This window comes from Miniopterus schreibersii (assembly GCF_964146895.1).
Source record: "Miniopterus schreibersii genome assembly, chromosome: 6".
NCBI classification, from domain to species: domain Eukaryota; kingdom Metazoa; phylum Chordata; class Mammalia; order Chiroptera; family Miniopteridae; genus Miniopterus; species Miniopterus schreibersii.
In genome coordinates this window covers 33,618,346-33,884,589 of record NC_138107.1, presented here as the reverse complement: position 1 = coordinate 33,884,589, position 266,244 = coordinate 33,618,346, and the positions used below count along the sequence as shown (strand labels likewise).

General features: G+C 37.9%; 3 protein-coding genes and 1 long non-coding RNA gene across 7 annotated transcripts; 3 read left to right on the top strand and 1 right to left on the bottom strand.

The window, feature by feature from the left end:
* The first annotated feature begins 32,572 nt into the window (after positions 1–32,572).
* FILIP1 (filamin A interacting protein 1) lies at positions 32,573–210,989 on the top strand. 4 transcript variants are annotated; one of them, XM_081141309.1, is made up of 7 exons: positions 32,573–33,143; positions 104,756–105,037; positions 146,322–146,495; positions 150,752–150,930; positions 187,938–190,743; positions 194,053–194,110; positions 206,596–210,989. In XM_081141309.1, exons 2-7 carry the CDS (start codon positions 104,762–104,764, stop codon positions 206,634–206,636), a joined length of 3,534 nt encoding a protein of 1,177 aa, XP_080997435.1. In that variant the 5' UTR covers positions 32,573–33,143; positions 104,756–104,761; the 3' UTR covers positions 206,637–210,989. The 4 variants fall into 4 exon arrangements, with proteins under 4 accessions (XP_080997435.1, XP_080997434.1, XP_080997433.1 ...); XM_081141308.1 differs by having other exon boundaries at positions 194,053–194,276; XM_081141307.1 differs by lacking the exon at positions 206,596–210,989 and having other exon boundaries at positions 194,053–195,237.
* On the bottom strand, positions 210,414–216,789 carry LOC308559080. The gene is made up of 3 exons (XR_013999101.1): positions 216,669–216,789; positions 212,407–212,477; positions 210,414–210,984 (listed from the first exon to the last, which is right to left on the bottom strand). It is a non-coding gene; the product is annotated as an uncharacterized lncRNA (long non-coding RNA).
* TMEM30A (transmembrane protein 30A) lies at positions 216,287–249,389 on the top strand. Its single transcript, XM_081141325.1, has 7 exons — positions 216,287–217,392; positions 236,016–236,123; positions 238,446–238,553; positions 241,325–241,412; positions 243,628–243,771; positions 244,428–244,634; positions 246,890–249,389. Exons 1-7 carry the CDS (start codon positions 216,871–216,873, stop codon positions 247,081–247,083), a joined length of 1,371 nt encoding a protein of 456 aa, XP_080997451.1. The 5' UTR covers positions 216,287–216,870; the 3' UTR covers positions 247,084–249,389.
* Positions 249,390–254,847: 5,458 nt separating this feature from the next.
* On the top strand, positions 254,848–260,531 carry COX7A2 (cytochrome c oxidase subunit 7A2). The gene is made up of 4 exons (XM_081141631.1): positions 254,848–254,946; positions 256,182–256,271; positions 258,514–258,598; positions 260,330–260,531. The coding sequence occupies exons 1-4, from the start codon at positions 254,929–254,931 to the stop codon at positions 260,386–260,388; spliced, it is 252 nt and encodes an 83-aa protein (XP_080997757.1). The 5' UTR covers positions 254,848–254,928; the 3' UTR covers positions 260,389–260,531.
* The last annotated feature ends 5,713 nt before the right edge of the window (positions 260,532–266,244 follow it).

Sequence of the window (266,244 nt, the reverse complement as noted above, 5' to 3'; positions counted from 1 at the left end):
AACTTTTGAGACATAAGATATAAGCATGCTGGGATTAACTTGGAGTCAGGTGCAATTGGGGTACACTTTACCTGTTTAAATTAGCAGATGGATTATTCTCACTGGGGGCTCCTTTGAGACCTTGAGTTGATCTAGTGTCTGCCAGCACAGAAATGTCATTCTAGATAAACTTGCATACTCACTTACATTTGATGGATTAGGATATGATCCAGAAAATGTAAGCTGCAAGAAAATGTGCGGTAAGAGATTGTTTACATTCTTCTGATTAAAGAGGGAGATTAGCACCTACCAAGCAGGAATGTTTCCTTACTGAGGAATTTTAACTAAACAAAAGGCTTATAGAACTGTTGGTGGGGGGTGGAGATTCTTGAAGGAATTAAAGTTGGCTACCAGTTAAGAAAACATTTTATATTCTTGTACTGTTTGTGCTCATGGTCATCTGGATCCTATACAACATCATGTCTAAGGTTTGAAAAGGAAGGAAAGATAATGTTGTACTCTTTTGAGACTTTTGGTTGGGGATATTAATTAAATAGTAATACAATCAAGGTAAACCAAGCAGAGCCTTTGTTCTCAAAGCTGATTCTGCCAGACAGAAGAGACACAGGAATTTTGGCAACCAGCACATGGTGTACAAGTACCCAAAAGGTGGTAGAATCTGAGAAGAGATTGATACTGTTTGTGGAAATGATCCTTAGAAGAGTAAGGAGTTGATGAATTTGTATTTGTATTAATTTTGGAAAGAAAATGGATTAAAAGATAAAAAGAGGAGCTGAATCTGTATCTAAGAGCTGTCACCTTTAGCACCCTAGCCAGAGAGTGTACAAGCCTCTCGGGACTCTCTCCAGAGTAGATGGGAAAGCTTGGCCTGTAGGTAGGAGAAGGTCGGGGGACTGGAGGTTTCTAATAGACTCTTTCTTCTGTGCTATTCAGACACACTTACTATCTTGTCTTAAAACCTGCTCACTTTCCCCTGGTTCTTTAAGTCAAGCAATTTTGGACTGAATCTTGGACATTTGTAGAACGTTACATAGTGAAGACTCTAGATTATGTTCCTCCAAAGAGTGTTTGTTACTTGTTTGTTTTTTAGGTGGGAAGTTAATTGGGCTATACTTGAGCTGTAAGCACTTTTTCATGAGCTGCAGCTCAAATCTATTCGTTCCTTTTGTCCTTAGCTGAGGTGCTGGAGTCTGCCCCACTCATGTATGGTTCAGAGACGTGGGCAGAGTTTATAAACAGAATTTAAGGCTCTCCCTTTCCGGCCCACTTTTTTCTCAGATCCCACCCTCCCAACTTTCCAGGATCTGTGGTTGCTCTAAATTCCACTCGCTGATTCTTCAGCCCAGAAAAACTGTTTTCTATTAGATTTTTAGACGTACTCTGGAGAACCAACTTCAGCCTGCCCTCAGGGTAAAATCTTAATGATGGGAAACTCCTCTTCTGATCCTTCTTCCAGTTTTGATTCTTCCTGAATCTTTTCACTTTCTTTTGTTCATTTTTCAGTGACTTCATTTTTCAGCTTTTGCTTATTTTTTATTTTTTTGGTCTGGATTTTGTAGTTGTTATTTGTGATGGTTGGACCTGATGGAATCTTACTTGGCCATTTGAGACATATTTCACATGGCATCTTAGTGGGATTGAGCCTGTTTTCCCAAATCATAACCTGATCATTTTATTGACTTTTCTTTTTTTAATCTCACTTTTCCTTCTTTCCATACATACTTTCTAACCTACCCCACCAAGTCTTTATCTTAGGGCCTAATTTAAGGGTGGTATAAATTAAGATTCATTCATTTATTAAATCATTTGGTCATTCACACACATTATTTAGTTTAATCATCCCAATAACCCTTAGAAGTGCATTGCGAGGAGAACTGAAGTATTATCTCTGACATAGTTCTGAGTTTTAGTGAGATTACGTCATGCCTATGATATTATATTTGATAAGTGGCAGAATCTAACTTCAAAGCTAGATGTGTCTGTCTAAAATCTTACAGCATTGTGTGTTTTAGATTAGTTACTTCCCTTATCCTTCCTTTCTCATGTTTACAATGAGGATAATGATGTATGTAACAGATTATTGTGTCAGTTAAATGAAACATTATGGATACAGGACTCAGTGCCTACAAAATATTAGGTATTATATCGATCAGCTTTCACTAAATGACAAATGATCTCAAATTCTCAGTAATATACAATGGAAAATATTTATTTCTTGCTCAAGTTCATATTATCAGCTACTGATTGGATGCTGTGGTTCTACTCCAGACTGCAGGCTGAGTCTCCTCCACGTATGTCTTTATTCTGGAACCTAAACTAAAAAGAAAGCCTTCTGCACAACATCCTTTTCTGATGGCAGAGAGCACAGAGCTAGGAGGCTTTTGCAATCTTGCAATTCCATTAAAAGCTTCTGTTTGGAAGTGACATATAGCGAATATTCTGTTGGGCAAGGCAAGTCAGATGTCCAAGCCCAAAGTCAATGGGCATAGGGAAACATTTTATTCACAAAGAAGGAGGGAGTGAGTAATTATATACAATAATATAAACTACCACAGTACAGTACATTTTTGCTTCCATGGCATACAGTTACTATTTTCCAACAACTGGAATAGAAGGTGGATCATAAAAAAGGGCAAGGGTGCAAGGGAGTATTTTATTAAATGCCAAAAGAAAAAGAAGTTCAGACAAGAGCTGCTGTGGGCATTCAGAGAGAGCTAATGTGTGAGTCACAAGGACTGGTAAAGGTCTCGTAAATGAGAGAGGGATTGAACTGAGCCTTGAGAGATGATTAGAATTTGGATCAAAGTCATTGTAAGCAGGTGTAGCAGGATGAGAAAAGTTACCGAAGTGAACTAGTTTGGCCGCATTATTGGCATGCTCTTTGAAGGGTATCACCGGAGGCAGGTTGGAGAGTGTGGATTTCAGGTAGGAGATAAGGGGACACCTTAGGAAATTTTGAGCAAGTATCAGAATTACAAAGTTATGCTTTAGAAAGACTGGCCTGGCTATCTTGTAGGAGGGGGAGACGGGAGGCAGAGAGTATTTCTCCAGCGTTATACACAACAGTCATTCTTCTTTCTTTGTAGTTGTACAGTGGCCCTGTGAGACAAGTAAATGACAAAAATGTGGTGGGCATGACAAATATTTCCTCAATGCAGACTGGACTCCTACTAGTAAGAAAATGAAAATTGTCGTACTTGTTTTTCTCTAAGTCTCCTCTCTGACCAAATAAAGGACACGCTTTGGTAGGAGACAATACTTCCCACACAAAAAAACATAATTCAAGTAACATATCAGATAGGCTAGATGTATGATGAAACATGGTAAACTGGATGAAAATATTTGTGCACTATCATTTTATTTTGTTTTTGAGCTAACCAAGGAAAGACAATTTGAACATTTTTCTGTTGTGCACTTAAAAGAGAAATGATTTCTAAAATTTTCCATCTTTGAATTTCTTAGCAAAATACAATGCCCAGAAGCTTTTGGAAAGCAGTGACAGTGGCTGTGGTAAGAGTTTCCACTATTATTTTATTCCATTATTTTTCTATTTGTTGTTGTTGTTTCTGGTTTCCTAATGATCTGTGGTAAATACTGGTTATGCTAATGTTGCTCTCTTTTGGATTTAAAAATTAGTAAAGAGGTTTGAATGAGATGATTTGATTTTCAAAATTAGATTTATGACTTAGCTAAGTGGGGAAAAAAGCCCAAATGCATGTATTTATCAACACTTAAACCAATCACCTAAAAGCTAAGAATTTCTTTCTGATCTATTGGGCCATCATTATTTATGCCATGAGACTACATTATTTTATAATTAATATGATATTGAAACTAGGTCTCACAGCACTTTAAAATATAGATAGGTTAACATCTGCAATCTTTGAGAGTGGCACTGAGGGAAAGAGAAAAGACTGAACATTTATTTAGCTTTTCCTCAAGCCAGGCACTGCACTGAGGTTTTTATTCACTTATAGTGGCAGTAACTCTAAAGCAGTTGTTATAATTACCCCTATTTCACAATGAGGAAACAGGCTCTGAAAGGTGAAGGAAACTGCTCAAGACCTCACAGCTAGCAGCAAGTAAAGCTGAAGCTCAGCTACGTGGATTGACCCTAAAGTCCAATCTCCTTCTATTATATAATGTCTCCACATTGCTCCATCTTCTCATTTCCTTATCCTGTGTTAATGGGACCTAGATTCCGAATAGACTCTGAAATATATATTTTAGTTAATGGACGGTCTATATGTCAGTGATCATGATTTCCAGGAGTTTAGAGCAAAAATGCTGAATGCCATAAACCAAGGAATTAAATTTAAAATTTGGCACTTAAAAATATTTACCTATTGTAAAAACAATTTTATTAACTATTCCAATAAGTGGACATATTACCATTCATTAAATTATGCTTACATTATTTAAAATTTAGGTTGTTTTCAATTTTCTATCTCACTGTAATACACATTAAAATGTTCATACAGTGCTTTCCTTAATTTGTATGATTTCTTTAGGATAAATTTTTAACAGTTATTGGGTCAAAGGGCAGAAAAATGAAAAATTAATACAAAATGTCCCATTTAGATGATATTTAAGCTTAATTGAATTGAAAATCACATTGAGCCTTGGCAGGATAGCCCAGTTGGTTGGAGTGTCATCCCGATACCAAGGTTGCAGATTCGATCCCTGGTCAGGAATCAATCAGTGAATGCATAAATAGGTGAAACAACAGTTCTCTCTCTCTCTCTCTCTCTCTCTCTCTCTCTCTCTCTCTCTCCAAACAACAAAAAAAGAAAATCACATTGAAAGTATTATGTTGAAATGCTGGTTGTATCAGGGTCCCAACCTCAGGCTTCATGATTTGCTAAGATTCACAGTCCTCAGAAAAGCTATTATGCTCGTGGCTGTGGTTTATCACAGTGAAAGAATGCAGACCCGCATTGGGGACATGCACGTGGCTGAGGTCTAGGAGAAGCCAGGCGTAAGCTTCCAGGTGTCGCCTCCCAGTGGAGGTGTACGAGGAGCCCTTAATTCTCCCAGTAATGACTTGTGACATGTGTGAAGCAGTGAATCAGGGATGGTCTCTTGAGCTTTGGTATCCAAGATATTTATTGCAGATCAGTCACATGAGTATGTGGCACCCACATGACAGACCTTAGCTACTCAGTCTCTAGTGCCCTACAGGCCAAAATGATGCAGAACGACCCACAGCCTGAGATATACACAAACACTCTTATCAGGCAGGACTCAGCAGTTATCTCCCAGGAGCCATCCAGAGCCAGCCCTTTGTTTTGAAAACCTGCTGAATTAACCCTTTATTGCACACTGGTGTAGAATATTCCAAAAAGTAGGATTTAAAAATCATGATATAATTTTAAAAGGTTTGGGGAATTAACTAGTCTACATTTTAGTTTTCACAGCATGGGTAAAATTGTGGCTCAGAGCAGCTAAATTATTGACTGGTTAGTCAATGATAGGCAAAATACATGAGGATTAAGCAGAGGTTTCCAACTAACTAAAACATTTTGGAAATGAATTGTGTAGTTTCACTGTTAAACAGTTTTTTCCTATGATAATCTCACTCTATTTGCTCTCAGTGTTTGGAATGTAGAAATAACCCCTGCAGTGATTATTTAAAATGCAGAAACTGGTGACTCACTTTCAGAAATTCTCATTTGGTAAGTTTGGGTGGGACCTGGGATATTGCATTTTTAACAAAGTACCCAGGTGGTTTCTGGTATTGAGTCCAGGACTGCACTTTGAGAAAAATTGTTTATACATGTATAAAGATTCCCACACCCCAGATTAAATCGTGCCTTTGTGTTTGGTGGTGTTGTTTTTTAAGCAAGTGACTGGCTCTTCAGTTTCCACCTAATTAAGTACCACTTTCATCAGCCTGTCATTTCATTAATTCACTAACTTCCACAATATAGCCCCAAGTACCTTTTCTGTCACTGTTCCCTAAAACACTACTGGCACTGACCTCCTGCCATTTCCTGAACAGTGCATGTGTATTTTGATCTTTCTAGTTTGTTTCTGTTGTTCACTCACTGGAGGCCTGCCCCTTGTTTTTGTTCTCCCAGCATCCTGCCCCACTCTCCCTCCATGTGGTTGGGGTGGGGTGGGAAGGAGTGGTGGCGGGACTGCCAGTTATGCGTCAGCCTAATAGTGGAGCTGCATGTGACCCAGACCTGCCAGATATAGTGCACTATTCCTCAGGTCAGGGATTTTTTTTTACATGATCCAATCTGGGACAATCAGTAATCTTCATGAGATATTGTATATGAACTGCGAGGGAAGTCCTCTGTTTCCTCTGAGGTTGCTAAACTGAGAAGATATAGGTCTGGAGTTTTCTGTGACTGTACCTATCCTATGTGACATGAAGGAAATCTGTCTCTACACAGAAACATTGAGGCCTTCATACAAAGAGAGGTAGAGCCAAAATATGAAGAGAAGTAATAATCATAACTGGAGTCCTGTTTCAGTGGTGCCCGAGACCTGTCTCCCGGCTCCACCTCTGTTTTTCCAGGTTAGATGCTTAGTTCCTGTTTTTGCCCAATCGGTTTCTTTTTTAGAACAACACAAATGTATTACCTTACAGCTCCATAAGTCAGAAATCCAGTATAGGTCTTATTGGGCTGAAATCAAGGTGTCAACTGGGCTTGCATTCTTTTCTGGAGACTCTAGGGGAGGATCATTTTAATTTAATTTAATCATCCCAATAGCCCTTAGAAGTACACTGCCTTCTCCTTTGCCCAGTTGATTTAAAATTTTATTTTGAAACTTGTAATTATATATATATGTCTCTCTATATATGTATTATGTGTGTGTGTGTATATATTTAAAATAAAAAATAAAAAATATGTCTTTATTGATTTCAGAGAGAGGAAGGGGGAGGGAGGGAGAGAGAAACATCAATGATGAGAGAGTCATTGATAGGCTGCCTCCTGCAGGCCCCCTACTGGGGATGGAGCCTGAAATCCGGGCATGTGCCCTGACGGGGAATCGAACCTCCATCTCCTGGATTCTAGGTTGATGCTCAACCGCTGGGCCACTCCTAATGGGCAGTGCCTCCATCTTTTAAAAGTCATGGTATTTGTGGGCTTTCCTTTTTGTCTTATATATATAATCTTTCAGTTTTATAACATTCTTAGCAAATAATATAGCTATTGTGTTCTCCAAATTTTTATTTTGGAAAAATTGAAAACCTACAGGAATTTATAAGACAAGTACAATGAACTCCCATCAATCTCTAAATTATATATATATAGGATATATATAGCATATATAGCATATTATGTATTTATATATAGCATATAAATCGTATATATAGCATATTAAATAGTATATATATTTTCTATGTATAATTTAAATATGCATGTATATATACATATATACACACACTTTTTGCTGAACTCTTTGAACTCATTTCCTAGGAATAAGGATATTTTCCTACCATAATTACAACCAAGAAAACAACACTTTCATAATAATGTTGAACAACTCATATTAAAAATTTCCTAACTGTACACAAAGTAACTTTTATAACTTTTTGTTTTTTCATTCAGGATTTGACCAAAGTCCATACATTGTATTTTGTTGTTATATTTCTTTGTTTCTTTAATATAGAACATTCCTTTCACCTTGTTTGGTTTTTCATGACTTATTTTTGAAGAATATAGACTAATTGTCATTTAGAATGTCCACATTCTGAATTTGTCTTATAATTTTTTGGATTAGATTTAAATATTCCTGGCAAGGACAAGTCATAGTTTATGTGTACTTATTACATTGCATCAGGAATCTCAGTAAGTCAGTTTGTCTTATTATTGCTGGTACAAAGTATGATTGCTTAGTTAAGGGTAGACTGCCAGATGGTTCTATTTGCAATGTGTATTTTCATCTTTGAAATTAGTAAGCATTTCATGGGGTGATAGAAACCATGTGAATATACTGTTCCCCATCAATCTTTAACCAATGGTTATATTATCTGTTAGTGATTCTTGCCTAAACCGTTATTACACAGGGAAGGAAAATGGTTAGTTTAAAAAATTCTTTCATTCCTTTAAAATTATTAGCTGTCACTCTATTGAGAAGAGTGTTTTCTCTCCCACTCCATTTTACCTTCTTTCTATTTATTTTGAGTACCATTAAGGACCCTATTTTTAATTTGACATGTTGTAATCCTTTACTACTTTTAGTCTTTTTTGATGCTCAAATTATCCTGAATTTAGCTGGTGGAAGCCATTTCAAATTAAGACATAACTTCACTAGTCTGTGAATACTTCCTTACCCTGTGGTGTAAGATGTTCCAGGCTCACCTTATATTTTCTCTGCTCCAGACCTGGAACCAACCACTTCTCCAAAAGAGTCTTAGTTTCTTCTAGTGTGAAGTGATATTTCAATTAATACAGTGTAGGCTCTAGGGATGCTCATTGCCAATGGGATAATCATTATTTCTAGTCTTTTTCAGCGAAGACAGTGAGGAATTGCTTTGTAAGAAGAATTACATCCTGAGTTATACTAATACATTCAATTTAAATTTAGGCCTACAGGGGTTTTTACTAACCTCTTCTGTCTTGTATTTTTATTTCTTTTCTTCCATGCCAAGAATTCTGGTTCTGTGACACTGGGGATGAAAGACGCAGTGTATCACATAATTACTCATTTGCTTTAGTTTGCATTGCATGCATAACAATCTTATAATAACATAATTGTCCACAATGTGATTACTGAAATAGTTACAAAATTTTTTTTGTAGCTCTTTTCATCCTTAGGGTATATCTCTCGAGAGATGTACAATCACAGTTTATATTTTAAAGTCGCTTGGAAAAGTTTTTTTTGTGTAGCACCAATTGAATATGCTTTTTCCCCCTGTGTTAGAGATTGCTTTATTCTAATTCAGTTTTTAAAATACAGTCATGGCCACTTAACAATGGGGATACATTCTGAGAAATGTGTTTCCAGGCTGTTCCATTGTTGTGCAAGCAGTGTAGAGTGTGCTTACACAAACCTACGTGGTCTACCCTGCTACACATTGAGGCTGTATGTGGCCCACCATTGTATACACAACCCATTGTTTACTGAAGCGTTGTTATGTGGCACAATTCATGGTGATGGGTGTTAACTGGACTTATCTGGGTAATCATTTTGCAAAATATACAAATATCAAACCACTGTATTGTATACTTGAAACTAATGTAATATTATGTCAATTGTACCTCAATTTAAAAAGTACAATTCAAATTTAACATTTCAGGGTTTGTTCCTGCTTTTGTTTAATCTGTATCATTATTTTATATATATATATATATATATATATATATATATATATACATATGTGCATATGTATATAATTTTATGCACATATACAATTTCCTTTTAGAATGAAAATCTTGGCTCATAGTAACAATGTTTACTTCTTTACAGTGTCCTACAATATACCTAAAATAGTTTCAGAGTTTCAATACAATATTACTATTAACAATACATATACTAAGTAAAGCTTATGATTTCTTTTTTTCTTCAGGGTATATCTCAGTAAGGATGTATAGTGATGGGTTCAAAAGTTACTTGAATTAATTTTTTTCTGTTTGGTTATGTTATAATTTGATACTCAGGTTCATTTATTTGTATTCAATTTAGTGATTTATTTTTACAGTCTTATTTCATTTAATTTTTGACTACGTAAAAACATCTACATGATTCAAAGGTTGAAACTGTGTAAATATCCTTGAGGAAGTGTCATTCCATTCCTTATTTCTTCTAACCCATTCCCACCCATCCTCTATAGATAAACATTTATAACTTTGAGAAGAGGGAGATGCAGAAGTGGGCAAGAGCATCAAACTGTGGCTGATGCACATGGGACAGTATGCGCTAAACAATGAAGAGAGAAGGTGCTTGCGGCCTGTCGTGGTGTACTTAGAATAACAGAAAATTCTGGCGAGATGATGGCTCAGGGAAGGAAATGGGCATCAGAAAACTTGTCTGGAGTTTCACAAGTAGAAAGCAATGATCTGACAAGATGAGAAGTCCTAATACCTGCATTAAAATTTCTGATCTATATGAGAGGACAGATTCTGTTACATGATTGGATTGCAGAGCGAGTTAAAGTGTGGAGATGGTTGGTGTGGCCGCTAATACTGATCTGGTTTTAAAATTCTGACATTTTATTTATCTTGGATTTTTTGCATTAATTTTGGTCTTTAAAAAATGTTGCATTAGGAAACTAATGCATATTAATAAGTGAAAAAAGCCAGTCTGAAAAGACTACACACTGTATGACATCCTAGAAAAGGCAGAACTATGGAGGCAGTGAAAAGATGGGCGGTCACCAGAGGTCAGGGGGGAAGGTGAGATGAACAGGCAGAGCACAGAGGATTTTTAGGGCAGTGAAAATAACTTGGACTGATATCCTAATGGTGGATATATGTCATTATACATTTGTCTAAACTCAGAATGTACAGCACCAAGAGTGGACCATAATGTAAACTATGGACTTTTGGGTGATGATGTATTAAGGTAGGTTCATAAATGATAATAACTGTCCCACTGGTGGGGGTGCTGATAGTGGTGGAGGCTGTGCATGTGTGGAGCAGGGTGCATATGAGAAATCTCTGTGCCTTCCTCTCAGTTTTTCTGTGAACCTAAAACTGCTCTTTTTAGGGTCTAATAAAGATAATAAAGCATTTTTATTAAATAAGTAAAGTCTAATAGAATATTACATTAAATGTTATTTATCTGAGAAGTTACTGTTTAATAGGTGCGGTTACAGTTTTGCAAGATGAAAAGAGTTCTGGAGATGGATGGTGGTGATAGTTGCACAGCAATGTGAATGTACCTAACGGCACTGAACTATCCACTTAAAAATGGTTAAAAGGGAAATTTTATGTTATGTGTGTTTCACCACAATTAAAAATGTTATTTATTTTTAAAAAATTTCTCATCTCCAAGTGAGAAAGAAGACTAATATTCAATAGAAGGAATTCTGCAAACCACACAATTTTGAGCACTGGCGGTGCTGGCTACCTCTGGATCCTGACTGTGCTCCTCTCCGTGTGGTCTACTGAGCTCAGTCTATATTTCTCCAGGCCTTCCTCCCCCCCAAGCCCATGACCAGCCCCCTAATCGTCCTGGTGACCCTCATATTCTCTTTCCTGGGCACAGAAAGGAGCTTGGCTCCTTCTATTTTTCCAATAGATTAATATGGTGTAAACTTTATGCACTGCTGCCCTGAAAATCTATTTTGTAAGTTATTGAACAAACCAAAATTTCACTGAATATTGACTTTTCCGTTCTTGCTCTTTTGACTTAAGAACTTTCTTGCTGACTAAAGGAGTGTACAAGAAAATATACAGAAAAAAAGGCAGCAAATATTTCAAAATTATCCCCTGTTCCAAACAGGGAAAAGTTTATTCATTCGCCCAAAGATCACACTAAACATGTGATACCTGGTTTTTGGGTCCCAAATCTCATGATCCCTTAATGACTCATGCTACTAAATTAAGATGTTAAAACATGACAGATTATTTTGAAATAATAAACACTATTAATTTTTCCTGCCTTTCAATTTTTGTATTAGAGAGTATTTGACTATAAGGTAAACTATGGACTTTAGGGTGATAACATGTTAAGGTAGTTTCATAAATTATAATAACTGTACCACTGGTGGGGGTGTTGATAATGCCCCCATTAGTATATTTTGAAATATGAATCTCATTGTGTTATGAGGTTCAGAATTCTAAAGTGTTTGAGTAGATAATATTTCTGGCAAATAATGTCTTTTTTGGCATTTGGAGTGCTAGGTTGGCGTAAGGGTTTCCTCCTGCCAGGCAGGGTCCGAGGAAGATCATGCTGTATGGAAGGGGAGAGCCACCAGGTGGCACTCAAGTACCAGTCATCAGTGTAAGAACAAGTGTCTGTTCAGGTTAGTGGAAGATAGTGAAGCAATTGATTGTGTTGAAAAACAAATTTACTTAATCTTAAGAATATTTTTACTCCTTCGTGAATGAACTCTAATATAGAACCACTAACCCCATTATTAAAATCCATCTAAACTAAGATACAATTTTATTGCCTATCTGGAACATGAATACATAGTTTTGTTTCTCTTTCATACTACAAAGAGGTATGGTTTAGTAATTTTGCTATCTATTATTGACAGATACTTGAAAATATATATCAATAAATAGTGCCTAAAAATCTTCTGTCAGGAAAATGTCCAGAACTTCTCCTGTGCTAAGAGAAACTGCAGATGGGATTACTGAGCCACTGAGATGCACCTCTAGGCCCTGGCCTGGTAACTCAGTTGGCCAGAGCATCACCCTTACACACCAAGGTCGCAGTTCCATCCCCAGTCAGGGCATCTACAAGAGGCAACCAGTGAATGCACGAATAAGTGAAACAGCAAGTCGATGTCTCTGTCTCTGTCTCTGTCTCTGTCTCTGTCTCTGTCTCTGTCTCTGTCTCTGTCTCTGTCTCTGTCACTGTCTCTGTCTCTGTCTCTGTCTCTGTCTCTGTCTCTGTCTCTGTCTCTGTCTGTTTCTCTCTAAAATCAATTTTTTAAAAAAAGATGCGCCCGGCCTGGCGTGGCTCAGTGGTTGAGCATCGGCCTAGGATCCAGGAGATTGGGGTTCGATTCCCGGTCAGGGCACATGCCCGGGTTGCGGGCTCGATCGCCAGTCGGGGGTGTGCAGGAGGCAGCCGATCAATGACTCTCTCATCACTGATGCTTCTATCTCTCTCTCTCCTTGTCTCTTCCTCTCTCTGAAATCAATAAAGATATATTTAATAAATGACTAAATAACTAACTAAATAAAAGATGCACCTCTATCTGAGATTTAGGCTTCCTTTTCACCCTAGAGAATGTCTAACATTCTAAGCCCCCTTCAAAAATACAGAAAATGATAAACATGAAAGAACTGGAAATTACTTTTCTAAAAAGATTCTATTTTTATCCCAAAGTCAACTTTTTATAAATACTTTAAGATAGCATTTGAACATAGTAAAGAAAAATTTGGATCCATGCTAAATTAATACTATCACTGAAATTACCTAATGTAGTAATTATAAGAATAAAAGTCAAGATTGTATCATTCTTATTGATATATATTAATGTACCTCACTGTTACTGTTCCTAACTTTTCAATTGAGACTGCATGATTTTTACTGTTGTAATATCACTGATATTTTATGCTTTTATTATGGAAATTTTAAAGGTATACAAAAGAGGAGAGGATAATATGATGAAGCCTTCTGTATTCATCATCAAACTCCAATAACTATCAACATCCTGCATTATTTCATCTATACCCTCCAACCTTTATTTTTCTGAAGTGTTTTATAAGTAAACTCAAGAAATCATATCATTTCACCTACAAATACTTGTTTGTATCAAGAAATAAGAACTTGAGAAAGACAGGTATCACATGATCTCACTTATATGTGGAATCTAAACACAATAATCTGATGAACAAAATAGATTTAGTGACATAGAAGCATGGAATAGATTGACAAATCTCAGAGGGAAGATGGGGGGTGGCTGGGGAGAGATTAATCAAAGAATTTATATGCATATATGCATAACCCATGGACACAGACAATAGTGTGGTGGAGGCCTGGGGCAGGGAATGGGTGAAGGCTGGAAGGGGTCAATGGAGAAAAGGGGGACATCTGTAATACTTTGAACAACAAAAAATAAAAAATAAAACATAAAAAAATATGTATGACTTTAGAAAACAAACAAACAAAAAGAAATAAGAACTTAAAAAAAAAACCCACCACATGATCACAATATCACTATTCCATTATTAGAGTTCTCGATGTGTAACTTTATTTTAAACTTCAATCAGGCAGTATGACATTCTTAATGAAATAATACCTAAGTCTTGAGGGCTTAAAATGACATATGCAATAGAATGTTGAATAAATATTGAGAATTTTTAAAATAGGCAGAAACATCTTTAAGATGAAATACATTTAGTATATATTACCCCTTTCATTATTTAATTCAACTTTATATAATATCATATGTGAGTCATTGGACAAGTGAAAAAGCGTGTTCATTTCTGGAGACAGGCAGAGTTCTTTTATTTTTATGTGTACATAAAATGTTTTACACTTTTATAAGTTAGATAAGTGTGTTCCAATGTGCATATTTGTTTTATTACCGTAGTTAGCCTGGATAAAAATTACACAGATACGACTCCATCAGCTAAACTGAGTCTACTGTGAGACTAAGCCTTCTCGACGCGCAGTTTTGTTGATTCTGGCTTCCATTCTTTTTCAGACTTTATGTGATGTAATGTTCCCTATAAAAATCTGACATCAGTAAGGGTAGGAACTGACTCATTGCATTTTCTGAAGATAATCAGTATTTTCAGGCTTTCAGTATTCTCCGTGCCCATCCATATTGACATTAGCTTCAGTTGAGGCAGGCACGGCCACAGGGTTTGTTTACCTCAAATAACCAGAGCTTCAGATCCTGCCGCAGGGTTCAGCTAAGACCAGGAGGGAGAGGAATGCAATTGCCTAGGCTGAATGTCAGTGATATTGCACATCCTTTCAGGAATGAAATGTTTAGGTTTTTATCTAGTGACAGTGAAGGGTAAGCAGATAGCTTTTTTTCTCTAAGATCTTGTAGTCCTTCTGCACTATTTACAACATCATATTAACCCAATGTGTTGCCTGTGTGTGACAGCTTCAGATGAGTAACTTAAAATCTAAAAGAAAGCACAGACCAAATCGCTAATACGATAAGAGGATGGATAAAGAAATTTATTTCCTCTGATTTTGACTATCCTTTCTGCATGCTCCCTTTATATGGAATTAGTCTTATGAGTCCTTGCATTAGGAAAAGCATAGGAAAGGTAACTGTCTCATCAAATATCTCTGCATTTTATTTGTTGACTGACAACTGAAATTCTAAAAACAAAATTCTATTAATTCCATAGGTAGATAGGTTGAATTCTTTGTTCAAATAAAAAAATTCCTGAGCCCTAAGCCTAGGAAATTGTTTCCACCTTGATGCTTATAATACCTACCATCTTTTTCTCTATGCCAGTCTTGAGAAGGAAGGGAGTAGAGCTAGGGTGCTATCACAAAGAATCTGTGCACCATATGAAGAAGCAGATCTGTTCAACAGAATTGGCTCTAGTCAAGATTTAACTAACTTAAAAAGTGCCAAATAAATTTATGTTAGCAAGTAGTTTAAAACTGCCCACTTTTCTGTTCAAGCTAAAACAAATATCTGTTTAACAAAAAGTGCTATCGAAAGTGTTTTATTTAACACAAAATATTATATAGGCTAATATAGAATTTATTTGTCTAATTTCCCTGAGATATATCCTCTAATCACAACCAACCTCATAATCTACTGAAAGTTACATCAACAGATAGATAATGGGAAACATTTCACTTCTGGTGGAGTCTAGTATATTGGAAAGTGCAAAAACTTCCAAGTCAGAGTCTTGGGTTCTAATTCTAGTTCTGACACTGACCTTGGTCAAGTTACTTACTTCTCAGAAATTGGATTTCTTCAGCCATAAAAATAGCACAATATTATTTAATAATAATGCTGGAGAATTGTTTTGGCCCAGATGTGAATATGAAGTAGCTGATGGTCTCAATTTGGGTTCTCTCAGAAGCAGACCCCAAGGCAAAGGTTATAATGAAATTAGTTGGTAGGGAAGTAGATTGAGGGACAGGGAGGCAATCTATAAAGGGTACGTGGGTGAGCCAGCTACCACACAGGGCACCTGGAGCTTAATTCTGTAGGGAAACTGGAAAAAATGGTGTAAAGCATTCACCTTAGAATTATTTCACCCCAGGGGCTAGAGAGCTGGGATATTAATACACCAACTCCTGGTAAGTCATTGGTTGAGGGATGCTCCCAGGGATACCAATTCCTTAGCACTTTAATCTGAACCTGCACAGAGCTGGATGAAGAACACTGAAGCTCAGGGAGGCAGACACTGGCAACTGGAATTCAACAGCGCACACTGAGAAGTCCACAGAATATGGGATGGGCACCAATGTAGATTTTACACTAGTACAGTTTCCCAGGGTTCAATAAAAGATAGCTATGAAGATAAAAATTAAATTTACCTCTCATTAGAAGATATTGTTATTGAATACTATACCCTTCCCTTCATAACATACTTTGTCTCCTGACTTAGGCTAAACTTCCGTAAAAGAGACCCCAAAGTACAGTAGTTTAAAAAAAGAGAGAGAGAAGTTTCTTTCTCACCTAATAAATACTTCACAGTTCAGGAGGACAGATCTGTACCACTCAGATTCAGGATTCACGTTCCTTTTAACTGGTTGCGCCACAATCTATGAGCCTAATGTTTTTGTTTACATGGTCAAACTAGAATGAATGCTCCACGTTTAGGTTCCAGCCAGTGGGAAGTGGAAATGAGCGGGGAGGAATGTACGCCCATTGTCTTAGGCCCAGGGGGAGAGCTGGCGGCACACAGCATTCCTGCTCCTGTCTCACTGCGAGGGAGTTTGGGAAATACTGGGAGCTGGGTAATCAGTAATCAATTATTATGGGGAAAGGGACAGCCACTTCTTGGTAGTATAGTTTCTATCTGAAGCTTGATTGAGCTTCCTGTAAATCTCACTAATAACAGAGAGAGGACAGGATATACACCTGTCCACCTATCTGGAATCTTTCACTGCCAGTGAGTCACAGAGCTATTTACATACTAATGACTAAGGCTTGGCTTTCACCACAGCTCTCTTATTTATCCAACATACGCTTACCTAGGTCTGTTCCTGCTCTCCCTCATATTTTTGCACATTTGTATAGGTCAGTGTCTTGATTTATCAGTAATATATATTTGAATTGACGCTTGCTTAATCTCTTTTTTTTTCTCTCTCCTCTACCTCTTACTGAATAACTTCTAGTGCTTCACTAATTGCAAAAAAAAAAAAAAAGAAGTGAAATGGGAATGAATGAAAGTCACCACTGGGAGTTCCACAGTTCTATACATCATAACTTCATGCAAAGAATTTTAGAAAGTAAAATGTCTGAAAGCTCACAGTGTGTTTATATGTTACATGAGGGATTCTGTTCTCAGAGTTATAAAAATAGTATATAATCTCTAACTATATTTTAAGAAAATGCTGCTTTTCTTGAAGCTACACAACCCAGACTACAGGTGATGATCTTCAAAGGCGCTGGGGCCCAGGACCAGATGCCTCTGCTGCTGTTCCTTGCATTAGGGATGGTCCACTTTCCCAGGGGTCTGCTGCTTTTCTCAGGTAGTGACCTGAGCAGATGGTTGTGCCATCAGTGTGACTTTAAATCCCAGAGTCCGGTCTCAGTAAGCTCCTACAGCGGGGATGGGGTAAGAGGTCTTCAGCCATTCAGTCACCGTGCCACTACGTGGTGCACATGTGACCCTGGCAAGACTCTCCATTTACTATTGTTTGGTGCGCCTTTGGAAATACAGAAGGAAGAAGAGGGTGGAGAGTGGTGGTGGGAGGGGAGGTTGCTTAGGGGCGCCATGGGAAAAAGCAGATTTTCTTGACATTTGGTCTCTGGGTGGGGCTATTGGAAACTCAAGAGACAGGGGAAGTAAAGTGGGAACTTGCGCTTGCGAGAGAGAACATCTTTGACTTTCCATCAAGCATGAGCAGTAGGGGACTACTGGAGGGTGCTTATAAAGTCCTAAGTCAGCTCCCATAAACATGGGCCAGAGAGAGAGCCCCTCCTGCCATTCTAATGGTAGCAGGGCCTTTTCCCCAGCAGCTACAGCCTGCACATAGTGACAACTTAAAATAATTTCTAGTCAAGTGACTGATAAAATTCTAATTTAAGCCCTGTGGTTTAGGGGAACTGCTGCATGATATATGAAAGTGTGGGATTTTGGAATTTTGTGTAAAACTTAAGCATCTCATAGATATATTCAATCACCTATACAATTTCTTTATACTCATGAATATTTGAGAATTGACTAATCCCCACTTTACATATGCAGTGTATACTCTTTGTCAAACAAATTTCTCTTACTCACAAGCTATTGCATTAGAGAAGAATATTTATGATTCTTTGTCCTAATCCTATTTTGTGTTGTTTTAGTTATAATTATGTATATCTAATTATATATCTTGATATATATCATCCACAACATGAAATATCTTGGAAGGAGGGAAAAACATAACTTTTTATTCCTAGGAGCAAGCTTTGCTCTCTGTTGATACTCAATGAGTGTGTGTTGATACTATTATAATTTATAAAGCAGAATGTCTCCTCCTTTACTTGGCTTCTTAAGGCCCTTTCATTTATATTAAGTGTCTAAAGATATTTCACATAACTATCTAGATTTCCATACAGTTTTCTTTTGTTAAGTCCCATCTAATCTGCATATGCCACATGGAGCTACAATTCTGGAAATATTCAGTTGTGCAACACAAATTCTTAAGAAGTTACCTTGGAAATCCAGAGATTTAGGAGGGAGGAGCTTGAGTTGATGGGCTCATAGAAATGTGTATAGAAACTACTCAACTTGTTGAACTCAACCTTCTACTTCTTTTTAAATAATTTATTGGGGGGTGTAGGATTCTTTTTCCCCCAAGTGAGATGCTGCCTCACATTCTTTGCTACTATTTGAAGCACAGTTGTTCTCCAATGGTTCATTCTTAACATTTCCGAGGCGCTTCAGATGTTTTCCTTAGGTTTGTTAATCATAAAGGCATCAGGAAACTTTTCCAGACAAACTCCACCTGGCTGCTTCTTGTTTGGCCCTCCCACAGCCCTGATTACTCAGCATTTGTGTACTTTTCCGCTTATGTTTGTAAACTAGCACATTGGAGGAGAGAACTTTTTTTAGTTGGTGTTATCCAAAGTCAACTAAAGTAATAATATATATGAGATGCAATTGTTGCCTCTGTCTGGCACTAAATAGAGTAAGTCGAAAAATGAACCCATTAGAATGCCCTTGTGAAATATCACAGGCTTTGGGGACCTCTCACTAGTCCCTGTTCAATATTGGAAAAGCATTTAATGCCACTCTAAAACATTACGACTTGCAATTTAGGTTTGAGATACTTAATTGAGTAAGCAAAGTCCGAAGTGGAAACCTGGTATATAATACTTCTGGCCCTTTCAAAGAGAAAAATCACAGAACCATAGAATATTCAGAACAGGATCTTAGATCTAAAATTAGCTGAACCTGAATCTTTGAAGATCTAATGATTCTGACAGAATATCTTATAAAGAGCCATCTGTTTAGTTGGCTTATAAAGTCTGTGTTAAGAATCTTAATTTTGAATGACATTAAATACTTCTCTCACAATAGGCAGAAAATGACTGAGAATGAACAGCCTTCTATATGTTATTTTATTTTGCAAGTACTAAACCAATGCATTTTATTTCTACTTTCTTAAATCATTTTTCATTTATAGTCTTCTACTTCTAAAGCTGAATCTTGAGGATTAGACGCCCAGGGTAAGAGGGCAGGCACTGGATTTCTTTAACAAGACAACAGAATCGAAAGCAAGGCTGTCTGGAGTTAAGAGTCCCTCCCCACCCCTACCCCCATGTCTTTTAGCTTTGATTTAACTTAACAAAGGGAAAGTCTGGAAAACTCGGGTCACATTTTTCCCATAGCAAAGAGAAGATACCTCTTCCCCTATGGCATCTGAGCCATTTCCTTCTCTGGACTTTCCTGGAAGAGGAGGAGGTGTATTAAATAGTTGTGTGGGAGGCGCTTTCCATTTGAGATCTGAAAGAGATTGCCTTTTGGGCTAACCTAGACTAACACGGGACTCAATCCCAAAAGATTGACTTTGGCTGTTCAATGTGGCTAGGGGGAGCCCTCAAAGTTTAGCTTTCTTGGACCTCTCCCCCACCCCATGTAACATAAATAGAACACAGGAGTTCTTGAAACTTCCAAAGAGGAACTTGCAAAGCATCTAAGGTTAGAGCCAGAGGGCCTGCCCTATGTCCCAGTTTGAAACTATCCTAGTTTGGTACGGTTGTTCCAGTGTAACTATAATATACCTTCCTGTCACTCACAAGTGTCTCAATTTGGATGATAACTTTTATTGTCAATGTTGCCATGGAGCCTACTGAGATGGAAGTGGTTCTGCAGCAGAGGCAGGAGGTGGGCTGCTGGGCCAGACGGTTGGATGTAGGAAAAGTCACAGATGTGCGCTCTACAGCACTGCCAAGAGCTGAGGCGGGGCTCCATTAGCCAGAGAATGCTACCAAGTTTTTAGTGAGCTAAGAGACCAGATCAGGGACGATTCCAGCAAAGGTGTTTAGTGGCAAATGCCAGCAGGGAAGCAGCAACCAGGTGGGCCTGAATGTCAAATCTAAGACGGGAAAACTTCGATGGTTCTCTGTAAACCGCAGCGTTCCAGACACCATCCAGACACTGCTATGGAGATCAGAGGTGAGTATGTTCGTGCATATGCACTGGTACACATGACTGTGGCGGGAGGCTGAGAAATCTGCATTTCTTTTCTAGACAGGTCAGAACATTACTTAAAGGGACCATTTCAATTATTGAATGGAGCTAAGTTTTGAACAGTCTTGAGGAAAGTTTATTTCTCTTCTGTCTAACCAGCTGATAGAGGCTTCTAAGGAAGCTCAGAGCAGTTTCAGTCAAATGAAAGAGTTACATTATTCTATGGATATCTGAGTTGCTGCATGCAGGTGTTTGTGACCCCACTAAATATTTATAAAAGCAATGTAGTATATTGATTAAACAAATGGCCAAAGGAGTCAGTCAGCTTGGGCCCAAATCCCAGTTCTGGCCATTACAAACTATATGAATTTGTACCAGTTACCTAACTTCCTTAAGATTTTATTTTCCCACGTTTTAAATGGAGATGATAATAATGCCTCACTCTGGGTGATACTGTGAGAGATCAATGAGATGTACGCACTGGGCACATCATAAACCCTCAATGAATGTTAGCGACTGTCATTATCATTCCAGTAGTTATAGTTCTCTATCTTATAAGTTATATAACTTATAAGTACATACATTTGCATCAACCCTACCTCTACCCACAGGATTCAGGCTCCTTAATGGCATTAGAGTTTCTTTCATTTGTACAGCACATGTTAAGCTCTCCACATACTAAAGACTATCAAGAAATAGTTTTAGCTGTTGACCACAGAAGGCTCACGTTCTTCACAATATAGTACAAGCCATTTTTTATTTTCTCTTTCATCTTCAATATATGGTGTATCAGTAAATAGTGTATTTTCTACTTCCAAAACACACTTAAAATCCATTTACTTCTTTCTGTTACCATTGCTACCACTCTATTTCAAACCATCGTAATCTTTCACCCAGATTCCTGCAATTGTCGCCTCACTTGTGACCTCTTTCCCATTCTTGGTACTCTACACTCTTTTTGTTTTTTTGTTTTTTACAGCAAATGCAGTATATATAAATCAGACCACATCACTCCCTTGCTTAAAATACTTTAAGGGCTATCCTTGTCTTAGAATAAAACCCAACTTTTTTTAAAACCATAACCTATAAAGTCCTAAATTAGGAGCTATAAATGCAAACTCCCATAGATAGAGGCCGAATTGGCAACATAAAAGAACAAAAAAGGCTGGGTTGGGACAGTGGTGAACGTGAGGTCATAGGCTCGTCTCAAAGGGGAGGATCCTACCGATGGCTGAATGCAAGCCCCCTGTTGACAGATCTTTTGAATTTTTTGAAAATGCAGAAGTTATGTGATATTGCCTTATTTTCAACTTTTGATAACTAATTAAAACACACACACACAGAGCTGTGGACCCAGTCCAGGCGTGAGAGCTCTGTTCTACATGACTGGGCCCTCACGTAGCTTCCCACACTTCTTTCTCCCATGCTCTGCCATTGCCTTCTTTATGTGTCCTGAGGGTGCTGTGCTCTGTTTCCCATCAGAGCCCTTGGAGATGCTGCTCCCTCAGCCTGGGTTACTCTCTCCTCTGTAATTTGCATAGCCTTTTTACCCTGCAGGTCTCAGTTTAGAATGACAGCTCCTCAAAGAGGCCTTCTTTGGCAAGACTCCCTAACTTAGCTTAGGTTACTTAGAAAGAAGAACCCGAGACAAGGGTTATGTACTAAGCTCTATTTTTCTAGGTACACTCCCAGGGCAGTGAGGCTATGAGAAAAGAGAAAGGTGGAAGGATGGGAAGCCATACAAAGTGAAGCGTCACAAAGTGAGGTTGGCCACAGCTTCGTGACAAGCCACGAAGAGACATAACTGGGTCACAAGGGATGGACTGTATGGATAAACATTTGCTTATGTTAGGTACTGAGTGAGGATGACTCATATGGGTCTTTTTATATTAATGTCTTGGATTGGGGTTCTCAGACAACGTAAGTGGTATAGATTTGCTCGTCAAACCTACTGAAAATTGGTTTGTGGTAACAAATTTTCAGCATAGACTATTTTTCCCCCTCATCCGGAGCCAGGCCAGGATGGATAAGTTTTCTTCTTATTTTTCTGTGCCTGTAACTTTTTTTTAAGTCCAAGGGTCCTAGCTTTATTCAGGGGTCTCAGTTCCAGATCCTAATCTTTGGGAACTGAGGTATCACATCTGTTCCATTCCTACCTGGCTATTAAAAATCTATCGGTTTCTGATTGCAGTGGGGAGGGTGGTGGGTGGAGGTGGAAGAGGGTCTAGGTGGGATAAATGGTGATGGGAAAAAAAATAAAGAAAAGAATCTACTGGTTTTTGAGACACACACACACACACACACTCCAACCCTAGGGATCTCATTGTCAGCTCACACTCACTGCTCTGGGTTTCAGTTCCCCCTTTGTTTTTGGCCCTTTGAGATTTTACATAGTTTCTTTTGTACTCAGCAAGGTTTCAAAAAAGAATGTTTGCAATATTTTAGCTAGCATTTTTAGGTATTTTGTTGTGAGGAGATTTTCAGGATTTTTGGACTATGGTCCAATATTTTGAAAACAGAAATCACATTAAAATCACACATTTCTTGGTTTGACTTTTCTCTTTCCCCCAAGAGACAATGTTTTCTACAAGGGCAGGAAACCTTCCCCCTTTGAGTCCTGTGCTGCACAAAGTGTTTGCTCCATAGTTGGCACTCATGACCTGTTTGAAGGAATGTGTCTTGATAATGTTGATGTGGAATTGGATATGTAACTATGCTTTGAGTTCCAGAGAATACTTACCCTGTTTTACTCAGCTTTGTCTACCCACAGAATTTCATAGAGTTTCAGGAATAGAGAGGATTAAAAAAAATTATTTGGCTGTTAATTTATCTTTATATAAAAATTATAAAAATAAGCAGGGCCTCTAAATTTAGTTATTTTTGTTATGCTAAGATGGATATTTATAGTATTATTTTTCCAAGTTTTCCCTGATCCCTGGAACTAAAAGTAATTTTTCCTCTATATATTTCTCATAGCTCTTCTTGCTCTGCCCATTTTGTGGAATACCTGCCTCATCTTTATTACCGGACTCTAAGCTCTTGAGGGTGCTTCTTGTCTGTATTATGGGTCTTTAATCTTCTAGTCCATGCAAGGTTTTCAATGACGGCACTATTGACATTTTGGCTGGATAATTCTTTGTTTTGGGCAGTTGTTCTGTGCCCTGTAGGCTATATAACAGCATCCCAGGCTTTTACTCACTGGATGCAGTAACATTCCTCAGTTGTGACAATCAAAAATCTCTGCAGATAATGTCAAATGTCCCCTGGGGGACAGAAATGTCCTCCTTTGAGAACCATTACCATAGAGTGTCTTACACGGAGCGAGTGCTCACCATTTGTTCATTGCATAAATTCTATAGCAAATTTTTATTGAATCCCACAATGATAAATAAGGAATTTATGTTTTCTTGAGGAAACTGGTCTCTTGTTTGCAGGTCTGAATCAGCATTAGGGTGAGCTCCACTCCTGTCACCTCTCATTGTCAACTCCTTCCTCAAAGACTATTCTCTCATTCTCATTCTTATTTATAATCTGAAAATATCTGGAGCTTTATAGTTTCAGTGTGTAGCTTAAGTCCACTGCTTCCATAATTCATGTATTCATTTTCTGACAAATACTGTCGGTCTAATTTACATTCTAATGCACTTGCTTTACAGATGACAGAATTTCTAAGCACATGCAGCCACAGAAGATTAGTATATTATTTGTCGGAATAAATGAGCAAGATTTGGCCTTGGAACTGTAATATTTGTTTTTCCATTAGCAAGGACACACCTAATTTAATCACTTTGGAAAAGAAACATTGCTGCTTTTCCATTTTTACATATTATACAGTGTTTTTAGCAGTTTAGAATTATGTATAAAAATGTAAACAATAAATTATATTTTATAAAGAAGATGTTTATGTTAGAAACAAAGCTTAGAACAAGTAACACATATTAGGTAACAAAAATAATTTTAGGCAATTATATTATTTTATTTTTTAATTATTTAAAAAAATCCTCACCTGAAGATATTTTTTCCATTGCTTTTTTTTTTTTTAAAATATATCTTTATTGATTTCAGAGAGAGGAAAGGAGAGGGAGAGAGATAGAAACATCAATGATGAGAGAATCATTGATCGAGCCCTCATCCCAGGCATGTGCCCTGACCAGGAATCGAACCCCGATCGCCTGGATCCGAGGTCGACGCTCAACTGCTGAGCCACGCCCGGCTGGGCTCCATTGCTTTTTTTCAGAATGGAAGGAGGAGAAAGAGAGAGAGAGAGACATTGATGTGAGAGAGACACATCAACTAGTTGCCTCCTGCACACCCCCCAACCTACAACTGAGGAATGTGCCCCAGAGCAGAATTGAACCTGAGACCCTTCAGTCCATGGGCCGATGCTCTAACCACTGAGCCACATTGGCTAGGGCAATGGCAGTTATATCCAATAATGAAAACTGATGGTGGTGAGCTCCAACAGCGCTGTTCTCTCCCATTTCACTCTCCATTCCCACTCTGCGGCTGGTGACTGTGGTCGTGGTAATGGTCGTGCTGGGCGGGTGGGGGGTGTAGATGAAATTCCATTATCTCCACTTGACAACTGAGGAAATAGGCTCAGAGGGATTAAATCATTTTTAAAAACTGTTTCACTAGCTGAGGTCAGAGCAAAGTCTCCTTTTTCCCAGAGCTCCTTCTACCATAAGGCATATTCAGATAGTGATGTCATATTCCAGATATAGCTGGGGAAGTACAAAAAGTGTTTCTCTGGCCCCGGTCGTTGAACTTCAACAGCAGCACAATGGCTGGCACTTTTCCTCAGGTGAGCCCTAAAGGTGAAAATATGTCCTCCTGGCACCTCGCAGAATTTCCAGGCAGAACCCAAGTACAACCTCTGGCTCAAAGGGAAAATGTCACTGGAGAAGCAAATGCGATGATGTAATGTGAAGAATGCCGACAGTTGTTATGAAAAATTAAGGGTAAAACAGTAGAAAAGGAATGGAAAGTAAAGCCACTGTAGTTCATTTTGAAGAATCATGCAAAGATGACCTTCATGTTTTTCCTGTGAGCAAATATTAAGAGGAACTCAATTAATGAATCTGAGTGCCAGACCCATGCCAGACAAAAATCAGCTGTGTTTGTTTAATTATTACATTATCTTGAGGCAAATTCATTCCCGAACAGTAACAAGAAGGGCAAGTCATACAAAGCACAGGTCTTCAAGTCTCATCTCAGCAAAATATTGGAAAATCACCCCAGTGAAATATGATTTTAAATAATCTTATTTTTTCTACTAGGAAGACAATACATCAATTAAAAAAATTTAGAAAACAGGAAAAGATAACTATTGTAATTATTATGGTTTATGTATTTCAAATATAAATATGCACACACACATATATATACATATTTTTGTATATTTTTTGTTTTTTTAAGCCTCACTCGAGGACATTTTCTCCATTGATTTTTAAGGAGAGTGGAAGGGAGGGAGGGTAGAAGGGGAAAGAGAGAGGAAAAGAGAGAGAGAGAAACATTGATGTGAGAGAGACACATCGATTGGTTGTCTCCTGAATGCACCCCGACTGGGCCCGGGATTGAACCTGCAACCCAGGTACGTGCCCTTGACTGGAAATCGAACCCGAGACCCTTTGGTGACTGGGCTGACGCTCTAACCTGCCAGGGCTTATTTATTTCTGTAGAAATACATAAGGGAACATCTATATCATAACTATTTCACTGTATATCTATTAGTGACATAATGCAATTATTCATTAATGTTAATTTTGTGGGGTGGATGCGGGGTGGAGGAGATCAATGGGGAAAAAGGGGACATCTGTAATACTTTCAATAATAAAGATAAATTGGGGGGAAAAATCCAGCTTCTCCTGCTGCAGCTCAGGAAGCACATGGGACCTGCAGTCAAGGTCCTGGCTGTCCCTGGCTAAACGGGAAGGCCGTGATCGGTCTCCCAGTGTCTGGGCTGTGTAATGCTGAGTTTGGTGGTGGTGTGGGTGGGTTGAGGTAAAACCTCTCAGAGTCCAGTGTCTGGCCTGGAAGAAAAGCAAAAATAAAGAAGCTGGTGGCAAGGAGGGAAAGGCCCCCTTCCCCCTCTCAGGGAACTGTGTGCTTGAGGAGGATGTGGGGGTGGCCAAAGGCCCTGGCCAGGGCTGCAGCAGGAGGGGGCAGCCCACTCGGGCAGGGGCAATGCCGCATTATAAATCACCCTTGACTCAATTAAAAAAAAGTTTTTATTGCTTTTTTTTTTTTCTTTTAGAGAGAGAGGAAGGGAGAGGGAGAGAGGAACATCAATGTGAGAGAGAAACACTGATTGGGTGTCTCCTGCACGCCCCCTACTGGGGATTGAGCCTGAAACCTAGCCATGTGCCCTGACCGGGAATCAAACTGGTGACCTTTTGGTGCATGGGACAACGCTCAACCACTGAGCCACACCGGCCAGGACCCATTAACGTTATTTTATTACCTGCTGTTTTCACTTAACTTTCAGTGAATTTCTTTTCAATTCATTAAATAATTTAATATTCTTCTGTAATGTTATTTTTAATAGCTAAAGAATTAACAGGAAACTTACAATTTTGAGGTCAATTTGTTTTTAAAAAATTATGGCTTTTTAACTTTCACTTATTTTTTATTATTTCACTATACCTAATGATTCCAATTTCTGCATTTGTTTCTATGATATTTATTTAACATGAGGTTAAAAATTCCTGCATCATTTTATCTTGTAGTCGACTTACCTCATAGTCCCCAAGTTAAGTGACCGAAACCCAAGCTTCAAGGTACAAAATTTTCAGATAGTTCATCTTTGCAAAATACTTTCCTGTCCTTGATTATTTGTTTCAGTTATTCTAGGAGGTAAATGATTACCCCATTTTCAGATGAAAGAAGAAAAGAATGCAAATATTAAGCATATGAAGGTCTGCTCAGCTATAAAATTGATACAAATTCAAATATTTCTGAGCATTTCTCACCTTGAATATTTTATCCTGAGTATTTAAACCGTCTGATGACATTTCCTGTTACTAACCACTTCCATTGGTCCACAGCTTTTACTTTCTTGATATTTTTTCCTTTCATTATCAGATAGGCAGAACAATATGTTAATAAGTTTTGATTAGAGCAAGAATAAAACCTTTTCCCTAGTAGTTTTAGGACTAATTTGCCTCAGGCAGGTTTTTCTAACTCACTTTTTTTTCTTGTTCAACTTTTAATCTCAGTTGCTATTAGTGTGTATTAATATTATAAATTTAATTGACTTATTAATTACCTCATAACATCAATGAAATTCCATGTGCCTTCCATGTAATGACTCAGTTGGATCCAAAGAGTTCAGTTTGTATAGATATTTTAAGATGACAGTCAAATTATTATTAATAATTAAAATAATAACTAATATTATTGAGTACTCATGTGCCAGATAGTAAGCCTTATTTTGAAGACATTTTATTATAGAAAACTTAAACCTGTATAAAAGTAGAGAGAGTAATATAATGATTACCCATGACCCAGCTTCAGTAATTGTCAGCTTATGCACACTACTTTTTTTTCCCTTGCACTGAATTATTTAGATCAAATCCCAGACATTGTACGATATTACCTGTAAATATTCCAGAGGGTAAGGACTCTTAGGCATTATATATTGTTGACCTTTAATGAGTACACAGCCAGATATTTCTGCAGCAAAAGAGGTTTATTTGGGAACAGCAAAGAATTGCAATTTTGGACATGTGGTCTAAGACGGAACCACCCCAAGTCCAGAGAAAAAAGGAGAGGACTGCTCTTTTATGGATTTGGGAGGGGCTGCTGCAAATGAAGAGTCCATCGAAGAAAACTGAAAGCTCAAAGTATAATGAATTTTCATTGGCTGTGATTATGGCCCTGTAAAAACGTTCAGGATTAAGTTCTATTAACCCATTTTCAAGCACAGAAACAGAGAAGTGGGAATTTTAAGGTCTAATATATGCATGTAAGTGCTTATTTTACTTAAGCAACTGCGAAAATAGTATTATCTTGTAACCTTTTAAAAACCTAATCCTGGCTCTTTTTTTTTGTTTTTTTTAAATATATCTTTATTGATTTCAGAGAGAGGAAAGGAGAGGGAGAGAGAGATAGAAACATCAATGATGAGAGAGTCATTGATCGGCTGCCTAGCCCGCAACCCGGGCATGTGCCCTGACCAGGAATCGAACCCCGATCGCGTGGATCCTAGGTCGACGTTCAGCCACTGAGCCACGCCCAGCCGGGCCTGGCTCTTTTTTTTTTTTAAAGCTGTTGGGAAAAGAAATAATTTAATTGAAGTTTTTGTTAATAAATGTAGGTGTGACACAGTATTTATTTTATCTGTAAACAAGGCCAAGTAGTTATTTTACTATGAAAATTTGTAGATATTAAAAAGTATTAGCTTTATTTCTTTTTAAAGTTTGTAATATTTAAATAGATGTATAGCTAGATTAATAGAAAATGCAAGTATGTTCAAATTGTAAAGCCTGACTGTAGCAAGGGTAACACAGTATCATTTTTATATCAAAGAACTAGCTAATGTAGAATGATTTCCCCCCTGACCCCCGCCAAATGTTGTTTTGTTTTCCTTGCTGTTGGTTACATCCTTGAGAAGTTTTGGTTGTGAATGCATAGCCCATAAACATTTTTAAATTGCTTATCAAATCACAGACCAAAATTATATTTTTAGAACGTAATTTTAGAATCTCATTAAGCAGTGAACTCATTCATCATAAAACATCATGTGTTGTTTGTTTTAGAGAGAATACTGAACAGCTCATATCCTTTGCTTAAAAATAGACCATTTTTTCTAGAAGCAATTATCTTTTCTTTAGTCCAATGTTCTGTTCTCTGGTATTCAACAAGACTTCAGTTCCAATGAGCTTTTATTTTACTATATATCGACCATGAAATTTTGCCACTTTTTTTTCTATTGCCTCAAAGCTGTGGAATTTTAAATGTATTTTTTTGGTCAGAAGCATATATCTTCAGGCATGGCAAAGTCTCTATGTTTTTACTCTCAGTGATTGCAAAGAATGGGCTAATGTGACCGTTAAATGTAGGAGGCAGGTAAGTGAGTGGTTCAGAACACAAATTTTGGGAATCAGATTTCTTAATCCAAATTCTGATTCTGCTACTTAGTAGCATGTGACCTTGGTCAAGTTATTTAATAACATTATGCCTCAGTTTTTTTTGCCTGTAAAATGGGGCATGCTAATAATATTTACCTCATTGGATTATTATCAAAATTAAGTGGGTTAGTATATGTCAAGCCTTTAGAACTCTGCTGGGCATATAGTTAGTCTTGCACAGGTGTTTTTATTATTATCCTAAAATCTATTACTTTCCTTTGAAATTTTAACAAAATTCAAAATAATTCACAATCTGATCATTTCTTTCTATAATTTGTAATATGCAGCCAGTAATGACCCAACTCTGTCCGGAGAGCCTGGAAGCATTTTCCATAAGTTTACCAATAACATGCTCTGAAGTTTTCTTCATCTTTTCTTTAATCTGTTATATGTTCATTTGTTCATTCAGTCATTCCCATTTATTGAACACTTACTATGGTGCTTGAGTACTCAGGAAGGAACAAATAGTAAACATTCCTGCTACTTGGGAACTTATATTTAAGTCTTAGAGCCAGGCAATAAACAATAACAGGGCATGTTTGTTTGGAAACTCCTCTCTGATCCCTCCTCCCCCCAACATCATTTTGAAGCAAATGTCTATCTTTCTCTTCACTGGTATATTCAATAATTTATTAATTTTTCACTTAAAAAAATCACTATGCCTCTTTAAATGAACAAGTGTGGTAAAATTTGGTTTTAGAAATGGATGTAGAGATAATATGCCAGCTCTCTTATTTAATTCGATTTTTTCTCACTGATAATATTAATCTGTCTTCTTACGAGGAGGAGTCATGACTAATCCTTGAAGTTGGGAAATTCAGCTTTAGTTATACGTTTATCAGACCACCCTTAAGACTGTGGGAAAAGAATGTAGCTGAACAGTAACACATTAACAATATGTGTTGAAAATCAGTTCCTTGTGGACTGTATACAAAACACAAGTTTCTAGAAGTTCTTAATGGCACTGCTTCCTCTGTGGATTATGTAGGAAATGCTTTTGTCTGAATAATCATTCCCGTGGGGAAAGCCTTCAAAATAAGCCCACTTTCTATAGAGAGAGAATGCATGTGTGATTGGAGGGGGAAGGGGGGAGGGAGAGAATGAGAAGAGACGGGTTATTGTGGAATATCGAGGCAGACAAGCACACGTGCCTAGTGCAATTAAAGAACATAATCTAAAGGTAGCAACCGTACCTAATTATATGAAGTACTCTGTATGCTGCTTGTCACCACAGTGTTTAAAATAAACTAATAACAACAATGAAAAGCTAATCTAAGGGTTGAAGAAAACAACGGTGGGAGAGTAGGTTTTTATTACAGAGAAAAAAGAAAAAAACACTGAAAACCCTAATTGTCTGGAGAGTAAGGGAAGAAATAACTATCGCCATCTCCATGAAATTGTTTAGGCCCATTGAGGCAAAGTGGGTTATTTCCCCTCTGTTACAACTTTGGCTACAAAGGGCTCTACTTCGTTTTGGATGGGAGACATGGATAAAGTGAACTCTGAGTGGGGGTGAAATGATGCATTCCTGGAGTCCTTTTTTAGTGAAGTGGATTTCAACCTGGGGCTGTTGCATAGGGGATATATGTGGGGGTGGGAGCATTTTTCAAACAATAATCTCCCCAGATGCTAACCTTTTGTAATTTTTTAAAACTCCTTGAGATTCTGAACTATCTCATGGCCCAGCCACACACTTCCACCTCCTGTCAAAACCCACTTTTTAGGAACTGCGAAGAGATTGTTTCTAAAAGGTCCATTAGTGTTCTAGAAGAGTCAGTTAATTTCACGTAAGAACACTTTCATCTTAATAGAGTCTTTTTTTTTTTTTTTTTTTAAATGAAGGTTGGCCCAGGCCCATAAGAATCTGAACAAATGCAATTTTATATGTGAATAGTAGCAAATAAATTAAGAGGGAAAAAATGAATGCTGTTAGTGTGATGGCTGGGATGGGAAGAACTGAGATGTTTTCTAATGGATTGAGGTGTTGGGGGTGAGCTAACCTTGGAGGTAAGGGTTGTTTCTTTAAAAAGGACACCCCCCCCCACCCTCTTTAACCTTCCCAGAGAGACATTAGGATTACCCAGCACATAAGCCACTTATTGCAAGTATGAAACACTTAAGATACTATTAAATCCATGCCTTTAAATGTCTCCTTGGTACAACTTCAGTTTGCATGTCAAACAAAGGTTCTCTTTGAACTGATAAATTGATCTCAGGAAGGGGGGCACCTTTGTACTGGTGTTAATGAGATTTTTGTCAGGGCAATATTCTAGTGTGTTAACCAATATTGGGGGGGGGGTGTTTGTTACCTCCCACTTTACCTGTGGCTAAAAGGATCTCTCAGTTCCTCTTGCTGTTAATTTAATATAAGTAATTAGTTAGAAAGTTCCAAGAACTAGTTAGTTAAAACTTTTTTTTCATGTGTCTTAATCTTGGCAGATTCACACTATTTTATTATATAAAGTAAAGTAAATAAAATATCTCGAGACATTCTTCATGTTGGAGACTGGAGGGTTAATAATGAGGCAAAGCTGTCAACACCCAGAGGTGTTTCGAGCCCTGGTTTTCCTGGAGTGTTCTTCATTTCTTACTCTGAATGAATGATCTGAGTGAGAACGCTAAGATTTTCTTTCTTAACTTTACTCCTTTCAAAAACAATGCTCCAGACATTCCTTTACAGTAACCTTACTTGTATAACATTCAGGTATATAAGCTGGTCAAGTCTGATGTGACGAAGTCAGTCACCTAGCTAGGAATGTCACACATCAATACAAAACAGGTCCGGAAATAATCTCTTACTGTGAATTTCCCCAACAGTTGTGATACACTTTTACTACATGAAAGCTTTTTTTTCTTTTTTAAATTTAAGAACATTTATCTAAGGAAGGCTAATTGAGAAGAATATTGTATTGGTAAAATGCTCTGCTCAAGGCAACGGCTGCTGTTTAATTCTTTTCAGATTTTAAAACCCAAGTCCCAAATCACACTCTGTGTTTAAGAGCTTCAAATAATAATTACCTCTGTGCAATGAGCAGAAGTCCTTAAAAGGGACTGCCGGTTTCCCCGCAATCTTTTACAGGGTGAGCAGAGCTCCAGCCACTGATAACCCAGCTGCCGAGGAACCGAGTAAAGCCGGCTCCAAACTTCTCAGCTGTTGACAGGCTTGACTTGCTGAGAACACTGGTTAAATATAGCACGCGAGCCAGCTCCTCAACAAAGTCACTGCTCTGACGGTGAGCAGGAGGGAGCAGAAGACGAGAAACCTAATCTCAGGACCCAACAACACCTAGCAACAGTTGAAAAAACTTTTAAACAAAAGTCTGGGTGGGAGATAGACAACAGCCTCCCATTGCTGCTGATCGGGATTTCAGGGAGAAGACGGTGCTTTCCCCTTCTCTCTGTTTCCTGCATGACTTCAGCTATTGGCTGGTCCTGGGAAAGAAAGTGGGAAAAGCCTTTTAGTCTGTATTCTTTCGGGCTGGATAGTTTTCCAGAACTCCAGTCTCTCTGGGGCTGTGGGACAAGCCACTGGGTTCTTCAAAGGATAAGCTACCTCCATAAAGGACATACCCTTGGTTAAACGAGCTGCCATCAGGTAAGAGCAAAATAAACAGTTGCTTACTGTTTTAAGAAATTTCTGCTTCCCTAAGAAGAGAGTTCTCTGCGAGTCTGTGTTGTCTGTTTCCTCTGATTCTCACTGTTCCACTCTGTGATAGCTCATTTAGGAATTATGGTAATCATCGTGAATTATTTTTAAAGAACCAGGAACAGCATGTCTTTCTCAGAATCATGCCGAGTCCTTTTTAAACACAAAGATTATGATGTTTTAATAGCCATCAAAATATTTCTGCCAAGTTTACATTCTTTGGCAGGAAGCAGAAATGTGACAAAGGACGATACCGCAGCTCCTTTCGCAGTTAGGATGGCTCACCAGTGGCAGGGATGTTTTCCCTGGGAGCCAAGTAACTCACTTACTGAAACTGGCTGAGCAGCTTGTGTGGTAACTGGAGGGAAGCCCTGCCCGGTGTTTGTATCGCTGTGCTCTGACTCGCTGCTATCTGCTTTTCCCTCTGCCTGATTCTCTCATTACACCGGTACACCTTGTGCTGCTTCTGACCTCATTCCGTTACAGCCACCCCAAAGGCTTCTGACTGGGCTCAAAATATGCCTGGTATTAAATCACTGCTTTTGCAGTTGCTGAATACAAACGACTCAGGAGAAGATTATTTTGCGTTTTTCTAAGAAACAAAACAAATTGAGTAATTGCTTGTACCTAGATAAAACAGATGCTGATTTTTAAAACTAAAATTGAATTTATTAGAAAAAAATCCTGTCTAAAGTTGGATGTATGTGCATATAGTGTGTTTACTATAGAGCGAAGGAAATCCTCCTTTCATCTGGTAGTATATTCTCTCCCCTTCCATGAATTGCCATACTTTTTTCTTAGAATTGATTAGAGTTGTCAGTTTCACATTGAATCTAACAAAAATTATGTTTGTACGTTGGTGATGTGGTAACTGTTGACACCTGGTATCTGTAGCTGGGTTGGCTTTGGATAAGAAGTTTGTTCCTTTAAATGAACATGGTAATTTGAATGAATATCCAAATCTAAGGATACTATCAAAGTAGATAAAGATGCATATTTTAAAAGGAATTATTTGTCTATCTTGTCAATTTAAAGAAAGAATTTACCCTATTAGTTTTGAACACATTGTTGACAAGTAAGAAGGTATCAGACTTTTCAGTAGATGTTTCTATTTTAAGAAAAATTAATTAAAGCTTATATATCATATGTTCTGAAAAATGAAATAGTGTATATATTTAGTACATAGTATGTATTATGTTTCTTAATTCTGATTATATGATTAGTTTAAAAGGTGAATGAGCTGATTACATATAACGAATGTATGTAAGTAATAGTGGAACATGCGCTCAGGTAATCTTGGGTATGAGAGAATGAAACTCCTGGTGCCTTAGTGGAGATGCAGTATCTTCTTTCTGAGTTTTGAAAAATCAGAACAAAATGCTCTACATTTTTCTAGTTTTTATCTTAGGAAGGGTCACATTGTTGGCTTACAAATGTACATGTAAAGCCAAAATTTATTTTTTTAACAAATTCTCTGAGGCAAGGCAGGTTATGATTGGAGAAGTTGCAAGTCAGTCCCTGCGATGTCATTGTATTTTATTTAAAGTTTTTTTATTGAATTTATTGTGGTGACATAAGTTAATAAAATTATATAGGTTTCAGGTGTACAATTCTATGATACATCATCTGTATATTGTATTGTGTGTTCACCACCCAAAGTCAAATCTCCTTCCATCGCCATTTATCCCCCTTTACTTTTTTCTACCTACCTCCACCCTCCTTTCCCATGGTAATCACCAAACTCTCAAAAAACATGAGAGTTTTTTGTTTGTTTGTTTTCTGCAGAATCCCTTCACCTTTTTCACCCAGCCAACCCCCCCATAAGCCCTCAGTCTGTTCTCTATTTATGAGTCTGTTTCTATTTTGTTTGTTAGTTTCTTTTGTTCATTAGAGTCCACATATGAGTGAAATCATATGGTACATGTCTTTCTCTGACTGGCTTATTTCACTCAGATAATGCTTTCCAGGTCCATCCATGCTGTCGCAAAGGGTAAGATTTTTCTTTTTTACGGCTGAGTAATATTCCATTGTGTAAATGTTTCACAGCTTTTTTATCCACTCATCTACTGATGGGCACTTGGGCTGCTTCCAAATCTTGGCTACTGTAAATAATGCTGCAATGAACTTAGGGGTGAATGTATAGTTTTGAATTAGTGTTTGGGTTTCTTCAGAGATATTTCCAGAAGTGGAATCACTGGGTCATAAGGCAGTTCAGTTTTTAATTTTTTGAGGAAACTCCATACTGTTTTCCACAGTGGTTGCACCAATCTGCATTCCTACTTGCCTTGAACGAGGGCTCCCTTTTCTCCACATCATTGCTAACACTTGTTTGTGGGTTTGTTGATGGTAGTCATTCTGACAGGTGTGAGGTGGTATCTCATTGCCGTTTTAATTTGCATCTCTCTGATGTTTAGTGACATTGAGCAACTTTTCTTGTGTGTATTGGCCACCTGTATGCCCTTTTTGGAGAAGTGTCGATTAGGATCCTTTGCCCATTTTTAAATTGTGTTGTTTGGTTTTTTGGTGTTGAGTTTTATAAGTTCTTTATAAATTTTGGATATTAACCCCTTATCAAATGTATCAACTAATCTACCATTAGTTCCAAGCATGTAATTTCTTTTGGAGTCAGTGGAACAGTGTGTGGATAACTGAGTGAAGCATTCGGCCCTGCGTGAAAGCCATGTTTCCTGATGAATTGAAATTTTGAGTATTATCTGTATGGCTGTAAGTTTACCCTTGAGAATTAAAAAGTAGCTCAGGTTAGACCATGTACTTTCCTCCAGTATATACTGTGCCTCCACAACAATCAAACTCCACGAACCATGTAGATTCTGTTCTGTTCCTTCAAGTTCACATTTGGGTTATTTTGGAATCCTCCTTTCCCCCTTTACCATAAGAGCTGTTAGATCCCATTACCATGCCTCCCTCCACACTAAGGCCTACTCCCTTCACCCTCGGTCTGCATTGTAACACTGATGCTCCCCTCCCACCCCTCATTGCCATCCAAACCATCTTGCCCATGACCAGGGGGTTAATTTTTCTAAAGCATTGCTGTGCTTGTCTCTTTACTGTTTAGTTATCTTCTGGGACTCATTGTTGCCACCAAACACCTAGGCTGGGTATTTTGAAAACCTTCCATCATCTGGCACATACTTAACTTTTCTAGTCTCAGCTCCTACTACTCAACAGCAAGTGTTCATCTCTTTGCTTCAGATATTTCAGATTTGGGGCCGTTCTCTAAACACAAACCCAGTGCGCATTTCAATGTTCTGCCCCTGCCCAGTTCATTCCCCATGCCTGGAACATCTTTCATCCCTTTTCCTGTAGACACCTTGTTCACTTTTTAAAACCCGGGTCAGTGTCTTCCACTTTTACAGTGATTTCCAGGACCATGCTTTTTAGAAGTGATTCCTTCTTAGTTTAGACAGTTTGGTGCTCTGTTAGAATTAGGGTACTTTGGAGCAGGGTTTGTGTCTTTAAATTCTGAATAACTCTATGAAGATGCTGAGGTACAAAGCGTTGCCCTAAGCATCACTTGACCTTGAAGCTTTTCAACCCCATGAACATTGCAGATGTTTTATTAACATTTTTAGCTCTAGATTTCTGATGATGAGTATGTAAGAAAGTATAGATAAGTATAAAATTAAGAAAAGAAACTGTAATTATGGTTAATTAAATAGAAAGGAGGATATATAAAGACTGTATATATATGCGTGTCCTGGGTATGCACCTAAACCTTTTAATACTTTAATGCATATACTTTTATCATCTTTTGGCACCAGAGCCCACTTATAGTTACCTTTGGTACTATTCATTTAAATTATGGGTTCTTCTATTTGCTGGTCATCATGAATTAGAATCTGGCCTTGAGCATGAAAATATTTAAATGTCATGTTGTAATATATTTTTCTTTTCCCTAGATATTTAAAAAAGAGACATTTCTGAGTTTTATTTTTAATCACTCATGAAACCTATTGCCTTACTATGTGAGATAAAGCAAGAATCATGATTTTGAAGCAATTTTTTGTGTCCTTCAAAAGAAAAGCATTGTCTTTATATTTTAAGATGGCCTAAGAAGGTTAAAATTATTCTTCTAAATGGGTGGGTTCAGCAAGAATCACTATGGGATTTTCCTAATGAAATGTGTAAAATATTGAATATACTCATTTAGTGGTGGTTTTCCTATGGTTATAATTTTTACTTATTCCTTAGAAGTAAAACTTTGTGGTAAAATACACATTCTAAACTAATGCTAGTTTTTTGGGTTTTTTTGAAGATTAGTATTTCTTCATAAAACAGGTGCCCTAAGAAATGGGATTTTACAGAGTTTGTTTAATCCACATTTTCACTACTTTGTCTCATTTTATTTTTCTAAACACGTGGGTTTTAGAAAAGCAGCATTATGGGAAGTGAGAGGGTAAGCCTCGATTGAGATCTATTTCAGCAGAAAGGTTTAAGGGAAAAAAGATTGGTAACAGCTTGTTAGAAAAATGCCATTAAAAGCCTGCAGCATAGCCCTAGCTGGGGTTTGGCTCAGTGTTTGGAGTGTCAGCCCTCAGACCGAACGGTCTCAGGTAGGGTTCGACTCCAGCCGAGGGCGCGTACCTTGGTTGCAGGCTCGATCCCTGGCCCCGGTTGGGGCATGTGTGGGAGGCAACCAATTGGTGTCTCTCTCACATCGATGTTTCTCTCTCTCTCTCTCTCTCTCCCTCTCTCTCCCCCCCCCTTCTACTCTCTTTGAAAAGCAATGGAAAAAATATCCTCTGGTGAGGAATAAAAAAAAGCCTGCAGCCTAAGTTTGTTTACATATTAATTATTTTTAATACATATAGCAGTAGAATAAAAGATAAGCTAGTAAAGTACATTTTGTTTCCCCAAATCTGAGTTGATGCTATAACAACAAGGTCGTGTTTATTAGTATGGAGGAGAGGCAGGAAAGGCTAGTATTTAGGCTAGATTCAGATTTCAGCTCCCTGTAACTCTGGGCAAAAATTACTCTCTGTGCCTCAGTTTCCTCATCTACACAACAAGGATAATAATACTATCTTCCTCATAAAGTTGTTCTGAAGATTGAGTTAGTAAAACTTATAGTTGCCTGGTAGACTTTTCAATAAATTTAAGCTATTATGGCTTTATTATCACTCTGTAAATGTAGGTATCTGTTTATTTTAGTCTTTGTTGCACACAAAATTCTTGGATACAGATAGTCTGTGAACTCAAGTTCATAGATCATAGAAAAAAACAGAAGAATGTATTGTTTAAATTTGGAATCCTGTTTGGGACATACTTTGCTCCTGGGTACTCTAAGCAGACATAGTTTGAACGCCAGCCAATAATTTAGTATGGAATTTATATTTCAAACCCTCCCTTATCACTCAGCAGTCTGCTGTCTCATAGAATCATTTCTAAAAAGGCTAAGAAATCACCAACAGCAAAAACTATACTATGGTTTCTGTATTTGTACTTGGAGATAGAGTGTGTTTATCCCCGGTGCTTGGGTGTCTCCATTGTAGCCGACTTCACTGGGTAATGTATGACGACAGCGACTTCTTCCTCCATGGAGGAATATACTGTTAAATTTATCATTCTTTATTTCTTCCCTTAGATGTTTTGGTTTGTTTTACTAACCTAGTAACAGATAAAAATAAAAAGACCAAAAAAGGGCATCTCCTGCTAGCTTCAACCTTACCAAATGGAGATGAATTCTTGCTATTCAATGCCCTTAATCCTACTCATTCTTCGTAAACATGACAAGAAAGTATAATCCAAGATGAACAAAAAGTGGTATGTCATAAATATGTGTGTATGTATTATGGGGTGATGACTGCTCTGTATATTTAATTTAACAAATGTATATGAAACACTCTTATAAGCAGGGAAGTATCTTAGCAGCTTTAGGGCCAACAAATCTTACGTAGGGTAGTTACGGTTTAGACATGTCCATTTTGCTTTATTTTTCTCAATTGGAAGAATGAGTTTTAAAAGATAAGTCAAATAGAGTTTTTTAATTGTCATTCTCTAATGAAAACCTTGTGTAGAAGGAAGGAAGGAAGGAAGGAAGGAAGGAAGGAAGGAAGGAAGGAAGGAAGGAAGGAAGGAAGGAAGGAAGGGAAAACAAGGAAGCAATTTTTTCCTGGCTTTATGAAATGCTTATTAAAGGTTCTAGGGCAAAAATATAGGAACTTTTTAAAAATACATATATATTTATTGATTTCATGGAGAGGAAAGGAGAAGGAGAGAGAGAGATAGAAACATCAATGATGAGAGAGTCATTGATCGGCTGCCGCCTGCAAGCCCCCGACTGGGGATGGAGCCCGCCACCCGGGCATGTGCCCTGACCGGGAATCGAACCCCGATCACCTGGATCCTGGGTCGACGCTCAACCTCTGAGCCACGCCCGGCCAGGCAAAGATATAGGAACTTGAAGAAAATATATTGGATTATGTTCTTCTCCTTAAATGGTCAACCTACTCTTTAGCTCTCAGCAGGGAAAGGGCTGCAGGCAGAATACCACTTTCCCTGTGGCAGGAGCTGAGGCAGTTTAATTTCAAAGGCCATGCAGTGAGTTGTGGAAGAACTTAGACTAAGTCAAGTGAAGCATGAGTTGAGCAGCTATAGTTGGCTGTTAACCAGCTGATTGCAGAACTTCAGAAAGTCCCAGCAGAGAGATGAAGAAACAGGACATTAACCAGCACCCCAGTCCCTGAGAGCTTTGTGCAAGTCACAGCAGCACTGAAAAGTCGAAAGAAGGTTGGCGCTGCTTTTCCTTTTTGGGAAATGGTGTCAATGTTCATAATATTGGGTGATTTATGTGTTTCTGAGGTCTGTGAAAGGCAGACTAAAAAGAATTTTTAAAGTTAATGCAGAATTTATCTCAAGTGATCTGACTTTGAGTACTTAAGGTTCAGGGATTTTCTGTTTCTTTCTTGCTTAAATGCTACTACCTCCTTTACCAAAACATATATGAAAATGATTATTGTTGCTTCACTAGCCAAGGACCTTGTATGTCTACACTTGAAAACAGTGGGTTTTTTTTGTCTTGCAATAATTATAACTGCAATCTCCCTAAGTTACTTTAAAGTAATGCATTATCTGCTACTTATCTTTGTAAAGAAAAGGTGTAAGAAAGTCTTAAAATGGACATATTACAGTTGGCCAAGTACATTCTTTAAAAATGATTTGCTAAAGATTTAAAGCCAAAAGACAATTTGATTGAAAACAGTAGACTACTGACATCACCAAGATAATCAAGTTATTGCCAACTTGCCTTGTTTATCTAAAAGAGCTTTGCAAAAATAAAGTCTTCACACATACACACTCTCTCTCTCTCTCTCTCTCTCTCTCTCTCTCTCTCTCTCTCTCTCTCTCCACACACACACACACACACACACACACACACACACGCACACGCACACACACGAGTCATAGGCGATGCAGTAACAGGGATAGATAGACTTTATTTTTCCTTTTATCTCTTTAATATGCTTATGTCTTAAGTAACTCATTTTAGGGCCTGCTCCTTTGAGGCACCACAGCACAACAGGAAAGGAAGAGGCATTGCTGAGTTCATAATGCTATTTCAGTGTGGCAGCCTGAGTGCATGAGGAAATGACACCATGGGCCTGTATTTGGAATTGCAGTTACTGTGACGACAACACACACTAATGGAAAACAAAGATGGTCTGCTTGCCAGGAGAGCAAGGATGAGTTTTGCCAGCTCAGATTTTTCTTAGTCATTCTGTAAGTCTTGAAATGTGACACTGGAGGTATTCAAGGCTCTTTGTGTTTCGTTAATTGTTTAGTAAGAGTGACACATGCTTGAAGAGCAGCCTGGTATTTGGATCAGGGAGGGGCTTACACAGGAGCTTAACTTTCCCATGCTGTCTTGATAGGTGTCATCTTCTGGTTTGGACACCACCGAACCAACTGCTTTGGTCACAGCCTGTTGTTTCCCTGGTCCTTAAGGAAGCCAGCTGCTTTGGTAGGATTCACCCCTCAGGGGCCCCTCAACTTTTGAGTAACATATCCTCACCTTCTATATCCTGCTTATTTCATAGATCATTGCCCAGCACACCAGATGTTCTTACTAATGACTGGAACATCTGAATCCCAATTCTCATATAATAATATAATAGATAATATAATGCGAATAATAGCTACATATGTAGTATCTACATAATAAATGTATTATATAGTAATGTAGCATTATTTAGTGTATATATAAATGATAATAATAGCTAGCATATGCTGGAGATTATATTGCACCAGGCATTGTGCCAAGCACTTTATATGGATGATTTTATTTACTTTGCATAACAACCCTATGAGGCACTATTTTTATCTCTGTTTTATGGATTAGAAAAATGAGTCTTATAGATGGTTACTGTCCAGTGCTAGGTTTGGAATTCAGACTCAGGCAGCTTGATCTTATTTAGTGCATATTTTCAACCAGTTCCTTGCAATGTAGGCAGTTGTTCAAGGAAGATCTCCACCCCGATGACTGTGAGATGTTTTAATGAAAGGTGTAGAATGTGGCACTGCAGGGGTTCAGATGCCCCTATAGTCTGAAGAGGTTCACTAAGGGCAAACCCCAAGATTTGAGGTCAAAAGGCCAATTGGGGCTCTTCTCCAGGGTTCCGAAGTGGCACCAGAAGCTTCAGTGGGCAGTAGAGTTAGGCAACTCAGAAAGAGCTATGCCCGGGGCACTGGATTGCAGAAGCTGTTCTTCCACAGTTATTGATGGAGCAATGTGGTTCTTGCTTTCCACATTGCTGAGTTGATTGCCTGGGAGAGGATGCCATGGAACATTTGAATTTATGAGCTATTATGGCTACCATTGTAACGACATACTTTGATACCATTAGAGCTTTGGCCTGTTGTTGCTCCTGTTGACAACTCAGAACCCCACCTTCTATTGTAACATTTGAAATGCTCTGCAGATTTCTACCTTGGTCATAAGCGTTCAGTTTGTTAAACAGGTTCAAGAAGGAGTCCTACAAAATACTTCTTCCAGCTGTTGGTAGCAATATTCCTTGAAGTAGCCTTTGGTGGTATGTGTATATTGGTTGGAGGAGGCAGCAAGGAAAGGGACAGAAGGTCTCATTCCAGATAAGAGCTCTTACTAGCTCCCAATGACTTTGTTTAGGCAGGGAGTTGTCAATCTGGCAGCATGTTGTTCCTTAAAACAATAACAACAACAAAACACAGAGCTTGCTATAATTTAAAGAAAATTACCTGACACTTTTTAGCCAATGGTTTGCTACTGTAGAGCAATGGCATGAGATATTTTATTTGACATTTTATTTAATTATTTAATCTTTATCAACCAAGAGTTACCTTTAATGAAGCTAAATGTCTGACATTTGGATATAATTGAAATTTTTGAATTTCTATTTGCATGTATAGCATTTTACTTTTGCAAGTGTCTGGAGTAAAAGAGCAGTTCTAATAAAATTGTAATGGAGCAGATAATGCTTTGCTTTTTCTTATGCCAGTGGCCATAAACACTCTACTCTTCCAGTGTATCAGATATCTCAGGTGGTGGGACTGAATATCCCAGGAAGGTGAATTTTTCTTGTGAAGTGAACACATAACAAAATGAATCTCTACCCTCTGAGAAATTCTGTTCTATGAATTGAAAACAATATCTTGTCACAACTGTACTAGCATACCCCAATCCGCCCAAAACACTTATACACAATTGTCACTAGTCCACGCACAGGACTTATGCCATTACTTACCTGACAGGCTAAACATCTTCCTGAAGCAAAAATACTCTTTGCTCTGTGGGATAGACCTATTTCATCTGAAAAAAAGATAGCGATGTGTTACATTTCATTAAGGCCTCCTGTTTCTTTCACATGATCTCTCCTGATTTTCCTACAACAAATAAACTCAGAATTTCCCTTTTGTCCTCTCCTGTCTTTATGTAAAAAGGTGTAACTGTCAAAGGAGGGAAAGAATTAGTGTTATATCCTTTGGAGACAAAGGGCTTGACTGGTTATCTTCTGGAAGTATTTTTTTTCTCCTCAATTATTCTAACTTTCTTTTGGCAACAAAACTTAGTAAAACTTTCCACAGTAATCTTTAGCTGATGCCTCTTAAATGGAAGATATTAATACTTTATCATATCCATTCAAGGACTGTCTAAGACATTCCTAAGAGTTCCTAGTTCTCTTAGCACCTCTGCACCTGTTCTAATTTCAATGAGGAATGGAGGTTCTGAGTCTCACGCTGTTGATGATCATAGAGTGTTCGTCCTAGACCTACCCATACCCATCAGGGAACTAAGAGGGTAGAAAATTCTAGGCTTTGAGCCCACTGGGAGCTATCAGATCATCTAGCTTTGGGGTTCTCAACACCTCTTGTGCATCACATTTACTTGGGATGCTCTGAAAATGCAAGATGACCTGAGTAGGTGGCCAAGTATTGATCTATTTTAGAAGCTTTTATATGATTTTAATATGCATCCAGGGTTGAGAATTAGTTATCTAGTACAATCTCATCATTTTAAAGAAGACAGTACTAGGAGAAGGGAACAGAAATCATTTGGCAGAAGTTACAAAGTCTTAGGCTATTAACCTTTCTATCACATGATCATAAACAACAAAGTAGCCAATATTTAATGAATGCTTTCTGTGTATCAGGTACTGACAACCCCATGAGACAGATATTCATATACTCTACATTTTACAGGTAAGGAAGTCGAGGGTCTTGTCCTAGGCAGTCTCCCCTCCCCACTACAAGCAGGTGGCAGATTTGAGTCCAGTCAATTGGACGTTCAATTTGTGCTCTTAATCTTTTAATCACTTTGCTGTTCTGGAGGCAACTCTGAGTATGTAAGGTATTGAATGGCAGCTGCTTCCCTGTTTCAGCATCAGGGGTCTTGTGGCACCTGGCCTTGGTGCCCTGAATTCCCACTAACTGGACTATTTGCTTGACTAGAGATTGGATCCTTGCCTTCTTTTCTATTTTCCAAATAAGTGGGCCAAGTAGAAGCAACCCATTTTCTTAGAGAGTGTTCGAAGGTGCTTCATTTTCCCCAGTGACTTTGTTTCTTATGTCCTGCCTTTCTTTTCCCTTGTGGATCGATATAAAATGTTCTGCCTTACTTTGGGGCACATATCCTTTTTACCTTTCCATGGAAATTCTAACTGCAAACTCTATTCTCTTGTTTAGACCCTTGGCTTTTCCCCTAGTCCTGCGAGTTTGGCTGGGTTCATATTTTCCCTGGGATTCCCCTGTCTGGACTTTCATACCAGCCCCTAACTTTCATGATATTAGCAACAACAGGAAGAGATTAATCACTTTGCTTCTCTTCTCGCAGCAGGTGTGTTGGAAACAAGCTGGTCTGTCCCATGGAACTGACTGGCCAGTGGGTCAATGTACTCTGAAACCTGTTAAAATCTACATTTTTAGGTAGCATGTATAGCATTAATTTTCTGATTGATTCTATAAGTTTGAAACTCCACAGAGCTGTCTTTTTCACACCTAGGGGGAAATCTATATGCATTGTATGGTTAAATGAACTTACTAAGATGAAAATTACCAATGACAAATACTATAGCACAGATTTTTTTCTAAGCAAAAGAAACTAAACAAAAAGTGAGAGATTATTATAATTATTCTATAATAAATATTTACATGTAAATTAAGAATTTAACATGATAAATAGATTCAGGTATGCCTTGGGACTATTTTTAAAATCACATCGCACAAAACAAATGCTCAATAAACGTTTGTTAAATCCATTAAGTGTCCTGGAATTGAGAAAATAAACACTATTAACTGGTTTTCATTGATTTGACTGGACATATTTTTAAAATAAGTATGGGAATAACAAGCAGTGACCATGAGTGATTACTTTTCTGCTTCTCAGTATTTTGGAACATTTAATGGTCACATATTGCTTTTATAACAGTACAAATTAAAAATCAACAAACATTTTAAAAGTTCATTAGAGAATCAGAGACTAACCACTGCATAACTAAGTGGGTGGAAGCTGGACTCTGTAGCTTTGATTGGAATGACGCACATGCATTTCCAATAGCAGACTAGAACTCTTAGGTTAAAGACAGTGGTGTAAAACATAACTACTGACACAAGTCTAATTGCAAATATTTACTCCACATCTTTTCACTCATACGCCACAAAACTCATGACAAGAACACATCCAGGCTCTTATTGTGGTTTATTAGCTGGAAATGTTCTCATCCTCGGAAATCTATTTTGGAGTTAGGATTGCTCCACTCCCCTACAAGTGGTAAAGCAACAGCTGCCATTTAATTAATGTTTCTGTTGACAGCTCCAGCTGATGAATCCCATAGAAGTTCCCTATCGGCATCAATACTACCCACATTACCCCCAAAGGAAATATTGATTATAGTTGCTTGATTTTGCCTTATTTCACTTTCTTTCCCGCATCAATTCCTCCAAATTCCAATGATGCTGTTATTTACATCACTATTCACATCTTCCAGGGAGTCAAGTCCCAGTGGAACACATGTGTTCCTGGTGATGTATTGCTATGGAATCTCACCAAAACGAACACGTGAAATGCTGAGCTCAAACAGAGGAGAGGACAAGGGGGAGAACCAGATGACAGTGACTTGTGGTTTCTTGGAAAGTGAAGAATTTTGTCCACTGGAGAAAGAGATTAGAGAAAAAACAGAGCTCTAGTTTTTTCCACGTAGTATGAATGCATGGTTAAAAATCCTACAATTTGATTTATATTTGGATTGTTATATCAATCTGTTCCCAGACACTTTCATAGGAGTTGGACTTTAGCTACGATTGTGTGAGAATTTGAAAGAATTTGAGCTGTGTAGAAGCAATGGATTACAGAGTGAGATCTGCTTAGTCTGCTTGCCTTGAAGAACATGCTGGGCTTAATCAGTCAAGTCCCATTCATGTAGCTGGAAGAGGAGCTGGACTGGTGCTGAATTGGGAGCAGGCAGAACACAGGATCCAAATGATATGGCATTAAATGTCAAAGAGTGGTCCAAGTTAGCAGCTGACATCTGAAAGTCTAACATGCGGTTCTGGGGTATCTTACCAGGCAGACGGAGCATGGCTGTGTTTTGACACAGGTAGAGAGTCAGGGTTTGGGCAAAACTCTCAGCAGGACCAGCGAGGAGAACACGGAGATGGGATTCAGAGACAAGATAGTTCTGGAAAAAGAGCAGTTCTAGAGACTCTGAGTGAGATACCAAAATTGTAATGCAATGTCAAAACAACTAAGATGATGCTAAATCCGAGAGTAGTGGGCTAGAGCTCTGGGTGTCCCTCCTGCTTCACATTTAGTATGCAGCATTCACCCATTCACTAAATATTTATTAAGATCCATATGTGTCAGGCACTGAGCTAGGGATTGGGATACAATGGTTAATATTATACTATCTCTACTTTGTAACAGGGGTTGCAAGTGAAAACAATGGCCATGTGACTAGTGAATACATGGTATTGTGGGAGCACTCAACTGGTTTTGGGTGGTCAGTGATTGGTTCACAGACTAGTTGGGATGCAGTGACTCTTGCTGTGGGAAAGGAGGACTGTAAAAGCTAAACCTGAGACAGAGACTGACAAACAAGTTCTCAGGGAACGCAGCAGAAATGACTGACTGAAAGGCTCGGATAACTGATTTGTTGCAACAAGTCCACATAGCTTTAAAAATGGTGAGGTGAGGAACTTGTGGATTGCATTCTTTCCACTGACATGAAAATTTTAATGCTTTTAAGAATAATGTGATGAAGACGATGTGCTATATACATGTATTTTCATCATACTTAAATCTGTAGTGCCCATAACAAGCCAGCCAAATATGTATCTTGTGGGCTAGAAAATTTCTGATTCTCAACACCACCCATACTCTAAGTATTCTTTCAAAACAGTGACCACTCTTAATATGTCTAAAAGGGGGTGATAAATACTTCTTGTAAAATTATTTGCTTTAGGACTTTTATGAGTTTGTGCACTTAAAAAAAATACTTATATATATTCAACACTTCAAGCGCCTAGTTGCTGCTGGAGCAAGAAACCTGTGTGACTAGCCAGGAAAATTTTGAAGCAAAAGTTGGAAGCATTGCCTTACCACATAGTAAAAGAAATTTTGAAACCATACTCATTGCAACACTTTGATAGTGGTGTCAGAATCAGTTTACATTAGATGATGAGATCAAGGAGATCTACCATTTCAAAAATAGTAGAAAGTCCAGAAAAATAGACACCTACATGTTAGAATTTATTGTCAGGAAGGAGAGACATTTCATATCAGAGGAGAAAACATGGGTTTTTTGATCAATGAGGTTGAAATAACTGGAAAAAATGAAATAAAATCTCTATATCATGCCTTACACCAAAATACATACTAGATGAACCAGAAAGTCAAGTGATAAAAAAATGAAAATGAAACATTCTATATATATATATATACACACACACACACACACACACACACACACACACACACACACATATATGTATATATATATATAGGGGGCGAAATCTTCCTAAGCAAGACAAAAAAAGCAGTAAAACAAAAAACAAATATTTGGCACCATGAAAGATTGACTTTGTAAAAACTGAATGAATGTTTTACACAGAAAAAAAAAAATCTCATGAGCAAAGTTAAAATGCAAACAGCAATCTGGACAAAAATATTTGTGACAAAAATAATTAAGGACAAATGTCCTTAATAGAAAGAGCTCTTTTAATTCAATAAAGGAAAAAAGAAATGGCAATAGAAAAATGAACAAGTGACATAAATAATTTGTAATAAGTAAGTGGAAAAACTATTTAACCTCACTGATAATTAAAAATTCAAATTAAAAGAAGGTAGTATTATTTCCACCAACACATTGACAAAGACTCAAAAGAATTCAATACCCAGTATGGTGAGGGTGTGAAGAACTGGACTCTATACAGGGTGGGGCAAAAGTAAGTTTACAGTTGTTCATATGGAAAATAATTCAATAATTAACAAATAATAAACAAGAATAAACTGTTTCATGTACTCACAGCTGTATACCAGTGTTTGCCCCAGCCTGCATACTGCTGATGGGAAAATCCACTTGGACAAGCTTCCTGAAAAGTAATTTCACAATATGCATTATAAATCTTTATAATCAGAGGAAAAATAAGGCCACTTCCATTTTGAAAAATAGGAGTGAAAACACACGGGATGCTTTTGAGAATGCACTCTTTCCTCTTCCCCCCATTGTTCTCAAATATTGTCTATTGACTTCTGAAAGTTTGGCAGACCTAGGGTTTCTTTTTTTTTTAAACCACATATTCTTCCTCAGTAGCTTGATAGGATTTCCTAGGAGGGGCTTTGCTTGATTAGAACTGTTGAAACAAGGCTGCGTAGTCCATTTTGCCTTATCACTGAAGTGCCAAGTAATTTTGATGACAATGTATTTCCTGAGTAATGTTATTTTATTTATTTATTTATTTATTTAAATATATCTTTATTGATTTGAGAGAGAGGAAAAGAGAGGGAAAGAGAGAGAGGGAAACATCAATGATGAGAGAGTCACTGATCGGCTGCCTCCTGCACGCCCCCGACTGGGGATCGAGCCCACAACCCAGGCATGTGCCCTGACCGGGAATCGAACCCCCATCGCCTGGATCCTAGGTCGACGCTCAACCGCTGAGCCACGCCTGGCCGGGCCTGAGTAATGTTATTATTGAAACATAATCTGACAACCAAAATGAATATATTTAGGACTGGATCATGAGGATGAGGGACCATGGAGCAGATGAGTGAAATTGGTCACTGGAGCAAGGAATTCCTTGCATTTGATCAGTACTTATTGAACTATTCAGGATCAGTAGGCTTATAGCTGCGATTTTCAACCATTTTCATCCCATGACACACATAAACCAAAATTTTAAAATTACTAAAAAACTAAAATTACTAAAATTCTGCTGCATACCAAAAAATACTGTTTGCCAATCTGATAAAAAAAAAAGGTATATACTTTTGATCCATTTACAACTGGATGGCTATTGTTGTGTTGACTGTTTTCAATCTAAGGGAAAAAGAGGTCAGGTATTGCATGTTTTAAAAATTCTGGCGGCACACCGGTTGAAAATCGCTGGCTTATAAGGTTAAACTAATTCTAAAAAGGGGGACTAAGGTTCAAGTTTTGGGCAATCGGCTAAGTTCATGAGTTGCTGTGAAAAATTGTTTTACCGTAGCACTTTTAGATACTGGTGGATGCTGAGATGATGGACTCCAACCCATTTTAATGAGAGATGAGGAAGCTGGAACCCTGGACGTTTGACTTTCTCAAGGTCATATAGTTTATTAATTCAGATATATGAATTCACAGACAAGCCACAGCATTGCGCTGCATCACTCCCTAGAATCCAGAACACTGCGTGTCTTGGGTTATTTCCCAAGGTACCTGTTGTGTAAGAGCTCATGGCTTCTCTGCCTCCTCATGTCTCTGGCACCTCTAGAGATGTCGGGCTTTTCAGCACACCGGCCCCTCACTACTCATCAATCCTGTCTGCTATTCCAGGGCTGGAGGGAGGCTACTTGTAGAGTAGTGTGTGCTGTGCCTGTGTCCTGTGAGGGCCCTTGCAGGCTGGTATGTGCTGTGTAGGATGCCCAGCTGCTTCTCATTTGTCTGAGAGCAGGGACTTTTTGTGACTCTATAGGAAGCAGGGACGTGAGTGCAATCTCACCCAAGACCTTGTGTGCTAGTATTCTTACGCTTTCCTCTGGGGAAGCCCTTTTATGGAAGAAGCTACTCCTGAAAATTTACCCAGAATGAAGGTAGGCACTAAGCCTTTTAAACGAAGCTGGACATCTAGATCATCTTTTGCTGTTTGGTTCTGCAAAGAATGTGCTGAGATGAGTCAAGGTGCTTCATCATGTGTTCTTCCAAGTTTTTTCCATACACTGGGCATAAGGACATGAGTTCCCTTTATTTCTCTCATACCCACAGATAAAGAGGAATGAGCCTAGACATTATGTAGAATTCTGTTTCTTAGAATGTAAGTGTGAATAACAGCACAGCTGGGCTTGATTTCCAACTTCTGTTTGGTGATTGCTAGACCGAGTCACTTAACCAGCAATGCGTTAGTCAACGAGATCGTCACATTGCCCATTTGTCACTCTCTGTTCTGAAGCAACCAAGCCAACGATAGTCTCATGTCCTTGTTTCATATTATCCCTTCTAGTCTCCCTTACACGTTCACACTCTGTTCATGGAAATTCTGTTTTCCCTTCTTCCCTTTCTACCTGAGTTGAGGCCTTAATATGTTTCAGTTTCGTCCCCTCATCGCACGAGGGCTTCTCCATCAGGCTTTCTAATCAACTTCCCGTGTTTCTATGGGGTTATTCGCATTCTTTCTTAATTTCTTCTTTTCAGAACCCTCTTTCTGTTATTTCTTCTGTTTCAGGCAGTCTTAGAGCATCCTTCAACATTAATATGTGTGAAAACTACACAAATCAAGACACTTTTATTAATGTTACACAGAAAGTTATTATTCACAAAGGATAATTTGTTACCAATAATTTACTTTCAGCTTCAATATTTATTATCAACTTCCAATCAAAACTGTTAACCCCAATCATTCTCTGAAAAATATCCACCTTGAAGGAAGGTCCTGCTATTTCTTCTAGATTGTTGTACAACAGAGCACAATTTAAAGTACAAATTACCACTCAATGTGTGAGGTCAAACCAGATGATTGGGAACAGGAAGATGGTCTGACTTGACTGTCTTCTCAGTTTTTAGTATTTTTTTTCTACACTGGAATTTGGTGCCTTGAGGGAGAACAGTGTCTACTATACTAAGAAATTGGAAGAATTTGGTGTGAGTACAATGATTGTAAAGGGCGTTTAATATACCAAGAAAAGGTCAGAACCTTGGATACATAAAATCTTCAGCGAAATTCTGGAAAATTTTCGTAAAATGTTTTATTTAAAAGGAGAGCTTTAAAATATGTATGTGGAATGTATTGGACACTATTTTGTAAAATATTCTTGAAAAGCATCTATATATGATAATATATAATTACTTTCCTTTACTCATTAGTGTCCTCACTAATAGTGGTTGATTTGTTCATTTAATTTGGTTCACACCAAATGGAAGGTTACATATAATCTTCTATGCTGTATATGACCTGGACCTAATTACAGAAGCAATGTTCTGTGTATTTTTCTACATGTCATATGAATATGATAATCATTAATGTATTAATGTTAATTTTAATGTAACTATTATAGTAACTGGCTATAGGAAAAAAATGAATGGCAGAATAATAATAATAATAGTTACTTTTATTGAGTGCTTCCAACATAGCAGGAACTATGCTAAATACTTTACGTGCATGGGGTATAACAACTGCTGTTATTCCCACGTTATAAATACAATCATGCTGGTTTTGAATTCTCCTGAAGACATGGTCTGGCTTCTTGCCACCGAAAATTTGGGTTTATTTGAAACTCAGATATCTAGGTTTTAGAAAACAGGGAAAAAGTTCATGAAATAATTTTTTACTTCATGAATTTTTAAATACTGGATAGTTTTGATTTGTATACAGAATTCACTACAAAATTAAAAAGTTATCCACAAAGATATTATCAGAGTCAAAAAAAGTAAGCCATATACAAAGCCATTTAAACTTGGTAAACCTCAGAAAATATTTATATTATTTTAATAATATATTAATATTATATATTATATGTATTATGTGACACAATATATAATAATGTTTTATATTATTAACATACGCTGAGTTGTCCATCGTAAGGAATAGTGGGACGATGGAGGATGCCCTTCTACCATAAATACAGCAAGGACAGTAAGCTGATTTCAGGAGAGCAGTTGTGCTAGCTCTGAGCTACCCACTATTGTTGCTTTATTGCTAGATTCCCCTTGTGATTAGTTCAAGTTATAAAATAAACTTCTTGCGGAAAGCTAACCACTCTTAGTTAACCACCCAAATACAACTATAATGTCAAATCTTCACATGCTTCTCGAGAACTACTTGTATTGACCAGCCCAGACTGTGTGATTTACAATTCACATAACATCCATCTGTACTTAAGATACATTTAATGGGAAATTTTAAATTATATTTACTTCAAAAATAGAGATCAATTAAACTTTGTCTGATAGTACTGTATCTTCTTTGTATAATTAATGAGTGTAACAGTCTCCTGGAAAGAGGAAGCGTTGTACCTCCTCTGGGACCCTAATGAACAGCTTACCCACTGCCCCTCTGTCAACTGCAGATCTGCTGAGGAAAACACTACCTGGGAGGAAAAAAAGTCTAGCATCTCAGTGGGACCCACAGGTTACAGAGGAGAGACCCTACTTTCTTTCTCTCTGTTTGTACACACTGACTATTTTTGAAGGCATGAGATTGTTGGGTCTGACATATGGCTAGTTACCATGTGATAACCACCTGGGGTAGTGAGAAGTGGCATTAAATACAGCATGGGTGTTTAACTGAAGACATTTAACAAATCACAGCTATGTGAGTGCAGCATTTTTGTTGTAATGAAAAACTAGAAACAAACATACATTATGAAAAATATTACACACTTTAAGATTCTACTGGAAAAATTAGAAGACTATATTCCAAACATTAACAATGGTTATCTTTTTTTGGAAAGAGAAATATGTGATTTTAAATTTCTGTAATAAGTATGCATCATATTTAATAAGAAAGATAGTTAAAGTTATTTATTTATTTATTTAATTATTTTTTCAGTTGAAGCTATTTTAAAATGACTTGATGGATTAGTTCACATGGCCAAATAGATAAAAATATTCCATTTAAACTAAAAATTTAATAAGAGTCTCTAGAGGTCAAAATGCCAAAATTATATGTATGTATGTATATATTTATAGCTGACCTTCTTCCATAAAATATTTAAAAGGTTATCATGTAGATTTAGTAGGGACTGTGTATATATTGTCCCAAATACAACTATAATATCAATATTTTTAAATAAAACATTTCTTGGCTAGCATATGCATGGAATTTTGCTTTCACCAAAATACATTTGTTTTATTTTATTTTTTTACATTTGAAGCAATCATAAACCTACAGAATAGTAGAATGTACAGTACAAAGATCCCCCCCCCCCATGATAAGAGTAAGTTTCAAACCTGATGCCTTATCATCCCCGGTTCTTTAGTGTGCATTGTCTACAAACAAGGCTAATCTTATGCATGACTATGACAGGCATCACGATTAGGAAATTAACATTGAGACCTGACTCCTATCTAATTCTCAGAATCCATTCAAATTTGCCTTGTCCCAGCAATATCTTCTATAGCAAAAGGATTTATTTCAGAATCAAACATTGCATTTAGTTGTATTTTTTTAGTTTATTTAATTCTGGAACATTTCTTCTACTTTCCTTGACATTTGTGAAGATTATAGGCCATTTATTTTGTAGAATGTGATCTCATTTTGGGTCTGTCTGATGTTTCCTCATGATAAGATTATATTTTGGTTATGCACTATTGCAAAACACTTGTTTTTAATGCTACAAAATGTCTTTTTTTATACAAGAATTATGACTTGATTGACACAAAAAAGCTGTATTCTGAACTTGGATTTCCATGTGACTTTGTCCTTTGTAACTTTGACATAATTTTTAACCTTGTTTTTCTGCATGAATTGTGGTAGGAGGTCTTACCATTGATTGTGCTTGTGGTCTAGCTCAGGGATTCTCAACCTCAACACAACTGACATTTTAAGTGCTGGATAATTCTTTGTTCCAGGGGCCTGCCCTGTACATTGCAAGATATTGGTCCTTATTTATCCTTGACTTCTACCTGTAGCATCTCCCACTCCAGGTGTGGCAACCAAATATGTCTTCAGACATTGCCAAATATCCCGGGGATGATATTGCTCCTGGTTGAGAACTCCTGGTGTAGCTCGTTTCTTTTGCTGGTCTGAACTCTATTGGTATTCAAATTCTCATGAAAATGAAATAGAATAGTTTAGGCAATTTCTTTTCTTCCAGTTAACTTCTATCTTCCTTTAAATATAACCAGGATATTCTAACAGTTCTAACAAATACCAAATTTTAACCATGGTATTTTCTTTAATACCCAATATGTCTAGTTCTAACTTAAGTTTCCAGTGGGCCCTTGGCAGGACATGAGACTTGCTTAAGGTGCCATTTACTAGTATAAGCACTGTACTTGAAAAACAGACAGAAAAACTTCTTTGGTGTTTGTATCTCTTGAAATATTGCTCATCTTTCAAAGTCTATTAAAAAGATACTTTACACTTCCCTTCATTATAAATGGGACTTTCTGATTCCATTTGTTCTCTTTGGTCCTTAAAGGCACTTACTGTTTGGTCTATACATTTTGACAAATAATTATATTCCATTAGCACCTGATTTTATGCCTTTTTGTTTGCTCATTTCCACCTTTTTGTTTTGGTGTGCCCATCTAATAGGAAGTTCTTGAAGGCAGAGATATAGCTCTTTTGTGTTCCTTACAACCTTGACACATGGCTAAACTATGTGGAGTGGATACTCAAACATGAGATTCAATTCAACTGCTTGTGTTGGAAGTGGGTAAGAACTGAGTATTGTAGAATATGACAGATTCCCACCAAACTTTCCTCTAGAAAATACAGAAAAGAAATTCACAAGCCTGTAACAACTTTTCTAGTATTTTATATTTGCTAGTCATTTGCCTTAAAATTCTCATGAAGCAAATGGTAGCCATGCCCATTCTGTCAATGGAAAGGTGGGCTTATTGCATGTACACTGGTGTTATGTGGCTAATGTTCTGACGGGCTGTCCTACCTGGAGGAGATTTTCTTCCTCTACACTATTTTTACTTTGTGAACAAAAATGTGGCCAATTTCCCTTCAACAATTTCAGAATGTCAGCACTTATAAGTTACCATAGTAATCAGTTGTATTTTCCTTTTAGTTGGTAAGTTTGGTTAGTTATAATATGTTATGGCTTTTTCAAAAGCAGTTTTTACCTTTTACCAAGTCCAAGATACTCATATTTTATTTATTGTTGACTGTAGAAATGATACAACATTTCTACAAATTTTTACAAATACAGAGTTCTTATAAGATTTAGTTGTTATCATGGCCAAGTACTAAGAGGGGCACGAGTATATATTGCCAAGAAAAAAAATTTTATTTTGGGTTTAGTGAAAAAAAGACACTTTATTAAAACTACCTACAAACCACACAATTCTTCCAGTACCAAATTGGTAAGCTTCCTTGCAGTGCCTATAGTATTTCAAGAATAAAAATATTTTTTGAGATTAAAACCTATATATAAATACAAATATGCTTAATTATTCCAAATGTTCAGTAAATAAATCAGATGAAATTCTTCTTTAATAAGTAATGAAATTGGTTTGAAAATGTCTAAGAGCATACTGTTATTTTTAAAAAGATCAGAATAGCTCTTAGTATTTTAATGAACTTAAAAGAACAATTATCTTCACCAAGATGCTGTTTTTTTACTTGCCATGTAGTGTTGTATGATCTTAAATACCAGTATTATTATAAATACAGTAATTGTAGACATATATCTCAGGCAGGCTTGGGCCTGTTGCCAGTGCTATACCTGGGAAACTGACCTTTCATTCACCTCATCTTACAGTAAACTCAAAAAAATGCTGGGGTTGTCACCAGTCACCTCTGTACACAGGTAGGTACTAATCTAAGGCTCCAAAACACAGAGATTGAAAGAAATAGCACATTGGCAAATTCAGTCTTTAGGCTGTATTTTTACTTTACTTTTCTCTGTAACTATTTCAATATTTTTTTACTTTTCTAATTAAAGTTTATACTCCTAACAGAAGGGAGAGAAGGCAAGCGGGTACAAAACACCTTTAGAAATAGCAAATATAAGCGTCTTAAATGACTCCAATAGAGCTGGCTACCTTTACAGGGGCTGCAAACACAGGGAGGTTGATGTAGGCACGGAGAGCTTCTGGTTGCCCTGCTATGCACCGTAGTCTTCAAGCTCTTCAGTTCCTGTGTTCTTAACATACAAATAGAAGAAGGACTAGAAAACCTTTGCTTGTCCTTATTGAGATATTTCTGAAATGAAATCACCTTCATATTTGGAGGTCCTTATGGTGATTGAAATTTCTCTGAGAAACTGTTGTATTAAGGCAGGGAAAGCACCTAACATGCCATTTCTACCTATATTGTATTTGGATTTTGTTTATTATAAATAGAAATGGCTTTCAAGAGAGGCTCCACTATTTTACTGTAAGTATAATACAATGAGCTCAGTGCTTCCATTTTAATTTAAAAAATCAACTTTCCACTTATTACTTCTCCATTACCGATAGTTTTCTTTTTCTTAAAATTCCATGGCATATTTAGTCATTTTCATTTGGATTTGCTTTCGTTATTCATTTGACACATATTTTTAAGGAACTACAATGTTATTATATCATAAATAGGTGCTTTGGGAGCAGCAAAGTGAATTCAGAAATAATCCTTCTGCAGGGTTCTTCTATAAAGTTGAAAAACAACACATGATCTTCTCAATTTAGTCAGTTTGAAAGTAGCTAGACCTGGTCTCGCATCCAAACTACTGACTGAAAAGGCCTATGCCCTACGGCGCTCACTCTTCCCCCTAGGGTATAGACCTTCATTGAAAAGGCAGGAAAATCTTAAGTAGGTAATGAGAAAAGAAAGATAAAAATACTGCTCAGAGACTTTGAGATTTGGAAATGTGATGTTTCTTTCACTCTCTATAGAGCAGTAAGATTTATGACATACTTTGTATTATGTCTCTGTGACCAATATATGTGTTGTGGAGGTAATTTGATGCTTTTACTTCTTTAAATATTTCTTCTTAAATAAATCCATTCAGTTCATTAACCATAGTTAATGTTTTCCCACTGGTTTGTGCATGTCATGGCTAAAGATCCATTAGACTAATGGGGAGGGAGAAAGAAATATTAGTACATTCGTGAATTATTCTCTGTTCTCACTTAGACAAGTTAATTTTCCTTAAATTATCGGGTTCTGTCTTAACCATAGGCCGTTTGTGGTTATCAAGAAAGAAATGTTTATAAGCTTGGTTCTTCACGGTTTTGTATTTCACACTAAAAGCCAAATTCATTTTGCCCTTTAACACGAAACAGTCAATGTGGGAATCAGAATTCTAAAAAATGGACAATTCTTAAATTATAAAAATTTTTCCTCAACTAATATTGAATGAAGACTTGAGAAGACTATTTTATTAAATTAACATTCACATGTTATGATGGCATTAGGAGGGTGACTCTTGTCTCCAGATTAATCATATTAGAAATTAAAGAACACTTATGTTACAGCATCCTGGGTGGGTAATTCAAACTTCATCCAAAAACAGCCACAAAGAATAAAGCTCCACCCAAAGCTCTACTTTTCTTTCTTTCTTTTTTTTTTTTTTTAAGACCAGAGAGTAAAGGATATATTGTGTGACATGCAGCTTCTTTGGATTCTCTCTAGTAGTATGAATGGAAGAAATAACTTAAATAAAAAAGAAATAGCCTAGATTTATAAAGTCTGTTGTTTCATTGGTTTCACCACTGTGAAGCAACTTTGTTTGCAGTACTTCATTATAACTTCATAATTTATCTTATACAATTATGACATATTTTAAAAATAATTTGTACATTAAAAATAATTAAAATTACTTTAAAATTCATTCTTTTTATTAAAAAATTAAAACAATAGATCAAACTGAAGTAGCCTTTGATTTTCCCCCTCTCCAATGCCTCCCATGTTAGTCTTCTCTTTAGAAATAGTCACTATCAACAATGTAATGTCTGTTTCCAGACTTTTCTCCATGGGGATAGAAAAGATATCTAAGTGTGTATATATTTTACCATAAATGATTTATCTGTTATTTTACTTAACAATATGGCTTAGACAATTTTTCATGTCAGTACATATAAGTCTACTTTATTTTAGAAAATTGCAATGTGGTCTTCCTTAGAAAAAGTGCACAATTATTTATTTAGCCATTCCTGTTTTTATAAATATTTGGGTTGCTTTGAATTTTTTTTCACTGTTACAAATAACATTGCAATGAAGATCCTTGTACTTGTTATTTGGGCACATGGTTTAAGTGTCTCTCTGGGGTAGATATGAACAGTAGAACTTACGCGAAATGACCTCTTAAGTGGCTGTACTTGTGCCTATCTTTCCTCCAGCTGTTTATATAAATCTTGACTGTTTTTATTATTTCTTCTGTGAATTACCAGTTTATATCTTTGCCCCTTTTTTTCAGTTAGATGGCTTTTTCTTTTATTTAAATAATTTGTTAACTCTTATCCTTGTTATTTTTTTTTTTCTTTTTATTGAATTTATTGGGGTGACACTGGTTAACAAAATTATACCGGTTTCAGGTACACGATTCCACAACGCATCATCCGTACACTGTATTGTGTGTTTACCACCCCAGTCAAGTCTCCATCCCACCTAACCCCTCCTCCACTTCTTTTCACCCCCCACCCCTGTTCCCCCAGGCAACCACCACACCGTTGTTCGTGTTCGTGAGTTTTTTCTCTTTTTTTCTTTTTTGCCCAATCCCTCCACCCCTTTACCCAGCCCTGCCCCCCATCCTCTCCCCACCCCAACAGCTGGCAGCCTGCTCTCTATGAGTCTGTCTCTATTTTGCTTGCTCATTTTGTTCATTAGGTTCCACATATGAGTGAAATCATATGGTTCCTGGTTATTGTTTTTGTTGCCTGTCTAGCTTATAAAGTGGTCTGGTCATTTCAGGCATTATAAATTTTGATGAAGTGAAATTTATAATATTTTCTTTTATGACTGGCTTTTTTGGTGTATTATCTCAGATGGCTTTCCTGATTCCAAGTTTATATATATTTGCCTGGTAATTTGGGGAGGTGGGGGTTACATATTTGAATACTGTTTGGAGTATTTTATGCCTTTGTTGGGTTGGCTTAATTTTCTTCTTCTTTTTTCTCTGATGGTGTAAAAATAAATTATAAATTTTATTTGTGATTTTTGACTAATTAACACATGCAACTAAATATATTTTCATTAATATCCAGAGATAATCAGAGTCTCTCTACATTCATTGAACAAAACAAAATCTCTGTATCCTTCAGTTTTACTTGAAACATTGCCGTTATCATTCCCTCCCATGTTGACATTATTTGGACTTTCAGTATTACATTGTTTTTTAAAAAAATTACTATGATTGTTGTTTTTAAAGAATCAACAGTTAACTAGGATTAGTAATGTAATTTAATGGATTTCTCTGTTCACCATTGCTGTTCAGAGCTTCCTTATTACTATATTTATTTTTATTTTTAATGGTATAATTATTTCAAAGAGTTATTGTAGATGGCAAAGTTACTGGTCCTTCATGTTTTATTTTCATACTTGAATGATAGTTTAGTTTGGTATATACTTATAGATTTAATATTTTTCCCTTGCTCCTTTCTTTCTTTTTTAAAGATACTTTTTCCAGTTGTTTTTTTTAAAAATATATCTTTATTGATTTCAGAGAGAGGAAGGGAGAGGGAGATAGAAACATCAATGATGAGAGAGTCATTGATCGGCTGCAGCCCGCACCCCGGGCATGTGCCCTGACCGGGAATCGAACCCTGATCGCCTGGATCCTAGATTGACGCTTAACCACTGAGCCACGCCCGGCTGGGCACTTTTTCCAGTTTTATTGAGAAATCATTGATATACATCACTGTATAAGTTTAACGCATAGAGCATGATGATTTGATATAGATATATTGTAAATGATTACCACCATAGACCGTAGTTTTTTCCTTCTAAAAATTTTAGGATTTGTTTCCTTTATTCTTTGTCTTCTGAAATATTACATAATGTCTGGGTATGAATTTAAAAAATTTATCTTAGCATTTGGTTAGTCCTTAAATTGTGACTAATGTATATATTACCTTACTTCATTCTTCTTCTTTTTTTTAAATTCTCACCTGACTGGAGTGTATTTTTTTTTATTGCTTTTCAGAGAGAGTGGAAAGGGGAGAGAGAGAGAGAGAGGGAGAAAGAGAGAGAGTGAGAGAGAGACATTGATTGGTCGCCTCCTGCACACATCCCGACCAGGACCGGGGATTGAGCCTACAACCAAGGTATGTGCCCTTGGCAGAAATCGAACTCGGGACCCTTCAGTCCGCAGGCTGAGGCTCTAACCACTGAGCCAAACCAGCTAGGGCTCATTATTCTTAATAACTCTTTTAGTAACTCTAATTAGATGGGTGATTGAATGTTCAGGTATATTTTATATGATCCTTAACTTTTATTTTATACTTTATATCTCTTCTTCACTTTTTATTGCATTCTGGAAGAATATTTTGGCTTAATATTTCAGTTCAGCAATTTGTTCTTTGATTATGTCTATTCTGTTATTTGATCCACATATTGAGTGTTCTATTTAAATGATCAAAATTTTTAATATTTGTACTTTTTAAACTCATTTTCTATGGCTTTAATATTCTCTCAAATATCTCTAGGGATATGAATTATATTATTCTAAAGTCTGATTCTGACTTTTTTATTAATTTTAGTTCCTAGGTATCAGATCTTTATATTTTTAAAAACAAGGTCTTATCTCTTTTTAATGGTATTGGCCTTCCTCCAGTGCTCAGTGATTCTTTAGTGTTTGGTAGCTGAGACTGCTTGTTAATCTGTTTGTTCTATGTTTTCCTGTAGCTGATTAGAGATAGAAGCAGAATTGGCTGCTGGAACTTGCATTTCAGTCTGTTTTATTTAATTTTTTCCATCACCATTTATCCCTTCCATAACCTCTTCCACCCCCACCCCCCAGTCACCGCACTATTGTCGGTGTTCATGAGTTCTTTCTCTTTTTTTTCTTTTTTGCTCATTCCCTCCATTTACCCTCACTATACACACCAGAGCTGTCTGCCTGCTACCTATGAGTCTGCCTCTATTTTGCTTGTTATTTTGTTCATTAAATTCCACATATGAATGAAATCATATGGTACTTGTTTTTCTCTGACTATCTTATTTCACTTAGCATAATGTTCTGCAGGCCTGTCCATGCTTCATAAAGGGTAAAAATGTCTTCCTTTTTACAGCTGAGTAGTATTCCATTGTTAAATGCAACATAGCTGTTTTATTCACTCATCTGCTGATGGACACTTGGGCTGCTTCCAAATCTTGGCTATTGTAAATAATGCTGCAGTGAATATAGATAATTAGAATTAGATGAATTCCCAGAAGTTGAATTGCTGAGTCATAAGGCAGCTCCATTTTTAATTGTTTGAGGTAACCCCATCCTGCTTTCCACAGTGGCTGCACCAATCTGCATTCCCACCAGCAGTGCAGAAGTGTTCCCTTTCTCCACACCCTCACCAACACTTGCTGTTCAGTCTGTTTTCCAGAGCATGGGAGAGGGATACGACTGCCACTGGTCAGGGTGCCTCAGAGGCTGGCTTCTGGTGGCTGAGGGGATGTCTCATTCCTTCTGGATAGCTCCAGCCACCCAGGGCATCCAGCATTCTGCTTTGTTTTTTTGAGCTAAGCGCGCATATCCATTGCTCCCAGCTGGAAGCGGCAACTCCTGGTGCTGTTCTTTGGCACAACATGTGGCCTAGGTTGGTAGAGGGGAGGTGCCGAGTTCAACCTTCTTGATGTTCCTGCTATTGTCCTCTAACAGTCACACTGTCTGTGGTCCCAGCCTCCCTCTTTTCTTTGGTATCCATTCCTAACATTTTTGGCAGCACTCTCCTATACTTCTTTTGAGCTGTGGTTTTAAATCTTCATTCTAACTCCATCTGCTTTCTGTCTTCCAGGGTTTTCTCAAAGTTTATAGTTCTCAAAAGGTTTATATTATTTTCCAGTTATATGGATTTAAAAAAATCTTTCTAAAATTTTAAGGTTTTGCAGTGGGAAGAGGAGACTAAAATCTATTCCCAATCTACCACCTTGAAATAGAAACCAGAGTCTACTCTTCAGAACCTTAGGAGATGTTTTAAAAATGAGTTTCCCAGGCCAGGCTTCAGGACTGCCGTTTATGGTGGTGTATGTGTTCACTGCTTGAAGGCACCAGTGAGGAGGTAGGTGAGAGCTGGATTCTGAGCTCACTGCTTTTCAAGGCGCTATGTATCTTGGCAAAGGAAAACTTCTGCTGGGCAGGGGATGTATTTTCCCCATTTTACATAATGATATCCTATGGGTCAGCAGTGGTTCTGGTTATTTGAGCTTGAAATTACGTTGTGTATGGTGATGGTTCCATGGATGTATACTTATGTCAACACGTCAAATTATTCACTTGAAATATGAACAGTTTACTGTTTATCAGTTATACCTCAGTAAAACTGCAAAATAAAAATTTAAAAGTAAAAGAAATTATATTATGCAATAGTGAAGTAGGTAGAATGTGCTATTGGATTTAGAAGATCAATTCTGAAGGTTTCATATTTTATAAATTGGTTGATATAACATAAAAACTTAATCTTGGCTGACAAAAACAATAATAATTGTGAAAGAAGACACATTGATGAAACATAGAAAAGATAGTTAACAAGAGATGGTAATTGGTTATTAATCATATTTTACGAGAGAAAAAAAGTAGTGTAGTTAACCACCTGCCTTGGATATCTTAGGAAAAGTCCTAGATAGAAGCAGAGAGATGAAGTACAGCTGTGCTGTCCACTCTAGTACCCTCCAGCCACATTAAATTAATTAACATAAAATAAAATAAAAATTCAGGACTTCAGTTATACTAGTTGCATTTCAAGTGCTCTATACTCCATGTGACTGGTGGCTACTGTACCAAACAGCACAGATACAGATGATTTCTGTCATCACAGCACATTCTATTGAACGGTGCTGAGCTAGATAATCTCTTAATTTAGGTGCTCTCCGTCCCCATAGTTTTATCTCATCAAATGTGATCCTAGGTTTTGGTTGTCAGGTTGTCTGATGGAGAAATGGGGTATGGGAACATGCTCAGGAATTGATAACATTGTTGGTGAGTGGAGGTATGAATGGATACATGTGTGAAGATGAGCAGTGGATTCTTACTGTCTCATAATGTACTGCATTCTTTCTTTCATTCATTAATTCAACAGGTGTTTATCAAGTGCCTACCATGTGCTAGGTACTGCTTCAGGTGCTTGGGATATAGGAGTAAACTACACGAAGATAATTTCCCTTGTGAAGCTTAGATGCCAGAGGTGGGGGGGGTATTATAAGTAATAAGCATAATAAATAAGTTAATCATATCGCAAGTTTTATTTAAACTTAAAATAAAATATAAAGCAGAGCCCTGACTGAAGTGGCTCAGTTGGCTGAGTGTCATCCCATGCACCAAGAGGTCACCAGTTTCATTCCTGGTCTGGGCACATGCCTGGGTTGTGGGCTTGATCTCCAGTATGGGGTGTGCAGGAGGCAGCCAATCAATGTTTCTCTCTCATCAGTGTTTCTCTCTCCATCTCCCTTATTTTCTCTCAAATAAAAAAAAAATATATATATATATATCAGAGTAAGAGGAATCAGGAGTTCTGGGTGTGGGTAGAGAAAATGAGGATTATAATTTTAAATAGAGAAATGAAGATCAGAATTTTAAATATACCTCAGTGAGGTGAGAATTGAGAAAAGACTTGAAGAAAGTGGGCAGTAAGCCATGTGAATATCTGGGCCAAGAGCGCTCCAAGCAGGGGAAACAGCCAGGGCACAGGCTGAAGTCGGAGGCCTGAGAGTCGTGTTCGAGGAATAGCAAGATGTGTGCCTGGAGCAGAGTGAGCAAGGAGGGCAGCTGGAGACGTCTGAGAGGTACCAGAGTGACATATCCAGCAAGACCCTATAGGTCACTGTAAGAATTTTTACTTTTACTGTAAGAGCATTTGGAGCAGAGAAGGAACGCAATCTGACTGAAGTTTTAAAAGGCTCAGTCTAGCTTCTGTTTTTAGAAGACTTTGTAGGGCAACAAGAACAGAAGCAAGAAGACCAGTTGGAGGCTGTTGCAATATCCAGGGAGAGGGTGATGGTCGAGAGCTAGGGCCGTAGCAGTGGCCGTGGTAAGAAGTGGTCAGGCCCTGGTCTATTTTGTAAGTGCAACTATAAGATTTCTCGGTGGATTCGATGTGGGCTTTGGAGAAAGGGCGCATTCAGGGATAACTCCAGAGTTCTCAGCCTAGCAACTAGAAGGATCGAGTTGCCATTAGCAGGGGTAGGGAAGGCTGAGGAAGAGCGGTTTAAGGGAAAGACCAGGAACTGAGTTTTGGACATGTTGAATTTAGGATGTCTGTTAAAGAAGTTGAGTAGGCTGCTGGATATGCAAGTACATATTTGGGAGAACAGTCTGGGAGAGAATAGTGTCATTGATAGGTAGGCAAATACATTCTCCGTTAATGAACTGTAAAAGATTTTGTGCATCAGAAGGTGTGAAGTAGCTGGCTGTGAAGTGGGATAAAAATGCCATCATTTTGTTCTTAGCATGAGCTAGGAGAAGGCCTGCCCAAAATTTGGCTTTGCAAACATTCACAAAATGTTCAGGCATTAATTTTGGCTTTAAAAAAGGAAATGTTTCTTCACAGGCATGGATGTTTAGGGTACAGGAGTTTTCTGTGATTTTTGTAGAAAACACTTAGCATTTTTTGTTAATATCAATGCCATGTTAGGACATATGCTGGTATTCCCGCCCCCCTCCCCCCCCAGCTGCATAATATTTTTAGCAGTTAAAACCAAATTACTGTATTTTAAACATATTTTATTTATCAGTGCAGCATAAAAATTTCTTTATAAGTCATATGAAAGAAAATCTTGCTGTTAATTTAATAGAATGAAATAGTTAAACATAAGTATTTGAGCATCAGGCCTGAGTCCTATAAAAACAAGTTAATCAAAGTCATGGAGCTTTATAATCTTAAAAGGATGACATCAAGGGTCTGATGTCTTAGATTCTTAAGGGCAGACATGAAACAGTCCAACATCTGTGCCAAAATGACCTCTGTGAAGCATAATATTTCCTTTTAAATATTTAGACATCATGATAGTTTTCCATGGTTTTAATTCATAAAACATGGACTTAAAAAAAGCCACAGAAGCACAGCAATTTTTTCAGCCATTCCCTCCTTTCTCTATCTTGCTTTTAACCCCTGTTAAATGAAGACTCCCCAGTCCTAATGTGAACAACTAAATCAGCACCTTCTTTCAGAAATATGACCACTTACAAACATCTCTGGGCAGGGAAGTAAAGTGATAAAGAAAAAGTTCACCAACTCTGAGTTAGGGTCATGAAATCCAAAGGAATTTATATGAATAAACTAAGATAAGAAACATTAGATAGCTTATTCTGGGTTTAACTATGTTGCTTCCATAATGCTTTTAATAATATTTTTCTTTTGTTAAGACTGTTTGGCTATTTTCAAGTCACGTATATTATAGTGACCCATGCGATGCACAAGGACACTTGTTTTATGATACTCAGAACACTGAAGTTGTGGATGTTTCCGAAGAATCACTTGAGTTAACATAGGGGACTTTCATTCAGTCTGTATTTTCAGCTGGTTTGCTTTCTTGAGTATTCAAAACTGGGTATTTATGTTTTGCTACCTTTACACTTGAGCATAATTAACTAGGTATTTTTCTTTCTCTTTAAGCTCACCCCTAGGACCCACTTCCACCCCAGTCACCCCCCACACTATAACCAACTAGGTCATAATTGAGCAAGATAATTCAATGATTAATTGCTTATTCTGCATATTGGATACTAAGTGCCAAGAAGTGGTTATGTTGAATAAATTAAATTCCTCTTTCCATGAGATTATAATTTAGGAGAAAGAAGTATGAGACATACAGGGTGCAGAAAAAATGAGCTTGAGTTGTGCACTGAGAGCAGCAATTCTAAGCTATGCACATGCCCCAGGACCTGGTATAAGTGCAGACACTTTGGCCTTAAGGCCCTTTGCTCACAGTCTTTTTCTCATCAGTCTAATTTGTTTACGTCCTACCAAGTGCCAAGTATTTCGACTTGACATTTCTCACATACGATGCACTCATTTTTTATTCTGTTGCTGCTGTTAAGATCTCACTACAGATGAAGTCATGTGACAATGAAAAGTAATTAAATGTCTGCGTAGCCACTTTCTATAACTCCCATTGTCTAACCTTCAGAACCCTCCCATTTCTATTTAGATGGCTCTTGGGCACTGTGGTCCTGATGGAGGTGGTGGAGAAGAGGAGATGCTAGAAAGTTGCCCAGAAAGGTTAAACGAATAAAGGGAGTGTGGCAGTTTGTGTGGAACTGACCTGCTTCTGCAGCCCAGAGAGCCATGGGGTGACAGGAGAGTAGAAACAGAGCCGTGGTAGGAGGCTTGGCTTGAGTTTTAAAGATAATTTTTTTAGAGTGAGGGAGGAAAGAGATTTTTTTGAAGCAGCTGCTGTGCATAGCTATATATCTAAGTATCAATATCAATATATATACACACACATATATATATGGTTTAATCAATAAAGATTTACTCTTATTTTCAATGCTTTTTGTTATCAGTAGGATTTATATTAAGTTGGTACATGCCAGGATGGCCAAACCGATCGTTTACAGCTGGTATCTGTTCTGACTGAGCCAGTGTGCTTCCATTTGGCTGGCGACCCTGCCATTGCAGCTGTGTGGCGGCTCCCTTCAGGTTCTCTGGGCATCCCCACAATCCAGAAACTAAAGGGTTCAAACTTACCGCCTCGGAGGGCTTCAGAACTTCACTTAAGCAGTGCAGCTGGCATCATGCGTATTGGTTGTTAAATATTTAAAATATCACCTCTGATCGTAACATATCTGGAACCAGGCCCTAAAGATATGAAACAGTCAGAAAGGGCAGGTCCATGAAGGCTTCACAGTTGGTAGGGGGAGAAAGAGAAGCAACAGGAAGGGTTGTACCAAATAAGGAGCATAAACAAGGAGACTGAAGGGTCTAAGCAGGGAGGTAAAACACGCTGCTGGGAAAGGGCACTGCCAACAAGCTCGCCTGTGCCCTGATCGACTCTGGAGCTGGCCATAACTTGGCACAAGCCCCAATCCCACTTGAAAGTTCTTGTAGGTGCCTTCCGTCACCCCCCCGATCCCTCACATCCTGCCTTCTCTCCCACTGAGCACGCGTGTCACCTGCACGCACTTTACACTTGGTAAAGAGGCACTCAGTAAGAATTCTTAAATGTTTGCTTTCCAGTGGGTGTGGCCAGGCACCATCTTAGTGCATAGAATCTAGTGATTGCCTAATTCACCACCCTTATTTTGAAAATCAGAGAATTAAAAGGCATCCAGAGAGATTAAATAATTGCCTATGTCCCTCAAATTATGATCACATTTTAGCGATGTCCAGGGATGACTCTCCTACTAAACAGTATGTTTCAAACTGCAAGTTTCCTGAGGAAAATTATATCACAATCAGGACAAATTTCTCAACTGGTTCTGTGCTTTGAGCACAATAGACTTAGCTTTTCTCTTTGCTCTATGAAGGCTTGGAAAAATATTCAAAATATTATGTTGAATAAAAAACTCCCAAATGATCTCATTAAAAAATATATATGAAAACATAATTTTAAGCAAATGAAAAATTCTACACCCAAGTCAATAGATACTCTATAGTGTCCGGGAGGCAGTAAAAAAGTGGATTCTGAAGCTCAGACACATGGGCTCAAATTCCAGCAGAGCAATATTACACACGTTACTTAAGTTCTCTGTGCTTCAGATCCTTCCTCTGTACAATGGGAATGATAATGGTACCACTTCATAAGGTAGTTCTGGTGATTACACAAAATAATTTAGATTAGAACAATGCCTAGCACATAGTAGGGTTGTAGGTGTTAGCTGTTGTAATTATTATAATTTTTGGTGGTCTGAGGTTCTCTACTCCCCAGATTTAAAGAGTAGGAGAGACCTGATTTCTTGGAATTAGGTTTGATGAGATGACTGTAACAAAGTGAAAGATCAGATAGAAAGGGGAGGCCATGGGAGGGAGCTGCTACAATTCACCCTGCATGACTTACCTACTCAACATCTTGGCCACAGAAAAAATTGAAAGTACTAATATTTCTTCATAAAGCAGCTTGTTTGGACTAGTTTTGTTTTTATCAGCACGTCTTATCTCTCTTATGAACAAATCATGTTCATCAAAGCTAGGGGGGAAAAAACTAACAAACATTTTAATTCAACAGATTTTTTTGTAACATTCAGAAGAGCTCAGTCTTTTATAGTGTCTTGGGCCATATCGCTTTGGTTATCTTCTGAGATGATGTGTAAGAACAATTATTTTATGGGTTAACACTGGAATCTCAGAAACAGAGGATGAATTCCCATTTCCAAAAAGTAAACTTTCCACATGGGTATTATACCAACCTTTGGTGGCCAATGAAAATCATTATTAATAATTTTGGTAATTTTTTTCCTCTAAGGTAGCTGAAATTCCAAGATATTAGCCTCGTAAAATAATTAAAAATAAATTATTGATTATAATTATTGATGATAAATGCTCAACTATAGAAATGATTTAATATTTAACATTACTCCTAGACAAAATTCAGTTGTTTGCTTTAAAATATATATATATGTAAATATATGTGTATGTATATATACATAGATATACATTATATATATATTGTTTATATAGTTTCTTTTCTCTCTCTCTCTCTCTCTCTCTCTCTCTATATATATATATATATATATATATATATATATAGTTTCTTTTTTTTAAATCCTCACCCAAGGATTTTTTTCCCATTGTTTTTTTTTTTTTTAAAGAGAGTGGAAGGGAGGGGGAGAGACAGAGAGAGAGAAACATTGATGTGATAGAGACACATCAATTGGTTGCCTCCCACAAGCTTCTGCCCCGACTGTGGCTGGGGATTGAGTTTTCAACTGAGGTATGTGCCCTTGACCAGAATTGAATCCTCGACCCTTCAGTCCACAGGCCGATGCTCTAACCACTGAGTAAACTGGCTAAGGCTAGTTTATTTTTTGAAATATATAAATGTATATAAATGGTCTTAGTCATCAAAAAGGTATATAATTGCTGAGTGCCTTTAAAATGGCAGAAAGGTGACTTTCTCCAAAGGGTGTTAAGTTCTGGGGAGAGTATCTCCATACATTTTAAATCTTCATATATTTGCTGAAACTTAGCAAAGACATCTCTCTGGTTCTAGTTAGTTTAATGTTGCCTTACACTTCCTGAAGAAGGTTGTAGTTGTGGAGACTGCAACAGATACTTACAATTCCAACCAAAGACTCCTTAGACATACTTTAACTTACTGGCCTGCGATTATTACTTTTAGGTCAAGAGCCAATAGCAGAAGGCATTCTGGAGACTGCTTGTCCCTATCTCTCTACTGGCTGTTTTAGGGCCTGATTACTTTCCCAAATAAGATGAAAATCAGAGCCAGAAGTCAGTAGCATTTTCTTTCTGAAAATAACATTTGATTGGAATTACTGATAATTACTTACTTACTTAAAGTGATTAATGTAAATATTTAGGAAAGTTGACTTCCAGGAAATACATAAGCACCTTGAAGATTCTGAAAATTTTCTTCTTATTCTCTTGGAAATGCATTGTGTGCAGGTAACCTAAGTATTAAGAAACAGAAACTATTTGACAGTTGGGAGGCTACAATTGAAATGCATCCCCGTTAAATCAATGGATAAAAAAAAAAAACAACACAAAAAAACACAAAAAAACAACAACTGGAAATTATGTGTACACATGAGAATGTAGACATTAATATAAATAAAAATGACAGAGTGGATGTACAAGAGGATTTTTAAAAGCTCAAAGGTTAGTGTTACCAGGTCTGGAAAGGGCAACATTAATGGCAAAGTTGTATTTCTTTTGAAAGTTTTTCAGTGGTTGAATGATGAGGTTAGAGGACTGAGAAGGAAGTGAGAAACTGTCGCCAAATCTCCAAATAGGATATGCCCCTCCTAAATTCATTTTTCTGTTTTATCTAAAAATTCTTTTAGTAGGATGAGTATTTCCTTAGTCAGATTATATAAAGTGATTATTCCTCTTTGATCTAGTCCTTCCAAAAGTTCATATTAATAATTAATAACACGCTGAATGAATATTTTAAAAACTGCATTTAAAAAACCTCAACTCATAATTTAAGAAAAATTTCAGTAAGCAGTAGCAGGGAATCATTGCCGACACTCACAGAAGAGAAGCAATAAAAATTGGTCTGTTAAAATAAAACCAGGCAGGATCAGAGACAGTGTATAGTGTCATTAGATTCTTAGGTCATTAGATTATCTTGGCTAGCTCTTTACTTAGATGAGCCATGTTGCTTGCTTTGGGGCCTCCAAGCAAACCGTATGTGGCAAGAATTGACGTATGAATACATTTTCAGTACACCACTTGGTGTTATTTCACAGGCCTCTGACACTTGGCCATCCCCCAAATAATCTCTAGTAGGTTTCATCAATGCCTTCATTTTCTTTTGTAATACTTAAAAAGGTCTTTGGGTTGGTTTCTATTTAGGCAATTTCCCACATCCAGGAGCAGGAACATCCGTGAATAAGGAAAGTTAAGCTCTCCCAAAGACTCAAACAATGTATCTTTGTAGGTCAAAGAGAAAGTGGGAGTAGGGGAGAGTAGACATAATTGGAACTCATTCCAAGCCAGCCTTTTCACTCTTCCCTTCCTTTCCTATGAATAAAATAAGGTTGAGGAAAAAGATTTGAAAAAATATTTGAACAAAAATTTTGTCCCAAGCCCCATACCTCCGTTTCCTCCTAGCCAGAGGCCACCCAGGGCTTGATTGATGTTCCCTATTGGAGAAGTCTGAAGGAATACACTCTTGGATAGTTGAAGTGCATCTGCTTTAGTAAGTAACATTTCCGGGCCACACAGAAATGCAACTGTTTTCTGGGTTTGCCTCCAGGTTTACCAACTTTGAAACTAATGAGCTGTTAGGCTTATAGCATATTATTTTAACTCTTCTAGGCCTTCTCTGCCTCTCTGGTTAAAAGAAGAGGGCAGTTTTCATGTTCTCAAAGGTGATAGGATTTCTCAACTTCAACATTACTGACATTTTGGCCTGGATAATTCTTTGTTGTGATGGGCTGTCCTATGCAGTGAGGATGTTTATTAGCATTCCTGGCCTGTACCCGTGTCACTAGCATCATCCCTGGTTTTGACACCCCCAAATGTCTCTAGATATTGCCAAATGTCCCTCTGGGGATAGGTTGCCGGATAAAATATGGACTGTTCAGTTAAATTTAAATATCAGATAAAGAATGAATAATTTTAAAATATAAGCATGCCCCAAATATTATATGGGAAATATTTATATTAAAAATTATATTATTTTGAGCATATTGAAAAGTATGTTTTGACTTGGTAAATATCAGAATGCCTCCATTCATTGGGCTCTGAAATCAAGCCTGGATTCATCTCTTCCCAGCTTTGTGTCACGAGACAATCTGTATAACCTCTCTAAGCCTCAGTTTCCATACCAACCTTTTAAAGTTGTGGGAATTAAATAAAAAATGTGATATGAAGTGCTTATAAAGAAACATTTTTGTTCTTTATCTGAAATTCAGATTTAACTGAGCATCTTATATTTTTATTTGCTAAATCTGGCAACCCTATATGGAAAAGCAAAATCATTTTCTCTGAAAACCACTGTTTTAGGTAAAATTATTTTATTTTATTGATTTTTTTAGACAGAGATGAAAGGAGAGGGATAGAGAGATAGAAACATCAATTAGTAACATTGATCAGCTGCCTTTTGCACGCCCCCGACTGAGAATTGAGCCTGCAACCTGGACATGTGCCCTGACCAGGAATTGAACTGGTGAACTCTTGGTCCATGGGTTGACACTGAACCACTAGGCCACGCCAGCTGGGCTATTTTGGTAAAATTTTTAATGAAGATGTTGTGCTATTCTTCCTGGAGTTTTCTGGATTAATTATAGGTATAGGCCAGAGTTCCATTATTGGATTTTTTGGGGAAAAGTTTCTATTTGGTTAATATTGCATTCATAGAAATATCTGTCCTAAAAGAATATTTTTTAACATTGTTAGGATAAGGATGTTAGACGTTTGTTTGTGTATTTTTTTAAGCCACTGCTGATTTTCCTCTGGGAAGACTAAGCGTATGCTGAGCACATTGACAAAACAGGAGAAGGAGAGAGAGAGAAAGGTTTTGTTAGAAAGAATAAGATATTTTTTAAAAGCATCAGTGTAGAAGTAGATACTATGTGGGAAGTTACAACTTTGTGGAACTTACTTTGAATTCTACATAGGAGTAGGGTGAAGGATAATCTTTCTGAAGGCGTTTAGTTTTTAATCTTGTCTTACCCTTTTTTTTTTTTTTTTTTTTTTTAATGATATTTTGCCCCATGTCAGCCATAAGTGAAAGTGGAGGGATTGCTGCAGGTACCTGACTCCTCCTTTCTACTCTAAGCTTTTGAGAAGTTATACAGGGTGGGGCAAATGTGGGTTTACAGTTATTCATATGGAAAATACAATAATTAGTAAATACTATTACAGGAATAAACTGTGTTTTATATACTCACAACTGTAAACCTACATTTGCCCAACCTTGTATATAGAGAGCAGAGTACTGTAATGAAGTGTGCATGCGGGGAAATGGATGACCAAATGAAACCGAGGTTTAGGTACAAATTGTGTTGTGCTGAACTGAACACATTGTTTTTTCAACTTGAGCCAGACATATCTCACCAATTTAAAATTCTGGCTTTTTTTTTTTTTTTTTTAGTTGGGACTTCCTATCTTTATGAAAGGAGGGGGTTTGAAGAAGTAGAATAAAATGAGGATCTCTTGAGGATGTAGAACTGATAAAATGTGGCGGTAATAACCGGGAGTGCTCATTGGTACTGAAAAATAGAAAAATATTTCACCACTGTTATCAATAGAGATTCCAATGCTTACTATAGGCATATAATCAAACATTGAAGGACATGCTGAAGAGCACAAAATTGTTCCTCTTTCTTACAAAACTCCTAATCACTTAGGAAAAAAAGACACACAGACAGAGAAAAGGTAGCAAAAAGAAAAGAAAATATATGCCAAACGCTGAAAGATTGTTCACACGTTTGGTGTTACAGGAGTTCAGAGGAAGGGATTCCACTTTCTTCTAGTACAGTGGCTCACCTTCAGCGTCACTGACATTTTGGACTGGAGAAGTCTTTGTTGTGGGAGGTTGTCCACAACTGCATTGTAGGATGTTTAGCAGGATCTTTGGTCTTACTCATAGAAGCCAACAGCATCCCCTACCTGTTGTGATAATAAAAAATGTCTTCAGACATTGCCACACATCACTGGGGAGGAAAATTGACCTAGTTGAGAACCACTGGTCTAGTAGAATGTGGGAGATTTCCTAAAAGAGGTAGCATTTGAGCTGGGCCTGGGAGGGTGGGTAAGATTTTGAAAGAAAGAAGTGGTGATGGTGGAGAGCATTTAGGTGAGGGAGATGGTATGAATAAAGATGCCAAAGTAGAAAAATCAAGGCTAAGCTGGGAGTATTGTAGGGAGATAAGTTTCATTGTGGTTATTAGTTCTGTGGGAAGTAGAACATCTTTTAAGAAATAGAACATATTCTGTGACTCTGCTTATGCCTATAGGGCCTAAAACTATCTTGACCTTGGTAGCTGTTTAAAAAGTAATTGGTAATTTCATTTGAAAGGTAATCTGTATCAACATAAGAAAGGCCTTGAATAGAAGTTTAAGAGATTTCAACTTTTTCTGGTGGGCAGTGGACACTCACTTGAAAGTGCTCTGAGCAAGGGAATGACATGATCTTGAGAAAATCAAGCTGTTCTGGAGTCAATTTTCTCACTGGTGAGATAAAGGAGTTGGAATTGAGAGTTGTAATAGTGACCAGCCTTTTAAAAAGATCTTTTTGCTTCACATTTGCAAAGCATCTTTGCCTACATTTTCTAACTTGGGTGCCTCACAAAATTCAATATTAACTACATAATTTTTTTTCTTTAGTCATTTTCCCCCCCAACTAACACTAGTGCTTGGTCATTGCAGTGGAAATGGGCTTTGAATACATTTCATGCTAACAACATTGTTTTTCTTCATCCCTCAAGGTGTGATGTCCTTAGCGGGTTTGGGCAACTGGTTCACCTCATGGGCAAAGATGAAGTTGAGTGGCATCCTGTCCTTGGCAGGGAGGGGCATAAAACCTGGGCTCCTTTCTGTGTCTGGGATCAGTGTTGAAAGCATTTCCTTTGCCTCTTCAGATGAATAAGTGGCACTGTACAAGCATTAAAAGAGCTGACTGTCATATGAATTTGGCATTGTCCCCCCCCCACAATCTCTTGAAGGTGTCTTGGTGGTACCACAGGATTAGTTCTTGACTACTCTGTTCTTTCCATTCCAAAAGAAGCCAGACAGCTTTTTTTCTATTGCTCCTACCTCCCAGGTACTCTTCCTATTCACTGAAGGATCTGATCTTGTCCTGTGGAGAAGCTGCATAATTTAGGATATTATGAGCTAATACATAGCTCAGTTTTCTCTCCCCCCAACCCCCAAAACAAACTCCTCTTGTTCCTTGGGTTTCTGAATGTCTAACTGATGTTAGGACGAAGATGAACCAACAAAAATGGAACTTGGGTAATTAGGGGACAACTCCACTATGGCTAAAAATGATTTCTGTTAATTAAAAGCATTGACAAGCAAAACATTGTCAATGTGTTCTAGATCTGGCCATCAGGAAATCAGGCTTATGGTAGAAATGTTTGTCATAAGAAGAAAAAACATTAGGGTTCATAGAATCCAATTAAATTTCTTGAGTTTAAGCCATAATTTCAGTCTGGAATATTTCATAGAGTTGTTCTTTGTTATTACTATTTATGGCAGGCAGAATGGCCCCCCAAAGATGTCTATAACTTAATCCCTGGCTCCCATGAATATATTATGTTACATGGCAAAAGAAACTGCAGATGTAATTAAGGTGATGGACCTTAAGATGGAGAGATCATCCTAGATTATTCAGGTGGGGAAGGACAGGAGAAAAAGAGATAGTCCCGAAACTCCACACTGAGTAATCCAAGATGACCAGCTGGTGTGTGTACTAGGCTTGGTTTGAGCATGGTGGGAAACTGCTGTGTCACCTGCACATGCCCTGCTGGGAATTACTGTGCACTTTTTGTAGTACAGCACACCTGCCACCGGAGACCAGAGCTTCAGTTATGAACATCCTTTGTTAGTGCTTTCATTCTTCTATCTGTCCCTTTCTCTCATAATAATATGACATTTTCATATTGAATGTCATAATGCAGAAGTAATATATGTTCACTCTAGATTACTTGGGATAAAATAAGAATAAAGAAAAATAATCACACACAATTTAACCACCCATAAATAACTGCTAGTTTGATGTATTTTCTAAGTTTTGTCTTTTTAAATAATTTATATACAGTATTCACAAAATTAGCATTATACTGAAGATACAGTTTTATATCTAATTCTTATATGTAATTTCCCATCAAATAAATAAACCATAATTTATTTAATAATTTCCACATTATTGGTCATCTAAGCTGTTTCCAATATTTTGGAATTTGGAATCTAATAACTGTTATTGAAACTTTGATAAAAATCCTTGGTTGCTTATCTAACTATATCTTAAGAATAAAGCACCAGAAGTTGAGATTATTGAATCCAAATGAATAACTATTTTTAAGGCTGTTTATAAAATTTTTTGAATTACTTTGCAGACGGAAAAGGAAGAGTTTGTTTTATGAACTACCTCATATCAATTTACATTTTCATGAATAGTGTATAATGGTGCTTATATCATGATAACCTCACTAACATTTAGTTTTCTAACTCAATCTCTGTTCATGATATTATTTGTTTTGTTGTAAATTTCACTAAATGTACTTTTGTATGTGTACGAAGTTACCTACAGGGACAGGGTGACTGGGTGGAAAAGGTGAAAAGATTAAGAACTACAAAATCGCAGTTACAAAATAGTCACGGGAATGTAAAGGACAGCTGAAGTTATTATTATAATAATATTGTAATAATTGTAATGATTAGGTATAATGTTAGGTGGGTATTAGGTTTATCTGGGGGATCACTTTGTAAATTATGTAACTGTTTAACCACTATGCTGAAACTAATTTAATATTGAATGTCAACTCTAATTGAAGAAAAAAAGAAGTTACGTATATTTTCATGTTAGAGTGGAAATTAAGTTATCTTCTTTGTGAATCACCTATTGATGCACTTTGCTTATTTTTAATATATTAGTGTTTATTGATTCACGAGAGCTCTTTATATATTATCATTATTATTGATATTTTATTATATTAATGATTAATCCATATATTAATGATATATTTGTACACAGTACTTGCAAATAATGTTCTCATTTTGTAGTTTGCTTTTGAATTTTGTTTGTAATGTTTATATAGCAACAATATTTCAAAGTAATAACTCAACCTAAACATTACGGCAAATCAACTACTTCTTAAAAAAACAAACAAAAACAATAGGCACTCCCTCCCACTCAACTCTTTTCCTGCTGCCCCAACATGAAACAAAAAGTCTCCTAGCATTTGGACTTCTATTACTTCCAAAGTGGTGAAAATTGACTGCATTACTTACATCAACTAGTTCTTAAATTCAAGAGGAGTTTTATTAATATTTTGTGATTGTTTAATAAGCCCACATTGGATTTTCTTTTAGAATAATCAGATATATCAACTTTGTGCCTCAGAATTATGTGTATTTTAACCTGGATTCTAACAGGCTATCATGTTGCTCTGAGCGACACCCCAGAACTCCACTGATTATTGTGAATGGGTCATAAACACTCATAACTTGAGTGTGAATTTCACTCACTCAGAAGACTGGCTTTGGGAATGTCTCATTATTTTTGGAATTTTTTCTCTCCACTGTTCTACTCTTGATAAGGTTTGATCATCTTTGTGTTTAACCAGGCTACGTAGGCATTTGTTTTTTAAAGGATTGATTTACTATCACTTATATGGTAGTTACATATAAGAATTAATCATGTTTCATTTTTAAAGAATTGAGAGTGAAGATGCCAAACGCGTATCCTGTGAGCAGGATCTTTTAGGGATGGTTCTGGTGATGAGGTGAGGATTCTGGGAACGTTCTCAGGCTCAGCAAATGGAAATAGGGTGCTGCGACCGTTAATCAACTGGGAAGAAGGTGTGACAAAATCCAGGCTGTGCATTTACCAGCCCGGCTTAAAGTCCATTTAGTTAATTTATATAACGCCTTTGAAATAAAATTACAAAGACATTTTTCCTCATTTGTTTTGGAAGATATTACTTTATTTGGGGAAAATAGCTCTCTGTGGAAATAGTTTGATATTACAGTTTTTCTCTATTTGAAAAATGCTGATGAAAAATCCTGAGGAAATTTCCTTTCTTCCATATCCACATCTGGCTTGGTTTTCTTCAAGGGCTCAATCTTCAAAGACTAGGAAAAGAGACCTGATTTGCGTTTGTGACAGTGTCTGGGTCTGTATAGGTTTTCATGCACAGTTTGCTTTTAAGGTGAAGATGTAGTACATGTGACCTCACATGTGTGGCTCAGCTGGTTGAACTTTGTCCTGAGCACCAGAGGGTCGCCGGTTTGATTCCCAGGTGGGGCACATGCCCAGGTTGCGGGTTCAGTCCCCGGAATGTGGGAGGCAACTGATTGATGTTTCTCTCTCTCTCTCCCTCTCCTTTTCTCTGTCTAAAATCAATAAAAACATATATTTTTAAAAAAGATCTTGAGCCATGGTTAAAAATAAAGACCTTTCCAAAGCTTCCTTGATCAGAAACCCATACACCTGCAAAGCAAAAATAACTTTAGCTCCTTTTGGTCCTCATGATTAGTTTTCAAAATTTACTATTCTATATTCCCTAGACAACTAACCCCCATCTTTTATTCTGCTGTACAAATATTTAAAATAATCTCAGCTTTGTAAAGCAAATCTTGTCTACAAACCCAGTGATGGAAAACACTGCCTTCCTTTCCTCGCCCAATGGTGGGTGGAACCCCAGGGCTCCCAGCACAGTTTCCCTTAGATGACATTGACCTTATCTCAAGTTCTTCTGAGATCTGAAAAAACAGTTCTTGGCTTAAGGTAACTAATGCATGGTGATCTGAAGTTTTCATTGAAATGCTTCCTGCCAGTTAAAAACAAAGGAAGAAACTCTGCCATTTGACCCAGTGATTACACTTCTAGGAATATATACTAAGAAACCTGAAACACCAATCAGAATTTATGCACCCCTATGTTCATAGTAGTGCAATTTACAGTAGCTAAGGTCTGGAAACAGCCCAAGTGCCCATCAGTAGATGAGTGGATAAAAAAGCTGTGGGACATTTGCACCATGGAATACTATGCAGCTGTAAGAAAGAAGGATCTCTTGCTTTTTGGGACAGCGTGGATGGACCTGGAGACTATTATGTCAAGTGAAATAAACCAGTTAGGGAAAGGCAAGTATCACATGTGGAATCTAATGAACAAGATAAACTAATGAACAAAATAGATCCAGAGACACAGAAGCATCGAACAGACTGACGTATTTTAAAGGGAAGGGGGAAGGCAGGAAGAGATTAATCAAAGAACTTATGCATATATGCATAGCCCATGGACAAATGATAGTGTGGGGAAGGCTTGGGGAGGGAGGAGGAGAAGGATGGTGGGGGCCAATGGGGGGGGGAAGGGGGACATCTGTAATACTTTCAGCCATAAAGATTAAACCTATTAAAAAACAAAGGAAGACAATAAATTGCAAATGATTTTTAGGAAATTAAGTTTATTACTAATGTTTCTTGCAGGAAAAAAAAGAATTCTTTAAAGAAATCTAAAAATCTATTTTTTATGTTTATAGCCATTTTCTCTTTTATCTCCCTACCTACACTGAAACCTCACTTTACCTAAAAACATGTATAGGTTCTTAATACTACACAATTTTGTAGGCCAGATATGCTCATAGCAACTTGGTTTCTCAATCATTTCTGTTTCTTTTTTTGGCTAAACACCTCCTGAGAATAATATGCTACTTTTTTGGAAGAAAGCTGTCTCTTCGCTGAGGTTTGGTGACGTCATTTGATATGACACCAATGTTAACCAAGGAAATGAACACTGAATATTAAAAAACCTAAAGAGAAGGTGTTTTAAACCATTGGGCAGATAGTTGGCACCAGCTTTTAGAAGCAACTGGCTTAAGTAGCCAGTCCAGAAAATGTGCCACATTGTGTGTAGAGCATCCGACTCCTCAAATTATAGAACTGGTGGGACATTGTACACTGGAGTTTACTTTGCTGGTGTACATCATCCTTGGCTCGAATTCAATGAAAGATTCATCATCTACCCAGGTGACACTGGGGCAAACCAAGGTTTAGTCTCCTTTTATTGCCAAGGAGAGATTGATGGTTGTGGGTAGAAAACTATGCGAAAGTTGGCAGTTCTAGCTGGCTGGAGCTTTCAGGTTTGTCCAAGTGAAAGTCAAGGGGTGTGAACGCAGGTAAACTAAATGTTTACCACTAAAGAAGCCACCATCGATCTGAAACCACTGAGGTGCATAGTCCCATTCACAGAGCACACCATTCTATACAGCCACAATGTTCTCTGTGAATGACTGTGTAACGTCAGTTAGTTCATTGAAGTTTTGGGCTAAATATGCAAGAGGGAGATTTTTACCAGGATAGGTAGTGGTTACATCCATAGCATTCACTTAATAAGAAACACAGTTAAGTCACTGTAGAGATTTTGGGCTTTGGCTCATTAAGTATAGGAGTTTGTTATATTTTATAATGATTGCAGCTGTGAACACTACTTTTCCATAGTGGTTAGCAGAGTACATGCCATTAGCTGTGAAGAGCAAGATTTAAATGATGAATGGGGCATGGTGGGACCTTATTCTCATAAAAATCTAACTGCCAATAGCTTCAGAAAATGAAAAATTTGTGATTTTTGAAAGCTGAGTGATTATAAGTAAAAAGCTCTTAATTTGAGTTTTATCTTTGTAACCTATCCAGTTTGATTGTGTATTTTGAAATTAGTTCTCAGAGTACTTGTGGCATGATCATCCTCTAAATTTCATAAGAAATATACTGTGGATACTTAGAAAGTTTTATATTTTTGAGATTCAGCAAAAGAATGATCTTATATTGATGGGATCAGATAGTTTGTTTTTGTTAATAGGTATTAAACATAGAAGATGGACTGCCCAAAGGAGGAAATGAAGAAAAAAAATGTATTGAAAAGAAAGGTGTGCAAAAAATGCTCTTAATTAGTTGTAGTGGTAACAAAAAGAGTAATGACATTGTAGAACAGAATCTGCAAATGCAGAGGTTATGGGAACTCAGCAGGTCCATTTATTCAATATTTAGCAAATACACAGTTGCCTAAAATATACCAGGCACTGTATTAGGTGCTAGGAGTAACAATATTTAAAATCTTGGTCCCTGCTTTCAAGAAGCTCACGCATAGACAAATAAACATGGTAGTTGCCGTAGTTATATGTGAACAACATTCAGGGAGAGTAAAAAAAGTAGCAGCTGAGTTTCTTAAGGGAACCGGGGAAGAGAAAGTAATGCTTGGATTGACACTCGAAGGAAGAGTGGGACTAATGGTAGGGAGGAAAAGAAGAGCGGTCCAGAGGCCTGGACAAAAGATGGTGTGTTCAGAGCACAGAGATTAGTTGGACTCGGTTCTTTGAGGGGAAGGGAGGCAAGAGCGTATAGAGAGCTGGACAGGGTCTAGGTCATGTAGGACTATAGAGTTTACTTTTGGGTAATAACAAATGACTTAAGAATCTTGAGCAGGGGATTGACATAAAGAGACTTTTGAGTTGAATATATTTCTGTGAGAGCTCTGCAGAAATGAGTCGGAAGGGCCGACACTTGGGAGACAGTGGTTGCTGCAGAGGTGGGAGGCGGGCGAGAGGATTCAGGTATGGGTCGAAGTCAGGCCACGACGACTACTGCAGTTTCTCCCTGGCGGTCCCATTGCAGTCTCTGAGCTTCGACCTCATGCTGGACTGCAAGTCAGCGGAGTGCCCTCTGTGCTAGCCTGGTTCTCTTTCGATAGTCACCAGTTGTAACACAATTGCAGACCAAAATTCCAGTAAAACAAACTCTGAGGAGCGTACAAATTATATTATTTTTCTTAAGTTTTTTTAACCTAAAATATTATTGGATTAGAACTTACAAATTTTGATTCTCTACAAATGTACACATACAGTAACATTATGTACAAGTCGCATTTAATTTAAAAATGACTCTTAGCCCGGCCGGGTGTGGCTCAGCGGTTGAGCGTGGACCTGGGATCCAGGCGATCGCGGTTTGATTCCCGGTCAGGGCACATGCCCGGGTTGCGGGCTGACCAATGACTCTCTCATCATTGATGTTTCTATCTCTCTCTCCCTCTCCCTTCCTCTCTCTGAAATCAATAAAGATATATATTTAAAAAGTAAAAAAAATAAAAATGACTCTTAAAAGCTGCGAGAGAAAGACAGTTACCTACAAGGGAGCTGATTTCTTGGGCCAGCATACGAATTTGGGAGAATCACAAACAATCAGATCATAGCAGATCCCCAGTGACCTTTTTGGAAGACTAGGGCAGTTGCTCACACTCAAAGGTAGAGTTGTGCATAAAAATTTCTAAATTCTTTTCATTATCTTACTATAAATTGATTATCCATTTACTTATTTAAATCCCTTTCAAATCTGAGCTGCTTGACTAATCCCAAGGGGCGAATATATTCCACTTGTTCTGCAGTATGAAGGATAGCTTACCTTCGAATGTCAACTGTAATAGAAAAATTTTTTAAAATTTAAAAAAGAATAACATATTTTTCATTGCTCTGTGCTTGCCCTCCTGCGTATGTTAAGGACTTCTACTGTGTTTGCACAGCAGCTATTTTCTGTATTTTAAGAGACAGAAAGCATACTCCAGTCATGACTATAGTTCCTTACTCTCCCTTCAAACTTTTCTCAGAGCATTTAGTAGCTTAGATTTCCTTCTCTCAACAAACTGGGGGAATTGCTATGATGTAGGACCTTTATGTTAACATGCTGAGGGTGAGAATTCAGAGATCTGGAGACATTTCATAAGAGGTTATTTGGGGAGAATGTAATACTTGCCTATCAAGTTAGTCAGCAGCCTGTTTATAACCCTCATCTTTGGCAGAGCTTTCCTATTGGAGTCATTCAGAATTTATCTAGTTTCTTTTAGTCACTTTTTGGCTTTCCTGATTCCTCTGTAATATTTGGGAAATCATGTAACTTCTCCATCTTCTTAATAAAGAGTCCATGAGAAGAAGCGACATTCTAGAGGGCCTTTATGATTTCTGAGAGGAGAGATCAGTCTACGTTGTTTTCCATCCTTTGACTTATTTGAGCCAGAACAGGCCACCCTTTCCAGGAGATCAAGTATAATATGCTGGTGTTCATTGTATTTTCTCACATCCTGACTTACGTTCCTGTAGTTTAACCAATTACACAAAGATGTATTGCTCATACATTTTGTGTAAGCCCTGTGCTAATTGCTGCAGGGGTTATAAAAGTGAATTAGACAGTTTTTGCCCTCAAGCAGTTTATGATCTCGTGGGATGAAGGAAATGGTAAGTACACCAAAGCTGTAATATGCAGACAGAAATAAATATAATTTCTGTTTCCATTTTTATTCCTTCCTTGGGTTAAATTTATCTAAAGCTTTCTAATCAAAACTCTGTGGAATAAAGGAGAGTAAGAAGAGAAAAGCAAAGTCCCTGGAACTGAATATCCTCATCATGTGCTCTGAGTAGTCTTGCTCCAGAGGATGAAGTCCAGATGTTGGATTTATCCCATAGTTCAGCGAATGACAAAATCATAATAGTATATCGTTTATAGCTTCACTATTTATACATAACTTAAGATGAAGCAGGCATACAGCTAAGCACAGCTGGAAGTAACATATTCTTGAGTTCATGGCATTAAAACTGGTTGTCTTTGTACCACTGAGCCACAATAATAGAATGTAACAGAGGTAAGCAAGAATTGTTACAGTGCAACGTGGCTGAGACACAAATCTTTCTTTTCAATAAATTAATTTATAAAATTAATTAGCCAACATTACTGATGACGAATTCTTGGCTCTTTTTTATTTTAATTATTTTAATTTTTTATTGTTGACACTATTACAGATGTCCCCCACTTCTCCCCCACCTTTGCCCATTTCCACCCAATCTGCCCCCTTCTTGGCCTTCACCACCCTGTTGTCTGTGTCCATGGGCCGTGTACATATATTCTTTGGCTCATCTCTTCATCTTCTTTTATCCAGTCCCCCCTTATTTTATTTTATTTTTTAGATTCATTTCTTCTCTTTTATTTTAATTTTATTTTTTACTTTTTAATTGAGTTTATTGGGGTGACATTGGTTTAATTCTTGGTTCTTGACAACAGTTCTTCCCCAGCTCAAATATGTTCTCAGCACATCATGACGCTCATGACAATTAGCATCGCCCTCCTTGTTCCATTAGAGATGTATTCGAAATGTTCAAGGTCACTGTTTGTTTGTATATATCTTTGACATCATCTTTTTGGACTGTACTCAAGGCAGTTACCTCACAGTGAGCACAGAGAGATCCCTGACTGTATCAACATATCAGTGACTGTTACCAAAATATCCCAGCCCCAGGCTCTCCCAGGAGGCATCTCTGGCCAAGAGGACGGCTGTAACGAGGAGTGAGAGGAAGATGAGAAAGCCAACATCCTTATGAACTAAGCTTTATTTCTAATAAAAGAAAAGAAAACAAGAACAAAACATTGAGTTCAGTTCAAACTCCAGCTTGTTTTCTTTACAGAGGCCATTCGCTCTGTTGGTCCATACAAACTCATATATTTTCTCCCTAGCTTATTGTCATAGACTTTTTAAGAAGAGGAATTCCTTCCTTCTGACTTTTTTCTTTCTGTGCTTAGGAACACCACAATCCTACGGACCGATGCGTGGCTGGGCAGAATGTGCTTTATCTTTGTCAGGCAGAGGGAGAAATGCAGGAAGCAGCAAGTGATGCTAGGTTGACTTGATCTATCTGTCTTTCCCACTTTTCTGCCTTCATATTATCTTGCTCAGGAATGCAGGGAAATTTCTGCAATGTGACTCTGTCTGCCTGGAAAAGGAAGAGCAGGGGCTGAGGCTGCAGCAGCTATTTGGCCCTTGCTCGGTGTGCTGGAGCCAGCTGGCACCGGCCTGCAGGAGTCGACTGCCCATCTCTTCTCAGCTCCGCATTCCGTGACGTCATGCTGGTAGCTTGAAATTGGCCACGACGGGGGTATTTATCCCATGGAAATCTGCAAATGCTACCAATCAGGGATTTTTCTTTTTCTTCTGGAGAGGCCTTCTTAATGTATACCCAAAGGATTTTGGCCAGTGTCCAGGAAAACTTCACTAAACCTCTGACATATTGTGAGCACAAGATGACAACCCAAAATGAGTAAGAAAGATGAATTCTTTACTTGTGCCATCATCAAAAGATAGCTTGGGGGCAAGGCTTTGTCTGTCCTACAATCTCCATGAGCAACCATTTAAAGCTCCATCAAGTCAGTGTCAATATATGACAGAAGTGTGCTTTCTAAGCAAATGCAGCTTCAAGATAATCTATGATCCCTTGTTCCCTTTTTCAATCAGACTACTCCCTCTAGATCTCCTGTCCCAGTACAAACTCAGGAGCCACTTCTGCTCCCAACTTTGATACGTCCACAGATATAGTGGAGGGTTTTTGTAATTGCAATTTCTGTAACTCTTGTGGCTTCTATGATCCTAAGGACTTCATGAGTATCGGGGATTCTGGCTCCACCATTGCCTTTAGTGTGTGTGAAGTTTGGGTGGTATCTGAGTGTTGGGGTTTAAACCCTGGAGGCTTCTGCTCTTCCTGAAGTTTCTTTGTTGCCTTTGATAACATCTCAGCAGTTTCAATGATGCCAGGAGAGGCCACTGGCAGCAAGAGCCAGAAAGCGTGAGCAAGTCTCCAGGTAGCTGTCAGGACAGCATTGAGGAACATAGTTATTTACCCCTCCCCTTTGGGGGCTTCTAGAAATTGCTGAGTAAGGGTCGTAGAGGAGAACCTACAGGTCCCAGAAACAGGTGGGAGCAGAGTTTGAGAGGCCATACGTTTACTTCCAGGTTACTGTTATCCCAGGAGACCTGATTTCAAGTTCTCAATCTGTGAAACAGCCGAGGCACAAAAATGTGGAATCTGAATTCAATATAATTTAGCTATATAACTTAACTGTTGGTTAAACCACTAACAATCATTATTCATTCATTCATATTTCAAGACACATACACACAAAAGCAAAGAAATTCCAATGACTTAACATCCTTCACTGAAGAACAGTGAACAAAGTTATAGGGGCCTCTGAGTTGCCATTGTACATATGATATAATTTAGGACAGGGGAAAAAAACCTTCTAGAATACAGAATACTTTTCAACTTTTTAAAAGAGCACATTAAATATTCACTCTCTGAGCCTCTGTGGATAAAACCTATACCACTTTGCATAGGGAAGGTGCTCAGTAATGTTTTTGTGGAACTGGCTTTGAGATATTAATATCAGCTCATTTTTTTATAATAAACTTTAAAATTTTTACCTGGAAATAATTCATTCAGTTAATCAGCTGACATAGGCAAATGATATTACTAGCTTTTCTAGCTCCTTTCATGACTTATCTATTCAATTGGAAAAATTGTACTAGACTGTGAGGTCCATGATGTCACAAAGCACCTAGAATTATTTTCTTTACCCAGTGCCTGGCACTTTGAAATCACTTAATAAGTATATACTATATACTAAATAAAAATAATAAAGTGGATCTTGGAAATAATTTTACTGATAATAGTAACATGAATTCTATCTCTAAATTTAGTTTGAGCAAGAAATTTTAAAGTGACAAAATTCATTCTAAAATTTCCTTTTCAGTGATAAATATGTATGTAGGTTATGTTAATTATAAATATATAAGTGACAAAACTCTTTGATGAAAACAGTGGAACTGTTTTGGTAAAATCTTATCAGCCTACCAAATGTAGGATATGATTGATTTATAATCTAAGTAAAATCTGTAGAGAAATAGAAAACCTCTAATTCTGTGGTTCTGACCGGGGCTTTTGTTTGAGCAAAATCTAGCTATTTATAATCCTTAGAGGAGAACTTTTATTTTCACACGATTCCTATGTCATCATCTTTTGTATAGCTTATTGTGAAAGATTTTTTAAAAGTAGTTCTCTGATTGCCTGAGGTTTTGATTTTTTGGGAGGTTTTCTGTTTTATATTTTTTCGTATACTCCCACTAGTCATTGGGAACATTTCCTTAGAGCAGAGTTATAGAGAGGACAGAGGGAAGTTTAGGCCCTTTACCTCACTTGGTCCAGGAGTCCAATAATGCAGACTCATTCTCTGCCTAGGACAGTTGGCTGTGCTCACATGGTGGTGGGGGCAACCTTTAGTTCACAGGCTGTGCCACCTCCCTACTCTGGTTTGTCAGCTGTCTGGCAGATTTTTGTCTTTGGCCACAAATGTCATTAGATGAGAGAATATGGATGACTGAAAGCAAACACATCACTACTCCTAGAAAAGCCATCTTCAATTTGTGTTCTGTGCATGGTGAGTCATGCTAGTATCCTAAGAACAGAGGGGGACAGAAAACCAGGGAGAGAAGGGTAAAGGACACCCTCCCTGGATACAAATTTAGAAAACACTCACTTTGGGCATTTTTGTTGGCTTGAATGGCGACTGATGAAAATGAAATGTCAACAAAATAAGAAGGTAGTATTGAATTACTGGGAAAGTATTTTTTCTCATGGATACATGAGAAACAGACTTTACTATTTATGTACATCTTAAATTTTAGACATTAAAATTATGGGAACAAAGCCAAAATTAAAAATAACCTGTATTTTTACTTTCTTGATGTGTAACTATAGAACATTCCTTGACCTTCCTCTCCCTTTGCTCCCACTATTTAGCTACCATAATGGCCACCAAGGTTCACTTTTTATTTTCTTTCTGATGTGAAAGGATAACAGTGAGGGACAAACTGAAAGCTGAACATGCAAACACAGAGTGTAGTCTTATAAGTTGCAGCTCGCCTGAGTTAATCCATTATGTTTTGTTATACACATAATTAGTATTTTCCTGCACTTGTCCTCCACTTTGAACTTCTCCTAAGTCTACATCAGGCCACTGAACAGCTATGCACTTTTGTTTATATTCTTCCTTCATCCTGGAAAGAGCTTATTTATTCCCCAGGGCCTAGTTAGAGTGCCATGATCTGAGAAATACTCAGTCCTCAAAGCATGCTCCTCTGTTTAATCTATAGCCATTTGTCCTTGCATGTTTCCAATTTTTATGAGCTCAGGAGTTATTCAGGATCAGGCCTAGTTAATCCTCAGATCCAAGACTGCTTTTAAGGCATTTCCTAAGCTTTCTTCTAATTTCTAAACCTGTTTAAATGCCTGTTTTATAGAACAGTTGTCACATGAGAAATCATTGGGGTATAAGCTCCCATTATATATATTATGTTTATTATTATTTATATATTTAGTTTTTTCTATTTGAGATATAATTTATAATATGTCTAATACATTAAGAAATTAGCATAACATTTATAAATACATATACAAATGTTGGGATAAGTGATTACATTTTTTTCAATGTTCTTAAGTTAATTGAGACTTCTTTTGTAACCTAACATGTGGTCTATCTTGGAAAATGTTTTATGTGCACTTGGAAAGAATGTGCATTCTGCTGTTTTGGGGTGGAATATTCCATAAATATCTATTGTCTGTTTCGCCTAATGTTTTACTTAAGGCCACTGTTTTCTTGTGGATTGTCTGTCTGGATGATCTATCCATTGATGTAAATTGGATGTTAAAGTCTCCTACTATTATTGTATTGTTGTCAGTCTCTCCCTCTCTTTCCATTAATATTTACTTTATGTATTTAGGTGCGTAGATGTTTACAAGTGTTACATTCTTTTGTTGGATTGATTGTTTTATCATTACATAATGCCCTTAGTTGTCTCTTGTTAAAGTCTTTGTTTTATAGTCTATTTTGTTTGATATAAGTATCACTTACCCCAGTTTTCTTTTTGTTTCCATTTGTATGAAATATCTCCTTCCGTCTCTTCATTTTCAATCTCTGTGCGTCTTTCTATCTGAAGTGAGTATCTTGTAGACAGCATACGCACAAGCCTTGGTTATTTTCAATCCATTCAGCCACCCTGTGTCTTTTGATTGGAGCCATTTGGTCCACTTACATTGAAGTAATTATTGATAGGTATGCAGTTATTTCCATTTTATTAATTGTTTCTGTTTGCTTTTGTAGTTCTTCCTTCTTCTCCTGCCCTGTTCTCTTGCACATCAATGACATATTTTTTCTGATTTGCTTGAATTCCTTTCTCTTTGTTTCCTGTGTTATCTATTATAGGTTTTTGGTTTGTGGTTGCCATGAGATTCATCTATAACAAGCTTTGTTTATAGCAGTCTATTTAAGTTGATGGTTGTTTAAGTTCAAATGCAGTCTAAAAACACTTCATTTTTTACTCACAACCCTACATTTATGTTAGCAATATCATATTTTAGATTTGTGTATCCCTTAATTTATCATTGTGGTTACATATGATCTTACTACTTTTGCCTTTTAACCTTCCTACTAGCTTTATAATTGGCTGATCCACTACTTTTACTAAATGTTTACCTTTATCAGTGACATTTTTTCTTTCTGATATTTTATTATTTTTAGTTTTGGCCCTTTTTTCCCAACTTAAAAATGCTCCTTTAAAATGTCTGGTAGTGCTTGCTTAGTGGTAATGAACTCCTTTAGCTTTTGCTGGTCTGGGAAACTATTTCTCCTTTAATTCTGTACCATAATTTTGCTTCGTGGAGTATTCTTTTTTTTTCTTTTTTTTTCCCTTTCATCACTTTGACTATATTGTGCCATTCCCTTCTGGCCTGAAAAGTTTCTGCTGAAAATTGCCTGATAGTCTTATGGAAGCACCCTTGTATGTAACTAGCTGCTTTTCTCTTACTGCTTTGAAGATTCTGTCTTTATTTTTAACTTGTGTCTTTTTATTATGATTTGTCTTAGTGTAGGCCTTTTTGGATTCATCTTGAGACTTTCTGTGCTTCCTGGACTTTCTGTGTTTCCTGGACTTAGTGTTTCCTAACTTCACCAGGTTAGGAAAGTTTTCAGCCTTTATTTCTTCAAATAGGTTTTCTGCCCCTTTCTCTCTCTTTTCTCCTGGGATCCCTATGATGCAAATTTTGGTATGCTTAAAGTTTTCCCAAAAGTGCCTTAAGCTATCCTTATGTTTAAAATTTTTTCTTTTTGCTGTACCAGTTGGGTGATTTCACTACCTTCTCTTCCTCATTGATGATTTATTCTTCTGCGTCATCTAATCTGCTATTGAATCTCTCTAGTGTGTTTTTTTTTTGTTTTTTTTTTCATTTCAGTTATTGTGTTCTTCAGTTCTGATAGGCTCCTTTTTATTTTCTGTGTCTCTGATGAAGTTCTCGCTGAGTTCATCTATTCCTCTCCCAATTTCATTGTGCATCTTTAAAACCATTGTTTCAAAAAAACTCTTTATTTGGTATGTTGCTTGCCTGTTTTGTTTAGTTGTTTTTCTGTGGTTTTGTTCTTTTCTTTAATTTGGAACATACTTCTCCATCTTCTTATTTATGTTTGTTTGTATGTATTAGACAGCTCTGCTCCATCTCCTGGTCTTGAAAGAGTGGTCTTATACAGAAGGTGTCCTGTGGGATCTAGTGGCCCAATCCTCCCTGATCACCAGAGCCAGGTGCTCCACAGGTGCCCCCTATGTGGGTTGTGTGTGCCCTCCTGTAGTAGTTGGGTTGTAATTGCTACAGGTGCAGTGGTAGGTGAGTTTGATCCTCAGGCTAACTGGCTGTGAGGACCAATCACAACAACTGTGGATGACCTGGTGTGTGAGGCCTGTCACTTGGAGAGGAATCTCTTTGGCGGGGCTCTGGTGCCAACTGAGGCTGCTCGTTGGGTGTGTTGATTGGGGAGCAGCTTGGGTGGAGCTCTGGTGTAGTCACCGCTTATGTCAGGTTTGTGACTGCTTGGAAGAGATTATGAAGTGAGCCAAGGTCAGCTGCCACTTGTGCTGAGCTTGGGGACTCTTGGGAAAGTCTGCAATACAAGCCAAGGCTGACTGCCACCTGTGCTGAGCTTGGGAGCATTTTGAAAAGACTGTAATGCAAGCTGAGGCCAGCTGCCTCCTATGCTGAGCTTGGGAGCACTTGGAAAAGGCTGTGCTACAAGCTGAGGCCAGCTGCTGCTTGTGCTGGGCTCTAGGGTGTTTGGGAAAGTCTATGATGCAAGCCAAGGCTGGCCCCCACTTGTATGCAGGCTCTTGGAGTGGCTTAGAAGGGGCTCTAGCAGGAGCTAGCAGAGTGGGTGGGGCAGAATCTCAGGGGAACATTGGGGTGGGGTGTACAGTGTTAGCTAGGTTAATGGAGAGTGACTAATTGGTTCCTGCTGTGCCTGGCCAGCTAGGATGAAACACAAAAGAAGAAACAAAGGAACAGTGATGCCCACTGGTGCTTCCATCTCCAGAAAGAGTTTAGGCCCTTGTCCTAAAGTCAATTTAATTCTTCCCCATATGACCCAGGTGCTTCTCAAACTGCTGCTTCCACTATGGAACCAGAAACAAGTGAATTTGTGCAAAAGCCCTTTAAGAACATCATCTCCCATAGCCCTTTATCTCTCTTGGATGTGATCCCAGCTGGTTTACAAAATCAGATATTATAGGGACTCTTCTTCTGGGCATTGGTGCCTTGGGCTGGGAAGTCTGGTGTGAGGCTTAGACCCCCTTGCTCCTCAGGAGAGGCCACTGTGGTTCAGATATGGCTCCTATTTGTGAGTCACCACACTGGGTGTGAGTCCCAACCAGAGTTTGTACCTGCCCCAACACCTGTCTCTATGTGGCTGCTTCTTTACATCCTTAGTTATAGGAGTTCTGCTCAGCTACTCTTCAGGTGGTTCTCAAAGACGGTTGTTCTGTATATTTAGTTGTAAATTTGATGTGCTTGTGAGAGGAGGTGTATTCAGTGTCTTATCAACTCCATCATCTTGATCCTGCCTCCTCTTGGACTGTGACATATTTGAGGGAAGAACATGTTTTTCTAATTTATTTATTTTTGATTGCTTGCACCAGCATGGTTCTTGTGTGCTTGTTATTTGGTAAAATGGTATGCAAAAACAGCTTGTAGAATGGAATAAAACCCATAGTTCTCAAGCTCAGAAAGCCAGGGGGTTAATAGTAATAGGTCAGTGTGGTTTCTGCCTAAACTACTGCAGAACCTTCTCTCCGCCTTCCTCAGGTTAATTTAAGAGGTGGTCCCAGCGGTGTCTATTAGGCCCTCCAAACACTGTCTTGCCCTTGACCTGGCTTGAAGATCTCTTGATGCCTCTGTCACCTCGGCTGATTCCAACAGTGACCGGGCATAGTTCTGCAAACCCTCTCCCTGCCTCCTGCATGGCCAATTCTCAAAGAAAAGTCCCAGCTCCTTAGAGAGCCTTTCCTGGTGCCTCTTTGTTTCCACTTGTGCCTTTATTGTAGCTTCAGCTTTGGCTGCATGTCCGTCCATGGAGGCATCTTCAACAGCATATTCCCTCTCCTCTTGCAGTGTGATATTGCCCGTGGATCAAGTTTGTGATAGACTGCAGCTTTTTTCTTTTGGACAATTCCTTTCTAGGAGGTTTCTTTGATCACCCAGCACTTAGAGTCTGCCTCTTGCCTCTACTCCCCCCCTCCCCAAAAAGCATTTCTGCCTGCCATCCAGGCTTCTCCAGACTGGACCTAAACTCACATGGTTTCAGGAAACAGGTGGGTAATAAACAGGTGAAGCTGGTGGAGTGTTTGCATTTAAATCCATAGGGGTAGTCATTACTAAATATTCTCTTCTTTTTTACTTGAAACACAAAACTTTTCATGTAGCTTTTATTTCTCTCCTTAGATACAGAGAGGAATTTCTCTACTAGAAGAAAAACACAGTGCAAATGTAGTAATAAATAAATGTCAGTTGACTCTTGGATCTCAGTGTTCATAGGTAATGGAGAGTGGTAAGGATGAGTGGTGAACTAACGAGTAAATGCTCCATTTAAATGGGTCAGCCATGACTCAACTCCAGCTATATGTAGTTACATAGGAAGATAGACTCAATAGTGACAGATCCGATTTTTTTTCAGTAAAATCTGAAAAATCTACATTATTCTATAAAATCTTCTGATAAAAAGTGTCTGCTAAACACACACACACAAAACCCATATCTGCAAAGAGGTTTTGGCCTGTCGGGCATTATTCTGGAACCTACAAGTCTATACCCTCAAAACAGGGCCCCTGCTGGAAGATGAGTGATAATTAGGCATGTGGTCAGTCATGTAAACAGTTACAGTTAATGTCTGTTTTATTTTCCAGCTGAGTCTAGCATTTTTAGTTTATGGAAAGAGTAGAGAGTTTCTAGTTGAAATCTGTAGACATGCTGAGGCTTTTCTGGATCGATCTTAGTCTGACCTTGCCCTAGAGTGTTGGTTCTCAGTATGGGGGCCTGGGACTGATAGTATCAGCATCACCGGGGAACTTGTTAGAAATGAAAACTTTTAGGCCCCATCCCAGACTCACGGAATCTGAAATTCTGGGGGTGGGGTCCAACAATCTGTGTGTTTATAAGCCCTCCAGGTGATTCTGACGTACTCTGAGGTTTGAGATCCACTGCCCTAGGCCTTCAGAGGAGCTTCTCTGTCTGCAATATCCTTCTAGAGCCCCGGCAGGCAGGTAGAACCCTGGTCTTCCTGCTCTCCTACCCTCAACACCAGGTTGTAGGAGCCAAGATATGTCTGCTCTGTAAGCCCTGGGTTCAACTGGGCTCTCCAAAAAAGGAATTTTGGGCTAAGACACAAAATAGGATGTTGGCCCTTAGTAGCGGAGAAGAGGGGACTTGGGAATTCAGCATATTGAGAGGGAGAGGAGAAAAAAATATAGGGTGACCCCCAAAATGTATACACACTTTAACAGCTGGTAACTCACTTAAAATTCACTCTTTTTTAGGTATAACAAACACTAACTTTTATCATCATTCAAAGTGTGTATTCATTTTTGGGGACACCCTCTCTGCTTCCAGATTTCTTGCGCTCCCACTGCCATGGCTTATTTTACATTAAAAGAACAGCCTAGTGGTATGAGTTAAAGAAATCTTGTCTTCGCCCTACCTTCAACCCAAGCTCTTACAAATGGCTACTTCTGTTTTAATTTCACTCACTAGGGTTAAAAAAGATGAAGGAACACGGAGCTAGGGTAGTCACGCTGCTATGTAATTTACCTTTAGCCAGGTTGATTTCTCAACACCATTTTGAGATTCTGGGAGAGCGAGAGTTTAGTAGGTCGGTGAGGGGTCATGTGTGGGCTCAGGGCACACTTCAGACAAGCCTGGGCTGGGAAGGCCCCTCATGAGATCTCATTTTTATAATTTCAGTGAATGGCCTAGGTGAGGAACAAGAGTGGGAAAACAAGAAAAGTACCTAAAAGAGAGAGGTAAAGAGGGCCAGAGAAAGACAATAGATAGACTTGTATCTTTCCCTTTTTTTCTTTTTTCTATTTTTTAAAAAATATATCTTTACTGATTTCAGAGGGAGGAAAGGAGAGGGAGAGAGAGATAGAAACATCAATGATGAGAGAGTCATTGATCAGCTGCCTCCTGCACGCCCCCAACTAAGGATTGAGCCCGCAACCCGGGCATGTGCCCTGACCGGGAATGGAACCCCAGTCGCCAGGATCCTAAGTCGATGCTCAACCGCTGAGCCACGCCTGGCCAGGCTCTTTCTCTTCTTTTAAAAGCTCCTCATCAACCCCCTCTCACAGGTCCCATGTAATAATTTCATTCTTGGAAAGTCCCTGAGCTCTGGTTGCCACCAGGCCCCAGGTAGGAGTCTTATTTCTTGCTTTTCTCTTTCAGAGCTAGAACAGGAACCAGAGCAGTGCAATTTAAAGAAAAACTGCTTTACATCTATTGCTTGAAAGCCCTGTAGTGCTTTATGGTTTATAAAACTGTAACCAGTATTATATTTCACAGTTAAGACATCCCATAAAACTCCAGGACATAATTCTAATACTTTATTTTTTTATGACTGAATTCAACTTTGCCCTTTAGTTACCTCTTCTATACTCCTTTCCTCCAATCCCCAGCTGAGGTAAAGAACTTAACTTGGATATTTTCTGGTAAGTTGAATTTTATCTGGTAATTTTTTTTTCCAGATAAATTCAATATAGATAGGTCAGTCCTAGAACAAATCAGAATTCCATTTCAGTGTTTCCTTTCTCTCCTCCCAATCTATTCACTTCATCTCAGGGGTGTCACACACAAACTGTGCTTCATCTGTGGGGACATGGGTTTGCTGACATGACCAGCCTGGTGGAAGTAACCAGGTGGGAGCGCCTTCAGATTGACTGCTGGGCCGCTGCCAGGACAGGCCACATAATTTAGGGGGCCCATGCATAAGAGAAATGTGGGGCCTCTAGTTACAAACTAATTAAGAATTTCAAGACAGCAACAGCAGAACATTAAACTGACCGAAGGGCCCTGTGCAACTGCACAAGCCGCATGCCTATGAAACCGCTCCTACCTGTGTTCTCCGTGGTCATCTTCCAGCCCGGCTCCTGGTGAAAGTTATGGCCATGGCTCTTGCTGGGGAAGCGCCCTGTCTCTCCTGCTGTCCTGGGGCCCTGCCATTACTCTCGCAGGTGCTGCATGTTTTCTGAAGTGTAGCTGTGCCTTCCATTCTCCCCAGTTTGGATGGTCTGCGTTGAAGCCCTCTGCCTCAGTGACTCTTCTACTAGCGTGCCGGCCACCTTTCCTAGCTACCTTCCATCTCGCTGGGCCCTTGGCCACTTCTGTATCTCCTCCAAATACTCAGTGGACATCAGTCTCCATCACCCCCTTTGCAGAGACACATGCTGCTAAACCTGTTGTTTGCCTGCATTTCCTAGGGCGTGACTAATGCCAGTGGAAATCCTACTCTGAAATTTTAGCATGTCAGGTTCTTCCACCTTAGATCCCTCACACTTTGTGAAGGAACCCTTTATATATATATGTCCTCCCTCAACTTATCTGGAAGAGAATAGGATAGGTGGGCAAATAACATAACTACAACATTATTTCTTTTCTTATTTTTTCTTATTTTCAGCATGGGGGAGGGAGTGGCAGTGGCAGAAGCCCCATTTCCATTTCTCTCACTTTAAATGCACCCCCGGATCATATATTGTTACAGTCTAAATCAGGGTTGGTCAAATCCAGCCACACCCACCTGTTTATGTATTGTCTAGAGCTGCATTCATGCCACAACAACAGAGTTGAGTGTATGGAACAGAGGCCACATGACTTGCAAAGTCCAAAAATTAAATATTTACCCCCTCACAGAAGTTGTTTGCGGATCCCTGTGTTAGACAATCACAGTTGAAAATAAAGTGTCTTTGTCTCTGGTGGTACCTATATTGGGGTGTTGAGTGGGGTTTGATGACCCCATAGTTAATCTGCCACAGGTTAATGCCTCCTGCATTACTATTGCTAGTAAATACTTTTACACACATACAGAGAGTAGAACAGGCATTATGATTTCACATACATGCAGTGGGTAGAACAGGCATTATTATTCTCATTTCATTTTACAGATGGAAAAACTATGGGCTGGAGACGTTCAGTAACTTGTCCTGGATTACAGAAGCAGAGGGTATGGGGTTAGGGGTGGGGATGCAACTCTCTTGATTCCTTGGAGTTAATGGCGAACAGTCCCAGGAGGATTAAGCATATTAGGGAAAAAAATGCTAAGGATTTTGATGTACGAGGTCATGGGCCACCTTAAGGTCCATTGTGGGGCTGGGTGGCACGCTGAGGTAGAATGACTAAAGGGTGGAGAAGAAAGGTGGCTATGGATCATTAGGTTAGAAAAAAATTATTCCAAAGGCTGGTGCCTCATTCTCTTACATACTTCCTGCCCACACACTGAGCCTGAAACTTGTGCATTGTGGTAGCATGACATTTTAGATAAATTAAATTCCTAATGCACCTTAATTAGCTAATCTCAAGGTTCTTCTCTTTACTGTTCTCGCCAGCTTTTGCATGCATAGCAACTAAGTTCATGAAAATTGGTTGATTGACATAGAATTCACAGCCTCTTCACACAGCATCTTAATATCAGGTAAACCTTTTTGATGACCATGTGGCTTCAGTTGCTTTTATAGAATGTGTTTCAATAGGAATAATTTTTCCTTTTCTTCTTGCTCGATTATAAAGTAGCTAGGGTCTGTTTTTAATTTAGGCTCCCCATACACTGATCTGATCCAAGGGATGCTCAGGGACGGTTAGAAAAGACAGAAGTCAGGAGGAGTTCAAAACAGACACAACGCATGACCCCATACATTACAGCTGATTTTAAGTTGTTCTTTTATGTTAAGAAATGGTCTAGAGGTTTGAAAGAAAAGGCATTGAAAGGACACCTGACTACAGTTGGCATATGTGCAGGCAATTAGAATGCATGAAGTCATCGTCAGCACACAGATATGTGCAGTATTTCATTTTCTCTCCTGTCAGCATGAAGCAGTGATATCAGCCAAACCACTGCTCGTCTTTCTCCTCGTGGAGATTAATCCGTCTTGTTAACAGTGACCAGCAATTGTGATTCGCCTCACATTTCTTGAAAACACAATAAAATTATTTGAGAATATTTGTTACATAAGACAAACATATTTTTTAACAGGAAATTTTATGCAGTTGGCATAATGGAATGATCAGCTTCTGTGCAAACTAGATTTTCCCTCAATTTTCCTAACTTAAAAAATCAGTTCAATTTGTACCCAGTCTAATAGCAGTTGTTATGTTTCTGGAGCCTTAGTGACTTTTCCACTTCCAAAAAAGTCAAAAGTCAGAACTGCAACGGCAAAGTTACTCTTCAGTTCCTTTGAAAACCTCAAGCACTTCCATTTGATCCAGTGATCCCACTTCTAGGAATATACCCTAAGAATCCTGAAACACCAATCAGAAAGAATATATGCACCCCTATGTTCATAGCAGTGTTATTTACAATAGCTAAGATCTGGAAACAGCCCAAGTGCCCATCAGTAGATGAGTGGATATAAAAATAAAAGTGGTACATTTACACCATGGAATACTATGAAGCTGTGAAAAAGAAGGATCTCTTATTCTGTGAGACAGCGTGGAGGGACCTGGAGAGTATCATGCTAAGTGAAATAAGCCAGTCAGAGAAAGACAAGTACCACATGATCTCACTCATGTGGAATCTAATGAACAAAATAAACTGATGAACAAAAGAGACCCAGAGACATTGAAGCATGGAACAGACTGAGGGATCTCAGAGGGAAGGGGTGGGGTCAGGAAGAGATTAACCAAAGAACTTATATGCATATATGTATAACCCATGGACACAGACAATAGTGTGGTGAAAGCCTGGAGAGGGGGTAAGAGTGGGGTGAAGGAGGTCAATGGGGAAAAAAGGAGGCATCTGTAATATTTTTTAACAATAAAGATAAATTTAAAAACAAAAACAAAGAAAACTTCAAGCTCTGAGAAGTAGGAAGACAGTGTGAGGGCAGCAGTGAGGATGCGGTCTTAGAAGAATAAGGTATTATATGAGTAGAAATTAGAGGAAAGGATCTACTGGAATAGTAGGATTCTATATTAATTATTGTTATTTGCAACTATTTGGTGGATACTATACTCTGTGCCTCAACTTATTTCAGCCCCATGAAATGGTGGCTGTGAATTCATTTGTGTAGCAGTAGTTCTGATATGGTGGTAAAAGCTTCCATTCAGATTTCTTCATGTACATGGAAAATCCAAACATTCTATTCAGGCTTTCCAGGTACTGGCCATATTGTTTTGGACAGATATCTAAATCTCTCTAAGCCTTACTTGCCTTATCTTCTTTCTTTTTTTAATATCTTTATTAATTTCAGAGAGAGGAAGGGAGAGGGAGAGAGAGCTAGAAATATCAATGATGAGAGAGACATCCATCATTGATCGGCTGCCTCCTGCACGCCCCTGACTGGGGATCGAGCCTGAAACCTGGGCATGTGCCCTGACCAGGAATTGAACCTCGATCTCCTGGATCCTAGGTCGATGCTCAACTGCTGAGCCACGCCCGGCCAGGATGCCTTATCTTTTATAAGAAGAATAATTATAGTATCTACTTTATGGATTGTTACCAGGATTTCATGAGATGGTACTATAGATATGTGTACTTAACCCAGCATTTGGAGCATCATAAGCTCTTCAGTAAATGTCAGCTACTGTAATTGTGACTCAAGGTAATATTTAAGAATAACTGAGCAAATATATACTGCTGAGGCAAACCCTCAAATGATACATTCATTTAGACTTAGATCTCTAATTTAAAAAGATTTTTTATTTGATGGTAGATCCCTGATCTATTCTCTTTCTGTCTCTCTCTCTGTCTGTCTCTGTCTGTCTGTCTCTCTTTTTCTAGAAATCTTTTCCAGGTCTGCTGTTATCTTTCTTGAAGAATATTGAAGAGAATTTCATAAAATATTTCACCATGGTTTTAAGCTAGGGCACAATAATACTTTTCTATCTTGCCACAGTTACAATATTTTCCTTGAACTTTTTTTTTAAACTTATTACGTCTGACAGGATACAAGTCAAACATCCATTTTATTTGTGTTTTAAAAGGATATTTCCTTTGCCCCACTGGAATGACCAGTAAAGACATAAGTCCAATTGGCAAAGTGAAAAGGGAGTACCTTGACTTTTTGATTACAACATCACTGCAGTAACTTCAGGAGAATCCTCTCTCTTGAATTCTAACATTCATAAAATTATTTAGAACTTTCAGTTGGTCTGAATAGATCTGTCCTGGTAGAATGAAAATGCCTTAAATAAACAACAACCTTGGTTATTTTTGAGGATTTTATGAGTATAGCTCATGAGAATCGAAAAAAATCTCTTAACATGGCTTGTTTCATAAGTAGGATGAAGAAAATTTTAAAAATTATAAAGGAAATTTAAGGGCAAACCTTGTAACACTCATGGACAGTCTTTGCTATTAGAATGAGTAAAATCTCATGAGAAAATGTTCGAATATTTCATGAGCTGGGATATTTATAACCAGAGTGACCCAAGTAAAAAAGATATGAAGGAATAATCTGACATTGATAAAGAATGAACTAGTTGATTTGACTGGCCTTTAGCACCTTAAAACTCACATAAACCTAGAACAGATGTTTCCTTTTGCCTTCATTTTGGGTGCTTTAAGTATTGTCATTCTTGTTTAAAAGAAAGAATTAGGACTGTTCCATGCTAATGTTCTGGAAGCTCACCGGCAGGGGTCTTTTGCCAGGCCACACTGTCAAAAGTAGGCCTTTCCGTAGTTGTGTGCTTTCCTTTACACTATGTGCTATAATTTTTCCTTATAATTCTGTAAAGTAATTTAAAAATATAATTTATATAAATAAAATTATTGTGACATTTCACCCTGTGCTCTGGGTAGGTTCTTGCAAAAGTACATAGATAAAATAAAACCAGGAACAGACAGGGGTTGGATACTTGGGAAGCATGGGAAAGCTGCCAAAAGCTAATTTAAGCAGAAAAGAAATTTCTGTTGGTGGTAGGTAGGAATGGGAGTATTGTGACCTACGTTGACTCATAACATGAAAAGACAAATCTGAAAGGAGCTGAGAGCAGGAGGGAAAGTTCTAGGGAAAATTCAAGGTCACGGTTGCTGGAACTAATAAGGATGGGTACTGGAGTGGGTATGCCATTGCTGTAGACTTCTTTCTTTTCCTTTTCTTTTTACTTGTTTGCATGCTCTAGGAATACTTATTAGTTCATCACAAATGACCCAAAGTCTTCATAAACATTTTCTGATTCCTAGGATATCATTCATCTGACAGTATGGTCTGGTTACGGCCCAGTTTGGTCTTTCTTTTCTTCACACTCTAGTCAGCAAATTCCAGGCAAAGTATTGCTGACTAATTACTACGAAAGGAAAAGTAAGTGTATTTCATGAACTATGATAGGATAATTTGCTTATTAAAGAGAAGAATCTGTGTCCCAAATGACATTGATTGAAAACAAACAAACACATTTATGGTTCGTGGAGTAGCAGCGAAAGCTCTTAGATTGCCCTCTGCTGCTTGAGGTGACTAGTCTGTGAAGAAAGGATTCAACTATTCTAGTTTCCACACTGCACTCTTTTGTGAGGTCTCAAATGGCTCATTTGCCCAGCGACGAGAGCAAACTGTTAGCTTAATTATATTCGTCTACTAGTTAAAGTTAATAAAGCATTCAAAAGGCAAAAAACGAACAAACAAAAAACACATTACAAATCTGATGTGAATCTTCAGTGTATTGAAACCTTTCTCTTGAGAACTTTCTTTGAAGGATATGCACTAAGACGAAGCAAAGGCATTCTTGGCTTCTTTCAGTTTATTATCTACATGTTCCAAACTTGCAGCCATGCGATCAACTATTGAGAAGCCCGCGGAGCGCCAGGTGCCTTTCCTGTTACCTGTCTGCTACTCCTCTAAGCACAATGGACGGGATCTGGCCAACTCTGATTAAATGTTTACTATTGTTCGGCTCCGGGGCTTTTCACACAATTAGTCTGTGATGGTCTCTGTTCAGACTTTGCATCCTGTTTTTATAACCTGCATCCTTAATAATTGACCAGGTTCCTTCTCAAGAAGATTTTTAAATGATTCATCATTTTACAAGTTCTGCAGTAGGTTAATAATTTTAGAAAAAGTATTTTTACTTAGCAAACTAATTTCAATTGTGGCATGAATTTTGCAGAGTGTTTATGGAAGAAGACATATGGATTTCTCCAACTCTAGTGTGAAGTGAAAAAACATTGTCTTAGTAAGCATTTGTAAATGTTTCTGGATCATCTGATTTACAGGGTGTTTTCCTCCTTCCAAGTTGCATGTGATTAAGAACTTAGAGGAAAGCCCTGTAGTGCGTAGATATTTGGAATCAGGCAGGGTTTCAAACCCTAGTTCTTTTATTCACTAGGAGTAGCTGTGTAATCCAGAAAAATATATTGAATCTCTGCAAACTGTAGTGACTTCATGTTTAAAACTGAGACTTATAGCACCTACTTCATAGGGTCGATGTGAATATTAAATGAGACACTGTATGTAAAATGCTTAGCACACTGTGTAACACTTAAGAAACAATAAGTGAGAGCTATTGTAATAAGGAAGACTATGATAATATCACTAGATGTGATGCATGGAAGTTCATTATTGTCTGGACATTTTCTCCTTACAAAATAGAATAAAGTGGCTTAAGGTGGACATTACTGATGATAGACTTGGTCACACTATTGAGAAACTATGATTTTCTCCCTGTTACATGTTGCCTAATTCCTTCCTAAACATTACTTGACTAGTTATCTGAATACTTTTGCATTCCTGAGATAGAACAGGTGCTGATTGCTGACTTTGTTGTGGAGATGAAGATAGTAGACTCCATTTGGCTTATCAAGAAAGGACCAACATCTGTGTGCACATGTCAGAGGAACGCAATGAATGTGAAATTTCAGTGTCACAGAGGAAAAATATTTGCTAAGACATTAACATCATGGGTCTAGCACATGAGATTTTCCATCAGCTAAAGCAAATTAAGGTGGGAGAGAATAGGGAACTCAAGCTTTTGACCTGATATAATTAGATAATTCTAAAATGTGTTTTTTCTGTAATGGATTAATTCTGTAATTAATGAATTCAATAAGTAATGTTCATTTGTTAATTAATATAATCCTGTAAAAGCTATTAATGCTACAAAAAATTATTTTTAAATATTAATATCACACTAAAATTTTTAGAAAGAACTAAATATGGAATTGGTATAAGAAAATACGATTTTCTGCATGTTTGCAAATACAATTGATTAAATAAATGCATGTAACATACAGATAATTATGCACTTTTCCTATTTTAGGAATATTCTAGTGCTGTAGAGACTATAAAAGATACAGAAAATCCAGGGAAATAAGACATAAACCCATGCTACAGTAAAATACAAGTGCTGTGTATGATCAAGGCTAAGTATAATTAAGTTTAATACATCCACCCTCACTTCCTGTGCTTTGAGAACTATTGTCTGGAATTTCTATTAACCCATGATCTAAGTTGAAGTTGTCAGATCAATATTTGATGTGCCATTTCTAAGAGCCTTAAGATCTTATGGAGAAACTTATTTCAGATAAAAGGAATTCATATGTGGTGTGGTGTCGTAGGGAGTCACAATTCAATTTGGGAAGCCCATGTGTCTTAGTTGTGATGTGTAACAGGTCAAGAGTTAAACTGGAAACTTTCTACTCATCACCTCTTTTTTCTTTTTTTTGTCTTGGGGTTGAAGGCAGCCCACTCTGCCCACAAACAAGCTGTGATGAAATACAGTAGATCCGCTCTGAAGTGCTCTGGTTTCCATCACAAAGAAACATCTCTTCTTTCTTCATCAGAGAAGCACGAAAGATGCTCTAAAATTCCAAGAACAGATTGCTGAGTTAACCAGAAAGCAGCGTGGGAGTGTTAGGGCCCACCTTTTCTGTCTGTGCTGTTCATAGTTAGGGAGCTGTAGAAAGTTCACACACACAATATAAGAATTCACTTCAAAAAAGGAATGTGAATGTAGATTTCAAGATTTGTTGAAAGAATTGAATATTCGCTATCTGAAAGGAAACACCGCACTGTATTTATTTTTCTATTATAAACCTAGTGTTTTGAAAAGCTTTCCTTAGCTTCTTATGTATGCTTGGGTTCATAAAGGATATTTACTTTCAGAAAACAACATCTCCGTATTTTATCTGGAATGAGTAATGAAAATCTTTCTGCTTAGCTGTTCAAAGAAAAAACTATTTATACTGTGAGTTTTAAATAAACCCATACACTGACCTAATATATTTAAGGGTGCAGGCAAATTTTGTAGTGCAGCCCCCGGGATATTAGAGCCTCTTCACAGCACGTTGAATCCTAGCTTTTGAGTTCAGTATGTTTGTAACTTACCTGCTGGTCAAGTCCTTTTGCTTAGCGACTGACAGATAATCTGTAAAACATTCATTATGGAATGACTTAAAGGTGCTCCCCAAGGGACAAGTTAGCTGCTGCTTTGTCTTTTTTCTTCATTTTACTCCCCCCCTACATACATACATACATACATACATACACATATATATATACACATATATATGTGTATATATATATATACACATATATATGTGTGTGTATATACTTTATCCTCAGCTGAGCATATTTTTTCCATTGCCATTCAGAGAGAGTGGAAGGAAGAGAGAGAGAGAGAGAGAAACGTCAATGTGAGAGAGAGACACATCTACTGGTTGCCTCCCGCTCTAGCCCCGACTGGGGCTGGGGCTGGAGCCTGAAACCGAGGTACGTGCCTTTGGCTGGAATCAAACCTGGCACCATTCAGCCCTCGGGCCGACGCTCTAACCACTGAACCAAACCGGCTAGGACTCAAATACATTTTTTTTAAATTTGTTTTTATAGTTGACCTGTTTTCTTCCAATTTTCTGTGCTCTTATTTCTGTAAGTGACTGACATTAAAGAAAACAAGCATTTGATTTTGAAAAAAAAGGCTATGGAAAAATAAAATTCCATATCACTGAAAACTACACTGCCTTCTTCGTTTTTCCCTTTTCCTCTCTCCATTTCAAGCCCCTCCACCCTTTGTAGATTTCTCTGCACATTGTAACTTCCATTTGGTTCCTGGCAGGGTTTGAGCCTTGAATTTTCTGATGGACTTAGAATCACTTAAAAAAAAAGAAACTTTTTATTTTACAACAACTTTAGGTCCACAGAATTGTTGCAAAGATAATACTGGGGGTTCCCAAATACCCCACACCCAGTTTCCTCTACATTTAACATCTTACCTTAGAGTGATACATTCATCACCATCAATAAAGCAATATTGATACATTATAATTGGCTAAAGTCCATACTTTATTAATAGTTCCTTGATTTTCCCCTAATGTCATCTTTCTGTTCCAGGATCCCATCCAGGATGCCATATTACGTTTAGTTGTCATGTATCTTTAAGCTCCTCTTGACTGTGACTGTTTTTCAGATTTTCCTTGTTTTTGGTGACCTTGATAGTTTCAAAGATTATTGGTCATGAATTTTGTAGAGTGTCTCTCAAATAGGATCTCTCTGTTGTTTTTCTCATTATTAGACTTGGGTAATGTTTGAGGGAGGAAGACCACAAAGGTAAAATGCCATTCTTATCACTTCCTGCCCAAGATACATACCATCACATGACTTAGCCCTGTCGATATTGACCTTGATCTTTTGGCTTGAGATGTTTTTCAGGTTAGAATCACATTTTCACTCTTTCTTGAAGGCCGTCAAAGCATTTTCCTAAGATTTTAATGATATATTAAAGCTATAAGGAAGCTAAGTGGGACTGACCTTTTGGTTTGTCTTTACTGGTGGTATTGTAAAGCTGCAATATGTTTCTAAGTAGTTAGAAAATAATAATTTCAATGATGCTAAAAACATCTAATCTTTTTTTGTGTTAGGTGGGAATGAGATCCCGAAACCAGGGTGGTGAAAGTTCATCCAACGGGCATATCTCCTGCCCCAAATCCTCCATCATAAGCAATGTTGATGATAAAAGTCTCTCAGAAGATGCAAAAAAGAAGAACAAATCCAATAGAAAGGAGGAGGATGTCGTGGCCTCGGGAACTGTCAAACGACACCTAAAACCATCTGGAGAAAGTGAAAAAAAGAATAAGAAATCCTTGGAGTTATCCAAAGAAGACCTCATCCAGCTACTCAGTATAATGGAAGGAGAGTTGCAGGTAGAGTCAAACTTTCTAAACTATTATGTTTCTAGTTCCTAAACTATAAGAGATGATGAACCTCTCACTGGATTATGAACTTCATGGGGACAAGGTCTATGTTTTTCTTATTTCTAAATCCCTAGTGCTTTGCACTGAATATATATTTTTTGAATGAATGAATAAATGAATAGCTGATTCCAACTTCAAGCTTTTCTAGAAGCAGAAAATTTCTTCATGCTATTATTTTGGTAATAATTTAACACAGGTCCCTCTACTTAGTAGTAGAAAATCAATGAGCTCAGCTAATTTAGCCTTTGACTATGGTTGAAAACTAGAAAAGTCATGATTATTAGAAGGCAGAGTTAAGATCCAGTGCCCCTTCTGATTTTTTTCCAGAAGGTAGAGGAAAAGAGATAGAGGGAAAGAAAGAGGGAGAAACAAAGGGAGGGGAAGAGAAAGAAGGCTTTGTTTTAACACTTTTTTGTTTAAATAGCTTTACACTTTTCTTATTTTTTGTAACTTTCAGCTTTAATGTTCTAGAATGTCATAGGCATTGAAATGCACACAAATACACAGAACACTGTACTGTGAAGACCCAATACAAAGCATTTTCAAGTTTATTATCTCATTCAATCTCAATAAAAATGTGGCATCATTAGCTATATTTTATAATGAGAACACAGGCCCAGAAGGGTTAAGGGTTTGTCCGGATCTCACCTTCAGCCTCCTGCTTATTGGTCCAGTGCTCTTTCCACAGAGTGTTTTCACTAAACTTCTGTAGCTACCTGAGCCATGTCCCCAATTCAGTATATGTTCTTAAGGATCCAAGAGGGAGTTGGGATTCTTCTGAGTTCCTGAGCTTTAGACAATTATATTTCTGGAAGCAGGGAAACCATAACTTTTTTTTTGGTGTGTCTTGGGGGCTGGGGTGGGCGGAGGAGGAGATGACTTATTAGCGGACCCCGCTGCTTTCCTTTTTGCTTTCGTTAGGTTCTCAGCTTGTTTGAGCCTCTAGGGCAGCTATTTTCGCTGCTGTGCCGCAAGAATTTTTAAGACATGCAAATACCAGGCAATTTAGTATCTCACCTCTTTTCCCTTAGATTGTCAAATTAATAAATTACAACGGCCAACACAATAGCTGTCCAGTGTGAATGAATCAAAATTATACCTATTTTTTTTGGTCAGATTGGCAAAAATATATTTTTTGGCTTGCAGCAGAATTTAAGTGAATAGTGTGCCATGAGATGAAAAGGTTGAACATCTCTGCTCTAGGGAATTATTAATGATTGTGTGAGATAAAACCTTTGTTTGGAGCTGTTAGCATCAGAGTTATTATTTTCAAACTAAAGTATGTGAGCTAGCCTCATCTGTTCCTGTTCTCATCTGTGTGTGCACTTAGATAAGGAAACCCCTGGGGTAAAGAGAAATAGAAAACATTACAAAACTCAAATTTAAAAAAACAAACCTGATTGAGCTTACCATTTACCTTTGGATAAAAATCACATTTGCATTTCACAACGAATGATGACATTTTCCAGAGCACCACCATTACTAAAAATAGCTTCACTGCTCTCAGAAATGTGGTTAATGTTTTGTCTACTAACATTTATTGTGTAAGGAAGCAGAATATAATAGTTCAACTTTTTAAGCTGCCCCCAGTAGACATTATTAACCTGAGTGAGGGTACAATGGTGGCCTTGGATATTGTCACAAGGCAATGTCATCAGTTCATTTCTCTCCAGGCATGGTGGCCTGTGTGAAGCCTGTGGCTCTTCTAAGTTCTACATATCATGGTGGATTCTGAATGGCAGTTAAGATTCATGCAGCTTTTATGTTCATGGTGTTGCCAGATATGAATCCATAGCCTAGTCTTTCAAAATACAGGGTGAAGCAGGCATAGGTTCACAGTTGTTCACAAGGAAAATAATACAATAATTAATAAATAATAATACGAGAATGAGCTTCGGGTTTCATGTACTCACAAGTGTAAACCTACTTTTGCCCCACCCCTGTATAAACCCATACACCCAGGACATCAAAGAAATTTTCCAGAAGACTCCAAAGAAATACATTTTGCTCTCCATTAATTTTTAGGAATACAGCACACCTTATTTTACACAATAGACGCATTTCTGAGCAGCAATAGATAAATAAAACATGTAAGATATCTGTGGGGAGGTAGTGAAGGAAAAGAAACATGAAAGACCTGGTATTTTGAGGAATTCCTTGGTACATTAATTTGCAAAGCAAATAATTCATTCTCCACATACTTTCACATACATATGTAAGTATGTGTACTTGTAAATGCAGATTTTGCAATATTAGACTTGTTAAAAATGAGGAGGTTCTTATATTTAGAGCTGCAGATATATGTGCTTGCAGCAGACACCTGCACTTTATTAGCATCGTCACATGGGAGTGTGTGTGCTGTAGCTAAGAGTGGGAGGCACTTGGCATTAGCAAACATGAGTGGGCTGGTAAAAATGTGGCAGCTATGTGCCAGGTTTGCCAGAGTAAAGATAAGAAAAAATCTATCTAAAGATTTGGTATTGAGAGGAGAGGCAGGGATATGCCTGGTGAGGCAGGTTACCCCAGCTCAAGCCCATGGGCCATTTGGTCCCACGTGTAGGAGCATTTAGTGTGCGGTCTCCCAGACTTTCAAAGTCCACCTAATACTCTCCCTTATGGGGTGGCGGTAAGGGACTCATATACCCTTACTCTAGAGGTGTTATTCCAAGGCCCTATAAAATATTGGGACTGACAGGCATGTTTGAGGTATCTTATTTACCTCTTTTATACTATATATGTGAAACTGATACTCAGACAACTGATATGACTTGCCAAGCTTGCTCAGCGATTTAGTTCCATTTGCTCTAGACCTAAATTCCCTGTCTCTCAGTCCCATGTCCCTCTCACTATATCATTTATACTCTAGGGATGTTTAAGGGTGGGTTCCTTTATACTAATCCTTTGCCTTCAGAATTTCTTTCAAGGAAATTTACATTGTGAACTTTGAGTCCAAAGCCATTTTGTGAAGATAAAACTGTTTTTAGGTAAGAAAAATCAAGAAATCTTTCAGATCAAGGAGGTGGACTATGAGCCATGAAGTTTGGTCATGATCTGGGTAGTGAGAAAAACTGGGAAGACAGCAGTGCCATGTGGCCCTGGGCTGGGCACTGTACCACTCTGGGGGGCTTCATGTTCACTATTCTATGTGGGTTGCGCCCTGAAGCTGTGCAACAGCTTGGCTTTGTGGGGACTGGAACTGCTAACGAAAAGAAGTAGGGTGACACACAGAGAAGAGGGCTTAAAATATTGAGGAGATAAGAATATCAGGTCTGCCTGTACGCTGGGAAGTGACTTGGGGAAAAGGAGCCGGAGGCTCACACAGGCTTTTTATGCTGATTTCTCTTTCACAGACTCCTTGTTGGTCTCTTCATTCTCTCCAACTCTGTATCCAGGGTTTTGGACATTAGAGATAGTTCTGTATATTTCCTGGTTCGAGTGGTCTGACTCCTTTGGAGTCTGTTGTGTGATCTATGGGGACTTGTTGAACCAACACTGTAAACAGCATGGCCTTTATTGTTAGCACTGGCACTTTGCAAAAATTTGCAAATTTGCTGTTTTGTTTGCTAGTCCAGGCAGCCAGTGAATTCTTGAAGTGCACCTTTAATGGACATGTATTAGAAATGGAGTTGTCCTTCCCAGGGATCTTAGCATTTTAAGGAACATTGGGCTAGAACTAGTGATGTCATGACCCTTGTCTTGGAGAGGAACATCTTCCAGGCTTTTCAAGTCACACCTTAGCAGACGAGAGCTTGTTTTAGCACAGTGACTGGCTGGCTTCGTCGGCGTAGAAGTAGCAGGAATGTTTTTCATTATTACATTTGTGCCATTGATTGCTTCCAATAACAAGTACTTTTTAATAAATTGAAACCTTTTTACTCTCTGGGTGAAGAACTGGTAACATATTTCCCAGACTAAACTGAAAATAATGAAATAGAACACCTAGACCATTATTTGGGCACCATGATTAATTTCCCTGTGTAATTGTCCAAAAATAGCACTTTAAAGAAGTCATTCATTTTGGCTGGACTAAAAATGACTAAGGTTCAAAGGAAATGGTACTCACATCAAAAAGCCATAACACAGAAAACTTGGCAGAAGGATATTCTTATAAAATGATTAAAAAATAAGTTCCTTGGCCAGTGTGGCTTAGATGGTTGGAATGTTGTCCTGTACATTGAAAGGTTGTGGGTTCGATTTCCCGTCAGGGCACATACCTGGGTTGGCAGATTTGATCCCCTGTCAGAGGCAACAGATCGATGTTTCTCTCTCCCTCTCTCTCCCTCCCTCTCTCTAAAATCAATAAGCATGCCCTCAGGTGAGGATTAAAATAACAACAGGATCCTAATTCAGTCTTTCTCTTGATGTGAAAAAATATTTAGCTATTTTATGTGGTAAATTTCCTTGATGTATTCTACTTGAAAACATTTTAGAAAAACCAACCTCAAACGGGTTTCATCATTTTTCCCTTTGTCCTTACAGTTAGTTCTCTCCTACCTGTGTGTAAGGAAGCTCAGAGAAAACTGGATACCATAGCTAGATAACGCGCCACCATTCCACCTGGCTTTGTATTTTCCAGCCTGAGTCAGAGACAGAGTCATCCATACATTGAGAAATCTACCTTCATCCTGGGCGACTGGCAGAAGAATGTGTTGTATTTCAAAGATAATTTATGGAATAGATAGTATGCCTGTGGAGAGTTAAAAGTTTCCTCTCTCCTCTCCTTCTGAGGTCCCTAGCCATTTTCTTTACTATTGTTCACTAGTTACTCTCTACCACTCCACCACCTACTGTCGGTGAGCCCTCTATCTGTACTTCTTTCTCAACAAGAGTTCATTCATTATTAGGGCATTAATTAATTAATTAATTAATTCTAGATTGATTAGTCACACAATATTTAAGAAATATTGCTATGCTAGAGGTCTGAGGAATGCAAAGATGAATAATAATAATACTTGTAGCTAAAATTTGATGAGTTCTTATTATGTGTCAAGCATGGGTTTAGGCACTGGTTATTACAGCAGTCATGAAAAAAGAGTTTATGACCTGATAGGACAGATGAGAATATATAGCAATGAATATTCTATAGAGTAATTGAAATGCAAATTATGGGAGTACAAAGGAAGGAAAGATTATGAAAATCTCAAGAGATGAGTAAAAGCTTCATTGAAGAATTGATCCTTGAAAACTTGATAGATTTGGACTGGTAGAGATTAGTGTAGGGCCAGCTGAGCAGAGGGGGAAGGTATGTTCATCAGTGAACAGTATTGAATCAGTGGAGTAGTATTTGGTGGAAGTAAAACTATACCTCCATTTGGAGACTACAAATAAGACATGTGAAAAACAATAGTTAGGAAGGGTAAGGATCCCAGGGGAGTGGAGTAATGCAGAAGCCAAGGGTGTCAAGATTGTCAAGAAGAAGAGAGGGGTGTATCGAGCATATCGGCAGAAAGTTTCAGTTGGATTTGACTGAAGAGTGTTCATTGGGTTTGTGAATCTGAAGATCACCGGGAACACTTGCCGGAGAGGTTTCAGAGAGTTTAAGCCTATTTTCATTTGTTTGAGAAGTGAAGGGAAGTTAGAGAAATAGAATAACATGTTCTGTTGAAAATCCAGGAATTTAGAAAAAAATTTTTGTGAGAGTTATTCAGATTTGTGTGTGTGTGTGTTTGCTTTGTTTTTTGGTTTTAAACATAGCCAAAGAAGCCAAATATCCCTTTTCTTTAGCATAGCAGTAAATTATTTGTTTGGCCCAGAGTATGCCCTTAATGTACATTTGTTGATCTCCTTTCTTGAAATTACCATGTTGCTTTCCTCTGCTTTTGAATTTTAAGTGAAACATATGATTACTAAAAAGTAAAAGGCTAATACAGTGTGTCCTGACTGCGAAGGCCTGTGGGGAAGTGTAGAACGCAAACGGTTTGGTAGTTGACCTTATTGTGTTGACTTTGAGTCTTGATTTAGTTCTGTCTGTATGTTAACAGGTTGTTGTGATAATTATTTTTAGCCAATAAAGATGTTGTCTGGAGAGCCATGGATAAGAAAGGAGGAAAAAGATAAGTAGCAGCTAGAAGGAAACTCAGGTTAAGGGAAAGTTTTTAAAAATGAAAGAGACTTTGCTGTGTTTATGGGTTAAGGGGTTATAGGACCAGAAAGGAGCAGAGTCAAGGATATAAGGAAGAGCAAAGGTTTTGATCAAGCAGAATCTTGGAAAAGGCAGGAGGGAATCAAAGGTATGGTTTTGGGGATGACCTTGGGTTTGCCCTTGAAAAGAAGGGAGACCCTACATCTTTTGGGGATGAAGATAATGTTTGTAGCAGAGCAGTGGGCTGTTGAAGGAAATCTCCCTAAAGCTTCAGCTTTCTCAGCAAGGAAAAGAAATTATGTTCTGCCCGGCCAGTGTGGCTCAGCAGTTGAGCACTGACCTATGATCCAGGAGATTGTGGTTCTATTCCAGTCAGGACAAATGCCCGAGTTTCAGGCTCAGTCCTCAGCAGGGGGCATGCAGGAGGCAGCCGATCAATGACTTTCTCATCATTGATGTTCCTGTCTCTCTCTCTCCCTCTCCCTTCCTCTCTCTAAAATCAATAAAATATATTAAAAAAACAAAAAAAGAAATTATATTCTGCAAAAATGAGGAGACCTGGGCCAAGTAGTGATCTTAAGGATAATTATGTATGTGATGTATTGCTGCTGGGGGTGGTGGTGCTAGAGGAAGGTGATTATGGACAAATAGGAACATTGATGTGTGGAAACACCATGTGATTCAGCCAGCAGAGACACCATGTGTTTGCAGTGGAGCAGACTGTTTCGAAGCCTGAGTGTAAAAGGGGAGATACATTACATAGTACCGAATCTAAGGTTGCAGTTGTCCAAGTGGCAGAGGTGAAAGAAAGTAGAGTGTGTTGGTGAGACAATGCTCAGGAAGAAAGAGGTGTGGGGAGGAAAGAGCAGGGCCATGGGGGGAAGGGAATGTGAGGGCTGGAGAGGCCTGAATTTGGGCTGTTGGTACTTACATTTTCTGTGTGCTGCAGTTTTAATTAAAGCAAGGTCTTGGGTGTGGTTCTGGGTGTAGAAGTGAGGCAACTAGAATTAATGAGATCAAGGAATGGTAAAGTTAAGATATTGGCTAAATCGCCCACATGAATGTTGAAACTTCATAGGATGATGGTAGGATTTGGAGCGGAGAGCAAGTCTGTTTCATTTAATAAATATGAGGGTTGGGGACTAGAAGGTCAGCAGATAACTGCTCTCAGGCTACTTTTTCTGAAGTGTTTCTCTGATCATGTCATTCTGTTTTTAGGAATTTAAAAGAGGTCTCTAGACCCTCTCTGACTGAAATTTAAATTGCTCAGACTGGTCTGAAAAAGCTATTTATTAACTGGCACCCCCTTAGCTATAAAAGCTCATCTTTAGAATTCTTTACCATGTCATTCTTAACGTCTGCAAAAGACTTTGAACTATATAAAGTAAAAGTGTCATAGTATAGTATACGTAATGCATTAAATTAATAATAATGGTCTCGCTGTGGGACATTTTCACAGTGGAACACTGCTCGGCCATAAAAACGAAGGAAATCTTACCTTTTGGGACAGCATAGACAGACCTGGAGAGTATTATGCTAAGTGAAATAAGCCAGTCAGAGAAAGACATGTACCGAATGATTTCACTGACATGTGGAATCTAATGAACAAAATAAACTAACAAAATAGAAACAGACTCATAGATACAGAGAACAGGCTGACTGCTGTCTAAGGGGAGGGGAGAGGGGAGGGCTGGGTGAAAAGGTGAAGGGGTTAAGCAAAGAATCAACAAAAAACAAACTGACACAAGACGGAAAACAAAACCTCATGACCAGAGGGAAGGGGGTTGGGGGGTGGCCGGAAAGAGTAAAGGGGGGGTAAATGGTGATGGGAAGGAAACCTGACTTGTGTCGGGTGTTGCAGACACAATACAGATGAATAGGTGATGTATTCTAGAATTGCATGCCTGAAACCCATATAATTTTATTAACCAATGTCACCCCAATCAATTAAATTTAAAAAAATGAAAAAAACCAAGTAACTCCCTTGGGGATGGTGACAGTTCAGATGGGATTACCTGGTGCAACCAAGCACAGTGAGCGTATACTGCAAGGGTGCCATTTATTGTTTTTTTCTTTGGAGATGGCTGTTTTCTTTTTCCCCTAAGGGAGTTCTACTTGTCACATGGTAAGGCTTTCCGTGAATCTCTGCTTCTGAAGAAGGGGGCTTTTAGCTACTCCGCATGGCTTTTAAAGCTGATGACTCACCTGCACTTAATAGGCTCCATCCTTGGCGTCTCGGGCTGAGGTCACCCTGAGCGAGGCTGCCCAGTGAAACCTCACACCACCGACATGGTCGGCGTGCCGAGAATGGTATGTCTTTGCTAAGTTTAGGAGGCAGCAAAGAGACAGGTTGCTTTCTGATTAAAATCAGGACCAGATCTGATTTGTTGTTGAATCCAATGCTTCAGAATTTCAAGTGTCTGGTAGTATTGTCAGTGTTTTGGCAAAGAGCTTCGGTGTCATTCTTCAGTCAGAATATTTTTAGTGCTCCTAATAAAACCAGAAAGTTGGCTTCTGGCAGTGAGAATAATGCTCTCGGTGGCACCATAGGGGAGGATCTTGATTTTACTGAGAAATGTAAAAACATATATTAATAAAGAAATGTTCCATAAAATAAATATATTTATTATTTTATGACTCTCTGAACATGGGAAAATACTATATATAGGCACTATGTGAAAGATGGAGATTTCCCCCCTAAATGTATGTAACCTGTATTTTTCTAGTGAAACTGATCTCTATTATTAGTAAACAAAACTATATCTAAATATCCAACTTACGTGTATAAATATTTCCCAATTATTTGGGCATCTGCTCTTGTTACATGGAGCCATTTTTACGTAAAATTAGGGTTTGTGCAGATAACTGTTATGAGAAATGTTTGTTATATGGAGTAGAATTGAGGCATAATGAATTCGTGATTCCAGAAGGACTTGGAGAGGGAAGATCCAGATAGAGAATAAAAGGAAAAAGTCAAGTCCAAACATAGACCTTAGAGAACGCCCGTGACCGAGGGTGGGAAGAGAGAAAAGAAATGGCCAGAGAGGGAGAGAGTAGGCGGTCAAAGAGCAAGGAAACGGATCAGAACTGCGGTGCGTTGCGGGTGCAGGGAGGAGACAATCTCAGGAAGGAGACATTTCCAGAAGTGGGCACACGTCAGTTATTGAGCGGACATAAAAGGTGACGTTTCAAAGGACTCACCTTTATATCAGATGGCCGGCGTCCAGAAGCTTGGCCAAACTTCACCTTTGAGAAGTTTGTAGGTAGAGAAAGGTGGCAGGGCGGGATCTGAAGGAATAGTAGGAGAGGAGACACCAGGACACTTTAAAGGAAATTCCAGGCGTCCTGCCACTTCACCCAGCAATAAGGAAATTATGAAGACAGTTTTTGGGGCAGGCACCATCTAGTCCCTGGCTGAGAAAGCTCTGCCACTAACGTTGGCCTAGCACATCCAGTGAGGAAATACATGAAGCGGTGCAAAGGGTAAGGCAACAGGTAGGAAACAAAGCCAGAATGTTCACCCTCACCCGGTGTTTCCTTGGGACATCCTCACTCTTGGTCACTAGGCTGAAGGTTCTGCCAACGCCGATTTCTGGATTCAACATGCAATACTTCTAGAAAAAATTTAAGCAGTAATCCACTTTTTGTTTGTTTGCTTTTTAAAAAAACAAAACAAAACACACAAACTTTATATTAACCAAATGGAATTCCAAAGTAATTTTCCAAAAGCATTTATCTACACCGTCCTCTAGGAGTCTGCAATTCAAAATAGCTCTGAAGCCTGGCCGGGCGTGGCTCAGCGGTTGAGCATCGACCTAGGATCCAGGCGATCAGGGTTCGGTTCCCGGTCAGGGCACATGCCCGGGTTGCGGGCTGCAGCCGATCAATGACTCTCTCATCATTGATGTTTCCAGCTCTCTCTCTCTCCTTTCCTCTCTCTGAAATCAATAAAGATATATTTAAAAATAAAATAGTTCTGAAAAGAAAGATATGGACAGGTAGAAATTTTGTGTAAAATAGTTAAACAATGTAGAAAATGGTGGACACAAACTTACCTATGCGAGGATACAGGTACCTGACTAGGATAGAGGGAGAGAGGGGGAGTAGGCATGTAGTCAGGAGAAGATTAGGAAAAAAGATCCTAAATATTTAATGTCCTGATTTCCTGGTAAACGGAGACCTTGAAGACAGTCACTCCATGTCTAAAGAGCACTAGGAGTTTTGCTCAATCTTGAGCCTTGTATGTAGGAAGTTTCCAGGCCCCGATAAGCTGGTGACAAAGGTCACGGAAGAGCAGGAAGAGAGGAGGGAGGTTCGGCTTCACCTAAGTTAGGTGCATTGTTCTGGTTTACACTATTCATATGAAACATTTTGGTAATTATTAAACGGTGGGTTTTTTTAGAGTAAAGTGCAGAACTGCATATCTAGACCATGGTGAATTTAAATAGATTGTGTCTAAATTAGCGAGCTGTCACTGTGGCAGCACTACTTGCAACTGCTAGCCACCTGACAGTGTTTACAGATTCCTGGTCCAGCCTTTAACCCCTTCTTTATTCCCTCCTCTCTTCCGAAGAGTTCAGAGACACTCCTGAAAGTCACTGGCCAAAGGCTTAGTAGATAAAGAATTGCCCTTTTTTTAAGTGCTTCTTTCCTCATGATCTTCCCTTGCTTCGGCCCCAGTGACCCTCAGGAGGCCTTTCCTGGTACAGTGATGATGGAGGGTTTGTTCTGAACCTTGTGTGACCTGTGGCGTCCTCAGGCTTGCAGACGGGGTTATGAGTACACACGAGGTGTGGAATATTTTTCTTTGCAAAGCTAACTGGTCCAGGTGGTATTTGAAATCTGACTTCATGAGCATCCTGTCAACCAGTCATAGACCAGTCTCAAAACACATAAAGGGCTCAAAGAGGCCCTGGCTGGGTGGCTCAGTTGGTTAGAATGTCATACCGATATGCCAAGGTTGTGGGTTCGATTCTTGGTCAGAGCACATACAAAAATCAGCCAATGAATGCACAAATAAGTAGAACAACAAAATCTCTCTCTCTCTCTCTCTCTCTCTCTCTCTCTCTCTCTCTCCCTCCCTTCCTTTCCCTCTCTCCTCCCCCCTAAATCAATTTTAAAACATTTAAAAAAAGAGCTCAAAGAGACTCATGTTACATGGTTGTCAACAGAGAAATATTTTATCCAAACCATCCATATTTAAAAGAGAAAGCAAGGCACTGACGAAAATTGTTGAAATCATTTTCCTTTGATATTAGTACATAATCGAAAGGATATAAACTTTGATTCAAGAATATCATTGGCACTTGGGTCTGTTTAGCTAACATGCGAATCTATTTGGGCACACAGTCTTGCTCTTCAACAATGTATATGTTTGTATTGGCAGGAAAGAACTTCTATGGACCTTTCTGAACAGCAGCCATTAATCTCTAGTGATACTTAGTCCCACGTTAAACATTTCCTGATCAAGGGCCTGAAAGGAAACCAGAAACAATGTGCACAAATTTTAGCAGGCCCTGCTCTCCCCCTGCCTTTTAAAAGTAGTAATAATGAAAACACATTTGCAAGTCCATGGTTCTATGGGGAATAGCTAATTTATGAGGGAAATCAGCGATAAACCAAGGGTTTGTATGTTCCTAAGCAGATGTAGGAAACAGACTCAAGGGCTGAAAAGCAATACTTGCACCGACGAAAATTAGTGTCCCTTGAATAGTGGTGTTACTGTTTTTGAACCCTAAATGGGTCTGCCCTAAGTTGACCTATTACAGTCCTTGCCATCTTGCAGTAGTGAAATTTTTTTAATATATGCTATATGTGTGTGTGTATGTATGTGTGAATGTATGTATGTTACATAAATATATACACACACATAACTATATACATATACTTTTTTAAATTAGCAAACTTTTTTTTAAACCTAAAAACAAATAGTGCGTAAGGTGAACTGTGTTCTGAAACAATCAAAATGTGCACACCTTGTTTTTTTCTTTAATGGAATGTAAGTTCCTCGCTTTGAGTTTACAAAGGACAATCGTTTGAGTGCAGATAAGATCACAGTTGCATACAGAGCGTGAGCCCTGTGTATTTGTTATCTTTGCAATATTTGACGTGACTTGTTTATAGGTGGTTGTGGCAGAACATGTCAGCCTGAAGAGCCAGGTATGCTTACTGCAAAATACCTGGACGAAGACCTCCCCTGAAAAGAAACTTACATGTTCTGAGCAGGAGACACCTCCATGGTCTCTGAAGAGTTAAGCACAGGAAGCTCTGAACATTTCACTTCCTTTCTTTCTCTCCTGAGCTGTAATTGCTTAAGCCAGAGGGGATGTAGGCTTCCCCTTTTTACTTATGAGGCAAGATGCAGGTGGTTGTAAGTTCCCACCTCCCCTGGAGTCTCACTGCCTCATTGTAATGAACTTCACAGATATCACACTCTTGTTTAACCACAGCAGAGTGGGAAGCAACAACCTGGTCGTTCCTATTGATTTTCTACCATATGACAGTGGATTTAATTGACAACGGAATAACTGACAATTATGCAATGCCAGCTAGTTAGTGGAGGGAATGTGAAGGGGAAGAACGAGCCCCAGAGTCTCTGACCTCAAATAACTAAGGAGACCTGATCTTCACTGTCACTGCTTCCCTCGGGCATCCTTACCACCTTTCACATGGTTCATTGCAACAGCCTCCCAAATGATATGCTCTTCCCACAGTCTTTTATTATTATTATTAAAAACATATTTTTATGGACTTCAGAGAGAGAAACATCAATGACGACAGAGTCATTGATCAGCAATTTCCTGCTGGGGATGGAGCCCTCAGCCCGGGCATATGCCCTGACCAGGAATTGAACCTCCATCTCCTGGGTCATACATAGGTTGATGCTCAACCGCTGAGCCACACCGGCTGGACTTCCTGCAGTCTTGTTACCAGTAATTCTCCATATCACAGCAAGAGTTCGCTTTTTAAAATACAAATTGATCAATCTTCCCTCTGCTTAAAACACTCAGAAGCTCCCTGCTGCTCTGAGAGGCTATTAGGGACTGGCACCTGCTCACCATTGCAGCCTCACCTTTCATCTCACTCCCCAGCCTGTGTCCTGTCCTACGGACTTGTCTGCAGTCTCCTGAACACTTCCCGTCTTAAATGGCTGAGAGCCTCTTCCTGCTGGGGAATATTCTCTTTCACTGCGCATTATGCAAATGATTTGAAAGAAAAGGCCCTAATATTCCACATGTTCAAGGTTGGCTGATGGGAGCAGTGATTGATTCTATTCATTGACTTCGGTCCTACTTTATTTCTAATGTTGTTTCTGCATGAAGTGAAGGTCATTAGGCAGGGAAGCAATTCTTCATACAAACACCTACTGTTTGGCTAGTGCTTAAAAGCTTTTTCCATTACTTGCTATAACTTGTTCATGTGTTTGCTCAAGGAGCTCATGTTAGAGGACTTCCGTCCTGTCCAAGTGTTTTTATATTTTGATAGAGTATCATTCCTGTATTTCTTCCAAGGTGGAGTCTTATTGTAATTATATGCTCAGAAATCATGAAATTATAAGACAAGGGAAGTGTATGGATGGAGCCATGCTCTGATTCTGTAGTAAACCTTAGTCTAAATGTGAAAATGTAATTATAGGGGTAACATTTATATATATGTATTTTAAAATTTAATGTTAAAAATATTTTTTGTGTGATTTAAAACAACAGTTTTATTATCTTTTATGGTTTTTATTATTGAGATATAATTGACACATAACATCAATTTCAGGTGTACAACGTAATGATTCAATAATTGTATGTATTGTGAAATGATTATCACAATGTCCAGTTACCTTAAAAATATTTTATTTAAACATTTTATTGGTTAATTCACACATATGGTTGAAAAGCTAGAAAAAGATATAATGTATACAAGTATGTATATATATATTTTACATAAATGGAGCATATTAGATACATTGTTCTGCAATGGGCCTTTTTCAGATCTCAGATATGCCTTGGAAATCTTTCCCTATTAGAATATATGGAGATTTTACATTCTTTTTGATCACTGCAGAATATATGGTAGTTGGGTGTACCTTAGTGCAGTCCCCTGTTGATGGACATCTAAGCTGTATGCAGCCTTTGTTGATCACAGTTAATGTGGCATGAGTACATTATGCATACATCTTCTCACACATGTGAGAGTGTTTGTCTTGGTCATAATCCCAGCATTAAAATTCCTGAGTCAAAGGGTATACAAATCTGTGGTAGATTTTGTGAAGTTTCCTTCATAAACTTGTTTTCTCACACTCTTGCCAACACAGTAAAGTATCACTTGTTTTGCCAATCTGATGTTTTGATTCCTTTGTCAATCTGATAGGTGAAATGGGTATTTCCTTGTAGTTTAATTTACATTTTCCTATGAGTGAGATCGAGCATCTTTTCAAATGTTTTTAGAGGTATTTGTGTTTCCTTCTAGTGACTAGTCTGTTCCTATCCTTTATCTGTTTTTCCATTGGATTGTTGTTCTTTTATTGATTAATACAAGTTCTTTTTTTTTTTTTAAATATATCTTTATTGATTTCAGAGAGAGGAAAGGAGAGGGAGAGATAGAGATAGAAACATCAATGATGAGAGAGTCATTGATCGGATGCCTCTTGCATGCCCTGACTGGGGATTGAGCCCTCAACCCGGGCATGTGCCCTGACAGGAATCGAACCCCGATCATCTGGATCTTAGGTCCACACTCAACTGCTGAGCCATGCCCGGCCAGGCCAAGTTCTTTATATAGTAAAGAAATTAGCTCTTTGTTTGTGACATGAGCTGTAAATAAAATATTTTTCCCATCTCATTATTATTATTTTCTAAATATATCTTTATTGATTTCAGAGAGAGGAAGGGAGAGGGAGAGGGAGAGAGAGAAACATCAATGACGAGAGTCATTGATCAGCTGTCTAGCCTGCAACCCAGGCATGTGCCCTGACCAGGAATCGAACCCCGATCTCCTGGATCCTAGGTCGATGCTCAACCGCTGAGCCATGCCCGGCCGGGCTCCCATGTCATTATTTTTATTTTGCCTTTGCTTTTAGCATTTCTTGCTATGCAGAATCTATTATTATTATCATTAGCTAGAAATCCATCTTTTCTTATATGGCTTCTGATTTGAATCAGACTTAGAAAGGCCTTTCTACTCTTATAGCATGAAAATTTCCTTTCAAATTTTTTTGTAGTACCCCCCTCATTTCCCCATTTAAACATTTTATCCATCTGGAATTCATCTTTGATTGAGGCGAGCCACTTTACTTTTCTGTGGGTGGCTGTTGTATCAGTCAGGGTCTAGTCAGGAAGACAGAAACCGCTTTAGATGTTTCAAAGAGAAAGAAGTTAATAAAGGGATTTGGTTACACAGATGTTAGGAAGCTGAAAGAATTTTAAAAATGCTGAGGCAATGAGATAATAACTGCAAGAAGCAACTACTACCTCTAGAGCTGGGGGAACAAAGGGAAGAAGTAAAATTACTAAAACACAGGCGTTCAGAAGAGGATCCTCGCCGAAGAGGGCTCCCTGCCCTGCTCCTGCTGGTGCCTCCGAGGGAGCTGGACGAGGCTGCTGCTAGAAGAGCTGAAGAAGCTGGAGCTGAAGCTGGAGCTAACTGCTGCTGCTGGAGCAACACTGCAGAAACAGGACAAAATAAAGGAGAGCCCCTTTCTCCCCACCCCACCTTTCAGCATCCCTCTGAAGACCCCTCTTGGCAGAACCCGACAGGCAGCAGCAGGCACAGGAGTCTGGGAGAGGCAATTTGCAGAGTTCCAGGCTCAGCATCAGAGGGCAGAATACAGATAAATGGTTTTACAACTAAGAGATATTAAGTAAATAACTCTTAAACAATCACATTTTCTCTATTTTTTGAAATGTCACTTTAAGCCTATAATACAGCGATTTTCAACCCATGTGCCCCAAGAATTTTTAAAACACGCAGTGCCTGGCTATTTAGTCAGGGGCACTGACCTCTTTTTTCTTAGACTGTCAAATAAAAAAAATGACAAATTGGGCTGTTTCCAGATCTTAGCGATTATAAATAACACTGCAGTGAACATAGGGGTGCATTTATTCTTTCAAATTAGTGTTTTGAATTTCTTCTGATAAATCCCCAGAAGTGGAATTGCTGGGTCATAAGGTGGCTCCATTTTTAATTTTTTGATGTAACTCCACACTGTTTTCCATAGTGGCTGCACCAGTCTGCATTTCTACCAGCAGTGCATGAGGATTCCCTTTTGTCCACATTTTCACCAACACTTGTTGTTTGTTGATTTATTGATGGCAGCCACTCTGACAGGTGTGAGGTAATATGTCATTGTGGTTTTAATTTGCATCTCTCTGATGATTAGTGACACGGAGCAACTTTTCATACGCCTATTGGCCATCTGTATGGCCTCTTTGGAAAACTGTCTCTTCAGGTCCTCTACCTTTTAAAAAAATTTTGTTAATTTTTATTTATTGATTTTAGAGAGAGTGAGGAAGGGGGAAGAAGACAGGGGAGAGAGACATCTATCTGTTGTTCCACCAATTTATGCTTTTATTGGTTGATTTCTTACATGTACCTTGGTGTTGAGTTGTATGAGTTCTTTATAAATTTTGCACACTAACCCAAGAGAGTACAAGCAAGAGAGGAAGGGGCATGAAACTAAGGCATATGCAATTAAAACTGAAGCTGGATGAGAAGGAAAGTGAGCACATGGGAGGAGGGAGAGTGGAGCCAGTGAAAATATACTAAAGTCAATGGATTGTAGCTTATGCTGCCATCAAAGGCTGTTAGAGTTGGGGTTCCAGAGGGGGTGAGGTGCTAATATAGGAGATGGTAGCTGAGAGTTGAAATTATAGTTGGTTGAATTTTTGGTAATAATGGCAAGCACTAGTGTATAATATGACCATAGAAGTTGAGAGACTGAAGTAGTATGAAGGGCAGAATTATTAGAAGAGAGAAGTTCAATGAATTGGGAGGTCATGATATCACAATAATCATCGGAGGTAATGTTGAAATCACCAAGAAATTGGACAGAAGCGGTATTAGAGTAACAGCAATCCAGGAGTTAACAACTTTGAGAAAGAAAGAGTGAATGACCGTGGGGATGTGAATGGCACCTGACTACAAAAAGAAAGGATACAAACTGATATTGTCAGGAGATTCAAGGCTAGGACATTTTAGGGAAAAGGGAGAGAGAATGATCTGGAAACAGTGATGCAAAGCAAGGTGGAAATGTGCTCCTCCTCCAGGCCCATTGGTACAAAGAGAAAGGGAAAGAAACTATTCCCTTTCTCTGAGGGCTTTTGGGGGAGCAGTGTTCTCAGGGGCGTGGCAGAGTTTCCTTAGGGAAGTGGTTCTCAAAGTTGTCTGCAGATGCTGGGGCCACATTCCAGACCAAATAACCACCCCTGGAAGTAGGAGGTGGGAATCAGTATTTAAAAAAATGTTTACATGATTCCAATGTGCAGTCAAATTTGAAAATCACTGCCTTAGAGCAAGGAGGTGAAGGGAACATTCTCAGAAGAGTTTGTGAATGTAGAAGAAGTGGCTTGTAGTTGAACCTGAGTTTCAAAGAACACAGTGAAAGAATTTCAAGGGAAGGGATGGGTGAGATATAGGATTAGGAAAGATGATGGCAGAGCCCAATGCAGTTTGAGTTTGGGAGGTGAGTTTTCTCTGGGTTTTTTACTTGTACCTAATGTACCAAGTGCCTTTGTTCTAGCTGCTACAATATCAGAAATACATAATTGTTTACTTTATTTATGGCTTTGGTGAGTCCTTAGGAGCTGTGGCCAGAAAAAGCAATTCCAGACATGTCAGCAAGAGATGCTTCAAATGGCTTTGCTGTGGTTAAGTCATCTAGGGATGCAAGCCTTCAGAAATGATCCCCACGAATATGACACCATCTGTGAGAGGGCCCCCAGAACTTCAGCTGGAAAGACTGAGCCTGTATTGCTGTGGCTCCACAGTGCCTTGCAAAATTAGCTCTTGGAATTAAGCATGTGTGAAGAGTGGCCGCAGAAAGAGGGCATTCAGGTTTCGTGTTTATTTCCCTTGAAGGTCCTGGAGAAATTGGAAGGAAATCTAGGGATATTCCTATAATATTATTTAAGATCGGCCAGCGTTGAACATAAAATGATGAGTTCAGCATCGAGAAATCTGGCAGCACTGATTGTCTGATCTCACCCACCTGCCTCATCTATTGAGTCATCTTCACCACGTTTTCATCTGACCATTAGCTTGTGGATGGTGGAGCAAGATCACGGCAGCTCAGTTAAGGTTCCTAACACAGAAACTCAGTAGAGGTCAGTGCATATCAATTGTCTGAAACAATAGTATTTGGCACCTTGATAACTACAAATAAGCAGCAGGAGTTTGAAATAACTAAGGGGATCATGAGCCATTTTATTGACTCTACCGTAATCAAGAAAGCACTTTTCCTGAAAGTTCCCAGCTATTAATATGAATGTTGGCCAGTGGTTCTTAGTCATTTATTGTGAAATAGCTGATGCGCTGGGAACATTATACAAGCTGGTAAAACAGACATTTTTAAATATCAGAACCAATATCACGCTGTCTGATAAAGCTCAAGCTTAGACTGTCATAAAAAAAATTCCTAAGTGTCTAAAGTAATGAGACCATGATATATAATCTGCTTAACCAGAGCGATCCCACTTTAAATGATGACTGGTTATTGGCAGTGTTTCCTGATAGGCTTATAACAAAATCTAGTTTGTTCAACATCTTTCCTCAAGAAGACTTTGTAAAAAAAAATTTGGTTGGCTGTAGGAACTGCATATGAGGAAAAAGCTTGCTTGTAAATAATACTTTACATATGCACCGATCTGAAAATTCAGGTAAAAATATTGACTCACATATTTTGAGCTCAGCAACCACATTCCAATTGCGAATAGACAAATAATGTATTTGAATACACAAATTTCAGTGAAATGTCAATTACTTTTTTAGGATATTGGTTTTAGAGCATGTCAGGATTCCTTCAACTATGCCCAATGGCAATCAAATATTTATTTAAAAAAATTGACCTGGCCTAAAATATTGCTCATTTCACATTTTTAAAATGAATTAATTAGCATATGGATTGATTCCTGCTTGAGATTGTTGCAATGTATTTACTAATGATTTAGTATAATGGAGAGATCTCTCATCTGAGAATCAGGAGATCTGAGTTCTAACATGTAATCAACAACCAGTTAGTTGTACTCCTTGGGAAAATCACTGACTTCCCTGAAACTGTGTTTCCTTAGCAGTAAATTAAGTGGTTAAAGTTCTGTCCTACTCTAAATATCTCTGATTCTATGAATCAAATGTTCTGCTAAGGCTTGGAGCGATTTAGGTTGGTCAAAAAACTGTTAACTAAAGTTAATCATTCCTCATGACTTCCCTACACCATGCTCTGGGACTTTTCTCTCATCTTTTCTTCCAAAAGGTGGCTTGATGAACAAATAGCTATAGGAATTATCTTCCCAAATCTCATTTCTATTGGATTATAAAGTCATACAAGCACAGGATTGTGTCCTAGTTGTTTGGGATCCATCGCAATAACCAGCAGAATAGCAATTTTACATAGAGCTGCTAAATGAATAGTTAATAAATAGGAGGAAGGAAGGAAAAAGGGAGGGAAAAAGGAAGGAGAAAACACCTGTTCCCTATATGTTATGTGCTGGTACCAGTGAAAAGCAAAGCAGTAGCTACGCCCTTCCACTTTTATCTAAAGGAGGGAACAGGACAAATCAGAGAGATGTTTGGTAAAGATTTTATTTAATTACTACAGGCACAATCATAGTAGAGATCTTTATTTCAAACAAATTCAGCCTTGTGGAAGTCTTGTCCAACACAATTATTTGATTTTTCTCTTTAGTTTGATCTAAACTTGGGTTGAAGATTCAAGTAAGAAGCGTTGAGAAAACTGAAAAAGACTAAGTTGAGAGATGGACATATAAAAATAGAGGCAACCTGATCAATTTATTGAAAAACAAATAAGCAAGACATAACTTTCAGTTTTAGTAAAATTAGTATTAGCATCAATAGCATTTCATTCTTCTTGAGCTTTATATTATATTTCAATAAAAAATAAAGTGGTATGTATTTGAGACATCCTATAATAATACATATATATATGGAGACTTTATAAAGTATAACCCCAGTTCTGGGGGTCGGTTGCCTAGATTAGCATCCTGACACCATCACTTATTAATTGCGCTACTTTGGGCAACTCACTGAATTTCTTTGTGCCTTCCTCAGATCTCTCATCTATAAAATGGTGATAATAATGGTATCTATCTGATAAGGTTATTGTGACATTTAAAACTGTTTGCAAAGCACTTTGCACGTTTCCAGTTACTATTAACTGATCAAAATATTAGGACGAGACACACACACACACAAAGAATGTGTGTGTGTTTGTTGACATCTGTATAAAATAAATACATAAAGCAATTATGAAAAAATCCACTTTAAATTTTTAATAGAATTAGCCCTGGGGAGTGGAATTTGGGGGAGATGTGACTGCACCTTCACCTTTTTTTAATGTTGATTTTATAAGATTGATTTTTTTAAATACTCAACATTTATTACATTTATAATTTAAAATTTTTTAAATTTTGAGAGTAGATATAAAGAGATAATTTACCCAACAAAATTAATCCTAGAGAGTGCAGTTTAAACAAGTTTGTGGAGAATCAAGGCAGCAGAAGAGGCCATAAATAGCAAATCCTTATGGAGGAGGTGGGCAATATTTTTATGCATATTCAAATCTAGTTGCTCCTTTATGTTAGATAAGATATTGCAGTTTCCATCAGACTTGAGAAGGTTGGAAGATTTCCAGGATTATACCTTACCACTTACCTAGTGAAGAGCAGGGCTAGAACTCAAGTGCGCTGATTCCATCACAGCCCCTCCACTGCTTTATGGCGTCCGCAGTGTTGATCATTCCCCATCCAGCCCCAGTTTTAAAGAGACAAGTAATAACTCATTAACATAACCTTGAAATCCAGCAGAGTGGAGAGTGACACTTTCTGATGAATTGGCTAATTTGCTTTAGATCTATATAGAGCCATAGGTGAAAATTCTCAAAATCTAGAGCCTTTATTCTGGCAATTCCTTATATCTTTGTGAAGTTTAAATATATTCATGTTTTAGACTTTTGTTACTGGTAGACTGAAGCTTTTCACCTTGTATATAGTTTAACATGGTTAGCCTGGGTTGAGATCTCATTTCTCTGGCTGCAGATTCACAAGATCCCCCAAAGAGTCTATTCAGTAATTGTGATGCATTCCTGTAGCATTTAAGACTAAGCCCTAAAAGCTCTGCTTTGTGTACTTGATCTGTAGCGACCTTTAGAGTTCGCTACCCATTGAAGCGAAGGTCTTCCTTGTGAAGTCATAGAATAGTGCCCCAGTTCACTTTCTGTTACTTGATATCACTGAACAACACTACCATTATCAGTGTCTGAGAGAAAAAAAGATATGGTGCCCTGTCTCTTTAAAAGTTTAAGAATAGCAAGCACAGTAGAGTTAATTCTTTTGGGGGCTGTGCCTTGAGAATTTTCTGGCTCCGAATCAAGCTACAGATAATTAATTATGTCAGTGAAAAGCTCCGACGGCCTGTTCTCTTCAGAGAAAAGTGACATCATCCATAGAATTCTCTGGCAATAAAGAAGAACAAAGCTGTGAGTGCAGGAAATAACAGACAGATGTCCATGAGTGAATATTTTATCTACTTCAAAGTGTATTGCAAGGAGTCATGCTCTAGGGCTGTCTTCCAGCAGCGGTGGCTTGGCAAGGGGTCTTGGAGAGTCGGAGAAGTACGTTTACAGGACTGGGTTCACCGCCTCACATGCTCTGGCCCGAAGGTAGAAGCGCAGCATTTTTAGGGAAGTTACTAAAGAGATGACACTGCTCAAAAAATGTTGGCAAGATCCCGGCAAGCTGATCAAGTTATTTAGTGCGGGGAAATTGGATCAGATGGTGGCGGTACCATTTGTGGATGAATGTCAGTACAGGAAATATAACCCAGCGAATTTCATTCCAGGACCTTCCCTTGCTTTGTGCTTATGTCATATTTTCACAGAAAACTGTTACTGACCCCCACAGCAATTGCTAATGGAAAGAATAAATATTTTGAAGTCACATAACTATGTTTCTTATGAGTCATGTGACCTTGGGCAAGTTATTTAATTTCTTTGAGCCTTCATTTTTTTTTTTTTTTTTAAATTTGTAAAATGGAATTAAGAGAAATAAAAGATAATACCTCAGAAAAGAATTTTGTTCACACTAGGTTGCAATGTAAGTATTGGTTGTTACTAAATCCAACCCTGTCCTTCCCGGAAAATATGTTAGCTTCATGTATTACATATATAGAATCAGACGTAGTAGTTGGAATAGATATTTACCTATATAAGCAATTTTAGGCATGAAAGAAAGATCAGTGCTTCAAAATTTCAGGTTATCAGAGGACCAGAAATTCTACTATGAGAGATGTATTACTCTAAGTTGAAACTACCCATCCTAGAACTTTCTTTTTAAAACTATTTTATCTGATTTTCAAAGCAAAACCAGTTCAGTAAAGATTATTTAGAACATGTATTCTCAATGAGAGTGCTATTGTTCTCAACTGGGTAAAAACTAGTTCTTAGATGGGGTTAAAGAAATTTTAGATGTTACAATGGTTTGTGGCCTTCAAAAAGACCACAGCACATAAACAGATATACAGTATATCTGAGGTATTAAAATTGCACTAGGGGAGCCATTAGGAAAAACATATCTAAAAAGTCTCCTTAGGAAAATAAAACTGAAAAAGTTTAAGAAACATAATTGCAAGCACAGTGTACATACAGATTTCAATATGTATTTATTATAAGCATTTCCCACATCATTGAACATCCTTTGAAATATAATTTTTAAAGCCTATAAAATATTTTATCCTATGGAAATATTATATTTTACTAAAATATTTCCTTACTGCTGAATATTTTGTTTGTTTCTAATTTTTTACTGTTATAAACAACATTGCAATGAACATATTTGTGTACCAATCTTTGTTCTTCTTGTTAAACTTCTCAACTAAAAGGTATGAATATTTTAAAGGTCTCTTATGTGCATCTGTTGCCAAATTGTTTTCCAGAGTTCATATGACTTCCCAACAAAATTATGAGAATTCTCATTAGTCAAATTCTCACTTGTAGTAATTGTTATAGTTCTAAAATGTGTCTTGACTTAGGGATGAGCAGTGGTACCTCATCATTGCTTTAATTTACATTTCTTTAGTTGTTAATTAAGTTGAACTATTTCCTGATGAACATGTCATATATCAGTGAATTGTCTTATTTATACCTTTTGTATACATTTTTTTATTGAGCCTTAGTGTTTTTCTTATTATTATTTGTTTTTAAATGTGTCTTTACTGATCTCAGAGAGAGGAAGGGAGAGGGAGGGAGAGAGAGAGATAGAAACATCAATGATGAGAGAGTCATGGATCAGCTGCCTCCTGCGCGCCCCCACTGGGGATCGAGAGCGAAACTTGAGGATGTGCCCTGACCGGGAATCGAACCATGATCTCCTGGATCCTAGGTCGATGCTCAACCACTGAGCCATGCGGCCAGGTAGAGTTTTTCTTATTGATATACATAAACTTTCATAATTGAGGATAGTTGCCCTATATCTGTCATAGTTGTTAAAAATATTTCCACTTTTTTTTGCTATTTAATTGGCTATGATAGCATTTTTACTTGTAGAAGCTCTAATCTTTTTCGTCATTTCAGAGAAAGTGTTTACTTTATCCAGAATTCAGATATCCATCCATGTGTATTCATTCACTCATTCATTCATTCATTCATTCATTCATTCATTCATTCATTCATTCGTCTCTAAACAGAAAAACACATAAAATGAGGTTATGTATTGATTTGTTGGTGAAAATGTCATGACGAGAGGCTTGAGGGAACTTTGTTTCTCCCAGGAGCAATGATTCACTGTCCTTGAATTCAGTGTTTTTGGTAACTTTACAGAAAATAACTACTGCAGATAATGAGAATCAACTGCATTTCATTTCTATTTGTTCCTCATATACAATGAAGAATCTGAATCATGGGGAGATTTGACAATAATTTCATGAACAATGATTCAGTGTTTTCTAATTCAGTGTTTTTGGTAACTTTACAGGAAATAACTACTGCAAATAATGAGAATCAACTGTACTTCATTTCTATTTGTTCCTAATATACAATAAGGAAACTGAATCATGGGGAGATTTGATAAGAATTTCATGAACATTGATGAAAGTAATAAGCCAATATCTTTTGGAATCTAAGCTTTCTCTAGTGGAAGGTAGGAAGTAGATATTTAAAAAGCTGTTCTCCTCAGAGGAGAAATTGTAAGTGCTTAGAGAAAGGGAAACACAGGAAACTGACATTGGTTAAGTAGAATACATACACACAGCACAGATGCACTTTATTCATACATTTAACAGATGTTCATCAAGTACCTACTTGTGTCGGTCACTATGGTAGGGTCTAGGGACACAGAAGAGAACAAGAGGCCTCTGCCTTCACTGAGCTCTCAGGGAGGAAATGGGCAATTGTAATGACAAAGCGGTGAGTACAGTAATTAGGGAAGCATCGGGCATCAGAAATGGCAGTTGAATAAATGTTATGCCCATTCTCAAATTGCAGAGCATCAAATAGCTCCTAAACACTGGATGTAGGTACCAATGCCCATGAGATTTTCTTGTTTAAAAATTTTTTGAATGTGCCGAATCTCTGATCCAATACAATGAAAAAGAAAAATAACTGTAGAAGTGAATGTAATCAACTACATTTTCTCTTTGAAAGTGTAGATTAGGCGTTTCAAATTGTGACGGGGCACTAGAAGGCCAAATACAGCTCATAAAAAGCAGTTGGCAAATAACAAATAGTGTAGAAGTTTTATGGCTTTTCAGGGATCTCCTTTCTATAAATAAATAAATAAATAAATAAATAAATAAATAAATAAATAAATAAATAAATATTCCAAGTAGAAACACCGAAGCACTGATAGAGATTTTATTAAACATCAAAGACATAATTTTAAAAAATTATCAAATCTGTTTTTTGTACTTATTTTAATTTTATTTTCCTAAATCAAAGGGCTTGACTTTGATTGCACCTTCATTGATAGGCAATGCCTGCTTTCCGCATGAGTGCCAGCACAAGCTGTGCTATCTAACGTTGTTCTTATTGATGCTAGGTTTTAAATAGAATACTCAGAAAAATTTAGAGGAAAAAAAAAAGGTAAGTCATTTCTGTTGCAGTATAATCTTTTGACAGTGGTGATGAAGAAACAAGAGACTCTAGAGGAAACAAATTCTCGAATTAGAGAGGGAGCTGCTCCTTCAAATCACATCAACAAATTGTGCAGGAGGCTCAGAAGCACAGGGCGAGCCAACGCGGGTTGCCAGTTGTCTGTCAGGTTTATGGCATAAGAATCTCAGATGTCATTAGGAGTGGTTTGAGCAGTCACAGAATACTGAGAGCGAGAGTGACGAGAAAAGCCTTAGCCTTTGGCTTGCTGGTTCAGTTTGTGGGAAGGCTTTTGGTTATGTTGTCCAGTAGATCCAGCAATTCCACATCAGCCAATTCACTCTTATGAGAAAAGAGGAAATTGACTTTATTGGGCATCTACAGCATTCCAAGAGCTATTTTAGTCGCGTCACATATATTTCATTCTCATGCGGGTGGGGAAACTGAAGTTCAGAGCTAACTGGCCGAAGATCACATAGCTATAGTAAAAGGGCAGAGTCATAATTTGTCTGTTTGATTCTCAAAGGGCAGGGTAACTAACATTTGCCAGGTAACTTTAGACATTAGCTCATGTAAAACCTGTAAGGTAGCTACTGCTGTGCCCATTTCACGGATAAAGAAACTGAGTCCAGAGAAGCTAACTTGTTCAAAGCCCTACTAGCAATAGCGCTGATGCATGTTTCTAACTCAAGATTCCCAAGCATGTGCTCTTTCTACCACATTGCATTCTCTTGAGTAGGAGTGAAAATAAGCAAAAAAACTAGCTCTAAGTTTACATCAGAAACGTGTTTAAAGAGAAAGATAAAAAGCAGTGGGTTAAGGAACCACATAACAATATGCATCTTCACTACACCAGAATAATTGATACTTAGATGACCACCATGAGTTCTCAAAAAAACATGAACTTATGTACATTATATTTTGTATGAGGGGAAGGACTTTATAATTCATTTCAGGATGTTCTTATTATCAAACCTTTACAATGAAAAAGCTTTAGTGTGTACAGTGCTAACCCTTGATTACTTACAGAAGTAAATATCCAGTATCACATTCCCTGTAAGTTAATAATGGCTGAGCTTTTCTTGGATTTTTGTTCAAAACATTAAACTCTACTTGTTCTAAGTTGGCCAAATGCATGTTATAAATATAGAACTCACTTAGGTCAGGGGCTGAATTGAACACTCCAAAAACCACAACAAATCCAAAGGAACTCAATGTCATGTGAGTCAAATAAAGGAACTCAGTGTCATGTGAGTCAAATAAACCTCATGTACAATTTTATCTAGACAATGTAGTCTTATCTTGTTTGATTGAAATATTTTCTCTTTTGAAAAAGTATTACTCATATTTTTCAGCCCTTACCAGTCAGAGGCTAAAAATAAAATCAAAGAAACTAAGCTATCTTTTTTCTCTCCTGCCTCTGCCCCACCTGCTCTGAGGGAATAGGCTAGAAGCCCTCACAGGATGACCCACATATGTTCACTGGGCGACCACTTGGCGTTTGGCATTTTGCCCTTTTTCCCACTCCGGCCCAGGGTGGTAATGCCGCCGCCCCTGGAAGGGCCTGCTGGAAGCACGGCCAGCACTGTGCTTGCTCTTCGGTTTATGCCAGTTACGTCTACTCGAGGGCTGCTCGGACTGGGGTCTGCCCTGAGAGTGTGACACAGGACACAGAGACAGCTGCCCCTTCCTGCCTTCCCCCGTTACTGAGGCTCGATGGCGTGAATTCTGATTCACCACTTCCTCTAGTTACTCGTTGAGTCCTTTAAGGCAGCCCCTTGCGCTGGGACTCAGGCATGGGCCTCGGGGTTGGGCTGGAGGGGAGTCTGAGTGACAGGCGCTGTGCTGCACTCAGCCTCACCCTTCCCCTCTGACCCTGCTCCATTGTCCTTCCACCAGCACCGTGCCCTTCCTCCTCTGCGACGAGCTCTTTCTCAGGAAGAGCCTTGATTCCTCACGCAAATGGCCCTGTGGCAGGGCCAGGCTGCCAGTCAATCCTCCGGACAGGATTACATCGGGAGGATTTCACTCGAGCTTGAAAAGGAACTTTTAGAAACCATCTGAAAGGGAGACAATCATAGGCAAAAGTAAGGATGTGAAGAACATTTACCTTAATAAGCAGAGTTGTGTATACCAGAGACGTCTGTGCCCAGAGAGATGTCTGGTACCAGATCTGCTACAGATGCTTTATCTGTCCTGGATCTCGTCTGGCTGGTTTATGTTGATGGGATTAAATTTATGGACCTGGATAAACAACCGCAGTGAGAAAATAATCACCTAGTTGTGCCTTAGCAAGGGCTCCTCTCATGTTTTAAGGAATTCAGCTTCTCAGCTGGTTCACAGAAAGCTAGACTCTAACTGCTGGACCTGGTTACATATAGGGGTGGGCAATTTAAGGGCTCTGCCCAAGGTCTTTATTAGCCTAGAACAAAAAAGTTTTAGTCTTTTGGAATTTAAGAAATTATACAATGTAAAATCATAGCACTGCATGGGGGAACCTATGACCTTATCTAATTTCTAATCCAGGACACAGCAGCTGTCATACTATTAATATCCCAATATGTGTAAAAAAGAAAAATGAAGAAAAGCACATAAGTAATGAAAATGTGTTTAAATCCATGACTGACTGTGTCTTTTAGCTAACTAACCACAAGAAAAATATGACTTCACTTTTTTTTTTCCTAATCCTCACCAAGGATATTTTTTCCATTGCTTTCCAGAGAGAGTAAAAGGGAAAGAGAGAGATGTGAGAGAGACACATCGATTGGTTGCCTCCTGCACGTGCCCTGACTGGGGCAGGGATCGAGTCTGCAACTGAGGCACATGCCCTTGGCTGGAATCAAACCCAGGCCCCTTTAGTCTGCGGGCCGACGCTCTAACCACTGATTAAACCCAGCTAGGGCTGATTGCACTTTTATAATTTATTACATGGAATTCTTTTTGTTTTTTTAAGTGATAATCTCTAGGCAAAGGATTGAGGATGATTTTTATTTTCTTTCTTTATTGGAATTTTTTGGGGTGTGAACAAAGTACTTTTAACTTAAAAAATATATATGGTAAAATATACCTAAGATTTAACATTTTAACCATTTTTAAGTGTACAGTTCACTTACATTAAATGCATCCACCTTGTTGTGCAACATCACCACCATCCAGCTCCAGAATCTTTCATCCTGCAAACCTGAAATTTTGTACCCATTAAACAACAATTCTACCTGTCTTTCTCCCCTACCCCTGAAAACCACCATTTGACTTCCTATCCCTATGAATTTAACTCTTCTAAGTATGTTGTATTAGTGGAATCATGTAGCAGCTGTCCTTTTGTGACTACCATATTTCCCTTAGCATCGTTATTTTCCAGGTTCACCCATGTGGTAGCGTGTCAGCATTTCCTTCCTTTTTAAATGCAAAATAACATTGCATTGTGTGTGTACCATATTTTGTTTATCCATTCATCTGTCAATGGATACTTGAGTTGTTTCCACCTTTTGGCTGTTTGAAGAATGCTGCTATGAACATGAGTGTATCTGCTTTCAATTCTTTTGGGTAGGTACCCAGAAATGGAATTGCTCAGCCATATGGTAATCTATTTTTAACTCTTTGAGGAACCACCATACTGTTTTCCATACTGGCTAAACTATTTTACATTTTCACCAGCAGTACACAAGCATTCCAGTTTCTCTACAACCTTGCCAATACTTATTTTCTGTTTTTTGAATGATAGCCATGCTAGTGAGTGTGAAGTGAAAACTTACTGTGCTTTATATTTGCATTTCCCTAATGATTAGCGATGTGGAGTATCTTTTCATGTGCTTGTTGGCCATTTATATATCTTCTTAGGAGAAATGTCTATTTAAGGCCTTTGCCCACTTTTTTATTAGGTTGTTTTTGTTGCTGAGTAGTATGCATTCTTTATATAGTCCATATATATATATATATATATATATATATATATATATATATATATATATATGATTTGTAAACATTTTCTCCCATTCTGTGGTTGGCTTTTCACTCCATTGTTTGTGTTCTTTGATAAAGAGAAGTTTTAAATTTGAATATAGTTCAGTTTATCTATTTTTTCTTTTGTTGTCTGTACTTTTGGTGTCATATCTAAGAAATCATTGCTAAATCCAGTGTCATGAAGTTTTTCCCTTATGTTTTCTTCTAAGCATTTTAGCTTTTACATTTAGGCCTTTGATTCATTTTGAGTATTTGTATATAGTATATGGTAAGAATTCAGTTTCATTTTTTTGCATGTGGATATCCCATTTTCCCAATATCATTTGTTGAAAAGACTGTCCTCTTCCCATTGAATAGTCTTGGCATCCTTATTGAAAATCATTTGACTATCTATGCTAGAGTTTAATTATGGGCTCAATAATCTATTCTACTGGCCTCTATGTCTGTATCTATGCCAGTACCACACTGTTTAAATTATTGTAGTTTTGTGGTAAGTTTTGAAATGAGAAGTGTGAGACCTCCAACTTTGTTCTTTTACGAGATTGTTTTGGCTCTTTAGAGTCCCTTGAAATTTCATGTGCATTTTAGGATGGATTTTTCTATTTCTATAAAAAAAACACACCATTGGGATTTTGAGGAATTTTACTTTTAAAAATTCAAGCATCATAGTGATAATAAAAGCAAGTTTTAACATGAGAAATAGCATTTGTTCGTGATATTTTAATAAAAGATTTCTTTTAGGTGATTTTCAATCTGAAGTGCTAGAAATGAACAAGCCGTATAGGGACTATTAAGATACTATTGACTACATAGTTGTGGAGAGAAATTTCTCCAGAGAAACCAAAAGACACATTTTTAGCTTCAATGGTCCTTTAAACTAACTATGCCTAAATCTTCTCCTTGTATGTTGTTGTGTTATTAATCATGTTAAATCTGTTTTCTAAAATTCTGGAGGAAAAAATGGGTTTCATTTCTATAGTAATAGCTATTACCATCATAAATTACATAGCTTTTTTTTCTTGTGATACATTTATAATTTCATATTTACCTAACTTGGATAAATAGTATAACTCAATTTGAGATTTAAAGATACTCTATTTTCTGTTCCAGCATTCTGGAATGAGCTGTCTTTTCCTTATTCAGTTTACATATTTACTTTTGGAATAAACTTAAGAAGAACAAAGTGACTCCTAAATTGTAGACAAGAATGTCAGATGAAAGAGTAGAAGTTAACAAAATGTAATTGTTTAGCTCTTTTAAACAAGGCTAAGCAGTTAAGATTGTTAAATTTTCAGTGCTGGTTTATGCCTCTTTGACTTCACATCACTTATTTCACTTCTCTTTATTTCAACAAATATTTGCTGAGTGCCTATCATGTGGGCAGACGCTCTTAGTAAACGCTGTAGACACAGCCCCCCCGTCCTCAAAGCAGCTCACAGCCTAATAAAGAAATAGACAAGTAAACTAATAAATCACTTTATTTAAACAGATACAGAACATTGAGTAGAGTTCCCAGAATGGGAAAGCATTCGCAAAATGGGCATGCATTTGTCTCCCAGGATTATCTTTTCTAGGATTCCTTGGCTCACTGCAGCAATAAGACCATATTTAGGTAGTTAACTAAATGATACAAAGGAGTGATAGTGTTTAGGAGCTGTGACGTTCTGGTTCTTCCATAAGCATAGAAAGAGATTTATTCTTTCCTCAAAAATGCTTCTACCATTTAAGGGCAGCAGCTGTTTGCAGGGAATTACCTTGCTTGAGGTGTGCAGTGTCAGAAGGTAGGGGCGGGCTTATCAAACTTCCCACCTAGACGTGCTCCCTCTCAGCCTAGGTGAGTGGACCACCTTACTGCGGGTCACGGTGGCATCATCTAAGAATTTGTCCCAAGCCATCTGCCTCAAGCAAATGTTTTTTAAATCTTGCGTTTTCCCCTAAACATTCAAGTGAATACTAAAAGTGTATTAATGTTTAGAAAGAGGGTTTTTTTGTTGTTGTTGTTAACTCTCACCTGAGGATATTTTTGTCCATTGCTTTTTAGAGAGAGTGGAAAAGAGAGAGGGAGAAGAAGAAAGAGAGAGAGAGGAGAGAAAGAGAGAAACATTGATGTGAGAGAGACACATCTATTGTTTGCCTCCAGCATGTACCCCGACTAGGGCCAGGGATCAAACCTGCAGCGTAGGTATGTGCCCTTGACCGGGAATTGAACCCGTGACCCCTCAGTGTGGTGACCGATGCTCTAAACACTGAGCAACACTGGCCAGGGCTAGAAAGAGTTTTAAACTACTACCCACCCCAAGTCTTTAAGTAATATTCATGCTTCAGGAGGATGCACCATGTTTAACTCAAGGCTCCAAGGCTCATTTTGATTCCACCCTGTCCTCCCAGAATTATGCACATACTCATTTTAGAAATGTGGGGAAAGCTATGTCACATGGGTATAAGAACTCAGCATTCTTTCCTACTCACTTTGGGTTTTTCCCCCAAATAAAAAAAAATCCCACAAGTTTGGAAAACAGTTAAAATTGTCACCAGGCATAATTATGATTAATGGCATTTTGCCTTTGAAGAAAGCTGTTTTGGAAACACTGTCAATGAAACTCAGTTCCTGAGCACACTAAGCCCACTATGGCTGCCCTGCTAGATGCCAGGACATTCTGGAATATCTGCTCTTCTGTCCACTTGGTGTTTGTCTTAAGATGACCAATTCATCCCAGTTTGCCTGGGACTGTTCTGATTTTCAAAAGCCCCATTTTATGGGTCCCCGCTCTTAGTCCCAGGCAAACTGGGACAGTTGGTCACCATTGTTTGCCCAGAACTGGCAAACACTTCCAACAGTTTCCAGGGACCCTTCTGGTTTAAATGACTGGTCTAAAGTGACTGTGATTCCTTGGTGAAGAAGGATCAGTGGAACTGATAAAACAGTGAAAACACGAGCAGCTCTGGGGCAAGGAAGTCTCCTGGAGTCACATAACCCTGACGGGAACCTTGAGCTAGCGCAGCAAATGTTCTAAGCGCTTCTGGTGGTGAATTGGTTTATCTGTCCTAAAGCAATGGTTTCTAAGCGTGACTGTGCTTTGCAACCACCTGCAGAGATATTTTAAATCTCAGTTCCTGGGCTGCACCAACAGACCTGCTGATTCAGAATTTCTACATTTTTAACACCACCCAAATCTGATTATGTCAGTGTCCTGCTTCTTAAAAATGCTAAGGCTGCTTGCTGTACCATGATAAAATGCAGACTCATGGCTTTTCATGTGTTGCCCATTGGTATCACTTTAGCCTCATGTTGGCCTTTGCCTAGTCTTCTCTTGGCCAAGAACACTCTCATCCTAACTACTTCTCTATTTCTCTGGCTCAAGTACTTGTGAGATTCTGGGTCACTTCCTCCACAAAGCCTCCTTTGTTAGCTCAATTTCAAGTCAAGTATTATTCTAATGAAGTTCTTAGCTCCCTGTAACTCCTCCATCCTAAGGTTTATCATGTTATATTGTAAATGTCTTTCAAATGTTTGCCGATATCCCTGTAGACTTGAATCTCTGAGGATGAAATTATATGTCCAATACTGAATACAATGCATTGCACATTGTCAAGGTCCACAAATATTTATTGAATGAATGATTGGATTTAGCCCTCTTTTGAACTATGCCACCTGTGTGGGCTCCACCTGTTCTGTGTCTTATCCTGTCCCTCCATCCCTAACTCTCAGCAAACCTCAGTCACCCTTCCCTGACTTTATAAGATGAAGCACACTCACCTTTGGCCCTGGCTTTGCAGAGTAGCTCTTTGCTGCCCTCACATGTTTTGAATCAGCTCCTTATGCAGTTAGTTGAGACACCACCTTGCTCCACCTGGTCCAGTTTCAGTTCTACAGGACACCTTTGCTCTTGGCCTCCATATGCCTTCCTTGGCACAAAGAGGAACCATGTAGAAGAGAAGAGAAGAGAAGGATGTGATGCCTCTATGTCTGTTTCTATACCCTTACCCTTATCTCATACTTACTCCCCTCCATCATCAGGACTAAATAAATTGAACATTATTATTATGTCTCTTCTCCTTTGACCCCCTTTTCTCTCCCTTTTCTAGAGTCCTCTTAAAGTATTCTTCCCTTTGGGTCTCTTCGCAAATATTTAAATATAGTGGTCTACTTAGCAGCTCCCCAGGATCCTAGAACTTTAACCATTTGCTTCTGATAAAGCTTCTGTGTGAAAAATAGTAATGTTTAAAGACAGGAACTTTCTTACATTTTTAATTCTTTTATACAAAAATTAACAAGGTTTTCAAAATAGAGATGTCAAGTGGTTTTGTCCCCAAAATGTAGGCTCTTATTTACATAGAATGAATCATGCATCTTTAAAGTGGTGTAAAAATTTGCTGTGATCGTGATAGTCATCATTTTTTAAAATAATTTTTTATTTTTCAGTTACAGTTGACATACAATATTATATTAGTTCCAAGTGTACATCCCAGTGACCAGACACCATACAACTCTCCCTGCACCCATCTGACACCACACATAGTTACCAGAACATCACTGACAACATTCCCTATGCTGTACTTTACATCTCCATGACTATTCTGTAACAACCAATTTGTACTTCTTAATCCCTTCACCTTTTTCACTCATTCCCCAACACCCCTTCCATCCGGCAACCATCAAAATACTCTCTGTATCTATGAGTCTGTTTCTGTACTGTTTCTTTGTTTATTTTTGTGTGTTTTTTGTTTGTTTTTTAAGATTCATTTGTTGATAGATATGTATTTATTGCCATTTTATTGTTCATATTTTTTATATATATATTTTCTTCTTCTTAAAGAAGACCCTTTAACATTTCATGTAATATTGGTTTGATAGTGATGAACTCCTTTAGCTTTTCCTTGTCTGGGAAGCTCTTTATATGTCCTTTGATTCTAAGTGGAAGCTTTGCTGGGTAGAGTAATCTTGGTTGTAGGTCCTTATTTTTCATCACTTTAAATATTTCTTGCCAATCCCTCTGGTCTGCAAAGTTTCTACTGAGAAATCAGCCGACAGTCTTATGGAAGCTTCCTTAACTAACTGCTTTTCTCTTGCTACTTTTAAGATTCTCTCTTTGTCTTTAACCTTTGGCATTTTATTTACTATGTGGCTTGGTGTGGGCCTCTTTGGGTTTGTCTTGTTTGAGGCTCTGGCCTTCCTGGACTTGTGTGTCTATTTACTTCACCAGGTAATGGAAGTTTTCTGGCACTATTTTTTCAAATAGGTTTTCAATTTCTTGCTCCCTCTCTTCTCCTTCTGTATCCCCATGATGAGAATGTTGTTGTAAACTTGTCCCAGGGGCTCCTTAGACTATCTTCACTTTTTTGGATTCTTTTTCTTTTTGCTGTCTTGATTGGGTGTTTTTTTGCTTCTTTGTATTCCAGATGTTGTTTTGATTCTAGGCTTCATCCACTGTACTGTTGATTCCCTGTGAATTATTCTTCATTTTAGTGTAACCTTCATTTCTGACTAGTTCTTCTTTATGGCTTCCATGTCATTTTTCATGCTGTTGCACTTCTCACTGAGTTTCTTGAGCATCCTTATAACCATTGTCTTGAACTCTGTATCTGTTAGTTTGCTTGCCTCCATTTCATTTAGTTTTTTTCCTGGAAATTTCTCCTGTTCTTTCATTTGGTACCTGTTTTTTTGTCTCTGCATTTTTGCTGTTCCCCTATGTTTGTTTCAATGTATTGCTATATCTCCTGGACTTGGGAGAGTGGCCTTGCACAGTAGGTGTCCTGTAGGGCCCAGTGACCCAGCCTCCCTAGTCGCTGGAGCTGGGTTCTCCAGGTGCATGCCCTCACCCTTGTGTGGGTTCTGTGCACTGTCCTGTTGTAGTTGAGACTTTATTGCTGTTGGAATCACTGGGAAGGAATAGTGGAGGAGCTGCTGTGCAAGAGCCAACCCTACAGAGCAGGACTTGCTTCAGTGAGACTTTGGTGTTCAGAGAGTCCACTCCTTGAGCGTATAACTTGTGGAGGTGGTAGGATTATAATCTGGCATGGTCTGAAGCTGTCCACCAGGTGCCCTAGCTCTGGGGCCTCGCAAGAGGTGCAAGGTCACCCACCACCTGTGCCCTGCCTAGGGCCACCCGACACAAGCTACAGAGAGTTCTGTAGATGGCTGCTACTTGTGCTGGGCTTGGAGGTGCCCAGGAGAGGTCATACTGTGAACCAAGGCCAGATGCCACTAGTGCCAAGCCTGGGGTCACTTAGCAAGAGATGCACAGGGGCCGGCTGCTGCTTGTTTGCGATATTTTAGGAAAGTCTGAAATATGAGGTGAGAGAGGACATTTGTGTGGAAAAGCTACTGGAAATGGCTTGGGTGGGCCCACATGTTGGGTGGTATTCGGTCTCATGGTATCACCAGGGTGGGGCGAACAATAAGAGCCAGACTGATGGAGACTCAGATTTGGTGCTTCATGCTGACTCTGTATGTATGAGGGTGGGCCTCAGAAAAGAAGCAGTGGCCTCTTCTAGCACTTTTGTCTGACAGAAAGCTGCTCCCCCCACCTCTCACCCTGATGCCAGACAATTCAGTTCCTCCCCATATGTCCTTGGTTCCTGTCAAGCTGCTGCCCCCAAATTGGATCTCAGACAAAGTGAGTTAGAGTAAGTCCATGTGTGGGCCCTTTAGGAGGAACTGCCTGGGACTTCAGCAGCCCTCCATCTCCCTCAGCCATAATCCTTGCTGGTTTTTAAAAATTTTATTTTACTTTATTGATTTTTGAGAGAGAGAGAGAGAGAGAAACATTGATTTGTTGTTCCACTTATTGATGCATTAATTTATTGATTCTTTTATGTGCCCTGACCAGGGATTGAACCTCACAACCTTTGCATATTGGGACAATGCTCTAACCAACTGAGCTATATGGCCAGGGCTGCTTGCTGGTTTTTATAGCCAGAAAGGACTAGAATCTTGTGCTGGGAGGCCTGGTGTGGGAGCTGGGATCCCTCACTCCTTGGAGGATCTCCACAGCAGAGATATCCCTCCCAGTTTTTATCTGCCACACTGGGTGTGGGACCAGCCTGTTCTGTGTCTCCACCCCTCCTACCAGTCTTGATGTAGCTGCTTCTTTAATTCCCTAGTTGTAGGACTTTCATTCAGTCAGATTTCAGGCGGTTCTGAATGATGGTTGTTCTGTAGTTTAGTTGTAATTTTGATGTGGTTGTGGGAGGACTCCAGTACTGTTTTTACCTTTGCTGCCATCTTGACTGGAGGTCCAGTCATCTTTATTAGCCTATTGATTAAATAGGTACCACAATATTAATGATTGATTTACTATATTAAACTATTTTAATTAGCAGTAATTTATAGCAACACTTATTTTCCTTCCATTGTTATTATTATTATCACAATTAAAAAGCTTTAGTAAGTTCATGGTGAATAATGTGGTTCTAAATATAACGCACAGTGTTACACCACCATAGCATCTTTTTCTTTGGTAATTAGTGTCTACGGTTGTTAAACTAAGAATGAAATATGAAGTATATGTAGCAGTAGCATATCACAATACAGTCCAAGCATAAACCAAGCATAAGCACATTTTTAGGGAGAGAAGAAATAGGTGTTTCACATCAGTTGAAAAGAAAGAAGCTGTTTTCTTCAAATAGAATAGGAAGATTTGGTCAAGAAGATAAATACCAACAACATTTACATATTTTTAAACTAAATGGCTTAAACTTTTAAACTGAAATAGCTACCTATTTACAGTTTTAAAAGTTCATTATTTACATTATCTTGTTAGAGCTTTGCTTTGTCCCTGTGATATAGAGGGGTTGGTGTCCATACATTATAGACAAAGAAACTGAGTCAGGGAGAGTAAATAGCTTTTGGAAAGAGGGTGTTCTGACTTAAAAATTCCTTTTTGAAAAAATGTTAAGGGCAAATTGTGAAATGTCTACATTATTAAAACTATATCAGTCTTAAACATTATATTTTGTTAGGGAAAAATATATCTTATAAAATTTCTTTTTGCCCCAGGCAGCAAAAAGGCTTCTAATGATGGGGACCTAATAGAAACTAAATTGTTACTGTTGACTTGGCACCTATTGTGGGCCAAGTTCTATACTAGGTATTTTATATATTGATATTTTATTTTATCCTAACAACAATTGAATAAGAAAGTTATTATAATCCTATTTCACAGACAATAAAATTAGGTCAAAGCAATGTTAGCAACTTGTTCAAATCACACGCACAGCTGGGATTGGAAACAAATTCTGAGTTTCCTCAAAGCTGGGCTCACTTTATTATTCCATGCTGTAAATATTATTTCCATGTTAATTCAAATTTTTATTTGTCTGATAGCTTTATTTAATTTCCTCTATGCTCAGATCATGTATGTTTATGCTAACTAGCAGTATACTTTATGCACTCAAGATTATTTGATTTACATTTGAGAGTCATTCTCTAATTACTTCAATGCACAATTAGAGATAAACATTTTTTCAGAGATGTCATTTGTGGAAATGCCATATGGAAATAGTTCTGCTGTGATTTCTCCAGCTGTCTAGTCAGGATATGACTAATCAGAATCAATATTAGGTGGGAAAACCCATGATCTTTACACAGCAATGTTTTCAGGACACTTACCCAGGTCAGTGACTGTTTTATCTGAGGCATTACTGCTGTGTTTGAAATAATTATAAAAGGAATCAAGACAATGTCAAAGACAGAGTATAGAATAAGCATTTGGGTAAGTTTGGCTTTACATTCTTCTTTGTGCTAAACCCCAGAGACACTCTCATAGGCTTGTCTATAACTAGAGTGAAGGCAGCTTTCTCAGCATTTGGTACCTCAAAAAGAGAGAACTTTCTATTGCATTATTTACCTCTGTTTCATTTATATGAAATAGGAATGATGAAGCATTTCTCCTTTCTTTATAAAGTAAAACTTTGTTTCTCTCTATAAAATTGATTTCATGTTCACTGTAGAAAATTTAGAAAATACATATAAGCAAGAGAGAGAGAGAGAGAAGCCCTAGTCTCAATATAATATTTTAGTGTCCATCTTTTAAGCAATTGCCTTTTGGTCTTTCTGTTTCTCCCCCCCTAAATTACCCGAGTATATATATGATTGAGTCTATTTTCTAAGCTTCAGTAATAATTATTTTCCTGAATATTTTGAATTCTGTTTTTATTTTGTTTCTTTCTTAGACATCTACTGTAATCTGTTTTAGAGAGCAGGAGAGCAGAAAACTTGAAATATTTACATTTCATGATGAATCCAAATCTCATTTTATTATGCAAAAGACAGTACATTCTGTGTCTGCCCTACAAGCCTTTGTATTTCACACATTAAAATGTGAGCTTTAGAATACAGCTTTTACTTCATCTAATTAATATATTCTTAAAATATTTTCAATTACAGTTGACATTCAATTTTATATTAGTTTCGGGTGTACAGCATACTGGTTAAACATTTATATAACTTATGAAATGATCCCCCAATAGGTCTAGTACTCATCTGACACTATACATAGTTACTACAATATTATTGACTAAATTTCCTGTGCTGTACTTTACATCCCCTTGACTATTTTGTAACTGCCAACTTGCACTTCTTAATCCCTTCACCTTTTTCACTCAGCCCTGTAACCCACTTCATCTGATTTGAAGATGGAAAAGAGACAGTCGTTTGTTATTGAGACTTCTAGGTCACCCATCTTCCAATGTCACCATTTTTTACACTTCCAAATGAGATTCCAAATTTTCCTTTCTGTCATTCCATAAATTCACAGTTCTTATGTTCCCTTCCCTTCCCTTCCCTTCCCTTCCCTTCCCTTCCCTTCCCTTCCCTTCCCTTCCCTTCCCTTCCCTTCCCTTCCCTTCCCTTCCCTTCCCTTCCCTTCCCTTCCCTTCCCTTCCCTTCCCCTTTTTTTATTTTAAGACAACTTGTTTTCCTTCGACTTTGGCCAAAGCAAAAGGTTGGCCTCGGGTGTGAGGAGTAAGGTGGTGACACCTTTCTAAGAACAGTAAAAGGAAATATGCTCAAAGATGGGAAATGAACTGAAATGGGAAGTTTAGATTAGATAATACCAAGAATTTGTACTCAGTATGGTTGGTAGGTCTCTAAACTGATTAGTGTGGGACAATACTCTTAACTCTGGAATCACTTGAAGAGCTTTAAAAAGCACCAATGCTTAGCTCCTTCTTTTAAAGATTTGAATGTAATTGGATGGCCTAGGCATTGGAATTTTTTAAAGTTCCCCAGGTGATTCCACTGCAGTCAGGTTTGAGAACTATTATTTTAGAAGATGCTATATAGATTCACCTGTGCGATAAACATAGGAGCACTTCCTGCCTGAAGACCAATAACAATAAACATACCTGAGGCTCCCTCAGTACAGGGCCACCATATGTAGATATGGGGTTATGCCTTGCACAAAGGAGCCTGGCAGAGGCGATAAATAGGGGATGGAATACAGCCCACCCTTTGCTCATGAGCCAGCTACACTCTGACTCTGGGCTATATCTCCTGGCACCTTTTCTTACTTGTACAAAGACACTGCACAGCCTCGTCTGACACCGCATCTGTGTTTATGTCCTTTCACACTACGTGGAGACACATTGCCTTTCCATTGAACTATTTCTGACTTTAACTTTCTCACTAATTCCAAACCACTAGGTTCTTCAAAATTAACATTTTCCATTTTTGTCTTGAAACGAGCGCGTTATATGTGGCAGAAACAACATGGGAAAATCTGCAAATTCCAGTCCATTGACGTTTCTGTAATAAATTAGTCTTTAGCCATCTGGAATTAGATTATTTTGGAGACTATGAATTAGCAATAAAAGTGAGAAACCTTAAGAAAGACCAACTTTATAATGGTGCTATCTCAGGGCTAACTAGTTAGCTCCCACGTTTAGAACACCATGATAATAAGCCAGGTTTACCATTTCAAACCCATAGTTAACAGCACAGGGAGAAACTCTATTCCATTGTCACAGACTGAACACTGTTGCCAACCAGTTTATTCTTTAGTATAAGTTAAAACAAAGTCAGTATACTTTATACTTATCACCATTACTAGAAAAACAAGTGTATGACCAGATGGGTGTACATTTAGCAAATGTCAGCTTTATTATAACTAGAGAGATAATCACTACTAACCAGTAGAAAGTACATCCAGATGTATTTGCATTATGTGATGGGGACCATAGTCAATATGATATAAAACCTATAATTATGTGGTTTTCTCAAGAACTTCAACAAGATGCTAAAGTTTTGCTAAGAAAGCAAAAGAACAACTCTGATGCCACCAACCTGACTCATCTGATTTGCAGTCTGCATGTTAAAGGGGTTAAATTTCACCTTCAGTGTGAATACATTAGCATGAAAAGCCCAGTCTAGCAACATGTGAATTCCCAACCATGTGTTTCTGTGAGAAATAAATCACTTGATGGGAAACACTAGTACAGGCTGTTTCTGTTAATTACACATGGATTTATAACTAGAATGGGAAGAGCAGGGTTTTATTTTAAACCAGATTTGAACACTACACTGCGCATATATGGAAAACTAGAAAACTTTAAATTGTCACTGACCTTATCTGCACTGAAAGGGGGTAAGTGTCCCAGGATCAGTCCTACCCCCTCTTAGAATCATTGCTACTTAGAAAAAGCAATTTTTATGTAGTTAATATTAGCACAAATCCTTTGCTGCCTGCCTGCTTCCTAGCAACCTGAAGCAGAGTATCTGCTTGCCAATCTGCTTTCGGTAAAAATTAAGAACAGAAGACCCAGCGAATTTGCCAATCACCCTGAAGAGGTGGGGGATGTATTCAGCAAGCTCCGTGCTGATTTCGTGAGCCTAGCCTGTGATTTATGTTGCCAACCATCTGACTCTGCTGCACTTTCTATCATAGGCCAGGGAAGATGTGATCCACATGCTGAAGACAGAGAAAACCAAGCCCGAGGTCCTAGAGGCTCACTACGGGTCTGCGGAGCCGGAGAAAGTGCTGCGGGTCCTGCACCGGGACGCCATCCTAGCCCAGGAGAAATCCATAGGAGAAGATGTCTATGAGAAACCAATTTCAGAGGTAAAGACATGACACCAGCACTCCCCTCCGAAGGGAACCTCAGAGTGACAGCTTCACATCCTTGCATTTTACATGCTTTAACATTTTTTTTCAAAGGCAAGATTTTTATGATACACTAACATAGAATTAAGCTGTAATTAAATAGCTCATGAATTATTGTGGATACATTTCAATGATAAGAATTTTAGAAGCATTTCCTTGAGTATACTTAAAGCCTGGGATATATTTCTCATGTGATTATGATAGTTACATGCTCTTGCAGTCTGTTATCTTGCATTTCTCTAAGAGTTTATGTGTGTAAAATTTGAAGGGTTTATCGGTTTCAGCACTGAGCTGTCAGGATTATTATCAAATTGGTAACCTAAAATCAAATTGATCTTACTATTGATACTTATGGTGACAAAGCCACTGTACTTTGTTATCTTGCATCTTAGTAATTCTGTGATAATTAAAATGATCTCATGTGAGTAGCTAAAATACAGTGGTGAAGGCAAAATCCCAATGAAATGCCCAAGGCAATTCTTTAAGATGAAATGAGATCTAATAGGGACTATTGACTCAGTAATCACAATTTGTTGAGTAATTATAATTTATTGAGTAATAACAACTTTTTGGGTAATTAATAACAATTTATTAATTACCCATGAGGTAATTAATAACAATTTATTAATTACCCATGATGCTACATGTTAAAAATACTCTCACATTGTAGTAAAAGTTTGGTGCTGAATTAGGGAACCAGTTGATGGATCTAGCCATATTGACTCTTCAGGATTCATGTAAAAAATCCATATATGTGAAATTAGTATCATAAGTGAAAAAGAATACAGAAATTTAAAGTCTGAAGCAGTTTATTATAATCTAACTTTTAACTTAGTCAAGTCTTTGCATAGCTCAGTTTGACAGATCTCAAACAAGATCTGCTTTAGACAGTATTCACAACAGATTGATGGTCTTATAATTTTCTATTTTCTGCAACAAGGATAAACTGAAGCTCTGTTCTCATCTTTTCCTAAAATGCTAAGAGATGATTACATGATAGGATGCAGTCAACAGGCTGGCTCCACTTTCATTTTTGAGATCCATGGTTGCTGGCTGTGTGTGGCCTTGGTCATGTCATTTCAACTCTTTAAGCCTCAATTTCCTGATCTGTCAGGAAAAACAACAGTGGGAGAAACAACAGTGTACCTATAATAGAATTGTGAGGATTAAGTGAAGCAATGCCTGTAAAGCTCTTCACATCATGTCTGATACATGCCAGGTACTCAACAAATATAAGCATTGGTATTTACTTGGATTTGAAGGTGGTAATTGCTCACACCCTTGGAGGGATTTGAGGAGTAAAAGACATATAGAGGTCAAAACATCAGTTTTATGTTATTATTATAATCACCTGAATTGGAGAACTCAGCTCAGATAAATGGTATCATTTGAACTTCCTAATTCTTTTCTCCCAAATTAGAGCTTGGAATGAATGACCCTCAAAGGAGAGGTAGGTCTGCAGAGTACACACATTTACCTAGAACCACTCCCTCCAGTGCGCTGAGTTTTACAGACAGTACACAAAGAGAGGAGTTTCTAACCTATCATCAGAAGGTAGACCTCACACAAATGCTCCTGCCTTGTGGACAGAAGAGCAGAACAGAAAACACCCACCTTGTGGGTTGTCTTTTTGGGACTAGCTAAGCTGGGCATAACTCTTGGTTCCTTTGTCTCCTCAACTCAACAAGCTGAAGAGTTGTTCTTCCCTTGGGGAGGAGTGTCCTAGAGAAAAGGACAGGAGCTTCTTTTCCCAATACTGACAAAATGGTGAAGTCTTGTTTTGTGAGAGAAATAGAATGCTAGAAGGGGAAAAGATTTATCTCTCACCATCTACAGATTTTTGGTCTCCAAAACTTTTGAGTTTAACAATCAAGTCCATATTACCCAGGGGCAACTTCATGAGGCAAAAATCCCTGTTCCATTAGCCTCTTGGGACCATGAGCAGGTAGTCTAGCTCTTAAGTGTTCTAGAAGCCATACTACACCTCAAGCCAAAAAATTGCTGCTCACTCAAATATCCATACTAAATTAGGCCCAGCTAGGCTACTCAATAGATCTTACTGGTTATGTCACCAGTGCTGGGGGACAAGCTGAGCTAGTGTAGGTGGGGAGAAGATTGCCCACAGAAACCCCAGCAACTACTCCAGTGCCCTAGCCCCAGGACTGTAGCTGCTTCAGAGACCCGCATGGATAGAACGTATTAAAGCTAAGGCCCACCTCCTGTCCAGGCTGCCCCAGAACACTTAATATCAATATGTGCTGTTTTTTCTCCAGATGCCCTTAATACGTCTGTCTATCTGGATATTTCATTCAACTATCAAATTAATAAAGCTCCCACCTCCCCCTCCAGAGTTCCTGCAAAAGTCTGGCAGATGACTTCAAGTATTTAGCTTTGTGATTGGTATAAGTAAATAAATGACCTCACCAGGCTTTCTATACTTTCCCTCCTAGACTTTGGAGAAACTACTTGAGAGAGAGTTTGGGTCTATAGAACATCATGCAGCATCTTGTGGCAGCCAGAGTAAAAAACAAGAAATGAAAAGGTTGAGCTGCTCATTTTCAGTTCCCTATTCCAAATACAACCTTCAAACTCTCTTTCCTTAGTGAGGAGTGGGGGAGGGTGTGAAGAACTAGGCAGAAGCTGCTCTTTCAAAAGCATGGAGAGTCCTACATGATCATAAGGGTACAAAGGGGACAGAGTCGCTCCTTCCACATTTCTGATGATGAGGAGGAAGATGTTTCAGCAATGCTTGACAAATTCTAGAAAATATGGTGAAAATCACATTTATAGAAGAATGAGAGAGTTCTAGGGGGAGAACAGGTTGTAATATGAAGCTATGAGAAAATCTCTTCTATAGACTGTCCCTTTAAGATGACAGAAATTTACCAGAACCCACAAAGGTACAATTTGCCAATCCCTGTTGATCTCAGATATTGTCAGTCACCATTTAACCTGGGCTTCTTCACCAGCCTGTCTGGCCACTTGCCTTTAGGAGATCTAGGCAGAAGGCACTGAGTATTATGGGGGCAGTATCTCTTTTACTTTGGGCCCCAGAAATGGTCCATTCACAATAAAAAATATGCATTTGAAGAGGGAACCTTGGATCCTTCTTATGACTGAAAGGCAAACATGGAAAACCCAGCAGGAACATCTCTGATGCTGATGCCCTGTGGAGCTACACCCTTGGGTTTTAAGGAGTTGGTTGTGGGATTGAGAATGAATTTTAAATATGTGTGCTTCAACATATTTAGAGTAGTGGTTCTCCACTGGGGGAGGGTCAGCAATTTTCCCCAGTAGGGTACATTTGCCAATGTCTGGGAATAGCTTTGTCACAACTGGTGGTGACACCACTGACCTCTTGGGGGCAGAGGCCAGGAATGCTGCTAAATATTCTCCAATGCACAGGATAACCTCTCAAAATAAAGAATTATTTGGCCTAAAGTGTCAGTATTGCTGAGGTTGAGAAACCCTGTAATAGAGTTTGAAAAGGAGAGTAGGATAGGGAACTATCAATATTGTAAGATTTGATCCAATTTCACAAACATTTCCTGAACACTTACTTTGTTCCAGGCACTGTGCTGGGATCTAGGAACTAAAAAGATGGTTAAGGCATGACCCCTTAAGATCTTATAGCCTGGCCAGAGAAATAGGCAAAAAGCCCTGTAATAATATTTGGTAAGGCCTCTTTTAGTCTGAGATATGTGCTTTCTACAAGTTCTAAAATCCTCCCTATATTTATCATCTCTTGAAAAAAGACGATGGCAGGTCCTTTGTATCCTTCTAGAAATGCAAACCTTAAAAAAGATTGTGATGACGATCATCACCTCCCAGGGGAGAAGTTTGGCACATGTACCTGCTGAGCTCTTATTTTCTCTGAGATCAGCAGAGATGTCACCCTCTTTCTTTCTGATTAGAGGGTTTGTGCCATCTCATGAAAACAGTGAAAGTGTTTGTCCTCCTGAAAGTTTAGGAGCCATACATATGTTCACAGTAAAAGGGCCAGAAGGCCAGAAGTTCCTGTAGCCTTATTATTGACTAGTTTATAAAGCCGAGTGGCCTAGAGAAAATGATGGAATGGGGGAAACGACAGGGAATACCAGACTCTATGTTCCGCCCGTCAGGTAATAAGGTACTAGGCCAATGTAAACAAATTATTTAGAGTCAAATACAAATAAAGTAACATAGTAAGTTCTTTCCCATGTTTGCTGACGCAGCTGGACAGACTCGAGGAAAAACAGAAGGAGACCTACCGGCGCATGCTAGAGCAACTGCTGCTGGCCGAGAAGTGCCACAGGCGCACGGTGTACGAGCTGGAGAGCGAGAAGCACAAACACACCGACTACATGAACAAGAGCGACGACTTCACCAACCTGCTGGAGCAGGAGCGGGAGAGGTAATGTGCAGGCCGCCGGGCACAGCGGGGGGCCGGCAGCCCTCAGCTCCGTCCCTCCTGCCAGGGACCAGGCTGTTCCAGAGACACCGAGACAGGTGCCCGGCCTAATTCCATTTCTGAATGGTTTCTCACCGTAGACAGTGAGACAGACTTTTACCTGGAACTCGCATGTGAATCTGCGGGAGGGTGCATGTGAGCAGGATTCCACGTCCCCACTAGGTTGTTGAAAGCCATACACTGTAAAGCTGGAAGCCAGCCCAGGAAGATTGTATTTGAACTTGATCAATGAACCACTTCCATTTGAAAATCCTCTCTACTAATTGCGTCCTATTTGAAATAACCTACTTGATCTCTTTGGGATTGAAATCCACTTAATCAGGAAGGGAACATTTTAAACTTAACAAATGAATCCTATCTTAATACCAGTATAGAAAATCTTAATATTTGGTTATGTATAGATTACTTAATGAGTAGAACTACCTGCTTAACCTTCTAAGGGTTGAAAACTCTTAAAACAATGTGAAACAAAACAAAACAAACCCCTCAGTGTGATGAACCTTGCTTATCTATCCTCGTAGGTGGTTTTCCTCAGCCAGGATTGACACATTTGAAGCCGACTCCAAATTGCCAAGCTCTATGCTACCCCGGGTTTTTTTAGCATCTTCTTTTTAGCTTATTCTCTTTTCTTTCCCATACTTAAGTATATGAATTTGAGAGCCCTTGAAACCAGTGACGTGAATCCTGATGCTCCTGAGTGACCAAGCGTGTCTGCTCTGTGTATAGGACTTACAAATTCAGAGCCACTCAGGAACAGCTTCACCAGCCCCAGCTTTATTATCCACTTACTATCTACCAAAAAGGGACCTGGTTTTCCCAGATTGGTTTACTTACCAGGAAAAGCTATCATCATAAGAGAGAAAATGAAAACATGAAGCAGCAGAGATTAAATATTTAAAAAATTATTGGTGACGTTTACTTATTATTGGACTTGGCACATCCCTTAGGGAGGCAAAAATGGAAAAGAGAACAATGGCTGTACAATAGCCTCAGGTGACAGTTTCTTTGAGCCTGTCTCCGTACACTCAGGTGTATTAGTTTCATGTTTGAATAAATAGATGGTCTACTTTGACATTTTCAGTAACAAAACAGTGAGAATAAACTCCTGCTCCTCAAATTCTGTGAACTTTCCAATGTAAAGCACAGATATTGCAAACAAAGTTCTAAGGGCAGCATAAATTATGTATACCTACAACAGACCCCCAGTTACATGTCCCGTGCAAGAAAGCAGTCAGGTAAAAGAGTAGCAACTTGTCTGATAGTGACTTTTTTTTTAAAAGCTCTGAAATCAAATAATTTTAAAGAACACTTGTGTGAATTAAATATTTTCTGACCACTTTGTAAATTATTTCATTCAGAACCAGATATATCTGTCTTTCCTACGATGTCACCCCCAAGTTCAATGCCTGAAGTAGCACCAGTTCACTTACAGAGTTGGTTTCAATGAAGTGTGTCGATGGCAAGACGGTACTTATCCAGGCTGTTTCTTTTTCTTCCTTTTTTGTTTTCCTAACTTTTGTGTTCTGTGCGAGTAACTGAAATGATAACACAGGATGGAGAGTGTTGTAGTTCAAACAGTACTTTTACATCAGTTATACAGTGAGTCTGTCCCAGATGTGTTTATTTCCTAACTTCATGTTGATCAACTAACTCTAGAGGAACAATTCCAATCCCTTTTTTGGAGTTAATTCTACTAAGACAACTACAACAACCGTATAGTCTGAGCAAAGTGCTATGCAGAAGGTTTTTTTAAATCAAAGTAAAAATTTAAAAAATTATCTTAAGATGCCTTTCATACTTTGATCAGCACAACTAGGATATGTCACCAAATTTTCATGTTTTAGATAAGAATCCACTAAAGACCTTTGCCTCTCACTTAAATGTCAAACCACTTTAAGGTTTTGAAATAGTATTTTTTGACTCAACAGGTTATACTTTAGTGTTGTATATTTTTTACTGTCAATGTTTTTTTCCGGATCAGTTGACTGCACCACTGTGTATGTCACTATGGGCACACCCTGACACACTTGTTTTGTTAAATTAAACACCCACTAGGACTCTGGTAACTTAAGTTGGTATCTCCGAATTTCTCTGAGAGCGGAGGCGTCCACCGTGACTGGCCTGCTGCGTTCCAGGGCACGGAGGCCTGCGGGATTCTTGCAGAGGTCAGGCTTGGGGCTCTTGCTGCCCTTTGGAAGCTGCCCTGCTAAATCTGCTTTGAGTTAAACCCTCCTTTTGAAGTAAGCGGCCATAATTAGATCTACTTATGGGGGCTGGCAGTTTGCTGACCCCAAGGCTTGCTTTCCCGTGAGCCACGTCGCAGGGGAGCTCTCCCCACCAGGACCTTGGACCCGCGGCCTGGCCCCTCGTTCCTGGGGCTCAGACAGGCCCAGGCGCTCCGGCAGCCTCTGCTCGGGGCCAGGTGGCCGCGGCCGCAGCACCTGCCGGGGAAGCGGAGCTGCGGCTCATGAAGAAACGGCATTTCCCAGCACTAGCTGGAGTCCCTGCCCAGGCTGTTCCAAGTCCTTTGTTGGCTTCGTTGTTTTGCATTCCCTTTCCCTTCTCCGGAAAAGGCCTGTGTGTGTGTGTGTGTGTGTGTGTGTGTGTGTGTGTGTGAGAGAGAGAGAGAGAGAGAGAGAGAGAGAGAGAGAGAGAGAGAGAGAGAGAGAGAAGGGGGGTGGAGGGGAGAGAGGAGAGAGACAGCCAGTGCCAGAGCCAAGAACTTTCCTTCGGAAACATTTACCTTTGTTTCTTCTGTGAGCATGAGTGAAGGAAGGAAGTGAGACTGGAGATAAGCCCAAGTGGTTCCCTTCTTAAACCCAGCCCGCTTCCCCGCCGGGTGAGACTGTGTGGCTCTGCAGGCTGTCTCCACCCCAGGCAGCTTTTCATCTGCTGGTGGTGGGATGATGCGGCGAGGGGTGCAGAGCCAGAGGGCCCTGCAGAAGGTAGCATCTAGGCACCATTCTCTGTAACTATCCTGCTCTGTAAGGGGCTCTCACTTCCAGAAAAATGGTTAAAGGTGACAAAAAGGGACCAGGCATACAGGAGCAGTAGCAGGTGTTGATAAGCAATCCAGATATTTGATGAAACCAGGAATCTGAGGCTCTGAGCTTTGCAAAGGAATTCGGAGATCAGCCCTTTCAAGTCCCTCATTCTACAAGGGGAGAAATTGAGGCCCAGAAAAATTATGTAGCTCAATTAAGAGTGTAAAGTAGGGCACTGGTCTAGCACTTTTATGCAAATGAATCCTTTGTGCAAAATGGCTTGTTTTATGTTTTCTTTGTGTGGGGGGGCTCCCCACCTCCATGCTCTTATGTCCAAACTATGACATAACACCTTTAAAAGGCAGAATGGTGGATATTGTGAGGATATAAACACAGCGGTATTAGGACCAGTGGTGTCTCTAGACTGTCCAGTTAGGAGAAGCTTTGAGATAGCATCTCTTGGAGAAGCAGCCTGGGGACTTGTTTTGGAGCCAAGTTTAACTAGGATACATAATGTTCTACTTCAGTTGCATTCTTTTTGGGGTAGTTTTGATACAAGGCTAGTGGTGGTTATGGGAAGGATACATAAAGCCCCCCTCCAAGCTACCTCCTTATTATGGCCATTGACCTGGACCATGCAAGTATAAACACTATTGAAGCAGAAATTATTTTTCACTTTTCAGGAGTTGTTTAATTCATTTTGTATAAAAATCCCACAAATTAAGTGCCTAAAATGGATAACATATTTTTCTGGGCTTCCTTTATTCTAAGTCAACAGACTGTGATCATAATTTATTACCATCATTTGCTGCATATTTATTTTTACAAATAGTCATATTTTCAAATTAAAAAGAGGAAACTGCATGAAAAAATGCAATGGCTTAACTGGCATTATTTTTAATAAAGATGAAAATACCCTTTATTGCATTAATTAAGACTGGGTAAAGGAAAGTTCTTTTTATAAATGCTATATTCTGTTTAATCCATATTTTAAGCCAACTTGATCTTTAAAGGCATAATTCTGGGCACATGAGATTACCTTTAGAGTTTATACTTTATTCCTTGTCTGAACTGCAAGACTTGTGATTTTATTTATTTATTTTTAAAATTTTTTAAAAATATATTTTTATTGATTTCAGAGAGAGAGGAAGGGAGAGGGAGAGATAGAAACATCGATGATGAGAGTCATTGATCGGCTGCCTCCTGCATGCCCCCTGTTGGGGATGGAGCCCGAAACCCAGGCATGTGCCCTGACTGGGAATTGAACCGGGATCTCCTGGATCATAGGTTGATGCTCAACTGCTGAGCCACGCCGGCTGGGCAAGACTTGTGATTTTAATCTTAAACCTCACTAGGACTGCTTCAAGAATGTGTAGAGAGAGCACAGATACATTTAAAAAATGATCTTGAACTTAATTATTTGAAGGGAGTGTGTGTGTGCATGTGTAAATGATATTGGGGAGTGCTGTCTAAATTTATAACTGTAGATACACATTTTAAAGATTTTGGATTCTATAAGCTCAGCTGGGACTGCATAAATAATTACATCATCATAAAACTTGCAGCAAGCCTTCCAAGTATAAGTTTTTTTGTGTGTGTGTTTTTAAGTACAAATCATCATCTCAAGAGAAATTTCTGAACTTGTAAAGCAGAGAATGCAGGAGCAGGAGCTTGAATGGAGGGGAAGCTTTCAAGCCCCATTTTGGTATTGTTTAGATCCACGTGCAGGGCATTGGGCATCTGCTTGGTGGCCCGGTGGCCCATGGGACAGGCTGCACTGCTACACTTGCTTGTATAGGGGAATGATTGGTGAGCAGAGCATGAGTTTGAAAACTGGCTCTAGTGGCCTGGGATTTTGGGAAACATTCTTGGCTCACTTTATAGAAAAAGATTCACATCTGGTTCCTGGGCATAATTTCCTGAAGTTTCTTGGATTTAGATGCTTTATCTCTAAAATATGGCAATGAAATTGATTTTTCTCACTGGTAGCTTGGAGGATCATAATAAAGCTCTCTGTAGAAAAAGATTGCTGCTGATGTGTAAATGATCAAGTCTTATCAGGCAGAAATTAACCGATAGGTGAAGCCTATCAGCAGAAAACAACTGAGCCCTCACTCTGTTAGGGCTCTGCTAGATGCTGTTTAATAGCAGAGTTAGCTCTTTTATTGACTTCCCCAATGTGCTGCACACATATTTGCTTAATCCTTACACAACTGTATCATGTATAGTTACCAACCCTATTTAGTAGGTGGGAAAGCAGGCACATTACCTTCCTTCCACCAAGGTCACTGCCAACAGATAATTGAAAAAATCAATGTTTGAACTGAGCTTCTCACAGTAAAAAAAAAATAATAATAACTTTTTCTACTTCTAAATTCTTACTTTCTGATTAACATAAATGCTTCATTTCCATAATGCATGGAGGAAGAAACGATGACTTGGAAAGTTGAACAATGACTTCGCGGACTGCACAACCACTCTGTTCTGGATTCAAATTCACAGGCTTAGTCATGAGATATGCTACCTACTATCAGTATCCTACTGATCAAGAACATTGCTGGGAATCAAGTTTTTAAGGAACGAGTGGGATTAGAATTCAGAGACTCAATCACAGAAGGAACTTGTTTTATAGTTGATTTTCTGAAAGAATGCTAGGCTCAAACTACACCTTTCAATATCTCTTACCTTTGCAATATGCAAATTCCATTTCCTACTGGATAATGTGACTGAAATGAAGGAGGCTGAGTGGGTGGCATTATCATTACCACACAGCTTGGTTGTTTGTGTTGGGGGATGGGATAGGTAGGGAAAATGTGAAAAAAGTGATGTTACATCTTACTTAAAGGGACCAGGAAATCAGTGACTCAAAGACAGCTTCCTAGGGTTGGAAGTTTGCAGTTAAAGGGGAGTTGATCCTTCTAAAAGACCTAGGATATTAACACATCTACTATCAGCACTGCAGCTCTAGGAGCATGTCACTCATCCTTAACTAGGCACTCTGTGGATTAAATATGAGTGAGCCCATTAAAAAATGGCTTGAGTTCATTTCACCAGATCCCACCTGTACAAAAATGCTAGGCCTTAGGCAGATGTGACCTTTTCCCCAAACTTCATAGTGCCTCATTCTTAAGGTGATTGAGTTAGCAACCTTTAATCTAAGGCTCTTCAGAGTCTTAATAATATAACTTTAACAAGTATCCTAAGAAAACAAGTAATCTGATCAACAAAATGTTCTGATTAATCAAAGGTTATATGAATTTATTTACTTTTATTGTTATGGAAAATATTTCTCAGATGCATTTTACTTTCCTTAAAAATTCTTAATATACCACAAAATCCAATTAAGTCATATTTGATGATTCAGGATCTTGTAGTGCTGCTACCTGCTACCTAAACAACTTCAGAGGCTATTAGATTATATTTAAATCTAAATGTCAGTGATGGTTGCATTTTTATTGTACAAAAGGATGGCGAAGATGTTTTCTAGATCTTAGGCTTAACCTAGTTGAGAGTCTTGGTTAACTAGATGAAATGTATTTGAACCCGAAGGAGAACAATATAACCTGGCCCAGGAAGAGCTCTGATATTATACAGAGGGGTGGGATACTAATCAAAGAAAACTGGCCACAAAAAGGAAAAACATGGAAAAGGAGGGCTGAAGAGACATTGGGCAAGAAACACACTTTACTGTTTAAGATTTTAATACATAAGAAAGCCTCGGTCCTGTTATTTGATCCCCCTAATTCTGGAAAAGTCCTAGGAGAAGTGAGCATGGAGGATGATATTTGGAATTTGAACATGAAAGAGTGAGAACCCAGTAGAGAGAGGTGGTCAGGTTTGTCAGTCTCTCTATTATCGGAACCAATCATCGAGTTGTTTGTTCTCTTTCAGAAAGATTTCAGGAAATTGTCAGACAGTTCCTTAGAAAAAGTACCTGATTCACTGAAGGGGCATCTTCTGAGAGAAACAGAGGAAGCTTCACTCACATAACTGTCATTCTTTTAGTCATATGACTCTGTAAATGCTGGTCACAACCAGTTAGACCAGAAGTTGACACCTGTCCTAGACAAAGCTTACAAAGGTCTCAATCCTAATGCTTCCAGGGCGAGGCCCTAACTGAATGAAGCAGATGCAACTTTTTAGCACACGTCGCACGAGTGGCAGGGACCGCTGGGCTGGAGAGAGCAAGCTCTGACTACTGAGAAAAGTCACAGTTCAGCTCAGGCCGATTTAACTCATTGTATTTATTTTTTTCTGATTTAAAAAAAAAAATTATTTTTCAATTACAGTTTACAGTCAATATCATTTTGTATTAGTTTCATGTCTACAGCATAGCGGTTAGACAGTCATACACTTTATAAAATGATCCCCTGATAGTTCAAGTACCCACCTGGCACTATACATATTTATTACAATATTATTGACAGTATTCCCCATGCTGTACTTTACATCCCTGTGACTCTTTTGTAACTCCCAATTTATACCTCTTAATTCCTTCACTTTTTTCACCCAGCCCCCCACACTCCTCACCTCTGGCAACTATCAGTCTGTTCTCTGTATCTATGAGTCTTTATCTATTGTTTGTTCATTTACTTTGTTCTTTAGATTCTACATATAAGTGAAATCATATGGTATTTGTTTTTCTCTCTCTGACTTATTTCATTTAGCATAATACCCTCTAGGTTCATTTATGCCTTTGCAAATGGTAAAATTTCATTCTTTTTTATGGCCAAGTAATATTCTATTGTATATATGTGCCACTGCTTTTTTATCCACTTGTCTGTTGATGGGCACTTGGGTTTCTACTATATCTTGGCTATTGTAAATAATGCTGCCATGAACATAGGGGGGCATATATTCTTTTGAATTAGTGTTTTGGGTTTCTTTGGATATAAACCCAGAAGTGGAATTGCCTCTCTTCCTCACTTGCAGATGGCCATCTTCTTGCTGTGTCCTCATGTACCTTTTCCTCCATACATGTACATGGAGAGAGAGAGAGAGAGAGATTTTATAAGGCGTCTTCTTATAAGACCTCAGCTCCTATCAGCTTAGGGCCCTCCCCTTATGACTTCATTTAACCTTTACTACCTTCTAAAAGCTGTACCTCCAAATACAGTCACATTTTGGGGGAAGGGGGTTAGGGCTTTGACATATGAATTTGAGAGGACACAGTTTAGTCCATAGCAAAGGCCATGGCAAAACTTGTGGTTCTCCCTCTAATAATTCAGGAAAAATAGAGTAAAAATTAGTGTCTGATATGGAAAGAGTTTGACATGGCTTCAGTATCCTGCAACACTAAAAGAGTATTTAGGCTTTCCCCATATCTCTAAAAAGCCATGGGAATAGATGAGACAGGGCTGGACAAGAGGACAGAACTGTGACCCACTCAGATCAGCAACCGGAGCAAACTAACAGCTGAGACTAGAGACCACTGTGTGCCTCTCAGAGGATGCCAATGTGGGAGGATGATGACTGGATGACCTCCCACCCACCTTCCTGGTGGTCCCAGAACTTAGCCCCAACTCCAGAACTGGGGTTCTGAAGCCCTCCAGAGTTAACTCAAGAGACTCTGTCTTGACTCAAGTTTCTTTAAATTTACTAAATGGAACCTGACTGGATTGAGCTTACCCAGAATTAACTAAGATAAAGTGGAATGGGAGCCCATAAGAGAAATGATAAGAGATACAGAAAAATGAATATCATTGTATTTCTTGCACACATTGGTAAAAACAATCTACATATGTATGTGCTAAGGACAAATAATGTGGTTTTGTGGTTTGTTCCAGAGTACTGGTGGTGTGCTTAAAAATATTTTGTGACCTTCAGAGCTAAGTCTAACCTCTTCAACTGCAGTTAACTACTTCCTTTGGTTACTCTAGCTACTTGGTGCTGAACCCCCTCAAAATCTGTAACCTGGAGACAGTTGTTTTCTCAGTGTCCTGCATTTCATTTGGAGCAAGATAGCTCTGAATTCAAATTCTGTCTCTGCCACTTTCGGGTCTGTAACCTGGGACAGGTATCGAATCCCTCTGATTCTTGGTTTCTTTGTCGATAGTATGAGGATAACTGAGTACCTATCTTGTAGAGTTGTTTATGTTCATGAGTTAATTAATATAAATCCCCTTTTACAGGCATAGCATAGAATGCCTAAAAGTAATAATTTCCTCTGCTTACCTGTATATTTATTAAACACTAACAAGAAAACTATGCAAGTTTCACTAAATTAAAATTTACATTTTATCAAACTATGACATTTTGAAAACAATGCAAAGTATTGAAAAAATGAATTCTATTATTTGGGCATAGTTGATATTGTATTTAGATTGTAGGTAGACTCAGAAAAAAAACGGATAAATGGCCCTGGCTGGTGTTCTCAGTGGTTAGATTCCATACCAAAGGGTCTCAGGTTTGATTCCTGGTCAGGGGCACGTACCTAGGTTGCAAGTTTGTTCCCCGCCCACTCCTGGGGCATGTGCAGGAGGCAACCTGTCGGTGTGTCTCTCTTTTTCCCCCCTGCTCCCTCCCTTTCACCCTCTGAAAAGCAATGGAAAAAATACCCTCATGTGAGAATTAAGGAAAAAAAAAGAAAACTGATAAACATACTATAAACAATTCAATAAAGTGAGAATTCAATAAAGTAAGTTGTCAAGGTACAAACTATATAGAATCAATATTCAAAAATCAATAGTTTTCATATTCTTAAATGACAAAATAATATAAACTACATTAAACATAAACTCTCACTCTATTAATCTATGAGCTTGATCTTAATAAAAATACCATCAGGATATTTTTTTTAAGTATGGGAACTAAATGAAATGATTCTAAAGTTACTATAAAAATATGACTATTTTTCATAGTCAAATATGAAAATACAAGAATAGTCAAATTTTGAAAACAAAAAGTAGTAGAAATGTTTTCTACCAGAAACAAAACTCATTTTAAAGTTACAATAAGTAAAATATTGTGGTGTTGGTACATGGATTGACAGATCAATAGAGCTGATAGCAATTCTGGAAATAGATTATGGTAGATACAAAAATTTAAAGTAGATGCTGCACCCCATATTCATTTTAAAAGTTGAGACTCTCAATAATGGTTATTATTATAGTTATTTTTATGTAGAGTGCAGATAATTTATTTGTAAACATGGGGGACAACTGACCATATTTTAGTTAGCATCATTTCCCTCTGGCCTTATCTGGTTTCTACTATTTCAGGGAACCACCAATATAACAGTTGTGGTTTACGTTAAGGGAAGATTTCACATTGACTTTTTAAGTTTCCAAATGACTGATAAGTCCTATGTAATAAAAATTATATTTGAAGAATAAAGTATAACTATAAAATATATAGCTGGAAAATGATGACTTTCTATTAAAAAAGCAATATTATGATTTTTAGCCACATAAAATTTTATGGGAATTAAAATACATGATAACTATAGGCATCCTTTGGAAGAAAAACTACTATGGTAACTTTGTGGCGATCATAAATACTGCTGTATTTCTATAACTTCATATATTCAAAAAAAATTAATTAATTAAAAAGAAGTGACACAACACATTTTATATCTTAAAGAGAATATAAATTTAAACTGAACTTAGATTGACTTATTAGAATAACCTAAGGAATAATTATTCTCTTTTCCCAGAAGCTGCATAAAACAAACTGCTCAAACATGAAAAAAAAAAAAAAAGGAAGAAAGAAAGAAAAAGCTAGTCTGAAGAATTGTATCTGATAGTGTACCAAATTGAGGAGTTATTTTAATGCATGTATTTTTCACAGAAGTTATTGTGGGCCATTAAATGGAGAAGAGGTACAAATTCACTCATTTTAAAAGTCTAGTGCAGATTTACTGTATATTTTTTAGATAAAATGTTGACTGTTATTGATGCAGCATATGTATGCCAATAAAAATTCATGCTTATTTTCATTGTTAATCAGAGAGCCCCCAGGAACTAGAGCAGATGAGAAGTTTTAAGAAACACATAGTAAAAACCATTAGGAAATAACAAGCTGGCCAGGGCTATCATGGTACTTTAACAGTCAAACTTTAAGTCAGTAATTACAGCCTCAGTGTCTACCCAAGTGAAATACAGTGAATAACTAGTGCCTTGTAGTGACAAATTACTTTTTTCATTCTTTCTGGTCTATCAATACACTGTCAATCATGATCCAGGAAACTGTTATGCCAGACAATTGATCAATTCTGACAGGCATTCTGTATGTCAGAAATACAAAACCAAAGTCTCCTATAGCTTTTTAAAAAATTAATTATTCTGGCTGGTGTGGCTCAGTTGGTTGAGTGTCGTCCCATGCACCAGGCGGTTACCAGTTCGATTCCTCATCAGGGCACATGCCCGGATTGCAGGCTTGATCCCCAGTAGGGAGCATGCACGAGGCCAGGAGGCAGCCGATTGATAATACTCAATTGATGATTCTCTCTTTCGTCGATGCTTCTCTCTCTCTCCCTCTCCCTTCCTCTCTCTCTAATATCAGTAAAAATTTTAAAAATTCATTAAAGCATTAGTGAGATGTATAAGTTCCAGAGAAAACAACTAGATTCAGGTTGCAAAAGCAACTGGATTAAGAGTGAAAATTTCCAGCAATTGATTGGGAGTTTTTGGTTCCTAAATTCCAAACTAGTTGAATCAAGTTTTTAATTGAGCTAATGGTTTATTTCAGCATCATGGACAAAGTCAGATATTGAAAAGTAATAAGTGAGATTCTTCTTCTGAAATGAAAAAGCTTGGGGATGCTGCCCTAAATTGGCAGCCATTTGTTATCACAATAAATACCAGGCAAATGTTGTCTTAGCACAAATTCATACACCACGAGTTAAGAAAGGAAACTGCTGGAAAAATGTGTTGTCTCTTAGCACCACAGAGAATAACTCCATTACTCTGATATTTTTCCCTTTTTCCAGGATGGAAGAAGGTACTCAGATTAGCATTACAAATCCTGGACTCCAGGGAGGGAGTTGGAACTTGGGAAGGTAGTGTTTTCAGTGTTTGGAGGTTGCTCCTTTCTGGCTCCTTGACAGAGTGTACACTCTTTTCCAAGAATGCTTGTGTTTGGAAAGTACTTCATGGTGGTGAAAAGTTTGAACAGAAAAGATTAATCAAAGTTTGGGTCTTTCATGCTCAATGCATAACATATTCAGCTCTTGAATGTGAATTCTTAGCCAAGAAACTACTCAAATAATATTCAGGGGTTGAAATGTGAGCTTCAACTGCAAACAAACTAGAGGTCAACTTTACTTAACTTATTCCTCTTAAGTTCAGAAATGTTGTGCCTTAATGATTTTCTTGCACAGCTCCTAATATCCTATGAGTTTACTGAAAATTACTTTTATTTATTTTATTCTTAAATGCTTAAGGACGTACATGTCTGATCTGAAATGTAAAGGAAGCTGGAAATGGTGAACTATGACTGCTCTATATCCTTTGTGCTGTTAGAAGGGGGAATGCTTTAGTCTACCTAGGCTTTGTCATTTATTACAATGTCACCAAATCTTGTATTCTAATCATCAGAGTGTTTTAACTTTGCCCACTAAACTACACCCACCATCCTCTTTCCAATACATTCTGATTTGCTCGGCTTTCCAATGCTCACAGATTTGTCTGACTTCTGGAATTTGTAACATTTGAGAAGTTCTGGATTATATTTCTCCCAAGGAAGGAGGCATAACTATGTGAAGAACTACTGCCCAGACGTAATGCACCATTACCAAACCTACAGAGAGGTCCTGGAAGAATGTTCTCTTGCCCCAAGGAAGGAATGCAAGTACAGCACTTCCAGCATATCTTATGACTTTCTTCTCCTTGCCTGTCTACTCCAGGCCACCCCAATGCATCTACTTCTCACAGTCCTGGAATATAACCTCTTTCGCTGCACAAAAAAAAAAGTCTTCTGAAATGAAAGCACATTGAATTGGCAACACCAGTAATCACCCACACATTGAGAAACATCCCACTTGCCATATGCTGAACTAGATCTTTCTCAGAAATGTTCAGGAAACATGTCTTCTTTATCTCTTCTTTTCTTGATCCATTTGAATAAGGAGCAATTGTGAGAAGACATGATGGGATCTGGACACTCTGGGTCCAGCACTCTAAGAAGTTATGATTGTCTTAGAAGAACCCCACCAACAGTGGGTTTAGGCCTTGGTGGCCCGTTACCACACTAATACTTCCCATGTGCATTATATTACATTGGAGTACATATTTCAGTTAATATAAGCTAAAAAGTTTGAGAGAAGAGCATCCATTTGGTTGTATGTCATTCACAGAAAAGAATATTACTGATACTTTTTAAATAAAAATATTTAGTTCATTGAGTAAATAGTAATTGAGTGAGTCTCCATATTTGAGCAGCCCATTGGGATGTTTAATCGATTTCTCAAACTAATGTGTCCAAAACAGAACTCTTGATTACTTCCTGCAAATCTATTCCTCTCAGTTTTGCCTATCTCAAAGAACAGTACTTCTATCTAATTACTCAAACAAAAGACTAGCAATCATCCTTGACCCTCTTTCTCTCAACCTTCCAAATGTAACCACCAGTAAGGTGTATTGATTCTGCTTTTAAATGATTTCGAACGTGTTCATTATTCTCTAGAACCATTGCCACTGCCTTAGTCCAAGATAAAGTCTAATCCAAGTTACCATCACACTGCTTGTCTGGGCTGCTACAATAGCTTTCTTTAGACATCTTGTTTCCACCCTTGTCCTCCCTGCCCCCAAGTACATTCTCTACATATTAAGTCATGTAATCAGATCCTTCAGAATAAAATCCAGCTCCTTACCACAATGTGGCAAATTCGGCCAAGTCAACTTGCTGTTTTCCACCTGTCATGTCTTATTGGAAGATATTGATAACTCATGAAAAATGATATGTCATGATGAAAACAAGTCTCTCTGAATTTCGCTACATGTACAGTTATGAGTAAGCAGTACTTGTAGGCTTGGTGAAGTTTCAACCCCCTGTCCTTTAGACATGCTGACAAGTTCCCAGTGTGAAAGGTTCAGTTAGGCAGGTGCAGCAACATTCTAGCTGCAGGATCAGCTGATTTTCTGGTTAAATCAGGTGATAGAATTTGCTGCTAAGTTTGGGGGACACAGAACCAAATGAAGGCCTACATCTAGAGCAATACTCCCAAGGACATCAGGCTGCTGAGCCTGCCAGGTTCCTATGTCTCATTTATATAAGAATGGAAGTGCTATATGTTTTAAATCACTCGTTTTACCAATAAAAATATGATTTCTAATATCCCCAAGCTAATTAGAAGAACTTCTAGTCCTTGTATTTTGCTACTTCTGGAGCATATGCTACTGATAAGGATACTTCAAATGTTAATGAACTACCCCTACCAGTCATTCCAATGGTCCTTGTACCTCCTTCCTTTGCTCTTCATGCTCTGGTCACACTGGACTTCTTTCTGTGCCTGGCCTTCAAAGCAGTATTCCCACTTCAGGACCTTTGTACTTGCTGCCCCTTCTCCTGTTCTTTGCACTGTTGGTTTCTTTGATCTTTTGTATCCAAGTGTCCCTGCCTTAGGAAAAGTCTCTAAGGACACCTCCTTTGAAAACATTCTTGCTCTCTTTTCTTGGGGCACCTATCACTAGATTGTGAACTCCACCAGGACATAGACCTTGCCGGTCTTGTTCAAGCCATAGCCCCAGTGCTTAACACAAATGCCTGGTCCTTGGTGGACAGCCAATTAAAAATGAGCAGACACAATAATCTTCAGGGAAATGCAAACCAATACCACAGTGAGATATCACCTCCTACCTACCAGATTGGCTATAATAAAAAAGGAGAAATAACAACTGTTGGCGGGAATGTGGAGAAAAGGGAACATTTGTGCACTGACGGTGGAAATGTAAATTGGCTCTGCCTCTATGGAAAACAGTATCGAGGTTCCTCAGAAATTAAAAAGAGAACCACCAAATGATCAGCAATCCCATTTTTGGGAATATGTCCAAAGAAAATGAAGATATCAAAGAGATATTTGTTGCAGCATTATTCATAATAGTCAAGATATGGAAATAGTCTACGCATCCATCAACGGATAAATAGATAAAGATGTTGTAAATGTATATAATGGAATATTGTTCAGCCATGAGGAAGAAGGAAAGTTGCCATTTGCAACAACATGGATGGACCTTGAGGGCATTATGGTAAGTGAGATAAACCAGATGGAGAAAGAAAAATACTGCATGGTATCACTTATATGTAGAATCTAAAAAAAAAAAAAGTCAAACTCATAGAAACAGAAATTAGAAAAGTGGTTGTTGCCAGGAGTTGGGGGAGAAATAGAAAATAATAAAATATAAACTTTTAGCCTGTTTAAGAAGGATGGCCTCTCTAGCCACCTTTGGAACCAAGAATTCTAAGGTGAAGAGAATACTTGACTAGCAGGCTCTTTGAAGAATGGAAAGTGATGAATTAGAAAACTTTGGCAGGGAGAGAGGGGTGATCTATACAAAAGAAATAGCCTTTATACAAGGGATCTCAATTTTCATTTACACAGTCACCCACCTATTTCCCTTTTTAAAGTTTCCTGGTATGAAAAGAGCTGACTTTTTGTTTACCTCCTGACCCTGGTTAGCACTGTTGAGAGATTTTGCAATTTTTCAAACATTAAACAAGGCAGTATAATTTATGAGAATTTATATAGTGTAGTGGAAAGAGCAGTGACATAGGTAGGCGTCAAGGGACTTAATTCTGTAGGCTTCTCTCCTATGATGTGAAGAGAGAGTTGAATTAGGTAATTTTTATGGCCCTATACAATAGTTTACCATTTAATGATTCTCAAAAATAGTGGTTTATTGTTTACATACTAAGTTTCAGGCACTTGCCTAAACACTCAGTTACTTCATTTAAGCTTCATGGTAACCATGAGATTACTGCTATTGTTATCCCAATTTTATAGATAAGAAAACTGAATCCAGGGGATTAAGTAATTTCTTCTGATTTTTTATTGTTTTAGTTTTCTGGAGCATCAAGTTTATTACAAAATCTGGAAGAATCAAATATTTTAATAAGAATGCCCACAAACATGGGAGAAGAGAAGAGCAGGGGAGGGGAGAAGGGCCCCAGGAAAATCACTGCTGTACTTTCTGCTGTTTGTTTCTTTTAATATGGCAGCTTTGTTGACATACAATTCATATACCACACAATTCACTCATTTAAAGTATACAATTTAATGGCTTTTACCATACTGACACAGTTATATGACCCTCACCACTAATTCCAAAAGGAAACCCTGTACCCATTAGCAGTTACTGGTCATTACTCACCAATCTCCAGCCTCAGTTAATTGCTAATCTACTTTCTATCTCTGTATATAGTTTGCTTATTCTGGATATTTCATATAAATGGAATCATGTAATATGTGTGTGTGGGGGGTGGAGGAGTTGACTGCCTTCTTTTACTTAGCATAATATTTTCAAGGTCTAGCAACACTGTAGAATGTATTAGTACTACATTCGTCTTTGCCAAATAATATTCCTTGTATGTATACACCACCTTTTAGTTTTACTTTATTTTTTTCAGGCATTATCTCCGTGACCTGGGGTAACACTTGAGTTCCTCCTCCTGGTCCATGTTGAGCCATGGGTCCTTCATTATACCTTCCAGAAGTCTTTTTTTGCTGGGGTCAAGGATCATTATTTCCTTTTTTAAGTTTTTGACATTCCGTAGACATAAAATATGGGGTGTGAAAGTACCTACTCAGTACCCACTGCATCAGTTCCTGAAAGTCCTCTCCCACAAAAACAGCAGAGTCCCCATCACTATCCCATACAGAACTACCCCCAGGCTCCATACATTGACCCTGGGGTCGTCATAGGCTTGATGCAGGAAGAGCTCTGGGATGGCATAAGAGGTGTTCAGCTTATGGCCGATATAAATTAACCACTGAGGCCAAAGTCTGCAAGTTTTACATTCAGCTCATCATCTGAAAGTATGTCACTGTGGACAATGCCCTTCAGGTGACAATGATACCGGCTGCTGGAACATGGCTTGGGCCTCCTTCTCAGTCAGGCTGCCATGGTCCTACAGATAATCAAACATATTCCCCCCACTCACAGTCTCCATAATGAGGAATAATGTCTCCTCAGTGGCAATCACCTCGAATAACATTATGATATTTGGATGATTCAAGCCCTTCTTACAGTGGACTGCTTGAAAAAGTCTAGAGGAGCCCCGCCAATTAATGACTTTGACAGCCACCTCTGTCCTGGTCAGAATGAGCTGGGTCAACCTCACCTTGGCAAAGGTTCCCTGGCCACTGGTGTTCAGGAATTCATCATGGCCAATATGGGGCTCCTCCTTGTCAGGGATGACCGCAAGGTCATTAGACATGGTGACTTGCTAACTACACTAACTGACAATACTAACTATCAATGCTAAGTATGCCTACTAACGATGCTAGCAAGCAATATTAATTATACTATGGTAACTAATACTAACTATGCTAATAAACAATACTAATAAACAATGCTAACTATACTAACCATGCCAATACCAACTATACTAACTGTATTAACAATGGTAACTAATAATACTGATAAACAATGCTAACTATGCCAATGCTAACAATACTAAAAAACAAAGTCTTAAAAAATGAGAAAAAGAACAAGGAAAATAAAGAAAATATTTAAAAAGGAGAAGATAACAAATAAAAGAAAAATTGAGAAAGAAAATTTTAAATGTGAGAAAAATGAGAAAAGAGAACAATAAGAAAAAGGAAAATAGTAAAAAACAAAAACAATAAACAAGAAAAAAAAGAGTAAAGAAAAAAGAAATAAAATGGAAAAAAAGAGAAAACAAGTTAACTAGTCCAAATCCAACAGGTCACAAATCAGCTTCCTAGGCTATAAAGGACAAAAACCTCTGCCCAGCCGGGGCCTTACACAGGAGCTATTTGTACTGGTACCTTATGAGGCCAGAGCAAGAAATGTACCCATCACGCTGGGGATGAACCACAGTGGTTTCCTTACTTTTTGGTCTCAAGACCCCTTAAATCTAAAAAATAAAGACCCCAAAGAGCTTTTTTGTTTATGAAGGATATTAAAGATTGATATTTACTTTATTAGAAATTAAAAAAAACACTTTTAGGAAAGAAATTCAGGTTAAAATTTGTTTTTTAAAGACACACTGATGCTCCAACTAAAGGGTAATTGGCATTCTGTGGCCCACAGTAGTGTTTTCATTTAGATAACACATAAATTAACCAGCACTTTGGTTGAACCGTGAATCCCTTCCTGTTGGCTGAATCATAGATGAGGCTCTGGTGGGCTCCTTATTGAAATTCCAGCCTGTACTGAATACAACTGTGTAGAGTGTAGCTGGTTTGAAAAATCGGGAGTGAGGCCCACTTGACATTTTCTGCCTATCTTTTTTTTTTTTTTAACCTTATTCTTCCTCCTCAACTTCCTCCCTCTGCCCAGCGCTCGTGCCTCAGTATAGAGCACAATTCCCGTCCGCTTGCTCCGCTCCGCCAGGGCTGCCTCCCCTTCCAGTCCTGGGCAGCTCCACCCCTTTTCACAGGCCAAAGTAAATCTGCACAATAATGAACCATATAAGGGAGGAATGACATCATCAGTTAGTGGTCCCAAGCTGTTTTGCACAACATTCACCTTTCATTGTTCTGATGACAGGGCTGGAATGTGACGGTTAATTCCCTGTGGAGTAGGGGGCTGAGCAGGGCCTGCTGCTGTTGAACAAACTTCAGTACCCCGTTATAAAAAACAAAAACAAAACCAAAAGCTACCATGCTTCCTAGTATGAAGGTAAGGAAGTCAAGATCTGTTTTGATTTAAGCAACTGTTAGTTACTCTATCTAGTCCATGCGCATTTTATTTGTTAATAGGCTTACTTGGCAGTAAACTCATTTCTAAGTGTTACTGCAAAGAGCATCTTGCAAGCCGGGTTTGGACATTTGTAGAGCCTTGACTAATCTGACAAGGGCTGTGAGAACTCGACAATCTTTCAGCTTTTGGCTATAGGTTTTACTGAGTGTGGATGGTGACAGCCCTTGAAAGTGATCAGCTTATTGTGACTTTCCTTGATACCACAGAATCCTTGATTGGAACCGGCCAAGATGCATCTTGCGGTAGGAGGCATGCTCCTGTTCTTCTATGGAGGTGAAAAGTAATCTAATTCTACAGAGACTCGGGGAGTTTGTATAAATAAGAACAGAAAAATGGCTTATCTTGCTGCTATCAGTTCTAATGTGTTTTGAAGGCTTTTAACAGAGCAGCCTTTCCATGGACTGTAAATATATCTTCTACTTTATGATTACTTGATGATCAACGACTAATTGGAAGTAAAGATACTATTTTTAAGGTTTTTCTTTGTTGTTGTTACTTGGATTTTCTGCAGATCTCTCTCTGCATGTGTGGAGAAGGCTTGTAAAAGTTGGCAAAGAATTAGAATGCATAGAGATCCAAAGAAAGCCCTGTTTGTTCTGAGACAGCCAGTGTGGCAGTGACGACGCGAATGATAAAGCAAATAGCTCTGATTTCAAAGTGAAAATGGGCTTCAAGTTTGGATTCTGTTAGACAACTGTGTAAAAAGTTCAACTTCAGTAATTTTTCAAAATGCCATAAAAACATTGTCTGAATTCAGCAGGGTGTATCAAAATAAGTAGCTTGTGTTTAGCGCTCAGTAGGGCCGGAGGGTAGTGTCTTTCACAAAAGAACTTCACTTGGCCAAAACCAAATTTTTATAGAGTGATTTTAGATTCACATGACCCGTTTTATAGAAATTTGAACAAAAGGGCAGATGGTGCGATTCTCATTTGTGTAGATTTAATTTTGTTGTAACATTGATTGTTAATAATGTTTTGTCTCTGTGTTTAAAGTGATGAAAATCTGGAGTTCAACTGTGATGAAAATCTTGGGATGACTACATTGATCTAACTGGATTCTTAATTCCATGTGACTGGATGAACTTCTGTTTATTTGTAAAACTAAATATCCTCGCTACAACAGAAACGCACTCACATTCCCCCCCCCCTCTAGATTAACAATAGTCAGGATCAATATAAAATTAAGTCTCGAGTTTTGGAGTTTTGTTTATTGTCTTGACTTTTTATTTCTTAGCTTTAAAGTTATTCCAAAACTGGATAAAATTATCATTAGATAAATGTTAGCATAATTTTGAAAGTATATAGCGACAATTTGCTTATATGTATGCTTATATTTAAAAGCTTTTTAAAGACCTTTAGATACAATGGCACTAAATTCTATTGCCATTTTAAAGAGGGAGAGGGTTATTTTTCTGAGTAAGTAAATGCACTAATATCAGAGATCTATGTACTGAAACTAATTTGCTACTTATTTCATGTCTATATTATTCTAAACAAATATTATTTATGAAAACAGATTTGCCCAAAAGACAAATGAGCTTAATAGTATCTTAACAAAAGACATTATAAAAGGATATGTTTTTATATTGAGAGCTCCCATAATGTAGTTTAAAATATGACTTTTGCCTAGCACTCTATAAATACATGTTTACTGAGTAAAGCTAGGTGTGTTTATACCTTTGTGGATTGTTTTCAACTTGCTTGAATAGTCTCAGGAAATCTGCTCCCTGCTCCCAGCTCCTCCCCTCATGTTCTGTGTGACAAGTGCAGCCCACAGAAGAGAGGCCTCTCTGTATAAGTATGTGGGAGTGATCCATTTGGCCCACTCATTAAATCTCTGGCAACAGGAGGACACCCTCACACTGTGGTTGCAGGGACCTAAAAACCCACCTGCCTCAAATCTTCCCCACTCTTTGGCTTCCCTAGTGAAATCCCTCCATTCAGCTTATTTTCTGAGGGGGAGAGTCGCCAGTGATAATGCACAGGTGTTAACCAGATGGAGCATCCGATAATTAGGTGTGATGAACCTGGGTGACACATTCTTTGGGAGTGGGATAGGAAAGGTCTCTGGGTTACAGTGAAGGAAGAAAATGCCAAAGGCTACCCACTTAAAGGACAAATTTCTCCAGGTTCCTGGCTTTTTCTGTTCGTCATGAAAACTGTTAAGTAAATTTATTCCCCTGGCTGATTATAAACAACATACAAAAGACAGAATATTTTCTTTCTACTCATTTAAAAATATTTCATCTGATCAATCTGAGAGTGTTTGCAAAGTACTTTGGACAACTTAGAAAATATGAAAACACAATGAAAGGCCTATTATTGTGTGTAGAAACTACTCATCCATGCCCACAAGATAAACAACATTTTCAAGTTTCAAGAATAAATGATATTTACCTTTACACCAGCAGGTGCACTTCCTTCCCTATTTTCTGAAGAGTTTATTCTCATTGTTAGGAAAAGATACAAATTGGCAGTAAATTCCAATTTAGCATTATTACTAATACTAGCATCCAACATTTATTGAGTTCTTAACCCCGTACATATGATAATTCATGTGATTCTGACAATGACCCTGGGGATAGATGCTTTATTATTATTATCCCACTTTTGCAGGGGAGAAAACTGAGGAAGAAAGAAATTAAAAAACTTTCCCAAGTGAGTAGGAGGCAGAACTGGACTCAAATCAGATAGTCTGGCTCTAGAGCACCTACTCTGAACTCCTACACTGAGCATTGAGGGATAGCTTTGAAATAACAGGTGTCAAAAAATATACATATTTTTTCTGCCCATGAAAATAATTGGCATGATTGAGTTACTGGAGGTTAGTTTTTTACAAAAATTATTAGATGGGATTTAATATTTGGTCCTCTACTGGGAGTCATCCATTTATTTTCCTCCTGAACATTCCCATTCAGCTTTCAGTATGTGTGACCTTTTTCCTTTATCAACCAGAAATTTTCTAGCTCTAAAGAACCTACAGTGCAAAATGAAAAAGGTAGAGAGCTAGGCTTCAGGATTGTCGTCGTGGGATCCAAGGCATGGCCCTTCCCTGCTGCCCAGCCTTAAAGTGGGGACAGGAGAGACCCCTTCGTGTCTAATCTGAAGGAGAGTAGGAACAACACCCTGCCTCCCCTCCTTCTGTCTTCAGTGTCACATGTGTTCTCGTGCCTGCTCCCTACCAGAGCAATTCTTCCTTTTCCTCGACTCTTCATTCAGTGACTTGCTACTACTGTCGTGTTTCCTCTCTTCTTGGATCTGTCCTATTATCCCAAGCTCCAACTCTGTCTTAGGAGAAATCATGATGCCTATAAAGTTGTGTGTTGGACGTAAAGAAGGGAAGTGATCCTGACCCCTGAAACTTACATACTGCATGATCTGTTCAGGGTTACAGCAAAAACTCAGATGACTCCAGTGGGGTAATTTGATAGCATTATACATGTGTGGTTGGAGTGTCAGGAAGCTAATAAGGGACACTAAAGTTCCATAGAGCCCTAGGAATTGGTGTTGGTGTTGGGGGCAGGGGGTAGAGGGCTGGAGTGTGGGTGTGTGTGCTTCTTACTACCCATTAACTTGGAGAGAGGGGGTAGTTACCAGAACTCTCAAGACTAACTGTGGCCCCCTATTGGAGAGGGTTGCCTAACAGGGATTACGCCCCTTAGAGTAATGAAACCAAATATCCAGGACTCAGGAGGGGATTAATACCTCATTCTCGAATCTCCTATCAGTACTTGCTATTGACTAAAACAAACTGGAAGCTAAAAGGAGTATAATATGATGCCTAGAGGTCAGCCTCCTGGAGTGGAGAGCAGAATTGAGATTGGTGGAGAGAGGAACTGGAGGTACATAGAAATTAAGTAGCACAAGGGATGTTGGTTAGAAGTATAGAATTTTGTGTCATTAAATAATACAGTTTACAAATTAATACTGGTAATTTAGCAACTTCAATAACAATTGTGTCCCTATGGCTGGATATAACATTGATCTCATCAAGCGGGTTGATGTCCCTATTCAAAGACACTTCCTACCAAAAGGTTCAGAGTCCTGATTTGCTTCCCTCACAAGGTTATAGTAGAAAAATATACTTATTTTTCAAAGATGAATAAAATTGAAAATTAAAAGAGAACATTTCAGAAAGTCATAAATCTGAGAACTAGAAATTTATCTTGCCCGTGCTGACTCAGCTGAGTTGTTTTTCAGAAAGGTAGCTGTGCCTTCTGATCAAGTCAGTGGAATCTTGAGGAAACATTGGCATGATATTGCACCCATGATAACCATCTCCCTGAGATTCCACGTGGTACCACTTACATCTGTTGGGTGTATGGTGATGCTAATGGGGCCAGTATGGCCAAAGCACTATCATTCACATAGTCACCCTTGCCAAAATGCAGGGAAAAGTCCTATGTCATTCTTTCTACTTTAACCATCACATTCAATCAGTCACCAAAACTGGGCAATTCTACATCTTAATTATACCTGTAATCTCCTTTTCTCGTATTACAACTGCCATCTTCATTGAGTGTTTGCTTTGCTTTGCTTGGATAATTTCAATACTTCCATCACTGGTCGCTCTGCCTCTGGTCTTCCCCTTCTGTAAATCATACAATTACATTGTCATTAGACAGTTCTAATATCCGAATCTGATATTGCCACTGTTCTTAAAGTCCGTCAAGAACTGCGTAACCCTCACAATGGAGCTGAACTCCTTAGGATGACATCAAACTTCTTGACGATCTGACCTCCACATCCCACTGGCATCTTATTGCTTGACATTTTCCCTCCTACTTTGTGTTCTGACATTGACTGTGCTGTTCTGAATCAGGTCCTGCTTCCTTATGTTTGCATGCTCTTTTTCCTTTCTATGGTGCAGGATTTCCTCATTCTTTTTTTTTTTTTAAAAAATTATTGTTAAAAGTATTACAGATGTCCCCCCAGGCCTTCTTCACACTATTGTCTGTGTCTGTGGATTATGTATATATGCATATAAGTTCTTTGGTTAATCTCTCCCCACCCTCACCCCCCACCCCCACCTTCCCTCTGAGATCCCTCAGTCTGTTCCATGCTTCTATGTCTCTGGATCCATTTTGTTCATCAGTTTATTTTGTCCATTAGATTCCACAAACGAGTGAGATCATGTGGTACTTGTCTTTCTCTGCCTGGCTTATTTCACTTAGCATAATAATCTCCAGGTCCCTCCATGCTGTGTCAAAGGGTAAGAGATCCTTTTTTTTTACAGCTGCATAGTATTCCATAATGTAAATGTACCACATCTTTTTTATCCACTCATCTTTATTTGTATAACCTTTGCTTATTGATTCATGAACAAATATTGAGCACCTACTATGTGTTAGGCACTTTGTTAGGGGGCTGGTGTTCAGTCATGGGCCCTGCTCTTTTGGAACTTTTGTACTGTGGAGAGATAGGGAGACAGATAATATCTAAGTAAACAAACAAAAAAATGAACCTGATGATTTTAAATAATGAAAGTGCAGTGAAAGAAGGAAATAGAGTGATATGATGGAGAGTGGCTGGGGAAACGATTTTCAATAAGCTGGCCAGAGAATGCCTCTCTGGGGAGGAGACATGTGAACTGAAACCTGAAGGATGAGAAAGGAGAGCCCATTGGACTGTGTACGGTTGTGCAGGTTGTAGTTTGCAGGAGCACTTGTCCAATGAAAGAATAGGACCTAAAATCCATTTCTCATTCAGCGCGTCAAGCCAGGCATTCCAGCATGGGATTAGTTCCCTAGAGAGAAGGGGGGCCCTCATCTGCTTTTCCCAAAGAGGCCATATGGGCTGCATTCCTTATAGTAGGGAAACAGTATTGGGAACAAAAATTGCAATAACCTTGAACAATTATTTCTTCCAATCACATCCCCGTGCGTGGGTGTCCCTCGGAAGACTATATTTAAGGCATAAATGACGCTTTTTATATAACTGTGCAATTTATTTTTTTATTCTGAGAGCCTAATACACTAACGATGGTGGGCCGGGGGCATTCGACCTATTTTTGTTGAATTATTGAGTGACTTAATGTATCATGGTTTTATTTCTGTATGAGCCAGGGAGCTTCATACTAGAGCGTGTGATCACGGAACTCCTTCTCAAACAATGATTCTCAAATATGGGTCTCCTGATGGGAAACAAGCTATCAGAAAAAAGAAAAAAAAAAGTTGTTTCTATGGTTTAGGAGCAAATGACAAACAACTCCCTAGACTTCAATTTCTACTATGAATAAGAGCTATTTATTAGTGATATACCAAGTGATTTCTTTTCAAATATAGCATTTGTAATTTTATATTAGCATGTTACTAGGTTTTCTTAAAGACTAAGTCAATATTTTACAGTGGCATCTGGCTTCTACGAAATGTTGGCAAACACTTACTGAGCATGTGCTCACCTGGCAGTAGGAAATCCCATAATCTTTAAGAATAGTTTGTTATCCACCATGAGCTTTTCATGGTTTTCAGCTGCTGCCATCTGTGACTTTTAAAGATAAATTAGTATTGTTTAAACATCATAATCAGTTGTTTGTTGTGGATTGTTGGGTTAAGCCACAGAGGGTTCATAATTAATGTCCTTGGTTTATAATTTTCAACAACTGGACTTCAAGTTACATCATCAGTGTGCCTATTTTAGAGCAGAATTATACATAAGCCCCTCAAAATCTGATGAAGAGTAAAATCTCATTTGTGATAATTTGCCTGGGATGTGTGTGTGCTTGTGCTATTTGAATTACCTGGATTATAGTATCAAAGTAAATGTAATAAGATTGCTAGATTATTTTAAAACTTATAAGATATAGTTTTATAACATAAAATCATTTATAGTTTTATAACATAAAATCGTTTAACTTCGGGGTCTTCTCTTATGAAGTAAAAGCAGATCATAAAAGCTATTGACAAAAAGTTTCCTGGTTTTATTTTATTCTTTCATTTTTTTAAATCACCAAACTCTTTTTATTATGAGAATAGGTGAGATAGGCCTCTGTCCCACTACACTGGGACAGGGTCAAAATGTTTGAGATCAGATGCTCTGTAATACTGCTCAAAAGTTTGTGTCCTATTATGAAGGATCCACCCTTTCTTTATATATAAAAAAATGATTATCTAGCTTTCAGTGCTCAGGCTGGGACTAGGGTGAGGCAAATGAGGCCCTCACCTTGGGCACAAAATTTAAGGGGATGCCAAGAACTCAGTAATCAAGATATACAATACTTTAATGCATTATTTTTAAGAATAAAAATTAGTGCAAAACCCGCATAATGGACAAAATATCAAAATTTCAAATGAGGACAGATTCTGACTTTGCAGCTGCAAGACCCAGCCTTACCTACTGCATTCTAATCCCAGCCCTGTGCAGTTTATTGGGGACATTATAATAGTATCCATCTTGAGGAATTGAGGTGATTTATGAAGAAGTAACACTTCTTCCTGAATCCTTTGGTATAACCATGCCCTGTCATGTTACCAAGCTGCTTAGCTCTGCCCTATGCTCTAGTTGGGAAAAAATGCATTGTGATTAAAGACTTCCAACTGCATGCAAGCTTGACTCTTTTCAGGTTCATTCATCTTTAATTACTATCATGCCCTTGCTAGTTTTTGCCTGCCTTTTCTCGTGAAAGACAGAGAGGCATACACACAGGGAGAGTTGAAAAAGAATAAAAATAGTGAAAGGGAAGGGAAATAATGAGAAAGGAAATCAGCATGACCTGGCTAAGAAACAAACCTATGAGTCTTTTAAGATGACATCAGTGAGTGTTTTAAAATGAGATCAGATGGATGAAGATGGTGACAAGTGACAACATCTAAAGGAAGCAAAGAGAAAATTGCTGCTGTCGGGCTAATGCTGATAAGTTTGGAGAAATGATTGAAGAAGTGGGAGTGTCAAGAAAGTTGGGGTAAAGAACCTCTGGATCTTACATGGTTTACTTTTCAAGGAAGTGAAATGAGAATGGATATTGGTGTGGTCTTTAGGAGCAGTGATTGACAACTGTTCCAGAAAATGCGTTTATCTCAATGATGGTAACCGGGTAAGGTTAAAGAAAACCTCACTTCCCCTGTTCCCCAACAAAAAAATTGTCCTCATACTCTAAAAGGAAAGATAAATTAACAAATATCTGTGGAACAGAACAGTGTGAGGATGCTTTTTTAGGATAAATTTGACAAAACACCAAATGAATCCCAATGGGGAAGAAAAAGTCTAACAAACTTAATTTTATAAACATGGAGAGGAATGAAAGAATTACCCACAATCACAGACAAATATGAGAGTCACATGGCTCTGTAAGGAAGGTAAAAATATGAGCAGACACCAGTTGCTGAGACTTGGGGGTATGGTGCAGGGTGGGGGGGAAGAAGCTAAAGATTACAAAAGAGGGTTAAAACACTTCATGATGGAAATCTTCAAACATTACAAAAATAAAGAGAATAGTATAATGAACCCTCATATAATGAACTCATCGCTTAGCTTTTATAATTAATCCATTCGTGACCAGTCTGGTTTCACCTATCCCCACTCCCCTGGATTATTTTGGTATAAATTCCATACCTATCATTTTATTCATAAATATTTCAATATGTATTTCTAAAAGATAAGGGTTTAAAAATATAGTATCAAAATCCTTTATCACACCTACAATTTAATAATAATTTTAAAAAAATAATTTTTAGCAACATAATTTTTCCAACTGTCTCATTTAAAAAAATATTTGACTAAGAATCCAAATAGACTATAGTTGGTTGCTATGTCTTCTAAATTTCTTTTAATCTATAGTTTTCCCTCCCCCACTCTTTTTTCTTTCAGTTTCTTTATTGACCAAAAAACTGCCACTAGTTTTCTTTTTTATCCTGTATAGCTCCCTACATTTTGTGTCTGTTTTTTTTCTGATTGCATCATCACAATGTCATTTAGTATGTTTCTTGGCCCCGTCTTTCTTATAAAATAGTAATTAGTTATGGATGCTTGATCAGATTTGGATTTAACTTTTTTGATAAGAATATTTCTTGGGTAGAGGTATGTAATATGTATAAATGTCTGGCTATTTCTCTTTGAGGAGGCATTGCCTATACCCATTATTTCATTGGGGACTATACAATGCTAGTATTCAATATTTACATTTTTATTAATTAATAGTGGCATTCTTATTATTTATAAACTGGACTATTTCTATCAAGAAAAACAAAGAGCTTTAAAGTTAAGTGGGAACATACTATTCTCATATAAATCTATATTATTTCAAGCATATATAAAAGGTTAAAATGTTGATCCTGACTTCCCGCTTTACTGTGTCTACTTTCCTGTTTCTCCTCCCTTTTACAATTAAGATCTCAAATAATTAGTCTCAGATATTTGTCTCTTTTTTTTTTTGTCAGCTAAAGCTCTCATCTATAGTTGTTCCTCAACTCCACTAAAACTGTTCATATGAAGTACTGATGATATCCATATTGACAAGTCCAATAGAAAAAACGTTTTTAAAATCTGAATTTAAATGAAAACAATGTTCGTCCTCCTGTTCTCTCGCTTGAGCTCCCCAGAGTGTCTGCACCCTGGCCGTGCTCCCCACGCTTCCCGCTGCCTCCTTGGTGTCCGGGAACGAGGCACTCTTGCCTGCCTCTCTGGCTCTCCCTGCGCATGCTCTCTCAGCTCTTTCTGTTTTCTCATCTCATATCTTTTTCTTCTGTTCTTACTCCCTTTTCTCACTTATGTTTCCAAAGGTACTTACCTCCTCAGTTCCTGTGGCTTTAGATTGCACCAGTCCCTGGAGACTTTCCCTGGGTGTTTCCTGACCTCCAGACCTACCGATAAGAATTTCACATGTAGCATCTCAGGAACCTCAGGTCACTGTACCTTTCTGGAACATGATCTTCCCCCCCCAAGTTTATTTCTCTTATAATACCCTAAATGTGATAAGCACTGACATCAAATTAATTACCCTGGCCAAAAGCTGAAAAGTCTGTCCAAATTTCAACCTCTCCATCCTCAATCTATCACCAAACCCTATGACTTCTGTCTCCTAAAAATCACCATGTGCATCCCCTTCTCTCCTTTTCAAGGACATAATTTTATTTATTTATTTATTTATTTATTTATTTATTTATTTATTTAAAAAATTATATCTTTATTGGTTACAGAGAGAGGAAAGGAGAGAGATAGAACATCAATGATGAGAGAGTCATTGATCAGCTGCCTCCTGCACGCCCGACTGGGGAAGGAGCCCGCAACCCGGGCATGTGCCCTGACTGGGAATCGAACCCATATCGCCTGGATCCTAGGTTGATGCTCAACCACTGAACCACGCCCAGCCGGGCTCAATGACATGATTTTAGTTCAGACTTCATTACGTTATGCAACTCCTGCTTTGGTAGCTTCCTAACTGGTATCTGGTCCCTGGATATATTCCTCCATCTCCACACTTCTGTTAAATTTCCTTGTATTCTGAATCCGAAGTTCAGATTCATCTTATTAGCCCATGGTTTCCTTTGCTGGGCTTGTCCTTCCTTTCTAGCCCTTGTTTCCCCCTGCTGTCCCCACAGGTACCCTTCATTTCAGTTGAACTACCTACCGTGCCTTGAAAATGCAATGTCTCACTTCCCAATTCTGTGCTTTTACCTGCCGTTTTTATTAGACTACTATTTTAGGCTTTGCAGGTCACATACAGTATCTGTTGAATAGTCTTCTTTGTTATGTTTTATAACCCTTTAAAAATGTAAGAACCAGTCTTAGTTTGAGGGCTGTATGTACAAACACTGGCCTTGCTCTAGATTTGGCCCACAGCCTTTGGTCTACAGGGCCCTTTCTTTGCCTTCTCCACTCACTTAGCTCCTACTTAGCTTTTGTAACTCACGTTAAGAGTTACCTCCTCCTGGAAGCCTTCCCCTGGTGGATTTAGCTGCCCTTCTTATTTGCTCCCTCTGCATATCTTTATCTCTATAATTGTCTTCTTCAGTGAGCAGATGCCTTAGGGACAAGAATGGAGTCTTTTTTTTCTTTTTCTTTATATACCTTGCAGTGTGCCCAGCACGTAGCACATGTCCAGTAAATGACTGTTAAATGACTAAACAGGAAGAGGTGCGCTCCTTGGTATTACCAACAATATTGACAGCTGGGATTTCCCGAATGCATTCTGTGGGCTAGTCACTGGCTAAGCACTTTATAGGCATTATTTCCTTTGGTCTTCACAACAGCCTTCCAAGGAAGTACTTTTATTTCCTCCATTTTATAGATGAGAAAGCTGAGGCACAAAGAAGTTAAGGAATTTATCCAAGTGCATTTGAAATTTCAGCAAGACCTTTTTTAAAAATATGTTTGTTTTTTTTAATTGATTTTAGAGAGAGAGGAAGGGTAAGGGAGAGAGAGACAGAAACACGGATGAGAGAGAAACACGGACCTACTGCCATGACCAGGAATCGAACCGGTGACCTCTTGGTGCATGGGACAATGCTCACCCAACTGAGCCACACCGGATGGGTTCAGCGAGGCTTTAGAGAAGGCCTTTTGAGAGAGTCTTGGACAAATATGTAAAAAGCTCACCATGGACTACGTCCTGGATGCTAGGGCCACAGCAATGAAGAAAATACAAAAAAAAAAAAAAAATCTTTCCAAGGTGCTTCATTTTAGAGAAGAGAGGCAGTCAATTAAAAAAAAAGAATAAGTAAAATATAGAGTGTATTAGATGATAATAAGTGCTACGAAAAAAAGTAAGCAAGAGAAGAAAATAGGATGTTTTACCATGAAATGCACAAGATAATAGGGTGAGCAAAGAAGCCTACCCTGAGAAGGTGGTATTTGTACAAAGATCTGAAGGAACTGAGGGAGTGATCTATTAGAATAGCTAAAAGATAATAGTAAGAGATGACATCAGAGAGGTGAGGGGAAAGGAGTGAGAATGTAGGGCTTTTTAGGCCTTTGTGGTGATTTGGCTTCACTCAGATTCAAATGGGAAGTTGTTGGAGGGCTTGGACAGAAGGCTGACATAATCTGATTTACCTTTTTTTTTTAAGGATTATTCTGGCTTCTGAACAGAGAACAGATTGAGTGTGAGCAAGAGTGGAAGCTAAGAATCAGATTAGATTGCTATTTAAATAATCCAGATAAGAGATGACGGTAGTTTGTCCCAGGGTGTCGGCAATAGAGGAGGTGAGAGGAATTGGATTTGAGATATATGTATATTTTAGTTTATTTAAAAAAATTTTTTTCTTTTATTTTCATCACCATTTATCCCCCCCATACCCTCTTCCACTTCCATGCACCCCCCTATCACCACACTGTTGTCTGTGTCCATGAGTTCTTTCCCTTTTTTTTCTTTTTTGCTCAATCCCTCCTCCCCACCGCCTCACCCAGCCCCTAGCCCTGACAGCTCTCTATCTATGAGTCCGTCTCTCTTTCACTTGTTAGTTCACCTTGTTCATTAGATTCCACACATGAGTGAAATCATATGGTACTTGTCTTTCTCTGACCTGAAGGTAGAGTTCACAAGATTTGCTGAAGGATTGAATGTGGGGATGTGAGAGGAGGACTCAAGTATGACTAGATTTTAGGCCCCAGTATCTGGAAGAATTTGGCTGTGGCTGATTGACATGAGGAAGATGTAGTTGGAATGGGTTCTTGGGCAGGACTGGGAGCTGGGAAGCATAAGGAATAACAGCCCGATGGGTTCATAGCTAATTGAATGACAATGTCCATGCTCCTGAATGGGCTGACGCCAGCGGGACGGAGATCTTGAGAGTGTTTGAAGGGCTCTGTGCACTGACCTGCCTTTTTATTAGTGACTGGGGTCATTTTGCCATTGACACAATGCTTGAATGCTTGATATAAGCTGATATATTGGGTGACGAGACAGAGTCCAAGGAGGACTTTGACAATTCCATAAGGATAGAATGAGTCAAGCAAGGTAAAGTTAACCTAAATAAACACAGTCTCACAAATTTTAACTGTTCCAGCAATATCTATTCGAGGAACAGCATTGTTGTTAAAGGTGTATTGTTTGTGGTCAAACAGATCTGAACGGAAATCCCAGCCTTCCCCTTCTTCAGTCCTGTTCCCTTGATTAAGTCAAATAACTTCCTTATTTATAAAATGGCACAGTAAAATACCTTGCTCAAAAAGTTGTTATGAAAATGAAATGAGTAATAAAGTACTTAACATACTGCCTAGTAAGTAATAAGTATTTGGTAAATAAGATGTTTTATTATCAAAGATCTTTCTTTCTAGCCTTTTTTAAAACAAAATTAGGTATTAGCAAATATTGGAGTTTGGGGTGGGCTTTTAAGAGCCTCTTGAATAATATTAGGACTAGAGGTTTTCTAGTACCTGACACATTATTTCCCCAGAACAAAGTTTCTTGTGAATCTCTCCAATCCCACCTGAAAGTGTTAGCCTTCTTCTCTTTACCTTTCTGACTTCTGCTTTCACTTCTTTCTGTCATAAGGTTAATAACCTATTTTATATTTTTATCATATTTTAAGTCACTCTCTTATTTTATAACTTTTTCTCTCTTCATCTGACATCTTGGAATACTTTCTAAGGCTTTTTATATTACTTTTCTTACCATGTATTTTATTGAAATATAATTTACATTTAATAACATTCACCAATTTTGAATATACAATTTGATGAGTCTTGACAAATGTATACACCATAAATAATTAGAGCATTTGTGCCTACACTTTTAAAGTCTTCTAGTTGAAAACAATTGAATTTATTAACATGCTTATAAATGACAAACTTACAAGTTAAAAAATATAGTTTTATTTAGGTTGAAAGAGATATGAGGAATACATTTAATAGTTATTAAGGAAGACAAGAGAATGCTGAAAAATCTGTTAGATCCTTTACTTTCTTCCTTTTGTCCTCTAAATAAGATAAAATGCTTGCAGAAAATGAAGAACTTGCGAAGAATAAATTTGATTTCAGGATACTTAGGGCTCTGCTTGTAATTGCTGATGAAAGTCAGGGTACTAATTCACCTTCTTAGTCTTGGTCTCCTGGTTTGTTTCCTTTTTGTGCTAATATGTTTAGAATTAACTCGTGGTTGAATTATGGCAAGATGGGCAGAGAGGGGAGTGGACAGGAGATGGTAAGATACAAGCAACACCAAAACGCTCTTGTTTTGTTCCTTAAATAGCATAATTACATGGAAATGGTTCTCAGTAATGCACATTAATTGTTTAAAGCACAAAGCAAAATAATGACAGGATGGGAATCTATAAAAAGATGTAACTTAATCAGGTTGGTCAAGGAAGGCTTCCTGGGGGAAGGGACATTTAAATGAGACTTGAAGGATAAAAACTCAGCCAGGTGTGTTTAGTGTGTGTGTCAAAGTGAAAGGAGGGACAGGGAGGAAACACTAAGCAGGGAGCATGGCATATGCAAGGAATCTTAGCAGATTAGATAATGGGAGAGACTGACTTGAAATGAACCTGCCAAGGTAGTCAGGAATCAAATCATTCTGGGCCATGTTATGAATTTCATGCCTCTATTGTTATAGCAGTAGGAAGCCATGGAAAGTCAGGGAGTGACATGATCATATTTGTATTTGGGTGAGATATAATAACAGTAAAGCTAAAACTACACTTACTATGGGTTGGCATAATAGTGTTTTTTATATGTTAACTGATATGCAACCCACACAAACCCTATGAATCAGATACTATTTGGGTGCCCAATTTAGCAGTGAGAAAACTGAGGTATATAGAGAGATTATATAACTTGTCCAAGATCATACAGCCAATAAGTGGCACTGTGAGCAGAGCACTCAGGAGGCTGTTGTACAATTACCAGCAAAAGATGCTCAGGGTTTGAACTGGAGTAATGCAGTGGGGAAGCATTAGGATAATAGGTTAGGATATATGTGGGCTGTAAAATTCATAGGATTTATCTTCAAAGCACTACATTTCTAATTGCTTGGTGTACTTTTTAATTTTTTATTTTATTATGGTAATAACACAACGTGAGATCTATCTTCTTAATAAAAATTTCAGTGTACAATACAGTATTGTTAACTGTTGCTTGGCAAACTTTTCAACTTGACTGTTTTGCTTTTACCTCAGGTTTCTACTAATACTAATACTCTTTCTCACCTGTTTTTCATATTCCTTTTAGAGGTATTATTATTTGCAATAATTCAGACCCAAAGCATTGAAGTGGTTTTTTTCTCTCTCTCTCCCTTCCTCCTAGTGAGTAAGCATCACAAAGCCCGTGCCAAGTTACCTTTTGCAAAGTTTTCACAATTCATCCCATCCTTCCCAACCTTAATGCCCTGGGTGTAGAAATTTGAATGCAGATCTATTTATATAGAACACTACTGGCAGGCTGTCCCAGCTGAGCCATCCCAATTTACCTTGGTCCTGGATCTAACCCTCAGTTACACCAACAGGGAAATGGATTTGGGGAGAATGCAGAGAATGGGCGGTGTATTGTTGTTAGGCCCACTCTAATTAAGAGATGGGAACAGTTTAAGATGTGATAGAAGAGGGGAGGTGAGACAGCTTAATGGGGTTAGAAAAAGAAATAACCACAGCGAGGACCTGAAAAATGTGGTTTTCTGGAAGCCAAATTCCTTCCACTGTGATGGTCTAGCTCAAAGGATTTCCTACTGATCAGAAAGTCTACTTTTCTATGGCTGGAACACCGGGGCCCCAGGTTTTACTATCAAAGACAAGACAATGACATAAAAATTCTTCTGGATTAAACACAGAAAGCATTCGACAGACTTTTCAGATGGAGGGAAGAGCATACTCTAGTTCTTATATTTGTTTTTATGACATTTTATTATATCTCTGCACTGAGCCTATGTGTCAGGCACTTCTACTATCTCAGTCTTCAGAACAATCCCATGAGGGAGGTATTAATATCCCTCGCTCCTTCCTTTACATCTGAGAAAACAGGGTCAGAGAGTTTCAGTGACTGGCCAGACGTTACACGCTTAGAAAATGGCAGGGCCAGAACTGAGATTCAGCAGTGGTTAGCCACTCCAACCTACTGCTCCTAACAGCAGAGAGGCATAGGGTGCTTAAGCAAATATCTTGACAAGTTTTAACATTTAATTTTAGAATTGAAAGCATTGATGTTCTCAGTGAATTGCTCTCTGACAATCTGGTTAAGGTCAAGGAATTTGAAAACATCCCCTTTAGTCTCTCTTACTCTATAGTTCGGTGACATTATTTCAGTTGTTTTGGCTCCAAATGAAGAGAAGATGATAACAAAATGCCCTTTTACACATGTAAGAACCACAGTTAGTGAAGCCATTACTATATTGCTCATGCGAGTCCATAGGATCTGAAAACAGTCTTTTTCTTCTATTTTAGGAATAAAGTCATAATGGGTTTTGGAAGTTATGTATTTAGTTAATAGATGCTTAGACACAGGATATGGTTTATAAAAATAAATTCCATTTAAAAATCTTAATGACATCATCAGAACTATTTCTATAGTAATAATCTGACAGAGGATTTGATTATAAAGAACTTCTATGTGTATGTCCAGTCATTTCTTACACAATGCAATGTGAGACTATTAACTTCTATTTACTCGGCTAATAGCTGATATGAAATAAATTAGTCATAAATATGAAATAAATCATTCAGAATAAAGTGCAAAATATATTTTTAAAATGTACTTAGCCTTGACCGGTGTTGCTCAGTGGTTAGAGCATCAGCCTGGGCACCGAAGGGTTATGGGTTCAATTCCCTGTCAAGGGCATGTACCTGGGTTGCAGGTTCAATCCCTGGCCCTGGTCAGGGCACGTGTGGGAGACAACCAATCAATGTGTCTCTCTCATATAGATGTTTTCTTTCTCTCTCTCTCTCCTCCCTTCCCTCCATCCCTTCCACTCTTTTTAAATCAATGGAAAAAATATCCCCGGGTGAGAATTCACAAAAACAACCAAAAAAATATGCTTAAACAAGTACATGCTAGCGGTTGCTTATAACTTGCCTCTCTTGTAAACAAAAATTACTACAATGCATTCTCATACTCACGATGAATCTGGTATTTATTTTAACTTTTTTTATGAGTAGTTGAAAATAACTATTAAAAATTGGTGCAAGTTAACTGACCAACACAAGGATGGTAAATAGGTACTCTGGTGTATTTATATTTCTAGTTTTTAAAGCTATACATAAACACAATAGAGAAAATGCACTGCATGCATGTGAAACAGAATAACTCCTGTGGCTGCCATACTTTTGTATTAATAGTAATTCAGATTTCCTAGTTCTCTATTTAAAAAAATTGTTTAAATCAGCAAACTGAGACAAAACCCTGTGCGAGTTCTGGTGTTAACTAAGATTGGTTTATGTAGATCAGCTTTCTATTAGAAAGCTCACCATGCTTTGTCCCTGTCAGGTGATAGTTGCATATGAAATAAGAAAACCTGAAGGTTCTTTTTTGGGCCTTCTGTTTCATTTGAAGTAAATTTCTTAATAGTGTCGACGATAAAAATAAAGTTAAAAAAATAAAGTAAGTTTCTTTTTTGTAGTCATATGATGCAGAGTGAGGAGCCAGGATTCTGGAACCCTTCTGCCTGAGTTTGAATCCAAACTCTGCCACTTACTGACTGTGTGACCTGTGGCAGGTGCTGTGTCTCATTTTCCTCATGGGGATGATACTAGCAGTACATGGTTCGTAGGATAAAATAATTTCTAGTACCTAGAATACAGAAAGCACTATATAAGTAGCCATTATTATTGCACAACCTAAGTGTTATTCAATGGTCATGTTATTGAAGTATAATATAAGTGGTAAGCCTATGGAAATTTTATAAGCTGAACAATCTTATGTAACCAAGACATGAATCATGAAACAGAAACTGGTACCTCTTCATACCCACTTCTAATCACTGCCCCTCTCTAAGGGTAACTAATATCCTGATTTCTGATTCGTTTTGTTAATGTTAAACCTTGATATTGCAGCAATTAATAAGGGACTTATTGTAATAGCATTTTATTTTTTATTTAATATCTAAGACAAACTTATTTGCTGGTTAATCTTTTAATATTTATATAATAAATATAATACATATAGATAGAATATATATAGTATACGTAATAAAATATAATATTTTAATGTATTTTGTTTTATAGGTTGAAAAAGCTCCTTGAACAAGAAAAGGCTTACCAAGCCCGTAAAGAAAAGGAAAATGCTAAGAGGCTCAATAAACTAAGAGATGAGCTTGTGAAACTAAAGTCCTTTGCACTCATGCTGGTGGATGAAAGACAAATGCATATTGAGCAACTTGGCCTGCAAAGCCAGAAAGTACAGGATCTTACTCAGAAACTGAGGGAGGAAGAAGAAAAGCTCAGAGCCATTACTTCCAAATCCAAAGAAGACAGGCAGAAATTGCTCAAGTTAGAAGTGGATTTTGAGCACAAGGCTTCGAGGTTTTCCCAAGAGCATGAAGAGATGAATGCTAAGTTGGCTAATCAAGAGTCTCATAACAGGCAACTGAGACTCAAGCTGGTCGGCTTAACTCAGAGAATCGAGGAGCTAGAAGAGACCAACAAAAATCTTCAAAAGGCCGAGGAAGAACTTCAGGAATTAAGAGATAAAATTGCCAAGGGGGAATGTGGCAACTCCAGCCTCATGGCAGAAGTGGAAAATCTCCGGAAGCGTGTGCTCGAAATGGAGGGTAAAGATGAAGAGATCACGAAAACGGAATCCCAGTGCAGGGAGTTGAGGAAGAAGCTGCAGGAGGAAGAGCATCATAGCAGGGAGCTCAAACTCGAAGTTGAGAAGTTGCAGAAGAGAATGTCTGAGCTGGAGAAATTGGAAGAAGCGTTTAGCAAGAGTAAATCCGAATGCACCCAGCTCCATTTAAATCTGGAGAAAGAAAAGAACCTAACCAAAGACCTGCTAAATGAATTGGAAGTGGTCAAGAGTCGAGTTAAAGAACTGGAATGCTCCGAAAGTAGACTGGAAAAGGCTGAATTGAGCCTAAAAGATGATCTTACAAAGCTGAAGTCATTTACTGTGATGCTGGTTGATGAAAGGAAAAATATGATGGAAAAAATAAAGCAAGAGGAGAGAAAAGTAGACGGACTCAATAAAAATTTTAAGGTGGAACAAGGAAAGGTTATGGATGTCACTGAAAAACTAATCGAAGAGAGTAAGAAGCTTTTAAAACTGAAATCGGAAATGGAGGAAAAAGTATATAGTTTGACAAAAGAGAGGGATGAGTTAATAGGCAAACTGAGAAGTGAAGAAGAAAAATCCTCTGAATTAAGCTGCAGTGTCGACTTATTAAAGAAGAGACTCGATGGGATAGAGGAAGTGGAAAGAGAAATAACAAGAGGAAGGACTCGAAAAGGACCCGAGCTCACCTGCCCAGAAGATAACAAGATTAAGGAACTAACACTTGAAATCGAGAGACTGAAGAAACGTCTCCAGCAACTGGAGGTGGTGGAAGGGGATTTGATGAAGACGGAGGATGAATATGACCAGCTGGAGCAGAAATTTAGGACTGAGCAAGATAAGGCTAATTTCCTCTCTCAGCAACTGGAGGAGATAAAGCACCAAATTGCCAAGAATAAAGCAATAGAGAAAGGGGAGGCTGTGAGCCAGGAAGCGGAGCTGAGACACAGGTTTCGGTTAGAAGAGGCCAGAAGTCGAGACTTGAAAGCCGAAGTGCAAGCTCTTAAGGAGAAGATTCATGAATTAATGAACAAAGAAGATCAGCTTTCTCAGCTCCAAGTGGATTATTCGGTCCTTCAACAAAGATTTATGGAAGAAGAAAATAAGAACAAAAACATGGGACAGGAGGTCCTCAGTCTGACCAAAGAGCTGGAGCTTTCTAAGCGCTACAGCCGAGCCCTGAGGCCCAGTATGAATGGGCGAAGAATGGTGGATATTCCTGTGACCTCAACTGGAGTACAGACTGATGCTGTCAGCAGTGAGGGAGCAGAGGAAGAAACGCCAGCAGTATTTATACGGAAATCCTTTCAAGAGGAAAATCATATCATGAGCAATCTTCGACAGGTGGGATTGAAAAAACCCATGGAGCGATCCTCTGTTCTAGACAGGTACCCTCCAGCAGCAAATGAGCTCACCATGAGAAAGTCTTGGATTCCATGGATGAAAAAAAGGGAAAACGGGCCCTCGGTCACCCCAGAGAAAGGGCCTCGGACAAATTCCAGTCCAGGGCACCCGGGAGAGCTGGTTCTCTCACCAAAGCAGGGCCAGCCCCTGCATATTCGAGTGACACCAGACCATGAGAACAGTACTGCGACTTTGGAGATAACAAGCCCGACGTCCGAAGAATTTTTTTCTAGTACCACCGTCATTCCTACATTAGGGAATCAGAAACCAAGGATTACCATTATTCCATCACCAAATGTTATGTCTCAAAAATCAAAAAGTGGAGATAGTACTCTCGGCACAGAGCGAGCCATGTCCCCAGTCACCATTACCACATATTCCAGAGAGAAAACCCCAGACAGTGGGAGAGGTGCCTTTGCGGACAGGCCCACATCCCCCATTCAGATAATGACGGTGTCTACGTCAGCTGCCCCGGCTGAGATTGCAGTCTCTCCCGACTCCCAGGAAATGCCCATGGGAAGGACGGTCCTCAAAGTCACCCCAGAAAAACAGACTGTTCCAACTCCAGTACGGAAATACAACTCCAATGCCAATATCATAACCACAGAAGACAATAAAATTCACATCCACTTAGGTTCTCAGTTTAAGCGGTCCCCTGGGACTTCAGCAGAAGGAGCGAGTCCAGTTATTACTGTCCGGCCTGTGAACGTGACAGCCGAAAAGGAGGTCTCCACTGGCACTGTCCTTCGCTCTCCCAGGAACCATCTCGCCTCACGACCTGGGGCTAACAAAGTGACAAGCACTATCACCATAACACCAGTCACAACCTCCTCCACTCGAGGAACCCAGTCAGTGGTGAGTAGAAGAGGTTCCAGAGTGCAGGCCCAGGGAGGGAAGCAGTGAGCAGTGAGAATACCCCAGTGCCCGAAACGAAGCGAAAGCAAGTGCCTCTGGCCCCACCTGAGCTCACTAGCAGATGTTTCCTAGAGGACTAACTACACCAGGAAACGAAAATTAAAAGTGGCCTAGTATTTTAATAAATTGAGTTAATTTTTGAAAATCTTCACTCGAGGATATGTTTATTGATTTGAGAGACAGAGGAAGGGAGAGACAGAGAGAGAAACATCGAACAGTTGCCTCCTGTATGCCCCCTGACCAGGGATCAAACCCGCAACCTAGGTATGTGCCCTGACCGGGAATGGAACCCGTGACCTTCTGGTGTATGGGCCGATGCTCCAACCAACTGAGCTACCGGGTTGGGGCATGAACTAATTTTTTTAAAAATATGTCTTTATTGATTTCAGAGAGAAGAAGGGAGAGGGAGAGAGAGGGACAGAAACATCAATGATGAGAGAGAGTCATTGATCAGCTGCCTCCTGCACGCCCCCAACTGGGGATCGAGCCTGAAACCCAGGCATGTGTCCTGACCGGGAATCGAACCACGATCTCCTGGACCCTAGGTCGATGCTCAGCCACTGAGCCATGCGGGCCAGGCAGCATAAGCTAAGTTTGAGGGAAAATTTTTTTTCATGTAAATTTTGGAGACCCTTCCCGCCCCCCAAATACTTTCAAAGACGGCCTCTTTGTAATGTCAGGATATAGTGATAATGTTAAAAATTTGATTTTTTATGTTTAAAATCCTTTTTAAAATGGAGACTAGGGGGAAATGGTCAATATGCAAGAAAAATAAAACTGTTCCTGGGTTATATTTCTATAAGCTATAATATTCAATATGTGATTATGTATGACTGTAGTCATACTTTATTACAAAAAATGGGATTAAAAGATTTTAATATTAAAAACTTTTTTCAAAATAAAAAAGAAGTGTTGATATGTCCAAACACTATATGTTATTAATACTATCTTACAGGTGCTTGATAAATATTATTTAGTAACCAGCTGGAGGGCTAAGTGAATGATAATAAAAAAGTGTGTCCAAAGTATAAGATCCAGAACTTAAAAATAAATTCTATTTTTCAAAATGCTTCCAGTGACTGTCTTCATTTATTGAGGACAAATTGGTAAATGAAATTATAGAAGATCATTTACTAATTAGATATTAATTTAAACAAATGGACTAGAAATTACGATTCTGAGACTCTGTAGAGTCTCAAATTCTGTAGAATATATTAGAAACCCTTAAGAAAGCGTATTTAAGTATAGAAACTGTGGCTTAGTTTCCCGTATCTTCAATATAATTTACTTTTAATTCTCTGTGTGCATAGACTCAAGACAGGCTTCGAAATGTGAATTAGTAATTGCTTTGCCAGGAAAGCTTTTCAGTATTGGCTCTACAGGAGCCGAATAGCATTCAGAATTGCTCACCCTTCTCAAATGGTTCAATATGGCTTTTTAGGCAACACATAGCTTGAATTTTCATCAAAAGACAGTGGAGGTGTCAGTTGTTGTAATTGAGAGCAGGTTTCTCTGCTGGAACATCTTATTCCCATTTTAAGGGTCAAATCAAGATGGCCTTGCCTCCTGTAGCAACATTTGTGACGACCGATTAAACCCCATACACAAATAGGAAATTTTAGCTGTAAGATATCTAAGTTCTAAATAACAGCCCACCTACTTCAGGTATATCCTATCCAATTAAACTAAGGGCAACAAAAAGTTTGGGACACCCTTCTTAGAAATCAAATAGTGAGGCTAGTTTATTTGTGCATTAATTCACTGAAGTATTGAATTTATTGAGTATTAGCTACACTTCAGCCACTGGATTAGGTGCTGAGTGCAAAGAGGACCTTGAATAGAAGTTCTCAATTTAGTGGGAGAGCCAGGATTGGAACCTACCTCGTGAGTGGACATACATAGGAACCACCAGAGAAGGCTTCACAGAGGAGTAGGTTTTCTCAGTGATTTTCAGGAAGGGAAGGAGTATGTAGAGAGAACAGGGTGTGCAAAGGTATGGCAATGTGGAGGAGCCTGGCATGTCTGGGGAAAGGTGAGCAGTCCCCCTGTGCAGCAGCTGTGGGGCATGCAGACAAAAGGCAAGAGCAGAAAATGGAGATGCAAATTGGGGGCAGATAGTGAAGAGAGGCACATGTCTTATTATGAAACTGGCATTTAATCTCATAGAGCAGACAAAGGGTATTGAAAGGGTAAAGCTGATTACAAAAACATTACATTATTTGTTTTAGATTATGTGTATAAAACAGTTTAAGGGATAAATTGGAGGGAACAGAGGCTGAGGACAGAGATACTGCTGCAGTTCTCTAGGCTAGAGATGGTGTAGGCCTGAACAATGGCAGTGAAAATGAGGACAGAACTATATTGAAGACAGAATTGAAGATTTCATGAGAAATTGAGTGTAAAGGATGGCTCTGAGGTTTCTGGCTTGGATGCCTGGGGGGGTAGGATGAGACACATGGGAAGACTACTGTCTGGAGGAGAAGATAAGTAACGTTTGGGGCGTGTTATATTTGAGATGTCTGAGGGACACTGGAAATGTTTAACAAGTAGTTGGAAACCTGGATCTGTATTTAAGGAGAGCATTGAGGGCTTGAGGTCTGGAACTCATCAACACATAGGCTGATAACTGTCGTGATCCTCAGCGTGAAAAAATTCAAAGAGGGCTGAGAATGGAATATGGTGATGCCCACATTTCGCAGGCAGGCAAGCTGGGACACGGAGCCAAGCCAGCAAAAGATGAAAAAGCATTCATCACCGCCAGGATGTGGTGGGCAAGACTCAAGTAAGAAATGACTGCGAGAGAGTTTTAGAAGCACTTCAAGAAAGAGGGTGTGGTCATCAGGGACAGTGAAAAAGGGAGAAGACTCTGAGTCCTTAGGAGGTGAAAGGAGAGCTGGCTATCTAAAGAAAATGGAGATAATTTGGGGGGACATGAGGAACAAAATTGCCTAAGTTTATCCCAGGTGGCCTGTGTTTTCTCTGTGAATAGGAGGCAAGGTCATCTTCAGCAAGGGCAGAGGAGGTAGGATAGGGGCTTGGGAAGAGAAGGGAGTTTGGCATAGATGTTTCAGGAGAGGAGAAAAGGAGGCAATCAGAGTGGATTAGATAACGACTCCAAGTTTCTAACGATAATTTAACTTGGGGAGGGGTTGTCTGTGGCTAGAGTCCTGCTAAGGTTCAGAGCGACGGCATATCCAGGGCAAAACTCACCACCATCTCCTCTGTGTTTCTGTATTTTCTCTCTTACAGTCAGGACAGGACGGGTCATCCCAGCGGCCTACACCCACCCGCATTCCTATGTCAAAAGGTATGAAAGCAGGAAAGCCAGTAGTGGCAGCCCCAGGAGCAGGAAATCTGACCAAACTCGAGCCTCGAGCTGAGACTCAGTCTATGAAAATAGAGCTGAAGAAATCTGCATCCGGCAGCTCGACCTCTCTCGGAGGGGGGAAGGGCTGAGGGCACTGGCTGAGGGGGTATGTTGGGCAGATGCCGCTGCTACGGTGAACAAACCTTCGTCTGTTCGTGCCAACTCTTCACATGTACTAATTTAAGTTTTAAATATCTTGTTTATAAAATAATTTACTAATAGCCATGTGTTTTTCCTATTTTGTAAATTTGTTTTCATGCTAGGGGACAAAACTAACCAACAAAACTACTGTTTGCCGTTTGCTTGGTGGAGGAAGTTGGGCCTGAGGCAGGGCCTGACATCTACTCCCAGTTTTGCTTCTAGAAAATGGATCCATCAAAATTAACCCATCTGAAACTCAGTTTTTTTAATTAGTCAGATATGGGAGCTGAATAACATCCTCTCCAAAGCCTGCTCCCATGGTTCTTAATTGTAAATCAAATTTAATAGGCCTTGTCCCACAATAATTGATTTTTCAAAAATTCTATTATGAAATAGGAAGTAGTTTAATAATTGTCATTCACCTCTATCAAATCCCAAATTTGCTTCATGTGCTGGAAGAAACATCTAGTTATCACAGGGCCTGGACCTCTGAAGTTTTGCAAAATCAAAGCCTCTGAGATGATTTAAGGAAATAATTTGAATGTGAAATAAAATGGAAATGAATATGGAATCCTAAAACAGAGTTTTACTTATTTGTGTGTGTCTGTGTGTATTGTAGAGATTTGGCCATCTCAGAACATTCCCAGAGTTTCATAGACAATAATTTGAGAATTTGAGAACCATTAATGTCAGACTCATGCTCTATTCAAGTGCGCAATTGACTTAAATCGTGGAATGGTTTGAATAGAGCTGCCAAATGGCCCCTTATAGCTCAACAGAGGTTGTAATGGATAGGAAATAGCAGAAAGCAAATTCTGATACGTTAATGCCAAGAAAAAAAATGACATCATACATAGCTTAATTGAATGGAAATATTTTCTTCAGTTATCTGTGAACTTTACTTGCAAATATAAAACCAGTTCATGATTGTGTGTGTGTGTGTTTTGTAGAGAACTGGATTATTATTCCTTTCATTTTTACTTGCATTTGTATCATTTTCATTAATCCTAAGCATGTTTTAATCAGCATGAAACGGTGTGTGAGTGCAAAATGCCAGGTGTCTTTGTGAGGAGACTAACCACGTGAAAGTGGACACTGCTTCATAGTCAAATAACCACCAATGAGCTCAAGGCTAATAACCTGTAGTGTAGCACATGAGGTCTTATGTAGGCAGCACCTTCGTCAAGATTTCTGAGTCAATGGGTGAATTTTACAAAGATACAATAACTACAAAGTTACAGGTTATTTTTCCACTTTTGAATTCTGAGGACTGTATCTGGATAGGTCCTGCTCTTGATTATTTGGGGAGAAAAAGATTTTTAAAAATATATGATTAGTTTTTAGCCCATGATTCATCATGCTTCAGATAAATAGACTCTTCTCTAAGTTCTTTTCACACCAGATTTCCTATCCCTTGCAGAACCTGGACTTGAATTACACGTAACAGCAGTAGACGCCTCACAGTATTCCCAGTCACTTTAATCAGATCTCTGTTGCCTACGGCTCATCAGTTCTCAGCATATGCATTTAAAAATGTTGAGCAACCAGGACAGATGTGCCACAATAATGGGATTTCAAGGTAGAAAAACAAAGAGACTAAGAATGAAGACTTTATGAAACAGGACTTTAAACAAGTTTAAATAAGAGATCCTTCCATTTCGAGTACTGCCTTATATTTTCTTTAAAAGGGAATTTTCCCCCTTTTGTAAAGTGGACACAGTCCTTTTCAAAAGCAAGGGTGTTCGCTGGCATTTAGGGTATTCAGTGTTACTGTACCGTAACAGACGGTATTTAAGCCACTGGAGGTGTCAAAAGTATGAAACACTGCATTCCTTTTGACTTCCCCTGCCATTTTTCAGTGACTTTTATCATAATCTTATTGTCACTGTTGCTGTTTTTGCTTTTACCTGCTCACACCATGCTTACGTCATTTCTGCCTGGAAGTCCACACCATCTGCAGGGCGAGTGCTCCGAAAGGCTTAACGGTGCATGTACAGGATGTTTATTTTATACATCTGGACCTTGGAACAGAGCCACCTGCAAAGTACAGCTACTAAGAAAACTTGGCAGAACAACACATATTCACTTTTCAGAAATGATAAAGAGCAACTGCCATGGCAGTTTTTCTTTGTAATTTTAGAACCAGCTCTACATTTATTGGATAGCCTTGTTCTAAACCACATATTAGAAATGAAATCCACAGGGGATAGGAGGTGGAGGGTTAAAAGCACTCCAACTCCAGCTCCCATTTGTGAGTATAATGTTTTTAAGATGCAGTTTAATGTGCTTTTATAAGAGTGAATGGGATGAAAAGATTAGTCTTTTCCCTGTCCTGGGACGTAGCATTGTGTAGTAAAATAAAAAGGGTCTCACCAGGGTTCCATGTATAGCTGCTGTTCAGGTCCCATCCTGGGGAGCAGAGGGGAGGGGGGGTGCCATTTCCACAGATTTCAATGTGATGGCGTCCCCAGAGGACGTGCAGGGCACCGTCTGCACAGCTACAGAGAGGCCATGGTATTCCCTTCCTGAGACTAATTTTTATGTGCTGACGATTTAGCATACATGATACCAGAAATGTTTCCATATGGGACATGGCCCTAAGGGTATCATTGCTTGAAAAACAACCTTCCTGTCTAAGTCACCTGCTTACACAGAGTCATTCAGCTGCCACTGGCATTTTCAACAGATTTTCAGTGAGGGCAACTTAATGTGCGACAATTAGCTCTCTAGAGACTTTAGTGTCTTCATTAAGGGTACAGTGCTACCAGATCCACTACTTGAATATCTTCAGGAAAAGTGTGAAGAAGTAGCTTTGATGTGTTGTGTAGGAAGAGTACAATTTCAGGGAAATAAAAACATGTCCAATAATGTAAAATGCATAGAGATTTGAATTTCTCACTCCCTCATAGCTTCAGAATACTGGGGGAAGAGTGAGACTTTCCTGATTGGAAACCCCCAGGGCTGTCAGATAGGAAGAGCAACATTTATGTGGGAGGCCAGAGGGAAGAAAGAGAACGGGAGAGATGACAAGACGGCCAGAGAGGGTTTCCCACTAGACAAGAACGTACGAGTCCAAAATTTCCTCGACCTAGACAGAGGTTAGAGTTTACCACCTGCCCCCTCTTCCAGCATCTCCGCACTGGTCACCTCCTCAGTCTCTGCTCTTCTACCTCCTTTCCGCCTGTTACCTCCACACAGGATACAGCTATGCCCTGGCCTCTCCCCTTTTATAGCAATTCTTTCTTCAGCTGTGCAGTCCTCTGTAGCTACTGCCCCGTCTCCCTCCTGCCGAGTTAATCCACCGACAGGCACTCAAACTTCTATGCCTCCACTTCCATACTTTCCATTTATTCTTTAATTACTTTTTATTCTTGTGAAAGTAATTTGTGTACATAGTTAAAATATCAGCCAGGGTTAAAAGACAGTGAAAACCGGTCCCTTACCTCACTCTCCTTTCACCTAAGTTTTGCTCCGTGGAGAAAGTCATTTCTAACCCTTAGCTGTTTCTTCTGCTATGTATCTCCAATATTTCTAAATAATATACTTGTCCTCTGACTTTTTATTAATCAATTTTATATATTATTTTTGGTCTTCCCATTATTGTCTGATGGTTGAGTGTTTAGTCCCCTCACATGTCCCATCTCTCCCCTTTTCCCATCCTCCCAATGTGATTATATCACACACTTTTTAAAAGAAAATCCTCACCCAAGGATATGTTTTCATTGACTTTTAGAGAGAGAGGAAGGGAGAGGGAGAGAGAGAAACATCAATGTGACAGAAACATCAATTGATTGCTTCCTGTACATGCCCCGACCTGAGGATCAAACCCACAACCTAGGTATGTGCCCTGACCGGGGATCAAACCCGCAACCTGTTTTGGTGTACGGGAACAACGCTACAACTGACTGAGGCACCTGGCCAGGGCTACTACACACTTTTAAAAAATAAATCAGCAGTCAGCATTTGTATGCGTATATATTAATATGTTTCTGGTATAAATTTAAATATTTTTTTCTGCTGAGTCAAGACGTCTACTGTGACTGTTTCCTTCTTACCACTTTTCCCTTTCATACAAATAATTGCTTTAATTTTTCATCTGCTTGGTTTTCTATGTACCTATCTTTACTTTTTCCAAATGCTCCAGTAGATCTGCCAACCCCCTCCCAAACCCAAACCCATCAGTTTCATATTTTTCCCTGGAGGCCTTCCTAGTTCAGTCCTCCACTTCGTCTGGACTGCTTGTCCTCTAGGCCTCCTGCTGCACAGCTGTCCTGCTCTCCTTTTGCCTGTTAAATCCTCTGTTTCCTGGATTCCGCATCTCTACTTCCTTAGCTTAACTGTCTCTATCTGTCTATCTATCTATTATCTATCTATCTATCATCTATCTATCTATCTATCTATCTATCTATCTATCTATCTATCTATCTATCTATCATCTATCTATATCTATCTATATCTATCTATCTATCTATCTATCTATCTATCTATCTATCTATCTATCATCATCTATCATCTATCTATCTATCATCTATCTATCTATCTATCTATCTATCTATCTATCTATCATCTATCTATCTATCTATCTATCTATCTATCTATCATCTATCTATCTATCTATCTATCTATCTATCTATCTATCTATCATCTATCTATCATCTATCATCTATATCTATCTATCATCTATCTATCATCTATCTATCTATCTATCTATCTATCTATCTATCATCTATCATCTATCATCTATCATGTATCTATCTATCTAATCTATCTATCATCTATCATCTATCTATCTATCTATCTCTATCTATTTATCTATCATCATCTATCTATCTATCTATCTATCTATCTATCTATCATCATCATCTATCTATCATCTATCTATCTATCTATCTATCTATCTATCTATCTATCTATCTATCATCTATCTATCTATCTATCTATCTATCTATCTATCTATCATCTATCTATCTATCTATCATCTATCTATCATCTATCTATCTATATCTATCATCGATCTATCATCAATCTATCATCTATCATCTATCTATCTGTCTACCTATTATTTAAGTATATGTTCCAGTAGTTTCTACAGAGAAAAATCCTTCAGTGACCTCCCTGGGGCAGACTACCTGCATTCTGGGAATAAATCAGGGGAGGGGAGATGGGGAATCTCATAGTTCAGAGTATCGACTTTTCCATTCTTCTGTATTTAGTCTGTGCTGCTGATTCTTTACCTAGGTCCAGAAATTCTTAGGTTGGTTTTTCAGAAAATAAACTTTTAGTCTCCGATAAGGATGAAAACAGAGTGAGGTTATGCGTTTTCCCACTGTGACCAAGACATCTAATCACCTCTGGTTTTCCTTTGACCCCTCTGACTGCTCTGCCTCAGTCCCCCTTGATGGCTCCTCATTTCATGCATACGTCTTAAGGACTGTTGTTCCCCTCGTCTCTATCAAGAGCGATTTTCCTACACTATATGCTAGTTCTTGTTATTTTTCGCACTCCCATGGCTTCATTTATCACCTATATGCTGAAAACTACCAAACTGCTTGTCTCAAAGCATGCTCACCCCCTTCTCCATCCCTCTTCCAAGCCTTCTCCTCTTACTATTCTCCACCTCAGCAGGGGTGTCCTGAGCCACCCAATCACCCAGGCTAGCAACCTGGTAGCTATTTTAGGCTCCCTCTTCTTCCTCACTCATCAAGTAGACTCATTCCGCAGGTCTCTCATATTCCAACCCCCTAACGCCTCAAGCAGCTGAACCCACATTTCCATTTCTCTCACCACTGACTGAGTTGTGGTTTTAATTACTTCTCATCTGAATTTTTCTGATATTCTCCTAACTGGTTTCATAGTCTCTAGACTGAAAACTCTCTGATTCATTTTCCATTAAAGTTGATCATATCATGGTTCTATTTGAAAACCCTGCAAAGGTCCATCATTACCTGTAGAATACAATGCCAACTCCTTGGTATGGCACTCGAGGCTCTCTGTGATCTGGCTCTCTACTTCCCCAGTCTTCTGAGCATCCCTCTTTTCCCCTTGTCTGGACTCCTGCCACCCAGACCCACAGAATGGCTTGCATAGCAGGCCAGGCACCTTTCCTTGATTTGATCAACTCACTCCTTCTCCCTGGATTGCCCTTTTTCCTACCTTTCCTTCTGGTGGCTGTGTCCTTCTATGTTCAAAATCTCTTTTAAAAACATTGCCTCTGGTAGGAAAACAAACCATAATTTCAGAATCTATCCTGGGGTTTAAAGCCTGTCCATTGCTGTAAAAACTTGGCACTTCCTGTAGAAAAAGAAAAGCAGCCGTTGAAGGATGGCTGAAAGTTGAGGAAGAAAGAGGTGTTCCCGCCTCTTCCCTTTGCCATGCCAGCCCGCGAGGATGATGGAGAATGGCGCTGACAACCCGTGTGTGAGAACACGGAGGTAACAGAGAGAGTGGAATTAGAGCAAATGCAGGTACTGCCACTCTGAATAGTGTAAGTTACTTCTATTCCCTCCAGAGCACCATGGCAAGTAATGAAAACAAGACAGCCAAGGGTCTGGAATGGGGGAGTTCTTGCCTCTGAAGCCATCACAAGTGTGAGAACTAAGGGGGCCTGAGAGCTTACTGTGAAGTATAAACATACTTGAATGAGGAGCACAGAGGACACTTCAGGAAAGAAAGTTTCGGGTGATTTGTCATGCTCTTTAGATTCCTAAAGGACCCTCTAAATTACATCAGAGAGGCTCTCATTTTAGAGGACCAAAGACCACCACCAATAAGCAAGGTGTAGCTTTAGAACAGCTATCAAGGTGAACCTCCAGAAGAAGTGATTGCTGAACAATGGACTAGATACCTGAGATAGGACTGAAAACCAGAGACTGAAGTAAGGCTGTCTAACCTTTGGCAAATCACCTCACCTTGGTTTGGCTTAGCATTTAGCTATAATCTTTTATGATTCTGGCATTCCTCCTTATAACATGATATGCTTCACTATTGTTTAGCAAGCAACTTAAAGGACTCTGCCACAACGCTTTTTCCCTAAGAACTAATGGTTAATTGCTTATCTAGTAAAAGTAGTTTTGGCTTCTCTACTCCTACTAAGGTGTGATGGGCAGAATTCCAAAGTCGAGGGCTGGTTAGAGCTGACCCAGACTTTAGAGGTCGAGAAGATCATTATCTCTATTATTAAAGATGAAAACAAAAGCAAAACAAGAAAAAATCCAACGATTAAAGATGTCTAACTGTCTTATTAATGATGAAGCCAGGTCTTTAGTTTCTCCCAATACAATATTCATTATTTTATATGGAACTTCTTCAAGTGAGTTAAGTATATATTCATACACAGACTAAAACCCACACTTATTGGGCCAAAATACTATTGTCAAAGGATTTTGAGATATGGAGATATCTACATAGAAACTGTGTCAAAGTTCATAACAGCACTTACTTTGATGGATATTGTTGTTCTTATGTAAAAAGTACAATGTTCTTTTCAAATTTCACACATAATGTTATTTTCCATGATATTCTGTGACCAGCCACAGGCTTAGCTCCAACTAGGCACTTAGCATCTGTTTCCAAAAAGGTAGAACCTGAGCATGCTTGGCTCAAATATTTACCTATTTTTCTACCATTTAGTTTAGTTTTTTATAATTAATGTTGTATGTAGTAGAACTAGTTGCAATTGGCTTGTATATAGGAAACAGTAATCTATGTGAGAAATAAGGATTAGCTTGCCTTAAAAGGAAGTTACCGGTCATAACTGCTATTGCTAACTTGTATGACCTGGGGAGGTAAGGGGATGATTTGGGCTGATGATAGAGTGGGAGATGTTTTGGAATGAAGCAAATAAACTATTAGGTGGCTGAGAAACCCCAAGAGAATTTGTATCATCTGGCTGAAAAGTTTCCTGAAGAAAATGACAGAACTGATTAACGGAAGTATTTTTAATTAGCTGAGCCGAATCCAAAAGAAGGAACAAGTCCAAGTCAACAGAGGAAGTTTATTGGACTTCCTATTTAAAACAGATGTTTTATCAGAACTCCGATTAATTTCCGAATGTGATCATAACAGGACTGAATGTGAAGCAGTTTATTAAAATGAGCACCCTAAAAGTGAACAATATCTAGGCATTCCTATTTCTAAAAGGAACGGGATGTGGGGCGTTTTTGCAGGTGGATGAAATACCTAGTGGGCAGCAAGTTTAAAGCTGGGGTTTGGTAGCCGGTGGACAGCAAGAACAGCACAGCCCTAAGCTGGTGCCTTGCTCTCTCCAGGCAGAGCCCTTGGGGAATAGGGAGCTACGGGACATGGGGAGCAGGCCATGAGCCAGACAAACTGATGCAAAATTCAAGAGCAAATGTCTTCTGTAACTTGGTTTGCAGTTTCTTGCGGATGAAGCAGCCCTCCCGTTCTGGTACAAGGTCCTGCAGTAAATGGAACTTCTGCTACGTTCTGTCTTTGGTGTTTGAATTTAGAGGCTATCTATTAAAGTGATCTGGCCTCACTTACTAGAGTAGATTTTTGAAATTCAGAGCTCATGTGTTCCGTTGCAGAGAGTCTGGCCGAGCATAAACATATGCACTGCCTGGGAGGAAGACAGTCAAGGAGTACCTCCTTCCTACTACACAGCCAAGGAGCTCTCCTGGGAGGAATGAGAATTCTAATCTGTTGCCAGGTTGCCCCACTCTAATGCTCAAGAGACAGCCTCCCCCAAATTTCTCTCCAAATCCCACCTTGGGTCTCGTCATCCGGCTGACCGGTAGTGTTGAGATACCACCCAAGGAGAATGAATAGTGAGCTCAGAAGTCAACTGTTAGACTTCCTTTCCATGGAAGTTTATCTTAGCTAGTATAATAAGATAAGGAATTCATCCATTATATAATTTCACAATATATTGTGGTAACAAAGAATGTGTTTAATGTGTTACCCAAAGTTCCTTAAGGGAAAAAAAAATCAAGATAATACTTGAGAAAAACACATAGAAGAAAATGTCGTTAAATGCTTTCGGTCAACTGCTAATGTCAAAAATATATAAAAATGCAACCTCTCCATGCGTATATGTTAACTAAGGTTTAAAGTTTTTTCCTTCTTCCAATTAGAAAAAAGGAAATGATGTGGTGCACATCAGAAGGCCCCACATTTAAGCGCTTTGCTATTTTGAGTTTGTTGATAGAGGTGGTAATTAACTATGGTCTTTGGTCTCAATCTGCCTCTACAAATTATGAGTGTTAGAAAAATTGTATCTGTAAAAAAAAATTATTACATAATTATGCTTATTACTTAGGTCACTTTAGAGGAGCCAAATGACCTATAATTGGGTCTTAGTCTGAGATTAAGTGAAGACGGAGTAGGAGACGGAATAAGATTTGCTTATTGATTTTGTAACTTCAATAACATTTATGACATTATTTTATTATACTGAATCATAAAAAACGGAAAGGACTTGGGAATTCTGTTTTTTTAAAAACACACACAAATAATGGTATTAATCCCCAAAGCATTAAAAAAAACATTTTTATAGATTTTGAGAGAGAGAGGAAGGGAGGGGGAGAGAGAGGAACATCTATGTGAGAGTGAAACATCTACTGCCTGCCTCCTGCACGCCCCCTACTGGTGGTCAAGCCCGAAACCTGGGCATGTGCCCTGACTGGGAATTAAGCCAGCAATGTTTTGGTGCCCTGGACCATGCCCAACGCACTGAGCCACACCAGCCAGGGCTCCACCAGATAGTTTTGCTGTGTAATGAGTTACCTCAAAATTTAATGGTTTAAAACAACATTTAAAAAAATTTCTCACAATTTTGTATAGAGGCTGGACTATTCTTATTTTAGTTTATAGATTTGGGGAAAGCATATATGATAAGCAAACATAGATTTAATAAATATGTTTAATGATTTTCAATGAATAGGGCCACTATCATATAGGTATTGTCTCACTATCTAGAAACAAGGTATCTCCAGGTATACAAAACAAAATAACTGGAGCTTAACTGTATTCCTTTAAATAAAGTTTATAAACATAAATGTTAAACATCATTGTGAAGGATTTCTGAGATAGTCTTTTTAATAACACAATTTGATTAATAGCATCAGTATATATTCCGTGCATATGACCAATTTGCTAATTTAAATATAATAATAAAATGTAATGGTCTCACAAAGACATTCTTCTGTGTATGGACGGACCCTTTTGCCATATGTATTTTTACCAAGTGATAATTCTGAAAAGCTATTATTATTATGCAGATTACAAAATGCTAGGATTAAGAGAAGGCAACTTCTAGGAATTTAGAGGTTTGTACACTCAAGGTGAGAGAAGATGGCATTATGGTAACACAAAATATTGAGATTATCTACAATACCCTCATTTTATAGTGAGGAAACAAAAGCACAAGCATTTTGAATTACATCTACAATAAGAACAATTCTGGATTTCACTGTTTTAAATGTATGTTTTCTATGCTTTTTTAAAAAGAGGAAAATGGAGAAGATTTATTAATTCTATTAGGGAGATCTGAGAACTATGTATTTTCACTTTGAAAATTACTAGAGAAATTTTTGAAAAGAGTGTTGAGTGGAAAATAGCATTTGAATTTTAGATAGTGATTTTTAACTACATAACATTTTAATTAGTGTTTTTAGTTTTTGCCTGAAGGTTCTGATGTCTTTTTAGGTATTGAAAAATTATAAAGCTAGAACAATTTTCCAATGGAAAAAGCACACATAAGAATGATTTTTTAAAGGTTTCTGGTATAGTGAAAAAATAATAAGTATGTCTTAAAAGCTTACAAACACTTCATATTTAATATTGTTAAATATAAAAAACATTTATACATTTAATTTTATTTTGCTTTCTTACCTGTTTTATCCCAAATTTAATTTGAAAGTTTCAGGGAAGGAATGGAAATATCTCCCCCTAGTGGTCAATTAATGAAAACAAATTAAGAAACATTTTGGTTTTGACCCACTGAACATAATTAGCATGAACCTATAGGTCTATGACATAATGTAGTTTCTTTAATGCTTACTCAGATATTAATTACCTAAGTAAAAATAAAATGAAACTAGTATTTAGAATTAAAGTGAAAATAATAGGTGGAAATTACCTCACCCTATTGATAAATCCTGATGTTATTTTCTACACTTACAACATTTCATATGACAGGAAGTAATACATTTTTCAGGCAGAGAAACCATTTGAAGCTTAGTTATTTCTTTCTTATGCTCTTTATAATCTCAGCAATGACAAAGCCCTCTAATTGCTCTACGTTGTTCACCAATGTAGTTCCATGCCTAACACAGTGATGGGCACCTTGTTGAACCTCAATAAACAATCCTTGAATGACAGAACAACAACAAAAAAAGATACATGTTCATGAAAGCATATATATTAAGATAAAATAAAATCAATCACCCAGCCTGTGTGGCTCAGTGGTTGAGCATTGACCTATGACCCAGGAGATTGAGTTTGATTTCTGGTCAGGGCACTTGCTGGGTTGGAGGCTCGATCCCCAGTAGGGGGCATGCAGGAGGCAGCAGATCAATGGCCCTCTCTCATCAGTGATGTTTCTATCTCTCTCTCCCTCTCTCTGAAATCAATAAAAACATATTTAAAAATAAATAAATAAATAAACAAGTAAACAAATAAACAAATAAAATCAAATATAAATATTACACACCCATAACATGACTGGTACTGTTCTAATTGATATCTCAATCTATTTTGTATTTACTTTTATAAGAATGAATTTAGATTTAAAAGTATATGTGGAATTATGCAAAAAGAAGCAGTCAGAGACAAAAGTAAGATCTGTGTTTATTAACTTCTTAAGAGTAGATAATGAATATTTCCTTATTAAAACTCAAATACACACATTAAAAAAGAAATTAAAAGTAAATGAATATTGTTCAGAACAGAGAGTACAGCTGGGAGAGTTACTTCTAGGAAATAGTCTGGGACTTGTATGTATGGGGCTTGTATATAGTAATCACAGTCTTCGTGTATAGTTCTTTGCTTGAGTAAAATTGATCTAATATTGTTAGAGTATTAGATACAGTTTCTGAAAAGCTTTATGGATTTTGGAGGTAAAGCACCTATGCCAATGCAAAGATGTTACCCAAGAGTAGTAAAAACTGCAGGAGAAGCTATTGGGCTCATGTACCTGTTTTTGTTTGTTTTGTTGTTTAACATCTATGGTCTTTTAATGAAATGATGTCTTATTGATTCTCACATAAACTGTTGATTTGAGTTTCAGTGTAATTGAAAATGCCATATCTTTCTTCTCTTTATAGAAAGCATCATCATTCACCAGTTACGTATGAACTCCCGATGAAATGGTAAATCAAGCACATCCTGGGTGTGTGTACTTCCTCTGAATCCTTGTTGAATGGATAGTATTCCTGCAGCTCTCCTTCATCACTAAGGTCCTCCATGCTACTGATCGCTACTGAAAATAATTTTCTACTTCCAGTGAATTTTTTGAGGATATAATGTAAAAGCTGAAAATGGCATTGCTGATAATATAAAAATAGGTTGCAAAAGCAGTTCAATCTTTGTGTCAAAAGCAATTTCTTCTCTTTTTGCAAAGCTTTCAGGTCTATGGGCACATGCTATGTAATTTATTTTTATAATACACTTTGTAATGTGATTGTTTTTCCTAAAGTGTTTTTCCTTTTTTCACAGTCTATGGCACATATATCTGTACAATACACTGTCATTCTTCAAAGCATGGGTATTGGTGCATTAACAACCATAACCTATAATTATTTTCTTTGATCAATTTGTTATTTCTGGAGAAAAGACAACACTCTATATTTCCTGGGGTAAATTCAGTGGTAAAACAGAAGCAGGAGCTTCTGGAAGAGTTTTTGTTATTGCTTGTACAATGCTGTGGTTCTCATCATGGTTCAACACTAACAGATAACACTCTGATTTAAAGTTTAATTTTAAATACTTAAAGACAGCTTTTAAAGTTGCTGTTTTTAGTATTCAGTGCCAAAACCCTTGCATGAATTGATTTTCATATGGAACAAATTAATAAAAGGAGATGTATGAGTTTAACACGTAAGGATTATAGGAACACCTTCAACAGACAGTTCGATTATATTTCTGTTTGTCTTATTTATTTATATGTACAGGACTTACAATAAGGATATCGAGGCATTTCTCACAATCTACTTAAATGAAAGCCTGAAAATAAAAACTGACCTAGATAGTATCAGCATATTTAAAAAAAAAAAAATGGTAACAGAAATCCCAAGGTAACTTTTTTCTTGTAGATAGGAGTTGGACAGGTTTTCGGAATCAAATATAGGCTGGAGAATATAGTCTTTAAAGATAAAAAGCACATGAATTACTCAAATTTCAATGTCAGAGCTGCCGTTGAATTGAGGTTTATGTGAGAATGTGCATCTAAAGTCTACTTAAAAGCCTTAATATAGGTTTTTGTTTTTTAAAAAGACCTTGTTAATGTGGACATGTTGTCAATAAGGTCTTTAAAAGGTAACTGTAAAGATAAATATAGATTTGGAACATCAGTTTCTGAAGGCAGAAATCATCTATCATGTAACTTTACTGAGAGTAAAGGAACTCTGCTTCTGGGTGTCACAAGGATAACTAAAAACCACACAAATAATACTGTTGGCCCATTTCTCCAGTCCACAGGTTGTACCCAGGTTTATATGCCCATGGAGGGGAGTCCACACTGAGTCTCTGGAATAGAAAAATTAATGTTGGATGTCCTCCCCTATGTAACTTTGTAAGGTATTAAGGTATACCTTGTGGAATTAGCAAATCATAGTTAGTAGGTATTATAAATGAGATAACTCTATTTTATGTAAAATTAGTTTTGATCTTTGTAAGGAAAAGAAATGCTACAGGCTTGTCCTATCTTGAATGATTGTGTATGCGTCATGTAACCTACAGGGCTTTGATTACTGATTAAGAAAACTAAAGTGTGTTTGTGTGAAGATTTAAAAAATTGTTATAGATTTTGTGTTCTGCAAATGTTTCTGAACTTAATGGCGTTTTCAATTAAGAAAGGGTTTTATTTTGTATTGTTACATTTTTCTTCACTCATGATTAAGTTCCCATTTTGCCAATGTTTATACTTCTGATGGCAAAAATATTCTGATATATCACAGATTAGTGTTTGAAGCAAATAACTTTTTCTTAATTTGTGGGAATTTTATTACATTAATTGTGAAAAGGCTAGAAGATAAGACTTTAAATACTTCCTGACTTTAATTTAAAATCTTACAAGTAATTTATGTATATTTGGGTCTCAAGCTTTTATTTCTCCTGAGTTTATAATGAAGTTTGGCACTTGCAATGCAGAGTGAGGATGACGGTGCAGTCATTTGGATGGAAGCTGAGCTTTTCTCTGCCAATGCTATGAATAAGTCCTCTGTTTAAACCCAAATGGAATCAGAGTGACAGATGGCTAAAATTAATTTTAAAAATTTAAAAACTGTTTTAAAGCAGAACAAAATATTAAAAATTAACAGCAAATAGAAAATAACAAATAGTCATATGCTTACCTAATGAATAAGCAAACAAGATCATAAATAGTCATATCCCAATATCCACATCCAGTTGAAAAAAATTTTCCCCACATGCAAGCCTGGCACCATCCTAGGCTCACATAATTTCTATATCTTGTATTGTAAGTAAACCTCCAATCATCAATATGAATGAAAATCAGTTTTCAATGGAATAATTATGTTTTCTGAAGTATGATCATAGTCAGTGTTTTCAGTTTAAGGCACAACAAACTAATCCATTATCTTATCCTGTTATTTTTAAAAATATATCTTTATTGATTCAGAGAGAGGAAAGGAGAGGGAGAGACAGACAGACAGAAACATCAATGATGAGAGAGTCATTGGGGATCGAGGCCGCAGCCTGGGCATGTGCCCTGACCGGGAATCGAACCTCGATCTCCCGGATCCTAGGTCGATGCTCAACCGCCGAGCCCCGCCCCGCCGGGCTCCTTTTCTTTTGTGAGATGAGTGTTTTTTGAGGGCATCTTCTACAAATATTTTTTTCAAGTATCTAATAAAATGTTAGGGTTTAATGAAAATACTGGATAGAGGAAATATTCCAGATGTTAGATGCCTGAAATTCTTCACAAAATGTGAAGAATTAATTGTATCTTAGGACAACTATAAAAAAAAAAAAAATCATGGTGTGGAATATGTAGCTTAAGTATTAGCTGAAATAAGTTGAAGCTTCTAAAAATCAGAGGCAGAGCAAGGGTGAATGGTGTGTCAGACAGTGTAATATGTTTTTGTCTTTTCTCTTTATGCTGTGGTTGAATTTTCCTGGAAAAAAATAAAAAATAGAGCAAAGGTAGAGTGTGTTCATGAATTTGATGAGCAACAATTCTAAAAGTAACAAGAACGTATAATGGCACCTGAGGCATATATCCCTCTCTAGACCTCCAGTGCTATGCCTCTGCTAAAAATGCTAATTAGAAGGCAAAGAGGAAAAACAATAAAAATTGTTATAATAAATTCATAAAATTGGGAAAGTTTCATGCAATTAACATTGCTTAGTGGCCACTAATATTTTATTTATTTTATTATTATTTTAATCTTCACCAAGGATATGTTTATTGACTTTAGAGAGAGAGGAAGGGGGAGAGAGAGAAACATCGATATGAGAGAGGAACATCAATTAGTTGTCTCCCGTACGAGCCCTGACTGGGGATCAAACCTGAAACCTAGGTATGTGCCCTGACCGGGAACCCAACCGGAGACATTTTCAGTGCATGAGACAATGCTTCAACCAACTGAACCACCCAGCTGGGACAGTATTTCATGTTCTTAAACTTTCAGCATTTCCTCCGTACTATATGTTGACAACTGTGTTTGCTACCTAGGGAAATACTGTAGATTCACACATTTAAACAGAAATGTTTATAGGTGCCATGCCATGATACATTCATTTTCTGGTGGTGGTTTTTTTCTTTTTGGTTTGTTATTGGGTTAATTTTACTTTACCATTCACAGATTTTGTTAACAGTGCAGACTTGTATTTATTTAATCTAGATTTTGTTTAAAAAATATCAGATGTTAGCTTCTCCAATAAAAGATGCTTACAATGTGATCAGATATTCTTAGAAGTCTTGCAGGTTTAATGGATTTTCAAAAGCAAAAGAATGCATTGAAAAATTCTGGAGTTACATTATTTTTTCACAGCATTCTCAACTTTCTCTTCTTTAAGTTTTAATAAGTACATGAGAAGTTTATGTTTCACTACAGCCAGGTGAACTTATGAATATGTACTTGATTTTTACATGAATGTGATATCCTGCTTTCAGTTCATCACAGGTTACTGAAATTATTTAACCAATTAAGACATTCTCTGTGTTATTTCCAAAGTCATCTTTGTTTATCAAAATCTCACCAGAGAGTGAGAAAAATAACAATTGTGGTATAAATGCATTGTGCAATATTCTTTGAGTTGGAACATAATATTCATAAAATTAAAATCATTTACAATGAGTATTCCACCTTATTTAAAATTATTTGCATTAAAAGTTTTCACTTCATTTCATATTTTGTTAAAAATATGGTGTTTTTCACTGTGAATGAGCAGAAGTAGTACAGCAGATCAGCCAAAATCAGAGATCGTTTTTCTGAGTTACACCATAGTTTGGTTCTTTAATAAGATGAAAACTGCAAGATACCAAGAGATGGAAACTGGTTAGTGTTCCCTTTACCCCTTTATCCTCACCAAAAGCAGTCAGTAAACATTCAAATAATACTCTACTGCTTTCTAAAGGTAGATTACTTAGCAGAGCAAACACTCCTGAGGATTTGCCAGCAGTCCACAGCCTCTACAGAAGCAGTCAGGTAAATAAATGGTTTCAGCAAAGTGGAATGGGGGTGATGGTGGGGTTGTGCTCTGACCTCTTTGATCAGTCTAGTGCCAGAAATGGTGCTCCATAGCCACAGCCAATCTTACCTTATTTTGCCTTATTTGGGACAAAGGAATGGGTTTCTCCTGTTTATTATTTAAATATATACATATCAAAAAAGCAGGCACAGGAGATATCAAAATGATGTTTTCAAGTTGCAGATGTTAAGAGATCTTGTGCACTGGGCAGCTCTGTGGCCTCTCTTCTTGGAGTGGAGCCCTTACATGCACATGGTTTAAAAGCAATGGCCAAAATTAAAAGTAACTAAATAAAGGCACTGGCCAAAAGTCATTGTTTATATTGTGACTTTCCAGGAGAATGGGGTCTTAGGCTTTCCACCAGATTTGCTCAAATGGATTTGTACCTCTTGAGCCCTGGGCTAGAGTCACCTTTAATAAACAACAGACGTTTCCCTTGGGTAGAGAGACTTCCCTGGGCCCCAAGCTTGTTGTCAATAGGCAACATTGTACCATACTTTTTTTTTGGATTGTCATTAAAATCTTTTGAAATTTGTATTTAATGCATCCCATGGAACCTATGAAGGATTTCAAACACTGAGGCCTCCCTTCAATAGGGCCATCCTCAGTGTGGTTCCACAGATAATGGTTGGAACCTAGTGCCCTGGAATTCAGATACGTTTTTAAAAAGATAATCAGTGCACCTTTAGTTTCCCCTGGCATTATTCCCAGCATTTCCCCCCCCCCCCCCAAATAAGCACCACTAATGAGAAAATCTTCTATTTCTCTTTAGGAGTGCATTTATCCAATTATGCCTTATATTGACTGGCCTTGGTGTACAAAGCTATCTCCCCAGTCTGAATGTAAGCTTCTCAAACGCAGGGCTTCCATATTCCTCATAGTGAATATCAAGTACTGGATAAACGCCTGCAAGAGGCAGTACAATCCCTTGGAGAGAGGGGCCTTTCCCCACTCCTCTCCCAACTGTCCTATCTCCTTTCCCCTAATCACAGACCTTTCCCATAGCCATAATCACTTTCTCATTTGTGGTCTTTCTGGCTCCTAATGCACCTTTCTTTCTCCTCCTTGAGAACAAGGCATATACTTAGTCAAAATGGCAGGGTGTTTTGTAGACACCTATTTATTGACTCCTAACCCCAAAGGGGGTTACTCCTTCAGGAAGAGTGCCCCAGCCAGGGTATTTTGTACCAGATCTTCCTCACCACAAACTGTTCCGGCCATTCTTCCCTTGCAGAAACCTCGGTGTCCACTGGAGGTTTCAGATGCAGAGTATCTGGATTAAATAAGAAAAGACTCAATAACTACTGATTCTAAGAAAAGATATGCTCTCGGCAAAGACAAAGGGCCCTTATCTTATCGGAGCACCAGATGGTCTATGCTATCTTAATAAGAAAAGTGTGTTAAGTCATTTTCAATTAATTCGCAGAGAGGTTAAGCACTGGTTCCCACATTGAACATCGGTGCACAGGGGAAGCAGGACAAGCAGACTACATAGGCTATCAAACTTACTCCTAGAAGTGGTATCAGAGATCTGTTTCCAGGGCAACTGCGGAAAAACTTCCTTGAGAAAAAAAATATGATCAGCCAGGGTACACGGTTTTTCAAATCATTAATAATAAATGTAGCATGAGACTCAACTTTTTCTATGTCCCTTTTTGATCCTATTCTCTCCTGGGTGGAGAACCACAGTATCACTGAGACCTTAGGACTCACTTCCACTGTTTAGTTTTTGACAGTATAAAGAAGGTGTGGTACTTGCTCAAACCTCCCATAATCCCTTGAGCACCCATTTTATATAGCACTTACTTCACTAAATTTCAATTGTTTGTTGGCAAGTTGTCTCTCCCAGTAAAATGTGAATTCACTGAGTAGGTCAAGTTAGTTCAACAAGATTTTTTAAAATTGTTTTTATTGATTTCAGAGAGAGGAAGGGAGAGGGAGAGACAGAAACATCGATGACGAGAGAGAACCACCGATCAGCTGCCTCCTGCACACCCCCTCCTGGGGATGGAGCCCGAAACCTGGGCATGTGCCCTGACTGGGAATCGAACCATGACCTCCTGGATCATGGGTTGATGCTTAACCACTGAGCCACAGTGAATGGGCCAACTTTCACATTTAAATCCCATTTGTAAAAGTCATTCTTCAAGAATATGTTGGAGATATTTTAAAGAAATATTTGAGTAACTTTATAGGTGTTTGAAACCCAAGTGTTTCAAAACATAAATTATGAGATGTATTCTCCCTCTCCTGGATTTCCAATAATTTAACACTTAGAAAAATAGAAAAATATAAGTTAAAACTATATTTAAAAGTAGTCCAAACATATGATTTATAAGGAATTAACATTTTTAAAGATCTACTTTCCTATATCTCTCAATGATTCTTATGGAGTAAGAAAAGTATCTTACCTCCTCTGCCCCTCCCCTTTTAAAAATAACTGCACTACTGTATACGAAATAGATGCCATTTTGCTGTCAACCAGGGGGTGTCAAAATCATTATTTGAAAGGAAGACCTTATTTATAATTGATGACATCATGGGATGTAATCAACTGAGAGATTCTATACAGAAGTCATGAAATCTGAGGTCTCATTAGAATTATATTCTTTCATTTAAAGAAAGTGAGGAATTATGAGAAATGAAATGTTATTTCATTCCCAAAACAAAGTTCTTAGGCTGTCTACTAAGGAATTCTGGTGTCATTGCTTTTTCCTTTAATGAGACTATTTAAATATCTGGTTTGACTTGTATTTCTGATTACTGATTGTGGTCATTCAAAAACTTGCAATATCTTTCATCACACCACCACCGACCTCAGGCTAATCAATCTCTCTGGGCCAGAACAAAGGGATTTTCTTAAATGCTTAACTGGAAAAGTTTAATAAACATACCACATAAAAATCAGGAAAAGGTCAATTTTAAAAGAAGTAATTTTTCAAAATCAGTTTGATCCAATCTCTGATGCAGTAAATACAAGAAGTTAAATCTATTATACAAATTCTACATTACTCTTTTCCTAAAAATCCTCTCAATTAAAAATGAATATTATTTAGTCCCCTCCATGTTCAGCTGCCATGATCAACTACATAGAAAAACAAAAAAAAACACAATAATTCAAACTGTTTCCAGTCCTTAAGAAATTTCTCTGAAATTCATGCTGGTACATTTCTCAGCTCTCTAACTTTCCTAAACATTTTTAAGCTAACATGTGAATAAAATGGTTTAAATATGGTTTTAGAAGCTAAGAACTAAAGTGGCACCAGATACTCAAAGGAGTCTAATAAGCAAATCTATGGAGCATTTTGGCTAAACAGTAAAAAGACCAGTTTCAGTTTTCTCTTCTTAATTTCTTAAGTAATTCAATGGTTATTCAATATTTTTTTTTCTTCATTGTTTCTAGTTACCTACTTCAGTGTCTGGAACTCATCAATTTTATTAAAAAATAAAATTTATTATAAAACTTCCCCTCCAAAAGCTATTTATATATACCTTTTCAGATCATTCAGTTTGTATCTGCTTTATTATTTTGGATTTACTTACATATTTGGGCTCAGGCATTCATTACACACTTACTATGTTGATCTGGTAGTCAGCATTAATCAATGTCATTGAGCCCTACACATTTTTTTTTAACCAGGAATTAGCAAATTCACAATCATTTAAACAATATGTTATTTAAATGTGTCATCAACACACACACCAGTCACTCCTAGCAACCACAGTTTGAAAATGCATATATTGGTAATCCATTGTAAGACAAACCACTCTCTTTTGTTGCCCCAGAAATGCTGAACAAGATTTTTTAAAAATTCCTACTTTATCAGATTAAATGAAAGTAAGGACTATCATAAAACAATGCATGACCAATGAAATTCTGAGTCTCTTGAGCTAACGTGGAGGTGAAAAAAAATGTTAGCTGCGTAAAGCAGCATGTTGTGATGCCAGGGTATGGTGGAGGGAACGAACTGGAAGTACGTCATCAAGAGACCTTGAAAAATCATTTATTTCATCCATTTGGCCCTCACCTGAAATGTAAGTTTTAGATAAGAACCTAAGAAAGCTTTCAGTTCAAAAAGTCTGTATCAGTCAAAATGGAATTTCTAGTAAGAAGAGACAAGAAGTTAAATAATCTTTCCAGTATGTACAAACAAAACTAAAGAAAAAGGAAGCAGATAAATACATCATGATCACTCAGATCACTAAAACAAACAAAGACTAAAGGCAAAATATTGACCATATTTACACAAAATGCTGGAATAGCAGATCATATAAGGCACTATCATATTTAGTGGGTGTGATGATATAGGCAGAAATGGGGAGGAAAAAAGTTGCCTTATGCTTATGCCCAATATTGTTATATACATATTTACTAACCAACAGAATTTAGCAAAATAAAAGGAGCCCAAGCATTCTCCATTAACTGTGATAGATGAATATTTTCCATTTGAGCTTGAGGTTGAAAGTAAACTTACATAGACCAAAACAAAACGTATTGTCCTATCTGTTACCAGAGCTAAGAATTTGAGAAATAATGGATGTTATATAAGAGCAAAACCAGGCAAGTTATCTTCCAGATAAACATTCAAGTGGCTCACATCCTGAGACTTGTAGTCATTTTGAAAATACATTTAGTTGTAAATTATAAGGCCCAAGCAGTTCTTTTGTTTCCCTTTTCTTGAATTACCTTCCGAAAGATATGACTGCAGCCAAAGCTTTAAAGAAAATAAAGTCTGGGTGTGACTTACTCTCTGGTCTGGATTTCAAAGATGCCAATATAATGTGGATTGTACATTATTTTAAAAAGAATTTTACAAATATACGCTTATTGCGGAAACTTTGGAAAATACAGAAAAAGTTCAAAGAAGTAGAGGAAAAAACATCCATCTGGGCAACAGAGGTTACCCTTATTTACTTTTTAGTTGGGCTTTATACTCTATACCTATATTACCTTGGTATCAAGACTTAGTCGCTCTACGCACCATGAATATTTCCATCCGTAATTAAGTACTTGGCAGTTTTAAAGTGTCTGCACAGTATTTCACTTTGTAGTAATGCTATAATTTTTTTTTTTTTATCAACTGTAAAATAAAGAGCTACAACTCATTACAAAACACTTCTTAGATCTGCACAAAAGAGCAACTCGGACACAGAAAAGATGGTAAAAAGTAACAAGACCATTAATGGAAGAAAAATAAGCGAAAGAGCTCAAGCAGAGGCAAAATAATAGGGCAAACCAAGACACATTAGGACAAGAGGGTCACCCACCAAGCACCTCACTTAATATTTGTATCTGCACCTTGGAGATTTATTTTAATTAGAGAAACTCGCGGTTTTATAACACAAGCAAATACTCCAATTCCCTACAGAAGAGCGAGCTTCGAGATAAAAACTTGTCTGGCGCCGAAACCATTTGTCAGCAGCTCCGAGGCTGCCCGGGGGGTCGGCGCGGGGCGAAACCGACCTGCGGCCGAGAAGGGCCGTCGCCAAGACAACCAGGGCCGCCGACGGGTCTGTGCGAACAGAACCCCCAGCCAGCAGCGCAGACGCGTCAATGGCCGCCGCGCCGCCGCCTGGTCGCCCCTACGTCCCCCCAGGGCTGCGCGTGCGCTCTCGCGGCTTCACGTTCTGGGGGTTGAGGCCCTCACTTTGTCGTCACAGGGCAGATGAGCACGGCGCCTCCGCCCTTTCCCTCCCCTTTCTACCCTCTTCCCTTTCCCCCTCCCCTTGTCCCTCAGTCTTCTCATCCCTCCCTCTCTCCCCCGCCGTCTGGAGTTCCCAGCGCGCCCCAGGTTCCGGCCGATGGCCGTCTGCGGAAGAGTGTCCCGCCTCTTCCGCTTTTACAGAGGAGGTCCCAGCGGCAGCGGCGCCTGCGCGTCTACTGTCAGGGTCAGCAGGCGGGTCCCCTGGGCGGTCCACCAGCGCGTCGCGGAACCGCGCCCGGGGGGTCAATGGCGATGAACTACAACGCGAAGGATGAAGCGGACGGTGGGCCCCCGTGTCCTGCTGGGGCCTCCGCTAAGAACCGGAGACCGGATAACACGGCCTTCAAACAGCAACGGCTGCCGGCCTGGCAGCCCATACTCACCGCTGGCACCGTGCTCCCTACCTTCTTCATCATCGGCCTCATCTTCATCCCCATTGGCATCGGCATCTTCGTCACCTCCAACAACATCCGCGAGATTGAGGTGAGGGGAGCGAGTGGCGGTGGGATGGGCGCTGCCGGGGAGCCGGTCCCCCCGGCCCGCCCGCTCCTTCCTCAGCTCGCGGGAGGCTGACCCACAGCCCTCACCTCCCCCACACCTTCCCTCTCCCTCACTTTCTTGTTTCTTTCTGCGGATTTTCTGAATTGGCAGTTTCGTCCGCGCTCCCACCGCGATTTGCACGATTAGAGGCGGAATGAGTGTTTACTGCAGAGGGTGGGCCAGATGAAGAACACCCCTTTAATGGGCGGCGTATATGGCTCCGTGCGGACTTTTAAATTTATTTTACCTCCAACGGAAGCTAAGAGAGAGAGAAAGGGAGAGAGAAAAAAGTTGTATGTAGATATTACTCCAGGAGAATTGACGTAGCCAAAGCGTCGTTACCTGTGTGGGAGTTATCTTAGGACACAGAGATGAACACCTTGGCTCTTGTTGGGCAAAGGACCCAGAGTCAGTCGTGCGGTATTGGTGGTTTTTATCTAAGGAATCTGTCATATGTTACCAGGTCACATATTAGGACAGATGACCGAAGTGTGCACAGTACCTTTTTATTTTGAGCAAATTGATACTTTTCGTTGTAGGGCATGATATAGGTAAAAGGTAACCTGAAACTTCAATTCCGGTTTTGCTTTTAGGCTGTGTTTATTAATAACCATGCCCTACATTCGCCCTCGTGTTGTTGTTTTTTTTGCTTTTTTCCTAGATGTTAGACTTTAAAAAAAGAGTCAGTGATCACAATTAGTAGAATACTGCTTACTGAACATTTTACTTATATGAAACATGATAGAGAAACTTGGGGGAGCATCTTGAATTGTCAAAGCAGCAATCGTAGGATATTAATCCATCTGCAGTGGTGAAGATAGGTTGATAGTAGAATGTAAATATTTTGTATAGATGTTTGGTATTAAACATCTGCTAATTTCTTTCTTTGAATATCTCAGGGTATTTTTTATGTTTGGAAGGGCAGTAACCGGTACCAAGTTCTCTTGATTTCTTCTGTTCTATCAGGTTATATCATTTTCCCCCCTCTAATTTTATGCATATGATTTAATGGAGCTTTCAGAGTAGTTTTATTTCAACTACAGGAATAGGCATAAAGATATCTGTTTTCCAATGTAATTTACATTACCTCTAAAAGCAAAAATCAGTATATTTTTTAATTGTACAGTGTTTAATTGTACACTTCTATGTTAATAATAGTAACGGATAGTATCAATAGCATAGTTCAGAAATCTTTTACTAAAAATTCAGTTTAATAACTAGAAAAGTGTCACAGTATTTTTTTTCAGCATGCATTTTTATTTGTTTTATCGTTTCTGTCGCAGTAGTCTTTCAAATGTAGTACTTGTTCTCCCAGCTACACTAGGGTCAGACATATGAGTAAGGTGATGTATTGCAAGACCATGGGCTCTGTGTGGGCAGGGATCAGACAGAGATGGGTTTAAATTCCAGCATAGCCATTAACTAGCTCAGTTTCTTAGAAAGCTTAATCTCTCTGAGCCTCACGTTTCCTTACCTGTAAAATACATAAATAATGCCCATCTTTTAAAATGTGAGAATTAGAAACAATATAGATAAGATTCTTGGTATTAACTTTGTATAATAAATAGGTACTGTTATTATGATGTTTCCTAATTAGGAGATGAGAAATGGATCTAGAGAGGTTGACATTTGCTAGTAAGCTAGAAAAATTGAGGCAGAAACCCAAACCCAGATATCTTTATTCCCAAACATAAGCTTTTACGCTACATTATGTTTCTTATGCAGTGTTAATAGTTAAGTAGAAGAAAATAATTAAACATTAGAAATTTGATCATCTTATTTAAACTTCTTAGGATATTAAGATAAAAGTAGCAGAAATTTGCAGTTTTATATAATGGGTATTAACAAAACTCAACTTCTGTTAATATTTATTACACTATGAAAATAAATATTTACTTTGTTTAAAACTTTCTAGTTTTGAAATAAAATAAGGCTCTTTACACTAAGTAGTTGATGAAATGGAAATTTCTTAAGTAGTTCTCATGTATATTATACTTCTGATTTCAAGTGGCCTGAAGAGTCTGCTACAGCTTGGTTTGGTTAAAAGGACACTGAAGCTGAAAAAGTCAAAGCATTAGAGTTGCAGTACCACCTTTGTTAGCGATCCTAGGCATATTTTTGAGTCTCAGTTTTTTTACTTGAAGAACCAAAAGATTCAGACTAGATGATGTTTAACTCTAAAATTGTATGACTTCCAACTTTAATGTGGTTTTTAAAAAAGTGCTGCATAGCCAAATGTTACCACCTTTGGAAGTAGAGGAAATGAAAAGTAGAACTGATTAGGCATTTTGTAACCAACACTGACATAAATAGTGCAAGTAGAATCAATTAAAAAAATTGGTTGTTAAATATGTAGAAAATTGATTCTGAATTGAGCCTAGAGTTTATTATGAGAAAAACCTAGGGAGCTTTCCCCAAACATGCATGCTTGCTTCAGTCTACTCTCCACCCTTTGCTAGACACTACTGTAGTTTAGTTGAAAATATGTTGAGGATTATTTAAAGTAAAGAACCAACCCAGAAGTTCTTGCAAACATTGACTTGCATACTATAAGTTGCTCACACCCCTTAGCTTGTTTCCTCATTTTCGAAAAATTTTTATAATATTCATTGCTGTGTTCATTATATTACTAGGCCAAAGGATCGTTGCCAAGTCAGAATGCTTTTTTTAAAAAAAATATATCTTTATTGATTTGAGAGAGAGGAAGGGAGAGGGGGAGAGAGAGAGAAACAGAGTCATTGTTGATCGGCAGCCTCCTGCACGCCGCTGGCTGGGGATTGAGCCTGCAACCCAGGCATGTGCCCTGACTGGGAATTAACCTCAATCTCCTGGATCCTGGATCCTGCATTGATGCTCAACCTCTATGCCACGCCCGGCAGGGCAGAATGCATTTGTAATATAACTTAATGTGCTAAGATAACAAATCCAAACTTTTTAAGTATAAAAATCAATGGGTCTTTATGCAACTAACAGAAACGTTATACTAAAAAATTACTACTCTTGTAAAGCATGTTGGACTGTCCTAACAAAGGTGTAAAAAAGGTATTTTTAAGTTTTAATGCTTGTATTTGGCAGTATATCTCCCCCGTCCATTAGGTTTATATGTCCTGTTTAGTTGGTTTTTAGATTTTCCATAATCTAATAAAATGAAGTTATTAGAAAACTAAGGTTGTTAATTTTATCTTTCATAAGAAAATATTTTAGACATTTAATGTCTCACTCAACACTTAAGGTTTATTTATTTATTTATTTTTTAATATATCTTTATTGATTTCAGAGAGAGGAAAGGAGAGGTAGAGGGAGAGATAGAAACATCAATGATGAGAGAGTCATTGATCGAGCCCGCAACCCGGGCATGTGCCCTGACCGGGAATCAAACCCTGATCGCCTGGATCTTAGGTCGACGCTCAACCGCTGAGCCATGCCCGGTCGGGCAACACTTAAGGTTTAATATCTTCATGTATTACTAACAGCAAGGAATAAATATTTCCTTAATTTGTCAATTGTAGGAGTCAGACACATCTTTCTCCTTCAAAGGTAGTGTCTTCCTAATCTAAGGCCCTTCCTTGTTGCTGAGGCTGAGATATTAATTGAATAGAGCTAACTTGGAAAAAAATAGTGAGGTAATCTTACTTTTGCAAAGGCAGTTATCAGTGTGAAGTTAAATAGTTTAATGGTTAGAATTAGATGAGGACATTATTTAGAGTAATATTCAGAGTAAATTAAAACTAAATATTAACTTCAAATTAATATTTCCAAAAGTATTCAAGATACATTTTCATTAAATTTTAGTGGATTAGCAGCACCACACCAAGGTTGATAGAGAAACCCTAAGTCTCCTTTTTTTCACTTTATATTTAATCCTGATTATTTTCTGTTTCCCTTGTTTTTGATAAAAATACAGTTTTATGTATTTTTTTACTCCTGTGCAACTTGGATTCTTAGATTCTAAGATTTTTAAGAGGAGTAAATTTCTCTTCTGCATTTAGTATTAAAGAGTCAAGGAAGAATAAGTTGCTTTGTAGACTTTTAAACATTAATAAGCACTTTATGATAAGAAGTTTGAAGATTTTAATATTCAGATGAATTGCAGTTGCTTAGAAACAGACTCTTGGAAATTAAAAGGTTTGTGATGTTAGTGTTTTAATGTTACTCAAGTAACTTTAGTACTTAGAGCAAGGCATGACAAAGTAAATATGGCCAGCCAGACGGGTTTGTAAGGCAGGCCCAGGAACTGAGAATGGTTTTACAGATGAACATTTACCATTTATTTGATGATAGGGAACATTAAGTTTGAATGCCAATTATATGAAATAATTATTCCCTTCCCTCCAAATAATTCCATTCTTATTAGTAGACCTGTGTTACCAGAAAATTGTACACAATTGTTATTATATTTTAATTATTATCAATAAAAATTGGTGTGAATTTGTTTTCTCTTTTGTTATAGAAGAGTCTATATAATATCCTCGGCCTTGTCTTTTGGTTTGCAAAGACTTTCTGGCCCTTTACAAAGAATAATTTCCTGACCTTGACTTCAAGTTTTATAGAAACATACTGGCAAATTTAGCGTTTGTTACAAAAACAGTAGTATTATCTAGTCTAATCCTCAGTAATCTTTCACTTAAGTATAATGATCCCTGACAATTGCTTGTGTTCTACCTTCTTCGTACAAATTAAATAGGTATAAAATGCCTTAGCTAAATTACCATTAGTCTTGGCTCAGGCAACATCCTTCTTCATTTCTTTGTCACAGTCAGATAAAGTTCAAGCAACCTAAAGAAAATTGCTTTGAAAGTTTTACTTAGGTTACCTTTTGTCTTTGTTAGAGCCTCTAGAAAGGACTCCTGACAGATTCTTCAGTGTGGAATGATCAGTTCAAAGGGGTATTAAAAATGCCATTTTAAACTTAATTTAATTAATACTTAGAATGATTTACCTTATTACTCAGCATTTTGTTGCGTGACCTGTTTAGGTCTTATATTGATTTCCTTTAAGACAGATTTACACTCAAAAGTGGAAGTTTTCCAGTCCTTATATAGTGTAAAAATTGCATGTCCTTCAAATTCTTCTTTTCCCACTGCATTAAATTTAGTCTGTTTCTTAGGGATAGGTTAGAAATAAGATGTATTTTTAGAATTACCAAGAAGAAATGCTAGTTTAATTTAGGGGAAAAATTATAGTGGTAGCAAAACAAAGCTGAGAAATATGATAACTCTTAATTTACTTATCTACATCTGTTCTGTTTTGCCTCTGGTTCTTTGTGTTTTGTATTTAAGCTGATGGGCAGGTTTCCAGCTTATTGTAGTCTGCACTGTGCCTTGTATGCTTTTGACATTTAATAAGTATTAATTTTTATTTATTTATTTATTTTTATTATTATTTTTAATATATCTTTACTGATTTCAGAGAGAGAAAAGGAGAGGGAGAGAGAGAAAGAAACATCAATGATGGGAGAGTCATTGATCGAGCCCACAACCTGGGCATGTGCCCTGACCAGGAATCGAACCCCGATCGCCTGGATCCTAGGTCGATGCTCAACCGCTGAGCCACGCCTGGCCAGGCAGTATTAATTTTTAAAAATAAGGGAATTGTAGTTCCTCTCCCACCTGGTAGCCTCTTTCTTTCTTGGATAAGTTATGAACCATTATCTTTAGTATAAACTCTTTTTCCCCCTATATTTATTGAGGTATAATTGACAGATAAAAGTTGTGTATATATGTATATATAGTATGTTCATTGTGATGATTTGATATACGTATACATTATGAAATGATCACCTTAGGCTAATTAACACATCCATCACTTTCCATAGTTGCTCTTTTTGGGGGGAGAGGGGTGTAGTAAGAACACTTAGACATAACAAGTGTTGATGAGGGTGTAGAGAAAAGAGAACCCTTGTAGACTGTAAATTGGTACAGCCATTACAGAAAACAGCATGGAGGTTCCTCAAAAAAATTAAAAATGAGAACTACCATATGATGTGAAACTCTCACTACTGTGTATATATCCAAAGGAAAGGAAAACTTTGTTTTTATACCCAATACATTTTATTACAACCTGGACATTAGGTCAGGCTACCCTTGAATTTTAGCTGATAAAGGATATTATAGTTTTTTGATGATAAAAACTCATACACTGAGTTAAATTTATCAGGAGTTTTAATCAACATTGAGCATTTTCTGTATGAAAAGTCCTGCTGTGGGCATAGTGGATGACAGAAAAAAGTTTGTGGACAGGGCTTTTAAAAATTTTTTTTGGCTTAAGCATAGAGCCCTTCTTACAGAGCCCGGAATCGTTTATAAGAAATTTTTTTTTATCCTCACCCGAGGACATGCTTTTATTGATTTTAGAGAGAGAGGAAGGGAGAGGGGGAGAGAGTGAAACATCGATAGGTTGCTTCCTGCACATGCCCCTACCGGGGATTGAACCCGAAACCTAGGTATGTAATACCCTGACCGGGAATCAAACACGCAACCTTTGCATGCACAGGACAACGCTCAACTGAGTCACACTGGCCACGACAGAGCCTGGAATCTTTTGAAGGAGATGAGACAGGCACATAAAAGGAAAACTAAGCATTGCTAGGTGAGTGGCACAGACAGAAGTAGTTCAGAGGAAGACAAGATCACATCTGTCTTTACTAACCATGGAGAACTTTGTGGTAGATGTGAGCTTTGAGCTTGAACTTGAAGGATAGGTAAGTAGCAATTCTAAAGGGGAGGTTGGATGCATTTCAAGAAAGGAGATTAATATGAACAAAGATGTAGTGGCAGGAAATCAAAAGAAAATAGGAATAAGGGCAGATCAGCTGGTGCCAGGTTGTGGATAGACTTGTATGTGATAATGAATGTACTAAATTGGGAAGGTAACATGATTGACACAATGTATATCACTTCAGATTGGGTTTAGCAATGAGTAAGATTTTCATTCTCATGTGAAATCTCTTAGAAATGTAGTCCCTGGCTAGTATGGAGGCTCTGTTTTACTGAATCCACACTGTCTAGTTTATGCTCTGTCATTCCTAGCCGTTGACTCAATACTCAGTCCAGAACGGAGGCTAGAGTTCTAGTGGCCACATCTTTTCCAGGTAGTAGTGCAGAAGAAGGGATGAAGAGCAGAGGCATAAAGACCTTTTAAAGAAGGTTCTTGGAAGCTGCCACATATCACCTCCACGTACTAACAAGCCACACTAGCTGTAAGAGAGGCTGAGAAATGTGGTCTTTAGCTAGTAATTGAGAATTTTATACTGTGGAAGAAAGGTGGCACAGATATTGAGGTGAGAGGTTGTTAACAGTATCTGCAACACAGGGCTATATATGGGAAGATTTATCTGGTGGTAATATGGTGGCTGGATGGGAGCTGAATCATCTAGATGTCAGAGTCATTAGTTTAGACATTGAATGATGATTACATTTTTATATTGACTATAGTATTGAGTTGAATTTGGTCTCATGTTTTGTATATACGAAAAGCAAATCAGATATAGGACTTCGATAAGACTTAAAAAGTTATGGAAGGAATATTCTCTCATTTTCTTCTGCCTTTTTCCTTCCTTGTTCAGCATGTAAATGTGTTCCAGTTTTTGTCTATGAAAAAATAATCTGGCCTATGTGGCTCAGTTGGTTGGGTGCTGTCCCGTGCACCGAAAGGTTGCCAGTTCCTGGTCAGGGCACATGCTGGGGTTTTGGCTCTATGCCTGGTAGGGGGCGTGTGGGAGGCAGCTGATGGATGTTTTGCTCTCACATCTATGTTTCTCTCTCTCCCTCTCCTTTCCTGTCTCTCTAAAAATCAATAAACAAAGAAAAGAAAATATCCTATCTTGATTATACTTAATAATGAAAATTTGATAATGACTAGTATTATTTGAGTGTTTAGTCTGCTAAGAATTTTATGTATGTCATTTGATACGGTGACACTTGTAAGTGTAATGTTATTCTCTTCATTTTATTTTTGGTGGGGGTAATTAAATCTGAGAATAAGTCATTTGCTTAGTCACATAGCTGGAATCCAGATCCTCGCACTCTGACCTCTTGTTTTGTTTCCTCTAGGTGCTGGTCTATATTCTCTTTTTTCACAACTGTTTGAAAAGAAAGATGTCCACACTTATTGATAATGTCCATTCCCATCTCCCATTAACTCATTCCTTAACTCACTGTATCTGAAGTATGTTAGATGGTGAAAAGTGCTATGAAGAAAAATGAAGGGAAATAGGAGTGGTTGAAGGATAGTTTACAATTTTAAATAGAGTGGTCAAGGAAGGCCTCTGTAAAGTGATGTTTGAGTAAATGTCTAAAAATGGTGAGGGAGTGAGCCATATTTATATCTGAGGGAAGAATGTTTCAGAGAAGAAATAATAAGAGCAAAGGTACTGAGGAGTGTGCTTAGTAGGATGTTTGAGGAACAACAAAGAGGTCAGTGTGGCTGGAGCAGATGAGAAGTGTGGGGGAGGATAGTAGAAGATGGGGTTAGAGTGGTAAAGTACTGGAGTACACATCACATGAGTCATTATAAGGATTTTGGCTTCTACACTCAGTGTAATGCAAAGCCAACTGAAAAATTTTGCACAGGTAGGTGACATGATCTTACTACTTGTAGTTAAAAGAGTCACTCTGTCTATGATGTGGAGAATACTACCTGGGGAATAAGTAAAAGAAGAAAAACCAGTTAAGGGGCTATTAGTAATAATTTGAGTAGAATCAAAGATAACTAAGATATTTTGGTCTGCATTGGAAGGATGGAGTTGTAATTTATCAAGATAGGGAAGACTGCAGAAAAATTTTGGTGTGGCAGTAGGGGGCTAGGTAGTGAGAAGCTGAATAAAGAGTTTTTTGTTTTGTTTTGCTTTTGATGTTGACTTGTTATGATGAGATGGCCTTTAAACAACCAAGTTGGAAATAATGAGTAGGCAATTGAACATACGAGTCCAGAGTTTAGGGGGAAGGTTGAGACTGGGGTTACACATTTGAGGGCAAATCAGCGTAGATACATAAAGATGTAAGATGGAATGAAATCAAGAGAGTGATTGTAGGTCATAGAAAAGAACATCCAAATACAGCTCTGAGTCACTCCATTGATGAGTAGGTTTGGGAGATGAGGAGGAACTAGCAAAGGAAACCAAAAAGAAGCAGCCAGGGAGTTAGGGAAAAAAAGCAAGGAAAGTTTGGTGTCCTGGAAACCTATTTCAAGGTTTTTTGAATCTCTCTTTCCCATTCCCGTTGCCCTTTTCTAAGTCTATGTTCTCAGCATTTCTCACCTGGATTATTGCAGTAGCATTCTGTTTTCTTTATTTCTAGTGTGGCATTTTTTAAAAGTCTTTATGCACTTTTCTGCCAAAGTGATCTTTTACATTTTTAAAAATTGATTTTAGAGAGAGGAAGGTGGGGAGGGAGGGAGGAGAGAGAGAGAAACATTGACTGACTGCCTCCTGCATGTGCCCCAAGTGAGGATCCAACCAGGATCAAACCTGCAACCTGGGTATGTGCCCCGACTGGGAATCGAACCCACCATATACTCAAACCAACTGAGCAACACCAGCCAGGGCCAGAGTGATCTTTTTAAAAGGCTAGTTGAAATACTGCATTGTCTTGATTAAAATTTCTCCTATGGCTCCCTAATGTAAGCATTCAGGATAATATTTAAATCCCTAATATAAAATGTAACTTTCTTCATGATAGGCTACTTTCTACTTCTCTAGCCTCATATACCACTCCCCTACCCTTTGTTCCAGCAGTAGCAAACTTTTAGTTTCTGGAATGTGTCATGCTGCTAGATCTACCTGAAATGTCCTTCTTTTTTGTATTCTACCATGTTTTTCAAATTTCCTTCCTGCCAACACTGTGGGAAGTCTTCCCTGATTTCTCCCTTTCCCCACCTCATATATATGCTTATTTCAGATTCTGTAAGTACTTGCTTATGACCTGGCATAACATTAGCAAATTATATTCTATAATTGTTGATTAACATGACTTTCTGTTCCACTAGTCTATAAACTTTTGTGGTACAAACATTGCATTTTTCCATTATGTATTCCCATCCTCTATATAGCACAATGCTTGGCATCTAATAGGAACTAAGATGTTTGAATAAATAAATTCAGTGGTACAATCAAGAAATTTTAAAACAACTTATTGAGAGTTTATTGATCATCTGAATGGTACTGTGGGTCTGAAGGAGTTATTAAAATTAGCCAAGGAAAATGTTAGATACCACAAGATCAAACTTGTGTAACTATGATACCCATCTGTATCTAAAGGCAAAACAAATGTAGTAAACAGGTTGATTGGCAAATGTTGCAGAAAATGAGTGCGTGATTTAAAAAAGTACCCCCCACATGCTCAGCCGGTGTGGGTCAGTGGTTGAGCATCGACCTGTGTTCCAGGAGATTGCAGTTCCATTCCCTGTCAGGGCACATGCCTGGATTGTGGGCTTGATCCCCAGTGGGGGATGTATAGGAGGCAGCTGATCAATGATTCTCTCCTCATTGATGTTTTTATCTTTCTCCCTTCCTCTCTCTGAAATCAATAAAGATGTATTTAAAAAATAAAAAAAATAAAAATGCCCCCCCTCCCCAGTTTTTTGAAAGCTTATTTTAGAAGGAAGTACTCTTGTATCCTTATTAGTTCTGAAAAATTGGAAACTGTGGACCAACCATCAATTACATAGATTTGTAGTTTAATTTCTAAAATTAATTAAAATGTAAGAATGATTATGTGACATTATAGCATCTAATAAAACATTGTTTATCAATATACTGAGTGAGTTGGCTGTTGTTCTAAGCTCTCAGGTCTCACATTATCTATGATAATAATTATGAAAAAAAATTAGAAATTGTATGTTTTTACTTGATTTAAAAAAATATATAATGTACTTTTTCTTTTTCCTTTTAAAAAACTGGCATGAGGTCTCAAAGTTTTATCTGTAGTGGAAGCAATGAGAGTCAAATTCAAGGATGCTAAGTATATTGCTAAGGAAGAATTGGCAGAACTTGGGGACTGCCAAATATGATGCCAAGATTTTGAGCTTGGATGCTTGGGACAATGGTGGTATTTACAGGTTTCAAAAGACCATAGTTGGGTGTGAGATTAAGGGATTCAAAGAACCATCATTATTGATTTTTTTTTTTAAGTCAAGTTTTTAGTGAAGTATAACCAAAAATGATTAACAAATCATATATGTATGGTTTAATTTTCAAAGATCACCATGATTTGAAATAGAGTTTCAGTTGGGAAGGAAGAAATGCAACCAAACCAATATACTTAGGAATGTAAAAATGGGGCGGGGTGGGGGGGGTGGGGGTGGGGGTGGGGGTGGGGTGGGGTGGGGAGGAGATAAGACTAGTAACAATTTAAATAGGGTAGTGTAATGGATGACACATGATACCGCAAGAGGCTATTGTCAGAAAGTAGCACTGGAGAGAAAGGTAAAAGGCACTAATGTTTGAATATCAGTTATATGACTATACAAAAACATTTTTTTTTTTTTTAAATAAAAAAGACCATCTATTGCCTCAAAATAGAAAGCCCTTCTTTATTCATATTAATTGCTTATCTGTCATTTGAGCCACCTTATCATATAAGATGGAGCATAATTAGCAAAGCCCTTTTTATCAGGTCTGTCCTAGGCAGTTTTTGTAACTTGATGTCTTAGTAAGGCTTTTAAGAAGTAAATTAAAACTTCATGTTAGAATTTTTTTGTTGTTTGTAGAAATGAGTTAAATGCCACGTATAAAAACTTTGTGTATGAAAATTTGTATTAAAAATTCTATTTCAAACTCTAAAGGTTAAGATGGTCCTGGGATGACATCTACTTATGACAAAGTTGTTATTTTTAATCTATATTTTAGATGAAAAATAAGATTTGGCAGTACTGTTTAAAACATGAGCATATCAACAATTGGTGCCAATTTTATTTTAAAATATATTGTCTTCTAAGTTGTCTTCTCTATTCCTCAATTATTGTATAGTGTGTATATAATCAAGATTATGGGAAGCAAGAGTGTAGTTTAATGGGACAAACAGCAACTTTGGAGCTAGATAGATACGATTCTATCACTGTTATGGATTGAATTGTGTCCCACCAAAAGATATGTTGAAATCCTAATTCCTAGTACCTGTGAATGTGACTTTATTTGGAAATAGAGTCATTGAAGATATAATCATGTTAAGTTAAGGTCATTTGGGTGGGCTCCTAACCAATATGACTGATGTTTTTATAAGATACAGACACTCATAGAGGGAAGATGATGTGAAGACAGAGCCATCATGTAACAACAGAGGCAGAGGTGGAGCAATGCAGCTGCAAGCCAAGGATGCCAAGGAAACTAGGAAGAGGCAAGGAAGGATTTTTACCAAGAGTCTCAGAGGGAGTGTAGCCATGCTGACACCTTGAGTTCAGACTTCTAGCCTCCAACCGTGAGAGAATAAATTTCTCTTGTTCTAGTACACCCAGTTTGTGGTAATTTTTAAGGCAGCTCTAGGAAATGGATAGAGTTACATACCATGTGTTTGGTTTTGGTCAATTAACCTCTGAATTTCAATTTTCTTTCTGTAACAGATTAAGAACAGCTCTGGCATGGAGTAGACATTTGGAAAATAATGCCTAGCTTTGCTATTGCTGTCCCTTCTTCAAAGAATTTACATTTATGTATTACCTAATTCATTTCATTTATCATTTACAAGTGTGAAATTGGGGCTTATGATAGAATTAGAAGTAAAAACCTTGTCTTTGCTTCCCAGTCAGAGTCCCTAATTTTCATAAACATACAACAGGTTTCATATGACCTATAGAATTTTATTTGGAGATAAGGGATTAAACTTGTTCTGTACCTATAAATTTAGAACTTAGCTGTTAATTTTTTAAAACTCATCTTCGAAAATAACCCAGAGTGACTCAATTTTTTTTTTTTTTTTTTAAATATATCTTTATTGATTTCAGAGAGAGGAAAGGAGAGGGAGAGAGAAAGACAGAAAGAAACATCAATGATGACAGAGGTATTGATCGAGCCTGCAAGCCGGGCATGTGCCCTGACCGGGAATCGAACCCCGATCGCCTGAATCCTAGGTCGACGCTCAACTGCTGAGCCACTCCTGGCCGGGCGCGACTCAATTTTAAAAAATTCATTCAACTTCTAACTTTTAAGAGGCTCTAAGTAATTTAACTATAGATGTTTATTTCCTCCACCCCCTTTATCTGATGAGCATTTTTGAGGGAATTTTTCTACACTGATATATTACCTATTTAATAAAAAGGAAGCGTTTAAAATACGTTTTAAAATGCTCAGTACTCCAGGATATACTGCTGCCTTATTGTTCCCTGTTACATCTGCTGTCACTCTCATAATCCATACTTAACCTTCTTTCCTATGAGGGCCTGATTATACAAATGACTTAGTTTATAATTATAGTAATTTCTGTGGAAAATTCAGTGATAGCCCTTATTTTTGAGCCTTGGGTAGAAAGCAATGTGATTTGCATTACTTCCTCTGAGGCAAGAATGTGGACAACTGCTCAGCTTTTATAGACTTCTCTTTTTTGCTTAAGATCTCTCGGTGACAAAGCAGAGACATTTACTGCTGTGGTATCACACCAGTGGCACTAGTATGATTTATAAAACTAAAGTATCTGCTCTAGTCACCTAGAGCAGGGGTAATGTCATGCCCTTACCTGTCTCCTAGCTGATCTTTGCCCCACCTGATGTCAACTGAATGAGCTTCCTTGTTGCTACTGGTGTTGCTGTACCTACCTCATGCATATACCAGTGTCTGTGCTAAGGTGCTATTTACTGAAGCTCTCAATGTTGCCATTACTAAGAATTCTAGAATGGTGTTGGAGTGGCCCTCTCCATAGCTCTAGCTTATAGTGGCTCAAAGTCACAAAACCTACCTGTTTAGTTTCTACTCTGCAAGTTAATTTCACTTTTCTATTTCCTGAGGCGTAAATTTTCCTTATTACTGATCGTCAATTGTCTTATAAATGGGAAATGTAGAAAAATTAGATACCTTAATGGGAGAACCCCTGATTGATTTTCAGATCTTTATCTCTAACTCAGAGCTTTATTTTAAGTCTAAAGTTCATATATCTTTTGGGTTTGTACATGTACTAAGGAATTTGAGATACAGTTCCTCTTGGTACTGTCTCCCTGTAGATAACATCTACTCATCAGCCCTCATAGAGAAACTTGCTGAATACTAGATTAAGTTATATGTTTTATCAAAACATCGTTTCCATTTTAATGACTGTTTTCTGTATTAGACATTGAGCTTTATGAGGTCAGATAGTGGGCTGAGTCCCCATTGCCTGGAACATACAGGCACTCAGTAAATATTGTAGGTATTCAGAATAGGCCTCCCCAAAATGTGCTGCTGTGGCATGTGAATTATTTTGAGCTGAAAGCAATCAAGACCCTGCAGACTCATGAGAAACTTTTACCTCTCCCTTAAAGAATTTAAATTAGAGGCCTTATCCATAATAAGAGTTACAACCAGAAATAACTCTATGACCTATCTATATGGCAGGGCAAACTTCTGATTACTTAACGTCTTCTGTTCTTATTGTCCTGCAGTGACCTTTTACCCCTCTGAAGCCCCAAAGTGATCCTTGGCTCAGAATGTCATATATACCTCATTTTCCCTCTCTATCCTGGAACCTCTCATGTCTGTGGGGTTCACATCTGTAGGTATATATTAAATTTGGTTATTTTCTCTTTTTAATCTGTCTCATGTTTGTTTAATTATTAGACTGGCTGGAAGAATCTAGGAGGGTAGAGGACAGTTTCCTCCTCCTCTACTCTATATATATATATATATATATATATATATATATATATTTATTTATTTATTTAAATATATCTTTATTGATTTCAGAGAGAGGAAAGAAGAGGGAGAGAGGGAGATAGAAACATCAATGATTTGAGAGTCATTGATGGGCTGCAGCCCGCAACCCGGGCTTGTGCCCTGACCGGAATCGAACCCCGATCGCCTGGATCCTAGGTCGACGCTCAACCACTGAGCCATGCCCAGCCGGGCCTCCTCTACAGTATTAAGTTAATGAATTATTACTTCATGATGGGGCATTCAGGAAGAAATGAAAGTTACATTTCCTAGACTCTTTTAAAATCTGTTCTTATACAAGTATTTGATTATGTTAGCCTCCTTAGAAATCTCTCCAGCTTCTTAATTTCCTGCAGGACATTTTAAACACTCAGGGTTACTTAGTTTTCAGAGACTTCGTCATCAGCAGCAGTAACCAACTCTGGGTAGCTGACACAGGAAAGGAATTTTTTAGAGGGAGATTGGGTGGCTCCCACGTTAAATGGAAAGGAAGTCTAGAGAAGCATGTTTGGAGACAGGTGTGAAGAAAAGGAAGTTTGGAAGCAGACACAGTGATTTAGAAGCTATAGCTGCTGCTGAGTTCTTCCTGCTAGCGACTGCTGCAGCTACTAATCTAATTACACTTACTCTAGTCTGTTTCCCAAGATTCGGTGATTTTATATGGAGAGTGAATCATCTGGACTTAATTAAATTGATCCAGATTTTATGCTTTTGAACTGGCTGCCTGAGGTTAGGGTGAAGAAGGACTCATTTACCCCTTTGGCTTCTTAAGTGGGAGATGGAGTCCTGCTTCCCTCCAAAACTCAAAATGGAGAATTCCATGATACTTGGAACAGTTTTGATGCTGGGCAGCTTAATAACAACAAAAACAAATCACAGTTATCCCTCTGTGATTTTTCTTCATTCTTACAGTCTGAGGGTCTTGGAGGCTGGGGAGTCCAAGATCAAGGTGCTGGCAGATTCATGTCCTGGTGAGGATCCTCCCTTCCTTGACTTGCATGCAGATGGCTGCCTTCTCACTTTGTCTCTTCCTGTTGGGGTCAGTAGTGAGTGAGAGGTCTCTCTTCTCCTGGCTCTATTTTCAGCGAAGTTTCTGTTTATTAATATTTACAGTATCCTTCAGTAGGTGAATGGATAAATAATCTGGTACATCCAGGAAGTGAAATAATGTTCAATGCTAAAAATTAATGAGCAATTAAACTATGAAAAGACATGGAATGAAGGAACCCTAAATACATATACTTAGTGAAGGGCCAATTTGAAAAGGCTATATACTGTATAATTCCAACTATATGACATTCTGGAAAAGGCAAAACTATGGAAATAGTAAAAAGATCATTGGTTTCTCCCTGGGTTAACTGGATGAATAGGCAGAGTGCAGAGGATTTTTAAGGCAGTAAAAATTATTCTGTATGATACTCTGATGGTGTGTGTATACCTGTCATTATACATTTGTCAAAGTCCATGGAATATAGAACATCACGAGTGAATTTTAATATAACCTATGGCCTTTGGGTGATGTGTCAATGTAGGGTCATTAATTGTAAAAACTGTACCACCCTGGTTGGGGATATTGATAATTTGGAGGTTGTGTGTATGTAGGGGATGGGGGCAGAGAGTATATGAAAACTCTGTGCTTTCCATTCAGTTTTGCTGTGAACCTAAAGCTGCTTTAAAAAGTAAAATCTATTTTAAAAATGGAAACAAATCTATTATAATGGAAACAAAGGCTGTCATTTTAGCTGTCTGTCCAGGTCTTCGTACATCAGCTGGTATACTGCAATTTAGTTCTCACAGTATCACCCTGAGTTATAATCAGTCTCCACAGGTATAAAAACATGGTCCCCAATAAGACTGCTACCACTTCTGATGCCAGATATAAGTCAGGTTCCCAGGCTACCCACACTTCTGGCCAACTGGCTTACAAATCAGGAGGGATCCCAGTACCTCCCTCACAAGACTGCCCTCACTTCAGATGCAAGTTGCAAGTTCAGAGGTCTCCAGGCCACCTACACTCTGACCAACTGGCTATAAAATGGGGGTTTTCGTGTGACCCCTCTCAGGTGTAATAATTTGCTAGAATGATTCACAGGACTCAGGGAAATGGTATACTTATGATTACAGTTTTTTTATAAGCAGTATCAGTTGGGACCAGCTAAAGGAAGAGTGCATAAGGCAAGGTCTGCCTTGTGCCCTCCCTCTCTCTGTAGAAGCAGGACACATCGCTCTCATGGCACATCAGTGAATTAACCAACTAGGAAGCTCCCCTGTGCTTCAGTGTCTAGAGGTTTTTTAAAATTTCATGACGTAAGCTTGATTGATTAAGCATTGGCTACAGGATTGAACTAAACTTACAGCCTTTCCCCTCTCCTCAGAGGTTGGGCTAGGCCAAAGTCCCTAATCACATCTACTCTTTCTGGTGACCCGTCCTGATCCTGAGCCATCTTGTTAGCATAAACTCTTATCTTGAATCAAAGGGCTTATCAAAAACAAATACACTCCTATCACTAAGGAAATTCCAAGAGTTTTTAGAAGCTCCCAGCCTGGAACCCTGGACAAAGATAAGACAAATTTTTAACTAGATAATACCAGGCTTTTAAAAAATTGTAGCCCTTGAGAAACCTAATACTTTTTTTTTTTAATTTGAAAATGTATTATGGAAAGCTGAGGTGACTGAAAAGTATTTTAAGATTAGAAGATTAAGAGCAATAACTGATTTACTGGTCTCTGTATTAGTCTTGTTTTGAATGTCGACAAAAGTACGTCCAGCCTATAGAAGTCTTAAAAGTATTTGAGCCAAATTTTGAGGACATGTCCAGAGGCAAAATCTCAACTGATTGAGAAAATGCTCTGGAGAATGGCAGTTTTACAGTTCCTTTCCTTCATTTAGAATCAAAGAAAATGTAAGGAGGATCACATGAAATCCATTGGTCATAGATTAAGGAGGTGGGAGAAGAAGGCAAAGGGGAAATCTCAAGCATTGGATAAAAGGCAAAATGGAGAAATACATACTTTTACATTGGTATGTACAGGATAGCTAATAATTTACATTTACAGTAGGGATAGAATATAGGGATAGTATATAGGGAACAAGATTAACCGTGAAGGGTTCTGTGGTTGTGTGCGCTGGTGGTCTTGTGCTGTGTTTCCTGCAGTTATGTCTTTGAGGGATCTGGCAAAGAAAATTACTCTTGACATCCTAGATGCATACGAACAATGGACAGAGTTCACATAAGGTAAGGATTGACCTCTGCTAAGGAAGCTATAGGCCTGGAATATGACTACCTGCCATAACCTTCCCAGTTAGGAATTTATGATCAGACCATCCTGTGGTTAATTTTTGTCACTGAGCTTGTCAGGCCTGCCATGTGGCTCCCTGAACTTGTTAGGGTTATTATATAGCTCCTTTTTCGTTCACAGTTCTTTAAATCTTTTTGTTATAGCTCTTTAAATCTTTATACATCATACAGTTTGCATTTTACATTTATTATTTTGATGCATAAATGAATTTCTTTTCATAAAATGTAGAGAGGAATTTACTTGGAAAAGTGAGCCAGTAGAATAACATGAGTCTTTCCAGTTTTTACTCACACTGTCAAACGGATGACCTTAAAATGTTTTTTTTTCCTGGGCTGTAGGTTGCTTCATTGGACTTACTTTCCCCTCTAATAGCAAGTTATTTTAGAGTGTATCCACTTTCTCCCAGGAAGTGCTTAGTTCTGTTTTTCTCTTGCAGATCGATTATACCGGAATAGACCCTTCCAGTCCTTGCAATAAATGTTTGTCCCCGAATGTGACATCTTGTACTTGTGCCATTAACTTCACACTGGAACAGTCATTTGAGGTCTGTATTCCCAAGTAATGTGTTTAAGAAGCCATGCTTTAAAAAATACTGATATTATATTATTATTAATATTATTTTTTTTGTGTGTGGAGAAGTCACTTTAATTTATTGGAGTCCCTACACTTTTGAGGAAGATTTTTTTTTTGGCTATTGAATTATACTGTCTGTTAATTAAATACATGTATTTAAGTAGTTTATTTTAGTTACTATATAAACTAAATTTAAAACATATTTTATCTTCTCATTGGAAAGTTTTATAAAAATCAGTTTTGATCAAGTTTATATCTAATTTACTCATTTAAAAAAATTTTCAAATTATTTTGCCTACATCTAATACTAAAACGTTTTAATTTATAAAATAAATACTAATTTACCTGTTATTTTATTATTTTTCTATCAGATAGGAACCATTACCATAAATGCAAACTCTCAGTGAAGTCGTATTGATCTTTTATGTCTTGATAAGCAGCCAGATCAACATCTATGTGTATGTTCTTTGTGTCTTTTGTATTCACACTTATCTGTCAATCTTGGAAACTGAGCATAAAGGACATAAAGATTCAGAATAGGAATGTGAAGACCAGTTTGTGCTCTTCTTTACCTGAAAATTGAGCTTAAAAGTTATTGTTTTATTCTTCAGGGAGCAAAACTGCTTTAGTACATGCCAACTTTTTCTACACTTGAGTTTTCTGAAAGGTAGTGATGACTTTTGTAGTCCCTGGTAGATGATTGCCATCTAGTGGTTGTATATGCTCTTGCACTAAAATAAAGGAAAATATGTTGCCTTTTTATAAAAACAAGAAGATAAATTTGGTAGAAGACAAATTTAATTATTTTACTCTGTTTCAGCAGAAGTAACATATACATTTAAAACATCATAGAAATTCTATTATTTTTCAATGTGATGGACAAATTATAAAGATGTATTGTTTGTCAGAACAGGCAGAATTAAAGAAATAAAAGAGTCTAATGATTTAGAAGCTACATTAGTTTCCCCCCATTAAAAACAGTTATTTAAGAACTTCTCTTCTGCAAAGGTGATCATCTTCAGATTCATTCTTTTGTGGGCTCTGTTCTTTCATAAGACAAACCTTTGAAGCCTTTTCAGAGAACTTCAAGTAGGTTATTTTTGTTTCAGTATTTATTAAAAGGATCTCTTTCAGTTTGTAAGTTGAATTTACTGTACTTCTTAACTGAGATGATACTCTTTTTTTAAAGTGTATTCTTTGTTTCTGTGATATAATTTTGATAACCAAAAATAAAGTAAGTAGTTTTCATGTAAACATTTTCACTTAGAATAAGAGAGTTTGCAAACATTTGACATTTGAAAACCAAGGTCTATATAAATGATTGTGTATATGAAAATAGCAAATCAGATAAAGCATACTTGAAATGTTATTGAATTTCTCTCCTTCTGAATTCCTTTTATCCTTTAATTCCTTTTATTGATTTTTAATTTTTAAAATTTTTATTGAATTTATTGGGGTGACATTGGTTAATAAAATTATATAGGTTTCAAGTGTACAATTCTATAATACATTATCTGTATATTGTATTGTGTGTTCACCACCCTAAGTCACTTCTCCTTCCGTGACCATTTATCCCCCCTTTCCTTTAATTCCTTTTAATTGAGGATAAGATTATAGATGATATAGATAGCAACCAGCATGGAAAAAATAGCTTCATGTTTTTGCTACCTCTAAAAAAATCTTACATTCAAGATGGCTTTATGACATCTTGTAAATAATTGTATGTAGGTTACCGTTTTTTCCCAAGTTATTTCTAATTTGGCTCCGCTGATTACATTAAAATACTTTTCTTGGTTATTACAAAGTGACACATTATTTTATATACCTTACTAATTATTAACTTATTAATTACTGCTATTATATAGTATTCTGTGGAGAAATTAATTATGACTCAATTTGAGTTCAGAATTATTTAGGCAATAAATGAATGTTGATGCTAATTGGGTAAAGACCAGTCTGAATTAGAGAACATTTTAAATTAAAAGTAGATAGAGTAGGGGTGTCTTTTTGTGTGTGTGTTCTTTTAAATCTAAATAGGACTTCTTTGAAGTCTTTAAGGGTATTTTCAAAGTTTACTCTTGGATTTTTGCAACGTACCTTCTTTAACCTTATTTACAATTTGTATTGTTTTAGATTGCTAAGTACTGGTAGAATTCACCCCAGCACCTGTTTTAAGTTTTTATAAATTCTAGTAAACTGGTAAAGTCCAAAATTATGTAGCTTTTATGTATGCATGACACAGTTTTATACTTAATAGTTTTATATGAAAATTTTTTGCCTTTCTCTTTCCTAGGGCAATGTATTTATGTATTATGGACTGTCTAATTTCTATCAAAACCACCGTCGTTATGTGAAATCTCGAGATGATAGTCAACTAAATGGAGATCCTAATGCTTTACTTGTAAGTAAAATGATGGAATATGAAAATGTGCTTTCTGTGAAACAGTGTGGTAATTATTTAGTTAGAAATGTTAATTTAAATAAAAGTTTTTTCAGAGTTTAAAGTGACCCTGCTGGAGTGGCTCAGTGGTTAAGCATCAACCTAGCGGTTCGATTCCCTGTCAGGGCACTTACCTGGGTTGCGGGCTCAACCCCGCAGTAGGGGACATGCAGGAGGCAGCCAATCAATGACTCTCTCATCATTGATGTTTCTATCTCTCTCCCTTCCTCTCTCTGAAATCAATATAGGCATATTTTAAAAAAAGTTTATTAGTGAAGCAGTGGAACAGAGAGAAGGCTACTCCACAGGCAGAGCAGCCAGAAATGTTAATTTTAATAATGCTGGGATGATATTAAACTGTTACTCGTCATTTATAGTTTGTTTAGTGAGGGTTTTTAGTTAAAATTTTTCCCCTGGAATTTATAAAGATTAATGATTTCTGACAGCAAGAAGACATATAATACTACCTGCTTGTTTCTAGTAGTGTCCTTGGGATTTTTGCTTTATTAATCTATTTGTAATGGAATTTTGATGAGTCTAGCATTCTGGGTATGAAATTTGTTCTGTTTGGGTTTGTTCATTATTATTACAGTAAGTAAGAATATGTAAATAAGCTACTTTTTAAATTTCTGAGATTGTGTTTTAGAATTGAACATGTATGATCTTCATTTTTTAACTTGTGGGAAGCCTGAGTTGTAAAGTCCAAAGGGTGGGTTACTGAAAAACTGTCTGAGGAGCTCTTTGAAAATATAGATTCCAGAATTCTCCTAAGTCTAATAAGTGAGTGTCTGCAAGGATGGAGTTCTAAAATGTCTATTTTTAACAAGCTCCGCTTCTGATGCCCAGCCTGGTTTGGGAATCTGTGGACTAGAGGATCTTAGTCTCCTGACTGTTGTTCAGCTTTTCATAGTAGTGGTTGATGTGCAAGTATTTTATATTATTTATTGCTGCCAATCCAACAAAGTTTCAGAGTCCCAGAGCAATCTAGGATCTTTCAGAAACAGTGAATCTCTTAGAATGTAATTTAGGGTCATATTGTGACCAGAATGGTCCTGGTAAGCATATAGCTGCCCTAGGCTATCCTTACTGATTTTATTGCTAGTTCCTGATGTTTGGGATCTTAAGAAATAACAAATCTGTTTAAAGATTTTGGTTAGGGTTGTAATATTTTACAATCCATGTAGGGTTTACTCTGTGGGCTCCAATTTTTAGAACTCAAATCCAGAGAAGGTGATGTTCTGTGAGACACATCAAGTTCCTAGGCCTTTCTCAGTTTGTTGATTGGGAACATAGATTGGGTGTGTTCAGAGACTCAAAGTGGTAGTCGATTTATAATTCTTTTATTTAGATACATACTCTCTTCACTGAGGGTGAAAAGCTGAGAATGATTCTTTTTTTACAAACTACAAGCAAAGGTTTTAGACTAGACTAGGGATTGATGAAATTTTTTTTGTAAAGGGCTAGATGATAAATGTTTTCAGCTATGTAGGCCATATGGTCTCTGTAGCAGCTACTCACCTCTGCCATTGTAGAATGGAAGCAGCCACAGACAATACTTAAATGAATGGGTGTAGCTGTGTTCCAATAATTTTTTTTTTTTTACAAAAACAGGTGGTAAGTTGGATTTCACCTGCAGGCTATTATTTATTGATCCCTGGACTAGGCAAAAATGTATGAATTTAAGACCAAGTGACTTTCAAAAATCTTAAAGATTTTAAAAATGGACAGATTGAAGTCCAAGTTACTTAACATTGTGTATGAGACTCTTCATAATCTAATATCAGCCTATACTTTAGGCTCGTTGTTTTACATTTTATCTTTTAAAAAAATGTTTATTGGTTTTAGGGGGAGAGAAAGGGAGGGAGAGGGAGAGAGAAAGAGAGGCCATCTATGTGAGATTATTTGTTTTGAGACATGGCTTAATGGGACCTTGGAGTCCCAGAACAACTCATATATACACCTAATCTCTACTTGGTAGAATCTCCATTTAACCCTGCAACTGCCATAGCTCCTTGAGATCTTCAGTAGGGACTAATGCTCCTTGCCTTGCCAGCATTTTTGTTTTCCTTGTGTCTGGATGCACGATTTAGAGAAGATTGTTATATTCTAGGAATCTGCATTAAACCGACTTTCTCCCTCCTTCCCTCCCTCCCTTCTTCCCTCTCTCCCTCCCTCCCTTCCTCCTTTCCTTTCTTCTTTTCTTCCCTTGATAGGGGATTTAACCCAAAATTACAAAACTTGAGATTATCTAGTTGAAACTGTTAATTTTATAACTGAGGCACAGATAAATCAAGGGACTTGGCCCAAAGTCACATAGTACACAGCTGGAACTTGAATCTCCAGTCTCTTTACTTCCATTTTAAGATCCTTTACATTATGTCACAACTGGATTGATAATAGACTGCGTCTTAATTTTTCTTGGGCAGAAAACTTTGTGGTTATGATTTCTGTGTTGATATGAAAATAAAATGTCAATTTGGTATGTACTTGTGTGACAAAATATATGCAAGGAAAAGTTACATTAAAACTATAATACAGTAATGATAAGGAATGTATTTGAGTACTTAAATGTAGCGTTATTTGTAGTCTATTTATAATACAGACTCATTTTGTGTGCATTGCAAGTGAGAAGCATATGGGGATTGAATTTTTAATCAGTAATTGGGGCTAGCTCATAGTTCTCTTGGAGGCCTGGGTAATAATTTCTCTCTTCTTTTCCTTCTAAACATCAGAATCCCAGTAAGGAATGTGAGCCTTATCGAAGAAATGAAGACAAACCAATTGCTCCTTGTGGAGCTATTGCCAACAGTATGTTTAATGGTATGATATAGATACAAAGATATAGATATAGACATATAAAATTAGGAAAATTTGTGTATCTTATTACAGATTTGAGAGTCTAGTAAACATGAATGAAATTGAGAAATTCAACAACCTTCAGATAAATAAAGGGTGTCCCAAAAAATATATATATACACTTTAATAGCTGACAGTTCAATTTTGAAAATGAAATGTATTTTCATAAACACTGACTTTATAATTATTCAAAGTGTGTGCATACATTTTTCAGGGGACACCCTATATTTCAACTAGTAATTCAGTGGGGTATTATAGTGCTTTATGATTTTCTTTTGAGAATTCTTATATTTTAAGGACGAATTTCTCTTTCTAGGAAGAAAGAATCAGAAACATAGTGCTAACTTTTCTATTTCATATATGATAAAAGCCAGGTTACCTTTGTCACCAACTTTGAATATTTATACCATTAAAAAGATGCTACAGTTGACCATTTAGTAGAGCAGCACTGTAGTATAAATATAATGTGAACCATAAATGTGAGACATGTATATAATTTTAAGTTTTCTAGTAGTCACATTAAAAACAAAAAGAAACAAGTAAAATTAATTTTTAATTAAATTATTGGAGTAATATTGGTTGATAAAATTATATAGGTTTCAAGTATACAATTTTATGATACATCATCTTTATATTGCATTGTGTGTTTACCACCCAAAGTTTTAATCTTCTGTCACCATATATTTGATCCACTTTACCTTTTACCACCCCCTAACCCCCTTTCCCTCTGTTAACCACCATACTGTTATCTGTTTAAGAGTGTTTGTTTGTTTGCTTGTCTTGTTTGTTCATTTGTTGCTTTCAGTTTTATATCCCACATATGAGTGAAATCATATGGTTCTTTTTCTGTCTGGCTTATTTCCTTTAGCATGATATTCTCAAGATCCATTCATATTGTTGCAAATGGCAGTATTTCATCTTTTCTTATGGCTGAATAGTGTTCATTATATATATGTACCACATTTTCTTTATCCAATCTTCTATCGAGGAACACTTGGTTGTTTCCATATCTTGGCCACTGAGTAATGCTGCAGTGAATATAGGGGTGCATATATGTTTGCGAATAAAAGTTTCCAAATTTTTAGGGTAGATACCTAGAAGAAGGTTGCTGAGTCATATGGTAACTCCAATTCTTAATTTTCTGAGGAACCTCCATACTATTTTTCCATAGTGGCTGTACCAGTTTACATTCCCACCAGCAGTGAATAAGGGTTCTTTTCTATCAAATGAAAAGCTCTGCACAGCAAAAGAAACCATCAACAAAACAAAAAGGCAACCAACTGAATGGGAAAAGATTTGCAAACAATAGGAGATATTTGCTCTGATAAGGGGTTAATATCCAAAATAAATAAAAAACTCATACAACTCAACAACAAAAACATAAACAATCCAATTAAAAAATGGGCAGAGGACCTGAACAGACACTTCTCCCAAGAAGACATACAAATGGCCAATAGGTATATGAAAAGATGCTCAACTTTACTAGCTATCGGGAATGCAAATCAAAACTACAATGAGATACCACCTCACACCTGTTAGAGTGGCTATTATCAACATGACAAGCAGTAACAAATGTTGGAGAGGTTGTGAAATTAATTTTAATAATATATTTTATTGAACTTAATATGCCCAAAACATTATCATTTCAGCATGTGATATACATTATATAAAAGTTACTAATGAGATATTTTATATTCTATTTTTTGTACTAAGTCTTTCATACCTGATGTATATTATATACATTTACAAAATATTCATTTGGAGCAGCCATAATTTCAAAGGCTCTGTAGCTATGTAACCACTGGCAACCATATTGGACACTGCAGATAGAGAAATGGATAAATCAGAAGCTATTTAGGAATGCATTTTTTCAAAGAAAGGAGGAGAGGCAGATTTACCTTGCATATTATTTTATTTGTGTTAATATTAAAACATTTGACCTTATCACATATCAGTTAGCCATATAGGAAAGTAACCTAGAACTCTATTGAGGGAAGAGAAGTCCACCTAGGATTATAAAGTTATAATAGTTAATTCACATATAAATAATCAAGAGCAAATGTACATTATATGCCTTCTCTGTTACCACCACTTTTGGGAGCAAATACCAGATCCTCATTTCTCATAAAGTAGATATTATGCATTTTCAGTATTAATATCTTCCTTTTCTTGTGTTTAGATACATTAGAATTGCTTCTGGTTGTCAATGGATCTTCTTCTATCCCAATTCCTTTGAAAAAGAAAGGTATTGCTTGGTGGACAGATAAAAATGTGAAATTCAGAAATCCCCCTGGAAAAGGCTCCCTAAAAGACCGATTTGAAGGTAAAATATTACTGATATCTTTTTAAAACATAATATAAGCAAGGAGTTTTAATAAAAAGTACCTAAAATTTTTTAACTTTAGAATCTTAAGACAGTTTATGCTTTTTAAAGAGCAACTGCTTTTCTTAACTTCATATATAGTAGGGTAAAATTATGTAATCTGTTCTAATGTACTGAAATCATAAAGGAATTGTAAACTTTTAATCTTGAATTTCTTTGGTATTATAAGCATTTCAGCCATAATCTTTTAAAACTGCAGCAAAGTTTCTTTTAAACAAACCTGTTATTTATTGTAATTATAAATCCAAGTTTACTTTTGCTTCTATATCTCCTTAATTTCACAATGTAATGTTTTATACCATTATATCTTTGCATTAAATTATCTGCCTTTTGGTATATACTGAATAGCCTACTTTTAGTGTTCTCTTAATTGAGATATCAAATCTTTGTAATTATGTTAAGTTGTTACATAAGAAATTAGTTTCTCTAGACTTAAGACTTCCTTAGAATATGAATGTATTTATACCTTTGAAAATGAGAAAAGTATTCTGATGGTTTATTGCATAGTTTTGTTTTATTAGAGTGTGAATTTTCAGTTAAACTCTTAATAGAATAGACTATTTTTGTCTCCCCCACTCCCACCCCTCCTTTTTAAGGTACAACAAAGCCAGTAAACTGGGTTAAACCAGTTTACATGCTGGATTTTGATGAAGATAATAGTGGGTTCATAAATGAGGATTTTATTGTTTGGATGCGTACTGCAGCATTACCTACTTTTCGTAAGTTATATCGTCTTATAGAGCGGAAAAGTGATTTACATCCAACGTTACCAGCTGGAGAATACTATTTGAATATCACATACAGTATCCTTTTTTGGCCATGTGCACAGATTCATAGAATTTGACAGGAGTGTAGTCCAGCCATATCTTAGTTATGTGGTATGCTACTTTGTGTTTGAGTTTTGATCTCTGCATTTTTATAAGAGTGTATGCATAGGAAAGTATCTTTTAATTTATACCTTCCAGAAATATCTTAAAATTATAAAATTTACCAAATAATATGCTTAAACCCTAGTAATATACTTTGTACTAGGGTTTAAGCATATTATTTGGTAAAATTATTTAAACTGTAGGTTCTGGATTTACTAGTAAGCTAGATATTTTTACATGGGTGATTGTAACTGAGCTGAATGGGAAGGCCAGTGAATGTACGTAATAATAAGTGTTGGTGGTACTGGCTGTTTTAATATATACTTTTATATATAAAAATCAGCGGATATGTTAATTCATATCAACATAACTGTTTCTAACTATTGCTCTGTTCATAGTACCAAAACATTTTTATCATTAGCTGTATTTTGCCACATTAATAATTTAGATGTAATTTTCAGTGCTGATAAATATAATTTATTTCATTTTATGTCAACATTGTACTAAGTACTTTTCATGAATTATTTTACTTAATTCAAGCTTTATGAGATAGTTATCTTTGTGTTGTAGACAGGAATATAGGAACATAGAGCATTTAAGTAACTTGCCTGAGATTACATAGGAAATAAGTAGAAGAGTTGATCAAGCTGTTGACCCCAAAGGTCAATTACCACTATAGGCTGCATCCCTAGCTAGTTTAGAACAATCCATATCAGCCTAAATGCGGTTTTTCCCAAGGTGGAAATTTTGAGCACTACCTTTTAGTCAAAACAAAGTCATTGCATTTTTTAATCTCTATTGGCTGCCTCCTGCACGACCCCCACTGGGGATCAAGCCCAAAACCCGGGCATGTGCCATGACCAGGAATTGAACCACGATATCCTGGATTTTAGGTTATGCTCAACAGCTGAGCCATGCCGGCTGGGCAAAAGTGACCACGTTTTTGAAACTAAGGTCCACATAGGAGCAATTTTGGGAAGACAGACCCAGTTCAGGTGCTAGTAGAAAGAACATTATCCTGAAACTGTTGCCAAAGTAAAGGACAGCTATATCAACAGTATCCAAACCTGAAGTCTAGAGTACAAGAAAGAAAAGTCTTTGGAGCATTTGGAATTCTTAGTTGACAATTTGCATCCCAGGAATCTAGAGGAGAACTGTCAGGAGAATGCAGGATATATTGAAGATTGACAAGACTGGCCTGCAGAACATCAAGGGTTAAGTATAAAGTAGGAACTAGATATTAGAATTAAGGCAGAAGTCCATTTTTTTTTAGGTTTGTGATACTAAGAGATACTAGCATGGGTGACTTGAGACTACATATCTCAGAGCTCTGGGTTAGTTAAAGCTCTTATAATCATTCCTACCTCAATCAATGTAAACTGATTTAAGAAACTAGTAGAGCTGAGCCTGCCATGTGGAGTCATTTGGAGAGTTGCAGAAGCCCAGAGAAACAGATGGGGCCTAATACTTGATTCAAAGATGCTTTCGAAAAGGTTGTAAACCTTTTACATAAGGACTTAGTTCTGTTTTTTTTTTCTGACCTGTTTATAAAACCCTAGAACTGGTCTCTGTAGGTAGCTCATCTAATATACTGGTGCCTTGTTTCTTAAATATTTTTAACAATCCACCTTTCACTTCCATGTTGTTGTAGCCATCATCTCTGTGTGTCACATAATGTGTTTTATCATTACTCCAAATCAGCAAGTTTAAACTTCAGTATCATGCTTTTTCACCCTATGGGGAGTCCTCTCATATTCTCTTAATTATACTCTTGCTACACGTGCTCTTTGAGTTCACAGAGACCTTTGATGCCTTCATTCTTTTCTTACCTCTTGGTCTGTCAACCTCCTCTTCCTTTAAGGGTTTAACTGCTATTTATTCGAAATATTTTTTCACATTACGTTTCTTTGTGGTATTTTCCCCCTCCTGTGTAATGAGAGCACAAGTACCTGAGAAACAACATAACTGTTAAATTTGGTTGTTTTTGCTCACAAGCTGTATTGGCTTTTACTACTAACATTCAAGGTAAAAAATACACAATTATTTTATGATTCAGAACATATGAGTAAGGTGTCTGTGTATCATAGAATTATGCCAATGAATTATAAGCAATTAAATGCTAACTTTCTAAGGTGTATTTTAAAAATCAAGTCACTAAACATGGAAAAGTTTTCCTATTCACTCTTCAGATTACCCTGTACATTCTTTTGATGGACGAAAACGGATGATCTTAAGCACTATTTCATGGATGGGAGGAAAAAATCCATTTTTGGGGATTGCTTACATTGCCACTGGATCCATCTCCTTCCTTCTGGGAGTTGTACTGCTAGTAATTAATCATAAATATAGAAACAGTAGTAATACTGCTGACATTACCATTTAATTTTACATTCTGAAGACAAATTTACCGCATGTACATCAAGGCCAGTTCTAGTCAACCTAGCTTTTGAATGCCGATGTCTGGTTAGTATGTCATTTTTGAAGTTGGCACATAACTTTTTATTTAAAAAACAGTCTTTGTCCTTTGCTTCTTTCCTATGGATGACTTACGAAAATATATGACGGGTATAAAACAAATTAGCTTTATTGATCATGTCAGCATTGTAACTGCTGAAGTGCATTCTAATGTTTGCTTTTTGTTGAGACAGGCCATATGATGCATAGAGCCTCTATCATGTGAAATATGTCTACTGCTCAAATGTTTCTGCTGTGTTGATAAATATTATATTGACATATGTGCTGTATATGTGTGCCTATTGTGTAAAAAGAAGGATTACAAGATGTTTGAGTATAATGACTTGCTAACCTTTCAGGATTCAGAGTTACGAAAAGATGAAGAAAGACCAAATCTAAATAAAACACTGCATCATTTTCATGTGTCGTGTGTAAAGGCTTAAAGTACCATCTTTGGTGAGGTAATTCATGTATTTAATTTATCCAATACAATTCTTTGTCAAGCTTAGTTTTGATTTCACCTTTGAAGTGTTACTTACCTTGTCTAGCATATAAATTTATGCTCCTGTCTGAAGAGGTCAGGTAGGAGAATTTAAAATTCCTCTTTCCATTTGGTTAAGATGTTGCAATCAGGAACCCCAATGTTTTTACATGTGATCATGGAAATACCTCAAGCTGTTTATATTTTGCAGGTAAGTGTTTTGACTTAAGTACTAATATTACATTACAGAACTTTTGGAAAATAGTAACCTTTATTTCCTCTATATTTCATTCAATTTTTGAATATAGGTCAAATATGGATGTGTATGCACATTCTTTAGTTAATTCAAGTTAATGCACCTATTGCTTTTGTTGGTTTTCCTAAGACATATTTTTTATATATATATGTATTTAATTCTCACCCAAGGATATGTTTTTTTAAAAAATTGATTTTAGAGAGAGAGGAAAGTAGAGAGAGAGAGGAGAGAGAAACATTGATCTGTCACCTCCCATCCATGCCCCGATCAGGGATCAAACCTGCAACCTAGGTATGTGCCCTGACCAGGAATCAAACCTGCAACCTTTTGGTGTACAGGTCAACGCTCCAACCAACTGAACTTGGCCAGGCCTAAGACCTATTTTAAAAAGAGGTTCTTTAAATTTCCTAATAAATTCTGGAAATTTTTGAATATGTACCTGATAAATTATAATTTATATGGTTGAAGTGGTTGTATTTTCTATTAACTGGAATTATTTTAATATTCCTTATTGAATAAATACTGTAATTTGTTTGCTAGGGAACTTATTCTTGAATGTAAACTTATTTTTCCACATTCATGAAAATGTATGTCTTAATTAGAGAGCTTAATCACATTGAAAATGCTTTTTTTTTTTTACTCATTGTTTGTATACAAGAATGCCTGTTTATTTAGAGTTTGTAATGGTTTCCTTCAGCTATATTTTAACCCTTTGCAGTCGTATTAAATTTGGACATGGGTGTCGTACTGGTCGGAATTAAGAGCTTTCAGAGAAATTATGAACTGATACATGAATGAATAGAGTTAAGATCCATACGGTTCCTTGATGTGGTGGCTGAGAGCAGACATACGACCGGAACGGTAAAAAAGCTTTGGTGGCTGAGAGTAGACATACGACTGGAATGGTAAAAATGCTTTGGTGGCTGAGAGTAGACAAACGACCGCAAAGGGTTAAATCTAAAGGTCTGGATAATGTATCAATTTTGATTAATGTTTTTTTTAAAAAACAAACAAAAACAAAAAAAATAATGTAATGGTTAATAGTAAAATTGTGCCACACTTAAGTTTTGTACAACGTGACTTTTAACTGATAGAATATTACTTGCATGAGGTACTTAATGTATGATTATCCGGAAATTTCTGAGTGCATAGGGTATTCTTTGTCTAAAAATAGTCTTTGTTTTGTCAGTCGTTCAGAATATGATTATTTGTTCTGTTAATTGACCATCTTACACATGGCCGTTGATCTTCTGGGATACATCATTGGGGGAGAGGGGTTCCTGTCAGTTTTCCAGATTGAGTTTGTTCTGTTTAAGGAAGACTGCTGTCCTGCATCCCTTTTTCTAATTGGGGGACCAGTGGTGCTGCTAAAGAAGAGTTGAGCCCTTCCAGCACTTTCTTATCTGTGGTGAAGATGGAATCTTAAAATGTATTGGGAGTTTTATCTATTTTATAAGTAATTGATTGCTTCAGTTTCTTCTGTCTCCTGCCATTGAGCTCTAAGGGATTCCTGTTGTGTAAATATGAAGAATGTGGAACATTCATGTGGCCTCTGTAAAGCATGGGGGAAGAGAGGAAACATTTCTTATGGGCTTTAGACTCATCTTTTGGAAACATTAATGTAATATTCAACTTTCAAAGAATTATGTTGCATTTTAAGACACCTGGGTTAAATAGAAGGCATTGAAGAATGCATTAACTTGTAGGAAGTATTTTGATATATGAAGTTTCTCAGTTGAAGGAATTATTTAATAAGTAAAAGCTAAGAAATTCCATTGAAATAATAAGGCAGTTTAAAAATAAATTGGTAAAATTAACTGTATAATAAATAGAGATATATGCAACCAAGAGGAGAGTCAAGTGAATGTTATTTATTGGTTAATAAGTTTATTTGTAACCTTGATTATGTTAAAAGATAACTTTCTGTTAGTATGTTCTGTATTAATAAAAACAAACAAAATTAATTTTGCTATGTTCAAGTGTTTTCCTAAAATAACAGTGCCCTGGGGTTGTTGCTAATGTTTAGCATTAAATTTTAGCTCAGGGTCAGTGAGTCCAGAGTTTTAGATTTTCATGCCTAGAGTTGATTGCCATATATATGTAGTATATTAATCACTGACAGCATTAACTGCAAGATTATCTGTATTATTGAGTAACATCTGTTCTTACCAGGAAGTGGTCAAATTGTCACCTGAGTTATAGACAGATGGGCTAAATTTCATATTAGATCTTGAGACATGTCTAATAAATAGCAAATGAAGATGTGGCTTAGAGAGGCAAGGATGATGAAAATAATAAAGTGAGCGGAGCACACAGGAAATGAAACGCCAGACTAGGAAAGGAGTCGCTGAGAGGTAGGGTTAATGAATGCTGTTCAGTCTGTTCACCTCCTGTCTTCATGGAAACACTGCCTTAGAATTGCAGTACCTTCCTTTGTTGGTTAAACTGCAGTTTTGTTCTTGTGAACGTGATTACTTTGAGGGAAGGTAGAGGAGGGAGTAAGGAAGTGCTTTCTCAATAATTTCGTTATAGAGTTTCTCAAAAATGTTTGTTGTAGAGTTTGGATGATCTAGTAAAGTGTTTTAGAGCCTCTTTGTAGCCCATGCCCCATTCAATAAATATAAAAGTTACATTTCCCCTAATGTCATTTGAAATTTCAAAATTAACAATACCGTAGTGACCTTAGTTGCTTTTATATATCTGTAAATTTTATCAAAGTAATGTACAGTTAAAAAAACTTAAATGCCTTTGATGAAAAACAGTAGTCCCAACTTACTTTACCTTCCAGAGACAATCATTTTGACTCCAAAAGTTGTTTATTTTGGTATTTACCTTAGTGTATCTAAATAATATGCCTATTCTACAATTGCTTAATTTAACACTTTTAGATATTATCTTGATGTTACCAGATAATTCAGCTCTCTAACACATATACCTTCCCTTCTCCCTATTATAATTGTCATAATATTTACTAAATGCATTAGCTATTGTTTAATTATACTGTATACTGTAGCACAAAGCAGTGCACCATGGTTATATTTTGCGCAATTTCATTTTTTTGGCAATTAATAATCTCATTTTTAACACATAACTTGCTGGAAATGTCTTTTTTTTTTTAATATATCTTTACCGATTTCAGAGAGAGGAAGGGAGAGGGAGAGAGAGAAATATCAATAATGAGGGAGAGTCATTGATCAGCTGCCTCCTGCATGCCCCAGCCTGGGCATTGAGCCTGCAACCAGGGCACGCGCCCTGACCGGGAATTGAATTGCGATCTCCTGGACCTAGGTCGATGCTCAACAGCTGAGCCACTCCTAGCTGGACTGGAAACATGTCTTAAATTTTTTTCCAACTTCTCGGTCTGTTTTGCTAGGTTCTCTTCACTAGAGAGGTCTATTCTGCATTTGTCTTCTGTGCCAGTTTGTGCTGGTTGTTTTCTTGTCTAGCCTCACAGCCATTGTCCCATGGCTTCCTTTTGTCACCCTCTGTTGGATCTGCTGTCTCCTAGTTTACTCTCTTGTTTACTGGAGCACTTCTTACGACAGTTAAATCTTCCCAAGAAGTGGTATATGAGAGGCAAGTTTCCTGAGTCCTCACATGTCTAAACACGTCTAAAATGTTCTTATTCTACTCTCACATTTCATCTATAGTTTGACTACATGTATAATTTTTTTTTTAATCCTCACCCAAGGATATTTTTTCTATTGCTTTTTAGAGAGAGTGGAAGGGGGAGAGAGAGAAATGATGTGAGAGAGACACATCAACTGGTTGCCACCACACTCACCCCAACGGGCCAGGGATCAAGCCTGCAATCGAGGTAGTGCCCTCGGCTGCCATCGATCCTGGGACCCTTCAGTCTGTAGGCTGATGCTCTAACCACTGAGAAAAACTGGCTAGGGTGACTACATGTACAATTTTAAGTTAAAAGTAACTTTCCCTCAAAGTTTTGAAGGCATCGTTCCACTCTCTTCTAGCTTTTATTGTTGTTCCTGAAAAATCTGATTTTATCCTAGTCAGATATTGGACCTCCTTCACTGATGCTTCATTTTCTTCTCTTTTTCTCCAGTTGTTTTGACACTGTTGTCTCTCTTCCTAGATTTCTTCATTTTCATCTTCCAACATTATCTTTCCATTGAATTATATATGTATATATGTAATATATATTTGTAATTTCTAAGACTCCCTTTTTTATTTCTAAAACATTTATGTTTATTCTGTAAAACATACTAATATTTTTTGAGGACATATATGGATGTATACATACAGGGGTGTGCAAAAGTAGGTTTACAGTTGTAATACAAATAATACAATAATAATACAAGAATAAACTCGTGTACTCACAACTGTAAACCTGCTTTTGCCCACCCCTGTATTTTTGCTTTTTATACTGTTCACACTGATTTTTGTTGGTGCTATTTTTGTTTTCTCTTGTTTATGTAGGTGACTTTGCTTGTATATATGGCTAGTCTCAACAATCTATCATATATGAATGGACCCCAAAGAATAATTGAAAGCTTTCTCTTTGTGGGCAGTGCTTGACTGGTGATAGGCTTCACTTGCACAGTGCAACTAAAAAATACCACCCAGTGAATTATTTTTTCTGTTCATGATAAAAAGCTTAAATAAGTAGTAAATAGCTGGCAGGTCAACAGCTGTAGGTGGACTGAGTTTTGAGAAAAGGCATTAGGGAATGCTTATCAGTTCTTAAAAGGATCACTGCTATGTGGAAGATAAACAGTGTAAGAGCAGAAGTAGGGATACTCATTAAAAAAAGCTTTTGCAGTAGTGCAGGCAAGAGATGATGCCTTGGCTCGGTGAGTAGTAGCGGTGGAGATGAGAAGTCAGATTCAGGTATTTTGAAGGTGCAGCTAACATTCTGAGGCTTGAAATGAAAATTGCAGAGAACACTTGGAAATGAGTGTAAAGAATTCCATTTTGGTTGTAAGTTTGAGATGCCCATCAGACATCTAAGTGGAGATGTCAGGGTGAAGAGTTGTTGGCGCACACATGGTGTTTCATGGCATTGGATGGAACCACAAAAGGTACAAATGTAAATAAAAATACTTGGTATTCTCAAATTTAGAGATTGAGAGGATGAGGAAACGAAGTAGCAGCTACTGAAATAAAATGATTCAAAGTGTATATGGAAGCCTCCTTAAGACAATATTTCAAACTACAGTATATATATACATGTTATAGGGTATTGCATTTATGGCTTATTTTCAAATAAAAAATTGGAAATATACTTTGAGGGAGTGATCTAGTATGTTAAATATCACTTATAGATAGTAAAGACGAAAATTGAGATTGACAGTTTATTTGGCAACATAGAAGCCATTGGTGATCCTAACGAGCAGTAAAAAAATAAATAAATAAAAATAGAAGTCCATGTTTTATTTTGAATACGAAAAATGGGATGGTAACTGAAATCAAGGGAGGTTTGTTTAATGTGGGAATGTGTTTATATGCTGGTGGAATGAACCAGTTGAGGGGGAAATGATGCTATACTCTGACATGCAAATGAGGATCTGCATTGAATTTAGGAGCTATTTTATGTGAGTTTTTAGTTATTTTTGGACAGAGCCATAAAGTGTCCCAGATCTGTCACTCAATATATATCAATTTTGTGTTGATTAGCAATTTACACCCTTTAAGCAGTCATGGGGATTGGTGAAAATTTCACAAAATCTGATAAGTTTACAGTGTTTCACTGAATGAAAAAAACATAAGAAAGCACATACAACTTTTACAGGTTCAAGTTATAGACAATCCACTTTTAAAATACCTGTATGCTCCAGCTAATGGCACCTGGTAACTAACTGTCCTCAAGGATCTACTTACAGTATGTAATGCAGATGGGGGAATAAACCTGGTGCTTTCAGTCCTAATCCAGGGAAGAGATGAATTGGGTTATTTATAAATCTTGGTGAGGAAGAGAACTTGAACTGGGGACAGGTAACTTGGTGGGTATAACACTAAAGATTAAAAGGAATAATTTTAGTATGAAATTTTGTCTACACATTTCACCTGTGCTGAACGCATATATCATCAGCTTACTTGAAATGACACTGGATTAATTAGAATACTTTGTAAAAAGATGAAAATATCTTCATTGTAGTATAAAGCATTTATACACACTTGGGAGTGGGCACAGAGAATAAAGACATTTGTAGGATTAGAGAAGCAGGACACACTGACAGCCCATCTGTACAATAATTTCTGTGACCAACAACTCCAGTTATGGAAAGTGCCCTGCTGGGACTGAGACAGCAAGATTTTTAAGAGTTCAGATTTGCCATCCCATTCCTTGTCCCCAATTTTAAAAAGTACCCCTCTTTTCAGCGTTTTCCCAGGCAGAGAAATGAGAGCGCGGCTCCCACAATTTCGGGACACTGTAGAAGAATTTTTTGCGTGGGGACTTCTGCAGCATCCAGAGGTAAGACAAAAATTGGTATCCCGATGCAAGTCTGCACAGCACGTCCTCAGCACAAGGAACAATAACGCACTCACAGCAGTTTCTTCGATGGAGAAAACTGTACCGCGTAAGAGGAGTTAATCCTTTTTAATTTTAATGTCATCCAGTTTAACAGCTTCCAGTTCGGAAAACCCCGTGTTCTTTCAGCCTGTAAACTGCCTCCTCTTTCAAAACACACTACTTTTCTAGGATAGTGTGGTCTCTCATTCATTTTATCTAAGCTAGTTAACAGAGTAACACGTCACTCCCCACGTCTCTGGTCTCAAAAGCCGGCCGCTTTTCCCCAGCCTCGGCCCCTGGCGCCAGCTGCGGGGACGGCGTCCGATCTGTCGGGAGCGAGATCAGGGGCCGAAACTGCCTACTGGCTAGAGCGGCCAGGGCAGTACCGCCGCTCTCTCTTTTCATTCGCTCTCTATGGTTGGGAGCGCGAGCCCCCCCCTCCGGTCCGGAACTATTTAGGGCCCTAGACGTTTGCGCAGGTGCAGAAGGTAGTTCCGGTTCCGGTGTGACGTTACTAGTTCCCGGTGTTTCGTTGTGGTTGGTGGGCACTAACTGAGCCAACATGCTGCGAAATCTGCTGGTGAGGAGCTTCTCGGCTTGCAGTCGAGATGAGGGGCAGGAGGGTTAGGAGAGGAGGCTCGGGGACCATGACCCACCAAAAAGCCGGTTCTGAAAGGGAAGGGGGGAGACGGGGGGAGGGGAGGGCGGCTGCTTAAGTCACCTTGCCCCGTGCCCTTTCCTCCCGACGTTGCTTTCCCTTTTCCCTGGCCCCAGGCTGCGCTTGGTGTAGGGAGCGGAGAGGCTGGGGCAGTGACCAGAAGGTTGTCGGTTGGACAAGCCTTGGTTTTTGCCCCTTGGCACCCTAACTCTTGAGGGCCATTGACGAGTTCAGTAGCTCTGATGCGAGTAAAACCAAGGTCCTGGTGGGAAGTTTCTGATACCCGGAAGCCTCAAAGATGTGCCTCTGACACTGAGAGGGTTTACGTTTCAGTGGTTCTTAGCTTTGTGAGCATCAGAAGGCAGCTTAAAAAGCAAGCAGTTCGGTTTTGGATGGGACTTTTAGGAGCAGTCACGGCGGAAGTGTAGTGTTGCTTCCTTCAGAAGGTTCTGCAGTGCCCTTCACCCCTCCACCGACTTTGGGCATGTGAAATATTTCCCCAAATTTTCGAAAAGAAAAAGTAGCAGTGATCACTTCCTTTTGTGATACTTCAGCAAGGTTTTACCTAGTTTCGTAATGTATTTTAGAAAATGGAGTATTTGTTTAATTATTTAGTTCAACTGAGCGTGTAACGGATATATATTTCTAAAAAGATACCTTATTAAAATCTTTTTAGGAGAAATGTAATGAGAGAAGCATTTTAACTAAGTAGGAATTATGCTAGTTTATCTTGTAATAGGTTATCAGGTAATAGATTTTTAATATGGTAGAGTATTAAATGAAAACATTTGAGCTTAATGTATTTTGTAACCATTTTTTATTTTTGTATATATATATGTTTTCTTCAAGGATTCTATAATGGTACTGTTTCAATTCAGGTAAAGGTAGTGGTTTTGTTTTTTTCATTGTGTTTCTGCTGAGAGTCAGCATGAATTGCTTCTGGAATGTGGTCTTTGGAGACTGCAGAATATAATAAAAAGGGCAGAGGATGAACAACAAATTGGAAAACCTGGATGTTGGTTTAAAACTTTGTTACTGACAAATTGGGTATATTTTAACCCTCACTTTCCTCCTTCTATAATTGTAAAGACATGGTTGGTTTTGAAGGTTTTTGTAAGCCCTCAGTCTGTTTAATATGTGTGGATTTTCCATTTCAGGTTCTTCGTCAGATTGCGCAGAGGACCATAAGTACTGCTTCACGCAGGCAGTTTGAAAATAAAGTTCCAGAGAAACAAAAGCTGTTTCAGGTATTGAAATATTTTATGAGATTGTTACTTATAATAATATAGGGAGCAAATCTGGAGATATCTGATTATTAGTGATCCTGTTGTATTAGCAAAAGAATAATAAGAAACTGTCTATTGAGAGTTGTTAACAGAGCATTTGCTGTATCCAGGATGCCCTTGAGGAAGCAGAAGAAATGAGAGGAAAAGGGTATATATAGGTCAGGGACACTTTCTTTGGAGGAGTTACATTGGGTGACACTCTGCGGGGTAGTTGCATAGGAATAGGCAAATAGACCATAGAAAGGGGCCAGAAACAACAAAAAAGTACATATATGATAAACTTAATACATATTAAACGTGCTATTTTATATCAGTGGGAAAGGGTACAATTAGTTGGTATTGGAAAAATTGGTTATTTTAAAGAAAGTAGAGTTACATCCCTTTTATATTGTATATTAAAAGGTAAATTGCAAATATAAATGCCTCTTAAATTAGAAGAAAATACAGGAGATACTTCTTTTTCTCACCAATTTTGTTGAGATATGTGGACAAAAATTGTATATGTTTAGGTTGTACCTAATTTTTTTAAGGTGTACAATCTGATGTTTATTGTATCTGTTATGATTACCACAGTCAAGTTAATTAACACATCCGTTACTTCATGTAGTTATTTTCTTGTGTGGATGTGTAAGCAATTAAGAAATACTGTCTTAGTAAATTTCAAGTATACAATACAGTATTATTCACTACTATAATCACCAGAGGAGAATATTTCTTACAATTGTAGGAGTGAGAAGGCTTTCTAAGAAAGCTTTAAAGGAGAAAACCTGCAAGGTTTGGTGACATAAAAACTTAAAATGCACTTATGGTTACAAAAGACAAGTAACAAATTGAGAACAAATTTAAAAAATATAACAAAGGTTAATGTCCTTCATATACAAAGAATTTCTACAAGTCAATTAGAAATGCAAATTAAATTACAAGCTACTAATCTCCCCTCCTACAATTGTCAACATTTTAGAAAGATTTAAAATAGGTTATGTTAGCTAGGTATGGGAGATAGGTACATTCATACACTGTATTTTGATACATGCTAGGTAGTAGTATAGTTGATACAAAAATTTTAGAGGGTATTTGAAAGTATTATTGAGAACAAATTACGTACCCTATCATCTAGGACTCCCATTTGTAAGAATTGTTCCTACAAAAATAGTAGCATAAAAATAGTATTTAAAAATAGGAAAGTATTTAATAGTATTTAAAAAGTAGTATTTAAAAATAGGAAAAAGGCTGTTTTTATGGGATTTTAATATCAGAAAACCCCAATAACCTAAATACCCGTAAATAGAGTACTGGCTAACTCTATTATTATATTTTTGCACAGTGGAATGCTAGCTAGTAGCCATTAAGAGGAAACAAGGTAGGTTTAAATGGACTGAAAGAAAATGCTTTTTAAGATAATGTGAGCAAAAAATAATATGTGGTAGATCATTATATAGCATAACCTCATTTTGTATTTTAAGCACATAGGTATATAAATTAGAAGATAATGACAGTATAAGCAGTAAAAAATCTTTAAGGGTATGTACCATGCTGTTAATTATGGTTTTCTCATGAGGGACAGACTCAGTGGGATAGAGTAGTTTACCTCTGTAAGTAGTTAGATTGTCAGTGAGTTTTTTGGTTTATTGTGATCTCTTTTTTTGCAAAAAAAATTTGAAGTGATAAAAAGTTGGATCATCTATACTATATAAAAATAGAATAGTTATATTTAACAGATGTATTAAATATCTACTCTGTGCCAGGTGCTGAACTAGGAGCTAAGGCTATGATTTAGGGTTATAAACCCAAACCCCCCCTTTCCTCTTTTTTTTAAAGAATAAAAAATCATCTCTTTCACTGAATCTAAAATGTGATGATTACTGATATTTTAAATTAAATTGATGAACTCAATATGTTTTCATAGCATTAACATTTATATTTTATATATTCCATGTAAAGAACATCTTTATTGGAGGTCACATTAACTTTAAAAGAAAGAATGTTGACTTTAGAAGTTTTTATTTTAAAAGTATTAGTAGTAATAGAGAATCAGGAAAATTGTAGTTCTTTTTAATTTTGAAATTCAAAATATTTTTCGACACTCTAACCACTAAGAACACCAGCCAGGGCAGGAGCCACTTAATTTTATATGAATGAGTCTTTTGAACTTAGTTGGAAACAAATAACACATGTATTATTTATTATTATTATTTTAACCTAGGAGGACAATGGAATTCCAGTGCATCTAAAGGGTGGGGTAGCTGATGCCCTCCTGTATAGAGCTACCATGATTCTTACAGTTGGTGGTAAGACATTTGGAATGCTTGGTTTATAGAAAAATAATAGTAAGCGTAATTAACAATTTCATTGCTTTTACTATGCCAGTATTTTTGAAATATTATTTTATTATTATTAAGTTATAGGGGTGACATTCATTAATAAGATCATATGTTTCAAGTTTACAATTCTGTAGTACATCATCTGTATATAGTGGTACCTCCATTTTTGAACTTCTCCATTGACGATCATTTCGGTTTACGAACACTGTAAACCTGAAAGTAAATGCTTCATTTTTCAAACATGCCTAGGAAGTCGAACATGCCACACAGCTTCTGCTGAGTGCAAGGTCCTGAGGCCTAGCTGTCGGCTGTTGACCCCTTGGTTTTCGAACTTTTCAGAACTTCAACAGTCTTCTGGAACAGATTACATTTGAAAACTGAGGTACCACTGTATAGCATTGTGTCATGTCGTTATTTTAACACAGGCAGTCTGTCTCCAGAGCCTGAGATCTTATTGCTTTGCATATAAGGATTCAAGAGGATGATTGGCACATATTGTATAAGAGCACTTTAATGTCTAAAAAATATAACAATAAAGTTTGACGATTATCTTTTGATAGAGGTGACTTTCCATTATGCCACTGGTGGCCCTGTAGGCCTTTGGATGAATCAAAGACATCCACTCTGCCCTCTCTCTTCTAATGGGCTTTTAAACATTTTGCCTGTGATGCACAATAAAAACATTTTACATCTCAATCCTGTACACAATTTATGACAAAACCTGTATAGACCAGTACTTATTACTATAGGCAGAGTACTTTGACATTTTTGTGTGTGGATTGGGTAGGTCCATTATTCAGCATTAGCAGTGGAATACACAAATTGGTATACTATAATCAGAGTTAGGAATTTGAATGATTGCTCTCTGGGGTAGGAAGGAAAACAATATTAGAGCGATTACTGTGTGCTTATCTATTGATAGGAAAGTGCCACATACATGGATTTCTGTAACCCTTGTATTAAGTCTATAATATGTCCTATTTTAACATGAAATTATGTTAATTACCCAAGATAATATTTATTGCTTCTGTATGGAAAAGCTGGGATTTGAGCTCTAATTACAAAGCCTCTCTGCTCTTGCCAAGGTGCCTTGTTTGTAGTGAGTTGAATACAGTGAAGGGACGTTTAAGGATGAACACAACCACCAGATAGTGACACTGGGCTTTCTTAAGATAAAGTCCTATGTTCTTTTTGTCCAATGTGACTATTTCTTATGTATTTTGGTAATTAGTTTTAAAAATAGATTTCTAGTTATTAGCTATTCTTACATTAAATTTGATTATTTTAAAATTATATACTATAGTTCCTTGGTTTTACATTGATAATACACTTTAGGGAAGGCTAGTGTGCTTTTACCTCTTTATTGGCATTTCTCAGGCAATCTTGGGTAAGTATGGAAATAATCTTCATATATGTTCTTAATCTTATTTAAAATATTTTTACATATTAAGTTGGAAAGTACATTATTGTGCTGCATCTAACACTTTGTATAGAAGTTAAGTATTATTGAAACTAGAATAAATATATATATTTTAAAATTTGCCAGCACCTATCAACATACTTTTTTCTGTTCCCATAAAAGTAATCTTATTGCCAGCCTTGCCTTTATCTTACAACTTTTAGTTGGAATATTAGATTTATACATTTAAATCTTAGAATTTCTTCTAAATTCTTCTTTTGGTTCTTTTTATTTTTTAGGAACAGCATATGCCATATATCAGCTGGCTATGGCTTCACTTCCCAAGAAGCAGGGTTGACTTCAGTTATCCTCCCAACAATCAGTTGGTTCAGTTCATTCAGATCTCTATGGACCAGTAAGCTGATAAATAACAGTTCTTCTTTGGGGATCAATATTTATTGACTTGTACTAACTGCCACCAATAAAGCAGTCTTTACCATGTTTTGTCTTATTTTATCAAACTGTAGTATACATATACCAATAATTTTCAGCTTTTGGTCAGTCTTACAAATTTTAGGTAAGGAGCAAAAAATTATTCTTTCATTAAGGTGGTATAAAGTACCATTGTGACTTTTTTTTAAGTGACATTTTATTTTTAGCAGCTCAAAATTACACAGTGGCTTGTCTTCAGCTTTAATTGAGCTTGACACTTGTAAGTCCCACCCTCAATGCATTACATACTGGGATATGCTAAAACCTGAGGTTAGAGGAAGCAGACTGTTTTTGGCTCATGGGGTTCAAGTTTCTTATTTCCTCTTTCTTAGCTATGTGAGCATATACTTAAATATTGGATGTAATCTACAGTTTAGAATTAGGTTTTAGTAGAGTAGCTGTAAACTAATTCAGTATTATATTTTTTCACACTCAGAATGGGTTTCTGCTGTGTTTCTTTAATCCATAACATAAAGTGTAATTTTCCTTACTTAATTCATTTCTAAAAGTTATCTTCTCGGGGAACCTAAAGGAGTTAGACTCTGTCATGATGCAAGGTGTACATTTGTAACACTATATAAAGATTAGAGTCTAGATGCATCACATCTAGGGGAAATCTGTAAGTGAGGGTTTTATAATAAACTGCAATGTCTGGATAAAATTGATAAAAGTTGTATATTTAGAGAAATTGAGTCAAATCTGAAATAGCTAAACTAAGCCTTATTCTTATTAAAACATTGAGGCTTAGGGTACAAATCTATTTCAAAAGGTACCTAAAGAAAGGTTTTTCAGCTTTGAATCTTCAAGGTTGGGAAAGGTTCTTGGTAGCCATATTATAAAACTGGCCACTGAGTATATGAATCTGTTGAACTCTGACGGTCTTACTTCTGACATCAGCAGAGAACACTGCTTTTGAAGGGAGTGGAATAAATATCATTAGACATTTCTAGATGCTGAGAAAGTTCTTAAGATGGTTTGGAATCTAGTTCAATTCAGTGATTCAGAGCTAAAAACCATTGATAATATTTTAAAACAAGTTATATTTATCGGCATCTTATAAGGAATTTTATAAACATGATTGAATTGTTTTTATGACATGAGAGATACTGTTGTAAAGTAGAAAGGAAAAACAGTTTGATATCCTCTACACACTTCATGTCTTGATATTATGAGAGACCCTTTACTATTTCTGGTGTAAACTAAGGCAATTTATAAAACTTTTATACCAAAATGTTGTTTGGGCTATGTTAACATGGCAACCTTGGATAAAGTACAAGTAGATTAAATGCCTAAGATGCTTAAAAATGTCTTGCTAAGATTGAATATTTGCCTTTTACCCTAAAATTCTGCATTGTAAGTAGGAGTGGAGATGGGAAGGTGGGTGTGGGGCAGGATCGTGGGAGAGGGATAGCGATAGCTGAATACAATCCTGTGAAAATGTCTGCTTAGCGTTTAGTAGTTACTCATAGATTTCAAAGACTGACCAAAAGCCCATGAGAAATATTGTATTGAAAGTGTGGCCTTCAGGAAACAAAACCACCTTCATTCCAATCTTTTTATCTAACCACACATTATGCTTTTGAGAATAGTGTGTTATTAAATAGAAGAAATTTCATGATGATGTTATCCCACTGATATAAACACAATGGGAGGGAGATATATTTAAGTGAACTTTTCTTAAAATTAGTACTGTGCAGGTCCTGGCCGGGTAGCTCAGTTGGTTAGAGCATTGTCCTGATCCACCAAGGTTGTGGGTTCAAGCCTAGGTCAGGGCACATACAAGAATCAACCAGTGAATACATAAATAAGTGGAACAGCAAAAAATCCATGTTTCTCCCTCCCTCCCTTCCTCTCTGCCTCTCTCCTCTTTCTCTCTGAAAGAATCAATTAATTAAAAGAAATAGTACTATGCACAAAGTTACATTTGTATTCTGTAGCTCTTATAGATGAAATTAAACGGTATTTATGGATGAAAAGGGCATGCAGTTTACCCAAAGCTACAAATAAATGGCAGCACAAAATTTCAGCGTTAATAGCAGTGTGTGCAAATATGACTACCCTGCAGACTTGCATCCCCTGTAGTCAAGCTTCTTAAAAGAGTGATCACTATACCTCCAGTTCCATTATTCAGTTTCACATTGATCTCTGCATAATTTGCAGTCTACCTACCTATTTAACATTTATCTCTCCCACTTTATGTTTGAGATCCAAACTCAGTGCTCTCATCAATGACCAGCAAGGGCAGTTTCACACTTTCATCCATGTCCTAGGTGACTTCTGTCTTTTAGCTCTGCTATCCTTAGGGTATGGCTTTCATTGTAAGATGGCTGCTGTACTCCATCTGTTTTGTTTCCCTCCCTGCAGGAAGGATTGGCGAAAGAGCACATGCTAAATAAGCTCTTTAAGGAGCTTCAGAAGCCCCACACAAAGACTTTAGCTTGTATCTCTTTAGCCGGAACTTTATTACATGATAATGCCTGGACTCAAAGAGGCCAAGAAATGTTTTAGCTGGGCATATTGCCAGACAAAAGTGGAGATCTATTTAATGAGAAGGGGAAATTGGGTATTTAGTTGGCAACTAACAGCCTTTCCCCCATTGTTTTTTAAAAGAATGAAGTCAACACTGAGGGGACAGGACCTAGAAGCATTTCAGTTCCTAGCTGACTTATTTCTGATGCCCACATCCATGCCTGTTCTTAGGCTTTGTTGCATTGTGATGGCCAACAATTTAAAAAATACGTCTTTATTGATTTCAGAGAGAGGAAGGGAGAGAGGGAGAGAGAGATAGAAACATCAATAATGAGAGAGTTGCCTCCTCCTGCACGTCCCTGACGGGATCGAGCCTGCAACCAGGACATGTGCCCCGACTGGGAACTGAACTGCGATCTGGATCCTAGGTTGATAACCACTGAGCCACCCCTGGCCAGACAGATGGCCAGTAATTTTGCCTTTTTTCTTGTTAGTTCAGGTAGGTTTTTCAGCCAGAAACCAACCAAAGCAGGATTTCCTGAGTTTCCCTCCTGTCATACCATCTAATAAAACCACAACTCATCATTTACCCTAAACCAGTGATTTTCAACCCGTGTGCCGCAAGATTTAAAAACATGCAATACCTGACTAGTCAGGAACACTAACCTCTTTTCCCTTAGATTGTCAAAAGGACAACAGCCAACACATTCAGTGTGAATGAATCAAAATTATACTTTATTTTTGGTCAAATCAGCAAAAACTACATTTCTTGGTGTGCCACAGAATTTCAGTAATTATGTGTGTCATGAAATGAAAAAGGTTGAAAATTGCTGCCCTAAACAATAGGTGCTTAATAAATGGTAGCCGTTACTGGTTTCTCATAGCAAGACTGTTTCAAAAAGACTTACTTGGGGAACACAAATGCAAATAGATACAGAGAGTACACAATGATAAAAACAAGAATTATAATGCTGCTGTAGCCAGATGGCTTTAGGTTTGCAGAACTCTTCCTGCTATTTGATATAGTTGTGCACAAGTTCCCCAAAGCTGGCAATTTCACAGGCTCCTAGCTTGGGGACTCCCTTTTCCTGGGCCTTGGATTCATGTGGAGAGCAACATCTTGTTATCCACTACCCAGCACTTTTATATATACATCAAGCTTACTAATTCGAGTTAATAGATATTGAATGCCTGCTGTGTGCCAGACACTATTGTAGGTGCCTGGGAATCCTTGGTGAACAAAGTGTGCCCTCAGAGTTTACATTAGAGTGAAGGGTGGCAGGGAAGACAGTTAAGAGAATGTAAAAATAAATTGTACAGTATGTTAGAAGGTATATGACCTATGGGGACAAAGACCAAGGGGGAGAGCTGGCATGGGAGTGGGGTATGATTGGTTGCAAGGCAATAGTGACTAAGGTGTGAGTATAGGCTTCAATAGGAAGGTCAGATTTAAATAGACTAGGCAAGGGAGCTAGTCAGTCAGATAAAAGGGGGAAAGGCATAGGAAGAGGGAACAGCTTAGAGCAAATACCTTAAGGTGCCTGGCATGTTCAAGGAACAGGAAGGCAAGAGTGGTTATTGCTGACTGAGCAAGGGAGATGTCAGAGGTAAGGAGGGACCACACCAAGTAGGACTTTGTAGGCTATTCGTGAGGACTTTGGCTTTTACTTTGAGTGATACAGGGAGCCCATTTAAGGGTTTCTCACAGAAGAGAGACATGTTTTATATAGGATTAGGTTGGCAGTTGTGTTGAAATAGACCATAGGGGACCCAGGGGAGAAGCAGGCGGACCTGCTAAGAAGCCTACGGCAGCAATCCAGGTGAGAAATGGTGGCGGCTAAGAACAGGTGTTAGTCATGGTGGGCATGAAAAGTCCGATTATGAACAGGAGGATCTTTATCAGCCACCTAGACTTTGCCGTTTCTCAGCCATCCATCCAACAATTACTTATTGAAAGCCTACTCTGTGTGAGGCACAGTTGTAGGCTCTGAGAACACAACTGTGAACTTGACCCACACACTCCATGGAGCTTACTTTCTGGTCAGTAGAGATAGATTGATTTATAAGCATGATAAAGGTCTACAGTGGGAACTGCTATACAGGAATCGACAGTGTGTGATACCAGGAGAAATGGTGGAGTGGAAGCTGGAAAAGGCCTCAAAGGAAGGGACATTTGAACTAAGACCAGAAGAAAAGAAGCCAGCTGTGCTATAAGTCTGGAGAAAAGCATTTCAGGGAAAGGGAAATTGCTTTGCATGGTTGAATTACAGAAAGACCAGCGTTGTTAGAACATAGGGAGCTGGAGAAAGAAAACAGCAATTATAATCTCTTCCCCAGAGACTAGCATAACAAATGGCCATGTCCCTACACACAGGGTCTAGAATCCATCTTTTCTGGTTTCATATTATTCATCACATCTGGTAACCATAGTATTGATTTAACAAGAAGTTTAAACATAAACTAATGTGGACATTCTATCCCAGCCAGTTACTACTATTATCAAGAACCAGAAGCTGAGGAAATATAGTTAGTGAGAAATCAGACAGCAATTATTTTGAACTAGATTTCAAATCGAGTTGTCTTATTTTGAAACCCACTTTAAAAAAATCTATGTACCATGTTACTTCCTAGATGAGGAAAGAAGAAAGAAAACTATTTAGGACAACTTTACTGGTTGATTCCCTTACAGACTTGATTCTGTTTGAATACTGTTGTTAATTGGTTAAGTTTGGTAAATCCCCATCTTAATGACTGGCAATTTTTTATTCTCTCTCTTCTTTGATTCCCATGAAGCTGCCATGTATCTGTTTGGTAGCCCATCTCTATTGAAATGATAGTTTTACAGCTGATACTGACCTTTTTTTTTTCTTTAAAGCAACTTTTTAAAGTCAAGGATACATTTTGAAGGTCTCATTAATGAGGAAAACCAGTCAAAACCCAAGACAAATTGTAAAGTTTAATCCTAGTATAATACCCCAGAAGGGGGAAAATGATTAAGTATTTACAATTTGATTGATTGGAAACTAGAGAGCTGTCTAATGAAATGGTGATTTCAAAGCATAGGTGAAATATGCTGGAGGAAGAGGAACTCATAATACTAGATTTTGAAGCCTTAGTACTAGAATAGTGTGTGTGTGTGGTTTCCTTGAATTCCGAGATTGTGTGACCTCCTTTATTGACCTCTTGGAGGCCATTATCTTCCCTCTGGGGAGTTGCTTAAAAAAATGTGCTCTCGGCATTATCCTGATGATTA

Excerpts from the sequence above, each read along its gene's own strand:
- FILIP1 (XM_081141308.1), top strand. The coding sequence starts at position 104,762 with ATGAGATCCCGAAACCAGGGTGGTGAAAGTTCATCCAACGGGCATATC. Across the intron at positions 105,038-146,321 it reads TAATGGAAGGAGAGTTGCAG|GCCAGGGAAGATGTGATCCA; the intron begins GTAGAGTCAAAC and ends TTTCTATCATAG. Across the intron at positions 190,744-194,052 it reads CTCGAGGAACCCAGTCAGTG|TCAGGACAGGACGGGTCATC; the intron begins GTGAGTAGAAGA and ends TCTCTCTTACAG.
- TMEM30A (XM_081141325.1), top strand. The coding sequence starts at position 216,871 with ATGAGCACGGCGCCTCCGCCCTTTCCCTCCCCTTTCTACCCTCTTCCC. Across the intron at positions 238,554-241,324 it reads GAGATCCTAATGCTTTACTT|AATCCCAGTAAGGAATGTGA; the intron begins GTAAGTAAAATG and ends TCTAAACATCAG. Across the intron at positions 243,772-244,427 it reads CCTAAAAGACCGATTTGAAG|GTACAACAAAGCCAGTAAAC; the intron begins GTAAAATATTAC and ends CTCCTTTTTAAG.
- COX7A2 (XM_081141631.1), top strand. Across the intron at positions 256,272-258,513 it reads AGAAACAAAAGCTGTTTCAG|GAGGACAATGGAATTCCAGT; the intron begins GTATTGAAATAT and ends ATTTTAACCTAG. Across the intron at positions 258,599-260,329 it reads CATGATTCTTACAGTTGGTG|GAACAGCATATGCCATATAT; the intron begins GTAAGACATTTG and ends TTTATTTTTTAG.